At 39.8% G+C, this 247500-nt stretch overlaps 17 protein-coding genes, 3 long non-coding RNA genes and 2 other non-coding genes across 39 annotated transcripts in view; 7 read left to right on the forward strand and 15 right to left on the reverse strand.

The window, feature by feature from the left end:
- The window catches only part of ddr1 (discoidin domain receptor tyrosine kinase 1), a 44860-nt gene extending 36670 nt beyond the window's left edge, over positions 1 to 8190 (reverse strand). For 4 of the 5 annotated variants that reach the window (XR_016115449.1, XM_088999791.1, XM_088999794.1 and 1 more), the window contains exon 1: positions 7924 to 8189. The gene's annotated coding sequence lies outside the window, so the exon portion shown is untranslated. Of the gene's footprint in view, positions 1 to 7923 lie in introns of all 5 variants that reach the window. The other variant, XM_088999793.1, reaches the window with a different exon arrangement.
- Positions 8191 to 19236: 11046 nt separating this feature from the next.
- On the reverse strand, positions 19237 to 29425 carry gnl1 (G protein nucleolar 1). Its single transcript, XM_088999055.1, has 12 exons — positions 29222 to 29425; positions 27421 to 27568; positions 26453 to 26589; positions 26218 to 26369; positions 25968 to 26039; positions 24405 to 24597; positions 23383 to 23481; positions 23137 to 23319; positions 21050 to 21228; positions 20802 to 20988; positions 20573 to 20713; positions 19237 to 19684 (listed from the first exon to the last, which is right to left on the reverse strand). Exons 1-12 carry the CDS (start codon positions 29292 to 29294, stop codon positions 19440 to 19442), a joined length of 1809 nt encoding a protein of 602 aa, XP_088855181.1. The 5' UTR covers positions 29295 to 29425; the 3' UTR covers positions 19237 to 19439.
- A 781-nt stretch (positions 29426 to 30206) lies between these two features.
- Positions 30207 to 61866, reverse strand: znf384b (zinc finger protein 384 b). Of its 7 annotated transcripts, XM_088999429.1 has the most exons (12): positions 61366 to 61866; positions 61167 to 61271; positions 46644 to 46784; positions 42962 to 43026; positions 41775 to 42003; positions 40451 to 40564; positions 39206 to 39336; positions 38289 to 38389; positions 37610 to 37834; positions 34949 to 35116; positions 34772 to 34850; positions 30207 to 33152 (listed from the first exon to the last, which is right to left on the reverse strand). In XM_088999429.1, exons 4-12 carry the CDS (start codon positions 43019 to 43021, stop codon positions 32562 to 32564), a joined length of 1698 nt encoding a protein of 565 aa, XP_088855555.1. In that variant the 5' UTR covers positions 43022 to 43026; positions 46644 to 46784; positions 61167 to 61271; positions 61366 to 61866; the 3' UTR covers positions 30207 to 32561. The 7 variants fall into 7 exon arrangements, with proteins under 7 accessions (XP_088855555.1, XP_088855554.1, XP_088855556.1 ...); XM_088999428.1 differs by having other exon boundaries at positions 61167 to 61444; XM_088999430.1 differs by lacking the exons at positions 46644 to 46784; positions 61167 to 61271; positions 61366 to 61866 and adding an exon at positions 44417 to 44559 and having other exon boundaries at positions 30207 to 32882; positions 32994 to 33152.
- On the forward strand, positions 45666 to 62699 carry LOC148897117 (telomerase protein component 1). Of its 2 annotated transcripts, XM_088999433.1 has the most exons (13): positions 45671 to 45969; positions 46697 to 46803; positions 48979 to 49190; positions 50354 to 50477; positions 50647 to 50768; positions 52975 to 53061; positions 55431 to 55520; positions 55796 to 55884; positions 57934 to 58147; positions 58228 to 58350; positions 59626 to 59791; positions 61922 to 62007; positions 62098 to 62698. In XM_088999433.1, exons 1-13 carry the CDS (start codon positions 45880 to 45882, stop codon positions 62187 to 62189), a joined length of 1602 nt encoding a protein of 533 aa, XP_088855559.1. In that variant the 5' UTR covers positions 45671 to 45879; the 3' UTR covers positions 62190 to 62698. The 2 variants fall into 2 exon arrangements, with proteins under 2 accessions (XP_088855560.1, XP_088855559.1); XM_088999434.1 differs by lacking the exon at positions 46697 to 46803 and having other exon boundaries at positions 45666 to 45969; positions 62098 to 62699.
- A 1624-nt stretch (positions 62700 to 64323) lies between these two features.
- pianp (PILR alpha associated neural protein) lies at positions 64324 to 75487 on the forward strand. The gene is made up of 5 exons (XM_088999436.1): positions 64324 to 64376; positions 64445 to 64806; positions 65823 to 65901; positions 73739 to 73885; positions 75413 to 75487. The coding sequence occupies exons 1-5, from the start codon at positions 64366 to 64368 to the stop codon at positions 75432 to 75434; spliced, it is 621 nt and encodes a 206-aa protein (XP_088855562.1). The 5' UTR covers positions 64324 to 64365; the 3' UTR covers positions 75435 to 75487.
- Positions 75488 to 78628: 3141 nt separating this feature from the next.
- cops7a (COP9 constitutive photomorphogenic homolog subunit 7A) lies at positions 78629 to 89728 on the reverse strand. The gene is made up of 9 exons (XM_088999435.1): positions 89577 to 89728; positions 87593 to 87721; positions 85085 to 85207; positions 83764 to 83839; positions 82877 to 82965; positions 81422 to 81624; positions 81246 to 81351; positions 80070 to 80239; positions 78629 to 79103 (listed from the first exon to the last, which is right to left on the reverse strand). The coding sequence occupies exons 2-9, from the start codon at positions 87608 to 87610 to the stop codon at positions 79064 to 79066; spliced, it is 825 nt and encodes a 274-aa protein (XP_088855561.1). The 5' UTR covers positions 87611 to 87721; positions 89577 to 89728; the 3' UTR covers positions 78629 to 79063.
- A 261-nt stretch (positions 89729 to 89989) lies between these two features.
- On the reverse strand, positions 89990 to 113803 carry usp5 (ubiquitin specific peptidase 5 (isopeptidase T)). Of its 3 annotated transcripts, XM_088999422.1 has the most exons (21): positions 113538 to 113803; positions 112929 to 113057; positions 112793 to 112862; positions 112327 to 112454; positions 111195 to 111340; positions 109161 to 109345; positions 107939 to 108033; positions 107686 to 107879; positions 106204 to 106275; positions 105994 to 106081; positions 104446 to 104571; positions 104221 to 104374; positions 103226 to 103388; positions 101817 to 101905; positions 100674 to 100862; positions 98935 to 99072; positions 98708 to 98847; positions 97412 to 97562; positions 97210 to 97294; positions 96329 to 96469; positions 89990 to 90294 (listed from the first exon to the last, which is right to left on the reverse strand). In XM_088999422.1, exons 1-20 carry the CDS (start codon positions 113643 to 113645, stop codon positions 96376 to 96378), a joined length of 2544 nt encoding a protein of 847 aa, XP_088855548.1. In that variant the 5' UTR covers positions 113646 to 113803; the 3' UTR covers positions 89990 to 90294; positions 96329 to 96375. The 3 variants fall into 3 exon arrangements, with proteins under 3 accessions (XP_088855548.1, XP_088855549.1, XP_088855547.1); XM_088999423.1 differs by lacking the exon at positions 89990 to 90294 and having other exon boundaries at positions 95814 to 96469; positions 100734 to 100862; XM_088999421.1 differs by lacking the exon at positions 89990 to 90294 and having other exon boundaries at positions 95814 to 96469.
- An 890-nt stretch (positions 113804 to 114693) lies between these two features.
- On the forward strand, positions 114694 to 125890 carry p3h3 (prolyl 3-hydroxylase 3). Its single transcript, XM_088998235.1, has 16 exons — positions 114694 to 115021; positions 115752 to 115936; positions 116071 to 116229; positions 117934 to 118126; positions 118215 to 118346; positions 118437 to 118579; positions 120110 to 120199; positions 120298 to 120350; positions 120447 to 120526; positions 121037 to 121164; positions 122139 to 122234; positions 122302 to 122452; positions 123575 to 123692; positions 123817 to 123892; positions 124766 to 124906; positions 125047 to 125890. The coding sequence occupies exons 1-16, from the start codon at positions 114748 to 114750 to the stop codon at positions 125218 to 125220; spliced, it is 2193 nt and encodes a 730-aa protein (XP_088854361.1). The 5' UTR covers positions 114694 to 114747; the 3' UTR covers positions 125221 to 125890.
- LOC148897122 (uncharacterized) lies at positions 118399 to 128937 on the reverse strand. The gene is made up of 4 exons (XR_016115247.1): positions 128805 to 128937; positions 122116 to 122226; positions 121003 to 121155; positions 118399 to 118537 (listed from the first exon to the last, which is right to left on the reverse strand). It is a non-coding gene; the product is annotated as an uncharacterized LOC148897122 (long non-coding RNA).
- Positions 128899 to 139112, forward strand: gnb3a (guanine nucleotide binding protein (G protein), beta polypeptide 3a). 2 transcript variants are annotated; one of them, XM_088998237.1, is made up of 9 exons: positions 128900 to 129062; positions 133158 to 133253; positions 135020 to 135165; positions 135238 to 135301; positions 137471 to 137633; positions 137726 to 137792; positions 137915 to 138116; positions 138180 to 138396; positions 138462 to 139111. In XM_088998237.1, exons 2-9 carry the CDS (start codon positions 133197 to 133199, stop codon positions 138566 to 138568), a joined length of 1023 nt encoding a protein of 340 aa, XP_088854363.1. In that variant the 5' UTR covers positions 128900 to 129062; positions 133158 to 133196; the 3' UTR covers positions 138569 to 139111. The 2 variants fall into 2 exon arrangements, with proteins under 2 accessions (XP_088854364.1, XP_088854363.1); XM_088998238.1 differs by lacking the exon at positions 133158 to 133253 and having other exon boundaries at positions 128899 to 129062; positions 138462 to 139112.
- LOC148897124 (uncharacterized) lies at positions 132729 to 136859 on the reverse strand. The gene is made up of 3 exons (XR_016115248.1): positions 136774 to 136859; positions 135331 to 135427; positions 132729 to 132812 (listed from the first exon to the last, which is right to left on the reverse strand). It is a non-coding gene; the product is annotated as an uncharacterized LOC148897124 (long non-coding RNA).
- A 421-nt stretch (positions 139113 to 139533) lies between the features above and the next one.
- On the reverse strand, positions 139534 to 144148 carry cdca3 (cell division cycle associated 3). The gene is made up of 6 exons (XM_088998236.1): positions 144021 to 144148; positions 142899 to 143074; positions 142684 to 142795; positions 141056 to 141808; positions 140642 to 140691; positions 139534 to 139774 (listed from the first exon to the last, which is right to left on the reverse strand). The coding sequence occupies exons 2-6, from the start codon at positions 143031 to 143033 to the stop codon at positions 139691 to 139693; spliced, it is 1134 nt and encodes a 377-aa protein (XP_088854362.1). The 5' UTR covers positions 143034 to 143074; positions 144021 to 144148; the 3' UTR covers positions 139534 to 139690.
- A 983-nt stretch (positions 144149 to 145131) lies between these two features.
- Positions 145132 to 162147, reverse strand: pex5 (peroxisomal biogenesis factor 5). Its single transcript, XM_088999206.1, is given in 19 exon segments — positions 145132 to 146689; positions 148032 to 148189; positions 148275 to 148440; positions 149439 to 149593; positions 149595 to 149661; positions 149925 to 149995; positions 151600 to 151668; positions 151670 to 151744; positions 151844 to 151963; positions 152935 to 153018; positions 153285 to 153398; positions 154817 to 154939; positions 155073 to 155163; positions 155591 to 155675; positions 156769 to 156915; positions 157023 to 157140; positions 157231 to 157269; positions 157961 to 158117; positions 161925 to 162147. Coding segments are annotated over 18 exon segments (2046 nt in total). The 5' UTR covers positions 158075 to 158117; positions 161925 to 162147; the 3' UTR covers positions 145132 to 146439.
- A 1782-nt stretch (positions 162148 to 163929) lies between these two features.
- clstn3 (calsyntenin 3) lies at positions 163930 to 191585 on the reverse strand. Its single transcript, XM_088998731.1, is given in 20 exon segments — positions 163930 to 166391; positions 168020 to 168204; positions 168309 to 168438; positions 168512 to 168657; positions 169906 to 170067; positions 170195 to 170421; positions 173615 to 173763; positions 174646 to 174794; positions 176142 to 176189; positions 176993 to 177152; positions 178466 to 178578; positions 179596 to 179883; positions 180956 to 181141; positions 181933 to 182029; positions 182031 to 182083; positions 184502 to 184710; positions 184783 to 184993; positions 186268 to 186390; positions 190672 to 190738; positions 191452 to 191585. Coding segments are annotated over 19 exon segments (2874 nt in total). The 5' UTR covers positions 191452 to 191585; the 3' UTR covers positions 163930 to 166220.
- Positions 191586 to 192461: 876 nt separating this feature from the next.
- On the reverse strand, positions 192462 to 202919 carry LOC148897128 (lysophospholipid acyltransferase 5-like). 2 transcript variants are annotated; one of them, XM_088998686.1, is made up of 13 exons: positions 202681 to 202919; positions 201676 to 201783; positions 200134 to 200240; positions 199252 to 199345; positions 199046 to 199083; positions 198652 to 198830; positions 198464 to 198572; positions 198292 to 198378; positions 196791 to 196954; positions 196559 to 196706; positions 195045 to 195200; positions 193550 to 193680; positions 192462 to 193146 (listed from the first exon to the last, which is right to left on the reverse strand). In XM_088998686.1, exons 3-12 carry the CDS (start codon positions 200191 to 200193, stop codon positions 193561 to 193563), a joined length of 1155 nt encoding a protein of 384 aa, XP_088854812.1. In that variant the 5' UTR covers positions 200194 to 200240; positions 201676 to 201783; positions 202681 to 202919; the 3' UTR covers positions 192462 to 193146; positions 193550 to 193560. The 2 variants fall into 2 exon arrangements, with proteins under 2 accessions (XP_088854812.1, XP_088854811.1); XM_088998685.1 differs by lacking the exon at positions 202681 to 202919 and adding an exon at positions 202395 to 202489.
- Positions 202920 to 203324: 405 nt separating this feature from the next.
- Positions 203325 to 217675, reverse strand: LOC148897129 (lysophospholipid acyltransferase 5-like). Its single transcript, XM_088998683.1, has 13 exons — positions 217382 to 217675; positions 215288 to 215395; positions 213653 to 213759; positions 212058 to 212151; positions 211846 to 211883; positions 211453 to 211631; positions 211265 to 211373; positions 211096 to 211182; positions 208265 to 208428; positions 208031 to 208178; positions 206730 to 206885; positions 204990 to 205120; positions 203325 to 204837 (listed from the first exon to the last, which is right to left on the reverse strand). Exons 1-12 carry the CDS (start codon positions 217464 to 217466, stop codon positions 205001 to 205003), a joined length of 1395 nt encoding a protein of 464 aa, XP_088854809.1. The 5' UTR covers positions 217467 to 217675; the 3' UTR covers positions 203325 to 204837; positions 204990 to 205000.
- Positions 217676 to 218849: 1174 nt separating this feature from the next.
- On the reverse strand, positions 218850 to 218905 carry LOC148897130 (U7 small nuclear RNA). The gene has a single exon (XR_016115454.1). It is a non-coding gene; the product is annotated as a U7 small nuclear RNA (small nuclear RNA).
- Positions 218906 to 219857: 952 nt separating this feature from the next.
- On the forward strand, positions 219858 to 227228 carry tpi1b (triosephosphate isomerase 1b). Its single transcript, XM_088999015.1, has 7 exons — positions 219858 to 220046; positions 222160 to 222283; positions 222362 to 222446; positions 222525 to 222657; positions 224153 to 224238; positions 225764 to 225851; positions 225921 to 227228. Exons 1-7 carry the CDS (start codon positions 219938 to 219940, stop codon positions 226037 to 226039), a joined length of 744 nt encoding a protein of 247 aa, XP_088855141.1. The 5' UTR covers positions 219858 to 219937; the 3' UTR covers positions 226040 to 227228.
- Positions 227229 to 227831: 603 nt separating this feature from the next.
- Positions 227832 to 227887, reverse strand: LOC148897132 (U7 small nuclear RNA). The gene has a single exon (XR_016115455.1). It is a non-coding gene; the product is annotated as a U7 small nuclear RNA (small nuclear RNA).
- A 1155-nt stretch (positions 227888 to 229042) lies between these two features.
- On the forward strand, positions 229043 to 230870 carry LOC148897133 (uncharacterized). Its single transcript, XM_088998852.1, has 2 exons — positions 229043 to 229323; positions 229404 to 230870. The coding sequence occupies exons 1-2, from the start codon at positions 229158 to 229160 to the stop codon at positions 230027 to 230029; spliced, it is 792 nt and encodes a 263-aa protein (XP_088854978.1). The 5' UTR covers positions 229043 to 229157; the 3' UTR covers positions 230030 to 230870.
- Positions 230871 to 231748: 878 nt separating this feature from the next.
- The window catches only part of LOC148897134 (uncharacterized), a 26479-nt gene continuing 10727 nt past the window's right edge, over positions 231749 to 247500 (forward strand). For both annotated transcript variants that reach the window (XR_016115403.1, XR_016115404.1), the window contains exons 1-2: positions 231749 to 231809; positions 232659 to 232823. This is a non-coding gene — a long non-coding RNA (uncharacterized LOC148897134). The remainder of the gene's footprint in view (positions 231810 to 232658; positions 232824 to 247500) is intronic.
- The window catches only part of atn1 (atrophin 1), a 16804-nt gene continuing 3494 nt past the window's right edge, over positions 234191 to 247500 (reverse strand). Inside the window, exons 2-10 of one of the 2 annotated variants that reach the window (XM_088999291.1) lie at positions 245496 to 245642; positions 245312 to 245413; positions 244409 to 244528; positions 241528 to 244286; positions 241200 to 241422; positions 239215 to 240688; positions 238186 to 238329; positions 237885 to 238065; positions 234191 to 236263 (exon numbers count right to left, since the gene is read on the reverse strand). In XM_088999291.1, coding sequence (XP_088855417.1) covers positions 236230 to 236263; positions 237885 to 238065; positions 238186 to 238329; positions 239215 to 240688; positions 241200 to 241422; positions 241528 to 244286; positions 244409 to 244528; positions 245312 to 245413; positions 245496 to 245522 — 5064 coding nt within the window. In that variant the 5' untranslated portion in view covers positions 245523 to 245642 and the 3' untranslated portion in view covers positions 234191 to 236229. Of the gene's footprint in view, positions 236264 to 237884; positions 238066 to 238161; positions 238330 to 239214; positions 240689 to 241199; positions 241423 to 241527; positions 244287 to 244408; positions 244529 to 245311; positions 245414 to 245495; positions 245643 to 247500 lie in introns of both variants that reach the window. The other variant, XM_088999290.1, reaches the window with a different exon arrangement.

Raw genomic sequence — 247500 nt, forward strand, 5'->3', positions numbered from 1 at the left:
TATTTGCTCCTGGCTCATTAGCAATTGCAACACTAGCGCTTTTCTCATTAGCGCTGAGATGCAAAGGTCACGACCCCCCTCCTCCTCTCTCCCTCCGCCGGTTGAGTTGCTTGCCGGGACTTTTCTTGTTTTTGTTATTTATTTTTAGGTTATTTTAAACCTATTTAAATACAGTAAAGTCTCGTTATATCGATATCGGATATATCGATAGTCCCGGTTATATCGATACTATTTCTATGCACGCACGGAGAAAATTACATGCAAACAGGGTTGGATATATCGATAGTCCTGGTTATATCGATATTTTTTCGGACTCCCTTGACTATCGATATAACGAGACTTTACTGTACTATAAAAATAATTCAGTTTATCGTAGGCAGGGGTGGGGGGGCGGAGCTTCATTTCTCGTGGAGAAAATCCCCAGGTTGAATTGCTCATGTGAATATAAATAAGTGAATAAATAAATATACAAAAAAATTGGAAATGCGAATAGGTGAGTTTTTTGGAAGATATGTGATCAGCCTTTGCTACACAAAACTTTTACGACAACTTAGCCGTTATCTTACAGATATGTTTATTTATTTATTTATTTATGTATTTATATATTTGATAAATAATAATAATAATAATACTACATTTCATTTATAAGCGCCTTTCAAAACTCTCAAATAAATAACTAAATAATAATTAATAGATAATAATAATTATTGCTGAATATTAAATACTAAATAAAAAAATAAAAAAAATTAAAAATTAAAAAAATTAAAATAAAAAAAGAAATAAAATAAAAAATGTAAAATAAAAAATAAAAAATGTAAGATAAAAATAAGAAATAAAAAAATTACATTTAAATTAAAATTTGAAATTAAAATTAAAGTTAAAATAAAAAAAAATAAAAAATGGAAAATACATACTACATAAAAAAATAAAACAACATAACATAAAAAATAACATAAAACAAAAAAATAACAAAAAATATAATAAATAGATAATGATAGTCACAATGATAATGATCATGATAATAATACATTATATTTATAAGCCATTTTTTTTTCAAAACTCTCAAGGACACTTTACAGGATATTTATGCAGTCCTAAAACTCAATATTCTGTGGGTCCTGCAATTTGAGTGACAATGACAAAAACCCTGGCACTCGAGTAGGACACATTTTTGCACATTGTCTGGCAGTGAATGAGTTAAAAATGGTTTCACTCAAATAAATAAATAAATACATGAATAATGTGCTATCTTAGCCAGAAGCGCTCAATTTGAGCCGCAGGATGACACCTCAATAACCTTCGACACTCCCCACACGCACCCACTCACCCTCCAGCTCTAAAGCGACTTCAATTACTCGGCTCATGACAAGTTCCCCATGCTAATGTGAGGCAACCCCCCCCCCCCCCATCTCACACACACGGCGTCGCCGTCCCACCCGCGGGCACCACGTCAGCCCGACTCGCAGCTGAGAGGAAAAAAAAATAAATTAAATAACGCAAGGCGGCAGCTTCAACTTTGATGCCGAGCACGACTTTGTTGCCCGCTCCAAATCGTCGACATTGCCAGGAGACTTGGGTGATTGATGCCCGTGTTACTGGAACCCCTCACCCACTTCTTTCCCTCCCCACCCGAGCTTTCCATATGAATGTGTGAGGTCTGAAGCAGATGAACAAGCCCCCCCCCCAAAAAAAAAATTTAGTTAGAATTTTTAGATTGAAATCAGATTTCCGAGATCAAAATCTAAATTCTAAGATCAAAGTCAGAATTCTGAGATCAAAGTCTAAATTCTGAGATCGAAGTTCGAATTCTGAGATTAAAGTCCGAATTCTGAGATAAAAACCCGAATTCTGAGATTGAAGTCAGAATTTCGAGATTGATATTAGACTTGAGCAAAGCGTGTCTGTTCCAGCACAGGATTCTACATCGACCGGCTAGGACAAGAACAGGGGTGGCTATGTTGGATTTGGTACATCTGATCAGTCCTATTTTTATGAATTTCTTTAGCGATAAATAAACAAAAAAGTAGCAATGCTAGTTTTACATTTGTGACGACATTGACATGTTTTTTCATCTTCATGGTCACCCCTGAAAAATCGACCTCTGTCTGTCTCAAATGTTTTGTTGTTCAATAAAAGGTTTCCATCGATTTTTCTGAAGGCGGAGACCTAATCTGACACTTGAAAAAGAGACCTTGTGTCAATACCTCCCACCCCCTCTTGGTTAAATAAAGGTTTTGATCGATTTTTCTGGAGGCGGAGGCGGCCATGTTTGATGAATCCTGTGATGTGATTTAATAATAATAATAACAATAATCCATTTAATTTATAACTGCCTTCTATAAACGCACTCTTAAGGTCACTTTACAGTCACCGGATACGTTTTTCTGTGGGTGAGCAGCGGCAGCCACACGTGCCAACGTTCACTCAACCCGGAAGTCACTCAAATAGATAGAAAGTTAGCTAGCTAGCTAACAGATAAATCGTAGATAGTCAGCTAGATAGTTGAATAACTCAAATAGGTAGAAAGTTAGCTAGCTAATAGATAATTAATAGATAGCTAGCTAGATAGCTAATAGATAACTCATAATTAGCTAGATAGTTGAATAACTCAAATAGGTAGAAAGTTAGCTAGCTAGCTAATAGATAACTAATAGCTAGCCAACCAGATAGCTAATAGATAACTCATAGTTAGCTAGATAGTTGAATAACTCAAATGGGTAGAAAATTAGCTAGCTAGCTAATAGACAAGTAACAGATAGCCAGCTAGATAGCTAACAGATAACTCATAGCTAGTTAGCTAGATAGTTGAATAACTCAAATAGGTATAAAGTTAGCTAGCTAGCTAATAGATAACTAATAGCTAGGCAGCGAGATAGCTAATAGATAATTCATAGTTACCTAGATAGTTGAATAACTCAAATGGGTAGAAAATTAGCTAGCTAATAGGTAAGTAACAGACAGCCAGCTAGATAGCGAACAGATAACTCATAGCTAGTTAGCCAGATAGTTGAATAACTCAAATAGGTAGAAAGTTAGCTAGCTAGCTAATAGATAAGTAACATAGCCAGCTAACAGATAACTCATAGCTAGCTAGTTAGCTAGATAGTTGAATAACTCAAATAGGTAGAAAGTTAGCTATTTCATTTTATGGATTTTGGTGGAATTTTGTATTTCGTGTCACGCGATTGGTGTTGCCTGAAAAAAGGACACTATGGGGCTTTTCGGAGCCCTAACCAAAAATTGTACACGTTTCAAAAGAAACAGTCAATTGCTTGTCAATCAAGGTCCCACCAAAATTGGCGTTGTAAGACATAGAGCGTTCGCTCACTTCTCACTTTTCACACCATCAACAAAGCGGAAAGAAATGCCGACAGCCGTTGACAATAAGAGCGTATTTTGACAAGGATGCTACATGTCGAGAATCAAAATGGATGCCAAACCCAGAGGAAGGTAAGCGGAGATTTACTCCATTCTGTTTTTTTTTTTCTATTTCTTTGCACATATGCTCTCGTTCCGACACGGACATTCCAGTCTACTTCCATGTTTCAAATCCTTGAAAAGAAACCGAACAGAGAAAGGCTGAGATAACTGTTGTGTTATCTCAAAAATGTATCTACAGTGATAACTCAGTTTACGAATTTAATTGGTTCCCAGAAAGTGTGTGTAAGACGAAAAGTGTGTCTTCCAAACATTAATTTCCCATAGGAAACCATTAAAAATGAGACTAATTTGTTCCCAAGTCCCCATAAAACATAATTTTCTATTAAATAAGCCTTAAACCTACACAAAATATACCTGATTTTATGTATAATAAATGTGCTATTGTATTGTGATTAAAGAAATACATTGTACAGTATAATAGTCGTTTTATTTACCTTTGTGATGGTCGTTAATGTAGTTGCCTCTTGATGATATCCGAGTGAAGTTGCCGTGCTTTCTCCGCGATAATAGCCTCACTCACAATGTCCCCTGCTAGCTGCTTTTTGTCAATCCAAATCAACAGAAGTTTTGCAACCTCTTCTATTGCCTGAGACCGTTGCTTAGACAACACAGAAACACCCTTAGCCACAAGTAGCAATGGTCGAGTTAGCATATTGGTACTGGCGCTCTGTGTGTTTCTCGCCAATTTAATGTTCGTAAAATGAAAAGTTCGTTAGCTAAAGCGTTCGTAAAAAGAGGTATCACTGTATTTTTTTGTTTGTTTTGTTGCCGAAATTATTCGCGGACAAATTCATCCCCCACCAAATTCATATCAGATGACCCGCATTTGCTTTACAACAGTGACAAGAATGTCGTCTCCTTGGCGGAGGAAATTAGCGTATGAGAAGATGCACAGCGAGGAAAATCCAATCGCGATTGGAAAAGATTAAACCCGGCGAGAAAGCGCAGGCGGCCACTTTGAAGTCGGGCCTCCCGTTTAACACAATCAATGTGCTCTTCTGACCGCAGCACGCGATTCCTTTGAAAGGCTAAATCTGTCTAGACTTGATGAGGGAGAAGATTCCTCAGTCTCGCATTAACTTTTGTTGCTCCATTAGCAAGGCACGTGAGATTATGGCACCCTCACCCCAAAAATATGCAACTGGAACAAAAAAGGCAGAATTCTGAGACTAAAAACTGAATTCGGACACCATAGTTAGAATTTTGATAGTAAAATCAGAGTTCTGAGATTAAAATTTGAATTTTGAGATTAAAGTCACAATTCTGAGATTAAAATTTGAATTTTGAGATTAAAATCACAATTCTGAGATTAAAATCTGAGTATTGAGTCAGAATTCTAAGATTAAAGTCAAAATTCTAAAATTAAAATTTGAGTCTGTCGATTAAAGTAACAATTCTGAAACCAAAGTCAAAATTCTAGATTTAAAATCAGAGTTTTTAGATTAAAGTAACAATTCTGAGATTAAGGTCACAATTCTGAGATTAAAGTCACAATTCTGAAATTAAAATCTGAATTTTGAGATTAAAATCACAATTCTGAGATTAAAGTCAAAATTCTGAGATTAAAATCTGAATTTTGAGATTAAAATCACAATTCTGAGATTAAAGTCAAAATTCTGAGGTTAAAATCTGAATTTTGAGATTAAAATCACAATTCTGAAATTAAAATGTGAATTCTGAGATTAAAGTCAGAATTGAATTCTGAGATTAGTCATAATTTTTGGATTACAATCTGAATTTTGATATTAAAATCACAATTCTGAGATTAAAATCAGAATTATGAGATTAAAATCTGAATTTTGAGACTACAATCACAATTCTGAGATTCAAGTGACAACTCTAAAACTAAAATTTGAATTTTGAGATTAAAGTCATCCTTTTGAGATTAAAATCTGAATTTTAAAATCAAAATCACAATTCTGAGATTAAAGTCAAAATTCTGAGATTAAAATCTGAATTTTGAAATCGAAATTACAACTCTGTGAGTACAGTCACAATTCTGATATTAAAATCTGAATTTTGAGATTAAAGTCACAATTCTAAAGATTAAAGTAAAAATTCTGAGATTAAAATCAGAATTTTGAGACTAAAATCACAATTCAGAGATTAAAATCAGAAATCTGAGAGTAAAATATGAATTTTGAGATTAAAGTCAGAATTGAATTCTGATATTAAAATTTGAATTCTGAAATTAAAATTTGAATTCTGAGATTAAAGTCATAATTTTGTGATTCCAAATCTGAATTTTGAAATCAATCTTAGAGTTATTATTATTGTCATTGTTAATGCATCTTCCATACCGCTTATTCATTATTATTCTTATTTTTATTGTTATTATTATTGTTGTTATTGTTATTGTAGATTAAAGTAACAATTCTGAAACTAAAGTCAAAATTCTAGATTTAAAATCTGAGTTTTTAGATTAAAGTAACAATTCTGAGATTAAGGTCACAATTCTAAGATTAAAGTCACAATTCTGAAATTAAAATCTGAATTTTGAGATTAAAATCACAATTCCGAGATTAAAGTCAAAATTCTGAGATTAAAATCTAAATTTTGAGATTAAAATCACAATTCTGAAATTAAAATGTGAATTCTGAGATTGGGATCGAAACCACAATTTATTCACTGTGAGGCAGACGCTCTAACCACTGATGAACTTGCAAGCCAGAGCTTCAGGTTATGTTTACGTCTGCTTCCCCCAAGGCGAAAATCACGTGATGATGTCATCTGAGGTCACCCGAGCGCAACCGGGATTGCACCTGGACGTGCGCAGGTGGTGACCACCAAACACGGGTTTTTGGGGGGCTGTGGAACAGGAAATAATGGCTGTCGTTTGTCTTGTTTTTTTTTATATGTGTGTGAAGGAAGGAAGGAAGGAAGGTGCCATGTCAAGAAAAGCAGGAGGAACGCGGCTGTCTGCGCGAACAAAATGCACTGATCCAAATCCTCTCAAAAAAACAGCAAGTTGACTGCATTATAGCATTTTAACTCATTCACGGATGTATTCCGGAATTGAAAATATGACGTAGAGCGCCATTCCGGAATTTTTCATGCTTGGGTGGTGATAAAGCACTGGCCATGGCCTCTGGCAATGATTTTGTTTTCCACAATAGGGCAGCTTTTCATTTTTTTCCCCATGTTAGCGCTTTGTTGCAGCTTCAACCGTTGTTAAAGCACTATATAAGACAATATTGCATAGTATTTTGGACAGCTGCCCCCATTTAAAGCTCATATAACTCCAAACCCATATCATTTAGGAATTACCTCTATTTTTTCTGATCAAAGACGACACGAGCTAGCTTCCTAGCTAGCTATTTATGGTCAATTAGCTATCTGGCTGGCTAGCTTACTAGCTATTAGTTATCTATTAGCTAGCTATCTAACTTTCTACCTATTTGAGTTATTCAACTATCTAGCTAACTAGCTATGAGTTATCTATTAGCTAGGTAGCTAACTAACTTTCTATCTATTTGAGTTATTCCAGGTTGAGTGAAAGCTGGCCACTCCATTCCATTAAGCCATCAACGACCATCACAAAGGTAAATAAAACGACTTTATTATACAGTAGTTTAGTTCTTTAATTATAATACCATAGCACGTTTATTATACATAAAATAAGGTATATTTTGTGTAGTTTTAAGGCTTATTCAGTAGAAATGTATGTTTTATGGGGACCTGGGAAAGGATTATTCTCATTTTAATGGTTTCCTATGGGCAATTAATTTTTGGGATACACACTTTACACCCTCCACACTCTGTCTGGGAACCAATTAAGTTTGTAAACCAAGGTATCACTGTATATAAAAAAAAGGCAACCAGCTCCATTGTAGTCAACTTTATGGAATATTAATATGCAAATTGGGTTTCGACTGTAACGTTATTCGGTGTACGGTGGCCTTTTGAGAAAAAAAGTCACAAAATTCGATCGAGTAACCCTTCGTAGAGTTGGGAACATTTTTGAATAACTAACGTTATTCGGTGTACGGTGGCCTTTTGAGAACAAAAATCACAAAACTCGACCGATGAAACCTTCGTAGATTTGTTCACATATTTTGACATAACTCCGATACTTGGTTGTAAATCGAATGACGTAGTCAAATTAGTATTTTAAACTGACGACAAACTGTATTGACGACTAATTGGTTTCGTTTAGTCACTCGCTCGCCACATGAACCAGGACACCTTGCTGTGCAAAACGTGCTTTCTGCTCGCTCGAGTTTGCAATAAATTCAGGACGTGATGTCCACCGCCAGAGCATTTCAAACACGCGGCTGCTAAGATTTCTGCGCAACGTTACACCTTAGTCGGACTAAATGCGGCAGGCAGGAGGTGTGGGGGGGGGGGGAGATCCGTCACCGTGGCGGCCGTCCAAAACCGCTTCGGGACGAGACTGACGGACGCCAAGCCACACACGACAACACAAACGCACGAACCGCAGCCGTAAATGGATAGGAGAATTGCCGCCCGGCGGGGACGTACCTGGTTAGCCACCAACCGCTACTTCGTGTGACAGCGTCCTCCAAACTTTTTGCTCTCTCCGCTTCGGATCAGCTTTTTGGAAGTATTCCGCTAAAAATAACCACGCAAAATGGTCGCGGCGAAATCAACGAACTCGCTTGCTCCAAACACGTCCACTTGTCACGAAGCTGTCCGATAAACTTGGGGGAGGGGGGTGAAGCAAGACCGCCGGAGTCCGTCGGTGAACGCGAGCGCCAGGGTTGTGGCGACTCCGGCAAGGCAGTCAACCCCCGAAGTGGGCGCCACCAGGTGCTCATTTACATAACTGCACAGGCTGCGTCCAATCAGGGATGAGAGCAAGGTGCCTCATTGAAGATTCAATGAGGTCCCCTGGTCCAATGAGAAGCTGCAAGGGGCGGGGCTTAGTGCCGGACAATGACTTTGGGGTGAACTCAAGTTTGTGTGAAAAGACTGGCCAAGGAGATCCCATCTCATATGCCTTGATAACACTTTGCTCACGATAATAAACAACAAAATAATCTCATATTTTATGATTAATTAATTTCATGATTTTCTTGATGGTTTTATTGTTCTTGTGTTTGTGTTGTTTGTGACTGTAAGATGTCATTGAGAGTTATGAAAGGTGCTTCTAAATAACATGTATTAATTATTATTATTAGTAGTAGTCGTAGTGGGAGTAGTAGAAGTAGTAGTAGTAGTAGTCGTCGTAGTATTAACAGGAGACCAGGGCAATGTTATGAACAGGCTGTTTGATATATTATATCAAACAGATATATTGATATATTATATCAACACACACACATATTTATATATATATATATATATATACACACACGTATATATATATATATATATATACATACATGTATATATATATATACATATATAGACTGAAAATTGATAGCAAATATATACATATATATATATACATATACACACACACACACACATTATATATATATATATATATATATATATATATATATATACACATATACACACACACATATATATATATATACACACATATATGATGAATGCCAATCATCGGTGTTTTTTTGTTGTTGTTTTTGAAGCCCAATTTCCGACAATGATAATGATTATCTTCTCCTAATACATTATTTGAACTCTGAATGACCTTTTCTGACACAACCTACCATGGCTTCCCTCCATTTAACACGATTATTTATCATCGTCCGAACTTTTCGTACCTTTTACGTCCTGACATCAACTCCGCCTTGTCTTTTCTCGTTACGAAGCACCTGGTTCAGGCCATTTAATACTTTCCCAATGCTCGTGAAGGAAACTTTATTCCAGAGCGTCGAGAGCATAACAGCAAAGCATTAAGGTCGCCCGCGGGGAGCGTAATGAGTCAATTTGAAGGCTTTAGTAGCAAGGCACAACAATGTGGTTGCAAAAGCTGACATTTTTTTGGGGGGTTGTTGTTGTTGTTGTGAATACGGGACCCCGAGGCACAGACAAACTGAGAGGAAATTTGCGTTAAAAAAAATGGCTGCCCGCGTGTGCATGTGTGTGTTTACGCCATTTTGCAGCTTTATCGGCTGTGTTGCTACATGCCCGTTTGAATGGGAGGTGGATGAAAACTGAAGCTGGGAGGGACAATCGAGGTTATCAATTGGCTATCTGTCTAGCTAGCTAGCTATGTAGCTGGCTATTTATTAGCTATATGGCTATCTAGATAGTTAGCTAACTGTCTAGCTGGCTATCTATTACCTGTCTGTTAGCTAGCTGTCTAGCTATCTATTTGACTTACTGCTGGGTTGAGTGAACGCTATAGCGTGTGGCTGCCGCTGCTCACCCAGAAAAACTTATTCGGTGACTGTAAAGTGACCTTGACAGTTTTGAAAGGGGCTGAGAAATGAAATGGATTATTATTGTTATTATTATTATTATTATTATTATTATTATTATTAACCCCCTTCACACTCCAATTTTCAATCGTGGATAAAAGGCGCCATTAAACATCTTTTTGCGGCTCTGCATATGTTATGGACGGACAAGGCTTTCGTCAAGTTGTTGGTCGCCGAGGCAACCGTCAATCCCTTGATAGAAATGTTGACACCCACCCCCCACCCACCCGTCCCCCAAATTAATTCCTTCATGTGATGTCTTCTTTCATTGGACTTCAGTCTCTCTTAATTTCCGAGACCTGTTTTTTTGAAGGGACTTTCTTGTGGGAGGACTATTCGTCACACTTTCTCCCACAACCCACCCCAACTTTCCTCTCCCCAAAGCGTTTTGAGTATAAAGCAGCGGAGCATAAAGAGCAGGTCTGATCCTGTGAGGAATTTGTTGGGAGAAAGGGGAACGTTGTAACATGAGCCGGTGCCGTATCAACAGATTTGTTATGATACAGAAGACGTCCCGCAGGTATCTATCTGCACCATTCTTGAGGTTTTTTTTTTTTTCTTCTGGAGACTATTTTTTCATTTTATTTACCTTTACCGTTGCACAAAATGATAGGGTGGCCGAGATAGATTTCTTTCTTTGGACCCCGCATGGTTTGAATTAGTACGGAAGTTGAAATATAGATTTATTGTTTTCAAATTTGCGAGTTCCAAACTTGCAAATTTGCTAGATTCATACTCGCATATTTGCTAAATTCGAAATCGCAAATTTGCTACATTTAAAGTAACAAATTTGCTAGATTCAAACTCGCAAATTTGCTCGCTTCAAACTTGCAAATTTGCTAGATTTAAAGTCACAAATTTGCTCGCTTCAAACTTGCAAATTTGCGAGATTTAAAATCACAAATTTGTTCGATTCGAACTTGCAAATTTGCTACATTTAAGGTGACAAATTTGCTATATTTAAAGTCATAAATTTGCTAGATTCAAACTCGCAAATTTGCTCGCTTCAAACTTGCAAATTTGCTAGATTTAAAATGACAAATTTTCGAGATTAATACTCACAAATTTGCTAGATTTAAAGTCACAAATTTGCGAGATTTAAAGTCACAAATCTGTTCGATTAAAACTCGCAAATTTGCTAGATTTAAAGTCACAAATTTGCTCGATTAAAACTCACAAATTTGCTAGATTTAAAGTCACAAATTTGCTAAATTTAAAGTCACAAATTTGCGAGATTTAAAGTCACAAAGTTGCGAGATTTAAAGTCACAAATTTGTTCGATTCAAACTCGCAAATTTGCTAAATTTAAAGTCACAAATTTGCTAGATTTAAAGTCACAAAATTGCTAGATTTAAACGTTTATAAAAAAAAACTTTCGGGGTTTGAGATACATCATTCAGTCATGCAGTGGGTTAGCAGCCTAAAGCTCTTCCATCGCTGACGGGTTAAAAAAAAAAAATCACACATTTGCGAGTTTGAAACTCAAAAATTTTCGATTTTTTGTCTCAGAATAATACCCCATCTCTAAAAAAATATATATTTCAACCTAGCCCTAATGCTCTTCCGTAAATTTAACACCTGCACTGTTCAGGGCGAATAAAAAATACCTTGTGTGTTTGACACATCATGGAGAAGATACAAATGTAAATGTTCACAAAAAAATAACACACACACAGAATTGTGTTTAAAATGAAGTTTCAGTTTTATTAAAAAAATTACAGTTTCCGCTCTCAGATGATAACGGCATGTCCGCTAAAGATGCTAAAACCGTGCCCCACCTCAACTGTTGACTGTAAATCAAATGCAACTACGTTTGGCCTCTTTTTTGCCACGAAAATATATTCACTTAAAGCATCTCGTGGCTGGAATAAACTCCATATGCTAGTCGCAAACTAGCTCGTGAGCTAAAAGGCTTCATGACAAAGTGGATGGGTACTAATTATGCCCAGCGAGCAAGCTAGCAACGAATTAGCGAAAAGCTAGCTAGCGACAACATCTCCGGACAAGTTGTGTCCATAATTTGTAAAATGGCTTCAAATGACTTCTACAGAGCGTTTTTTAATAAGATTCCACCGCATATAGCCATATTTTACGTTTTAAGACTCGTACTGAATATTCCGGAAGTCTTGTTTTTGAGTTGGTGACGAGTCCTCACGTTACGTCACTGAAGGAACGCCCCTGACCGAAAAAAGGACACATTGTAGCAGTCCTTCCATCACGTCAATGCATTTAGCTGTACTTGTTTGGTCTGAAAACTTTGTGTTGCACCAAAAAGAGGCAGAAGAGGGTGATTAAGCTCCGTGTAAGGAATTAATCAGCCCGTTTCCACAGGCTGATGAAACTGAAACTGGCCACTTCTGGTTTCAAATTGAAGTACTTTTTAGACACTAAGTCATTTTTATTGATGTTTTGCAATTGACTAAAAATATCATACTGCGTATTCTGGGTATTTTAGATGCTATAAAACGTTTTTTCTGATGTCAGTTAGGAAACAAAAAAGTGATGTAGGTTGTCCTTTAAAATATCAGCCTGTATATGCACCCCACCCCACCCCACTGCGCCTCGCCTCACGCTGTCAGCAGCGCAAGGCCGCAAAATTCAGACAACACAGATCACTCGCAGAATGCCAAGCTGGCAGTATGTTGGGAATCGCGGAAAACCGCATACCGAGCATACTGCCCCCAATTGAAAACGGCTCACGTGTGCCTCTTTTCACCGGGAATAATCTCCGCTCACCAGGAAATTGGGATGCGGGTTGAACCCCACCCGTGTATTCTTATTTCCGATGCCGCGCTTATGATATGAAACCGGATGTCCTTCCCATTTGAATTAAACATGCGAGTGGATGTTTTTCAGCGGCGCGGATGTGCATTTTTCTACCTCAAATTCAAACACATTGCAATTATGGCAAACATCAATAGTGTATATATATATATATATATATATATATATATATATATATATATAAAGTCTCGTTATATATATATATATATATATATATATATATATATATATATATATATATAGCGATATGGATAGCTAGATGTAGCTACATATAGCTAGCTATCCATAGCTATATTGATAGCTAGCTAGCTAGAGCTATATCTAGCTAGCTAGCAAGATAGCGCTAGCTAGATATAGCTAGCTAGATACAGCTAGCTAGATATAGCTAGCTAGCCAGAGAGATAAATAGATATAGATAATATAAAAAATATATTTAATATGAAAAAATGTTTTCTGCTAAGTATTCAGACTGTCTTAACTTTCTTAAATAGGTAGATAGTTAAATAGATATATAGCAATATGGATAGCTAGTTATGTATAGCTACATATAGCTAGCTAGATAGCTAGATAAATCGAGATGGATAGCTAGATATAGCTATATCTAGCTAGCTAGCTAGATAAACTAAATAACTCAAGCATGGATAATATAAAAATATATTTACTATTAAAACATGTTTCCTGCGAAGTACTCAAATTGCAGACTGTCTTCACTTTTTTAAATAGGTAGTTAGATAGCTAGCGATATGGATAGCTAGATATAGCTAGCTAGCTAGATAGATCGATAGACAGATCGCTAGATAGCTAGCTAGATAGATATATTATGGATATCTAGCTAGCTAGTTATAGCTACATAGATAAATAGATAATCTAAAAAATATTTATATGAAACATTTTTCCTGCTAAGTACTGAAATTGCAGACTGTCTTCACTTTTTTAAACGTTGAAATAGTGCAAGCATTTGTTACCAAAAAAATGCAAATATACTACGATCTATATATGATATATGATATACGATATGTCATTGCGAGCCAGGTCGTTGCTAGCTAGCTTGTTGCTAGCTAGCTCGTTGCTACTCCCCATCTTTCCGAGAGTTAAGAAACATTGTCTACAAATGCTCAGACACTCCTCATTAAAATTCCACAAGCAAGCCAAGCAGAAAGTCAAACGAGGCTACTTTTTTTTTTTTTTTTTTTTTAAACGAGCACTTTGACCCATTGCACTTTGTCACCACGGCAACAACAGTCTGACCGACTTCCCGCCTCCATTACCGGATCGCCATGTCTCTCTTTCTCTTTTTCACGGAGAGTTCGTTGGGGCGGACTGGCGAAGTGCCAACGAGTGCCATTGCAACGGCGTGAGAGGCGGTGCTAAAAATACCCCCGTTGACACCCGGGTTCCAGTTCGCAAAAGGCGTACGAAACTCACAGCTCAAATGACACTTCGGACTGATTCACATGTCAAATTCGAAACGCATGGCGAGTTCAAAATGGTACATTCGGCTGTGATCCGACGCATTGACGAGAGTAGCGACCCAGTTCTACACAAAAAGGCTCAGGAGGAACATGGTGATGATGTCATCAGCTGCGATACAAACACACGGTGAGATCACTGCGCTCGAATGACGCCATTGAAAATGTTGCTAAGCGATCGATTTGTAATATCACACATTTTAGGCATGCGCTCGTCCAAAACGTTCCACTTTTCAATTTGTCATGCCTGCGCAATGACCGTATTTGTAGAAGGCACACCCAAAAATATATATATTTATCTGGCTATCTAGCTAGCTATCTGGCTGGCTACCCAGCTGGCTATCTATTTGCTGTCAATTAGCTAGCTATCTGGCTGGCTACCTAGCTTACTACCTAGCTGGCAATCTATTTGCTGTCTATTAGATACCCATCTGGCTGGCTATCTATTTGCTATCTATTTGCGGTCTATTAGCTAGCTATATGGATGGCTATAAGGCTGGCTACTAAGCCTGCTAACTCGCTGGCTATCTATTTGCTGTCTATTAGCTAGCTATCTGGCTGGCTACCGAGCTGGCTATCTATTTGCTATCTTTTTGCTGTCTATTAGCTAGCTATCTGGCTGGCTGTCTAACTTGCTACCTAGCTGGCTATCTATTTGCTGTCTATTAGCTAGCTATATGGCTGGCTATCTAGCTGGCTACCTAGCTTGCTACCTGGCTGGCTATCTATTTGCTGTCTATTAGCTAGCTATCTGGCTGGCTGTCTAGCTTGCTACCTAGCTGGCTGTCTATTTGCTGTCTATTAGCTAGCTATCTGCCTGGCTACCTAGCTTAGTACCTAGCTGGCTATCTATTTTCAGTCTATTAGGTAGCTATCTGGCTGGCTGTCTAGCTTGTTACCTCACTTGATACCTAGCTGGCTATCTGTTTACGGTCTATTAGCTAGCTATATGGTTGGCTATCTGGCTGGCTACTTAGCTGGCTAGCTAGCTTTCTATTGTTACCTCCGGTTTGAGTGAACGGTGGCGCGTGTGGCTGCCGCTACTCACCCACAGAAAAGCTTATCTTGCGACTGTAAAGTGACCTTGAGAGTTTTGAAAGGTGCTTATAAATGACATGTATTATTATTATTATTATTACTTTGCGGATTTGACAGACATGTCTTGAAAAAGTAACAAGACAGTGGACACGCGTGTCGTCAAGCATCTGGTCAGGAAGTCATTTAAAAAGCATCGGGGCTATCGACGTAGGGGCTGGGCACTTGAATCCCAAATCATTCCAGATGTCGGAAGATGATCTCGTCAGCCGCGGATGAGAAACATACGGGCTGGCGAGATGATGCACAAAGACAAAAAAAAAAAAGACGAGGGAGTTTCCAGTCTGATCGCTGACTGTAAATCGCGTTTATGGCGAGACTCGTCGGAGAATATCGTCACTGTCTCCTGCGCGAAAGCTGTACATTTTCGGGGGGTGGTGGTTAGTAATTAACATCAAGACATAAGTGAGGCCACATTGGTTGAAATGACAAATCAGACCATTTCTAACGGAGCTTGTGCGCCATCTTGTGCATTTTCTGGGATGCTACAATGGAGTCCAGACTGCTCGAATTGATACGGAAGGACTTCTTTAATCGATGCAAACATTTATGCTTTCCTCTTCAGAACTATTTGAATCATATTCATAACTGGATGAGTAACAAGAAAGCATCTTCTCCGAATCTGAAGCCATTGTTTTGATTCTCGAGCAAGGTCTCGGTGTGACATCACAAACAAGGGGGCGGGACCTTCTGAAACTGAGGTCATTTTCAAGTAGTTTTGGGACATTTTAAGGACAACCGACGTCACTTTTTTGTTTCCTAACTGACATCAGAAAAACGTTTTGTAGCATCTAAAATAACCAAAACACGCAGTATGATATTTTTAGTCAAATGCAAAACACCAATAAAAATGACTAAAAGTGTCCAAAATCTGCAAAAAAAAAAAAAAAAAAAAAAGAATCCGGAAGTGGCCAGTTTCAGAAGGTCCCGCCCCCATGTTCGTGGTGTCACCCCAAGACGTCTTGCATTGCTGGAGAATCAAAACAATGTCTTCAGATTCGGAGAATATGCTTTCTTGTTACACATCCAGTTATGAATATGATTCAAATAGTTCTGAAGAGGAAAGCATACATGTTTGCAATCGATTAAAGAATTTATTCCGTGTCATTTTGAGGCATCTGGACTGCAATGTAGCGTCCCAGAAAAGAGGCAGAAAAAGGCGACCTCTTGTAGACATGACAGTCTATTGCGTTTCCACAGGCTGATAAATTCCTTATATGGAGCTTGGACGCCCTCTTCTGGCACAACACGAGGTTTTCAGACCAAACAAGCATTGATGTGATGGAAGGACTGCTACAATGTGTCCTTTTTTTTCGGTCAGGGGCGTTCCTTCTGTGACGTCACGTACGGACTCGTCGTCAACTCAAAAACAAGACTTGCACGAGTCTTAAAACGTAAAATATAGCTATATGCGGTGGAATCTGTGTCAAATACGCTCAGTAGAAGTCATTTGAAGCCATTTTACAAATTATGGACAAAACTTGGTCGGAGACGTCGCTTGTCCTTTAAGTCATTTTTATTGGTGTTTTGCATTTGACTAAAAATATCATACTGTGTGTTTTTGGGTAATTTAGATGCTATAAAACGTTTTTCTGACGTCAGTTAGGAAACAAAAAAGTGATGTCGGTTGTCCTTTAAGAGCTCGTGGAACAAAATAAGGAATGGGGCAAGTATCATAGCACACATTCACGATTTATACTTTATGATGTTCTTGTCTTATAAGGAAATGGGGAAAAAATATTGATGTGTAGATATATCAATAGCATATGATTGAGAAAGGCAGACTGCACTTTAAAAAAATGGCTTTTATCACACTGAAAGGAGAGCGATGATGATTACGCTGAAGTGGAAAGAACAAGATACGCGCCGGGCGACGCCAAAGTCGCGTTAAAATGACATCAAGCGCTGGTAACTGCAGTTTTTTGTTTGTTCTGGAAAAAGTCGGGTGAGAATGACGAAAACCATGACGACGTGACTCCCGCTTCACGCCGCGATGAAAGAATATTTTTTTTCTCCAAAAGCAAAAAAAGTTGGAAGCTCGGCGGGCGACAGCCTATTCCCCGTTAAAATGAAAAAAAAAAACGACGGTGAAGCCAAGTCGTTAAAAAAATCTACAGGTTTTCGACATGGCAATCCAAAAAACGCACCAAAAGAATGCGGAAAGGCGATACTTTCCCAAAACGTACCGCTAGAACTTCGGATTCCAGCGTTTTTAAGAGTTCCCGAGAGCGGAATGACGCTGTCATGCGTCGTGATTGACAGTTTACGAGGGCCCGGTTAGCAATTTGTGCCTTTAGCATCGCGATTGCGTCAATTGGGGACCACGTGTGGGATGAATTTATTATTTTTTTCTGGGTGGGGGAGTGAAAATTTATCAGAAGACTTTTGACGCCAACGTCAAGCTGAGATGATGTTGTGTTAAAGTGTGGAGGAAGTTCAACTTTCAAAAGAAAAGGTCACATTTCCTTCAAGGACAACCGACGACTCCGGACAAGTTATGTCCATAATTTGTAAAATGGCTTCAAATGACTTCTACTGAGCGTATTTGACAAAGATTCCACCGCATATAGCTATATTTTACGTCTTAAAACTTGCGCTGAATATTCCGGTCTATAAGTCTTGTTTTTGAGTTGGTGACGAGTCCTCACCGTACGTCACTGAAGGAACGCCCCTGACCGAAAAAAGGACATATTGTAGCAGTCCTTCCATCACGTCAATGCATTTTGTTGTACTTTGTTTGGTCTGAAAACTTTGTGTAGCACCAAAAAGAGGCAGAAAATGGCGACAAAGCTCCGTGTAAGGAGTTAATCAGCCCGTTTCTACAGGCTGATTAATTCCTTACACGGAGCTTTGTCGCCCTCTTCTGCCTCTTTTTGGTGCTACATTTCCCGCCCCCAGATACCTCAAAATGGCACGGAATAAATTCTTTATGTATGCTTTCCTCTTCAGAACTATTTGAATCATATTCATAACTGGATGAGTAACAAGAAAGCATCTTCTCCGAATCTGAAGCCATTGTTTTGATTCTGCAGCAAGGCAAGACTTATTGGCGTGACATCACCTACAAGGGGGCGGGATTTATTGGTGTTTTGCATTTGACAAAAAATATCATACTTCCCGTTCATATTTTCTGCCTCCCTTGGGTGCGACATTTCCTACCCCTGATGCCTCAAAATGACACGGAATAAATTATTGAATCGATTGCAAACATGTATGCTTTCCTCTTCAGAAATATCTGAATCATATTCATAACTGGATGTGTAACAAGAAAGCATATTCTCAGAATTTGAAACCATTGTTTGGATTCTCCAGCAATGCAAGACGTCTTGGCGTGACGTCACGAACTGGGGGCGGGATTTTCTGATAATGCCCAATTCGCAGCTCAATTTTTTGCAGATTTTGGACACTTTAGGTCATTTTTATTGGTGTTTTGCATTTGACTAAAACTATCATATTGCGTGTTTTGGGTATTTTAGATGCTATAAAACGTTTTTCTGATGTCAGTTAGGAAACAAAAAAGTGATGTCGGTTGTGCTTTAAAACTACATAAAATACACCTTATTTTATGTATAATAAATGTGCTATGGTATTATAATTAAAGAAATAAACTGTACGGTATAATAACGTCGTTTTATTGACCTTTGTGATTGTCGTTGATGGCTTGACGGAATGGAGTGGTCGGTTTCATCAGCATTAAACACTTGATGAGGAACGTAGCCTTCTTTATTGTGGCAGCTCCGTGTGTATCCCGAAAAATAGTTCGTATGCCAAGGTAAAATTTTCATAAAATTTAACGTTCGTAAACCGAAAGGTTCGTAAGCCAAGGGGTTCGCAAACCAAGGCATCACTGTATGTGCGTACACCCCCCCGCCCTCCCACTACCACTCTGAAAACACCCACACACGCAGTTTCTTAACACCAGCGGTAAAAATCTTCACAAGCAGGGCTGAGGCACCAGCATGGATATAGAAAAATATTTTCTGTATTTGGTACGCGAGTCTGTAAATTTATTATTTATTTTTTTGGTGGGAACTTTCGATTTGATTCGCTGAGCTCAGCCAACTATTCCGCATACATTATGCAAATAACGCGAGTTGAGGTGATTTATTTATTTTTCCCAGTATCTTCCGCCATCTTGTGGCTTTGTCGAAGAGCAGCAAAAGTGCAGTAGCAGGCGCCATGTCGTCAGCGGCGAGGCGAACTAGTTTATATGTCATCGGATTTTCAAAATAAATGAGAATCGGGGAGGAGGAAACCGGAATGAAGGAGTAGAAGCAGAAAAAAAAAATCCTTTCCTTCACTCACATTCGTTCTCCCGCAGGACGTCAAACATGTTAGCGGCCGTGTGTTCCTTTCGTCCGTACGACGCCGCGTCTTCGTCGCCGTCGTCGTCGTCGTCCGCGTCTCGGTCTCGTTCCTCTTCGGGTTCCGTGCTGGATTCGCCGTCGTCTTCGTCGTCCCTCTTGCCCGCGGCGTCCTCTTCCGACGTCCGTCCTTGCAGCGCCAGGATGTCCGGGATGTCGGTGTGGCTTTCCCAATGCTCTGAAAGGTGACATTGAACATTGATTTGATTTATTGACGGATTTTAAAGGACATTCATTCTGTTTGGAAAATGGCAGTATTGGATCTCTCTGTGATGAGACCTTAGCGTCTAGCATAAAAATATGTAAACTCCGAAAACATGGCGGACCCATAACACATTCACTGCCAGACATGTGCAAAAATGTGTCCAGCCAACTAGTTTCAATCTATCTGAGTTACTTCCGGGCATGTGGCTGCCGCTGCTCACCCACAGAAAAAATTATCCTGTGACTGTAAAGTGACCTTGAGGGTTTTGAAAGGCGCTTATAAAGGAAATGTATTATTAGTATTATTATTTTTTTTAATCATTCGAAATCCGAGTGTGGCACAGACCCCAAAAAAACAAAAACTAATAAATAAATAAAATAGGGAGAAAAGGTGGCAAACATTAATATAAATTTGTGAATGGCAGCGAATGGTTTAAAAGCAGGCTGCGATTGAATCTACAACAGTGTCAAAACAAAATAAAGGAAAAAAATGACTGAGATTTCGGAGTCGGGAGCAATAATAATAATAATAATAATAATAATAATAATAATAATAATAATAATACATTTTATTTTAAGCGCCTTTCAAAGCTCTCAAGGACACTTTACAGTCACAGACAAGCATGGCTACAATAATAAATAAAATACAACGATAAATACAATACAATAAATAAAATACAATTATAAATAGAAACAAGGGATAGAGCTACACAGAAAATGCAATTTTAAATAGGTGGATTTAGCAAGCATGTGTGCGCACACACTACCCAATACTACTACGTCTGTTTTATTTTATTTTTCCTCAAATTTGTAGGACAAAAATGCTATTTGGATGTTTGAGTCCAAAGCGATAAAAACTCACCTCTCAAGCAGTTGTAGCCGCGCGGTCGCAGGCAGAGGCAAAGTCGGCCATCGGTGGCTAACCTCAGGAGGCTGTTGGCGGCGCGGTAGACGTCGTTACGGGCCGCTTTCGCCGTCTTGTAGCCTCTCCTCTCGGCCCACGCTGCCGAACAAACGAAAACGTCGATTCGTGACGACTCTCCGACTCAAAAGGAGGCGTTCACGTCCGTCTCAAAACGAGAGCTACGTACCCTCGCAAACATCCCAGGCGGTCCAGGGGGTCTCAGTAGGAACCTGGTCTCCTTGCTGGGTGTTGACGTCTTCGAAATTAGGGTGTTTGAGCTTCAGCACTGAGAGGAAGGGGGTCCTCTCGCAAAGATAGCCCACCGAGCTGTACGGTTCCTGCAGCTGCGACACCGGGTAGATGCCGGCCAGAATCTAAGGAAGCAAAACAATGTCAGCGATGAGGGGAGGGGCTTAACGGGGCGTGGCCTCGTACCTGCAACTGTTTATCCACACAGGAGGGGAAGACGAGACCGGGGCAGTCGCAGAGTTTGACGGTGGGGGTGAGGTAGTAGGTCTGGAAGTATTTGGTGTGGCCGGGGGTCCGCGACACGCTCACCACCTTGCGGCCCACCAGGCTGTTGATGACGGACGACTTGCCGACGTTCGGGAAGCCTAAAACAAACAAAAAAAAAAAACGGTTCGTCTTCGTTTTGCCATATTGAAGTCAAGAGGATGGATTTTTTCATATTGGGAACACAGGACAGACCCCCTCATACCCCCCTCGGATGAATTTAGATGGTTATGGATTTCCTATTAGACAGAATTATGTTGGAGTGAGGTGGAGGAGCTCTATTTCAACAAGTCATAGCCCTGTTTAATCCAAAAGTTACATTTTGCTGCCATCTTGAGACAATTCAAGACAATTCAAAAACATTTCAAGGTGGGTGAGAATAGACATTTGAAACTTGTGGTATTTACCTAAAATTCGGAGTTTGACTGCAAAGAAATCAAATACAAAAATAAATACACTTAAAAATGTAGCCCAAACCATCATTGTGATAATACCAAAAGTACACTTGAACCTCCGCCAACTATGTTGGAGTCAAGTGGCTTCATTTCGTCAAAAGCAGCACTTTTACGTCCTCTTTTTGGTGCGGAACAATGAGAAAGTAAGCTGGGAAGCTTCATTTAGAGCAGGGGTGTCAAAGTCCTTTTTTGCCGCGGGCCCCACATTGTAGTTCTGGTTTCCTCTCGAGGGCCGTTATGAATTTGGGGAACCCATTAGAATGTTTAAATCCCTTCAAATATTACATATAGAGTACACAACAAATTAATGAATAACTCGTTTTCAAATCTCAAGTCAAGAATAATGACTTTTATTGCAGTTGACATCCAAAAATATGACATTTTGGCTCAGGTTTTAGCAATCATCATGGAATTTAACAAGTTTGATTTGCTTTCGCGGGCCGAAAAAAATGATGTGGCGGGCCGGATTTGGCCCGCGGGCCTTGACTTTGACACCTGTGATTTAGCCAAAAGTAGAGCATTTCCAAAAGTTAGGCTGGAGCAGGAAGAAATTAGATTTTTTTTGGGGGGGTTGCAAATAACTAAATAAACAAATAATTAAATAAATAGAAAATTAATTATCTAAATTAACTAGTAAATATAAATACATATAAACAAAAAAAATAACAATAAATAGCAAAAGAATTATCTAAATCGATGAATAAATATAAATATAAATACATATAAAAAAAATAACAATAAATAAATAGCTAATTAATTATCCAAACTAAATACAGTAAAGTCTCGTTATATCGATATCGGATATATCGATAGTCCCGGTTATATCGATACTATTTCTATGCACGCACGGAGAAAATTACATGCAAACAGGGTCGGATATATCGATAGTCCCGGTTATATCGATATTTTCTCGGACTCCCTTGAATATCGATATAACGAGACTTTACTGTAAATAAATTTAATAGATATATAAATAAATGCACAAATAAATATGTAAAATAAATACATAAAGAAAGAAAAATAAAGAAAAAGAAAGAAAGAAAAATAAAAAAAAATAACTAACTAAATACAAATAAAGAAATACGTGAAAAAATATGTAAATCATATACATAAAGAAAGGAAAAAAAAAAACAAAAAAAGAGAAAGGAAAAACGGAAAAATTAAAAAAAGAGAAAGAAAAAATAGAGAAATAAAAAAAAGAGAAAGACAAAAGAGAAAAAAAGAGAGAGAGACTAAAAGACAAAGATAAGATAAAGAAAAAAGAAAGAATGAAAGAAAGAGAAAAAGAAAGAAAGAAAAGAAAGAAAAAAGTTGAATAAATAAATAAATATATAGATAGATAGATAGATAGATAGATAGATAGAGAGAGAGAGAGAGAGAGAGAGAGAGAGAGAGAGAGAGAGAGAGATAGAGAGATAGAGAGATAGATAGATAGATAGATAGATAGATAGATAGATAGATAGATAGATAGATAGATAGATAGATAGATAGATAGATAGATAGATAGATAGATAGATAGATAGATAGATAGATAGATAGATTGAACAAACTGACCGATGCAGCCCAGTGTGAGAACGCCATCTTTGTAGAGCTCCTGCGTGGGGTTCCTCATCTCCAGGGCGCTATCGCTCTGATGCTCCACCAGCACCGACTGGGCCTCCTCGTCCGGCCCTTCCTCATCTTGTTGCTCGGCAACGGCATTGGCCTTGATCTTCTGCTCCCAGCTGGACAAGTCGACTGCGTGGCGTGAAGGTGACGTCAGTCACCGAAAAGGATCAATGTTGAACAAAATTCGTTTACCTTTTCCGGCGGTGATATCTTGACAGGCTTTCAGGATCTCCGTGGGACCTCCGGTGTAACTCCAGTCAGCTTTGCGCCTCATGCGCTTTTTCTGGAGGACTGTGAGACACCAAACAGCCAAGCCATCGTTACATCATCAACGGCGGTAGGAAATACAGTGATACCTCAGCCCACGAACATAATTGGTTCCCAGAAAGTGTGTGGAAGACAAAAAGTTTGTCTTCCTAACATTTATTTCCCATAAGAAACCATTGAAATGAGAACAATCCGTTCCCGGGTCCCCATAAAACATAATTTTCTACTCAATAAGCCTTAAAACGACACAAAATATACCTTATTTTATGTATAATAAATGTGCTATCGTATTTTAATTAAAGAAATAAACTGTACTGTATAATAAAGTTGTTTTATTGACGTTTGTGATGGTAGTTGTCAATGGATGACAAACTTCCAGGTTGCTTCTTGATGATATCCGAGTGAAGTTGCCGTGCTTTCTCGGCAATAACACCCTCACTCACACTGTCCCCTGCTAGCTGCTTTTCGTTAATCCAAATCAACAGACGTTTTTCAACCTCTTCTATTACCTGAGACCGTTGCTTAGACAACACAGAAACACCCTTAGCCACACGTAGCAATGGTTGACTTAGCATACTGGGATGCTAAGTCACACAAACGCACACCTCGTTCGTGTTTTTCAATGATCTCCTTCTTCTGCTCAACCGTAATTTTCTTTTGTGTCTTCTTCGGCGTAACACTAGCCTGTGGTGGGGTCTTTTTCGGTCCCATAATAGCAAAAGTACTACACTCGATAACAAGCCACATCCGCACTAAAAGAAAGTGGGTGATAAAAACTAGTCCGCCAGTCACCGTGGTGTTGTGTGGTTTGGTGTGTCCGCCGAGACGATATGCTTGCAAATGTAATGTTCGCGAGGCAAAATGTTTGTGAGCTGTAACATTCGTATGCGGAGGTTTCACTGTACTGCTAAAATGGCAGCTCGTTTTCACTTTGCGCGCGCACGCACCTGTGCTGTAAGCCGGCCCTCGGTGAGATGTGAAGCAGACGATGTGCAGCTGCGGGAACTGCGACGTCATGTAGTGTTTCCAGGCGATCACCAGGGGAGGTGGACAAAGGTCCACTTTGTTCAGTACCAGCACCACGTGCTTCTTCAACTCGCCGGTGATGCAGTGGTACACTTCGGGGGGGAACTGCAGCACCTGGGAAGGCACACGCAATGCCGTCATCAATGGACACTCATTACAAAAATTCACATTTTTCCATTAAAAAAAAAAGAGAGAGAGAGAGACACAGATAGATAGTAGCTACATATAGTTAGCTAGTTAGCTAACAAGCTAGACAGACATACACACACAGACAGAAAGAGAGAGAGTTAGCTAGTTAAAGCGAGATAGAGTTGCTAGCAAGACAGACATACACAGACAGACAGAGATAGAGAGCGAGCTAGTTCGAATGAGATAGAGCTAGCTAGGTAGAGCAAGAGATTGATAGAGATAGCTAGATAGATAGATATGGTAGCTAACTAGGTAGATAGATAGATAGATAGATAGATAGATAGATAGATAGATAGATAGATAGATAGATAGATAGATAGATAGATAGATAGATAGATAGATAGATAGATAGATAGATAGATAGATAGCAAGATAGGAAGATAGCAAGATAGCTAGATCGCAATCTAGCTATTTTGTTAGACAGACATACACAGACAGACAGAGATAGAGAGCTAGCTAGCTCTATCTAGCGCTAACTAGCTACCTAGAGCCAAAGATCGATATAAATTGCTAGCTAGATAGATATAGTAGCTAGCTAGCTAGATATTTGAAATTGCTTGCATGCATATAGTTGCGGCTTTAGTATGTCGGTTATTAATTCATTCAATCCCCATGACATATAAAGGGGGGTCCTTTAGTGACGTCACGTACGGACACGTCACCAACTCAAAAACAAGACTTCCTGAATATTCAGGGCGAGTCTTAAAACGTAAAATATAGCTATATGCGGTGCAATCTTTGTAAAATGCGCTCAGTAGAAGTCATTTGAAGTCATTTTCCAAATTATGGACACAACTTGTCCGGAGGCGTCGGTTGTCCTTTAATATACATTCTATATAATATAACAATAATATAATTACAGTGGGGCTTGGCTTCTTAATTGGAACTTAATTGGTTCCCAGACAGAGTGTGTAAGGCGAAAAGTGTGTATCCCAAAAATTAATTTCCCATAGGAAACCATTAAAATGAGAATAATCCGTTCCCTGGTCTCCATAAAATATAATTTTCAACTAAATAAGCCTTGAAACTACACACAACATACCTTATTCTATGTATAATAAATGTGCTATTGTATTGTAATGAAAGAAATACACTGCACTGTATATATTATATGCGGTGGAATCTTTGTAAAATACGCTCAGTAGAAGTCATTTGAAGTCATTTTACAAATTATGGACACAACTCGTCCGGAGGTGTCGGTTGTCCTTTAATTCAATGGTATCTCACTCCATTGTGTTTGACTACTAATTAAAATATCCAGGGTGTCGTGACTTTTGAAACATCAGGCCACTTACTGGGTGCCGAATGTCCACGATGAGCAGGACCACGTCTGACATCTCCAAAACTCGCCACAGCTGCCTCCAAGTCTGGCAGAAACACAAATAAAAGAGGAGAGAAAAAGATATTCAACATTTTTCTTTGCTTCTAGAATCCCGGATGGTTTATTTCAGAGTGGGAACTACTGCCGGCTAGTGGTTCCTTCTGGAATTACATCAAAATGATCAATTGTGATTCCCAGGGAGACATTTGGGCTGGTGGTTTTACCTCCAGGTTGTGCTCAAAATGGCTGAGGGATCCTGGCGGGTTCCTGGAATGCAAGTCGTCCAAATACTGCTTGTACGACTTCTCCTCTTTCCTCAGCAAGTCGGCTCGGCTCATCTCGTAGTTCCAGGGCGGCCGTCGTGGGAAATCCAAGCCTGGAATCATCCAGTTTCACAATGTCAAGCACGCTTTTATTTTGAAAAAAAAAAGTCATGTGGTGAACATAAAAGAGTGGGACCTCTCTCTGGCGGGTAGATGTCCTCGATGCCGATTTCCAATTGTTTATCCGAGATGGGCAACAGGATCTTCTCACGCGCTATTTTCTTGCGCTTCTCCACTTCCTCTTTGCTCTCCTTTTCAAAGTGAAGACGAAACCTCCCGAGAGGAATCATAAGAATTTTAAAGGACAACCGACGTCTCCGGACAAGTTGTGTGCATATTTTGTAAAATGGCTTCAAATGACTTCTACTGAGCGTATTTTAAAAAGATTCCACCGCATATAGCTATATTTTACGTTTTAAGACTCGCGCTGAATATTCAGGAAGTCTTGTTTTTGAGTTGGTGACGAGTCCGTATGTGACGTCACTAAAGGAACGGCCCCTGACCATAAAAAAAGACACATTGTAGCAGTCCTTCCATCACATCAATGCATTTTGCTGTACTTTGGTCTGAAAACGTCGTTTAGGACCGAAAAGAGGCAGAAGAGGGCGACAAAGCTCAATGTAAGGAATTAATCAGCCTGTGGAAACGGGCTGATTAATTCCTTACACGGCTTTGTCGCCATGTTCTGCCTTTTTTGGGTGCGACATTTCCCACCCCTGATGCCTCAAAATGACACGGAATAAATTCTTTAATCCATTGCAAACATGTATGCTTTCCTCTTCAGAACTATTTGAATCATATTCATAACTGAATGAGTAACAAGAAAGCAAATTCTCTGAATCTGAAGCCATTGTTTTAATTCTCCAGCAAGGCCAGACGTCTTGCCGCGACACCACGAACAAGGGGGCGGGACCTTCTGAAACTGGCCACTTCCGGTTTAAAACTGAAGTACTTTTTAGACACTTTAAGTCATTTTTATTGGTGTTTTGCATTTGACGAAAAATATCATACGGCGTGTTTTGGGTATTTTAGATGCTATAAAACATTTTTCTGATTTTCAAAAAAATGACGTCGGTTGTCCTTTAAGCGCATTGGCAAAGTCACCTATTGGGATCATGTCTGCCTTCTCGGCCCGACGGCTGTTGATTTATCCTGCGGATGTCGGTGGTCTCGCTGTCGGACGTATCCGACTGACGATCTCCTCCGCGTTCCATGCTGGCATTGCGGCTACTTGGTCCTGAGCCTGTGTCACCTGCAAGGGCAAACCGGTCAGTCAGTTACTACCAGGGATTAACCTATCACTTTTTTTTGCATACAAGTCCGAATGACTTGAGTTTGAGGATACCCTGAAAAATAAAACTGGTATATAATGAGGAAAAAAAAATAACAAAATAACTCAAATTGGGTCGCTTGTATGTCAAGGCATCACTGTCACATCACTGAAAATAATTGTCGACCATAATGTTTTTAGCTAACATATCAAATTGCATCCAATCATCGGAAAGCTATTACGAACTATTAACATCCTTGACAATAATACATTATTAAACATGAATGAATTGCCAAACACTGAATGAACCCGTTGACGGAGTGGATAATATACAGTAAAGTCTCGTTATATCGATATTCTCGGGAGTCGGAAAAAATATCGATATAACCGGGACTATCGATATATCCGACCCTACGCGCATGTAATTTTCTCCTTGCGTTCATAGAAATAGTATCGTAATAAGCGGTACTATCGATATAACCGATATCGATATAACGAGACTTTACTGTATATAGGTATGCTACAGTGAGCTATATTCCACCGCGATTGTTTCTGTCCAGTGAGACAGAGCGCACTCTGTACTCGCAGTCATATATCATTGCATTTTTGTGAAGTGCGTAATCATTTTTTGGGGAATTTTCCAAGCTATGCAGCTTATGATGATGTATTCCACACGTTTCCCTCCATGCTGGTTCTTGAAATTTCCGAATACGACGAGAAATGGGGGGAAAAATTATTGACGTTTTCGCTCTTTTTGCTAACACTACAGTTTATAAACGTGCGTAAGTTGTATTTTTATAACTCATAGAAGTGGTAGAACATATATTTTTCTCCATAAATGCCATGTTTCGAGCTAAAAGAAGCATTAGCATATATATTTCTGGAGCTCGCAATTTTCTTTCCTAGTATTCAGTGACAGCCATTTTTGATTTGTGAGGAAAATCTGCCAGCATCCGATCGTTGATATTTGCTAATTTATATTTTGAATGTTTTCTGTTCTTGTTTAGAATTTCAAAAGCTTTCCAATGGTACCTTACTCGTTAAGATTTGCCAAAAATTTAGAAAGTTATGATAGTTTCAACTATAACAAAGAACTCGGTCACAGATTGTCATTTTTTAAACTGTGTAATTACAGGCAGAAAATCCCCTCATATTTCGAAAATTTAAAATTCCATTCTTTCCTTATTATTTGTCACAGAACAATAATCTATACATCATTTGGAAGCTATTTAAATGCACTTTAATATGGTGTTAGAAATGTGTGATGAATTATTATTGAAAAATCCCTATAATATATAATTACGTATATTGCACAATGACATAAATGTGCTAGACAAAGTGCCAGTCTGCAATAACGCGAGTTAGATATATAAATCAATTAATAATACAAACACCGGCGTGTAAACCATAGAATAATTAGCATCACTTTCTCACACTTGACAAAATTTTAAAGGAAGTTAAGACCACTAATTCTTTCGGTGAGTATATTATTATATATCATTTCTTATAACACGCTAATAATTAGCTTGACGTAACGTGCCACCACGATGACGATAACAGCGTGTAGCATTTCCCAAAACTTTAAGTAGCTAAAAGCTAATGCTAAAAGGGTAACGCTTCATGACATTTTTTTACCTCGTCTTCTTTCCCGTTTCACTTGCAGCTGCTTCTTCTTTTGCTTGTTGCTAAATGGCTTTTTCCGGGGCATGTCTCCGACGGATGGGTAATAGTTTTGTTCGTAAATGTCGTCGCTACGTCCTCGGGTGTCACGCGATGTGTTACAGCGATGAAGTTTTTCGACTCTAGCTACTTTCCAGTGACGCCATGTTTCACTGCAGACTGCGGAGAATGTCGGGCGAAACCATCGCGAAGTTCACGAACCGAACGAGATGGGATCCAAATAATTTAGCTTGTGTGTTGATTATATTATTAAACATTAGTTAAAACGTCACATGTGTACGCCCTGACACCACCTTTTTAAAATTTCAACGACAAAACATAACTGAAATTCTAACCGTGACCGATTGAGATCCCCCCAGACAATAGGGTCTATTAGTTTTGTCCATTTTGTAAACACTTCATCATGCCGCGTCACGTGCTTTGAAATTATTATTTTTTGCTTCACGATAAATTAATTTCTCTGCTTTGGACCTAAAAAATTGAAACAAAAGAGTAACAGCATCTCAACTTGACAGTTACGACGTCGTAGATTTTATGCAAAATGCGTTTTTGTCACCTTTTTCCATTGCGGCGAACGCGACGATTATGTGACGCATTTGACGTCACGACTCAATTGAGTTGACTTCAAAAGCGTTAATATTTATGTAATGTTATTTAATTATACAAGTGTATATATGACATATTTTAACAATTAAAGTAATAAAATGTAAATATTTTCATTAATAGCATGTTTTGGAATTTATCCAAGCACATTTCAGACTTTTTTTTTTCATATGGCGTAACTGTATGTGCATAAACCAGGGATTTGATCATTATTTACACAAATACATTTAATTAAATTCTGGATTTTGTTTTAAATCAAAGTCTGTTTCAGACAGTATTTTTTATTTGCATACAAAGCAACCGAATGTGATGGATGTCCATGAACAAACCAGTGATAATGGTTCCAAACATTTCTTTATTATTCTTGATAAAAAAAAGTGCGTCCATAACTGCGTATAACAAACATTATTCTGAAAGTATTTCAAAGCTAGACATTGATAGTCGCACACCAATAAGCAGAATGACGGGATGAAACCGCAAAGCCTGCATTTGGGTGCTGCATTTTTTTATATATACATACACGTCACACGTTTATCGGCTGGTAGTATACGAAGTATCTACAAATACAGTGATACCTCAGCTAACAAACTTAATTGGTTCGCAGAAAGTGTAAGGCGGAAATTGTGTCTTCCAAACATTAATTTCCCACAGGAAACCATTAAAAATGAGAATAATCTGTTTCCAGGTCCCCATAAAAGATAATTATTGACTGAATAAGCCTTAAAACTACACAAAATATACCTTATTTTATGTATAATAAATGTGCTATTGTATTGTAATTCAAGAAATAAAATGTACTGTATCACAAAGTCGTTTTATTTACCTTTGTGATGGTCGTTGATGTTGTTGTCTCTTGATGATATCAGAGTTAAGTTGCCGTGCTTTCTCGGTGATAATACCCTCACTCACACTGTCCTCTGCTAGCTGCTTTTCGTTAATACAAATCAACAGAAAATTTTCAACTTCTTCTATTGCCTGAGATCGTTGCTTAGACAACATAGAAACACCCTTAGCCACACGTAGCAATGGTTGACTTAGCATCCCAGTATGCTAAGTCACACAAACGCACACTTCGTTTGTGTTTTTCGATGATCTCCTTCTTCTGCTCGACCATGATTTTCTTTTGTGTCCTCTTTGGATGAACACTAGCCTGTGGTGGGGTCTTTTTCGGTCACAAAAAGAGCAAAAGTATGCACTCGATAACAAACCATGTATGCACCGAGTGCACTGAAAGAAAGTGGGTGTGGAAAACTAGTCCGCCAGCCACAGTGGCGCTGTTCGACCTTGTGGTTTGGTGTTCTTCCGACGAAAACTAGTCCGCCAGCCATTGTGGCGCTCCGTGTGTTTCCCGAAAACTAGTTCATATGCCACGATATTATATTCTGGCGAATTTAATGTTCGTAAGGGGAAAAGTTTGTTAGCTAACGCATTCGTAAACCGAGGTATCACTATACATGATTGTTATTTTGGACTTTTCCCTTTAAAGGACAACCGACATCACTTTTTTGTTTCTTAACTGACATCAGAAAAACGTTTTATAGCATCTAAAATACCCAAAACACGCAGCGTGATATTTTTAGTCAAATGCAAAACACCAATAAAAATGACTTAAAGTGTGCTGAAACTGCAAAAAATTGAAACCGGAAGTGGCCATTTTCAGAAGGTCCCGCCCACATCTTGCCTTGCTGGAGAATCAAAACAATGGCTTCAGATTCGGAGAATATGCTTTCTTGTTACTCATCCAGTTATGAATATGATTCAAATACTTCTGAAGAGGAAAGCATACATGTTTGCAATCAATTAAATAATTTATCCCGTGTCATTTTGAGGCATCAGGGGTGGGAAATGTCGCACCCAAAAAAGGCAGAAAACTGCGACAAAGCCGTGTAAGGAATTAATCAGCCCGTTTCCACAGGCTGATTAATTCCTTACACGGAGCTTTGTCGCCCTCTTCCGCCTCTTTTTGGTGCAACACGAAGTTTTCAGACCAAACAAGTACAGCAAAATGCATTGACGTGATGGAAGGACTGCTACAATGTGTCTTTTTTTCGGTCAGGGGCGTTCCTTCAGTGACGTCACGTACGGACTCGTCACCAACTCAAAAACAAGACTTCCGGAATATTCAGCGCGAGTCTTAAAAGGTAAAATATAGCTATATGCGGTGGAATATTTGTAAAATACGCTCAGTAGAAGTCATTTGAAGCCATTTTCCAAATTATGGACACAACTTGTCCGGCGACGTCGGTTGTCCTTTAACATGAAAAGTATGCCGCGCATTTCAAGTGAATAACACTGATGTTAAAAAGTCATTTCACAATAGTCTCCAAAGCATAACATGCTTATGACCCACGCAACGCGTTTGTCCGGAAGAGCAGAAGGTGCTAAAAAAAAAAAAGACACAAAAGACAGGCACTCTACCGCTTCTTCTTCTTCTTTTTTTTTTTTTTTTTTTTTAAACCATCACTGTGATGGACTGTAAATCTTTTCACGGCAGCTTTCCGTACGCATTTTCCCTCCGTGAGGACACTCTGAGTCAAATAAATCCCACTTGTCTTGTTGGTGAAGTGGGGGGGGGGGGGGGGGTGAAAAAAAAACATTCCCAGGCACAATTCCAAAAGTTCCCGTTCGTATTGCTTTGATGTCCTCAGCGTTTTTTTTTTGTTGTTGTTGTTTTTCTTCCTCGTACCGTCTTTTACGAGTTAAGATGCTCCACTTGGATACCGGAAGACGACACAGTCAGGCAGTGATCCTTGTGGGAGGGGATGTCCGACACGCCCACGGGTTTGTACTGGATGTCCCCCGCCGACACCGTCTTGTACTGGTGTAGGTCAAAGGGACAAGGAATGGCGTCGGGTTGTCCGTACCCGCCTCGGCCGGCGCCGCCTTCCGAAGTCCCCCTGGCGGCGGACTGAGCGCGAGCCGCCTGGCTTTGGCTCTGCTGCGCCGCCACGGCGTCCGAAGCGTTCGACTGCTCTTGGCCGTGTTTCTCCATGTGTTTCACGAGATACGTCTCCTGGGGTGAAGGTAGAGGGGAGATAGCGGACATGTGACTATACGGCGAAACGTAGCCGGCGGCCGGCCGGCGCCACTGGGGACGGTCTTCACAAATGCATATCGGTCTTACTGAAGTGTACGAGCGGTTGCAGAGGCCGCACGAGTAGATCCGGGCGTGCCTGACCGTGTGTTTGGACATGTGCACCTCCAGGCTGGCAGAGTCAACGTAGCCTTTGTTGCAGTTGGAGCACTTGTAAGGTTTGTCTTTGGTGTGCTGACGTCGATGGGACTTTATTGGGATCGGTGGGGGGGGGTGGAGGGGGTTGTTGGGGGAGGGGGTTAAAAAAAAAAACACACACAGTGAGATGTTTTGGAACATAGACAAAGGTGGATTTGTAAAGCGTGGTTCAAGCGAAATATTTCGGAAAGAAAATAAATTAAAAACCACACTTCGAAACTGATTTGTGCATGGGGGAGCCACGTTGACAATCCACAAAGTAATCAAGAAAAAAATTATTAAAGGACAACCGACGTCACTTTTTTGTTTCTTAACTGACACCAGAAAAACGTTTTATAGCATCTAAAATACCCAAAAACACGCAGTATTTTTAAATTATTTAATAAATAACTAAAAAAAAAAAAAAACAAGAGAATGAATGTATATACAGTGAGACCTCAACTTACAAACTTTTTGTCTTACAAACGTCAAATTTCTGAAAATTAAACCTTATAATAAGCACTATTTTCATAATACACACCCACCACGGCTTGCGGAGTGATCTTCGGCAGAAGCACACGACCGAACAGCACCAGAGGTTAAGTTACCAACAGTCCTTATGGAAGGTGACTCTCCTTCCATAAGCCATCAACGACCATCAAAAAGGTCAATAAAACTTTATTTTACAGCACAGTTTATTTCTTTTCTCCAAAAAATACTAATAATAATAATAAATGAGAATGAATGTGTATATACAGTGAGACCTCAACTTACAAACTTTTTGTCTTACAAACGTCAAATTTCTGAAAATTAAACCTTATAATAAGCACTATTTTCATAATACACACCCACCACGGCTTGCGGAGTGATCTTCGGCAGAAGCACACGACCGAACAGCACCAGAGGTTAAGTTACCAACAGTCCTTATGGAAGGTGACTCTCCTTCCATAAGCCATCAACGACCATCAAAAAGGTCAATAAAACTTTATTTTACAGCACAGTTTATTTCTTTAATTACATTCGTCATGTAATACGCCTCTCTTTCCAAACAGCAATTTCCTTTGACCTTCGACCTCCAACGCCATTCCATCAAGCCATAAATGACCATCACAAATGTAAATAAAGTGACTTTATGATACAATGAAGCGTATTTCTTTCATTAAAATACAATAGCACATTTATTATACATAGAATAAGGTATGTTGTGTGTAGTTGTAAGGCTTATTTAGTTGAAAAGTATATTTTATGGAAACCCGGGAACGGATTATTCCCATTTCAATGGTTTCCTATGGGAATTTTTTTTTTGAGATACACACTTTTCGCCTTACACACTCTGTCTGGGAACCAATTAAGTTAGTAAGTTGAGGTCTCACTGTATATATATATATATATATATATATATATATATATATATATATATATATATATATATATATATATATATATATATATATATATATATATATTTTTTTATTGTGTTGATAAGCAAGTTGACCCCAATAAATTACTTTTTCTTAATTGAAAAATATTACATTATTAATTAGTATAACATTTTCAACAAAAAGAGCATAAGTCAACGGCGGCGCATTTATGTGTCAGGGCTTTGGCCGAAGCACACCCAGCGATTAGGTGAGTTTTCAGCCAATAATGAAGGAAAGCCCCGAACCCCAAAACTCCCATCCCACGCTCACCTGTAAATTGGAGAGCTGCGTGAAGGATTTCTCACAGCCAGGATGCGAACACCTGTACGGCCGATCTCCGGTATGGATCCTGATTGAAAAGCACACCAGCGGTAATTGAGCGAGTGTACGGAGCTAAAGTGCACCCCTTTTACCCCCGTAACTTGTTTTTTTAATTTTTTTTTGTACCTGTTGTGCTGCTGTAAGTGACTGAGCTGCCTGAATGATTTCTGGCAATAGGAACACATGTAGGGTTTGACGCCCGTGTGGATGCGCATGTGCTGCGCAAGGTAGCTGGAGTTGGCGAACGACTTGGTGCAATGGGGACACTTGTGAGGTTTCGACTCTGTGTGGTTGCTGCGGAGAAAGGGGTGGGGGAAAAGGGATGACAGCACAGTTATTTTTATTATAAGTCAAATTCCATAACATGTGGGCTAAAATTAAAAAAATATATAAAACAACAGATTTATTTTTTTTGGGGGGGGGGGGTTCGTTTCAGCTTTTCTAAATATTTTCCCATGTGCCGTGGTCGATTCTGAAAACACTTCTAACCGGAGATGAAATCCAATTTTGTACAAAGATTCAATATTAAACAATGTAAAAAAAGAAAAAAAATCATCAAATATTTGCCTTAAATTGACATCCGGTTAGAAAGAAAATGCAACGATGTCTATTCATCAACGTTATTTTCGATTTTGAACTCCGGGTTGATCCCAATTTCAACAAACCATTTTTATTTTTTGAAATTATGGATGAAAACAAAAACAATAAACGACATGAATACATTAGAAACATATTAATACTAACAATGGTATATTAATGAATTAAACAAAATAGTTAAATAGCTAGCTAGATAGCTACTTAGCTAGGTAGATAGATATACAACTAGATAGCTAGATAGATAGCTATAGAGCTGGCTAGCTAGCTATCTAGCAAGTTAGATAGATAGCTTAATATATAGTAACTAGATAGACAGATGATAGATAGCTGGCTAACTAGCTAGCTAGGTAGCTAGCGAGTTAGATAGGTATCTAGCTAGCTAACTAGATAGCTGAATAGATAGATAACGAGATAGATAGCTAAATAGATAGATAACTAGATAGATAGATAGCTAGACAGCTGGCTAGCTAGACACCTATCTATCTAGCTAGACAGCTAAATAGATAGATAACTAGATCGATAGCTAAGTAGATAGCTAGCTAGTTAGCTAAATAGATTGATAACTAGATAGATAGCCAGATAGCTTGATAGATAGCCAGATAGCTATCTAGCTAGTTAGATAGCTAAACAGATAGATAACTAGATAAAGAGCTCGATAGCTAGCTAGATAGCCGGATAGCTGTCTAGCTAGTTAGATAGCTAAACAGATAGATAACTAGATAAATAGCTCGATAGCTGGGTAGCTGGCTAGCTAAATATATAGATAACTAGATACCTAAATTGATAACTAGATAGATAGCTAAATAGATAGGTAGGTATATAGCTAGTTAGCTGGCTAGCTAGCTAGCTCAATAGATAGATAGCTAGATAGCTAAATTGATAGATAGCTAAATAGATGGATAACTAGATAGATAACTAGATAGATAACGAGATATTGAGATAAATGGCGAGCTAGCTAGCTAACTAGCTAGCTAGATACTCGCCGCCAGTGTGTGTACATAGCTTCACAAAGCACATGTTGAAAAATGCGCATGCATGACCGGGCTCGTGCAAATAGCTTGCTGGCAACGGGCCGATTATTTCACACAGGCAACAAGTATTAATATTTGAAAAAGGTGAAAATAGTTATGCAGGGGGGAAGCGCAGCCAGAGAAGGAGGGAAGAACATGCGGTCGGGTGTCAACAAATAGTAAAAAAGGAGACCAAAGTGCTGACAATGACATCCGTGACGAGATTAAGGAGCAATTGGAAATGGATTGAGTGGAAATGGTCATGTGACAACAAAAGGTAAAGAGGGGAGGGGCAATTCAATTATTGATGCGTTCGGATTATTTTAGGGGGCGGAAATTACAACGTTGAATTCCACAAAATGTGTGACGGATCGTGATACATTTCGGAGTACAGCTCAGTTATGTTTCACTTTGACGTTAATACAGTCAATTAGCATCTAATCTTGACGAGCGGCTTGTTTTGCAACATTCAATTGTATTATTATGTTGTTTTTTTTTTGGTGGCAAATACGAACCCTCTCGAGCTTTGCCAATGTCCCAAATCGAGACAAAAGACCGTAAAGAAATGTTTGTTTTTTTTTTAATTTGTGAAAAGTAAGGGGGCGGAGCTCCAGCTTGTGCCAACGCTATTCCATCAAGCCATAAATGACCATCACAAATGTAAATGAAGTGACTTTATGATACAATGCAGTGTATTTCTTTCATTGCAATACAATAGCACATTTATTATACATAGAATAAGGTATGTTGTGTTTAGTTTTAAGGCTTATTTAGTTGAAAAGTACATTTTATGGAAACCCGGGAACGGATTATTCCCATTTTAATGGTTTCCTATGGGAATTTTTTTTTTGCGATACACACTTTTCACCTTACACACTCTGTCTGGGAATCAGTTAAGTTCGTAAGTTGAGGTGTCACTGTAATAATAAACGAAAAGGGAGGGATTCAAAACCCAGCACAAATGGCCGTCTATCATTTTAAAAAATGGCTGGGGGGGGGGCTTTTTGAGTGGAGAGTCTTTGCCATGCAAGCCAACATTCAAATGGCCCTGTGATATGTACGATATGCATGCCTTGTCACGGAAGAGGGGGTTGGAGATGGTGGTGGTGGGGGGGGGGGGTCGAGAAGGCGGGTTGGGGAGTGATGGGGGGCGGGGGGTGGGTGTCGTCCGCAGTACTACCGTGAGTGCTGCTGTAAGTGACTGAGTTGCCTGAATGATTTCTGGCAGTAGGAGCAGGTGTAAGGCTTGGCCCCGCTGTGGATGCGGATGTGCTGCGCCAGGTAGCTGGAGTTGGCGAACGACTTGGCGCAGTGCGGACACTTGTGAGGTTTGGCCTCTGTGTGCGACTTGGAGTGGATCTGCATGTCAGACTTACTGAAGAAGGTCGCCGCGCACATCCGGCACCTACGTAGGCGGGAGAGACAAAGAGATGGGGGATGGGGGGGGATGGGCAAGGGGGGGAGGTGATCGGGGGCAAGACAACCACGAGACAGCGAAGCAAAGGAGAAAGGACCCGATTGGCCAATCGCAGACGTGAATCACGGGGGGGTGATCAAACGACACATGGGGAGGAAGAAGAGGGGGGGGGGGGGGTAAAAAATGTCGAGGGAGAGATCAGTGAAAGCAGAAGAAGAGGAAAGGCGTGTCGGTATTGGAAAAAAAAAAAAAATAATACAACTAAATCAAAAAGTCAATGTGCATGCCGGACAGTTGAAGGCGAGCAGACGGCGTAGCCACAAATGCCACTGAAAACACAGCAAGCCAAGTGGGCGTGTCCGGCTGACATGCGACGGACGCCGACGGACGCCGACGGACGCCGACGGAGGCCGACGGACGTGCGTTGGAGACACGTGCGTACCTGTAGGTTTTCGTGCCGTCTTTCAACCCGGGCTCGTCGTCCTCATTGGATATGTCGTATGGATCTCGGGTGTGATGATGATGATGATGCAAGGAGGTCACCTGCACAAGGGGGGGACAAAAATCAATACATCAATCAATCAAGTTGTGATGTCATGACGTTTTTGGAAAAACACAAAAAAAGTCAGTGACTGTAAAGCAGGGGTGTCAAAGTTTTTTTTTTTTGCCGCGGGCCACATTGTAGTTCTGGTTTCCTCTCGAGGGCCGTTATGAATTTGGGGAAGCCATTAGAATGTTTAAATCCTTTAAAATATTACATATAGAGCACACAGCAAATTAATGAATAACTCGTTTTCAAATCTCAAGTCAAGAATAATGACTTTTATTGTGGTTGACATCCAAAAATATGAAATTTCGGCTCAGATTTTAGCAATCATTATGGAATTTAACAAGTTTGATTTGCTTTCGCGGGCCGAAAAAAAATGATGTGGCGGGCCGGATTTGGCCCGCGGGCCTTGACTTTGACACCTGTGCTGTAAAGTGTCCTTGAGAGTTTTGAAAGGTGCTTGCAAATAAAATGTATTATTATTATTATTATTATTATTATTATTACTCAAAAAACTGCAAGGAATTATAGTCAGTGGTGGGAGGCGGAAACATGACTAAAAAAAAAAATCTCCTAAAATGACAACATTCCATAACGGAATTTGCATAATATTATTTATTTCGCTTCCTTTGTGGCCTTTTGTCCTGTCATGTAAGTCTAAAATTAGTATGAGAAAAAATTAAATTGTCATTTTTTTTTAATGACAAAAAGTGACACAATTATGATTACAATGGAAAACAATGGTCAGAATATTTTTGCACTCATTCATTTTTATTTGTTTATTTTGTAGCATTTGCCGGTCAATATCTCACCTGCCCGCCAGCGTTGAGCTGAGCCAATATGACCGTTTCATTGCCCGGTCCCATCATGCTCTTCTTTTTGCGGCCTCGCTTGGACGGCGCCGGCATCACCACCACGTGGGGGGTGCCATCTTCTTTTTTGTCTTTGGAAGAATTAAACAAAATGGAGTATTTTTAACTCATAAATTTGTTCGGGTTTTGTTTTTTTCTTGCGCAGGGGTGCCGATAAAGCACTGGTCAGACCTCTTGCAATGATTTTTCACGTCCACAAGGGGGCAGCATTTGCTTTTTGTCCATGTTAGCGCTTTGTTACAGCTTCCGCTGTTGTTAAAGCGCTATATAAATCAATATGTATGTACAGTGGGACCTTGGCTTACGAACTTAATTGGTTCCCAGACAGAGTGCATAAGGCAAAAAGTGTGTATCTCAAAAATTAATTTCCCATAGGAAACCATTAAAATGAGAATAATCCGTTCCCAGGTCCCCATAAAAAATAATTTTCTACTTTCTAACAGCAGCCCCCATTTCAAGCTCAAATAACTCCAGACCCATATTACGTACTCTTTTTTTGTGATGAAAGAAAAGAATCAAAGGTTTCTTACACTGCATTGAATGTTTATGTCGTCCTAAAACTCAATTTTCTGTGTGTCCTGCAATTTGAGTGACAATGCCAAAAACCCTGGCACTGGAGTGGACATCTTTTTTGCACATCATCTGGCAGTCAATGAGTTAAGGTCACACTGTTTTTATTTACCGTATTTTCGGCAATATAAGGCGGACCTTCAACAAATGACATACAGTAAAGTCTCGTTATATCGATATTCAAGGGAGGCCGAAAAAATATCGATATAACCGGGACTATCGATATATCAGACCCTGTTTGCATGTAATTTTCTCCGTACGTGCATAGAAATAGTATCGATATAACCGGGACTATCGATATATCCGATATCGATATAACGAGACTTTACTGTATTTCAAAACCTTTTTAATGCATAAAGTGCACCGCATTATAAGATGTACCTTTAATGAATTACATATTTTAAAACGTTTTCTATACATAAGGTGCACCGCATTATCAGGCGCATAGTCAGCTTTCGAAAAAAATATTTTCCTGTAGGTGTGCCTTATAGTGCAAAGAATACGGTAAATTAGCTTGAGTGACACATCAAGTCATTGTTGCGCAACATTTTTTTTTAGATTTTTTTTTTTTTAATTGGCCGATGTCACTGAACAAATTTCATGGCGCATGTTCACCTTGCGAATGAACGGCGGAGACGATCATGGTGGTGGTCGGGTGCGTAGACACAAAAGACTGAGAGGACGTGGGTGACACCAAGGTTCCTTGGGGGGTGGTGATGACCAATCCCGCTATAGAGCGTGAGCATGCAAAAAGACAAGAACATTTTTAAGAATTGTTGCTCGGGAGTACGGAAGAGCAATAGGGCCAGGTTGAAATATATACATTTTTTAGAGATGGGGTATTATTCTGAGAAAAAAGTCACAAATTTGCTAAATTCAAAGCCACAAATTTGATAGATTTAAAGTCACAAATTTGCGAGATTTAAAGTCACAAATTTGCTAGATTCAAACTCGCAAATTTGCTAGATTATAACTCGCAAATTTGCGAGATTTAAAGTCACAAATTTGCTAGATTTAAAGTCACATATTTGCGAGATTATAACTCGCAAATTTGCGAGATTTAAAGTCACAAATTTGCGAGATTATAACTCGCAAATTTGATAGATTTAAAGTCACGAATTTGCAAGATTTAAAACCACAAATTTGTGAGATTATAATTTGCAAATTTGATAGATTTAATGACACAAATTTGCTAGATTTAAAGTCACAAATTTGCTAGATTTAAAGTCACATATTTGCGAGATTATAACTCGCAAATTTGCTAGATTTAAAGTCACAAATTTGCAAGATTATAACTCGCAAATTTGATAGATTTAAAGTCACGAATTTGCAAGATTTAAAACCACAAATTTGTGAGATTATAATTTGCAAATTTGATAGATTTAATGACACAAATTTGCTAGATTTAAAGTCACGAATTTGCTAGATTACAACTCGCAAATTTGCGAGATTTAAAGTCACAAATTTGCCAGATTTAAAGTCACAAATTTGTGAGATTATAATTTGCAAATTTGCTAGATTTAAAGTAACAAATTTGCTAGATTTAAAGTCACATATTTGCGAGATTATAACTCGCAAATTTGCTAGATTTAAAGTCACAAATTTGCTAGATTTAAACTCGCAAATTTGCTAGATTTAAAGACACAAATTTGGTAGCTTTAAAGTCACGAATTTGCTCGATTATAACTCGCAAATTTGCTAGATTTAAAGTCACAAATTTGCTAGATTTAAAGTCACAAATTTGTGAGATTATAACTTGCAAATTTGCTAGATTTAAAGTCACAAATTTGCAAATTTGCGAGTTTTAAACTCACAGATTTGGGACTTTTAAACTCACACATTTGCGACTTTTTTCTCAAAATAATACCCCATCTCAAAAAATATATATATTTCAACCTGGCCCTAATGCTCTTCCGTACGGGAGACGTTTTATACTCACCCGCTGTCATGATACCCGTGGAAGGGACGGGCAGCACGGTGATGTTCTGGCTGCTGTGCGGCGGGTGTAGGTGGGAGGCGCCATGGGGTTGCCCGCCGCCATCCGTCTTTCCTCCCGGCGTGGGGATGGTGAGTAGCGTTGTTTGGTAGTGCGAAGCCGAGGAAGGCGGGAAGGAGGCGTTCTTTTCCTGCTGTTCTTTCATTTTGTTCAGGAAGACGGCATTCTCCAGCTGGGCGCAAAGAGTCAACAGGACAATATGACGGCCATTTTCGGGTCGGGTATCAAGACAACCGGGCTGCCAAATCATCTTTAGTCAAGTAGCGTATTTTCCGGTATATCAGGTGGACCCAAAAGCCATGATTTTTTTTCCAAAGATGACCCTCCGCCTTATATGTGAAGTCATATTGAAATAATAATAATAATAATAATAATAATAAAAATAATAATCAGAAGAAGAAGAAGCAGAAGAATACATTTCATTTATAAGATAAATCGTACAAGTACATTATTTTGTCTTCACTTTTAAAACAGTAAGTGCGCCTTATAGCTATCTGGCTAGCTAGATAGCTATGTAGCTCGCTATTTATTAGCTGTATGGCTATCTAGCTAGTTAGCTAACTATCTATTAGCTCTCTGTTAGCTAGCTATCTATCTATTTGAGTTACTTCTGGGTTGAGTGAACGCAGGCGCGCGTGGCTGCTCACCCACAGAAAAACTGATCCTGTGACTGTAATGTGACCTTGAGAGTTTTGAAAGGTGCTTGAAAGGTGAATGAAATGTATTATTTTTTTTTTTTTTCGGTGTATAAGGTGCAGTATAAGGCGCACCCCCAATGAATGCTGTATATTCAAACTTTTCCCCATATATAAGGCGCACCTTCAATGAATGGAAAAAAAAATTCTAAATATAATATAGGTACACGACATTATAAGGCGCTACAGTAGAGGCTTAAAATACGGTAACTGTATGTGCTGTGCTATTTACAACGTATGTAATGTCCAGTTTTCTTTTCTCATACAGCAGACAAACACGGCGATATTTGAACAGTGAAAATAAGTTCATATGATTTGCACTAATTTCTTCAACAAAAGCTTTCAGAATGACACTTTTGACACCACTTTTTTGTACAAAAAAATATCCGGTTTCATCAGGTTTAATATTTTCCCAGTGGAATCAATGTGTCCTACCTGTCCAGGCACAGTGGGGATTGGAGACCAGAAATAGGAGTTAAAATGAGAATCTTCCATTATTCCTGCAAGACAACAATAATATTTTGATCAGGTTGAAAATGGCCACATTTGTGACATCATCACGCTGCAGAAAAAAAATCCGGTCATGTGACCAAAAAAATATGAACGTATTGATATGATTGAGACACGTTTACTGTGACATAAACAAAATAAAAATGGCTACCGCTATAAAATATGTCCCAAAAGTCACTTGACACTTTATTTATTTCATCTGTTTGGTTTCAGGTGTCACTTTGTGACATTTGACAGCTTTTGTAAGCTACCTCGCCCATGACTCTTTGATTTCTTGTGATTTACATATTTGGGGTTGTATTTTTAAATGCACATTTTAATAACCATGCAACCGTAAGTGAGCTGTCATTCCTCATAATTTAGTTGGGCCAATATGTTTGGGCTATAAATCCAATCCATTCCTCTTTGCTGGTGGCTTAACGTTTAAACAGCCTTTATCAGATTGTACATCAGAGTATTTCCAGAAAAATAGGAAGGAAATTATTGATCTTGCCAGGCCATTAACCTCCTGCCCCTAAACCTCTGATCTAAAAATCGCTACTGTCATTTGTCATCGAATAGACAACATTGAGATTTCTGTCCAGGCGCACCAAAAGATAAAAGGCACAAAGTGACCAAATGGAACAAAAAAATGAAAAAAGAAGTGTGGGACACATTTTTAAAACAGTAAAAGTCCAGTTCAAAACAAACCACAATTCAACGTTCATCATCAGCAAATTAGACAATTTTAATTTTGATCGTGTTTTAAAAGCACAATCGTGCGTCGTTTAGTAATCACACACCGATCATGTAAATAGTTACCTTCAAATCCCATCTCAAAACCCACCTATTTAAAATCGCATTTTCTGTGTAGCTTTCTCTTTTGTTTCTATTTATAATTGTGTTTTATTTATTATTGTATGTTTTTTAAGAATTGTGTGAGACTGTAAAGTGTGTGAAAATAAAATGCATTATTATTATTATTATTATTATGAAAAACTCGCGCAATGTGTCGAATAGCCGCAGTCGGTAACGTCAAACCAATTAAATGTTCAGAATGGAGATTATTTTTAGCCTATTAAAAACGTGTGGACGAAAGTGACTGTAAACATGCTAAGTGCCTTTAACTGCGCTCGTTTTAAAATGCTATTCGCACAAAATTCCAATTACATTTTTAAAATGACAACAGTGCATTCCGGACCAAATATTAAAGTAGCGTTTTAATTGAGGTTATCTAATCGGGCCCGACGTGTTCGGGTTAGCATGTTAGCAATGAAAAATGGCGACGGTGTCAACGTAAGGGCAATAAATAAAGAGCAAAAAATAAAAGAAGGGGATGATAAAAAAAAAGAGAAAAAAACAAGCGCGTCCACGAAGACGCGCGGGCGCACGTACACATACTTCCTCTTGCCGAGTCATGCAAATGTAGCAAGCAATCGCACAGCATGATCAAGAGAAGCTTCTTTTACCCGATTGCACCGTCCAATCGGGCCCCCCCCGCCCCCACCCCGAAGATCGTTCGTAGGCGTCAAATCGGACACAACTCCCACGTGTGTATTATTTAAAAAAAAAACAACAAATTCCTTTTTTTTTCCCCCTCCAAGATTTTTTTCTTCCTCGGATGGGGTCGCCTCAGATGGCGCTTCACTTCCTCCGGATGAGCTCGTCAGACAAAAGGTAGTGGACGCGATGACGTCACGTCCGGAAATGGCGCCGCTTTATTTCAATGAAAATTGAATAAAATTGCAAATTTATATATTTAGAGATTATTTATCCATTTTCTTTGTGGCGCTCGTTGCATTTTTTTATTTATAAAATGTATTTTTTTTATTTATGTGAATGTAATGTTAAGCTACCGTGGTGTTTTCTTCGTGTAATCATTAAAAAAATGAATGTGTGCAGTTTTATTTGAGAACATGGACAGGGAGAGTGGGTGAATCGCGATTGTAGGCAAAGGGTGGGCAAATCGTTGTGCTCACAATAATAATAATAATAATAATAATAATAATAATACACGTAATTTACAAGCGCCTTTATGAACACCTACCTAAGAACAATACACAGAACAATAAAACCATAAATAAAATGATTAATAATAATAATATATAATAATAGCTAATAATACTCATACTAATACTAATGCTAATACTTATTATAATTATAGTTTTTGGTCATTAGTAGATGGAGATCTAAAACATACGTATTAGCATAAAACGTGTATGATTAATCATTTTAAGTGATTACTTTAAAAATGTAATGTTAAACATAAAACAATTAGATTTTGGTCATTGTACACAATGTAGGGATGCATATACATCACAGAAATGAAAAAAAAAAAGGTTGATTTTATATAAATGTACAATGCAATATAAATTTGGAATGATATTCTGGATTGTTTTAATGTTGACTGTTTTATTATTAATTTATTGTTTTAACCCTCTCTTTTTATACGTCTGATTTTTACTTGATGAACAAAACTTTGTATACCGCTCAAGTTGTTTTTAAAGTTTCATATATGACGTTTATTTTTAGTACATAAACATATAAATCAATTGTTGAATAAATTACCCCCAAAAATAGACATTTTGGACGAATTACTATATCACAATAGACCACCACGTCTTTCCATATCTGTCCACGTGGTGTCGCTGTGGGAGCAGATCGACACGTCTTCGGTGTCAACATCCGGCGACACGTTTGCCCAAAGTTCTTCATTCCCAGATCTCCGCTCAAATCATTTTTGCATCGTTTTAATGACCAATTTACGCGTTTTTCTTCCTTTTCCCTCCCTAGCCCTTGAACGAGCGATTCTACTTTGAGAATCCGCGTGTTAGTCATCCAAGCAGAGGGAGTTTGAGGGCCAAATGGGGGAAGTGAGGAAGCTGCTGAAGAAATTGAGGCAGATTGAGAATCTGGAGATAAAAATCAATCTCAACCAAGAGGAAAGATTCAAGGTAGACGAGGACGTTTTTATTGTTCGTTTTCTACTTGCGTTGAGGACATCGATAATACGAAATATCGCTTGTTTTTTTTTTTTTTTATTCGTCGGAATGCAAATATTCACGGTGCCTTACTTTTTCCACATGATGTTCTTGAATTTGGCTTCGGAACGTTATTTCACACGCTCGCAAAAAGTATTTAACAACATACTTATACACAAGTTATGCAGGCTAAGCCAACTCTGTATACAGACTCAATTATACACGAAAATGGCAGATTATTGCAATCTATAAAAATATATACAGTGATATCTCAGCTCACTATCTATCTATCTATCTATCTATCTATCTATCTATCTATCTATCTATCTATCTATCTATCTATCTATCTCCCTACCTACCTATTGACCTACCCCTACCTATCTGATATCCAGCTGGCTAGCTATCTAGCTATTAGCTATCTATTAGCTAGAAAGCTAGCTTTCTATCTATTTGAGTCACTTTCGGCTTTTGGGAGTGAACCCTGGCGCGTGTGGTTGCTACTGCTCACCTACAGAAAAACGTATCCTGTGACTGTAAAGTGACCTTGAGAACTGTGAAAGGCGCTTATAAATGAAATGTATTATTATTATTATAAAAAAATACATGAATAAGCGGTGCAGAATAGATGAGCGGCGCCGACAAACAACCTGTGGACGCGCCGGATTGGTTTCTAGCCAATTTCTCGCCGTCTCCTTCTCAGATCTCCAGGAAGGAGGAGCTGCGCTGCAGATTGGCGGAGCTTCAACTGCAGCTCTGTGGCCCGCAACAAGCCCCCGGGAGCCTGCAGGCTGACATGAAAAGAGCGGCGTAAGGAAGCGAGAGGCGGGAAGGGCCAGATGGAGAAAAGCGTCATTAGTCCAAACATTGACGCGGAAGCATTTGATCTTTGTGTGTGTGTGTATGTGTTTACAAACACATAACACTGCCTTTAAAGGACAACCGACATCACTTTTTTGTTTCCTAACTGACATCAGAAAAACGTTTTATAGCATCTAAAATACCCAAAACACGCAGGCTGATATTTTTAGTCAAATGCAATACACCAATAAAAATGACTTAAAGTGTCCAAAATCTGCGAGAAAAAAAAATGAAACCGGAAGTGGCCAGTTTCAGAAGGTCCCGCCCCCATGTTCGTGGCGTCACCCCAAGACGTCTTGCCTTGCTGGAGAATCAAAACAATGGCTTCAGATTCGGATAATATGCTTTCTTGTTACTCATTCAGTTATGAATATGATTCAAATAGTTCTGAAGAGGAAAGCATACATGTTTGCAATCGATTAAAGAATTTATTCCGTGCCATTTTGAGGCAACAGGGGTGGGAAATGTCGCACCCAAAAAAGGCAGAAAATGGCGACAAAGGAATTAATCAGCCCGTTTCCACAGGCTGATTAATTCCTTACACGGAGCTTTGTCGCCCTCTTCTGCCTCTTTTTGGTGCAACACGAAGTTTTCAGACCAAACAAGTACAGCGAAATGCATTGACGTGATGGAAGGACTGCTACAATGTGTCCTTTTTTCGGTCAGGGGCGTTCCTTCAGTGACGTCACATATAGACTCGGCACCAACTCAAAAACAAGACTTTCTGAATATACAGTGCGAGTCTTAAAACGTAAAATATAGCTACATGCGGTGGAATCTTTGTAAAATGCGCTCAGTAGAAGTCATTTGAAGCCATTTTACAAATTATGGACACAACTTGTCCGGAGACGTCGGTTGTCCTTTAAGGACACAAAGGAACTTTGCTTTTGCTCAATACGGGCTGAAGTTGTTACTATGAAAGCCCCCCCCACACATAACCCCCGAGGCGGATAAATTAAATCACATTTGGTGATTAAGATCCAAGTAAATAAAACACAGATGGCGTCCATATTGAGCAGCAGGATACACAACAGGTAGGGGTTGGTTCGCGTAACGCAACATAACGTCAGAGAACTCGGCGTTTGCAAAGTTTTACACAGCCAAAGTCGTCCGCAAATGTTTAAGAACAAACAAATACCACCTAAGAATAAGAACATAGCTGCCTGGAGATTGGCAAATTGTACTACATTTTTTGGTACAATATACGTATATTACAAATGTGTACAATATTCGTACAAATTATTTTTTCCTCTCTTTCTTGCTCTTCTTTTGCACATCTGAGTCAATAAAGTCGCTATGCAATACCTTCAACTATAATGACCTAGCTGGCTGTCTAGCTAGCTACCTAGCCGGCTATCTATTTGCTTTCTATTAGCTATCTGGCTGGCTATCTATTAGTTAGCTATCTAGCTAGCTCACTATTTAGCTGGCTATCTATTAGTTATATAGCTGTCTAGCTGGCTATCTATTCCGGGTAGAGTGAACGCTAGCGCGAATGGCTGCCGCTGCTCACCCGCACAAAAAAATTCATGACTGAAAAGTGTCCTCGAAAAAAAAAAAAAAAAAATGAACCAATATGCATTGTATTTTGGACATTTTGGCGGAAAAAAAATATATAAAAATAAAAAAATATATATATATATATATATATATATATATATATATATATATATATATATATATATATATATATATATATATATATATATATATATATATATATATATATATATATATTAGCTAGCTGACAATCTATTTGAGTTACTTCTGGGTTGAGTAAATGTTGGTGCGTGTGGCTGCCGCTGCTCACTCACAGAAAAACTTGGCCTGTGACTGAAAAGTTGGCGAAAAAAACCTAAAACAATGTTTTCCTGTTTTTGTGCTCAGGCAAATGTCTATATAAAATTGAGTCCTCACTAATAACAAAAAAATGATCCAATCATGCTATCACATCTTGCAATTGATAATAATAATAATAATAATAATAATAATAATAATAATAATCTGAACTATGGGTCAAGGCAAAGGGGGGGACATTGCAGTCTTGACCCAACAAGACCCCCACAGTGCCTCCACTCTCCTTCATTCTTATATATTCAACCCCCTTTTTGCGCACTGTCACAGGGAGGACGCCCCCGAGGTCCATCCATCACAGACCCCCCCGGCCTCCAAGATGCCGAGGGGCCAGGAGGAAGCCGAAGTGGCGGCGCCGCCTGCCACGCGGCGAGCGACAAGAGCCGCCGAGGGGGCAGCTCGCTGCCACCAAAGGCCGCCGAATGTCACGGCGCTGTCACGTCCGGGGGAGGACGTGGATGGCAGGCAACCAGAGGAAGGAGGTGGGATGAATCGTGAATATATATAATTACCGGATTTTCCGGCGCACCCAAAATCCTTGATTTTCTTCAAAAGATGACCCTGCGCCTTATACGCGTGTGAAGTCATATTGAGCCACAACTTTTAGATATTTAGATTGTTATATTTGGAAAACCTTTCTTATTCATTGAAGGTGTGCCTTATAGTCCGGTGCGCCTTATATATGGAAAATGTTTGAAAACCTACTTTAATGTTTTTTTTGGGATAATAATTCTTTCAAATGCAATTTTTTTAGCATCATTTTTGCTGGTGTTAGCAGAACTTAAATGACCCAAAATAGATAGACCAAGAGGTCGATTGATAGGTCGATAGATCAATCGAGAGATCGATAGGTCGGTTGATAGGTCAATAGCTAGGTCGGTCGATAGGTCAGTCGATAGGTCAAACGATAGGTCGGTCGCTAGATCGATAGGTCGGTCGATAGGTCGATAAGTCGGTCGATAGATTGATAGGTCGGTCGATAGATTGATAGGTCGGTCGATAGATCGATAGGTCGGTCGATAGATCGATAGGTCGATCGATAGGTCGGTCCATAGATCGATAGGACGGTCGATAGATCGATAGGTCGGTCCATAGATCGATAAGACGGTCGATAGATCGATAGGTCGGTCCATAGATCGATAGGACGGTCGATAGATCGATAGGTCGGTCCATAGATCTATAAGACGGTCAATAGATCGATAGGTCGGTCGATAGATCGATAGGACGGTCGATAGATCGATAGGTCGGTCGATAGGTCAATTGATAGATCGATCGGTCAATCGATAGACTGATAGGTCGGTCGATTGATCGATAGGTCGGTCGATAGTTCGATTGGTCAATCGACAGATTGACAAGCCAATTGATAGGTCGGTCGACAGATCGGTAGGTCATTCGATAGCTTGGTCGATAGATCGATAGGTCGGTCCATAGATCGATATGTCAATCAATAGATTGATAGGACAATTGATAGATCAATAGGTCAATCGATAGATCAGTCAATAAATCGATAGGTCGGTCAATAGATCGATAAGTTGGTCGATGGATCGATAAGTCATTCGATCGATAGGATGCAAATTCTGAGTCTGCACCAGGAAGACAAATCTGCCTCAAGGTGTTTTTTGTTATGTTTCTTTTTGTCATTCAGATTCCTGTCTGCCATCCCTGAAAACACGATGGCAGAAGGCAAAGTTCCGCTTGAGGCTGTTGGAAGGTCACAATGACATCATCACCTGCGTGCTCGCCGTCGACAACCTGGTGATTTCGGGCAGGTGAAAACAGATTCGGCAAACCATTTGAATCGCGTTGCGAGCGTCTCGTGCATTATTCCACGTTTGCTGGTGATCTTTACCACTTTGCATTTGGAACGTTTCGCGGCCTCTCGTTGCGTTTTATCGCAACTCTTAACTTCCCGCGCTCGTTTCCTCTCTCTCCTTCAAGCCGCGACACGACCGTCAAGGTGTGGCACGTTCCCACGGCAACGGAGCACAAGAACCTGGGCGGTCACACCGGCGGGGTGACCAGTCTGTCTGCCCCTCCCGCTGAGTACTGCAAAAAACTGGGTGAGGAGGACGCTGCTTTTCCTTTCCCGTTATTTACCCATTTCAAAGCCAAGACATTTTATTGAACCCAGTCACTGCTAGGCGGTGTGCAAAAATGTGTCCACTCCAGTGCCAGGGTTTTTGTCATTTTCACTCAAATTGCAGCACCCACAGAATATTGACTTTGAGGACGAGATAAACATTCATTGCAGCATAAGAAACCTTCAACTCTCTTCTTTCATCAGAAAAAAAGGAGTTAATTCCTAAATTATATGGGGCTGGAGTTATATGAGCTTGAAATGAGGGCAGCTATCCAAAATACAATACATATTGGTTTATATAGCGCTTTAGCAACAGCTGAAGCTGGAACAAAGTGCTAACATGGATAAAAGGGAAATACTGCCCCCTTGTGGAAAGGAAAAAAAAAACATTGCCAGAGGCCATGGCTAGCGCTTTATCGGCACCCAAACAAGAAAAAAATAAAACTCGGAACAAATTTCGGAATGGCGCTCTACGTCATATTTTCAATTCCCGAATACATTTGTGAATGGCAGTGAAGGAGTTAAAAGTATCGAAACAACGTGCAAAAAGGTGTCCACTCCAGTGCCAGGGTTTTCATCATTATATGGGTCTGGTGTTATCTGAGCTTGAAATAATAATAATAATAATAATAATAATAATAATAATAATAATAATAATAATAGTCATCATCATCATCATAGTAGTAATAATAATAATAGTAGCAATAGTAGTAGTAACAGTAGTAGTAGCAGCAGTAGTAGTAGTAGTAGCAGTAGTAGTAGTAGTAGTAATAATAATAATAATAATAATAATAATAATAATAATAGCAACAACAATAATAATAATAATACATTTAATTTCTAAGCACCTTTCAAAACTCTCAAAGACACTTTACAGTAACGGGATAAGAACTTTTTTTTTTTTGTGCGGGTGAGCAGCGGCAGCCATTCGCGCTAGTGTTCACTCTACCCGGAAGTAACACAGCAGCAAAGTTATGAAAGGAAGAGGAAAGGAAAGAAAGAAGTAGAAAAAGAAAGGCAGCCACTCTCGCGGCGCCATCTTGAAGTAAAAAAAAAAAGATACTAATAAATAAATAAAACCCGAAAAGAGAATAATAATAATAATAATAATAATAAATAAATAAATAACAAATAATATGACAACCATGTGGTTTGGTGTTCATCCGCCGAAAACTAGTTCGTATGCCAAGATTGTACTTTGGCGAATTTAATGTTCGTGAGGCGAAAAATTCGTGAGCTAAAGCGTTCGTAAGCTGAGGTATCACTGTAATTCATAAAAGTTTTCAGGGGAGGAAAAAAAAAACATTTTCATGCACGCACACACACACACACACATTCCTGTTTCAATGGTTTTGTGAGGTCTGGATAACTCCAGATAAAGGAGTGAGGACCACCGTTGCTGATAAGTTTAGAGAAGAACTAGTGTTCCATTTGAACACTAAAGGTCACCCCATTTCCCACTTCAACTTCTTTAAAAACAAAGCAATAAGAAGTGGACTTGAAACTGAAATAACAGCAGGAGTGAGGTTTCTGAATGGGTACATTCAAAGTCCTCACCTCTATAGTGAATTTGGTTAAAATAATGTTTTACTTTTTGTGGTATGGACTTTTTCCTCTCATTAACCACGCGTGCATGCACACACATAAACACAAGCACACGCAGTGAGTAAAAAGTATGTGTATCCAAGTGAAATGACAATAAACACAAAAAAAATCATTTTGGGTGAATTTGTGAGGACCTTTCTGAAACTTTAACAGATGCATATATAGACCATCTAGAAGCCTTTAGAATGAAAAACTTGTGAGGACCGGCCAAAAGGTCCTCACTCGTCAAAAATGTCCTCACTACGTATGGTATAAAATGTTAGTGGTCCTCACAAGACTAGTCATACAAACACACACACACACACACACACACACACACACACACACATAGGAATCCGGTACATGCCGACCGATGTTTTAATTATTGAAGCGCTTTATCACATCAAGTCCAGAGAGAAATGAGAGAAATGTGTCTGTCTGTCTGTCTGACTGTGTCGAGTGAGAACACTTGAACTCATGCACTCGACACGTCTCGTCTATTACCTCGTCCCAACGGAGGCGTAAATAAAGCACTTATTTACTATTGTGTAATCCCCTCTTGACACCCCCCCCCTCCCCCCACCACCAAAACCCCCATGCAGACTGGTCGTTGTCACTGCCAGATGACGAGAGATTCATTTTGAGCGGCTCGGCGGACTGCAACGTCAAGATCTGGGCCTTGAGCGTCGGTAAGATGAAGACGGACGGTTCAAGATGGGCTTTTATCGACAGCGACGTCGCCGGGTCGCAAACGCCGATTGTTTCGTGCGAGACACAACTCGCGTCAACACTCTGATGATGAATATCGCGTTTGTGGAATCTCAATTAAGCTGCCAAATTCACTCGATTTTGTTCATCTCGTGCACATATGTGACTGCAGTACTAATTGGAGCTTAAAGGACAACCGACGCCATTTTTTTTTTTGCTAAGTGACATCAGAAAAACGTTTTATAGCATCTAAAATACCCAAAACACGCAGGATGATATTTTTAGTCAAATGCAAAACACCAATAAAAATGACTTAAAGTGTCCAAAATCTGCAAAAAAATAAATGAAACCGGAAGTGGCCAGTTTCAGAAGGTCCCGCCCCCATGTTCGTGGCGTCACCCCAAGACGTCTTGCATTGCTTGAGAATCAAAACAACGGCTTCAGATTCGGATAATATGCTTTCTTGTTACACATCCAGTTATGAATATCATTCAAATAGTTCTGAAGAAGAAAGCATACATGTTTACAATCGATTAAAGAATTTATTCCGTGTCATTTTGAGGCATCAGGGGTGGGAAATATCGCACCCAAAAAAGGCAGAAAATGGCGACAAAGCGGTGTAGGGAATAGGTCAGCCCGTTTCCACAGGCTGATAAATTCCTTCCATGGAGCTTGGTCGCCCTCTTCTGGCGATTTTTTGGTGCAACACGAGGTTTTCAGACCAAACAAGTACAGCAAAATACATTGACGTGATGGAAGGACTGCTACAATGTGTCTTTTTTTTTCGGTCAGGGGCGTTCCTTCAGTGACGTCACGTACGGACTCGTCACCAACTCAAAAACTTCCGGAATATTCAGCACGAGTCTTAAAACGTAAAATATAGCTATATGCGGTGAAATCTTTGTAAAATACGCTCAGTCATTTGAAGTTATTTTACAAATTATAGACGCAACTTGTCCGGAGACATCGGTTGTCCTTTAAGTCAAACAGCAGCCATCTTACGTTGCCATTGTGACGGAAGCCATTTTCTTTTTCTTTTTATCCTGACTAAAAACAGCGGTGAGTGTTTTTACGCCAGGATCTTCGCATGGCGTCACAAGAGCCTCTCAAACTTCACTATATTGTCTCGGTATGATGAATCGCGACTTTCAAAAGGATTAGGCTTACATTTTACAGTGAATTTTTGTCCTGGGGGGGGGGCTTTGCTTTCATTTCATTGTCGATGGCTCTGCCAAAGTAATGTAGACAAATGGTTGCAGAGCACTCGGAGATAAACCTTGTAAGAGAAAATTTATAATCCCATTCTTACCGATGAAATACGCATGAGGAGCTTCCACCAGGCTCATTGTTACCACCGTACGTCACGCGCGGACCTAAAATGGCATGAAAACGCTTGCGAGAGAATCCACATTAGGATAGCTGAGCGAGTAACAATACAAAATGGCTACCGGTGGCTTTGTTTCCACCCATAGCAAATGGCAAAATGGCCGCCCCCGGAGCCGGATAAACATTCACATTCCACAAACGGAATATTACGGAGATCAGAAGTCAATATTTAGATGAGCGGAATATATTCTAAAGCACATTTTCACTTGACTTGCCATTTAAACTTGAAAGGCTAACGATCAAGCTAGCTAGTTTAGCATCCAGCATTCCGCCACACACACACAAATATTGCCTTTGTACGATGCTAGCAGCAGACTTTTATGTTTGTGTGAGCAGTGGTCTGCGGGCTGACAAATAATAATAATAATGCATTTCATTTAGAAGCGCCTTTCAAAACTTTCAAGGTCACTTTACAGTCACAGGATATGTTTTTTTTGTGGGTGAGCAGCGGCAGCCACACGCGCCAGTGTTCACTGAGCCTAGAAATAACTCAAATAGAAAGAAAGCTAGCTGGCTAGCTAATAGGTAGCTATCGAGATAGCTAGCTCGATATATACTGTATATAATAGATCGCTAATAAATAGCTAATAGATTGTATTGGATTGGATGTGCCTTTATTCGTCTGGCAGTGGATAAATTTACATTTCACAGCAACAAAGTTATGAAAGGAAGAGGAAAGGAAAGAAAGAAGTAGAAAAAGAAAATACAGGAACTGCTGGAAAGGCAGTTACTCTCGCGGCGCCAGCTTGAAGTAAAAAAAAAAATTGATAACTAATAGATGGCTATCGAGATTGCTTGCTAGCTAGCTATATAACTAACAGATACCTAAAAGATGCTATATTGATCAAAAACGTCCCCAAAAAGGATACGGAGTGCAAAAATATTGATCCCTTGCACGGTGTATTTGTAATAATAAACATTGACGCCCCCCCTTTTCATTTTCACCGCCTTTCCTCCCATGCAGGCCAGTGTGTGAAGTCTATCTACACGTTCAACGCCGTGACGGCGCTCTGCTTTGTGCCCGAGGGCGACGGCTACATCGTAACTGGATCAGGTGTGTGTGTGTGTGTGTATAACCAAAGACACGTCAATCAAAGGCGGCCGTAGATAAAGGAATGTGCGATCGAGCAGCATATCGAGCATGAAGACAAATGTGGCGTTTACGTGTTAGCGACTAGCGCACAGATTGGCGCTTAATTTAGGCCAGGCGGAGGGAGGAAGGGGGGTGGGGGGGACTCAGGTGCGTCGGGCGTGACTGGCGTTAATGGCCGCCGCGCGCCTGTCGCTGAGCATTAACCTCGCACTCTGTCACATCCCCGAACTCCGCAGACGGGGGCAAGGTTCAAGTCTGGAGCTGGCGTACTTTGGATCACTGCCAATCAATCAACGCGCACCAGGAAGCGGTCACCTCCGTTCAGGTCAGTGGCTCTATCGCCATGGCGACGGGCGGAGAAATACAGTCAAAGCTCGGTTTTTGAACGTTTCGGTTCTTGACCAATTCAGTGTAAAAATTTGCGTTTTTTTTATGCCTTGGTTTACAACGGAAAATGGGTTCTCAACCAAACTGAGCGCAACTGAACGCACCACGGGACTCCCCTCCGCTTGCTTATACGTCACTTCCTTGTGTCGCGTTTCATTGTCACCGATACATTATCCTCGTGGAGTGTTCCATTGTGAGCAAGTGTGTTTGTATTGTTATCACGATAAAAAGGAGACATTGATTCAAATGGGAACTAGTTCTGTTTTTGGCCAAAACAGGTTTCTGGAATGGATTATGGTTGAAAACACAGGTGACAGTGTACAGTGATACCTCAGCTCACGAACTTTTCACCACACGAACATTCAATTCACAAGCATATAGTCTTGGCAGACTAACTAGTTTTCGGCAGATGAACACCAAACCACTCGGTCAAACAGCGCCATGGTGGCTGGCAGACTAGTTTTCCACGCCCCCTCGCTTTGAGTGCAGATGTCATGTGTTATCGAGTGGAGTACTTTTGCTTATTATGGGACGGAAAAAGACCCCACCACAGGCTAGCGTTAAGCCGAAGAGGACACAAAAGAAAATTACGGTCGAGCAGAAGAAGGAGATCATCGAAAAAGACGAACGCGGTATGCGTTTGTGTGAATTAGCCTCCCAGTAGCAGTATGCTAAGTCGACCATTGCTACATGTGGCTAAGGGTGTTTTTTGTGTTGTCAAGGCAACGGTCTCAAGCAATAGAAGAGGTTGAAAAACTTGTTGATTTGTATCGAGGTTGATTTGGAAGAAAAGCAGCTAGCAGGGGACAGTGTGAGTGAGGGTATTATCACAGAGAAAGCACGGGAACTTCACTCGGATAACTTTAAGAGGCAACTACATCAACAACCATAACAAAGGTAAATAAAATGACTATTATACAGTATAGTTTATTTCTTTAATTACAATACAATATCAGATTTATTATACATAAAATAAGGTACAGTAAAGTCTCGTTATATCGATATTCAAGGGAGTCCGAAAAAATATCGATATAACCGGGACTATCGATATATCCGACCCTGTTTGCATGTAATTTTCTCCGTGCGTGCATAGAAATAGTATCGGTATAACCGGGACTATCGATATATCCGATATCGATATAACGAGACTGTATATTTTATGTAGTTTTAAGATTTATTTAGTAGAAAATTATCTTTTTTGGGGAACTGGGAACGGATTATTCTAATGTTTAATGGTTTCCTATGGGAAATTAATGTTTGGAATACACACTTTCTGGGAACCAATTAAGTTCGTGAGCTGAGGTATCACTGTACTCCCAAGACGCCTTATTACAATGCAGCAATTACTGGCCAATGCATCCGATACCAAGGCCCGCCCCCATTGTGACAATTTTACCCCCCAGAAGCGAAACAAGAAGCGAGGAAGGAGCTCGTGTTGTCTATTCTTTGCTCAAATGTATTTTGGGAATCTCATGTCCCCATTCCGTGACTATATTTGGACCCGTTTCGTCTTCGCGAAGCGAGTACGACGGCGTGGCGGCCATTTTCCAAAGAGTTTGCCTACATCCTGGGATTTTGTGAAAGAAACTCCCTGTACGGCAATCCACAGGGTTATTTTTAAGCCGTTTGCGGATGTCAAGGACGCGAAAACAAACGCTCCTCCCTCTCGCGTACGTCAAAAAAAAGCCTTTTGAAGAAAAAAATCAGCGTCTTCTCCGATTCTGTTTATTCCTTCCAAATGGTTCACATTCAAGTACAGCAAAAAGCCTTTTGATTACATTTTTCTGTCATGATTTTTCAAATGCCGAGCTGTTTTTGTTCAATTTGCAATCGGTGCGGTGCGCCCGATGCATCCGAGCATGGCTCGTAGCTCTCATTGTTCGTCTCTCCCAGCGTACACCAACCCACCCCGACTTTTATTTCTAATCCATCGCCCCTTGAAAGCGCGCCGGCCGGCGTCACCATGACAACCGCATGCTCTCCACAGTCCCAGGGTCCGCTGGTGTTTAGCGGCTCGTCCGACGGAGGGGTGTCCGTGTGGGAGAACCGCCGTCGCGAGCGAGACCCTTTTAGACTGCTGCACGCCTGGAGTGGTCAGGTGACAGGTTGCGCGGGGGGGCGACTGGTCCTCAGCCCCCGAGGGGACAGGGTCCTGCTCGCGTACGGACGCCCCTGGATCAACATCCTGCACTGGACCGAGGGTGAGCGGGGTTTTCGGGTCGTCGAGAAGAGCAAATCAATCCGGCGCCCGCTTTGATATTTCACCTGCGACCGATCACAGGAACGATTTCCAGACTGACCAATCACAGCAGCGTCAACGGGGTGACGGACTGCGTGCACCAAACGGGCGGCCTCCTCGTCGGATCCTGCTATGACGTGGCTAACGGCGATAGCACGCTCAACTGTACGTACGGGACGACGGTTATTTTCAAATGTTTACGATTACTTTTAACTACAGTGAGACCTCGGCTTACGAAAGCTCTAGTTTACGAACTTTTCGCCTTACGAACGTTACATTCGAGAGAATATAATCTTGGCATACGAACTACTTTTCGGGAAACACACGAAGCGCCACAATGAGTGATGTGTCGTTCGCGAGCAGCCGACTTTTTTTTTCTCCTCTATTCCCCGCCCCCAGTCTTCAGTTAAAGCTCCACGTGATTGGTCAAGGTCCGCGATAGAGGAGGGGAGGGAGGATTAGACACACGCAGCAGTGAGGAGGAGGGGTTAGAGAAACAAGGTGAGAAAATGGATAGAAAACGGTGACATTTGGACTCGTTTCAACTTTATTGATAGTTCAAAGGCAGAGTGTAGACTGCAAGGTTAAAATATCCCATTAATCAGGCTCCACAAATAACACTAGTTTTTCTAGTGTGTCTGCCTGCATCTGTTGCTGTTGCAATATCACATCTTCCAAGATGTACAACCCAGAGCTCCTTGAGATCTATTTAAGTTATTCCCGGTTGAACGGGGTCACCGTTGCTGGCTACCTAGCTAGCTATCTATTAGCTGCCGGACTAGTTAGTTAGCTAGCTATTTGCTGTCTATTATCTGTCTAACTAGCTAGCTAGCTATCTATTATTTATCTATTAGCTAGCGAGCTAACTTGATCTATTTGAGTTATTCCCGGTTGAACGGGGTCACCGTTGCTGGCTACCTGGCTAGCTATCTATTTTTTATCTATTAGCTGTCTAATTATCGAGCTAGATATTAGTTATCGATTAGCTAGCTAGCTAACTGTATCTATTTGGGTTATTCCCGGTTGAATGGGGTCACCATTGCCAGCTATCTAGCTAGCTATCTATTTGCTATCTATTAGCTGTCTAATTTGCTAGCTAGCTATTAATTATCTATTAGCTAGCTAGCTAACTGTATCTATTTGAGTTATTCCCGGTTGAATGGGGTCACCGTTGCCGGCTACCTAGCTATTTACTTGCTATCTATTAGCTGTATAGCTGGCTATCTGTTAGCTAGCTAGCTAACTTGATCTATTTGAGTTATTCCGGGCTGAGTGAACGCTGGCGCATGTGGCTGCTGCTTCCGCTTTAAGTAAATTACAGACAGAACATTTGATTGAGCGCTTTGGCATTTGTTGAAGTTGACAAGTTGAAAACGATCGCCGTTCAATTGACAAATGATTGGAAAAATGTCACTCCCTCCACACCCCAACCCCCTGCAGTGTTCTCCCTGCCTCAGTGTCACTACCTGGCCTCTCTGACCTGGCCCCGAGCCCCCAGAATGCTTTGCTTCGCCGCGTGGACCACGGGGAGCGGCGACCACCGCTGGGTCACCGGGGGTCGCGACCTCGTGGTGTGGGAGCAGCTCCCCAACTCCGGAAAGCAAAGGTACGCAATAAAAATATTTAAAAAAATGTTTGCATTTGGTTCACACCGGTCAATGATATTTCCCTCATTTGCATATTCATTTTTTCCTTCTCATTTGCATTGCTAATTGCATTTGTTTAATGGGACATTTTAATTGCTTACACACACATCTGAGGGTCTCTGGAGTGTCAGCCCACCCATCAAGTGTGAAATTAAACTACAGTTTTCTTTTTTTTTTTTGTGACCTCCCTGTCAGAAAATATTATGGGCTAATTTAAATAACGCAGAGTTTCTTTACCCATGACTTGATGGCCGCATGGGTGAAGATCCGACACTTTTGTTTGCCTTGATTGGCGAGTAATTGGGGCACTTAATAAAATAATAATAATAATAATAATAATACATTTCATTTATAAGCGCCTTTCAAAACTCTCAAGGTCACTTTACAGTCGCAGGGCTAAGTTACCGGTAGATAGAAAAGCTAGCTGGCTAGCTAATAGATAGCCAGTTAGATAGCATTTTCTCGCATAGTTATAGATTATTAGATTGCTGCTGTAGAATGCAATTTTCCCCATTGTGGGACTATTAAAGGCTTTATTATTCTAATTCTGAGATAGCCAGCTAGACAACTAGCTACATAGCTAATGGGTAGCCAGATAGATAGCTCGCTAGCCAGCCAGATAGATAGCTAATAGCTATCTATTGGCTCTCCATTTGCTATCTATTAGCTCGCTAGCTATGTAGCTGGCTATCTATTAGCTATAATGCGATCTAGCTAATTCGCTAACTGTGTAGCTGGCTATCTATTAGCTAACTGTTAGCTAGCTACCTTTCTATCTATTTGAGTTATTTCTTGGCTGCCGCTGCTCACCCGCAGAAAAACTTATCCTGTGACTGTAAAGTGTAAACCTAAATCAAAGGTATTATCATCTACAAATAATTTATTTCAAATGTATTAGTACTATATATTAATAATAATACATTTCATTTATAAGCACCTTTCAAAACTCTCAAGGTCACCTTACAGTCACAGGATAAGTTTTTCTGTGGGTGAGCAGCGGCAGCCACACACGCCAGCATTCACTCAACCCGAAAGTAACTCATATAGATAGAAAACTAGCTAGCTAGCTAATACATAGCCAATAGATAGTTAGCTAGGTAGCTAGCCGGCCAACTGGAAAGATATACAGCCAGCTAGATAGCTAGTTAGATAGCATTTTATAGCATAAATATATTTTTCTTCTTTGAATTTGTAGCATTGTTTTGTAGCCAAAGTTTTTTCATTGCCAAATGCAGCCACACCACATTTGGTGGATGAATCTCAAGACATTACCTCGTAAACAAAGCGATTTTAAAATATTAAATAAACAGGAAAGTACAACAAAATGAAGCATACCTCCTTCCACATATTCCTACGCCACCCCACGAATTCATTTCGTCTTGTTCGAATCTGCGTCTGTCAGCACCATCTTGACCCAAAGAACCGCAGCTTGGACTTGACCTAAATGTCAATACGCAAATGTTACTGAAAAAAATACGACTTAAAAGTTTCTGAGTAAAATATTCAACTAAGTTCCACTGCATCCGTGACTCACCAACATCATCTTTGGGCTTATCTTGCTCCCACTGCACCGTTTCGCCCACTCGGTGGTCGTCATTGGTAACGGCGAAGCCCAATTTGCATTGACACTCCAGGGTCGTGGTTGCAGTTGCCCATTTCCACGCGACCCCCCAAAAAGAAACATTTTAAATGCTTCTATCGGCCGTCCATATTCCCATGACTTGTCGACGCCCTCGTTGAATCGTGTTGTCACCGTGCCGTATCGGTCGTTGAATTTGCAGCCAGCTGTAACAACTTCCGGTAACGAAATCTCGCGAGATCGCAGGTGAAAGCTGGCCGGTTTAATTAGATTTTTTTATTTGTATTTTGTGTGAGAAAATGAAACCGGTGGAATGATTAGGGTACAATGTGGATTAAGATAAAATATATTAAGAATATTCACAGCGACACAAACTTTTTTTTTTCGTCTCCGCCCTCGCGGGCTGCCGGTCGATCGCGATCGACGTCATGGCCACCCGTTGGATACCTTAGTGGGGATAACCGTTGTCGAAAATGTTTAAAGGCCTATTATGTGATTTTCAACACACCAGGGGCGACATCACGGTTAGGAGAGACGTCCGGTTAGAATTGCCGTTAGAATCCGAAGGGGATACGGAAGAAGACGAAGAATCGGACGGTAAACCTCGCTCGCCTTGTTTTAACGTCTCGCACAATTCGAGTGTTCGTTTTCGTAAAAAATGGCCGCGGCCTCCCTTGTTCAACTCAGAACAACTCGACGACGACGACGATGACCAAACGGGAGCAGACGAGGACGACGCGGGGTCCGCTGGCTCGTGGTTCCGTTGCGTCCTCCAGTGAGGAGGAGCCAAAATGGAGAAGAAAGACCCGAGCCTCAGGCTGGTTCGACGTTGAGGGCTACAAGTGACACAATTCACTCTTGACTCGTGGGAACATAAAAAAATGGATACACATTGGATATATGGCCCTATACATGAATAATTATCTTGTCTTAAAGGACAACCGACACCGTTTTTTTTGTTTCCTAACTGACATCAAAAAAACGTTTTATAGCATCTAAAATACCCAAAACACGCAGGCTGATATTTTTAGTCAAATTCAAAACACCAATAAAAATGAGTTAAAATGTCCCAAAACTACTTGGAAATGACCTCGGAGATGCCGAGTTTCAGAAGGTCCAGCCCCTCGTTCGTGACGGCACACAAGACCTGGATGTCTTGCCTTGCTCTAGAATCAAAACAATGGCTTCAGATTCAGAGAAGATGCTTTCTTGTTACTCATCCAGTTATGAATATGATTCAAGTAGTTCTGAAGAGGAAAGCATAAATGTTTGCAATCGATTAAAGAAGTCCTCCCACGTCAATTCCAGCCGTCAGTACTCCAATGTAGCGTCCCAGAAAATGCACAAGATGGCGCGCAAGCTCCGTTGGAAATGGGCTGATTTGTCTGCTGGGAATTTGTGTCAACTAGTATCAAATAGTTGTCTTGGTGCAGCACACAACAATTCACCATCGCGTTATTTATGTTTTCCTTCTAATTTCGCAATCAACACAGTTTTCAGACCAAACAAAGTACCCAAAATGCAAGACTTCCGGAATATTCAGCGCGAGTCTTAAAACGTAAAATATAGCTATATGCGGTGGAATCTTTGTAAAATACGCTCAGTATAATTCATTTGAAGCCATTTTTACAAATTATGGACACAACTTGTCCGGAGACGTCGGTTGTCCTTTAAAAGATATATGTATGTATGTTTAAAAGATGTATGTATGTTGGATGTATGTATCTTTATTCGTCTCGCATTGGAGAAATTTACATTTCACATCAGCAAAGTTATGAAAGGAAGAGGAAAAAAGAAAGAAGTAGAAAAACAAAATACAGGAGCTGCGCCATCTTGAAGTAAAAAAAAACAACAACTAAATAACAAATATGACAACACAAAGACAGAGGCATTCATTCTTCAGCATTTGCTGTACCCTCTTTGTGACATGAAGCAGTTCCAGATGAAAGAGGAGAGCATCTATAAACATTTCTTTGAGGGGGGGGGGGCATTACAGTGCAATTTTTGTTGACAAAAAAAAAATCGGCATCCCCACGTTTGCCTGTGATAGTTTCCTCTGTTAATATTACTTTCAATAAAGCCGTCACATGCAAATTTTTCCCTAAACATCAAACTCCTTTCACAATAACGCTTTTATTGAGCCAGGGTGACCTATGCAAATTAATATGAATGAAATTATTCTCCACCTCCTGCTTTGTTTTTCTCTCTGTAGCATCCCGCCGTTAATATAATCTTTTTTTTTTTTTTTTTAATGACCCCCGACACCCCCCCCCCTCACCCTTCTGCTGGATCTTCTAAACGTGGCTTTCTGTATCGTTTGTTTGCCACGTCAAATGTGTTGCTTTTCATTTGAAGTCATAAAAAAAAAAACATGCGCACACATAATTAGCATTTAAATCTCTGGTAGTCTCTCTCCCTTCATCGCTCAGCTCTGCCTCTCCAGCGGACTTCATGTCTCGGTCGCTAAGGCAACCAATGCTTTTAACCCCCTCTCCCGCCCGTCCATAGCCAGCCCCTCACGTTCTGTATCTCGCCATTCCTTCCTCTTCGCTTGCCGGAGGTAGGCACCGATGTAGCTCGGGAATGTGTGAGTGACATTTGCTTGACATTTGGGCGATGGGAAGTTAGTTTCAAGTATCGTCTGCGTCGCTGATGATTTACGGGCTCGCCGGTGAACGCTCGCGACAGTTCCCGGGCGATCGCGGCGTACTTTTTTTTTGGGGGGGAGTGCGCCAGGGTGCATCATTAAGTTGAAATGGCCTGGGGGAAGCGGGGGTAGATTTCGCGCGGATTGAAAAGCGGGATTTTTGGCCAGAGACGAACAGCGCGTGGATTGGAGAGAGAAAAGCCGGAGTACCCCCACCCCCCCACCCCTCCCTCCATTTGTTTTCTTCTCTTTTGCTCATGTTCCAGAGATGATCGGCGCGCCGGAGTGTCAGTGAACGCAGCGAAGCGATGGAGAGATGGTAAAAAGGCAGTTTGGGGTTGTATCCCCCCCCCAACGACACCCCCTAATCTTTATCCTCCCTTCCAGCTCCATCGCTCCTGTCGCACGACTGACCGCCGCGGTATTCCTGTTCCTGGTCGTCGTGGTGACGCGACCTTCCACCTGTCACCGTGACGACCAGGGCGAGGAGCGGGCGGAGGCCTTGGCCGTCCAGCTGTCCGTCAACGCCCAGGTGACGCCCACCCCCCTCTGGGCGGTGGTCTGGGGGCCCACGCAGCCGCTGGAGGACGAGACCTACCACCTCCTCTCCAGCCAGGAAATGGCCTCGGCCTCCGCCGACTGGCTGTACCCGGATGCCAGCACGCCCCCCCGAGAAGACGCTCGCCCGGAGTCGTGGAACCGAGAGGGTGTAGAGGACGGGGGGGCGGAGGAGGCTGAGCTGGAGGAAGGTGGGTGTCGGGGAAAATGAGGTGGTTGCTTCAGGTGGAGGGTGACCCGCTACGCCCAAAACAAGCATGTGTCTGGAAAGCCTCATCCTGTTGCCATCGCTCACCGCCGGCAATCTGTCGCCGTCTAGAGAAGCAGACGACGCGACGGGAAGGCGTTTTTTTTTTTTTTTTTTTTTTTTTTTTTTTTGCGAGGCCAGAATCCTTTTTGGTACGTCTAATTTCACATTCGTCTGCTCTTATTGATTTTTTTCTTTTCTTTTTGCCATTATTATACAGTCAAACCTCCATTTCCGAACGTCTCGGTTGTGGACCAATAATTTCGTATTTTTTTTAATGCCTTGGTTTATAACGGAAAATGGGTTCTCAACTCAACCGAGCGCACCTGAATGCACCATTCGACTCGCGTCCGCCTCCTTCTACATCACTTCCTCATGTCGCGTCTCATTGTGACCGACGCATTATTCTTCTGTAGCGTTCCATTGTGAGTGTATTGTTCAATATCGATTAAAAAAAGCAGGCATTAATTAGAATGGGATATGTTTTGGTTTGAGACCAAATCGGTTTTCAAATAAGTTTCTGGAACAGATTATGGTCAAAAACCCAGGTTTGACTGCATAAGACCGAAAAGAGAGAGATGTATGTGGTACTGTCGCGGCTTGGAATTGACGCGGATTAACGTAACAGTATCTTTTCATCAATGGATGCTACAGCTTAGTGTTAGCTTTCAACATTTAATAATAATAATAATACATTTCATTTATAAGCGCCTTTCAAAACTCTCATGGACAATTTACAGTCCCAGGATATTTTTTTCTGCAGGTGAGCAGTGGCAGCCACACGCGCCAGCTTGTAGCAGACAATTAAAAAAAATAAATCAGACGTTGATTGTAGTGGGAAATGTTTCGGTTTTCAACCAAATCTGTTTTATGGAAGGGATTATGGTTAAAAACCCAGATTTAACTATATACGTCACGCTCCGAGAATATTAAGTCTGCGTCCGTGTGTGTGTGTTCCAGTGGACCCTCAGTTCTACGTCACTGTGACCATCTCCACGCTTCTCATCCTCACGGCAATTATCATCACGACAAAGCTCTGGTAGGAACTTCCTTCTTTCTTATCTTATCTTATAAGATAAGTCAGTGTCTAATCATGACTTCATCGCCACGCAAGTGGGCCACGTGTGTCGCCCGAAGCCATTTTTGCGAGGACGGGAAAATTATTCATACATTTTGAATTCAAATTTAGCTGCTAACGTCCCAGATGCTAACGTCTCATCGTGTGGAATATTGATTTTTTTTATCAATGCGTGCGTATTGACCCAAAAAAGTCGATGGATATTGTAGATCATGTATCGGATACTCGGGACATTGCGGTAGCGCCATTTGATCATGCCGATCAAGAGGGACATGCACTTGGTTAGCAGTTAGTTTCGAAGAAGGCCTCAAACCCAGAAACAGAATCCCTGCGTTGCCTAACAATCACTGCACAATCCTAAAAATATTGCTAGATCACTTCAGATAATAATAATAATAATAATAATAATAATAATAATAATAATAATAATAACAAATACATTTCATTTATAAGTGCTATTGAAAGTTTTTCTGTGGGTGAGTAGTGGCATCCACACGCGCCAGTGTTCATTCAACTCGTAAGTAACTCAAATAGATAGAAAGCTAGCGAGCTACCTAATAGTTAGCTAATAATAATAATAATAACATGTATTAATAATCGCCTTTCAAAACTCAAGCACATAGCTAATAGATAGCTAATAATAATAATTATAATACATTGTATTGATAAGCGCCTCTCAAAACTCTCAAGGACATTGCCTATAGATAACTAGCTAGCTAGATAGCTATATAGCTAACAGATAGATAGCTAGCCAGCTATAGCTAATAGTAATAGCTAATAATAATAAATTTTATTTCTAAGCGCCTTTCAAAACTCTCAATTAATAGATAGCAAATAGATATAAAATAGCTATCTAGCTAGGTAGAGAGCTAATATGTAGCTACATAGCCAGCTAGCTCGCTAATAAATAGCTAATAATAATAATAATACATTGTATTTATAAGCACCCTTCAAAACTCTCAAGGACATAGCTAATCGATAGCTAGCTAGATAGCTATATAGATAATAGCTCGCTAGCTAATATAGCTAATAATAATAATACATTATATTTCTAAGCGCATTTCAAAACTCTCAAGTAATAGATGGCAAATAGATAGCTAGTTAGCTAGCTAGATAGCTGGCCCACAATCCCAAAAAGTACAATAGCCGAGGGCGCTTTTACTTGTTTAGCTAAAAAAAAAAAAAGTATCCTGACAACAAATTAGAAGCTGTCACTTGCGGTGTTGCGGGATGACCAAAAACCTGGAGAGCCTCTTGAGATTTCCCACTTGGCCGACGGACATGTGTTTGGAAGACGATTGGCGAGAGATTGTCTAGCAGTAGGCAAGCTAACGCGAGCGCAGAGGGCCAAGAGGGGAAGGGGGGTTTACACCCCAAGTAAGCTGTCAAAGCTGTTTCCATCCTTCACCGTCCTCTAATGAACCCCAGAGCTTTTTTTTTTTTTGCCTTCAAGACGGGAGTCCGAGGCGTTAAGACACAAGTGGGATCTCGGAGCCGCGTGACGCTCTTTTGCTATCGCGCCCGGCAAAGAGGGCTACATCGTAAGCACAAAACGGATGGGTTATTTCATCCGTTGTGAAGTGCCATGAGCAAATTGTGTTTTTGTTTTAAACTAGGAAAAATATCATTCCATAAAAAAAAAAAGCACAATGGATCAATTGAATCAATGTTATGCTGCTACCCAGTTTGGCCACCGGGGGCAGTATAAGACAAAATAGATACAGTACTACTTCTATATAATAATACAGTAAAGTCTCGTTATATCGATATTCAAGGGAGTCCGAAAAAATATCGATATAACCGGGACTATCGATATATCCGACCCTGTTTGCATGTAATTTTCTCCGTGCGTGCATAGAAATAGTATCGATATAACCGGGACTATCGATATATCCGATATCGATATAACGAGACTTTACTGTAATAATAATTTAATTTATAAGCGACTTTCAAAACTCTCAAGGTCACTTTACAGTAACAGGATAATTTTTTTCTGTGGTTTCGCTCAACCCGGATGTAACTCGAATAGATAGAAAGCTAGCTAGCTCAGAGGTAGCTAATTATCACTCAACCCGGAAGTAACTTTAATAGATAGAAAGCTACCTAGCTAAGAGTTAGCTAATAATCACTCAACCCGGAAGTAACTCAAATAGATAGCAAGCTAGCGAGCTAGCTCAGTGGTAGCTAATTATCACTCAACCCGGAAGTAACTTTAATAGATAGAAAGCTAGCTAGCTAAGAGTTAGCTAATAATCACTCAACCCGGAAGTAACTCAAATAGAAAGCTATCAGCCCGTTTCCACAGGCTGATAAATTCCTTACATGGAGCTTGGTCGCCCTCTTCTGGCTCTTTTTGGTGCAACATGATGTTTTCAGACCCAACAAGTACAGCAAAATATATTGACGTGATGGAAGGACTGCTACAATGTGTCTTTTTTTCGGTCAGGGGCGTTCCTTCAGTGACGTCACTTACGGACTCGTCACCAACTCAAAAACAAAAATTTCCGGAATATTCAGCGCCAGTTTTAAAACGTAAAAATAGTTATATGCGGTGGAATCTTTGTAAAATGCGCTCAGTAGAAGTTATTTGAAGTCATTTTACAAATTATGGACACAACTTGTAGGCGTAGGTTGTCCTTTAAGCTTTAGATGAAATGTATGTTTGAAGTTTGTTATGGCTTGGAACGAATTAGGCCATTTACATGGAAAACGCGTCTCGGCTTAAACTTTTTTTTCAAGTTAAGAAATGTCATTTCGAACCCATTAATTTTGTAAATCGAGATAACACCGTATACCCGCACATGGACGTGTACATCCAAGTTTCATCGAACTCAAAGGCAATTTGATCTGTAACATTGAAGGTGTCATTCGAAATGAGTGTTGTGAGCAGGTGGGAGGCACTATGGGGGGGGGGGGGGGGGGTATAACGACAACTATTTGAACTGCCAGAAGCCTGACAAACAGTTGGAATGAGACATAGACGATCCCACCAGAAGCCATTTTTTTTTTTGCTACACGCTGAAGATTCCAATCAGCCGAGAAAAATTGAAAGCGTCAAAAAGGGGGAGCGAATAAATAAAATAAATCAATCCATAAATCTATTCGCCGGCTTTCCACCCCCTCCCTCCATATCTTCTTCTCTCCACCCGAGGGGCACATCACAAAGAGCCATCGCTCGTTTCTTCATATTCGTACGGATTGCTTGAAAGATTTTATTTCACTTTGGAAAGACAGAAAAGAAAAAAAAATCATATTACAACGGCCGTTGTTTATGTACCACGGCGGCCATTAAAGGGAAAATGGCCGCCGCATCCACATGATATAGCGACGCACTTCCACGCTTTGCTGATCAGACCAATAACGTCAAGTTGATTTGACCGTCGGCTCTTGCGCACCCCCAGACGATCGCATCTTCTCCTTTGTCAAGGTTTCTCGTTGTTTTCCATCACATATTTATGCCTTCGTTCTCCATTTTCCTTCTTGCCAATTTTTCAATCCGGCATCTGCAACGATCTAATTTGTTCCACTTCATATTTCCATTCTTTTTTTTTTTTGTGAGCTCAGATTTGCCTTCACGATCTTACATACTCAAAATCTCCCTCGTCCTCCCACTTGGGCCTCGCTAGCGTCGCAGGGATTTTATTTCTTGCTCTCAATAACCCCCCCCCCCCCCCTTCCCCTGACTTGAGATTCTCGGCTTCCTGTCCATATTGTAATTGCCGTCTTTGCATCTTATCTCCGATTCTACACTCGCAGATTCATCTCCACCAAATAAATAAATCACACACACACAAAAACGGTCCTCACTTGTCAAAATTGAACTCACTACATATGGTATAAAATGTTGGTGGTCCTCACAAGACTAGTCATACAAACACACACACACACACACACACAAAATGGCCTTTCTAACTGTTGCTCCTTCGAATTTACATCAGCGGTGACCTCATTGAAACGAACGAGAGGCGAGGGTATAGCGCTGCCGGCGCTATTTGCGGTGCGGCGCGATAGCCCGGCTGGTGCCAATGTCATCAATGTGTAAATAATGGCATGTGTCGGTCGGACGGACTGGAATGATGGGGTCGAGTGGCATGGGGGGGCGATGGGGGGGGGGGGGGGGGGTAGGAGGCGGTTCGGCGTGATTGCGGAGGAAAAATAATAAAGAAATAAATAATAAAAATAGATTACATAAATAAATACATACATACATATTAGATTAAATTCATATTCAATTAAAAAACATATTTCATTCAATATTCAGATTAATATATATATATATATATATATATATATATATATATATATATATATATATATATATATATATATATATATATATATATATATACAGTAAAGTTTCGTTATATCGATATCGGATATATCGATAGTCCCGGTTATATCGATACTATTTCTATGCACGCACGGAGAAAATTACATGCAAACAGGGTCGGATATATCGATAGCCCCGGTTATATCGATATTTTTTCGGACTCCCTTGAATATCGATATAACGAGACTTTACTGTATATTCATATATTAAATAAATATTCAGATTAAATAAATATTGGATTCATTAAATGTTTAGAATAAATACTTAGATGAAATAAAAATTGATTAAATAAACAAACACATACATACCTATATACGTATTTAGATTAAATAAATACAGTAAAGTCTCGTTATATCGATATTCAAGGGAATCCGAAAAAATATCGATATAACCGGGACTATCGATATAGCCGACCCTGCGCGCATGTAATTTTCTCCGTGCGTGCATAGAAATAGTATCGATATAACCGGGACTATCGATATATCCGATATCGATATAACGAGACTTTACTGTATTCAGATTAAATAAATATTGCATGAAATACTTAGATTGAATAAATAAATAAAATATTTAAGCGATTATAAAAATGTAAAAAAAAATAAAACAACCATTTGTGTGACGTCGTGGATGTTAATTTTTGTATGTCAATATAGACCCATTATCAATACATTTTTACAAAAACTATGAATAGAATAATATAAAATAAAGCGCCCTAGAATAAATTGTGTACTGTGTATGTGTGGTAGAAAAGGATTGTTCAGATGTTTAAAACAAATCTTTTTAGCATCCGAGCTACATAATTGTTAGTTAGCTAAGCGGTATAATAAGGCTTTATGGGACAGCTAGCATTAGTTTAGCGCTCCAGTTCGGTTTGGATTCAGAGTCGGGGTTAGCCGTGTAGCCCCTGCGACGCGAGGATGGAGTTGGTTTAGTGGTTGAGTTTATGGGCCCGGGAGGTGGGGGGGGTCCGCATTAGCATTCAAAATGTCACACGACGCCGGAAAGAAAACAATCCGGAGTCGGCGTAATAAACAGGAGGTGTGCGGGTGTGTGTGTGTGTGTGTGTGGGGGGAGTTGTAACAACAAACACCGACATAAAAAATCAGAACTGACGATTTGTTTTTGGCCGCGACACTATTGTGACAGCTTTAATTCCGAGCATGTCGGAACCTTGCAAGACATCAGTAACAAACAACTAAGTGAGTGCCAAGTTCATATTTTTGATTGACGCGACATCCGCCCCCAAAAGAAAAATCATAACAAGAGAATATGACAATGATCCATCTCTCTTTTTGTAGCTAAGCCGTTTGACTTGAGTCAACATGTTAGCATTGCACTTTTTTTGATAAAACACATCGGCAGGTGTCAGCTTCAATGAGCAGTTTGTGTCCGTTTTCGGAACAATTTAGCCCTTTTCTATGTTTTTCCAAACTCCGGTTCGGGGGTCAAATGCGGCCCGTGGTTCATTTTCATCCGGCCCGCAGCCTCCGTCATAAAATTAAGAACAAGAATGGCCCGCATGTCGAATGAAAACATTGGGCAGTAGCGCTGTTAGGCAGCGTTCACTCAACCCAGAAGTAATTCAAATAGATAGAAAGCTAGCCAGCTACCTAGTAGATAGCTAATAATCACTCACCCGGAAGTAACTCAAAGATACAAAGCTAGCTAGCTAAGAGTTAGCTAATAATCACTCATCCCGAAAGTAACTCAAATAGATAGAAAGCTAGCTAGCTAGCTAAGAGTTAGCTAATAATCACTCAACCTGAAAGTAACTCAAATAGATCCATTAGCCAGCTAATGGATAGCTAATAAATTGGTAATAGATAACCAGCTAGCCAACAGCTAGCCAGCTTACAGCCATCCCGCTAGCCAGCTAATAGCTATGCAGCTAGCTAATGGATAGCTAATAAATAGCTAATAGATAGCCAGATAGCCAACAGGTCACCAGCTAACAGCCAGCCGGCTAGACAGCTAATAGCTAGCTTGTTAGAAAGCTCAAGACTGACTCAATATTCTGTGGGACCTGCAATTTGAGAGAAAATGACCTGGCTCAACGATCTTGGAATTGAAGCGGATTTAGGTGGGAGAGGACAATGTACTTTCGTCAATGGATGCTACAGCTTCGTGTTTGCATTCAACATTTAGCTTGTAGCAGACGTGCACATTCCACCATGATGTCCCTGATCCACTGGTGAAAAGAAGGCTTTGATCCTCTCCTCTTTCATCTCAAACTGCTTCATGTAACAAAAAGGGTGCAGAAAGTGCTTCAAATTGAAAACTGTCTGTGTCTTTTGTGTTGTGTCACATTATTTGTCATGACATTTTTTGTTGTTGTTTTGACTTCAAGATGGCGCCGTGAGAATGGCTGCCTTTACAGCAGCTCTTGTATTTTTCTACTTCTTCCTTTCCTTTTTTTTCCTTCCATATATTTGCTGCTGTGAAATGTACATTTCTCCACTGCTAGACTAATAATCGGAATATTGGGGGAAGTATGACATACTACACTGGAACCTCGGTTTTGGAACGACTCACAGTTCGAACAAATCGGAGTCCGAAAAAAAAAAAAAAGAGAAATTCTTGCTTCGGAGTTTGAACAAAAATTGGAGTTCGAAGGCCTGTACGACGCGTGAGGGTGGGATGCTGAGCGGCGTACGGGTGTATCGCTCTCTTCGTGACCAACTGTTGTCGCGTACGAAGAGTTTTAGCCGCTAATCATGCCTCCAAAGAAAGTAAGTGATGCTACAAGTGAAAAAAGAAAAGTAGTGCGTACAACGATTGCATTTAAGAAAGACATAATGGCAAAATATGAAGGAGGTGTGCGAGTGTCTGATCTGGTGAGGGGCGTGGCGTGGCGAAACCTACGATCCACCGTCCACCTCTGCTGACCACCACTAAGGTAAAAAAATGCTATTCTTAATTCTTTTCTTTATCCTTTTTTTTAAATTATTTTTACACGTTCATGTTATCGTAATGTTTCGTACGGAAGATTACGATAACGCAAACATACAATTAGCCTGGGTTACATTTATTTGTGTCATTTTCTGAGATATACATTGCTTTTTATGTGTTGGTCAGCATAATTTAACATGCAATTTTAATTTCATGTGCAATTTCATGCATAAAATAACGTTTAAAATACTAAAAAGGTAAAACATTCAGGGTGTTGGAACGGTTTAAAACGATTTACATTATTTGTAATGGGAAAAATGATTTTGGTGTTTGAACAAATCGCTTTTCGAACAGGGTTCTGGAACGGATTATGGTCGAGAACCAATGGTTCCACTGTATTTTATTTTAGTTTGGTTACCTTTGTCGAAAAACATCGTCTAAAATCGCATTTGCCACCATTGAGATCGCGATTTGAGTAGCGGATACCAAATGCTTGGCCACGCTTCCCCCCTCTGACCCCCCCCTTCCCATGCTCCTTTCTTTGCTTCATCCTATCTATCTATCAAACCGTGTCTCCAGTTACGATCGCAGCTGTTCCCGGCATCCGGCCCCGCTGTCCCGCGCAGTGGCCCCGCCCCTCTCCCGCCCCCTCCCGTGCTCCCTGGCGTCCGAGGACAGCCGGCAAACGCTGCACAGCGCCTCCTTCTCCTTCGCCGATCGCGAGAGGTAACCACACTGGCTTAACTCATTCACTGCCATTCATAAAATTTATTCGGGAATTGAACGTGTGACGTGGAGCGCTTTTCCCAAATTAGTTCGGGTTTTGGTTTGTCATGCTTGGGTGCCGATAAAGCGCTGGTCAGACCTCTGGCGATTCCCCCCCCCCCCCTCCACGAGGGGGCAGCATTTGCCTTTTGGCCATGTTAGGGCTTTGTTACGGCTTGAGCTGTTGTTAAAACGCTATGCAAACCAATATTGCATAGTATTTTGGACAGCTGCCCCCATTTCAAACTCAGATAACTCCAGACCTATATAACTTAGGAATTAACTCTTTTTTTTTTTGATGAGTCTCAGGTTTCTTCCACTGCATTGAATGTTGTTAAAGCGCCATATAAACCAATATGTATATATTGTATTGTATTTTGGACAACTGCCCCCATTTCAAGCTCAGATAACTCCAGACCCGTATAACTTAGGAATTAACTTTTTTTTTCTGATGAAAGAAGAGAGACTAAGTTTTCTTCCGCTGCATTGAATGTTGTTAAAGCGCTATATAAACCAATATGTACTGTATTTTTTTACAGTTGTCCCCATTTCAAGCTCAGATAACGCCAGATCTATATAACTTAGGAATTAACTCTTTTTTTCTGATGAAACAAGAGAGTCTAAGGTTGCTTCCGCTGCATAATAATAATAATAATAATAATAATAATAACAATAACAATAATAATAATAATAATAATAATATATTTAATTTACAAGCACCTTTCAAAACTCTCAAGGACACTTTACAGTCACTGCATTTTTTTGTGTGGGTGAGCAGCGGCAGCCATTTGGGCCAGCGTTCACTCTACCTGTAACGCAACAGCAAAGTTATGAAAGGAAGAGGAAAGGAAAGAAAAAAAAGCACAATATAAACCAATATGTACGGATTGTATTGTATTTTGTACAACTGCCCCCATTTCATGCTCAGATAACTCCAGACCCATATAACTTAGGAATTAACTTTTTTTTCTGATAAAAGAAGAGAGACTAAGATTTCTTAAACTGTATTGAATGTTAATGATGTCCTAAAACTCAATATTTTGTGGGTCCTGGAATTCGAGTGAGAATGACAAAAACCCTGGCACTGGAGTGGACACATTTTTTGCACATGATCCAGCAGTGAATGAGTTAAAAAGTAAATCAAAATTAAAAGTCTGTTTTGGACAAAAATAGACAGTATCACATCACCAAAAGAGCATTTAGCCCGATAGTACAGGAAAAAAATAAAATGATAATAACCCCCCCCTCCAAGTGGGGGTCTTTTGTTCAAGGGTATTTGCAGCTAATCTGCAAAAAGGGCTAATTCTAGTGCTTCACTCCTTCTAAATCCCCCCGTGATGCCGCTTGGGTAATTTGGGACGACATCACTTTTGTACCTTCGGGCCTTTCTGTTCCACTTGACTTCACATTACACCCCCCCCCCCAATGTTGAAACTTTTTGTTTTCTAACACTTTATTTCTTTCTTGTTTTGTCTCTTGCTGTGCCAGGATACCCGTCGTCAACCTCTGAGGGGACGGGGTGGGGGGGGGGGGGGGGGGGGGGCTCTTTTTTTTTTTTTTTTTTTGCCTTTCTCCCACATGGTGAACACTTCTATGGAGACTACAGATTTTTTTTGTCAGGGGGGGGGCGACGACGCCCGCAGCAGCATTTTTTTTTATTATGTCCCAAACTGTAAAATACATTCAGGGACCGCAGGTATTCAAGCTGCCGCGAAAAAAAAAAAAATTCGGCTGCTTTCCCTGAAGTCTTAAAGGACAACCGACATCACTTTTTTGTTTCCTAAATGACATCAGAAAAACGTTTTATAGTATCTAAAATACACAAAACATGCAGTATATTTTGTATTCAAATGCAAAACACCAATAAAAGTGACTTCAAGTGTCCAAAATCTGCAAAAAATTGAGCTGCGAATTAGGCATTTTCAGATAGTCCCGCCCCCAGTTCGTGATGTCACGCCAAGACGTCTTGCATTGCTGGAGAATCCAAACAATGGCTTCAGATTCGGACAATATGCTTTCTTGTTACACATCCAGTTATGAATATGATTCAAATAGTTCCGAAGAGGAAAGAATACATGTTGCAATTGATTAAAGAAGTCCTTCCGTGTCATTTTGAGGCAACATTGGGGGGAAATGTCTCACCAAAAAAGAGGCAGAAAATGGCGTCCAAACTCCTGTGAGGAATGAATCATCCCGTTTCCACAGGCTGATAAATTCCTTCCATGGAGCTTGGTCGCCCTCTTTTGGCGGCTTTTTGGTGCAACATGAGGTTTTCAGACCAAACAAGTACAGCAAAATGCAAGGACCGCTACAATGTGTCCTTTTTTCGGTCAGGGGCGTTCCTTCAGTGACGTCACGTATGGACTCGTCACCAACTCAAAAACAAGACGTCAGGAATATTCAGCGCGATTCTTAAAACGTAAAATATAGCTATATGCGGTGGAATCTTTGTAAAATACGCTCAGTAGAAGTCATTTGAAGACATTTTACAAATTATGGACACAACTCGACCGGAGACGTCGGTTGTCCTTTAAAGTACGACAACTAGATGGTCTTTGTGTACCACACGAGTTCAATAAAAGAGTATTTGAAACCGCTGTCGCCCGTTTGTTCGTTTGAACGGTCGATGGAATCATGCCTCAAAAAGTTTTTTTTTATTTTTTTTCTTGAACAAATTGATTGGCGCACGCCAATCACGTCGACAGGTCAAAAGGGGAACTTTGAGAAACGAGGAACGTGTTTATCTGGATGCTTCGTCTACTTTCCGCCTGTTACGGGGAGACGAGCGGGATTTCTGGTTGAACGCCCCCCACGCCGCACGCCGTCCTTTATACCCCACCTGCGCTTCGTTCGTCACGTACATGTCAACGCAATCAAAGTGAGGGCGAGCCGGAGGGGGAATTGGCGCCAGAAGTATATCGAGATGCACCGAATTACCGTGCGTGCAAGTCAGGGAAATTTCAGCGTCGGGGTAATTGATTGGAGCGGCCTTTTCTCGCCTTTGAAAAGATTAAATATTGAAAAAGAATTGCCCGCCGGCGGCGGTTCAGACATCCTGCCACTGGAAAAGCCTCCGCGGAGACGTACACTTGTTAGAATTTGCACTGGTGAGGATTGAGGGGGAGGAAGGGGGTGTAAAGTGGGGGGAGGGAGGGGTGACAGCGGGTGAAATTAACGCCACTATTTATAAATATGGAGGACAGCTAATTGGCTCCATGTGAGACTGCACAGCAGTGGACCATCACAGGCCACATATCAAAGCCTGTAATATATACACACACACACACACACACACACACACACCAGGGCCCAATGACGATGCCAATAATCGATAGATTAAAATCCCAATAAGCGATTAATTAACTTGGAAAAAAATAACTTTTTGCAGCTCGCATTGAAAACAACGGTCTTTTTTGGTGTCTAAGGTGCACCAGAGTATAAGGCGCACCTCCAATGAAATGGTGTATTTTCAAACTTGTTTCCGGTGTATAAGGCTTACTAGAGTATAAGGCACACTCCCAATGAATGGTGTATTGTCATTTTTTTCATATATAAGGCGCACCCCCCCCCCCCCCCAATGAATGGTGTATTTTCCAAAATTTTCCATAGATAAGGCGCACTGGAATACAAGACAGACACCCAAATAATGATGTATTTTCAAACTTTTTTTCATATATAAGGCGCACTGGAGTATAAGGCGCACCCCCCCAATGAATGGTGTATTTTCAAACTTTTCCCATTGTATAAAGCGCACCAGAGTATAAGGCGGATGCCCAATGAATGTTGTATTTTCATTTTTTTTCATATATAAGGCGCACCCCCAATGAATAGTGTATTTTCCAAAATGTTCCATATATAAGGCGCACTGGAGTATAAGGCGCACCCCCTATGAATGGTGTATTATCAAACTTTTTCCATGTATAAGGCACATCGGACTATAAAATTATATTAAAAAAATATTTTTATAAAAAATATATTTTATATTAAAAAATATAAAATTCCAAATATGACATAGAAATATATAAAAGTTTTCCAAATATAAGGCACACCACATTATAAGGCGCTACAGTAGAGGCTGGGTTGACGCACTACTGCTAACAGTAGTTGCGAGACCTGTTGTGGCTCAATATGACTTTATGTATAAGGCGCAGGGTCATCTTTTGAAGAGAATCAATGCTTTTGGGTGCGCCCTATACACTGGAAAATATGATACATTAATTGATCAGTGATATTTTCAACAACCTGAAACTGGATTTTTTTTTTCATGGTGTGTTTCAAACGCTATCATGAAAACGTAATAATCATTTCACCGACATGCAGTATTCTTTTATTTTGACAATCCAGCCATACGGTAGCAAACAGCACGGAAAGGAAATGGGTATACATTTATCCACGTTATGTCTTAAATTTATCATATTTGTCAATGACCCACCCTCAAAATATTTTATAATATATTGATATAATATAATATAATATAATATATTGATATAATATAATATTTTTTTATTTAAAGCCTCACCGAGCTGGAATCTCAAGATTCGTTTGGATTTCCACCCGCATTTTGACGCAATTTGGGTGCGGTTCCACCCCGTTTCCCCTCCTGGGAGTTAACATTTAGCGGTAGCGGTAGCACCCCCCCCCTCCCCCGGAGGTAGTGCTTGCATTCAAAGACGGCATGCTAGCATGAATGAGATCTCGTTAGGATAAGTGTCATGTTTTTTTATTTATTTCCCAACAATGGATACAATTTGAAACTCATGGAGGGGGGGGTGGGGGGGGGTCCAAAAAAAAGGAGGCTAAGCTAATGGCAGTAGCATGTGACAAAAACGCATTCAAAAAAGGCTCCTTTACGCAACGGGATGTCCGGTTTTGTTCATTTTCTTCAAAATGGCGGGATGGGGGAGTGGGTGGTAAAAAAATTACGTGGAGGTGAGATTCAGTGAGTGGGTGAGCCCCCTCCCCAAAAAAAATGTGTACCCAAAGCTTCCCGTCAAGAATGGCGGTGACCAAAGGGGGGGGAGTAACATAATGATGGCAACCCATCACTTTCTTTGAACCCGGTTTTTTTTTTTTGTGTGGTGGTGGGGGGTGTTTGTTTTATGTCCCAAAACGAGTCAGCGACGACACTTTGTCACTCCTTCAGTTGGACTTGGACCAGATCTTGCCGCTGCCTCGCAGTCTGGCGAGTATAGAGAATGATGTCACTCGGTGATGTGGAGGGGGAGGGGCTAAGGGGTTAGCGGTGGGGGCTAAAGGGGTTAGCGGTGGGGGCTAAGGGGGTAGCGGTGGCGGCTCATTTGCTCGGTTCGTTTTTGCTCTGTTTTTTGCTCTGATGGGCATCATGAAATAATAATAATAATAATAATAAATGTCATTTCTAAGCACCTTTAAAACTCTCAAGGTCACTTTACAGTCACAGGATAAGTTTTTCTGTGGGTGAGCAGCGGCAGCCACACGCGCCAGCGTTCACTCAACCCGGAAGTAACTCAATAATAAATAAAATAATTATAAATAAAGACAAATAATTCATTAATAATAATAAAAATAACAAATGTATAAATAAAATAGAAAATATACATAAAATACTAAAAAAAACAATAAATAAATATTCAATTAATAATAAAATAATAATAAGCAAAAAATGGATGACTTATTAATCAAGGTGTACCACACGGGGTCTGCCTCGGGGCATTTTACAATGCGGGACAGGTGTGCAATTGAAAACTGGTAATGGAAGCAGAGCAGAACAACCCTGACAGCCACTTTTGGCAGCAGCTGGCTTTTTAATGTTTATTGGGGGAGGCAGTGAGGGGGTTTTGGGGGGGGGGGGGGTGCGCACAGCCACAGTGGCTTCCCGCCGAATTAACTGTGCTCTCTGTGAGAACATTGGACTAATGGCTTTCATTTAATGTTGAAGGAGACACTTGAATCGCATTGTCGTTATTACTCGGTAAAATGGAACATTTCGAAAGCGTACTTTGCAACAAAAAAAAAAGCCAAAGTGCTCCGAAAAATGAGAAAATTAATGAAAAAATAAACATTTCCATGTGATCTATTTGTAGCAATGTACTTCCATTTAAAAGATTTCAAGCGGTTGAGGGATACATTCGCTTATATATAAAAATAATCATTCAAGGCAACTCACCCTTTGACTTTGGAACTCTTTTTTCCCGGCTGTCGCGGTTCCTGCGAGGAGGCGGGGTCTCGCGGTTCCGCCGGTTGGTCGGCATCCTGATTGGAGGCTGCGCCGGCGGGGGCGGGGCCGGATGACGGCGACGCCGCGCTGGCCTTGAGGGTTTTTTGCAGGTTTGACACCTGAGGGAGAATCAATATTGGGTAATAATAATCATAATCATAATAATAATAATAATAATAATAATAATAATAAGAAGAAGAAGAAGAAGAAGAACAATAATAATAATAATCATCATCATAATAATAATAATAATAATAATCATCATCATAATAATAATAGTAATAATAATCATAATAATACATTTCATTTATAAGCGCCTTTCAAATTTCTCAAGGTCACATTACAGTCACAGGATTAGTTTTTCTGTGGGTGAGCAGCGGCAGCCACACACGCCAGCGTTCACTCAACCCGGAAGTAACTCAAATAGATATAAAACGAGCTAGCTAGCTAATAGATAGCTAGCCAGCAAGATAGCTGTATAGCTAATAGACAGATAGCAAGATAGCTAGTCAGCCACCTAGATAGGTAATAGATAGCCAATAGATAGCTAGGTAGGTAGCTAGCCAGCTAGATAGCTATATAGCTAATAGCTAGCCAGTCAGCTAGATAGTGAGATAGCTAGATAAATTAAAAAAAGTGAAGAGAGGAAAAAAAAGAAATATGAATAAAATCAAGAGAAAAGACAAAAACAAAAGGCTAATCTAATCCAATCCAAGACAAAATTTAAAAAGCACGTACCTCAAAACATCAAAGGAAAATGTCGCTTTAGGTTTAATAAAACACAAGATTCAAAAATCTCTTCTTTTATGGTCACCTTTGACCTTTAATGACAGGAGTTTATCGTGTGGAAGGCTTGCTAAGTAATTTCATGGAGCTGCTCTTGCAAGATGGCTTTCACGAGAGAGGGACGACAGACCAACGAACGCAAGTGGGGGCAAAACGGCCGGCGGCAAAAAATGGAGAAAAAGAGAGGGGCAAAAACAACAATCCAGTTGGGATTTGCTTCTTAAATATCACAAGTAGGCAACCGGAGGCGTAAAACGGTAATCGTGCAAAAATAATAATAATAATAATAATAATAATCACATTGACAAAGAAAAACGTACTCAAGGCATCAATACCAACCTCCGTTTCCACTTGAACTTTGACCTTCAGCTGGCTCTCACGATATTGATTGGCCCGGGAGACTTGCTCCTCGATGCCGCAAAGCACCGCCTCGCAGCCCGTGCACCTACGAGGAAAATGGAGATCACGGAGAGGGTAAAAGGTGCGCAGGGGGCGATACAGGGGGGAGGACTGACCACTCCTGGAGGGTGTTGACGATGTTAGGCAGCTCGTTGGGGCCCAGGTCGCGGCCTACGCTGCAGTCCACTTCTACTTGCTGGTTGCGTTGGTCCAATTTGCCTTGGATGATGTCGCAGTACACCGCCTCGATCAGAAGGTCCTCGAGCTCGCGTACGTTCTTCAGCTCCAGCTGCTGGAGGAGCAATGAGTACGGGAGGCACTGCAGGGGGGAAACGGAATGGCAAATTTGTTGAAATGTCACTTGCCAAGTAGGAAGAATCCGCCGGGCGATTCCCTAGAGTTGGTCTTGGTGACATTAAACGCGGCAAATCGAAGGACGGAGAGAGAGAAGAAGGACGTCGGATGAGATGGAATTAAGTGAGATCAGACTCCGGATTGTCAAGTGGACCGGCGCCAGTTCGCTGGGTCATTTTGGAGCGGGCCACACAAAAAAAAAAAAAAAAAAAAAAAAAAAAAAAAAAAAAAATCAATGATTTACATGATTATGTAATTTGGATGTTTTATTTTGAAAAATGACCAGATCCTCTGTTACATTCATCTATTGCAAGGGTGTCAAAAATAAATACATAAATAGATACATTAATAAAAACAAACAACAACAGTAAATAATATATTAAAAAAAAAAATAATAAATAAAAATACATAAATAAACGGCTGGTTGGATTGATAAATGGATGAATAAAACAATAAAAATTAATTCTAACTAATAAAAATAAATACATAATAAATAAATAAATAAATAAATGGATGGATGATGATGATAGATGGATGATAGAGAGATAGCTAGCTAGATAGCAAGAGAGATAGCTCCAGAGATAGCTAGCGAGATAGCTAGCAAGATAGCTAGCAAGATAGCTAGAGAGATAGCCAGAGAGATAGCTAACGAGACAGCTCGCGAGATAGCTAGAGAGATAGCTAGCGGGATAGCTAGCAAGATAGCTGGAGAGATAGCCAGAGAGATAGCTAACGAGATAGCTATCAAGATAGCAAGACAGCTCGCGAGATAGCTAGAGAGATAGCTAGCGGGATAGCTACCAAGATAGCTGGAGAGATAGCCAGAGAGATAGCGAACGAGATAGCTATCAAGATAGCAAGACAGCTAGCGAGATAGCTAGCGAGATAGCTAGATATCTAGAGAGATCGCTAGATAGCGAGAGAGATAGCTAGATAGCGAGAGAGATAGCTAGCAATATAGCTAGAGAGATGGATAGATAGCTAGCAAGATAGCAAGAGAAATAGCTAGCAAGATAACTATCAAGATAGCTAGCGAGATAGTGAGAGAGATAGCTAGACAGATAACTAGCGAGATAGCTAGATAGATAGCTATCAAGATAATGAGCGAGATAGGTAGTGAGAAAGCTCGTGAGATAGCTAGCAGGATAGCTAGAGAAACGGCAAGAGAAATAGCTAGGGAGGTAGCTAGCTAGCTTGATAGATAGCTAGATAGATACCTTGAGGTTGGAGGCCAAGCTGATGATGGACAGGTGCCGTAGTTTGTTCCGCTGCGCCGGTGTCAGCTCTGGGAGGGACCCCGCTCGGGCTGAAAAGAGGCCAAAGGGTGTAAAGGGGTCGCTAAATTCGGGTGGGGGCAAGTTTAAGGAGCCCTTCACTGCCCTGCAAGAAGTCCCTGGCGAGTTTATCTACTAAAAAAAAAATCCCACCCAGGGAGGGAAATCAAAATCCAGCATTGTACAAATCTTGTTGGCTATCTCGCTAGCTATTTGCTGTCTATTAGCTATTTAACTAACTAGGTGGCTATCTAGCTATCTGTCTAGCTATCTTTTAGATAGCTATCTAGCTAGCTATTATATAGCTGTTAGCTAGCTAGCCATTAACTAGCTATTAGCTAGCTATGTAACTAGCTACCTATTTGATGTCTATTAGCTATTGATAGATTAGATAACTATCTAGCTAGCTGCCTATTAGCTATCTATCTATCTATCTATCTATCTATCTATCTATCTATCTATCTATCTATCTATCTATCTATCTATCTATCTATCTATCTATCTATCTATCTATCTATGTACAGGTGGTCGTAAGTCGAGCTGGTCGTAAGTCGGATGTTACCTGTATTAGCTAGCTAGCTTTCTATCTATTTGAGTTATTCCGGGTTGAGTCAACGCTGGCGCGTGTGGCTGCCGCTGCTCACCCACAGAAAAATTCCTCTTGTGAGAGTTTTGAAAGGCGCTTATGAGTGAAATGTATTATGATTATATTATTGACGAGGGTATTTGTCGATTTCTCGGGACTGCAGTTGGAAGAAGTGCATCGTAATAAGAAACGTTTTTTTTCATATTTTGACTCGGATTATTATTATTATTACCAAACGACGTACCTTTGTAGTCGCAGTAGGTTCCGTAGGCGAAAAGATTGAGGAGTTGGTACATCGGGGCGTAAGGGCCGTTCTCCAGCTGGCAAACAGAGAAGTGACATCACATGAAGTTACACGAGTAGTGATGTAGAAAGCCTCACAGAACACGGAGAGATATTCCCAATAGTCGCCGTTTGTTATTTGAATAAAATGTATGGGGGAAGACGTCTTCTTTAATTCTTAATAATTGACGGTGTAAGATTGCTGATGTTTGATTGACACGGTTGTCCCTTAAACAACCACCAGATTGTCGAAAAGCAGTGCGCTTGTTTTGTATTTTGTGCCTCAGATAACCAACGACACAACGTACAGTGATACCTCAGATCACGAACTTAATTGCTTTCCAGAAAGTGTGTGCAAGGCGAAAAGTTCGTCTTCCAAACATTAATTTCCCATAGGAAACCATTAAAATGAGAATAATCCGTTCCCAGGTCCCCATAAAAAATAATTTTCTACTAAATAAAACTACACAAAATATACCTTATTTGATGTATAATAAATCTGATATTGTATTGTAATTAAATAAATAAACTATACTGTATAATAAAGTTATTTTATTTACCTTTGTTATGGTTGTTGATGTAGTTGCCTCTTAAAGATATCCGAGTGAAGTTACCGTGCTTGCGCAGCGATAATACCCTCACTCACACTGTCCCCTGCAAGCTGCTTTTCTTCCAAATCAACCTCAATCCAAATCAAGTTTTTCAACCTCTTCTACTGCTTGACACCGTTGCCATTAAAATGAGAATAATCCGTTCCCAGGTCCACATAAAAAAATAATTTTCAACCAAAATAAGCCTTAAAGGATAACCGACGTCACTTTTTTCTTTCTTAACTGACATCAGAAAAACGTTAAAATACAAATGAATAAACAAATACAGTAAAGTCTCGTTATATCGATATTCAAGGGAGTCCGAAAAAATATCGATATAACCGGGACTATCGATATATCTGACCCTGTTTGCATGTAATTTTCTCCGTGCGTGCATAGAAATAGTATCGATATAACCGGGACTATCGATATATCCGATATCGATATAACGAGACTTTACTGTAAATAGCTAGCCTATCTCCTGTGACTGTAAAGTGACCTTGAGAGTTTTGAAAGGCGCTTAATAATGACATGTATTATTATTATTTGTTGTATTTTGTCTAGTTTCCTCAAAAAGTTTAAAAAAACAGCAACCCCCTACCCCCAAAAAAAAAAAAAATAAATAATGCAATCACGGCAACTACTGGACAATAAATTGCCCAACTCCCTTTTCACTCGAGCGGAGGCGGCTACCTCTCTGACATTAGGCAACTCGAGGATGTCGGAGAAGACGTAGAGCCCGGGGGTCTCCAGCACGGAGCCGACAGCTTGAGCCAGCGTCGAGCCGGACAGAGACAGGAGCTGCTCCAACTCCATCTATATATAAAAAAAAAAGAAATAAAAGTGAAGACAGTTATTTAATCACACTCACTGGATGTCCTAATCGCTACCAGAGCGCTCAAAGGCACTAAAACAGACTTTGAGGGATTTCCTCAGAGTACGACCTTCACGTGACCTTCAAAAAAAAAAAAAAAAAAAGCAGCGACGGCCTCGTGTGGGTGCGATGAAAGGACACTATTTCATCTCCGGGTATGCCCAGAGATAATCTCATCATCGTGTTTTGAAAATCAGAGCGAGAGCAACTCTGCTACTTCAGTAAATCAATCAAAACAAATGACTAGATAGGTAAATAAATATGTAAATAAATAAATGGGTGGAGGGATAAATAAATCAAAGGATAAATAAATGACGACATCAATAAATATACATAATATACATAATGAATATCAATAAATACATAAAATGCAGATAAAGAGATAAATAAATTGATAAATAAATAAACAAATGACGAAAACATAAATAGATAAATAATAAATGTAATTTAAATAAATAAATAAATGGGTAAATAAATAAAGAGATAAATAAATGACTAAATAAATAAACACATAAATAAATAAAATACAAATAAATAAATATATAAATACATGAAAAAGACATACATGACTACAAAAAGGAATACGAAATGAATATACAGTAAAGTCTCGTTATATCGATATTCTCGAGAGTCCGAAAAATATCGATATAACCGAGACTATCGATATATCCAACCCTGCGCGCATGTAATTTTCTCCGTGCGTGCATAGAAATAGTATCGTAATAAGCGGTACTATCGATATAACCGATATCGATATAACGAGACTTTACTGTATATAAAATAAGATAAATAAATGAATAAACGAATGAATGAATAAATAAATGAATGAATATATAAATAAAAGAACAAAATAAATAAATGAAGACATAAATGGATAGATAAAAAGTTAAATGGGTGGATAAATAAATATTATGATATCAAAGATAAATAAATGACCACATAAATAAAATGATATAAAAGATAAATAAATGACTACATAAATAAATAAAATGTGGGTATAATAAATAAATAAATAAATAAAAAGATGAATAAATGACGAAATAAATAAAATGTGGGTATAATAAATAAATAAATAAATAGATGAATAAATGACAACATAAATAAATACATATAAAAATCAAATTCAAATAAATACAAATACAGATAAATACATATAAATGAATCAATAAATGAATAAATAAATGCATAAATAAATAAATGACTATATAAATACATACATATAAAATAAATAAAATACAGACAAATGAATGAATGAATAAATAAATGAATAAACAATTGAATAAACAAACAAACAAGCAAGCACGCACGCACGCACGCACACACAAATAAATAAATGACTACATAAATAAATACATATAAAATAAATAAAATACAGATTAATGAATAAATAAATAAAGAATGAATAAACTAATAAATAAATAAATACAACTGACTACATAAATGAATACATATAAAATAAATAAAATACAATAGATGAATAAATAAATGAATGACTATATAAATACATACATATAAAATAAATAAAATACAAATGAATGAATGAATAAATAAATGAATAAATAATTGAATAAACAAACAAACAAGCAAGCACGCACACACACACAAATAAATAAATGACTACATAAATAAATACATATAAAATAAATAAAATACAGATTAATGAAGAAATTAATAAAAGAATGAATAAACTAATAAATAAATAAATACAACTGACCACATAAATAAATACATATAAAATAAATACAATACAGATTAATGAATAAATTAATAAAAGAATGAATAAACTAATAAATAAATAAATACAACTGACCACATAAATAAATACATATAAAATAAATAAAATACAATAGATGAATAAATAAATGAATGACTATATAAATACATACATATAAAATAAATAAAATACAGACAAATGAATGAATGAATAAATAAATGAATAAACAATTGAATAAACAAACAAACAAGCACGCACGCACGCACACACAAATAAATAAATGACTACATAAATAAATACATATAAAATAAATAAAATACAGATTAATGAATAAATTAATAAAAGAATGAATAAACTAATAAATAAATACAACTGACCACATAAATAAATACATATAAAATTAATAAAATACAATAGATGAATAAATAAACAAATAAATAAATAAATAAAAAATAAATAAATAGATAAATAAATGAATGAATAAATGAATAAACAAACAAACAAGCACGCACGCACACAAATGAATATATCAATACATAAATTACTCAATAAATAAATAAATTACTAAATAAATAGGGTCTACGTGTAGGACCCCGTATAGGAAAACACCAACATGTTTCTGCGTCGTCATCCCGTGGGTGGTTGTGGCCAGGACAGTATCTCGAAGGTCTTCAATCCTGTTCCATCCGATTCAGACGTGTTGCAGCAGGAAGACACCCCAAGCAGGAAGGACAGCGGACCTCTGGGAACAGGATTGAAGACCCCAGTAGTATATGAACAAGGGGTGGGGGGGGAGAAGAAAATTTAGATCACATCAGATCTTCTTCCGCATCCGGGTGAGGGTGAGAGAACAAAGCGTGTTTAATTTGGATCAGCTATTTTAAGAACTTCCTCCCAAGAGAGCCGACGGTGGCCCACTTGGGACATTTTGGTCTGGCTACGGGGTGATACAATTACTCAGTTTGCGTCAGACTACGTTACACCGCTGCGGGCTACGTCTTAAAATGAATACCGCAGAGATGTATTTTGAGTGGAGGTGACTGGTTTGCACCTTGCGCTGACACTTACAAAAATCTGCATGTTAGCGCCTAATACGTAGGTGCTCACACGCACGTCTGGCACCCTTTCGGATCGCCGGCTGGCGCTTGAAAGAAACATATTTTCAAGCGGGCGTCTCGGACCAATGTGTTGGCAGGTGTAGCAGCCAAAACAACCTACGCTTTTACGCTATAATGATAAACGTGTGACATTAAAGGACAACCGACGACTCCGGACAAGTTGTGTCCATAATTTGTAAAATGGCTTCAAATGACTTCTACTGAGCGTATTTTAAATAGATTCCACCGCATATAGCTATATTTTACGTTTTAAGAATCGCGCTGAATATTCCGGAAGTCTTGTTTTTGAGTTGGTGACGAGTCCTCACCATACGTCACTGAAGGAACGCCCCTGACCGAAAAAAGGACACATTGTGGCAGTCCTTCCATCACGTCAATGCATTTTGCTGTACTTGTCTGGTCTGAAAATGTCATGTTGCACCAAAAAGAGGCAGAAGAGGACGACAAAGCTCAGTGTAAGGAATTAATCAGCCTGTGGAAACGGGCTGATTAATTCCATAGCTTTGCCACCATCTTCTGCATTTTCTGTGACACTACACGTCTGTCTTGAGCCATCAAAACGACCCAGAAAACCTTTAATCGATTGCAAACATGTAGGCTTTCCTCTTCAGAACTATTTGAATCATATTCATAGCTGGATGTGTATCCAGAAAGCATATTCTCTGAATCTGAAGCCATTGTTTTGATTCTCGAGCAAGGCAAGACGTCTTGGGGCGACGTCACGAACAAGGGGGCGGGACCATTGAAACTGGCCACTTCCGGGTTTATTTTTTTGGCAGATTTTGGACACTTTAAGTCATTTTTATTGGTGTTTTGCATTTGATTAAAAATATCATACTGTGTGTTTTGGGTATTGTAGATGCTATAAAACGTTAGTTAGGAAACAAAAAAAGTGATGTCGGTTGTCCTTTAATGTAATCGTTGCATAAATAATTTAGCATATAAACGTACACGCGTCTATAAAAGGGGAGTTAAACGCAACATGTTTCTGTCATTTATTTATCGAAAAGTTATTTCTGTAAAAAAAATAGTTTGGAGTTACCAGAATTAAAGGTCGCCCAAAGAGCATAAAAAAGAAATACTTATTAGAAAACAAATGCATCTTTGACGTTATTTTTACTTTCTCACTGTGATTATCAATTGCAACTACAGTTGTCTCCGGTCTCTTTGCCCGTGCAGGCTCTGTATCGTCATACGGCGTTTTACATTCACGAACATTAGTTAATAAAACGAAGACCCTTCCGATAACTGTGATAAATTAAACACACGACATATTAAAGATGATTCTGATTCTGACTGTTTTCTGCCTAAAAGCTAGCATGTCATTAGCATTCAGTAACGCTAGGCCATGGTTTATTGTAAGCCTTTCCATAGACCACAATTCATAGAAAAAGACTCGTGTGCCTTTTAAAAGGTGTGATAACGCATAAAAGTCGACATAAAAGTATCCTAAATTAAACAAATTTGAGTAAATATTACCTTGTGGTGTCGGTAGCAAGCGGATTAGCCTTCCCGGTCGGTGGTTCACTTCCGCTCAGCTAACGCACGACAACACAGTAACGTGCTCTCTGATTGGACACTTGGTGAGGAAGCTGGGCGCGGTTTGTAGCTGCTTTACGTCACTAGGAGTGAAGCAGAAAGAACAGCGACACCCAAAGGCGATTCACCTTCGTAACAACACGTTGTGAGTATGTTTACCAATTCAGAGCGGATCAATTAATTTTTCAGATCAAGCATATCCAAGAATATGCTTGATCTGAAAAAAAAATCTCCATATATTTCTGACGTAACTATAGCAACGACTAGCGCTGGTAAAACACAATGCTTGGTGCTCAGTCTGAAACCAGTTGGACCGATAAGAGCATCCAGGGTCAAGTAGCAATGCTAAAATCAAAAAAAAGAAATGTGTTGAACCGATCAAACGTGCTTCCTTTTATGACAATAGTAGTCTCTCTATCTCACTCACACGCACACACACAGAGTTGCTATATGAACTGCCAGAAACGTAAATCCCAGTAAGCCAGTGCAAACGTTTTTATTGGTCGACGGCGAATATGAATTTGAGTACACACAAAGCAAAGCGGAAGAAAACAAGCGACGCCAGAGTATGTGTGCATAGTCAGCGATACATCAAGCTGACACCCGCTTGGTGTTTGCTTTCAAGGAGCGAGACTCCTCACCAAACGGTCTCTTGGCCCTGCAGGAGAATATATTTCACAATTATGGACTTTTGGTGACCCCCCCCTCACCACCCCCCTTCTATTACACGAACCTCTCTAGACTCAGAGAATGTGTTATGTTGTTTTTTTAATGATTTTTATGGCCTATTAAAGGTGTCCGAAAGCCCGACGGCATTGGAAAAATAAAAGCTAGAATAATAAGGAAGGGAGTGAAATGGAGTTTGAGTTGCAGATGAAGAAAGTGGAGATAGTTGTGAAGGAACATTTAGCCTCCAGGTGGAGGATGATGTTGGTGTAGATGGGGGTGGTCGCACGGTGTCATGTCAGAGCCTGATTAAATGCGAGCTAGCCACAGTGTGAGCTGCAAATGACTTGTTCATCCTCTAAAATGCACTCTTGGTCCATGTTAAAGAGAGGAAAAACAAAAACAAATCAACACTTACGTCTCAATAAATTCGAATCGGAGAGAAAATTGCATTCGAAGCTCATTACGAAATACAGTGATACCTCGGTTTACAAACCCCTTGGCTTACAAACTTTTTGGTTTACGAGGGGGGTGTTAAAGAGACAGGCAGACAGAGAGCGAGTGAGAAAACACACATGAAAGGGAGATGACAGAGCTTGAAACAAAAAAAAAAAACAAAAGTGTGAGAGTGTGAGAATAGTGAGAAAATGGATAGAAAACAGTTAAACTATTCCATCAATCAGGCTCCACAAATAACCCGCACAAGTCATCTGTACACTTGATGCAAAAACGCTAGCTAAACAGATCACAATTGATGAAGAACTAGATACAATTATCACAGAGAAAGCAGCTACAAGGGATCATTCCTCAAGATGGTGAAAGAAGAAGGCTACGTTCCTCATCAAGTGTTCCATGCTGAAGACTCCATTCCATCAAGCCATTAACGACCATCACAAAGGTAAATAAAACGACTTTATTGTACTGTACAGTTTATTTCTTTAATCATAATACTATAGCACATTTATTATACATAAAATAATGTATATTTTGTGTAGTTTTAAGGCTTAGAAATTGAGAAAGTAGAAAATTATGTTTTATGGGGACCTGGGAACGGATTATTCTCATTTTAATGGTTTCCTATAGGAAATAATTATTTGGGATAGACACTTTTTGCCTTACACACTCTGTCTGGGAACCGATTAAGTTCGTAAGCCAAGGTCCCACTATACTGTACAGTGATACGAACTTCATTGGTTCCCAGAAAGTGTGTGTAAGGCGAAAAGTGTCTTCTAAACATTAACTTCCCATAGGAAACCATTAAAAATGAGAATAATCCGTTTCCAGGTGCCCATAAAACATCATTTTCTACTAAATATGCCTTAAAACTACACAAAATATACCATATTTTATGTATAATAAATGAGCTATTGTATTGTAATTAAAGAAATAAGCTATACAGTATAATAAAGTCATTTTATTTTTCTTTGTGATGGTCGTTGATGTAGTTGCCTCTTGATGATATCCGGGTGAAGTTGCCGCGCTTTCTCGGTGATAATACCCTCACACACTGTCCCCTGCTAGCTGCTTTTTGTTAATCCAAATCAACAGAAGTTTTTCAACCTCTTCTATTGCCTGAGACCGTTGCTTAGACAACACAGAAACACCCTTAGCCACACGTAGCAATGGTCGATTTAGCATACTGGTACTGGGACGCTAAGTCACACAAACGCACATCTCGTTCATGTTTTTCCATGATCTCCTTCTTCTGTTCGACCGTAATTTTCTTTTGTGTCCTCTTCGGCTTAACACTAGCCTGTGGTGGGGTCTTTTCCAGTCCCAAAAAAAGCAAAAGTACTCCACTTGATAACAAACCACGTCTGGACTGAGTGCACTCAAAGAAAGTGGGTGTGGAAAAGTAGTGCGGCAGCCACGGTGGCACTGTTCGGCCATGTGGTTTGGTGTTCTTCCGACGAAAAATAGTCCGCCAGCCATTGTGGCGCTCCGTGTGTTTCCCGAAAAACTAGTTCGTATGCCACGATATTATATTCTGGCGAATTTAATGTTCGTAAGGCCAAAAGTCCGTTAACTAAAGCATTCATAAGCCGAGGTATCACTGTATGTGACTTTACACTCTAATATGGAGACTCATTCAACATGAAAATACAGAAGGTAATCGTCGTTAAAAATGTAAGTGTTGTTTATTGTCTTCTGTGTACTGTTTTTTTTTTTTCTTGTATGCATAATGTATATACTTATTGATCCCGGGGGAAAATGCTTTTATGTAATCTTTCAGTAATTTATTTCAATCTGCGCTACATTGGAACACGTCGTATGAATCTACTGGTTGAAGAAAGCAATATTGTAAGTGGATATATTTACATATAATAGTCATATATTATATTTGAGCACATTTAAAAAAAAATCAATAATTCAAATCAATCAATCAATAATACAGGAATTTGTCAACATTAGTTGTGGACAAGCCCAAAATATTTTCACCACTGCGCTGCCTTTTATAATAAATAATTTAAAATAATTAATATGGAGGTGAATGGATATTTTTAAAAATTATGTTTTATGGGGGAGGCCCTTGGGGACTTTGGGATAGCAGCTTGGGGGAAATACATAAATTGATAAATAAATGAATACATAAATAAATGCTGCATTTTCTCAAGTGCTGAGAAGAAATAAAACTATGATGCCTCAAAATTAATATAAAAAATGCTGAAAAGGATGTTTTGATCCTCTCCTCTTTCATCTCGAACTGCTTCATGTCACAAAGAGGGTACAGCAAGTGCTAAAGAATGAATGATGATGTGTCTTTGTGTTGTCATGTTATTTGCTATTTAGTTTTTTTTTTACTTCAAGATGGCGCCGCGAGAGTGACTGCCTTTCGAGCAGCTCTCGTATTTTGTTTTCTACTTCTTTCTTTCCTTTCATAACTTTGCTGCTGTGAAATGTAAATTTCTCCACTGCAAGACAAATAAAGGTACATACAATTCAATCAAATCCAATCCTTACCGCTCTCCTTGCACTCTTGGTAACAACTTTCAAGTTAATAATAATAATAAAAAAAAAATAATAATAATAATAATAATAATAATGCATTTAATTTCTAAGCTCTCAAGGACACTTTACAGTCACAGGATAAGAACTTTTTTTGTTGAATTGGTTGAATGGAATAATAATAATAATAATAATAATAATAATAATAATAATAATAATAATACATTTGATTACAATTACAATACTATTACTACTACTACTACTAATAATAATTTCATTTCTAAGCGAATTTCAAAACTCTCAAGGACACTTTACAGTCACAGGATAAGAACTTTTTTTTGTTGAATTGGTTGAATGGAATAATAATAATAATAATAATAATAATAATAATAATAATAATACATTTGATTACAATTACAATACTACTAATAATAATAATAATTTCATTTCTAAGCGAATTTCAAAACTCTCAAGGTCACTTTACAGTCACTGGATCCGTTTTTCCGCGGGGGAGCAGCGGCAGCCACACGCGCCAGCATTCACTCAACCCGGAAGTAACTCAAATAGAACAGTAAGACAAATAAGTAGATAGAAAGCTAGCAAGCTAGCCAATACATAGCTAATAGCCATCCAGCCAGATAGCTAGTGCACAGTATTACAGAAAATACAAAGAGAATAGACTTAGCACAATATTTAGTCGTAATTTCTCCAGTAAATAAAAATGCAACCCGAAGTTTGATATATTGAGCCCTGTACTGCAATTTATTGTTAAAAATAAAGTTTAGGTAAGGATGGTTTTATGAGACGCATATTTCATCTTTGGCGTAATTTGCTAGGGTGTTGTCAGGCTCCTGGAGGGGGTGGGGGGAGTGTTGGATGGGGGTCCTTTCCGCCGCTAATTAGCTTGATGTGATTTTCTTTCTGCCCGACTGGCTGTCAGATTGCTCCGTGTTGCATCACGGCAGATGAGAGTCACAAGGTGAAGTAACGCGGACGCGGCGGAGGTTGACATGAAAGAGCGCAGCAAACTTTACACCAAAAGTACAAATAATAAAGAGAAAAAATGACGACATTTTGCTGAAGCAACAATGTGGGCATCTCTCTTGTGTGTGTGTGTGTGTGTATATATACTATGTGTATACTGCATTTGTGTATACAATGAGACCTCAATTTACAAACACCTTATCTTACAAACGTCAAATTTCTGAAAATTAAACCTTATAATAAGCACTATTTTCATAATACACACCCACCACGGCTGGCAGAGTAATCTTTGGCGGAAGCACACGACCGAACAGCACCAGAGGTTAAGTTACCAACAGTCCTAATGGAAGGTGACTCTCCTTCCATAAGCCATCAACGACCATCAAAAAGTTAAATAAAACTTTATTTTACAGCACAGTTTATTTCTTTAATTACAGTCGTCATGTAATGTGCCTCTCTTTCCAAACAGCAATTCCCTTTGACCTTCGACCTCCAACGCCATTCCATCAAGCCATCAATGACCATCACAAATGTAAATCAAGTGACTTTATGATACAATGCAGTGTATTTCTTTCATTACAATACAATAGCACATTTATTATACATAGGATAAGGTATGTGGTGTGTAGTTGTAAGGCTTATTTAGTTGAAAAGTATATTTTATGGAAACCCGGGAATGGATTATTCCCATTTTAATGGTTTCCTATGGGATTTTTTTTTTGAGATACACACTTTTCGCCTTATACACTCTGTCTGGGAAACAATTAAGTTTGTAAGTTGAGGTCTCACTGTATATGTATATGTATATATACTGTATATATATATACACACTGGATATATATATATATATATATATATATATATATATATATATATATATATATATACTGTATATCGATGAAAAGGTTTCTTCAGCCGTCATCTGTACTTATTTGAAGGTGTTGGACGTTTCGCCTCTTATCCAAGAAACTTTGTCAGCAAACTAAAGTCTTACTGGTAGTTTAGGCCATATATATATATATATATATATATATATATATATATATATATATATATATATATATATATATATATATATATATATATATATATATATATATATATATATATATATCCCTACTGTCCAGACATGGCGGTGCCGGACTCTGCTATGATTTTTCATAGCAGATAAAATATCATTTGAATTTCACCTTAAATGATTCAATTGTTTTTTTTTTCTTGTATCTCAAGGGACCTCTGAATCAAATGTCTAGAATATTTATTTTAAATTAATGTAAAAAAAATTGGAAGAAATAAATTAATATATATAAGTATAAATAAATATATTTTCTGTTTCAGAATGCTTACCAAAATGCAAAAATAAATACATGTAGATGTGCAATACACACACACACACACACACACACGCACACACACACACACACACACGCACACGCACACGCACACGCACACGCACACGCACACACACACACACACACACACACACACACACACACACACACACACACACACACACACACACACACACACACACACACACACACACACACACACACACACACACAACAGATAGGCTGAAAGTTGGTCTGGTGTTTTTTATTTTCTTTCTTTCATAGCACACGGTGGAGCTGACGTTCTATCCATCACTTGTTCTCTCTCTCTCTCTTTTTCGCTAGCTCGCTCGCTCGCTCTGAATGGCGGACTAAAGCGGCCTTGTCTTAAATGCCGTTAAGTTAGAAGGACGAGAGGGCGGGGCTAGAAGGACGCGCACGCTATTTTTCAAAAGGGGGAAGACATGCATTGTAAACCCATCACGGAGACACACATGATTTTTAGAGGCTGGAGGAGGCCTTGGATTGGTTCGTGGAATATTTACCGAGACAACTTGGATGAAAAACAAAATCAAGCAATGCCATGAGAAATCAGAGAGTATTTACAAGTTATGACGTATGCCGAGGGTCTTTCGAAGACATTTTAGGAAAGTGTCCCATTAAAAGCGGTGTGTATGTGTGTGTGTGTGTGTGTGTGTGTGTGTGTGTGTGTGTGTGTGTGTGTGTGTGTGTGTGTGTGTGTGTGTGTGTGTGTGTGTGACTCGCCACGTTTGCCCCGCAGAAAAAAAAGCGTTGCAACAGCTCGCTCTGTCTCATTCGGCCACCCGCCGGTAGAAGTAGAGGTAGCCCAGGTCCTTGGGGGGCTTCTCCGAGGCGCACACCTTCTGGTCGTTAAATATGACCCATCTGCAAACAAACAAACACACACACACACACACACACACGTTATGGAGTGTGTGAGAGAGGGCCAAATTACAAGTTTAAAGGACAACCGACGTCACTTTTTTAGTTTCCTAACTGACATCAGAAAAACGTTTTATAGCATCTAAAATACGCAAAACACGCAGTATGATATTTTTAGTCAAATGCAAAACACCAATAAAAATGACTTAGTGTCCAAAATCTGATTAAACGGGCTGATTAATTCCTCACGGGAGCTCGGTCACCATTTTCTGCCTCTTTTTTGGTGATCCATTTCCCCCTCAATGTTGCCTCAAAATGACACGAAATAAATTCTTGAATGGATTGCAAACATGTATGCTTTCCTCTTCAGAACTATTGGAATCATATTCATAACTGGATGTGTAACAAGAAAGCATATTCTCCGAATCTGAAGCCATTGTTTTGATTCACTAGGGTCTTGGCGTGACATCACGAACTGGGGGCGGGACTTTCTGAAAATGCCCAATTCGCAGCTCAATTTTTGGCAGATTTTGGACACTAAGTCATTTTTATTGGTGTTTTGCATTTGACTAAAAATATCATTTTGGGTATTTTAGATGCTAAAATGACGTCGGTTGTCCTTTAAGCCTACCTGGGACAACTAACTACAGGTTAGTGCAGTGACACCACCGCAATTCGACATTTGAGGGATTTCTTATTTTCCTGCAGTATGTGAAAGAACGCGGTTATTAAGGGACACTTACTGCTGATCCTTCTTGATGTGACACACGTAATGGCCGCACATTGTGCTCGTGCCCATGTGGCTGATGAAGGCAAACAGTTCATATTCTGGACCGGAAGGCAAGAGAGAGAACATGATGAGTATCGAACGACCGTGTACTCCGTCCGCATCCATTTCCACAAAGGGCTCAGTTGTCTCAATCCCCCCCGCCCCCGGCTACTCACTGCCTGGTCCGTCTCTGACACAAGGACCGGGAGGAGGTTCTCGGGCGGTCTCGCTCTCGGCGGCCGAGCGACCTCCTTCGGAAACGTCCATGGACTCAAGGTCGTCCAGGTGCGAGAAGATCCAGTCCACGGCCCGCTCCAGATTATTGCTCTGATGGATCGGACATATTGTAGTTGGGTCACTTTCATCTTTGGTGATTGAGGAAATTAACTATATACATGTATGATTATTGAAAATAACTTACTAAATAACTAATTAACTAAATAGCTAAAAAAGTAACTAACTAAATAAATAAAAAACAAAATAGCTAACAAAATAAATAGCTTAATAGCTAGGGCTCGGGTGTCTAGCTAAATAGCTAGCTAGATAGATAAAGACTGGATAGATAGCTAAATAGATAAATAGCTAGCTAGCTCGAAAGATACATAGCTAGATAGCTAAATGAATAGCTAAATAGCTAGCTAGATACTCGTTAGATAGCTAAATAAATAGCAAAATAGCTAGCTAAATAGATATACACTAGCTCGATAGCTAAATCAGTATATAATTGCTAGCTAGATATATAAATATCTAGATAACTAGATAGCTAAATAAATAGCTAAACAGCTAACTAGCGAGATACAAGCTAGATAGCTAAATAAATAGCAAAATAGCTAGCTACTAGCGAGATTGCTAAATAAATATATAAACATCTAGCTAGCTAGAAAGATAGATACCAGCCAGAAAGCTCAATAAATCGTGAAATAGTTAGCGAGCTTGATAGTTAGCTACCTAGATAATAGCTAGATACTAGCTAGATAACTAAATAAATAGCTATCTAGCTACATAGAGACTAGCAAGATAGATAGCTAAATAAATAGCTAACCAGCTAGCCAGCTAGATACTTGCTAGATAGCTAAATCAATCGCGAAATAGCTAGCTAGATATATACTAGCGAGATAGCTAAATAAATATATAAATACCTAGCTAGATACTAGCTAAATACTAGCTAGATAGCTAAATAAATAGCGAAATACCTAGCTACTAGCTAGATAGCTAAATAAAGAGATAAACATCTCGATAGCTAGCTAGATAGCTAAATAAATAGCTCAATAGTTAGATAGCTAGATACTAGCTAGATAACTCAATAAATAGGTAAGTAGCTAGCTAGCTAGATCGATCGATAGCCAGCTAGATAGTGAGATAGCTAGATAGAAAAATTAATAAATATATATTTTTTTAATTTGTTGAGATAGTGATTTACATAATCTATAAAAAAGTAATATATACTCGCAATTTAAATGTGAGCCGCTCACCGTGGCTCGAAGTGCTTTGGTTGCTTGTTCTCGGCTGAAGCCCATAGAGACGATGGTTGCCAGGTGCTCCTCGCAGATGTTCTCCACGGTCGGCGTGGCGCCGCCGCTGCAGCCCGGCAGGACCAAAGGGGCGGAGAAGTCTACGGCCAATCAAAAAAAAATTTAAGAGAGCGGCGGCTTGAGAGAAACGCTCAAACGCGACAGACTGACTGTTGACCCGGGCACACCTGGATCGTCAATGTGGCCCATCAACCAGTTCATGGCGGAGTCGATGTTTTTCGTGTAGTAAACGGCTTTCCTGCACGCCTCCAGGGGGAAGCCCATGTCGCAGAGTTGCGACACGGTCGACTCGTCCAGGACCGGAGCTAAAAGGTGGTGAAAAGCCTGAATTACTTTGACAACTTCACAAACTATGACTCTAATCAAAGCGGGATCACGTATTCCTCATTTGGTGACTGGGGATGCTAGCTATATAATAAGTATCTAGCTCGCTAACCAAATAGCTATTTTGCTATTTATTTTGCAAATGATTAAAGGCTTTCTAGTTCTGATTCAGAATGTGGCGCATTGAGAAACAATGGCAAACGCCATCGACAGGCTATATACGTATGTTGCGGCGTGAGTAGCTTTTTTAAGCATCAGACCACAAACTGTGGTGCAAAACAGGTAGACATAATAGGTCGACATTCACGGGCGTGTATTCTGGCTTCCTATCTATTCGTTATATAGCTAGTTGCCTAGCTGTATATCTATTGGCTATCTATTAGCTTTCTATTTGCTATCTATTAGCTAATTGGCCGGCTAGCTAGCTATCTATTATAACAATAATAATACATTTCATTTATAAGCGCCTTTCAAAACTCTCAAGGTCACTTTACAATCACAGGTATGAGTTATATAGCGAGTTGTCTAGCTGGCTATTTATTGGCTAGCGATTAGATTTCTATTAGTTATCTACTTGCTACCTATTAGCTAACTGGTTGGCTAGTTAGCTATCTTGCTGGCTATCTATTAGTTATATAGCTAGTTGTCTAGCTGGCTATCTATTAGCTAGCTAGCTTTCTATCTATTTACTTCCGGGTTGAGTGAACGCTGGCGCGTGTGGCTGCCGCTGCTCACCCACGGAAACACTTATCCTGTGACTGTAAAATGACCTTGAGAGTTTTGAAAGGCGCTTAGAAATGAAATGTATTATTATTATTATTATTGTCTGCCAAGAACAATAAACATCACCGTATAATTTTGGGCAGTGTATAACTCTGTGCCTGACTTATACTGCCGCCCGGTGGGCAAGGGACACAGACGCAGAATAACATCGGTGAAACTGAAGTGAGAAAATGTGGCCAACAAAAATAGATACAATCTTTTTTAGGTTGAAATAGTTTTTGTAAAAAGTCTGTTTTTTCTTTTTAATAAAAACTCCATTCCATTTTTTTTTGGAAGGGCCAAAGGGGGTGGGGTCAAAGGGCATTTCCATTTTACTGAGTAAAAATAATTTGCGAAATGTATGATTATAAAAATGTCCATAAAATGGCTACAATATGAGAACTGAGAAAACTAACTACATATGTTTATGATTATTGAAAATAACTAACTAACTAAATAAATAAAAGTTAACTAAATAAAAAACTAAGTAGCTATCTAGCTAAATAACTAGGGCTCGGGTGTCTAGCTAAATCGCTAGCTAGATGCTAACTAGATAACTAAATAAATAGCTAGATATCCAGCTAGATTGCTAAATAAATAGCTGAATAGCTAGCTAGCTAGATATGAGCTAGATAGCTAAATAAATAGCTAGCTTGCTAGATACTAGCTCGATAGCTAAATAAATAGATATAAAAGTAAAAAACAAAGGCAACACGAGGACGCCAAAGGCAGAAAAGCAAGAAAAAGGAAGAAAAGAAAGACAAACGGACATTTCTGAGAGGGAGGAAAGGAATCGAAAATGACAGACAGACAGACTGACACAGCAGCAGCGGAGAGTAGAGAGAGTCGTCGTCCTCGTTGCCGTGGGAACCCAGGATACCTTTAACCTCCACATCTGGGGTCATGAGTGGGGGCGGGGCCACCTCTGGTAAGAGCTCCTCTCCCGGCTGCTGGCCCGACGCGCGTAGGGCGCTTAGGTCCAGCGTGTCGGGGACATCGATGCTCACGTCTGAAAAAAAAAAAAAGACGATATTTTAATTCGTCAATATGATTATTAATTATAAAGCGTTTTCGACGCCCGCCCCCATTTCGGGCTCAGGTGGCTCCGGATCCATTAAATTTAGGAATTAACTAACTTGTATTTCTTAATATTTTTTAATTTTATTTCATTTGCTATCTATTAGCTATCTATTAGCTAATTGGCCGGCTACCTAGCTATCTGGGTGGCTATTTATTAGTTATATAGCTAGTTGCTTAGCTAGCTATCTATTGGCTATCTGTTAGCTAGCTAGCTTTCTATGTATTTGAGTTAGCGGCAGCCACACTATATGCACTATCTCGCTGGCTGGCTATCTAGCCAGGTATCTGTTGGCTATTGATTAGCTCGCTAGCTAGCTTTCTATCTATTTGAGTTACTACAGGTTGAGTGGCTGCCGCTGTTCACCCACAGAAACACTTATCCTGTGACTGAAAAGTGACCTTCAGAGTATTGAAAGGCACTTAGAAATTAAATGTATTATTATTATTATTATTATTATTATTATTATAAATCATGAAAGGAAACGAAACCGTGAACTCAGTTTGTATCCCGACTGAGTGGAAGTACTTCATTCGCTAACTTGGACGTGCACTTTTTGAGGCGGCGACAATGTCAGAAAATTCTACCAAATGAAGCTTCACCGTAACGAAGCACTTTTGGTGTTTCGCGAAACACTGAATAAGGATTTGGCAATTTGAAAATTGCATGTTGCATATTAAGATTTTCATTGGATGCTCAGTCCTTCATTCATCCATTTTCCGGAACGCTTTATCCTCATTAAGGTCACAGCAGGGGATGCTGGAGCTTATACCAGGAAGGCACTAGGCGGGGGACACCCTGAACTGGATGCCAAGGCACACAGAGTTCTACTTTTAGGAAATTAAAACATACTTCTCGAGCTAAATCACGACAGGCTTTACTCACCCAGTTTCTTGGGGACCCAGTCAAGGCCAAAGGTGAACTTCTTAATCTGAATAACCAGGTGGTCGGGGAATGAGGCAAATCGCGCCGTTCTGAGTAAAGAAACGGGTCAGAGCGACAAAAAATAAATAAAAAATAAGAACAATCCAATGATGCTAATCCTATTATCGATGAAAAGGTTTCTTCAGACGTCATCTGTACTTTTTTGAAGGGGTAGGACCTTTCGCTCCTCATCCGAAAAGCTTCGTCAGCGAATTAAATGTTGTGCTGGTATATGTTCCTAATGAACAGAGGTGGTGGTGCCAGATTTTGATAGGTCCCTGCTCTGAGGTTGGGGGGAGCAATGGACTACTCTCTGAAGCTAATCTGATGACTTCTTTTGTTCCTTCTGATTACCTCTAATTACCTCGAATGAGGTACAAACAAAAGAAGTAATCGGATTACTTATTTTGTTCTGTCTGATTACCTCTAATGAGGTACAGAAAAAGAAGTAATCAGATTACTTTTGTTCTGTCTGATTACCTCTAATGAGGTACAAACAAAAGTAGTCTGATAACTTCTTGTGTTCTATCTGATTACCTCTAATGATGTAGAAATGAAATAAGTAATCAGATTACTTCCTTTGTTCTGTCTGATTACCTCTAATGAAATACAAACAAAAGAAGTAATCAGATTAATTCTTTTGTTCTGTCTGATCACCTCTCACGAGGTAATCAGATTACTTCTTTGTTCGGTCTGACTACCTGTAATGAGCTACAAACAGAGGAAGTAATCAGATTACATCTTTTGTTCTGTCTGATTTCCTCTAATGAGGTACAAACAAAAGAAGTAGTCTGATTACTTATTTTGTCCTGTCTGATTACCTGAGGTACAAACAAAAGAAGTAATCTGATTACTTTTTGTTCTGTCTGATTACCTCTAATGAGCTACAAGCAAAAGAAGTAATCTGATTAAAATTGATTACTTCTTTTGTTCTGTCTGATTACTACCTCTAATGAGCTACAAACAAAATAAATAATCTGATTACTTCTTCTGTTCTGTCTGATTACCTCTAATGAGGTACCAAAAAATGAAGGAAACAGATTACTTCTTTTGTTCTGTCTGATTACCTCTAATAAAGTACAAATTAAGTAATCTAATTACTTCTTTTGTTCTCTGATCAGCTCCAATGAGGTACAAACAAAAGAAGTAATCCGATTAGCTTCAATTTAGCTTTTCTGCCATTGGCGTCCTCGCGTTGCCCTTGTACCAGAACAACATTAATTCGCTGACGAAACTCTTCGGATGAGGAGCGAAACATCCGACACCGTCAAAGAAGTACAGACGACGGCTGAAGAAACCTTTTCCTCGATGGACGACTCCTGTGCGACTGAAAGCCTACACAGACGCTAATCGTGTTACTGTGCGCATACTTGGTGGCCGTGGTCTTGGTCTGCACGGCGGAACTCCAGAAGTCGGTGAGGAGTTCGGGTTCGCTGAGGGCCGCCATGCAAACCGCAAAGGGAATTTGCGCTCGCACGGGCATGACCGTCGAGTCGCCGTTCTCGCGCCGGCGCTCCGCCTCTTGCATCTCATCTGTTGGGCAGACGGTATGAAAGAAGATAGTTTCATTATGAATAAAGTCACCACACAAATTGGACAAAAACATACAATTCTGCATTCAAATCATGTGCGCCCTAATAATAATAATAATAATAATAATAATAATAATAATCATCATCATCGTCGTTGTATTTATCATAATCATCATCATAATAACAATAACCATCACAATAATAATAATAATCATCATCATCATAATAATAACAATAACAATCACAATCACAATAACAATAACAATAATAATAATAATAATAATAATAATAATAATACATTTCATTTCTAAGCGAATTTCAAAACTCTCAAGGTCACTTTACAGTCACAGGTTAATTTTTTCTGCGGGTGAGCAGCGGCAGTTACATGCGGCAGCATTCACTTAACCCCGAAGTAACTCAAATAGATAGAAAGCTAGCTAGCTGGCCAATGGATAGCTAATAAATAGTTAATGGATAGCCAGAAAGCCAACAACTAGCCTGCTAGACAGCTTACAGCCAACCAGCTAATGGATAGCTAATAAATAGCTAATAGATAGCCAACAGCTAGCCAGCTAACAACCAGCCAGCGAAACGGCTAATAGCTAGCCAGCTAGATAGCTATTTACTGGCCAGTCAAATAGCCAAAAATATATCATACAATAGCACCACTACTTATGACCGCACATATAAGGCGCACCTGCGTATAAGGCGCAGGGTCATCTTAGGAAGAAAATCAAGGCTTTTGGGTGCGCCTTATACACCGGAAAATACGGTAGTATTTTTATAAAAAGGGCCAGTTGCTGATGAGACCCACTTCCCACGAATCCGATCACCTGCATTGATGGCTTGATCCATGGGCACGGGCAGCTGGATGATGTAATCCACCCGCTGCGTGTACTTTGCCTTTCGAGACTGCTGACACACAATCCTCTCCTCCACCAAGAAGCGGAAAGCTTCAGACGGGTTGGGCCCCGAGCGGCTGTTTCTCTGCGGTGGAGAGAAAAGTCGCAAGATGACGGTTGACTCCCAACGGCTACATCCTGCGTTTCACCTCTTACCTCCACCATGTTTATGAAGTGCAATAAGAACTCCTGAGCGTCCTGCTGCCGATTGGTGGAGAACTCCGGGTGGCCCCGCCCTACAAGTGCTTTGAACATTCTTGGCGCTATGCCGATTTGGTAGTCCTGGAAAGAAATGATTGACATCAAGTCATTACAGTGACACCTCAGTTTACGAACTTAATTGGTTCCCAGAAAGTGTGTGTAAGGCGAAAAGTTCATCTGCCAAACATTTATTTCCCATAAGAAACCATTAAAATGAGAATAATCTGTTCCCAGGTCACCATAAAACATAATTTTCTACTAAATAAGCCTTAAAACTATGGAAAATATACCTTCTTTTATGTGTAATAAATGTGCGGAATGCTGGATGCTAAACTAGCTAGCTTGCTTGTTAGTTTACATGAGGACTTCTTCCAATTCTTCCACATCATCTTGCTACCATTTATTCTTCTGATCGTAATTTATTTTGCTTCCGAAACCTTCGGAAGAAGACTGCAAGTGAAGCTATTCAATTGTTTATTATGATTTGAATCGTAAAAAAATTGTTCCACATCAAGGATTCATTATTTTTGACACCAAACGGCGCAACCGTGAATCTGCCTTTGGCCACAATGGGATGTAGGATTCTAGTTAAATTAAGACATTTTAAACTATTTTTTTCCAAAGATAGTCTTGTCTCATTGTTTGACAAAAAAAATAAAAATAAATACAGCGAGAACTCAGTTTATGAACATAATTGGTTCCCAGAAAGTGTGTGTTAGGCGAAAAGTGTGTCTTCCAAACATTAATTTCCGATAGGAAACCATTAAAAATGAGAATAATCTGTTTCCAGGTCCCCGTAAAACATAATTTTATACTAAAAAAGCCATAAAACGACACAAAATATACCTTATCTTATGTAGAATAAACGTGCTATTTTATTGTAATTAAAGAAATAAACTGTACTGTATAATAAAGTTGTTTTATTTACCTTTGTGATGGTCGATATCACTGCCATTTGATGATATTCAAGTGAAGTTGCCGTGCTTTCTCGGCGATAATACCCTCACACACTGTCCCCTGCTAGTTGCTTTTCGTTAATCCAAATCAATAGTTTTTCAACCTCTTCTATTGCCTGAGACCGTGGTTTAGACAACACAGAAACACCCTTAGCCACACGTAGCAATGGTCGATTTAGCATACTGGTACTGGGATGCTAAGTCACACCAACGCACACCTTGTTCGTGTTTTTTGATGATCTTCTTCTCGACCGTAATTATCTTTTGTGTCGTTTTCGGCTGAACATTAGCCTGTGGTGGAGTCTTTTTTGGTCCCATAATAGCAAAAGTATACCACTTGATAACAAACCACATCTGAACTCAAAGTAGGTGTGTAAAACTAGTCCAACAGCGACTGTGATGCTGTTCGATCGTGTGATTTGGTGTTTATCCGCCGAAAACTAGTTGGTATAACAAGATTAGATCTTCACGAATTTAATGTTTGTTTAAAGTTCATGGGCTAAAGAGAGGTATCACTGTATTTATTTTATGGTATTTTTTTTTCAACCTTGGGCTCAGTTGCAGCATTTTCATCCTCAGGATCTGGTGCCGGTTTGGAATAATCTCCCGACGAAAGGCCATAGCCCAGTTTGGCTCTACAAGAAACAATCACATTTGAACACTCGCTTTTAACCAGAAGGCGATAAAGAGAAGCTTAATTTGGCATCACCCGGAATAAAAAAAAAAAAGAAAAGAAAAAAAAAAACAAGATACTCACACTTGGGTTTTGAAATCTTGACTGGGGTCACTCGGGGCCTCGTCCATTATCTTGTCGATGTTGGAAACATACCTGGAATGCGATCGGTTTTGGAAAATGATGAAATTGCCACAAGGGGATTACGCAAACTCTGCTAATTTGCATGTTATATTTGACAGAGTCACAAATATGATTGCGCCATTGCCCAAATTTGGGGACTTTTTTTAACATTGATTTTCAGTTCAATAAAAATAATTATTATTCATCCTGTGGCTCTAAATCAAACCCAAATATGATATGATATGATACGATATATGCTATATTATATGATATATATATATGATATGATATATGATACGATACATGATATGATACATGATATGATATATGATATACGATATGATGACATAATAATAATAATACATTTTATTTCCAAGCGCATTCCAAAACTCTCATGGAGACTTTACAGTCACGGGATATGATATATGTTATGCAATAATAATAATAATAACAATAATAATAATAATAATAATAATAATAATAATAATAATAATAATAATAATAATAATAATAATAATAATACATTTCATTTATACGCGCCTTTCAAAACTCTCAAGGTCATTATATATATGATATGATATGATATATGATATGATATGATAGCACCAGAAAAAAGCGAGAAAAAAAAAAGAGATTTTTTTTTTAATTAAATAAAAACAATTATTATTGATCCCATGGCTCGAAATTAAACCTAAATATTATATGATATAAATTCACCAGAAAAGAGATTGAGAAAAAAAATGTGGATTTTTTTTTTCAATTAAATAAAAATAATAATTGTTGATCGCATAGCTCTATATCAAACCTAAATATGATATGATTGCACCAGAAAAGAGAGTAACAAAAAAAAAATGAATTTTGGGGGAGGGGGGGGGGGTGTTCATTTCAATACAAATAATTATTATTGATCCCATGGCTCTAAATCAAACCTGAATATGATGTGAAATTATATGATATGATGTGATGATAAGATCGCACGACAAAAGAGAGTGGAAACATTTGGGGGGATTTTTTTTTTTTTTTTTGGGGGGGGGGGGGGGATTTTCATTTCAATCAAAGTAATTATTATTGATCAAACCTAAATATGCTATAATATATGATAGTATATGAAATATGATATGATTGCACCAGAATAGAGAGCGAGCATTTTTTTGGTGATGTTTTTCTTTATTTTCAATTAAATTATTATTATTATTATTGATCCCACAGCTCTAAATCAAACCGAAATATGAAATACGATACGATATGATACGATATGTGAGACATGATTGGACAAAAAAAGAGAGTGAATACATTTTGTGGATTTATTGAGGGGGGATTTTCAATTAAATAGAACTAATGATTATTAATCCCACGGCTCTAAATGAAACCTTCAGATTAATTTTCACCATGCGTAAAAGCCAATCAAACCCGAATAGGAGGCGGTGCAGGACGGATACTAACTTTTTCTCAAAGTCTGGAACATTGAAGAGCACTTGCATAACGGAGTTGAGGTAACAGCTGTTGCCCAGGTTCCTCATGCCGGTCAGACCGGGTCCGAACAGCGGGCGCAGGGTGGTCCCGGACTCTTGGATCACCTCCCACTCTCCGACGCGCTGATTCACGGCGATCTCCAGCTCCGTCATGGTCCGCTCGGTCTGAGAAGGCGTTCCGATTGAGCAACCGCGCTAGTCACGTTGCCATGGCGTGGAATTACCTTCTCCATGGTCATCATGTCGATGCCGAAATGAGAGAGATGCTCGGGTAACTTGGAGTCCAGCACCATGTCATCCTCGTCGTAAGAGTAAACATCTGGAGGCGGAAAATAATAATAATAATAATAATAATAATAATAATAATAATAATAATAATAATAATAATAATAATAATAATAATAGATTTCATTTATAAGCGCCTTTCAAAAGTCTCAAGGTCACTTTACAGTCACAGGATATGTTTTTTTTCTCTGGGTGAGCAGTGGCAGCCACACGCGCCCACGGTCACTTAACCCGGAATAACTCAAATAGATAGAAAGCTAGCTAATACCTAGTTAGTAATAATAATCATAATAATAATAATAATAACAATAATCATCATCATCATCCTAATAATTATAAGCATACTAATAATAATACTATTAATACTATTAATAAAAATAAGAATAAGACATTTCATTTATAAGCGCCTTTCAAAAGTCTCAAAGTCACTTTACAGTCACAGGATATGTTTTTTTCAGTGGGTGAGCAGTGGCAGCCACACGCGCCCACGGTCACTTAACTCGAATAACTCAAATAGATAGAAAGCTAGCTAATAGCTAGTTAATAATAATAATAATAATAATAATAATAATAATAATAATAATAATAACAACAATAATCATCATCATCATCATCCTAATAATTATAAGCATACTAATAATAATACTATTAATACTATTAATAAGAATAAGACATTTCATTTAGAAGCGCCTTTCAAAACTCTCAAGGTCACTTTAGTCACAGGATAACTAGCTAGCTAGATAGCTAATAGGTAGCTAGCTAGATAGCCAGCCAGATAGCTAATAGATGGCAAATAGATAGCTATGTAGCCAGCTAGGTAGCCAGCCAGATAGCTAATAGATGGCATATAAATAGCAAATAGCCAGCTAGCTAGGTAGCCAGCTACATAGCCAGCCAGATAGCTAATCGACAGCAAATAGATAGCAAATAGCTAGCGAGTCACTTTTCCCCGACTCAGCTGTGACGTCAACGGCTGCGAAGGACATTCATTTTGACAACTTGCCCCCCCCCCCCCCCAAAAAAAAATACAGAAGAAGCATTGCGTGCAGAAGCAAGTGCACGTTGATCGCAGTGGGAGGGGGGGGGGCATCGTGACTGCAACGGAACTCCTTCAATTAAATCGGTAAGGCCACATTTTCCTTTCTTTCGGCGTCGTCTTACCTGCTCCGTCGGGGGTGATGGTTCCCAGTTTGACCGCCAGCGGGTATCCCGTCTCTTGGAAGTAGAGCAGGGCGTGGTTGTTACCTCCCGAGCCGTCAAAGTACCTGCGACCGCAAAGCACCTTGCCGTCCGTCAGGTTCATCCAGAGATTCTCCTGAAGGCCGCATACTTCGCATCGCCAGCCGCTATCGCACGGAGGGGGCACGGATGACAGTGAACGAGCACATCGAAAAGTCCATGTCGATGAATGTTAGACAATTGGGGGACGGAAAGATGCAAGCGTGGAAAATTTAAAGGACAACCGACGTCACTTTTTTGTTTTTTAACTGACATCAGAAAAACGTTTGATAGCATCTAAAATTCCCAAAACACGCAGGATGATATTTTTAGTCAAATGAAAAACGCCAATAAAAATGACTTGAAGTGTCCAAAATCTGCAAAAAAATGAGCTGCGAATTGGCCATTTTCAGAAAGCCCCGCCCCCAGTTCGTGACGTCACGCCAAGACGTCTTGCATTGCTGCAGAATCAAAACAATGGCTTCCGATTCGGAGAATATGCTTTCTTGGTACACATCCAGGTATGAATATGATTCTAATAGTTCTGAAGAGGAAAGCATACATGTTTGCAATCGATTAAAGAATTTATTCCATGGCATTTTGAGGCAACATTGGGACAACAATGGATCATCAGAAAAGAGGCACAAAATGGCGACCTCCAGTGGCCACCTCCGTTTCCACAGGCTGATAAATTCCTTCTACGGAGCTTGGACGCCCTCTTCTGGCGGCTTTTGGGTGCAACACGGGGTCCCCAGACCAAACAAGTACAGCAGAATACATTGATGTAATGGAAGGATCGCTACAATGGGTCTTTTTTTTTCGGTCAGGGGCGTTCCTTTAGTGACGTCACGTACGGACTCGTCACGAACTCAAAAATAGGACTTCCTGAATATTCAGCGCGAGTCTTAAAACGTAAAATATAGCTATATGCGGTGGAATCTTATTAAAATACGCCCAGTAGAAGTCATTTGAAGCCATTTTACAAATTATGGACACAACTTGTCCGGAGATGTCGGTTGTCCTTTAAGCTACGTGAGACAATACAATTCATTTCTTCCAGAGTTGAAGCTCAAAATTCCTGCATCATGGAGTATAAAATTAAGTCTGTATAAGCTCTCAGTCGTACAGGAGTAGTCCATCGATGAGAAGGTTTCTTCAGCCGTCATCTGTACTTCTTTGAAGGTGTCGGACGTTTCGCTTTTTATCTTCGAGGCTTCGTCAGCTAACTAATTTTTTTTGCTGGTAGTTTTGGCCCTATATATATCCTTACTTCCAGTGCCAGACTCTGCTATGTTTGGTCCCTGCTCTCAGGTTGGGTGGAGCACAGGACTACTCCCTGCGGCTACACTGATTACTTTTACTATTGTCCTCACTGATTACTTCTATTGTCCTGCCTGAGTATGGTGTCTACGGCTGGCCTAATTGCGCCATTTGCTCTGGTATCACCTCATCAGCATAGCTAAGCCTATGTTGCCTAGGAAATCGGTTGTAGGAACGTTCCAAATTGAACCTCACCCCACCATGGCGATTTAATGAAGGGTTTTGCTGTTTTATGAAAATAGCTTCTTTTAGTTCGCTGACAAAGCCTCTTGGATAAGAAGCGAAACATTCGACACCTTCAAAGAAGTACAGATGACGGCTGAAGAAACCTTCTCATCGAAGTATAAAATTAATACAGTAAAGTCTCGTTATATCAATATTGGTTATATCGATAGTACTGCTTATTACGATACTATTTCTATGAACGCAAGGAGAAAATTTACATGCCGCAGGATCGGATATATCGATAGTCCGGTTATATCGATATTTTTTCAGACTCCCGAGAATATCGATATAACGAGACTTTACTGTACATTCAAAATTTTCCCAGCCAAATGGGAAACAATTGCATTCAAAAACACAAACAAATCTAATTCCTAGCATCCAAAAAGTGGTGACAGTGACCTGGACTATTCGGGCAATGACGTGAGGGCTCACCTGGGCGGGATTTTGATGCCATTGTCAAGTTGCTTGAGATCAGCGGCAAACCGTGACTCCTGTCTCACCTCGCCGTCCCACTGTTGTACTTGCAAGGCGTGAGACACTGAGTCGGCGGCGATGATGCCCGCCATTGACAGCGATACCTTTTGCGCGGGCACGGGAAAATATTGGTTAACCCAAAGATTGTTGCGATATTGTAGTAGCCGTTCCGTAAATATGTGTGATTGAAATCCCAATTATTCAATTGCATATTTATTTTTAGGTACAGGTAACATCGGAGTTACGACCACCCGTACTTACGACCACAAGACCTGCTTTTCTTTTTTATTCTACGCCTGGCAACGCAACGTGCAAGCAGCCGGCAACGCGTACAACAATTTTGGCCAACCATCATGTCACACACTCGCACAGCAATCTACTGCGTGACTACACTCAATACAGTAGTTATACAGTGCAGATACCGTCTCGGCAACATCTCTTGTAGTACTGTACACCGCTTCTTTTTCCTTCGCCTGAGTCCGAGCGTGTGTGTCGGGCGACCTCTTCTGGCCGTTAAAGACCCAGAAAGTGATTTATATGTTGTCTTAATACTGTAATAATGCTGTATTCTTTACATAGAAGTGTTTTCTTTAACCCACTATATAAAATATAAATCTAAAATAGAAATCGATAATATGAAATATAACATGATAAAAATGACACGAAAAGGTAAGTATAACATTTATAAATGAACGGTACAGTAAACAGTTTTGTATACATTACAGGTACAGTTATCTAGTAATAAAAATCGATAATATGAAATGTAAAATGTTACAAATGACATTAAAAGTTATACATTTTATAAATGCACTGTGAACAGTTTGGTATACAATAGTATTCAATGGAAAACGTTGCTTAAAAACAACAGATTGACATCATATACTATCCTGTCGTGTAAACGTCACGTCGGACATTTTGAATGGCTTTCGACTTACGACCGTTTGACTTACGACCGTTTTGTCGGAACGGAACCCGGTCGTAATTCAGATGTTACCTGTATAAGAAAAATTATAACCATAAAAATACACCCTCTTTTTTTAAGATTATGGCAATTTTATCATCATTAAATTGCGACATCAGAATAACTCACCCGCTCTTTCACAACGTCCGGCATGGTTCCCAGGTCCTCCGATGTGACTTCCTGTCTTTCGGGAAAAATGACAACCTTGTAGTCCTCCTCGTAGTGTTGTTGCTCCACATCAAAACCACCTTCGATGCCTTGGGTAAATCATAAATTTGACCAATGTTAAAATATAGACGTACGGTACACACAGTAAACAGTATATTTACAACAACGGCTTGAAACTTTGCCGGTCAATATGGCTTAAATGTGGCCAAAAATGTTGTCATAAAGCATCATGTCAACATAGCACATGAGCTATGAATACACCTTAACTGACAGAGTTGTTTTTTTCTGGTGGCTTTTTTTGACATCTTTCACAAGAAACAATTAGACGGTGTTAAAAGACTGCCAAACTCCTTGCAAGTCGATGAAAATATAGTGTCATCCTTCAAAGTAAAACTGTTCTTCAAATCAATATGCTTCCATGTTTCACCTATAGCCAATCTGGTGGGCTTCTTCTTCGGCGGATGTCCCGATCCAGAGTTATTATCACTGTCTTCCTTCTGAAAGACAAATGTCACAAGTATACTTGTGAACATGTAAAGATACCACCACACGTGTGTGTCTACCTTGTCCTTGAGAGTTCTTGTGATGTGCAAGTAAGCCCTCTGACCAGCCCGAGCATGGTGCCTCTCAACATATTGACTTCCAAAACCCAGGAAGCTATTCATGCACACGTACAAGCCTCCTTCGCTTTCCTGGGAAATCAAATACAGACATATTACAAACACACGGGGGGCAAGCAGTCCACGCCTCTTCCATCAGTAAAAGACGATGAGAAGTTGGCAGCGATGTTGCTAACTAGCCTTGCCACAGTCAACCTGTCACACTACGAACTCATGAGAAAATCGCCAATTCGTAATATTGTTACTAAAAGGAATACAGTGTCAACAAAGACGATAAATATAGAGCACGGGGTAGCTTGGCGAGAGTCGAGCTGTAAGCTAACATGCTAAAGCAGCTATGTTTCCCCATTACGCTTATGGCGATCCATTAGCTTAGCTTAACGTTCTCCGGGTATTCAAGGGAGCATTTAAAGGTAACTGGAGCTCGATGCCTTTTTAAAGTAACGTCAGAATAAAACGAGACAGAGGCGAAAGGCAGGGTGAACGGTCAAACTGTGTTTCCACTGGATGGGAAAGCGAATAAAAAGAGAAATAGCGTAGGCTGACGCTCACCGGGGAGGAAAATGACAAGGCGCATTCATCTTTGTGGACGCGGTCCCCGGGCTTGGGTACCCGAATTGTGGACAAAACCGACATCAAAACCTCGCTGACGTCCGCCATGACAAGTTATCTGGTGCCAACGTTCGGGAAGTGTGCGTCAGTCCACCGGGCACCGTATTACAACCGGCTGGGAGTGAATGTGAGTCGCGGAAAGCCGTCAAATGCTGCGCGTGTATTGGGCTTGAATGAACCATGGGACGCCGATGCCGAGTGTTGTGGGGAGGCCGTGAACACAGCTGCTTCGCAGGTACTACCGTAACGGTCGCAATACGCCGCCCTTTCAATAATGTATATTCGTACTCTTTAAGATTAAAATCACATTTTTGTTATAATCGCCTGTCTTTCTACTTATAACATCACAATACTCTAAATGTTAGTGACTATTTATGTAAAATACATAAGTGTGTTCAAACAACCCGTGATGAAAGATACATTTTAGGATGGTTACGGTTAATGGCAGTTGGCCACAAAGACAAGCATCGCCGTAACTGTTGCAATACGGGCCACGAACACAAAGTGAGACGCGTTCCAAAGAAGGCTCATCACAGTTTTACGCATATTTTGTTATTCGTAAATCGGTACAACACAGAAAAAAAAACACTCTTTGTTTGTAGGGACTGGTACACTATATACGTTCTATGATAGTTACGGTAATACCAGAAACGTCACGATTGCTATGCACGCGTCCACTTTGAATGGAAATCCGGAATAAAGCAGTTAATGCGCGTATTCTGTTGTTCGTATCATGAAAAAAATAATGAGTTATTATAACACTGGCTCAATGAGAGTTAAAAACAAGTTGATTTCATGTTGTAATAGTTACGGTAATAGCCCCAAAAATCAAACTATTGCCGTAAGTCATATAGTAAACGTTTCATTCGTGAATGGGAAGGTGGATTTTAAAGCTTTTATTCCACGACAACGCACATATCGAGTCTTTTAACCCCGATGGCTAAATCTTTGGAAAATTATCACAGTCGTTGGTGGTTATGACGCCGCCTAAATGAGTGATTAAAACTAACGCTGACTCCGGTTTATGATAGTTACGGTAGTAGCAGTAGCGACTGTATACAGCGCCCTCGGGCGGCCCCTCACGGTACAGCGAGTCCCACCTCCTTCCCAAACTTTCTCACCGACGTGGTCTCTCCTCTTCTGCGGGACCATGGCGCTCTCCCCCGACCTCTTCTCTGTATACGTGGCGTCGCAAGTGTTTTTTCTATGCGGAGGATCGGTCACTTCGGACGTCGTTTCGTCGTTGTTGCAACCCTATGACTTTTTGTACTACACCGGAGTGCGTTCGTACTTCAACGGGCAGTGGGCGAAGGCTGCGGAGCTGATTGAGAGGTCGCTTGTGACTAAGGAAGCTCTGTTTAAGGTCCGAAGGAACTGTTATGAGGAATGTGGATCTACGGGGGAGGATGCACTTCAAAAACTAGGTAAAGTTATAAATAGAGTACAATGCTTGTGTTGTGCTTCTTTCTACTTGTTTGTGCCACAACAAATCTTAATCTTTACATTAACTTTACATCATAACAATGTCGAGGCGTAACACTAAAGAAAACTGTCTCAAAAAGTTTCTTCAGCCGTCATCTGTACTTCTTTGAAGGTGACGGGTGTTTTGCTTCTCATCCAAGAGGCTTCGTCAGCAAACTAAAATTTTGCTGGTAGTTTTGGCCCTATATAGACAGTATATCCCTATTGTCCAGAGGTGACGGTGCCAGATCTCTGCTATGATAGGCCCCTGCACTAAGGTTGGGGGGGGAAGCAGAGGACTATTCCCTGAGGCTACACTGATTCCTTCTACGGAGCTTGGACGCCCTCTTCTGCCTCTTTTTGGTGCAACGCGAAGTTGTCAGACCAAACAAGTACAGCAAAATGCATTGACGTGATGGAAGGACTGCTATAATGTGTCTTTTTTCGGTCAGGGGCGTTCCTTCAGTGACGTCACGTACGGACTCGTCACCAACTCAAAAACAAAACTTCCGGAATATTCAGCGCGAGTCTTAAAATGTAAAATATAGCTATATGCGGTGGAATTTTTGTAAAATACGCTCAGTAGAAGTCATTTGAAGCCATTTTACAAATTATGGACACAACTTGTCCGGAGACGTCGGTTGTCCTTTAAATGCATGATAAAATGTCAGCAGTTCTTCTACTTATTGGCAGACACCGAGGAAGGGAGTCTGTGGGACCTTTGGGCCCTGGATTGGGTGCAGAAGAAGGCAGAGTGCTTGAAGTTCTGCGTGGGACGCTCGGTTAGCCATGTGGGACAGCTTCCCGTTTCCACCGACATCGAGTATGAGTTTGCAACACGTAACGTGTACAACTTCCTGCAGGTTACATATTTTAAGGTTAGTGATCGATCACAAGTAGGTATTGGCAATTGGATTGTTTTCTTGAAGTGATCAGATTTTGGTCTATGGACTGGCAATAAGAAATTAATAAGGAAGGTGTTCTCATGATATGCTGGTTCTTTCCCCATCAGATGGAAAAACTGCAGAAGGCAGCGGCGGCGGCGCAAACCTACTTTGTAGCCAATCCAACTCACCTGGAGATGAGGAACAACATCGAGAAGTACCGAAGGATGGAGGGAGTGAGCGACGAAGCCTTTTACGACCGAGAAATGGACAGCGAGAAGCACTGGGTGAGGAAGAAAAACAACCAAATTGGGGTTTGACGTCTTGATAAATTTCAGAATGGATCGAAAATGCACATTTTGATTGAGAGGTGAGCTAAAATTTCAAAAAAGTGCATTGCAATGGGAAATGTTAGCTTGGTTTTTGATTTTATATTCCAACTAGCTATCATTTAACTAGCTATCTATGTATTTGTGTATTTATTTATTTATCTAACTGGTATCTAGCTAGTATATAGCTATCTTGCTATCTAGCTATTTATTTCGCTATATAGCTAGCTAGTTTCTAGGTATCTAGCTAGTACGTATACAGCTATCTTTCTATCTAGCTCTTTAGCTATTTATTTAGCTATATAGCTAGCTAGTATTTAGGTATCTAGCTAGTACGTTTATAGCTATCTTGGTATCTAGCTCTTTAGCTATTTATTTATCTATCTAGCTCTTTAGCTATTTATTTATCTAGATAGCATCTAGCTAGTATATAGCTATCTAGCTAGTACATAGCTATCTTGCTATCTAGCTCTTTTGCTGTTTATTTAGCTATCTAGCTAGCTAGTATCTAGCTAGTACGTATGTAGCTATCTAGCTAGTATATAGATATGTTGCTATCTAGCTAGTATATAGCTATTATATAGCTATCTATTTATTTATATATATTTATTTATCTAGATAGCATCTAGCTAGTATATAGCTATCTAGCTAGTACATAGCTATCTTGCTATCTAGCTCTTTTGCTGTTTATTTAGCTATCTAGCTATCTAGTATCTAGCTAGTACATATGTAGCTATCTAGCTAGTATATAGATATGTTGCTATCTAGCTAGTATATAGCTATCGAGCTATTATATAGCTATCTATTTATTTATTTATATATTTATTTATTTATCTAGATAGCTAGTATCTAGCCATCTATCTAGTACATAGCTATGTAGTTAGTATCTAGCTAGTATATAGCTATCTTGCTATCTAGCTCTTTTGCTATTTATTTAACTATCTAGCTAGCTAGTATCTAGCTATCTAACTAGTATATAGCTATCTTGCTATCTAGCTCTTTAGCTATTTATTTAGCTATCAAGTTAGTATCTAGCTATTTGTTTAGTTTGCTAATTATTTAGTTAGGTATTGAGTTATTTTGTTATTGTCAAGTCAAATTTTTGGGGGGGATTATTGTATTAAAAAATATATATTTTAAATGACATACTCTACCCTAAAAATCATGCATTTTGTGGGTGTACTGTAAATTGTATGTTATTTATTGTATTCTATTTGTAATTGTATTTTATTTATTATAGTATCTATGCTTGTCTTTGACTGTAAAGTGTCCTTGAGAGCTTTGAAAGGCGATCAAAATAAAATGTATTATTATTATTAAATAGAACATCTGTGCTGTAGCAAAATGCTGGATGCTAGCTAGTTTGCTTGTTAGTTGCCATGACAAATTCCTCTAAGTTTTCATGTCATCTTGGTCCCATTTATTCTTTTGCCAGTTCAACAAATACTTTTGGTGTATTTATTATTTACAACACCCAAAAGTGGCCACAATGAAATGCAGGATTCTAGCGAAGTCATTTTAAACATTTTTTTTTTTTCAAAGTTAGACGTAGGAATTTTCCGCTCCAAGTTTAGCAACTAGTAGTTTATTGAAGCGCTAGATTTCTCTTGTCTGATTGTGTGACAAATAAATAAATATGTGTTTTTGTGATGCCCCCTTCAGTTCCTGTACGATTCGGCGCTGCAACTGGAGGAGTCGTCCAAGTGGGCGCGGGCGGCGGACGAATGGCGAGCGTGCGTCAACGAAACGCTACGTCAGATCGAGGAGTGCAGGGTGCAGTGCGAGGTGGCTGCCCAGCGTCTGCCTGAGGACCGGGGGGTCGACGGCGTCGATGGAGTCTTTGAGAAAGCCGCCGGTATGCTAAAGTGTCTTTGAGCTACAAAGATGATATAAGACAGTTAATTTTTTTTTTTTTTTTTTTTTTGGGGGGGCGGTCCATTTAGCTATTTCCCTCTCGCTGTTGTCATGCCGGCAGTCGTGCGTGACTCAGGTGGCCACCCGTCCCGGCAGGGTTTCCTCTCAGGATGATTTCCTGCCCACTCAGCTGGAGCACATGCACATTGCGCAATTTAAAGGTCCGTGTTATGTTTTGTTGTTAATTTTTGTTTGTTTTTTTCTTCTCCTTTTGAAATATTCGTGCGAGCAGTTTTTATGCTTTCTCGCAGCTGGAGATGTGAGAGGCGCGGTGAGGACCCTTCGCTCCTTGCTCCTATTTTATCCCTCAGATGAGGACTCCATCGATAACCTGCAGCTCTACCAGGAGACACTAGGGGGAGAGAAAGAGTTACAAGATACACACCCTGTTCAGGTTAGGCCTCATGACTCCATCTCAACTTTTTTTTTTTTTTTTTTTTGCCGACACACACTCAAAATCGTGACATACACTCAAAATCGTCAATCAAGAAGAGCATTGGGGCCAGGTTGAAATATATATGTATTTTAGAGATGGGGTATTATTCTGAGGAAAAAAAGTCACAAATTTGAGAGTTTGAAACTCGCAAATTTGCTAGAGTTAAGGTCACAAATTTGCTAGATTTAAAGTCACACATTTGCTACATTTGAAGTCACAAATTTGCAAGATTTAAACTCACAAATTTGCTAGATTCAAACTCGCTAATTTGCTACATTTAAAGTCACAAATTTGCTAGATTCAAACTCGCTAATTTGCTACATTTAAAGTCACAAATTTGCTAGATTTAAAGTCACAAATTTGCTAGATTCAAACTCGCTAATTTGCTAGATTCAAACTCGCTAATTTGCTACATTTAAAGTCACAAATTTGCTCGATTTAAAGTGACAAATTTGCTAGATTTAAAGTCACAAATTTGCTAGATTTAAAGTCACACATTTGCTAGATTCAAACTCACAAATTTGCTAGCTTCAAACTCGCTAATTTGCTACATTTAAAGTCGCAAATTGGCTAGATTTAAAGTCACAAATTTGCTCAATTTAAAGTCACACATTTGCTACATTTAAAGTCACAAATTTTCTAGATTTAAAGTGACAAATTTTTTAGATTTAAAGTCACAAATTTGCTAGATTCAAACTCGCTAATTTGCTACATTTAAAGTCACAAATTTGCTAGATTTAAAGTGAAAAATTTGCTAGATTTAAAGTCACAAATTTGCTAGATTTAAAGTGAAAAATTTGCTAGATTTAAAGTCACAAATTTTCTAGATTTAAAGTTACACATTTGCTAGATTCAGTCACAAATTTGCTCGATTCAAAAGAGCTTGCTACATTTAAAGTCACAAATTTGTGACTTTAAATCTCGCAAATTTGCGAGTTTGAATCTAGCAAATTTGTGACTTTAAATATAGCAATTTTGCGACTTTAAATCTAGCAATGGCTGCTAACCGTAACTCACCGCATGACCGAATGATGTTTCTGAAACTCCGAAAGTTTTTTTTTAATGTTTAAATCGAGCAAACTTGTGACTTTAAATGTAGCAAATTTGCGAGTTTGAATCTAGCAAATTTGTGACTTTAAATCTAGCAAATTTGTCACTTTAAATCTAGCAAATTTGCGACTTTTTTTCTCAGAATAAAAAATATATACAGTAAAGTCTCGTTATATCGATTTCGGATATATCGATAGTCCCGATTATATCGATACTATTTCTATGCACGCACGGAGAAAATTACATGCGCGCAGGGTCGGATATATCGATAGTCCCGATTATATCAATATTTTTTCGGACTCCCTTGAATATCGATATAACGAGACTTTACTGTATTTCAACTTGGCCCTAATACTCTTGCGTAAATTCAGAATCTCAGGAAGTTATATAACATACATAATTTTATTTTTCTCATTTACAATACGTTCATCGCTACAGGAGATCGCCCGCTATGTCAAACGTTCGCTAGAAGAAAAGGAGCTTCTCTATTTTGGCATGGAGAACCTAAACTATACCTTCATTGACCCAGTAGGTATTCATTATTAGCGTTCATTTGCATTGTAGGGCGGGGGGGGGGGGGGGGGGGGGGGGGGGGTGACATTTTTTTTAAGAGTTATCTTCTACAGGATCTTTGGACACCAGAGGAAGTTGTCCCAGAATCCCTGAGGGAATCATGGAAGTAAGTCAAGATTATCCCCCAATATAAAGCAAGCAATAAATAAATAAATAAAACACAGACTCAAACAAAAAAGGCGACATCGCTTTTGTTTCTCAGAGCAGAGAAGAAGAAGATGATGCTGAAGACGAAAGAGGAGGAGCAGGAAGAGGAGGTGGACGACAGCGGCTTCTTTGCAGGTTCAACTCCCTCCACCCTGTTAACTCGTTCACTGCCATTTCCGAATTTATTCGGGTTTTGGGGGGGCGATAAAGCATTGGTCAGACCTCTGGCAATGTTTTTCCCTTCCATCAGGGGGCAGCATTTGCCTTTTTTTCCATGTTAGCGCTTTGTTCCAGCTACAGCTGTGTTAAAGCGCGATATAAACCAATATGTATGCATTGTGTTTTGGACATCCGCCCCCATTTCAATCTCATATAACTCCAGACCCATATCATTTAAGAATTAACTATTTTTTTTCTGATGAAAGGCAACAGTCTACGGTTTCTTATGCTGAATTCAATGTTTATGTAGTCCAAGAACTCAATATTTTATGGGTTCTGGAATTTGAGTGAAAATGACAAAAACCCTGGCACTGGAGTGGGTACATTTTTGCACATTTGGCAGTGAATGAGTTAAATGAAAATAATTCCAAACGTTATTTTGAAACACTCACCTGGCTCTCCCTCTGCGTTCGTCCTTTTCTGCAGGTGGTCCAGTCCGCCAAGTGGGAGTGACCATCACCATGGACGAGCTGCTCCTAAACGGGACTAACCGGGTGGTTCTGGACGGAGTCACCACCGAGAAGGAGTGTGACAGGATGATCCAGCTGGCGGCAGTAAGTCCGATTACAAATCGAAGGCTAGCGCGGTTCAAACGTCGCCATTAAAAAAAAAATTGTATATATATATATATATATATATATATATATATATATATATATATATATAGAGAGAGAGAGAGAGAGAGAGAGAGAGAGAGAGAGAGAGAGAGAGAGAGAGAGAGAGCTATCTAGATAGTGAGCTAGATAGATAGCGAGCAAGCTAAATCGTGAGCCAGATAGAAAGATAGTGAGCCATATAGATAGCGAGCTAGTTAGCTAGATAGATAGCTAGTGAGCTAGATAGATAGCGAGCTAGATAAATAGCAAGTTAGATAGATAGATAGCGAGCTAGCTAGATAGATAGTGAGCTAGTTAACTAGCTAGATCGATAGATAGACAACTGGATAGCTAAATAGATAGCTAGTTAGATAGATAGCTAGCAAGCTAGCTAGATAGCAAGCTAGATAGATAGATAGTGAGCTAGTTAGATAGCTAGATCGATAGATAGACAACTGGATAGCTAAATAAATAGCTAGCTCGCTAGCAAGATAGCTCGTGAGCTAGCTCGATAGCAAGCTAGTTAGCTCACTATCTAAATGGATAGATGGATAAATAGCGAGCTAATTAGCTAGATATATAGCGAGCTAGATAGATAGGGAGCTAGCTAGATAGATAGCGAGCTAGTTAGCTACCTAGATTGATAGATAAATAACTGGATAGCTAAATAAATAGCTAGAGATAGATAGATAGATAGATAGATAGATAGATAGATAGATAGATAGATAGATAGATAGATAGATAGATAGATAGATAGATAGATAGATAGATAGATAGATAGATAGATAGATAGACCAAATATGTGTGATTTAGCAAGGGCTATGTCGTACGTTACATTATACGCAAGTCAGAATGATACAATAAAAAATTGGACCTAAAATGTAAATCAAGCCTCATAATTCATCTCACCTTATTTTCTTGTCTCCTAATAGGCAGTTGCATCAGCGGGAGACGGTTACCGGGGACGACGGTCACCGCACACTCCTCATGAGACGTTGGATGGCCTCACTTTGCTTCGAGCTGAAAAGGTGAGACCCAAAGAATAATAAAAATAAAAATCCAAGCAAAGTACAGGAAGACATTTTCTCATAACAGCTCGCTCAGGACGGCCTGGTCAACCGAACGGACGCCAAGCTGCTGCACGAGCTCGGCGAGAGAGCGCGTATCCTGCTACATTCTTATTTCAGGAGTCCTTCTGGGCTCTTTGTAGCCTTTACACACCTTGTCTGTCGGAGTGCCATTGAAGGTAACCAACAAAAAAAGGTTTTTAACTTATTTATTGCCAGACAATGTGAAAAAATGCGTTCAATCCAGTGCCACGGTTTTGTCATTTTCACTCAATTGCAGGACCCATATAATATTACAATACAATACAATTCATCTAAATCAGGGGTGTCAAAGTCATTTTTTGCCGCGGGCCACATTGTAGTTCTGGTTTCTTCTCGAGGGCCGTTATGAATTTGGGGAACCCATTAGAATGTTTAAATCCCTTCAAATATTACATATAGAGCACACAGCAAATTAATGAATAACTTGTTTTCAAATCTGAAGTCAAGAATAATGACTTTTATTGTGGTTGACATCCAAAAATATGAAATTTTGGCTCAGATTTTAGCAATCATCATGGAATTTAACAAGTTTGATTTGCGTTCGCGGGCCGAAAAAAATGATGTGGCGGGCCAGATTTGGCCCGCGGGCCTTGACTTTGACACCTGGCTATTAGCTATCTATTCACTAGCTAGCTATTAGCTATCTATTCGCTAGCTGGCTATTAACTATCTATTTGGATTGGATGGATTGGATTTGCCTTTAGTAGTCTCACAGTGGAGAAATTTACAACTAACTGGCTACTGGCTAACTTGCTAACTGGCTATTAGCTTTCTATTCGCTAGCTAGCTATTAGCTATCTATTCGCTAGTTGGCTATTAGCTATCTATTCGCTAGCTAGCTATTAGCTATCTATTCACTAGCTGGCTTTTAGCCATCTATTCGCTAGCTGGCTATTAGCTATCTATTCACTAGCTAGATAGCGTTCTATCAGAGTTATTCCGGATTGTCGCAATGGGGATAACATGCGCATGCCCTGCAACACAGTATTTTTTTTTATTATTTGCTATCTATTAGCTAGCAAGCTAGCTTACTATCTATATGAGTTACTTCCGGGTTGAGTGAACGCTGGCGTGTGTGGCTGCCTCTGCTCACACACAGAAAAACTCATCCTGTGACTGTAAAGTGACCTTGAGAGTTTTGAAAGGCGCTTAAAAATTATATGTATTGTTATTATTATTATTAATATACATATATAAATACATTTTAAAAAATGAAAAAAAAATATTTTTTGTCGTTTTTATTTTGGTGTGTCGATCAGGGGACCAACAGGGACGAATGGATTTGTCTCACCCGGTCCACGTGGACAATTGTCTCCTTGAGCCGGACACCAGGCAGTGTTGGAAAGAACCGCCTGCCTTCATTCACAGAGACCTCAGGTGAACATTTTAGTTTTATTGTATGTTATTTTTTTTTAACTTGAAAGACTATTCAGAAGAGTTCAAGATGAATGTTCGGCGCTGAAATTAAAATGAAAATAAAAGGAGATTTTCCCTGTTGCAGCGCCATCCTCTACCTGAACGACAACTTTGATGGGGGTGAATTCTTCTTTACCGACAGGGATGCCAAAACAGTCACGGTAAAAATTTTATACACTGTACTGTATCCATTCATAAAGAGGGATCCATTCCTATCCCAAACTCATTTTTAGGGAAGCCATTAGAATGTTTCATCCACTCTACATATTACATACAGTGTACACATTAAATTAACGAAGAACTACTTTTCAAATTTGAAGTAAAAAAATAAAGACTACTTTTGTGGTTTACATGGGACAATTTGAAACTTGAGCAAGCATCATGGAACTTGACATGCTTGATTTGCTTTCGCGGGCCGAATAAAATGATGCGGTGGGCCAGATTTGGCCCCCGGACCTTGATTTGGACACCTGTGATGTAAGGGATTAGCTAGCGAGCTCGATCGCTAGCGAGTTCGATCGCTCGCGAGTTCGATCGCTAGCTAGCTTGATTAATAGCGAGTTCGATTGCTAGCTAGCTCGATCGGTAGCTAGCTCGATTGCTAGCTAGCTTGATAGATGAGCATGGAATTTCACAAGTTTGATTTGCTTTCGTGGGCCGATTAAAATGATGTGGCGGACCTTGATTTGTACACCTGTGATGTAAGGAATTAGCTACCTAGCTGAATAGAATGAGAGCTAGCGAGCTCGATCGCTAGCTAGCTCAAGAGATGAGATTGGAATGTCACAAGTTTGACTTGCTTTCGTGGGCCGATTAAAATGATGTGGCGGACCAGATTTGGCCCCCGGACCTTAATTTGTACACATGTGATGTAAATTAAATGATATTTACGCATCAATATTTGCGGGTATTTATACGGCGGACTAAAAAATTTTGATGTAGTGGGTATGCTAATGAGAAATTACGTTCTAGCGGGACTTTTGAGGATTTCTTTCACCCAACTGAGCTCGTTGACATTTGCGACCTCCCTGCAGGCCCGAGTCAAACCGACGTGCGGCCGCCTGGTGGGCTTTTCGTCGGGACCCATCAATCCGCACGGCGTTACGGCGTTGACGAAAGGTCGCCGCTGCGCGCTAGCTCTTTGGTTCACCAAAGAAAAGCTCTACAGGGACATGGTGAGCGGACGTGAATCTGCCGGATTGTCGTCACACTCGTATAATCCATCACAAGATTCAACAACAACCGTTTTTGGAGTTGCGGTTGTCCCTCAACTATTCACCGTATGAAATGTGCCACCCGTCTTTCCTGCCCGCAGGAGCGAGAGGAGGTGGAAAACGTATGGGCCGCCAGCGGGGAGGGCGTGGCGCAAAAAGATGACATGGCGGCGGGCGGCGACGGCGCAGCCCCCGCCCCTCGAAACGTTCGTAACCAAGCGCCAGCCAAGGGCAGAGCGAGAGGACGAGTGACGGCGGGTAAAGATGAACTGTGAACGTCTCAGGTTGCCCCTTTCACACTGAGCTGGAGTTTGAACTACTGGTTTTTTTAATGGATGATTTTTTTAAAAGATATTCGATATTTGACCATGGGTTTTTGACGGAGAATGTTATTTTTTGGATTGTAAAAAAAAATCTATGTTAACTCATTCACTGCCAGATGTTGTGCAAAAATGTGTCCACTCCAGTGCCAGGGTTTTTGTCATTGTCACTTGAATTCCAGGACCCACAGAATATTGAGTTTTAGGACGACATAAACATTTAATACAGAGTTAGACTCTCTTCTTTCATCAGAAAAAAATAGTTAATTCCTAAGTTATATGGTCTGGAGTTATCTGAGCTGGAAATGGGGGCAGCTGTCCAAAATACAATACAATCCAATACATATTAATTTATAGAGCGCTTTAACAACAGCTCAAAATGGAATAAAGTGCTAACATGGAAAAAAGGAAAATACTGCCCCCTTGTGGAAAGGAAATATGTGGAAAGGAAAAATGTTGCCAGAGGCCATGGCCAGCGCTTTATCGGCAAACAAAACCCGAACAAATTCAGGAATGGCGCTCGACGTCAGATTTTCAATTCATGAATAAATGCGTGAATGGCAGTGAGTGAGTTAAAAATTCCATGTCAAAAATGTAATAAATTCATAGACAAATGTGTTAAAGATTTGATGGTATTTTGTTTATATATATATATATATATATATATATATATATATATATATATATATATATATATATATATATATATATATATATATATATATATATATACAGTAAAGTCTCGTTATATCGATATCGGTTATATCGATAGCACTGCTTATTACGATACTATTTCTATGAACGCAAGGAGAAAATTTACATGCCGCAGGATCGGATATATCGATAGTCCGGTTATATCGATATTTTTTCGGACTCCCTTGAATATCGATATAACGAGACTTTACTGTATATATATATACACATACACATCATCTATACACATACACATCATCTATACACATACACATATACACATATATACATATATATATATATATATATATATACAGTAAAGTCTCGTTATATCGATATCGGTTATATCGATAGCACTGCTTATTACGATACTATTTCTATGAACGCAAGGAGAAAATTTACATGCCGCAGGATCGGATATATCGATAGTCCGGTTATATCGATATTTTTTCGGACTCCCTTGAATATCGATATAACGAGACTTTACTGTATATATATATACACATACACATCATCTATACACATACACATCATCTATACACATACACATATACACATATATACATATATATATATATATATATATATATATATATATATATATATATATATACATATATATACACAGACACATAAGTATACATATACGTATATATATATACATATACGGTTACAAGAATTTAACATGTGAGAGTTGAATGAAAGGCGTTTATAAATGAAACTTATTATTATTATAATTATTATTATTATTATAATGCTGTATCTAAGCCCTATTTATTTATTTATTTATTGGGGTAATTGTTAAGAGCACTTGACTTCAAAAACATTTACTTCATTTTGGAAAAATATACATCAGGAAAAGCATTTAAACAGGGACTATAATCTTGTGTCAGTAACATCTACGGGTTTTAAGCATCAGTACCAAAGACGCAAGCTATCTTTAAACGGTCCATTAGTTCCACGAGGCCAAGCGGCAGCAGGCAAATGGCAGAAATATTTTTTTTTAACGGGGGCGGGGGGGAAACAAAGACATGAGGAGGGGGTCGGTGAGGGAGGTTAGAAATAGAGAGATTACGGGTAATCTCTCCGTAAATGAGTGCACTTGTTTATGAAGCTTAAAAAATCTCCCATTTAGAATATGGAATCGTAATCCATCCAGAGATGGTTTAATCATTCGGGCTAAGTGAAATACCCCCATTTCAACCCCCCCCCATCTTTTCAGACTTGACTCAAGTGCTGTTGCTGTCCCAACAATAAACCCTTTCACACTCTCACCTCTCACCCCCCCCCCACACCAACTCAGTTCCTGTGTTCTAATCCCCCCCACCACCACCACCATCACGACTTGTACAGAATTGGGTCGGCGTGCATCTTTAATGGAGGCGGGCGACCAAAACACATGCGTTCATCCCCCGTTAGGCGGGTGTCACGTCTGCGGGAAATTCATGTGACGCCATCTCATTCTATATTTGACGACAATGTGGAAATTACATAAGGCCTCGTTACGAAATTGAAATCGTGTCCATCGGGTTTATTGGGGCTCGGTGTGTGACGCTGTGTAAAGAGGACACATTTTGAAATTCAAAAACACAATCGTGGAGAAAAGAAGACAGGTAACAATTTAAAATGTTTTACAATCTAAAATAATTCTGATTTTTCATTAAAAAAAAAACAATAAAAGGTTACCAAGAATAACAAGATTTTATAGAAAACCTGACTATCATGAAATCGCATCCGCTGTGGACACACCATTATTTTTTATTTTAAAAGAATTTCAAGACTTAATTTATCTGTCTACATGTGTTGCTACACCGTGTGTTCGAAACATACAATAAATATTGATTTATATACACTTGATGTATTCAGTCTGAAATTGTTACTTTTATATTTATATATACACACACTCATATATATATATATATATATATATATATATATATATATATATATATATATATATATATATATATATATATATATATATATATATATATATATATATATATATATATATATATATATATATATATATATATATATATATATATATATATATATATATATATATATATATATATATATATATATATATACACACACATATGTATATTTATATACACATGTGTATATATATACACACGTGTATGTATATATATATACACACAATATATTTACAGTATATATGTGTATATATAGACATACATATAAAAATAAAAATACATATATGCATATTTATATAAATATACATATGCATTTACATAAATATACACATATATATACATATGCGCATATATATATACATATGCGCATATATATATACATATGCGCATATATATATATATATATATATATATATATATATATATATATATATATATATACATATGCGCATATATATATACATATGCGCATATATATATATATATATATATATATATATATATGCATACACACATACACGCATATTTAATGTTTTTTTTTTATTGCTCTCTTGCAAACTGACCAAAATGGAGTTAGTCTAATGACGTTCACAGCGGCTCATATCAACGGCGCGATCCGGTTTGGTCAAGATGGGCCCGACTGCCACTCTGGGAACGTTCCGGATTAGTACCGACTGCACCATAAAAAGTCAAAGAGCCAGACCCTCTTATTTTCCTTGGTCTCCCCTCCCCTCCATTATTTCCAGCCCCGGATTCACCCATCGCTCGTGTCTTGTGACCTCTTTGCGGCAACCCGCACTGAGCGCCTTCTTTGGTCTGCCCACTTTGTCTCCTCTCGCTTTTTGTCAGCAACCTCCCCCCCCCCCACGTAACACCTCCACCACCACAACTAGCAGCAGCATCCACCTCTTACTGTCTGTCCATCGCTGGGTTTATCCCCTCATCCCTGATCTGCCTTCATCCCTGAAATCCTCATCTGTTCCTCATAGGACAGGACAGGAGAGGAGAGTCGGACCGGCTCGGGGGAGGCATCAGGCCTGTTGCAAAAGTGAATGGAAAGTGTTGTGATGGTCAGACACTCACTGAATGTAACACCAGTGTGACCTTTTATTCTTGTTTTTTTTTTTAATCATCTGGAACATTCCAAGAGGAGTTTCCAAACTGGTAAGGCCTATTTTTGTATTTGGTTTGGTGAAAATCTATTTAAAAAAAAAAAAAAATATATATATATATATATATATATATATATATATATATATATATATATATATATATATATATATATATATATATATATATATATATATATATACAAAAACAAAAAACAAATCCCATGACTGTAGTGTCCTTTTGAGAGTTTTGAAAGGCGCTTAGAAAATAAATGTATTATTATTATTATAAATAAACATAAATACACACATAAATAAATAAATAAATAAATAAATAAATACATAAATGAATACAAATAATACATAAATAAATACAGAAATAAACATGTAAATAAACAAATAAATAAACACACACATAAATAAACAAACACATACATAAATAAATATATAAACACATACATAAATATATACATTAACTATACATATACAGTAAAGTCTCGTTATATCGATATTCAAGGGAGTCCGAAAAAATATCGATATAACCGGGACTATCGATATATCCGATATCGATATAACTAGACTTTACTGTATATATTTTTAAAATTAATTAGCATACACACGTTCCACATGTCAATATTGCTATGATGATATTTCTACAGATATAGTGTGAAGCGCTATTATACAGATAGTATATATGTATACATGTATACGTGTATGTATATGCACATACATTATAGACAAATACATATAGATACAATATGACTTAATTTTAAATGATTTTAAAAATAAGTAAATGTAAATGCTGGAACAAATTAGATTTGATTGAATTGACTTTTTCTCATGACCGCTTTTTCACCGCAAATGGAATGAATTAATGTCATCGTCGGTTGATCTGGTGATTATTTTGTCGATGATATTTTTTTTAAATACACAATTTCAATGTGACAGTGCTGAAAACGCATTGACAAGTTATGATTTAGGTTTTGGTTTTTTTCATTCCAAAGTATGATGAGAAAAATGTCTTTGTAAACAGCATCATCATGTGTTATTTTATTTTTTTTTGCGCTGATATAGATAACAAGGATTAGATTCAAACAAAATACAATGAGAATATATGAAAGAATATCACATTGTTGTCGTTGTATCGACACAAGAAGCCATATTTCTTTTTTCAAAGTTTTTATTTTTAATTTAAAACCAAGACTCAGAATTTTCCGAGCACAATATTCACTTGTGTGTCAGACTACTCAATCTCGCGCACCCCCCTCTCAAATCCCATCGCCTTTGCCCCTCCCATTGGTGTCAACCCCCCACTTCCTTCCCTTCCGCCCGTCTCTTATCCACATGCAAAGAGCAGTCAGTAATCGGATGAGAGCAGATTTGATTCAAAAAGCCACCACCACCCCCCCAATCTTTTCCTTTTTAAAAAATCTCCATCGACGACACGATTTAGAACTCCCTCCTCGACCCGACGAGTGATGGTTAATGCGCTTCGCCGTCCGCCCCAATTCCCCCCCGTCCCTCTTCCCAGCAGCCATTTTATCGCATAATAAGAAGTTAGACCAAACTTGCCCTTGCCCCCCCCTCCCCTCCATTGCACTTTAAACAAATGAGAGGCAAATCCGTCAGGTCAGGTGTGGGCGGATTCAAATCGGGAGAGAAAGCGCAAGTGGAAAGTGATGAGCGGATATCGAAGCGGTTAGCGCGTTGACCTTGGGTCGATTCCGGCTGTGGGTTTTCTCCGGGTACTCCGGATTCCTCCCACGTTCCAAAAACATCCATGGGAGGTGGATTGAACACTCCAAATTTTCCTCTCTATGTGTGTGCCCTGCGATTGGGCTGGCAACCGGTTCAGGGTGTCCCCCGCCTACTCCCCTGATGACAGCTGCACCCCCCCCCCCCAAAGACCCTTCTATGGATAAAGCAGATTGAAAAATGGACGAAATAAATTGACGTGACATGAGTCCAGACTCTCAGAAGTAAATACAAAATTAATTTCAAATGTTTTTAAAATCGACAATTTTGCAACGCGCCAAATAGCAAAAGACACTGAAGGGAATAAAAAAAATAAAATGGTGGAGTGGAATGACAGGACGGATTGGATTAGCTTTTATTAGTCTCGCAGTGGAGAAACTTACATTTCACAGCAGCAAAGTCATGAAAGGAAGAGGGAAGGAAGAAGTAGAAAAACAAAATACAGGAGCTGCTGTAGAGGCAGCCACTCTCGCGGCGTCATCTTGAAGTCAAAAGAAAAACTAAATAATGTGACACAGAGACTCATTCAATCTTAAGCACTTTCTGCACCCTCTTTGTTGCACGAAGCAGTTCGAGATGAAAGAGGAGAGGATCAAAGCGTCCTTTTCACCAGTGAATCAGGGACGTCATGGTGAAATGTGCTCGTCAGCTACAAGCTAAATGTTAAACGCAAACACGAAGCTGTAGCATCCATTGACGAAAACCGATTGTCTCATATCTCCTGTCCCACGTACAGTAAATCCGCCTCAATTCCAAGCAGCGACAATTCCACATTGGCATTGACGCTCCTTTCTTCTCATGGCAAGCTCCTCAAGTCATGCATCCATCCGGCTGCAGACTGTCCTTACAGCAGATTGTCTTATTTGTGTGATGGGAGTGTGCCTTTAAGGGGTGTAGCCTAGTTAGTTAGCGACGTTGGGAGCTAAGCGAGGTGTGCCGGTGACTCTGCGTGTGAACGTTAGCTGTGGATGATATTAGCTCAATGCTCAAGTGGGGATTTTTCAACGCTAGTTTGGAGAAATACGGCTAATCCCATTTGGATGACATTATTATTTTTTGTACATGCTAAAATGAAGACAATTTGACAGTCAAAAATTGTGTTTTTTGCAACCCACGAAAAGAATTTAAGGCCAGAGTGTAATTTTGGCTCCAAAACGACGCACCAGGGTGACATTTTTTATTATTATTATTATTATTATTATTTCCACCCACTGATTTTGTCCATTAGACGATGAACTGGCTCTTTTAATCATGGAATGACCAAATTCAATTGCCATTAACAATTTGGATGCTTGAACACACACACACAACACACACAAACACAATACTAATACTAATACTAATACTAATAATAATAATAATAATAATAATAATAATAATTTTTTTAGCGCCTTTCACAACAGTCAAGGTCACTTTACAGTCATAGGCTAAGTTTTTCTGTGGGTGAGCAGCGGCAACCACACGCGCCAGGGTTCACTCAACCCAAAAGTAACTCAAATAGACAGAAAGCTAGCTGGCTAGCTAATAGAAAGCTAGCCAGATAGATAGATAGATAGATAGATAGATAGATAGATAGATAGATAGATAGATAGATAGATAGATAGATAGATAGATAGATAGATAGAGAGAGAGAGAGAGAGAGAGAGAGAGAGAGAGAGAGAGAGAGAGAGAGAGAGAGAGAGAGAGATAGATAGATAGATAGATAGATAGATAGATAGATAGATAGATAGATAGATAGATAGATAGATAGATAGATAGATAGATAGATAGATAGATAGATAGATAGATAGATAGATAGATAGATAGATAGATAGATAGATAGATAGATAGATAGATAGCAACAGTTTTGAGGCTTACGGTGTGCGAATTAAGGCGAGTGACTTTGCATTAAGTGCATTTTTGCCGAATTTGACAATCACTCCGTTTATTTATGACTCAAATGAATCCCACACAAGAACCCACGTACCTTTCTGCTTCTCTCCCGATACTTGCGCGTGATGACATTCTGACAGGAAGTACTGGTTTGTGTGTACATACAGGGCGAAATCATCTGGAAAGCAAATAGTTTTACTGTTCAAGGCTCATTTTAATATTTAGACACTTCAGTATGAGCTCGAGGGATGTGTGAGTGAGAGGGGTGAGTAAAGGGGTGAGTAAAGGGGGGAGTGGGGGAGCTTCCGTGTGTTTAATGAAGTTTGCAAAGCAGACAAGCGCCCAGTTTGACTTGCAAAAACGTTACTATCCCGGCGGAGGTCAAGAAGCTCGACGTCGGGGGGGAGGTTTTGACACACCACCGGATGCAACCGTGTGATGTTTAGATTGAAGGGCAGACGCTGAATTGTGTTGTATTTTTTCTTGACGGGGGTGTGTGTGCGTGGGGGGGGGGGCTTCTTAGGTCTCCCACCGTCGCTGACAGTGCCTGCTGAGCATCGCCATGGGTGAAATGGAGCAATTGAGAAAGGAGGCAGACAGCCTGAAGGACCAGATTACCGTGAGTAACGAACGCTCCACTGCCCTCATTAGTCAAATAAAAATATATTTTACGTTTCATTCATTGATATTTTAAAACATATTAACAGACTTGTTTTGCGGATGGTTTGGTGTGCCGTGTTTTTGAGAAATGGGGTCATTGGGTTTTGTTTAGTAGGAATTTGCTAAAATTTGGATTTGAAGGATTTCAGGGAAATTCTCAAAATAACCCTAAAATGGCCGCCCTCGAAACAAAATGGGTGACTTCCTGTGTTTTTTTACAAGAATGCCCTCTTGGGATTTTTTTTGTCGGTCGACACATTTTGTTGGCCGAAAAATGGAACTTCATTCTGCTCGTTGAAATTAGTTGAAAATTGTCAACCTTAAACCCCCCCCCACAAAAAAAATATATATAAAATTACAAAATATGCAAAGTGAAAAATTGCTTTTAAAGGACAACCGACGTCTCCGGAGAAGTTGTGTCCATAATTTGTAAAATGGCTTCAAATGACTTCTACTGAGCGTATTTTACAAAGATTCCACCGCATATAGCTATATTTTACGTTTTAAGACTCGCGCTGAATATTCCGGATGTCTTGTTTTTGAGTTGGTGACGAGTCCGTACGTGACGTCACGGAAGGAACGCCCCTGATCGAAAAAAAAGGACACATTGTAGCAGTCCTTCCATCACGTCAATGCATTTTGATGTGCTTGTTTGGTCAGAAAACATCATGTTGCAGCTCCATATAAGGAATTTATCAGCCTGTGGAAACGGGCTGATTCATTCCTCAACGGAGCTCGGTGGCCATTTTCTTGCCTCTTTTTGGGTGAGACATTTCCCCCCAATGTTGCCTCCAAATGGCATGGAATAAATTCTTTAATCGATTGCAAACATGTATGCTTTCCTCTTCAGAACTATCTGAATCATATTCATAACTGGACGAGTAACAAGAAAGCATATTCTCCGAATCTGAAGCCATTGTTTTGATTCTCCAGCAAGGCAAGACGTCTTGGGGTGACACCATGAACAAGGGGGGCGGGACTTTCTGAAAATGCCCAATTCGCAGCTCAAATTTTTGCAGATTTTGGACACTTTAAATCACTTTTATTGGTGTTTTGCATTTGACTAAAAATATCATACTGCGTGTTTTGGTTATTTTGGATGCTATAAAACGTTTTTCTGATGTCAGTTAAGAAACAAAAAAGTGATGTCGGTTGTCATTTAAATGCGAAAACAAACATCTAGAAGCAGCCTAAAGGGACAAACAATGAAAGGAAGTTGAAAGACAATTTGGAATTATTTTAAAAGAATTTATGGACAAAATATAATTCACATTAGTCTGTGATTCAGATATTTTTAGGCCAGCAGAGAAGGCCTCGCAGGCTCTGCCGGCCCACCATTGCTCATGATATATAATGCGACCAAATTTCATGTTGGAAAGAGAAAGCGACTATGAGGCTTGAGTTCTTTTGACATTTTGTGGGTCTGATAATAATAATAATAATAATAATAATAATAATAATAATAATAATAATAATAATAATAATAATAATAATAATAATAATACATTACATTTTAAGCGCCTTTCAACGCTCTCAAGGACACTTTTTTCATGATATTCTAACTAAAGTCATGTTTTTTAAATAAAATGTTTTCGGAGGCTGAAATTTTGGGAAAATAAATGTTTTTTTTTTGTTGTTTTCATGGCATAATTCTTTCATGGCATCACAAAAACAAAATATTTTTTCGTGATGAATTTACCACTGCACTCCTTCCCTTCCACTTAGGCGGCACGTAAGTCCATGCAGGATACAACCCTGCAGGAGGCAGTGGCTAGCATCAACGTGGTGGGCCGCGTCCAAATGAAAACCAGAAAAACACTCAGGGGCCACCTTGCCAAGATCTACGCAATGCACTGGTCCACTGACTCCAGGTAAAAAGAACAACTTTTTTGTTTGCAAGATTATGTAAGAAATGGAAAAATTTAGTGTTGACGTGTCCGCAGGCTGTGCGTGAGTGCCTCACAAGATGGTAAACTCATCGTGTGGGACAGCATCACAACTAACAAGGTGAGACTGAGCGGAAAGACGTTACATACCTCTGCTGGGTGTTTGGTTCTCTGTGGGTTGTTGAGGGAAGGGCTCGGTGTTTGCCGAGTGGATGGCGAGCAGGTTTTTCCTCTTCGAAACGGACGCCTGCGGGGAACAAAAAATTGTCAGGGAGATCGGCTATGGAATAAATTCCACTGCTGTTTTTGTTAAGAATCAGACACATTTTCTTACAAACAAAACAAAACAAAAAAAACATGCAGGTCAGAGCAACTTTGCAATTGATCCATAACTGAGAATGTTTTGGTTGAGTCATTTCACCCCCACCCTCCTAAAAAATAACAAAAACGCATATGTCCATACTAAATACTACAAAAAAAGGTACATTCATTTTCTTGTATTTCGTTTGGATTTGAACTTCCAGTACATTTTTTTTTATTTTACATTCAATACAAATTAACATTCATCTTATTTATGTAGGTACGCTACAGTGACCTATATTCCACCGCAATTGTTTCTGTCCAGTGAAGCGAGCGCACTCTGTACTCGTTTACTGTAGTCGTATATCATTGCATTTTTGTGAAGTACGTAATGGTTTTCCGTGGGATTTTCCAAGCTATGCAGTTTAGGATGACGTATTACACGTTTCCTTCCATGCTGGTTTTTGAAATTTCCGAATATAACAATGAGAAACGGGGGAAAAAAAATTGATTGAAGTTTATGCTATTTTTGCTAACACTACAGTTTAGAAAAGTAAGTTGTATTTTTATAACTCATAGAAGTGGTAGAATATATATATTTCTCCATAACAGCCAAATTTCAAGCAAAAAGAAGCATTAGCATATATATTTCTAGAGCTCGCAATGTTCTTTCCTAGTATTCAGTGACAGCCATTTTTGATTTCTGACGAAAATCTGCCTGCATTCGATCGTTGATATTTGCTAATTTTTATTTGGAATATTTTCTTGTGTTTTCTGTTCTTGTTTAGAATTTCAAAAGCTTTCCAATGGTACCTTACTCGTTAAGATCTGCCGAAAATTAAGAACGTTATGATAGTTTAAACAGTAATAAAGATCTCGGTCACAGATTTTCATTTATTAACTGTGTAATTACGGGCAGAAAATACACTCATATTTCGAAAATTAAAAATGCCATTATTTCCTTATTATTTGTAATTGAACAATAATATAGACTTCATTTGAAAGCTAGTTAAATACACTTGAAGTATTTATCTTAATTATCCCACTTATTTAACTATCATCACGAATAAATATTTTTCAATTTAGATGTAAAACGAGACTGTGTCACTAATCACAGCAACTGTGTTGCAAATCCGGACCAATGTTAGCTTTCTTTCGAGAGTCGTGGCTAACTATTTAGCTAGTTGTTACGGGTGACTAAGAGGCTCAAATTTACTTTCGTAAAGATGTAGAAGGAAAAAAAATAAGTTGGAAACATGTACAAAAACGTATTATCTTATTTTTATCACTTACACAACATGGTTGCGGGAGGTAGAGTGAGACTTTCAACCGAGGATAACTATTTGATAAAAATGTGAAGAAATAGAACAGAGGGGATTTACCGCTTTCTTCTTCTTTTATTATTTCTTCTTCTTCTTCCTCTTCTTGTTCTTCTTCTACTACAATTCGATACGGTAACTGGGTTATGTCCACATGTACCACGTTCATGTTTCATTATGAATTTTATTTTCAAATGTATTATGTTTCTTAGAATGAATGCTCCCATTGTTACAACTGACATCAACGAAACGAATAACATAAAAAATATATAGTATATCAAAATGTAACTGTGTTATTTGAGATTTAATTAGATCATTAAGAGGGGCTGGGCCATAGAAAAATCTCTTGGCCGTACTTCTATTTGGAATGTTTAGATTTTTAAAACTAATTTCAAATATTATTTTCTTCCTTTTTGTGTTTTTTTTTTTAAGATTCAATCAAAACACGGGAAAACTTACTCAGAAGCTGCATTTTTTGTATAGTACGAAAAATATTCTCCAATTTCGCAATGACCTTCGAACGCATCATGGTGACAAACTCACCTACGATCATTCATTCATTTAGCCTATCCCAGCTGTCTCTGGGCAATAACCGGGGGACAACCTGAACCCGTTGCCCAGCCAATCACGGGGCTCAGCCGCAATTAGTCAATGTTTCTTCTCCATAACAGGTGAACGCCATCCCCCTCAAATCGTCGTGGGTGATGACGTGTGCCTACGCCCCATCGGGGAACCTGGTGGCCTGCGGGGGCCTGGATAATATGTGTTCCATCTACAACCTCAAAGGCAAGGACGGCAACGTCAAAGTCATGCGAGAGCTGGCGGCTCACACAGGCAAGTGGGAACCCCCAAATCCGTGTTTGTCTTCTGATGAACATTTTTTTGAACAAGTTTGTTTTTAATCGCCGTTGTGGTTATCGTTGCAGGATACCTGTCATGCTGCCGTTTCCTCAGCGACACTGAAATCATCACCAGCTCTGGTGACTGCACTTGGTAAGAAACATGTGATGCCTTCACTGCCGTCTCCGAAAATTGAACTTTACCCGGTCGTTGTCCTAATTAGATTGAACACGAAGCTAAACCGCCTTCCCCCGATTTTTATCATTTGATTTCAGCGTCCTATGGGACATTGAAACGGGCACCCAGAAGACCATCTTCGCAGGCCACCAGGGGGATTGCATGTCTTTGGCCGTCTCCCCCGACTTCAAGTTCTTCATCTCAGGCGCTTGCGATTTCACGGCTAAACTGTGGGACATCCGCGAAGGCAACTGCAGACAAACCTTCGGGGGACACGATAGCGACATCAACGCCATCGGGGTAAGGAAGGACGCTTGGTGATAAGAAATGATTCACATTGGACCCCCCCCCCTCGCCGTGTAGTTCTTCCCCAACGGCAACGCGGTCATCACTGGTTCCGACGACGCCACCTGTAAACTGTACGATCTGAGGGCCGATCAGGAGCTGATCACCTACCAGGACTCGAGCATCATGTGCGGCGTCACCTCGCTGGCCCCCTCCCTGTCGGGACGCCTGATCCTGGCCGGATACGACGACTTTAACGTTAACATTTGGGACGCGCTTAAAGCCGAGAGAGTTGGTGAGTTTTTTTATTTAATTGTTTTAATTTTTTAAAGTAATTTTCCTTCTCTGTAAACATTCCAGGAGTGCTGGCCGGCCACGATAACCGCGTGAGCTGCATCGGCGTCTCCTCGGATGGAATGGCGTGTTGCACGGGATCGTGGGACAGCTTTCTCAAGATTTGGAACTGAGAGATTGCAGTCAGTCGGTTTTGGGATTTTTTTTTTTTTGGGTCGCGGTATTTATTTGTGCCAATTTTTAAAGTTGGATTTGCTAATGTGAATGAATATTCCTCTGTAGTTCATAATTACGTATTGTTGTATGTTTGGCCGAAGCAGGCGATGAGTCGGACGACTATACCGTATGCTATATTTTATATCAAGCAAATGTGGTTTTTTTTGTTAGTTTTTTTCCGTTCTAAGCTTATTATGTATGACTTGCTTTTCTAAATAGAATTGAACGTCCCCGCTTTAGAGATTTTTGTGTTTGTGTTGAATGTGACGCCATATTGTTTTTTGATCCCCCTGCCACCCTTCATAAAAATGCGATAAATAACAGACATATGGGACAACAAAATAAGCACTTCCACACAAAAAAAACGACATATTTGTCTGAGGATCTACAAAATAATTCCACCGTGTGGACCCGAGCACTAATTTGTGTAAGTTGTGGCCACACACAGTAGTACTACATCGAAAAATATTTAGTAGTGCTTTTGAAACAGACTGTCTAATAAAAGATTGGATTCCATTTGTCTTTTGTGATTATTTTATAGTCATACATTTAATTTTCAAGCGCCTTTCAAAACTCTCAAGGTCACTTTCCAGTCATAGAATACATTTTATTTTCTTTTGGGTGAGCAGCAGCAGCCACATGCACCAGCGTTAACTCAACCAGGAATAACTCAAATAGAAAGCTAGCTAGACAGCTAACAACTAGCTAGCTAACTGGACAGCCAGCTAGCAAGATAGATAGCTGATAGCCAGATAAATAACATACATATTAAGTTTCAGAAATCATAAATCCTGTGATTTTCATACTGGCGACTGTGGTGAGTGTTACAAAAGTAAATAAAACAAAAATGTCAGTTTGTTTTGCAGACATGTCATTTTCCCCCTAAAAAACACCCACAGACACAAAAATAAACGCATAGAAGTTAATTTTATTCAGAATTTAGAGAATGGACAAAAAAAGGACAAGAATAAACAGTACACGGTGGTAGTAAAAGACAAGGCAGGGGAAGTACAAGCTGTACACATAAAAACATGTGTCAAATGCTTAAAAATATATGTATATATTTACAAATTTGCACATCATCGATTCTCTTTGTTCAGCGACACGGCAAGAAGTCTGCGGTCCAGCCGAGTCTTCTCCGGGGTGGAACCTTTGGGCTTCATCTGTAAGAAATACATTTGGTATTTAGTTGAAAATAAATATTTTTTTTTGCTTTGGGTGGATCATTGTCGTTACTAAATAGAGTCCATCTACAAGGATGGCGGACGAGAAATGATCAATATTGTGTAATGCTAGTTAGCCAGATAACGCGGAGTCCAATGGCTCAAAATAAAACACACACACACACGCAACGGCTAGCTAGCATAGCATGCATCAATAGAAGCAGTGAGTGATGCGTATTTTGAGAACTTTACAGGTAGCTATCAGGCAACGCGAGTTTTAGCAACTAGTCAACCACAAGTACAGCGCTACTGCTAAGTTGCGTGTCGCTAGGTGGCAAGGTCACTCTTGCGGCGCCATCTTGAAGTTAAAAAAAAAACAAAAAACTCAAATAATATGACAACACAAAGACACAAGGTGATTCATTCTTCAGCACTTGCTGTACCCTCTTTGTGACATGAAGCAGTTGTAGATGAAAGAGGAGAGGATCAAAGCATCCTTTTCAGCAGTGGATCAGGGACGTGATGGTGGAATGTGCACGTCTACTACAAGCCAAATGTTGAAAACAAACACGAAGCTGTAGCATCCATTGACGAAAAGAGATTGTCTCACATCTCCTGTCCCACGTAAATCCGCTTCAATTCCAAGCCGCGACAATTCCACATGCGCAAAATTAGGAATTAACTCTTTTTTTTTTAATGAAAGAAGAGAGTCTCAAGGTTTCTTACGCTGCATTCAATGTTTCTGTCGTCCTAAAAACTCAATATTCTGTGGGTCCTGGAATTTGAGTGACAATGACAACAACCCTGGCACTGGAGTGGGTACATTTTTGAACATCTGGCAGTGAATGAGTTAAGTAACCCGATTACCTGAGGTTGTCCCCTGTGAGAGTTGAGGATCTGGAGAGGAGAGCGTCCTTCTGTAATATAATCATAATACATTTCATTTACAAGCGCCTTTCAAAACTCTCAAGGACACTTTACAGTCACAGGACATTTTTTTCTACGGGTGAGCAGCGGTAGCCACACACGCCAGCAAAAACTTCATTAATAGCTGGTTCCCTTGCTTGTCTTTTTCCTTCAAATTGTACTCATGGGTGAACTGTTATCATGTGCCCGTGCGGGTTATTCACGGAGCCTTATTGATGCGATATTTTAACCTTGCAGTCTACACTCTGTTTGAACTATCGCTAAAGTTGAAACAAGTCCAAATTTCACTGTGTTTTCTGTCGAAGGAAAAGAAAAACAAATGAAATCACGCTCACCACAAAATGGCGTACGTACCTTTCTGCTTTTGTTTCCCAGAATTCCCCTTGTTTTCATCGTTGACATTCTTAACCGCCACGGACACCGCGAGAGGCGAGGCCCCGCCTTTGCCACCTTGCACCCCCCTGGCTCGGAGCCCGGTGGCCCCAAAGCCTTTCCCCAACCACTGCGGCTTGAAGACCACCTGACTCGGACTTTTGATGTCCAGGGTGAGGCGGCGGGCCTGGGTAGCCTCCTTGAGGACTTGGACGGTATCTTCTTGCTGTTGTACGGGGTGGTCCGAGAAGTCCCGGGTGGGCTCGAGCGTTAAGGCGTAGAGGTGATCCACGCCGTGGTCCTGCGACGCCGTTTCCGCGGCAATGACGCTATCTTGATGCACCTCGGCGAGGATCTGGGATGCCGGCGAACCTTCGAGGCAGGTGATGAGGCTAACGCTAAGCCTCTTATGGAGCGGCGACTCCCGGGCCTCCTCCGCCTCGTCCAGGGTGGCGCTGTCCGTTTCGATGTCCACCTCCACTTGAGGTTCCTGCAGCAGCTCGAAAGGGCTGCTGCAGGAAGCGTCTTCGTTTTCAACGGACACGGCCAGGAAGTCGACGGGCTTGTCGAAGGCGCCGAAGATGCGAGGCCTTTGTGGAGTCAGGAGAGGCTCGGCGGGGTCCGGTTCCGCGTTCTGGAGGGGGTCGCGGTTCTCTTGTCCATTTGGAGGGACTTTGCCGTCGGCTTCCGTGTGGAACAACATACCCAGGCGGCGAGCAAAGCTGCCCACTTTGGCTGCAAAAGTCACATTTATCAATACATATTTTGAGCTAAATCGATATTACGGCTGGCCAATTCTGATTTAATCTACGGTGATACCTTGGTTTACGAACTTAATTGGTTCCCAGAAAGTGTGAGTCAGGCAAAAAGTGTGTATTCCAAACATTAATTTCTCATAGGAAACCATTAAAATAAGAATAATCCGTTCCCAGGTCCCCATAAAACATAATTTTCAACTAAATAAGCCTTAAAGGACAACCAACGCCACTGGACAACTTGTGTCCATAATTTGTAAAATCACTTCAAATGACTTCTACTGAGCGAATTTTAATAAGATTCCACCGCATATAGCTATATTTTACGTTTTAAGACTCTCGCTGAATATTCAGGAAGTCTTGTTTCTGAGTTGGTGATGATACCTACCATGACGTCACGTATGGAACGCCCCTGACCGAGAAAGTGACACACAATGCATTTTGGGTACTTTTTTGGTCTGAAAACCCCGTGTTGATGGCGAAATTAGAAGGAAAACACATTGTTGTGTGTTGCACCAAGACTACTATTTGATACTAATTGACACAAATTCCCAGTAGACAAATCAGCCCATTTTCAACAGAGCTTGGACGCCATCTTGTGCATTTTCTGTAGTGTGTCATTTTGTGGCGTATGGACTAGACGCCTCAAAATGACACGGAAGGACTTCTTTAATCAATTGCAAACATTTATGCCTTCCTCTTCAAAACTATTTGAATCATATTCACAAGAAAGCATCTTCTCAGAATCTGAAGCCATTGTTTTGATTCTCGAGCAAGGCAAGACGTCTTGGCGTGACGTCACGAACAAGCCTTTACTCAACCCAGAAGTACCTAAAAAAATAACTCATAGTTTACCTCTCATGACTTCACGGACCGGCGTGCGGTAAATGCCCACGGTGGGCGAGCGAGGATCTCCTCCCTCCAAGGGACGCCCATTCGTCACGTCCTTCATTTTATTCCCATCAACCTAAAGGAAATAAAAATCCTGTGATTATATCTATTAAAATTTTGATTCCAACTAACTAGAATTTGGCCCACGTTTAAGACCGATTTAATAGCTCATACGCTACCTGAATGGGTGTGCGATCGATGGCCACGGAAGGGGAGCGTGGATCATTGAGCTGGGCGACGCGGGGGTTCTTGACGGGGGCTTCCAGTTTGTCTGCAGCATCACGCTCGGAAAGCTTACTTTCACTTGCTCCCATCGTTCGGTTTATTTTTTTTTCTTTTAAGGTTTAAGTCAAACCTGCACAACCACAAGATTGATGAATGGGGTGGTAACAGGAAATAAAAATGATAGATAGACAGAATAACTAACTAAATAAATAGCTAGATACTATCTAGATAGCTAGATACTGTACTTACTAGATCGCTAAATAATGAAATAGCTAAATATCAAGATAGCTAGCCATAGGCAGATAATAATAATAATAATAATAATAATTAATAATTTATTAGCGCCTTTCAAAACTCTCAAGGACACTTCTGCGGGTAGATAGACAGATATATAGAATAACTAACTAAGAAAAATAACTACGGAACTAAATAAATAACTAGATACTAGCTATATAGCGACATAATGTACTTACTAAATCGCGAAAAAAATAAATAGCTAAATAGCAAGATTGCTAGCCATAGATGATAATAATACTACTAATACTAATAATGTTAATAATAATACATTTCATTTATAAGCGCCTTTCAAAACTCAATAATAGTTCTGCGGGTATATATAAAAAGAATAACTAACTAAATAAATAACTACGTCACTAAATAAATAGCTAGGTACTAGCGCGATGCTGTACTTACTACATCGGTAAATAAATACATACATAACAACATACATACATAAATACATAACAAGATACCTAGCCATAGATAGATAGATATAGATAAACAATCAATCTCATTTGAAAATAGATAAAAAAAATCAATTTTATTTGAAAATAACAATCGATTACATTTATAGCATAATTCGGTTCAAATCAGGCAAATACGTTTATTTTTTTGCAATAGAAACGTTCATTTTAAGGACTATTTTAATCGCGTTTTAATCGCTAGTGAACAAGCTAGTTCGACGAACGTGACTTGTTTTTTAACGCTATGTTTTCTATTGTCGTCTATTTAGCGATACTTTAAAGTACAAAATGCTTCAAACAAAGCATCGGAGCGGATTGGATTTTCAAGCTTACCTTTAAAAGTAGACACAGACGACGAAATTGAACGCACGTTAGTCTGAAGATTCAATCAGAGTAACAAACAAGCGAGTCGACTTTCTTCACATTTAAATGACGCGGTAGGGCACATGCTTTTTTTTAAATAAGCCAATCACAGCGCAGTTACGCCCCTTGTTTTCGGCGCTGAATGGTTGACAAAAATGAAGGAGCGATAGGTAGGCGGGGCCTCATGCTAAATTTTGAAGTCAAATTGACGGTTTTATTTTCTGCGGGGAGGGCAAGAGTTTCACAAAGTTGTCAGAGTTCATGATCATTATTGATTTATGATTTTTTTTACAACTGTCGGCCACGTCTCGTTTCTTAATCTTTGTGTTTGAAAAAAAATAATAATAATGTCATAATAGGCATTTTGGGGGTCCTCGCAATTTACAGTCAGGCGCGTTTTACCACATTTGGATGAAGGGAGGAGACCGCGGGGAACTAACATTACCATAATAATAATAATAATAATAATAATGCATTTCATTTATCTTATCGTTAAATGTGTCGCGAGCTACCCCCTCCCCACCACACACACGCTCGCACTCATTCACAGTACACACACTTTGACATGAACATTAAATCCTCGCACACAATCGCACGATGTGGTGTCTCAAGATAAGCACTCTCACACCAAACTCTCCTCCTGGCACATAAACTATTAGCTATCTAGCTAGCTATGTAGCTGGCTATTTCTTAGCTATATCCCTATATGGCTATCTAGCTAGTTAGCTAACTATCTAGCTGGCTATGTATTAGTTATCTATTAGCTAGCTAGCTTGCTTTCATATCTATTTTAGTTAATTCTTGGTTGAGTGAACGCTGTCGCACGTGGCTGCCACTGCTCACCCACAGAAAAACTGATCCTGTGACTGTAAAGTGACATTGAGAGTTTTGAAAGGCGCTTATAAATGAAATGCATTATTATTATAAACGCCGTCATTAACTCATTCACTGCCAGACGTGCAAAAATGTGTCCATTCTAGTGCCAGGGTTTTTGTCATTGTCACTGGAATTTCAGGACCCCCAAGAATATTGAGTTTTATATAATAATAATAATAATACATTTCATACACACGTAGACTCACACGATTGTGACAGGTGTTTACTTCAGCGGGTTGGGTCGTTGATGATTATGGGAGAAAAAAATTAAATATCTGTACAACAACACAAAAAAAAAAATCATTGGTATTGGTGTTAAATTTTGATAAAGCCGTGCAACTTCAAAACGAGCGACCACGTTGTCTCGTCCATTAATCTACTGTACATGATAACCATGCTGAAGTTTGCAGCGACACATACAAATTCATTTTGAAGCGGGGGAAAAAAAAACAAAGATGGTGATATTACAAAAGTGTCAAAAAGGACCCAGCTGGAATTTTGAATTTTCAAAATAAAACAAAATGGCTTCCGGTTGGAAAAGTGAAGTAGTAGCGGAAGTTGCTCTCCATTAATCTACTGTACATGATAACCATGCTGAAGTTTGCAGCGACACATACAAATTCATTTTGAAGTGTCAAAAGGTACCAGCCGGAATTTTGAAATTTCAAAATAAAACAAAATGGCTTCCGGTTGGACAACTGAAGTAGTAGCGGAAGTTGCTCTCCATTAATCTACTGTACATGATAACCATGATGAAGTTTGCAGCGACACATACAAATTCATTTTGAAGTGTCAAAAGGTACCAGCAGGAATTTTGAAATTTCAAAATAAAACAAAATGGCTTCCGGTTGGACAACTGAAGTAGTAGCGGAAGTTGCTCTCCACTAATCTACTGTACATGATAACCATGCTGAAGTTTGCAGCGACACATACAAATTCATTTTGAAGTGTCAAAAGGTACCAGCAGGAAGTTGGCATTTTCAAATTAAAACAAAATGGCTTCCGGTTGGACAACTGCATTAGTAGCGGAAGTTGTTTTCCTTTAACCTACTGTACATGATAACGATGCTGAAGTTTGCAGCGACATACAAATTCATTTTGAAGCGGGAAAAAAAAACAAAGATGGTGATATTACAAAAGTGTCAAAAAGGAACCAGCCGGAATTTTGACTTTTCAAAATAAAACAAAATGGCTTCCGGTGAGAAAACTGCATTAGTAGCGGAAGTTGCTCTCCATTAACCTATTGTACGTGAAACCATGCAGCGACACATACAAATTCATTTTGAAGCGGAAAAAAAAAAACAAAGCTGGTGATATGACAAAAAAGGAACCAGCAGGAAGTTGGCATTTTCAAACTAAAACAAAATGGCTTCCGGTTGGAAAACTGCATTACTAGCGGAAGCGTCCGTCTTGGTCCTCAGTTCCGTCTTGTTGTCCCTTTTAGTCCCAAACACGTTCCTCCGCCTCCTCCCAGGGAGCATTCGCACGCGATGAGCCCCCCCGCGGCGGACCCTCATTGCGCCGCGCCCTCCGCTTCCCTGCGGCAAAAGTGGGCGAGGAGGGCGTCCAGGTCGCGGCGGTCGGCGGCCGAGTAGAGCGAGCTCTCGCCCATCATGCTGAGAGCCATGCGCAGGGTGGACCAGATGTTGTCCGACATGACGGTGGCGGCGCTGCTGCCGGCGCCTCGCCTGCTTGGCGTTTCCGTGGCGCCGCCGGCTTGGCGTTGGAGCGAGAGAGCTTCCAGGAAGTGCTCCACCGCCTCTCTAAGCATCAACGAGACAAGTGAGTTGCGATTAATCAGTGAAGGATCAAGATTGCTACCATGGGTTTCTTTTCACTCTCTCTCTCTCTCTCTCTCTCTCTCTCTCTCTCTCTCTCTCTCTCTCTCTCTCTCTCTCTCTCTCTCTCTCTCTCTCTCTCTCTCTCTCTCTCTCTCTCTCTCTCTCTCTCTCACCCTCTCTCTCTCTCTCTCTCTCTCTCTCTCTCTCTCTCTCTCTCTCTCTCTCTCTCTCTCTCTCACCCTCTCTCGCCATCTTCTCTCTCTCTCTCTCTCTCACTCGCAATCTCTCTCTCTCACCCTCTCTCTCCCTCTCACCATCTCTCTCTCTCTCTCTCACCCTCTCTCTCTCTCTCTCTCTCTCTCTCTCTCACCCTCTCTCTCTCTCTCTCGCCATCTTGTCTCTCTCTCTCTCCCTCTCTCTCGCCCTCACTCTCTCTCTCTCTCTCTCTCTCTCTCTCTCTCTCTCTCTCTCTCTCTCTCTCTCTCTCTCTCTCTCTCTCTCTCTCTCTCTCTCTCTCTCTCTCTCTCTCTCTCTCTCTCTCTCTCTCTCTCTCTCCATCTCTCTCTCTCTCTCTCTCTCTCTCTCTCTCTCTCTCTCTCTCTCTCTCTCTCTCTCTCTCTCTCTCTCTCTCTCTCTCTCTCTCTCTCTCTCTCTCTCTCTCTCTCTCTCTCTCTCTCTCTCTCTCTCTCTCTCTCTCTCTCTCTCTCTCTCTCTCTCTCTCTCTCTCTCTCTCTCTCTCTCTCTCTCTCTCCATCTCTCTCTCTCACCCTCTCTCTCTCTCTCTCTCTCTCTCTCTCTCTCTCTCTCTCTCTCTCTCTCTCTCTCTCTCTCTCTCTCTCTCTCTCTCTCTCTCTCTCACCCTCTCTCTCCCCTCTCTCTCTCTCTCTCTCTCTCTCTCTCTCTCTCTCTCTCTCTCTCTCTCTCTCTCTCTCACCCTCTCTCTCTCTCTCTGTCTCTCTCTCTCTCTCTCTCTCTCTCTCTCTCTCTCTCTCTCTCTCTCTCTCTCTCTTTCTCTCCTCTCTCTCTCTCCTCTCTCTCTCTCTCGTCTCTCTCGCACTCTCAATCTCTCTCTCTCTCTCTCTCTCTCTCTATCGTCCTCTCTCTCTCTCGCCATCTCACCCTCTCTCTCTCTCTCTCTCTCTCTCTCTCTCTCTCTCTCTCTCTCTCTCTCTCTCTCTCTCCATCTCTCTCTCTCGTCCTCTCTCTCTCTCTCTCTCTCTCTCTCTCTCTCTCTCTCTCTCTCTCTCTCTCTCTCTCTCTCTCTCTCTCTCTCTCTCTCTCTCTCTCTCTCTCTCTCTCTCTCTCGTGTACCCGTCAGCATCACCTGTGCGCGCCCAAGTTGACACAACTGATTCCGAGGTTGTAGCGACTGCGGACGAACCCCGGTTGCAATTCCAAGGCTCTCCTGTAGGCGGCCACGGCCTCCTCCGAGCGGCTCCCGTTGGCCAGAGTGGCGCCCAACTTATTCCAAAGTAGGTAATCCTGAAAGATGGACGGACAGGGGGGCAAGGGGGGGGGGGGGGCTCAAATCGCAGGTCGAGACGCAGTGTTGAGTTTGGCAACTCACCTGCGGCGTGGCCGAGAGCGCCGCCGTGAAGCAGTCGACTGCTTTGTCGTACTCGCCGCTGAGGTTGAAGAGGACACCTAGACCACATTGCAGCTGGGGGTCCACCTGCGCAGGGTCCGTATTGGCCGCACGCAGGAATAAACTCTGCACATGTGTAAATAAGGACCTGGGGGAGAGGGCGGGGTTAAAATATCCTTGAGAGTTTTGAAAGGCGCTGAGAAATTAAATGTAATATTAGTATTATTTATTATTACTATTATTATTGTTGCTATTATTATTGTTGCTTAAAGGACAACCGACGTCACTTTTTTGTTTCTTAACTGACATCAGAAAAACGTTTTATAGCATCTAAAACGCAGTATGATATTTTTATTCAAATGCAAAACAACAATAAAAATGACTTAAAGTGTCCAAAATCTGCAAAAAATTGAGCTGCGAATTGGGCATTTTCAGAAAGTCCCGCCCCCAGTTGGTGACGTCACACCAAGACATCTTGCATTGCTAGTGAATCAAAACAATGGCTTCAGATTCGGAGAATATGCTTTCTTGTTACCAGTTATGAATATGATTCAAATAGTTCTGAAGAGGAAAGCATACATGTTTGCAATCGATTCTAGAATTTATTCCGTGCCATTATGAGGCAGCATTGAGGAGAGATATCTCAACGAAAAAAAGGCGCAAAATGGCGACCTCCTGTGGCCACCTCCGTTTCCACAGGCTGATAAATTCCTTATATGGAGCTTGGACGCCCTCTTCTGGCGGCTTTTGGGTGCAACACGAGGTCCCCAGACTAAACAAGTACAGCAAAATACATTGACGTGATGGAAGGTCCGCTACGTCTTTTTTTTTTCGGTCAGGGGCGTTCCTTTCGTGACGTCACGTACGGACTCATCACCAACTCAAAAACAAGACTTCCTGAATATTCAGCGTGAGTCTTAAAACGTAAAATATAGCGATATGCGGTGGAATCTTATTAAAATACGCTCAATAGAAGTCATTGGAAGCAATTTTACAAATTATGGACACAACTTGGCCGAAGACGTCGGTTGTCCTTTAATTTGTTCCATGAACATGCTTGTAACCTAAAACACTCATTTAAAATGATTGTTTTTCCATCCCATTGGGGGATTAAGAGGCAGCGGGAGCTTCATTTTGGGTACTCACTCCGGCAGCAGCGAGCCAAATCGCTCCCTCTCCTTTTCCTCCTCTTGCGAAGCATCTCGCTGGCGCTCCCGCTCGTGTCGCTCCCACACGGCGCCGTATTTGGGGTTGTGCTTGAGCCAATCGCGCAGCGTCTCGCAAGCCTGCCGGTGCAGCGACTTCGTTGGTGAAACTGACGGCCAGCGCCATCAGAGCCGTCAAGTTGTCGTTCTTCAGTTCTACGCATCTGACGGAGAAAAAGACGTAGAGGGGATTTACGGTCCCATCGGTTGACGGCATGTTAAATGACAACACCGGAGATGCCCTCGTGAAAGAGGATTTTCGTTTTACACTCAATCATTTTCAACACGACAACTCAAGTTCCAATGTGGCCTTCTGGATCAAAAGATAAAAGACGATCTCGTGAATCTGCTTTGAAATATGAAACGGTAAGTGTTGCACTTTGACCCGTTACGACCCCCCCACCAATGTGCAATGTTGACAACTGACCTGCGGAGGGCGCTGATGGCAGCAAATTCTTGCTCGTTCTCTGCTTGGCATGTTCCCAGATATTGCCACGCCTGCACACCAAAAAAAATATAAATAAATATAAATAAACACATAAATAAAAATACACATAATATGAATAAATAAATAAACGAGAATGGGTAAATAAATAAACAAATACATGAAAAAATAAACTTGAAATACAATGAGACCTCAACTTACAAACTTTTCGTCTTACAAACGTCAAATTTATGAAAATTAAACCTTATAATAAGCACTGTTTTCATAATAGACACCCACCACGGCTGGCGGAGTGATCTTCGGCGGAAGCACACGACCGAACAGCACCAGCGGTTAAGTTAGCAACAGTCCTTATGGAAGGTGACTGTCCTTCCATAAGCCATCAACGACCATCAAAAAGGTCAATAAAACTTTATTTTACAGCACAGTTTATTTCTTTAATTACAGTCCCCATGTAATGCGCCTCTCTTTCCAAACAGCAATTCCCTTTGACCTTCGACCTCCAACGCCATTCCATCAAGCCATAAATGACCATCACAAATGTAAATAAAGTGACTTTATGATACAATGCAGTGTATTTCTTTCATTACAATACAATAGCGCATTTATTATACATAGAATAAGGTATGTTGTGTGTAGTTTTAAGGCTTATTTAGTTGAAAAGTGTATTTTATGGAACCCGGGAACAGATTATTCCCATTTTAATGGTTTCCTAATGGAATTTTTTTTTTTTGAGATACACACTTTTCACCTTACACACTCTGTCTGGGAACCAATTAAGTTCGTAAGTTGAGGTCTCACTGTACGCTTATGAATGAAATGTATTACTATTATTCTTGTTACATGAATAAAAAAAAGTGAGATCAGGTAAATAAATATATATGGATAAATAAACAAAAGAGTTACAGAAAGCTTATTAATAAAATGTATTATTGAATAAAGAAATAGATAAACGAACAAAAAAATAAAATCGAGTGAAAAAAGCAAATACAATTAAAACAAATAAAAACAAATAAAATTACATGAAAAAAACATTAAAATGAAAAGATATATAAAAATAAAAACACATAAACAAAAATAAATAAAATAAAAAAAACAAATAACATTAAAGCAAACAGAACAAATAAAATAAAGGAAAAAGCGAATAAAATTGAAACAAATTAAAACAAATAAAACTAAAAGAAATAATATAAACACAAAAACCAATAAAAAATAAACGAAGACAAAAAATACAAAAAACAAAAAAATAAAATAAAATAAACAAAAAAAACACATAAAATAGAAATAGATAAACAAAAAATGAATAAAATAAAATAAACAAAAAACAAATAAAAACAAATACCATTAAATGAAATAAAATAAACAAAAAAACAATTAAAATGAAAACAAATAAAGACAAATAAAATTAAATGAAATAATGATTAAATGAATAAACAACAAAAACAAATAACCAAAACAAAAATAAAATAAAAAGAAAATAACAAAAACAAATTACATAAAAGAAACAAAAAATACAAATAAAATAAAAATAAATAAAACTAATAATAAAACAAACAAAAAAATAACCTAATAAAATAAACAAAAACCAAATAATCGAAATAAATAATAACAAACAAAATAAAATAAAGCGGGAATCAGTCGGCTTTTGCAAGCTCACCAGTTGATTGTCGGGTTCTTTCTGTACGGCACTCTCAAAGAAGCGAACGGCCCCGGGGATATCCCCGGCCTTCCATCCTCTTCACGCCCTCTGTTAGAGGGTCCTGGTGGGACAGGTAAGGGTTGTCTTCTTCAAACTGGTACCCCTGGGAAGAAAAAAAAAAAAAAAAAAAGAAAGCGGGTCTCGGGTCAAACCGTGCGACGATTCCGAATGGCGTGCAAACGGAAACGCCGCTGAAAGAAACCTTGTCGTAAGACGAGCTGAGTAGCTGATCAAAGTCTGAAAGCCAAGGGTGACTCTCGGCGTCCCGTTTGGCCATCTCCTCCCACTCCTGTTGCAATTTCTCCCAGAAATCCACATCACTCTGCGAGGATATAATGAATAATAAATAACAAATAATAAATAATAAATAATAAATAATAAATAAAAAATAATAAGTCACAAACAAAAAAAACAAAAACAAAAAAATCGAAAAATCGACAAAACGAAAGAAAAAAAATTAATAATAAATAATAAATAATAAATAACAAAAAATAAAATAAAAAATAAAAAATGAATAATAAGTCACAAAAAAAAACGAAAAATCGAAAAAACGAAAGATAATAAATAATAAATAATAAAATAAAAAATAAATAATAAGTCACAAAAAAAAAATCGAAAAATCGAAAAAAACGAAAGAAAAAAAATTATAATAAATAATAAATAATAAATATTAAATCACAAACAACAAACAACAAAAAATAAAATAAAAAATAAAAAATAAGTCACAAAAAAAAAAATCGAAAAAACGAAAGAAAATAAATAATAAATAATAAATAAGAAATAAATAATAAGTCACAAACAACAAACAAGAAAAAATAAATAAATAAATAAATAAATTTAAAATTAAAAACAAAAAACAACAAACAAAAAATAAAAAAATAAAAAATTAAAAAATTTAATAATAAAATGACCTTTTGTACACCTGCCCCCATTTCAAGCTCATATAACTCCAGACCCATATAATATAGAAATATTTTTTTCGGCTGAAAGAAGAGAGTCTAAGTTTTTGTTAGGCTGCAATGAATGTTGATGTAGTCCTAAAACTCAATATTCTGTGGGTCCTAGAATTTGAGTGACAATGACAAAAACCCTGGCACTGAACTGGACACATTTTTGCACATTGTCTGGCAGTGAATGCGTTAAAAAGACGATTTATGAGCAGGCGGAAAGTGTGGAAGAATCCCCTCCCGCTTCGACAAGTCCCATAATTCATCTCCAACCCCCCCTACCACTTTTTTCAACCCTCTTCCTGCATCCAATTAGCAACGCGGTTCACCGCTGGCTCCGCCTCACCTCCACCGCGGCTTTGGCTTGGTGGAAATCGGGTCCGGCTGCGGTGAACTCGTCCACCCAAGCTTCGGCGGACTCCTGCGACACCTGACAAAGACAAGTTACACGCTCTTAAGTTTGATGATGGAAGGGGTGAGAATTGGGGGGGGGGGGGGGATAAATCAGGGTGGAGGGAGTTCACGGAAGGTGAATGGAAAAGAAAGGTGGAAAAGATAGAGGAAAAAGCCTGTTTTCTTCTGTACACTCGCTGCTGATGAAAGGCACTGGAGGAGGTTACCGGGCGCATCTCCCAGTGAGGGGCAAAGTGGGTAACTGCAGTCTCGCGGTGGCGCCATCGTGGCGGTTCGTCCTACCTGCCTGACGACTTTGGCCCACTGTTGTGCCTGCTTAGCTTTAGCTTTGTCAATCTTCTCATTCCCCTCTGTGGATTCCAAGGGAAGACTCCCTCCCCCGGTTTCCATCAGGAACTACGCCGAGAAGGAGGACGAGGAGGAGGAACGGGACAGTTTTGGAGGTTTTGAAGGAGATTTTGTTTCGAGGGTAAAGGAAGGAGATGGTTTGCGGTTGTTCATTCGGGGTTCAAAAAAAACAGGAAGAGGACAATGGTAACATTAGAGGCCTGCGTTTAGGAAGCTGTTTGACATCACACTGCAAGACTAATAAAGATAAATCCAATCCAAAAAAACGCACACGGAAACGGCAAAATGACAAGACCCCAAACTCCACCCCCAACCCAAAATAAAATAATTGATACAAAACAGGAAGAGCGCAAATGGGATTTGAATCTGTTTGGTGTCATTACTTGGCAAAAGTGAGTGTTCTATCTATGTTTGACTGCCGGCTTTTTTTACAGGCAGGAAGTGAAAACCGCAGTGAAAATGAATCATGGTTGATATTTTTAGGAATAAAATGTGGAATTGATATAATTATATTACAGTAAAGTCTCGTTATATCGATATCCAAGGGAGTCCGAAAAAATATCGATATAACTGGGACTATCGATATATCCGATATCAATATAACGAGACTTTACTGTAATACATTTCATTTATAAGCGCCTTTCAAAACTTTACAGTCACAGGATATTTTTCTCTGCATCGCATACTTATGCGCAGATGCAACGGATTGCGCAATCCGTTGCGCGGGTTGCGCAAGCACGTGCAACTAATTGCAGATTGCACAACATTTGCAACGGATTGAGCAACATGCGCAACAGATTGCCCAACATGCGCAACGGACTGTGCCGCATGTGCAACTAATTGCCCAGCATTTGCATGGGATTGCGCAACATGTGCAACGGATTGAGCAACATGCGCAACAGATTGCCCAACATGCGCAACGGACTGTCGCATGCGCAACTAATTGCCCAGCATCTGCAGGGGATTGCGCAACAGATTGCACAACATGTGCAACGGATTGAGCAACATGCGCAACAGATTGCCCAACATGCGCAACGGACTGTGCCGCATGCGCAACTAATTGCCCAGCATTGGCAGGGGATGGGCGCAACAGATTGCACAACATGTGCAACGGAATGCGCAACATGTGAAACGGATTGAGCAACATGCGCAACAGATTGCCCAACATGCGCAACGGACTGTGCTGCATGCGCAACTAATCGGCAAGGATTTGCAGGGGATTGCGCAATAAATAGCGCAACATGTGCAACGGAATGCGCAACATGTGCAACATGTGTAACGTGCGCAACGGAATGCGCAACAGATTGCCAAATCTCTTGCGCGGACTACGCAATCGGCTGCGCAAGAGATCACGCAACCTGCGCAGGCACAAGATTGGCCCAGTTGTTTTCAAAACGGGCCAATGGCCTTTTCGCCAGAGGACAAGCGTCACTCACGTCTTTTTGTCACAGGCAGGCGGCTCGTACCTGCTTGAGGTTGGAAGCCCAGTTGCGAGCCTCCTGGGCCTGAGCTTTATCTGTCAGCCGTTTGTCTGTCCCGTTCTCCACTGTCACACTGCCCTCGCCAATTTGCCTAACGAACCGCAGGAACTACACAGCAGAATATAAAGGAACGGAGAGAAAGTCGAGTGGCGCATGTGCAAAATGAGTGGGGTGTAGGTGGTGGTGGAGGGGGGGGGGGGGGGGGTCGGTCGCGTGGGTTGGACCGGACGTGCCGACTCACCTCCGTGTTTTGTAGCTTGGGGTCGTGAACCTTGGAGACCAGCTCGTTGGCCGTCTGTCTCAACTCGTCTCCCGGCTGGTATTCTTTTGTCCTGTGAAATGATGAATGGTCGTTTTCCACTCATTCACTGCCAGACAATGTGCAAAAATGTGTCCATTCCAGTGCCAGGGTTGTTGTCATTGTCACTTGAATGCCAGGACCCACAGAGTATTGAGTTTTAGGACTAAATAAACATTCAATGCAGCGTTAGAAACCTTGGAATCCATTCTTTCATCAATACAAGGGTTAATTCCTAAATTATATGGGTATGGAGTTATATGAGCATGAAATGGGGGCGGCTGTATAAAATACAATACATATTGGTTCATATAGCGCTTTAACAACAGCTGAAGCTGGAACAACGTGCTGGAAAATGCTGCCCTCTTGTGGAAAAGAAAAATCAGTGCCAACCAGAGTCCATAGCCAGAGCTTTATCAGCACCCAAGCATGAAAAAAAAAACCATTTGTTGCTTGCTCACCACTCATTCTCCTTGTCTCCAAAGTCTCCCAGCCAAAGCTTCTCCTCTGACTGTTCCAGATATTCCTCCGCCCAGCGTCCAGGATCTGGAAAGGGAAAATAAAAGAAAATATACAAAAATATATACATATATATATTTTTTTAAATAATACAGCCAAGACAAAGAGAATTGATGCATCCTTGATTTGGATTTTTTATAAAATAAGATAAAATATGAAACGAAATGGAATACAATAAAATAAAACAAGAAAGGAAATGAAACGGAATGAAATTGAATAAAATGGAATAAAAGAAAATAAAAGAAAATAAAAGAAAAGAAAAGAAAATATGAAATGAAATGGAATAAAATAAAATAAATAGAAATAGAATAAAAAAAGAATAACAGAATAAAATAGAGTAAAATAAAATAAAATAATATAGAGTAAAATATAGAGTAAAATAAAATAAAATAAAATAGAAAATAAAATAGAAATAAAATTAAAAATGACATAAGAAATGAAATAAAATGAAATAAAATAAAATATAAATAAAACATTACATAAAAAATGAAATAAAGAATAAAATGAAGACAAACAAATACATAAAACAAGATAAAAAATAAAATAAAATATAATATGAAATAAGAAATGAAATGAAAAAAAAAAATCGATAGAAAATTCATTAAACAATAAAAGAAGATAAAATATGAAATGAAATAAAATAAAATTACATAATATATGAAATGAAATAAAATTAAATAAAGTATGAAATGAAATGAAATAAAATACAATAAAATGTAAAATAAAATGAAGTAAAATACAATAAAATATAAAATAAAATAAAATATGAAATGAAATGGAATAGAATAAAATAAATAGAAATAGAATAAAAAAGTATAACAAAATAAAATAAAATAAAATAAAATAAAATAAAATAAAATAAAATAAAATAAAAGTTAATCAAGTCCGACTAGGGCTGTGGTGTCCGTTGAGTGGCAGCCACCATTTGAAGAAATCCGAGACGTCTAAATTATGCAAAAACCAATATGGTCGAAAGTGAAAAGCAAGAGATGAAGCGGAAAGAGGACGTGGGAACGAAAACGATCGTCACGCAGTCCGTTAAAGTGCCATTCCTACGCCGCATGAACTCACGCCGTGGCGCCAAATAAAATACAGAAATAGAATACAAAAAAAAAAATACCGGCAGCCTGAGCGATGAATTCTTTGGTCCAATCTGCATCGGCGGCATCGCCAAGTGCGACGAGGCCCGACGTGAACGTGGATTCCGAGCCTGAGACAAACTCCGCCGCCCAGTCGCCCGAAAGAGCTAACGCCGCCACATCTGGAGCTGCGACGCCAAATTAAAACGTTGCGTTCAAGCAAGGCTGGAGACCCGCGTGACGTGCAGAAAATGACTGTCTGTAAATTAAAAAAAATTTTTTTTTTTTTAAAAACCTCGCTGAGGAGCTTGTCTGTAACTCTGCTGGTCGATCTGCTGCATCTCCTCCAGCAGCTGACCCATATCGAAGGTGTGGGGGGGACGTGGGGGCGCCTGAAGGAATTCGTTGACCAGCTGGGAACAAACCCAAAGAGACGGTTAGCGTCGCGTTTTTAAGCTCACCACAATCAGACCGTGGGCTGGGGTGAAAATAGGCTCACTGACCTCATCTTCCGTTGCGATTTCGATGGGGGTGGGCGGAATCTGGTTTGAATCAAAATGTAAAAATAACAATACAATAAAATTCACCCAAATGTATATAGCGCTTTTACAACAGATGCAGCTATATGTCTGTCGAAGCTCTCGGTTGTACAGGAGATGTCCATCGATGAAAAGGTTTCTTAAGCCGTCATCTGTACTTCTTTGAGGGTGTCGGACGTTTTGCTTCTCATCCAAGAGGCTTCGTCGGCAAACTAACATTTTGCTGGTAGTTTTGGCCCTATATATCTATCTCTCCCTACTGTCCAGAGAGCAGATGACTATTTCCTAAGGCTACACTGATTACCCCTATTGTCCTGCCTGATTATGGGGTCTACGACTGGCGTGATTGCCCCATTTGCTCTGGTATCACCTCATCAGCATAACAAAGCCAATGTGGTCAAAGATGTCTGTTGTAAGAACGATCAAATTAAACTTGACCCCACCATGGCGATTTAGTGAAGGGTTTTGCTGTTTAGCTTCTTTTACTAACCTCATTGTCGTCAAATGAGTGCTTGCTAGCTTTTAGGCGCATATGTACGTCAGGTTGAGCCTCTTGGATGAGAAGCGAAACGTCCGACACCTTCAAAGAAGTACAAATGGCGGCTGATAGTCAACACAAAGCAAAATAATAAACACAACAAGAACAAGACACGTTTGTCAATGTGGCGACGTTTGGGCAAACGCGCTCGCTCACCGTCGGTGTGGCGAGGTGCCGCCACGCGCCGTCGTCTTTGGTCATGTGACCGGTCAATTTCATCAGCGGGTTGGCCCCGCCGCATTCGGCCTCCACCAGCTCCCGCATCGCCATGGCAACACAAGGATGAGGCAATCCCGATCGAGCCGCTTGAGAACTGAGGGGAAAGCATAGATTCCGCGTGTTATTGTTATTGTACAAATTATGGACACAACTTGTCCGGAGACGTCGGTTGTCCTTTAAAGCTCCATCTGTTGTTTTCCGTGTCACTTCCTTGTTACGTTCGAGCATGAATAATGAGGCTGAGATGGGCCAGCGCACGCATAGACACGCTCCGCCACTTTCGCTTCCAACTGACTTTGCGCTTTGTAAAACAAAGCTTTAATAGGACTTACTTCACAGACCATAATATGCAAATAAATAAATAAATAAATACAAAGACTAAAACAGTATTTTGAAGTGATCTCATGCGCATCTTCAGGCCTAGAAAATAACAAATCATATCACGATGAGTATGATAAAATATACACACAATGAAACCCAACAAGCAATAAGTTATTATCTATCTTCTCCTCTTTCATCTAGAACTGCTTCATGTCACAAAGAGGGTACAGCAAGTGCTGAAGAATTAATGACTCTCTGTGTCTTTGTGTTGTCATATTATTTGTTATTATTTTTTTTTTTTTCGTTTTACTTCAAGATGGCGCCGTGAAGAGTGGCTGCCTTTCCAGCAACTCCTGTATTTTGTTTTTCTACTTCTTTCTTTCCTTTCCTCTTCCTTTAATAACTTTGCTGCTGTGTTACTTCCGGGTAGAGTGAAGGCTGGAGCAAATGGCCGCCGCTGCTCACCCGCACAACAACAAAAAAGTTCTTATCCTGTGACTGTAAAGTGTCCTTTTGAAACGCGCTTAGAAAGTAAATACATTATTATTATTATTATTATTATTATTATTATTATTATTATTATTATTATTATTATTATTGGAAAAGCAGAAATGAAAAGAAGATTATTATTATTATTATTATTATTATTATTATTATTATTATTATCTTATGATGAGAAGAAAGCGCAACAGCGCAACAGTGCCGATGCGTAGTGGAACGGTCGCGGCTTGGAATTGAAGCGGATTTACTGTACATGGGACAGGAGATGTGAGACAATCTCTTTCATCAACGGATGCTACAGCTTCACGTTTGCTTTCAATATTTAGCTTGTAGCAGACGTGCACATTTCACCATGACGTCCCCGATCCACTGGTGAAAAAGACACTTTTTATCCTCTCCTCGTTCATCGAGAACTGCTTTCAAACAACAAAGAGGGTGCAGAAAGTGGTTAAGATTGAATGACTGTCTCTGTGTCGCCCTATCATTTTATTTTTGTTGTTGTTGTTGACTTCAAGATGGCCGCCGCCAGAGTGGCTGCCTTCACAGCAGCTCCCGTATTTTGTTTTTCTACTTCTTTCTTTCTTTTCATCACTTTGCTGCTGTGAAATGTACATTTCTCCACTGGGAGACTAATAAAGGCTCATCCAATACAATACAATTCAAATATAAAAATAAAAATACTGAAGAAAAACAGTATTTTGAAGTGACTTTGTGTATCTCCAGGCCCAGAAAATAATAAATCATACGACTACGAGTACAGTAAAGATACACACATTGAAATCCAATCAACAGTTGAGTCTGGCCGATTCGACTCCACTCCCCCTTTGAGATGAGCTACAACTTCCCAAAATGAACCATCGGAAATATAAATCACAACGGAGATCATTTTTCTCGCCTCTGCTCTCCAGCACACCACAGAATATAAAACTCCGACCTCTGTTATCAATTACAGACATGGCCGATTCACATGGCGCCGAGATGTTTATCACGATGGAAGTAAGAGGATTGTAAACAAGACACAACGGACACTACAGGTGTAATCTGATCTCATATAATATTTTTGTAGCAGACCATCTGTTTATATATTTTCGGTTTGTACATATTGCACTTGTCTTCATCAGGGTCACGGTGTGAACTTGAGCCCAGTTGGATTTCAGCCAACGCACATAAGAAAAAAAAAAATACACATTCACATTCATGGGACAATTTATGATGAAATACGTCTCCGGACAAGTTGTGTCTATAATTTGTAAAATGGCTTCAAATGACTTCTACAGAGCGTATTTTACAAAGATTCCACCGCATATAGCTATATTTTACGTTTTAAGACTCGCGCTGAATATTCCGGTTGTCTTGTTTTTGAGTTGGTGACGAGTCCGTACGTGACGTCACCAAAGGAACGCCCCTGACCGAAAAAAATGACACATTGTAGCAGTCCTTCCATCACGTCAATATATTTTGCTGTAGTCTTTGGACACTTGTTTTTGTGTTTTGCATTTGACTAAAAATATCATACTGCATGTTTTGGGTATTTTAGATGCTATAAAACGTTTTTCGGATGTCAGTTAGGAAACAAAAAAGTGATGTCAGTTGCCCGTTAAGATGGTCAAAAATATTAGAAACAAGGCTCAGCAAGTTACAGCGCAGTTCTAAAACACACTTAACGACAACTGTAAATATGACGTTTTGCAAACATACCAAAACTGAGTATTATTACAGTTTATAAATTAAGCAGAGTTGTTCTGAAATCAAATAGGTACGCTACAGTGAGCTACATTCCACCGCGATTGTTTCTTTCCAGTGAACCGAGCGCACTCTGTACTCGCAGTCGTATATCATTGCATTTTTGTGAAGTCCGCCATGGTTTTTGGTGGGATTTTCCAAGCTATGCAGTTTATGATGACGTATTACACGTTTCCCTCCATGCTGGTTCTTGAAATTTCCGAATACAACGAGAAACGGGGGAAAAATGTATTGAATTGTATGCTATTTTGCTAACACTACAGTTTAGAAAGGTGAGTAAATTGTATTGTAATAACTCATAGAAGTGGTAGAATATATTTTTCTCTCCATAAATGTAAATTGTAAATTAATTTGTAAATTTCTCCACTGCGAGACTAATGAAGGCAAATCCAATCCAAACTGCCAAGGTTCAAGCAAAAAGAAGCATTAGCATATATATTTCTAGAGCTTGCAATTTTCCTTCCTAGTATTCAGTGACAGCCATTTTTCCTACATTTGATCGTTGATATTTGTTAATTTATATTTTGAATCTTTTCTTGTGTTTTCCGTTCCTGTTTAGAATTTCAAAAGCGTTCCAATGGTACCTTACTCGTTACGATCTGCCAAACATTAAGAAAGTTATGATAGTTTAAACTGTAATAAAGAACTCGGTCACAGATTTGCATTGTTTGAACTGTGTAATTACAGGCATAAAAATACCCTCATATTTCGAAAATTAAAAATTCCATTATTTCCTTATTTTTCATCGAACAAAAATATATCCATCATTTCAACGCTATTTAAATGCACTTTAATATGGTATTAGAAAATGTGTGAGGAATTATTATTGAACAAAATTATCACATCCCTAAATCAAATGTCCAGTGAGTGCGAATTATGCCAATGTGACACCTGTTCACACGCCATTTCAATATTAACAGTTATATTCTCGTTTTTGTATCAATCATTTACTTATGTTTGTTTAATAAATAACGAAAATGCCAGATCCACAACGAAATCAGAAACAGGACGGAGGTGCTCATTAGAGTTCATTGTCATTTTACAAATGATATCAACAATGATCTTCATTCTGAGATTAACTACGCAATTGTCCAGGAAAACATAAAATTGTCTTAATAATGGTGCGTTAAAATGCTTATTGTTGTAATAGCAGTGGACTTCCAAACGTAGCATTTTTCCGAAACGGGTCGAAAACGGCAAATAACAATAGCAAGCTAAATGTTAGCTCGCTAAGCTAACTAGCGATAATGCTAACGACCCAAGACCAGCGGCGGGGATCAAATCAGCTCGCCGCCGAAGACGCACCGAGAGACGGATTTCGTGACGTACAACTCACCGCCGACAGAAGGTGCTGCCGAGAGCTCACCACCTCCTTCTTCGATGAGTCTGCTCGCTTTGTTGTTTTTCCTGCTGAAGTTGACACCCGGGAACTGTCACCTGTCACGGGAACAGACACTAAATCCTCCGGTGTGTGGTGCGATAGGAGCGGCTTTTTAGCCCCGCTTCCACCTCCATGACACACCGCACAGTGCAAGCTCGATTAACCCGGAGAGGACGCCTTGGTTTTGGAACGTCGGAATTGTATTCTCCAACGGGTTTACATACGTAAACCGGCGTACAAACTTGCTGATGGCGTCCCGTCGAAATGTTTGTTCTAAAATATCAAAGTTCACCGGTTGTTTGACAGTAAGAAACATAGGGCGAAACCTTTAGAAAACTTTATTTCATCGTGTTCGACTTTATCAAACCAAATAACGAGTCTTTCCGACTATGTAAAACAGAAAATGAAATCACGTGACCACCGATTCATTAAAAAAGTTCCCAAAACCCGGATGTACAGAATTACACGTACTTTCAATCGTGTGCTTTTTTGTATTTTATGGATCGATTTTTTTATTGAAAAAAATCTACTACAGTACGGTTTCGTTACCTGAAGGTTTCAAAAGCAGTTAATTTAAAGTTTAATTTAATTTAAATAATAACCATCCACAATTTTCTCACGGTATACATCAGCAGATAAATGTCAATATAGCAAAATCACTACTAGCTGTAGCTATCTAGCAATAGATATGTTAGCTCTAGATAGCTATCTATTAGCTCTAGCAATCTATTTGCGCTAGCTCGAGCTATGTGTCTATTAGCTATCTATTAGCTATCTAGCTAGCTTTCTGTCTATTTGAGTTACTTCCGGGTTGAGCGAATGCGAAATATGACGCAACTTCATTCTCAATTAAATTCTGGTTGACTGGTTAGCTGGCTATCTGGTTGGCTTGCTAGCTAGCTGTCTTCCAGGCTAGCTGGCTGACTGGCTATCTATTAGCTATCTGGCTAGCTATTAGCTGTCTAGCTGGCTATCTATTAGCTATTTATTAGCTAACCATTGGCTGGCTGGCTATCTATAAGCTGTCTAGTTGGCTATCTATTACCTATTTATTAGCTATCCATTAGCTATCTAGCTAGCTTTCTATCTGAGCTACTTCCGGGTTGGGTGAACGCTGGCGCGTGTGGCTGCCACTGCTCACCCACAGAAAAACATACCCTGTGGCTGTCAAGTGACCTTGAGTTTTGAAAGGCGCTTATAAATGAAATGTATTATTATTGTTGTCATTGGTGTATCGGTAATTTGAGGTAATATTCCAGTAGCAATTGTAATACAGTATAAGTTATTTACTATATTCTCTTTTGTGGCATCACCAATCGCGCAAAAAAACACACAAAAAGGCTTCATTTTTATTTACGAACATGTTTTTAATAGCACTGCACATTGATAGGTTACACAGACGGACAGCAAGAGACACGGAGGTGGTGGTGGTGGTAGGGGGGTATAATCGGGATGGGGAAGTGTCGGAAGGGCCGGTGGGAAGCACAGGTTGTACCTTCACTGAAAAAAAATATATCAGATGAAAGAAGTAAAATAGAATAGTCATGGAAAAGAGTGTGAAAGACAACAATGCCACGTTTATGTACAGTTGGAGGGATCACAATATGTCTCCCTTTGCTTTTTCTCCGTATTTCCTATATTGACATTTTTTTTTTAAATACAACATTATCACACACAAAAGTAAAACACAGGCATCAAGCCAGATTTCATCCTCACGTCAACTACTAGTATTATTTTCCTACTATGCTGGAATAAGGGAAATAAACATATGCTCCCTCTTCGGGTGTGCTGAAAAGTGACTGGAGTTATCATAAGAATTCAGTCCAATAATAATAATAATCATCAATAATATTTCTCATTGTATGTACATAAAATTCATTACAATCAATACAGTCAAAATTGCCCAAACTGAGTTGACATTCCGGGGACGGCAAGGGGGGGGGGGGGCGTGGGGGGGGGGGGGGGGGGCAGTGAAGTGTGTATATGTGTGTATGACTAGTCTTGTGAGGACCACTAACATTTTATACGCTATGTAGTGAGGAAATTTTGGCCGGTCCTCACAAGTTGTTCATTCTGAAGGCTTCTAGAGGGTCTATATATGCATCTGTTAAAGTTTCAGAAAGGTCCTCACAAATTCACCCAAAATGTTTTTTGGTGTGTATTTTCATTTCACTTGGATACACACACTTTTCACTCGTCGTGTGTTTTTATGTGTGTGTGTGTGCGTGGTTCATGAAAGGAAAAAGTTGATACCACAAAAAGTAAAACGATATTTTAACCAAATTCACTACAGGAGTGAGGACTTTGAATGTACCCAGTCAGAAACCTCACTCCTGCTGTTATTTCAGTTTCAAGTCCATTTTTTTTATTTCTTTGTTTTTAAAGAAGCTGAAGGGGGAAATGGGGTGATATTTAGTGTTCAAATGTAACACAAGTTCTTCTCTAAACTTGTCAGCAACGGTGGTCCTCACTCCTTATCTGGAGTTATTCGGACCTCATAAAACTGATGAAACAGGAATGTGTGTGTGTGTGTGTGTGTGTGTGACGGACTTGCGAAAAACCTGGAAAAATTTAATCAAGAATTATGCCGTTTTAAAGTGATTTCTGAGTGAGCACAGGCTAAAAAAATTGGGTCTTAAAATCACATTTTTATGAGTTTCATAAATACAGTAAAGTCTCGTTATATCGATATCGGATATATCGATAGTCCCGGTTATATCGATACTATTTCTATGCACGCACGGAGAAAATTACATGCAAACAGGGTCGGATATATCGATAGCCCCGGTTATATCGATATTTTTTCGGACTCCCTTGAATATCGATATAACGAGACTTTACTGTATGTTTTTATCATGTTTGAAATTGGGTTCCCACGGGAAGCTCCGTGTACGAAAAAAGTTTGTATGCCAAGGTAAAATTTTCATAAATGTAACGTTCGTAAACTGAAAAGTTCGTAAACCGAGGTATCACTGTACTGCATTTTTATGAAAGAAATAATTCAGACAATTTAGTGTTATACTCGAATAAATACAGTAATTATTTTTCCAAATATTTTGGTAGAACGTTCCAAATCTTCCAACGCGGTTGTGATCGCCTCCCCGATTTTTTTTTTTTTTTTGGAGTGTGTCCCTATGTCTCCTTAGCTGATGAAAGTCACATTAAAGTTCATGGCGGAATGTATCGAGAGGGCTGGCAAAATGGCGGAGGGGAGACAGCTTGTGCGTAGGCAGACCTTGTGGCTCGGTCCAATAACTTGTGCGTGTTTGTCGTAGCGTCATGTCATTCGAGCGAAGGGGTCCCCGTTTCTATTTGTGTTCAAGAATAAACGAAAAATACAATCAAGTGTTGTTCTTCAGCCGCATTCATCCAGCATCAATCGCACGATACAGACACGTTTTGTGTTATTGTTATTGTCATTAGCATGACGTGATGGCCAACGGGCGCACCACAAAATCGTTGGCGTGGCTCAGGCAGATCAATTAACATGTCGTGGATAAACTAAACTCTAGGTAGCTACTCCTAGCTAGCTCATAGCTAGCTAGAAATCTACCCAGCTACCTACGCGCTAGCTAGGAGCTAGAAGGATACCTAGCTATCTATGAGCTATCTAGGCGTAGTTAGCTAGAAACCTACCTAGCTAGCTGTGAGCTAGCTAGGACTAGCTAGCTCATACATTACCTAGCTCGCAAATAGCTAGCTAGAAAGCTGCCTAGCTAGATATGAGCTAGCTAGGAGCATCTACCTCATAGCCAGCTGTAAAGCTACTAGCAAGGAGTAGATAGCTAGCTTCTTTCATGATTCACGGGGACTGAAAAAAAGCTGTGAAACTAAATAAGGGCTCTAAACTCTAGGTAGCTATTCCTAGCTAGCTCATAGCTAGCTAGAAATCTACCCAGCTACCTACGCGCTAGCTAGGAGCTAGAAGGATACCTAGCTACCTATGAGCTATCTAGGAGTAGTTAGCTAGAAACCTACCTAGCTAGCTGTGAGCTAGCTAGGAGTAGCTACCTCATACATTGTGCCGACGAACATCGAAGTGGAGGACCGAACGCCGCCGCCGACAATGACGGCGGCCTCTATAGGTCACGTACGGCGTCGTGTGGCTGAGTATTACATCGAATGTGTTGTGCATCGTGTTTTTTTTTCGTTTTTTTTTGCAGATATACATTCCATACATGACGGTAAAAGTGTCGGTTTCCGTGAGAACCGGTGCAGGCGGGGGGTGGGGGGGGTGTGTTTACATGCAGCTCAGTAGCGACGGGCGTTGCCGTCCCGGATCTCCTTCTTGAAGATGATCCGTTGGTCATCGCTGGCGTTGTCGGCAGATTCGGCCACTTCGTCCTCATCTTCTTCTTCCTCCTCCTCTTCCTCAACATCTGCCTCCGTTTCAGCGGACATACCCAGGCGAGACTCGTAGGACTGGGGTAACAGCAGAGGGGGGAAAAGTGGTCACAGTGAGGAGAAAAATAAATAAATAAATAAACAAATAAATCGATAAATAGATCAATGAAAAGATGAATAAAAACATGCAACATTTTAACAACTCACAATAATAATAATAATAAACATTTTCAATTGCAACAATAACTTTCGATTGTTGGTGGCGAAAGTACTCACTTAGGTACAACTCTTGATACGTTAAAAAATATATTTTCTCAAGTAAAAAGTAGAAATCAATTCTTACTAATTACAGTAAAGTCTCGTTATATCGATATCGGATATATCGATAGTCCCGGTTATATCGATACTATTTCTATTCATGCAAACAGGGTCGGATATATCGATAGTCCCGGTTATATCGATATTTTTTCGGACTCCCTTGTATATCGATATAACGAGACTTTACTGTAGCTACAATGCCGGTTTTGATACCTTGTCAAAATGAAAGCTTTTGTTTACTCAAATATTGATCGTACTAAGAAAACAAAATATTAAATCGTAGGTAGCTATGAGCTAGCTAGGAGTAGTTAGCTTGTAGCTCGCTAGAAAGCTACCTATTTAGCTATGAAATAGATAGGAGTAGCAAGCTCATAGCTAGCTAGAAAGCTACTTAATTCACTATGAGCTAGCCAGGAGTCGCTAACTTGTAGCTAGTTAGAAAGCTACCTATCTACCTAAGAGTTAGCGCGTAGCTCGTTAGAAATCTACCTAGCTACCTATGAGCTAGCTCGTAGCTAGCTAGAAAGTTACCTAGCTAGATATGAGCTAGCTAAGAGTAGCTAGCTCATAACTAGCTAGAAAGCTGCCAAGCTAGATATTAGCAAGCTAGGAGCATCTACCTCATAGCCAGCTGTAAAGCTACTAGCTAGCAGTAGCTTGCTAGCATCTTTCATGATTCACAGGGACTGAAAAAAAGCTGTGAGACTAAATAAGGGCTCTAAACTCTAGGTAGCTACTCCTAGCTAGCTCATAGCTAGCTAGAAATCTACCCAGCTACCTACGCGCTAGCTAGGAGCTAGAAGGATACCTATGAGCTAGCTAGGAGTAGTTAGCTAGAAAGCTATTAGCTAGCTAGGAGTAGCTAGCTCATAGCTAGCTAGAAAGGTTCTGAGCTAGATATGAGCTAGCTAGGAGTAGCTAGCCAATAGCTAGCTAGAAAGCTACTAGGTCGGCGTAGCTAGATCATAGCTGGCTAGAAAGCTATCTAGATAGCCACCAGCTATCTAGAAAGCTACCTAGCTAGCCAGATAGCTAGATAGCTTTCTAACCAGCTACGAGCTATCGAGAAAGCTACCTAGCTCGCTACGAGTAGTTAGCTAGCTAGCTAGGAATCGTTAACTTGTAGCTAGCTAGATTACTTAATGTCGTACTTTTGAGTACATGAACCACATTGTGTTACCAAGTCTATGTAGCTTTCTAGCTAGCTATTAGCTAGACACTCCTAGCTAGCTCATATCTAGCTAGGTATCTTTCTAGCTAGCTATGAGCTAGCTACTCCTAGCTAGCTCATATCTAGCTAGGTATCTTCCTAGCTAGCTCATAGCTAGGTAGCTTTCCCCACAAATAAAACCGGTCAAGCCCACACACACGTCCACGGGCGCCATTACCTCCATGGGGTTGACGATGATCGTGAGCGCCGAGTCGTCCCACTGGCCGCCGCCCTCCTTGGCCGCCTGGCGAGCTTCCTCGCTGCGGCGGTGGATGGAGCGTATCCGGTAAATGCCCAGGATCACCATGACCACCAGAAAAGCCACGCACACCATGATGATGACGGTGGCCGCCCCGGGGACAACTGATAACAAAAAATGAATCATTATTGATCCGATGGCGTGTCCGGCATTTTGTGTTGACAAACGCATAAATGACAAACGAAAGTGACAAAATGTGACTGGTCACCTGAGTTGCGGTGGAGACTGGGCAAAGCGTGTCCGCCGAGTTCGCCGGCGTGTTGATGGAGAAACTGTTGCTGGGAGGCCATCAAGTGGGATGGGTGATACATACTGTCCAACGAGTGGAGGAAGTTGACCTAAGAAAGGATCGAAGAAATTAACGAAAGGAAGAGGATTTTCGCCAAAATGCTCCTTTGGAGCTCTTCGAACCTCCAGCGTCAACTCATTGCTGGTATATCTGCCGTTCATCTCAGAGCAGGACAGACGGAAGCGTCGCTCGAAGCGGGACGAGCTCCTGGAGAGTCGGTAGCGGACTGAGCGAAGGACGTCCTCGTATACGGAGATGGATTCGGCACCTGAAGGCCCGGAAGGAAAAAAAAAAATAGTAGAAGGGGGTGCGGACTGAAGCAGAAAATGAGAAAACGCCCCGGAAAAAAAACGGAATCTTCTGGGACATGAACTTGCGATATGAAAACAGAAAAAACGGACTAATTACGATCAGTTTCAAATTTCCAAATGAGTATCGTTTACACATGTCAGTGACTCCAAACGATTTCAAAATGAATCCAACTGAGATCTGGTCTGAGTTCAAGTCACCGCAATTCTCGGATAGTGGCGCAATTGTGCGATGTCACATGACATTCTTTGGGTTAAGAAAGGCTCCAGCTGACCTGGATCAGAAACTGATCATAAACTGAAGTGGATCCAGTTGCATATGTCACTTATTCCAACCGGTTTTGAAATGAATCCAACTGAGATCTGGACTGAGTTCACGTCAACTCAAGTCTTGGATAGTGGCGCAATTGTGCAATGTCACATGACTTTCTTTGGATTGAGAAAGGCTGCAGAAGATCTGGATTAGAAACCGATCAGAAACTGAAGTGGATCCAGTTACACATGTCACTGATTCTAACCGATTTCAAAATGAATCTAACTGAGATCTGGTCTCAGTTCAAGTCACCTCAATTCTCGGATAGTGGCGCAATTGCGCAATGTCACATGACCTTTGGATTGAGAAAGGCTGCAGAAGATCTGGATTAGAAACTGAAGTGGATCCAGTTACACATGTCACTGATTCTAACCGATTTCGAAATGAATCTAACTGAGATCTGGTCTCAGTTCAAGTCACCTCAATTCTCGGATAGTGGCGCAATTGCGCAATGTCACATGACCTTTGGATTGAGAAAGGCTGCAGAAGATCTGGATTAGAAACTGAAGTGAATCCAGTTACGCATGTCACTGATTCTAACCGATTTCAAAATGAATCTAACTGAGATCTGGTCTCAGTTCAAGTCACCTCAATTCTCGGATAGTGGCGCAATTGTGCAATGTCACATGACCTTTGGATTGAGAAAGGCTGCAGAAGATCTGGATTAGAAACTGAAGTGAATCCAGTTACGCATGTCACTGATTCTAACCGATTTCAAAATGAATCTAACTGAGATCTGGTCTCAGTTCAAGTCACCTCAATTCTCGGATAGTGGCGCAATTGCGCAATGTCACATGACCTTTGGATTGAGAAAGGCTGCAGAAGACCTGGATCAGAAACTGATCAGAAACTGAAGTGGATCCAGTTACATATGTAAAAACGTCGATTATTTGACCTGTGATGGCGACGTAGGCCGTCGTGTTGATGATATCCAAGCCCCTCTCTCGCACGACGTCCATATCGACCAGAAGCTCCTCCCGCTCCAGATCTAGCTCCTCCCCCAGAGGTTGAACCTCACAGCCGTCCAAAGTGTGCGCCACGGCATCGGACATCAGCGCTGCAAAATTGACGGTTACAAAAAAAACCCGGTCTCAGGATCAAATACAGTTGTGGTTCAGTTTGGTTCGATTCCAGCAACCAGAATAACCCGATTCACTCGGCAGACGATGGTCCGTTGGACTCACCGCCGCCTTCCATTCCTTGCGCAGCCGTGTTGACCGCATGAGTCAGCGAACAGACGATCCGTAACTCGGGGAATAAGGCGACGCCCCGGGTGGCCTCGAATTCGGGAGCCGGGCGAGCCAGATGGGGGCCCACCCCGGATAAAGAGATCTGAGGGGCATCCGGCTGGAGGACCACCAGGTAACCTTCCAGAGGCTTCAGGGACAGACAGCTCTCCTCGTTGAAACATCTGCAAGGAGGCGAGAAGCAGATCGTGCGACTCAATTTATCATGTGACTGTAACGTGTCATTGAGAGTTTTCAAAGGCGCTTATAAATGAAATGTATTTATTATTATTATTATTATTATTATTATTATTATTGGATATTATTGGATATGCCTTTATTAGTCTCACAGTGGAGAAATTTACATTATCTATTTGCTATGTAGCTGGCTCGCTAGCTATCTACTAGATATCTGGCTGGCTAGCAAGCTAGCTATTAGCTATCTAGTAGCTGGCTAGTTAGCTTCATATGAGTGGGTTGAGTGAACGCTGGTGCGTGTGGCTGCCGCTGCTCACCCACAGAAAAACTTATCCTGTGACTGTAAAGTGTCCTTGAGTTTTGAAAGGTGCGTATAAATGACATGTATTATTATTCAAATAAAATGTATTATCATCATATTAAGATTATTATCATATCAAGATTATTATTATTATTATTATTATTATTATTATTATATTATGTGTGCATTACTTCCGGGTTGAGTGAACGCTGGCACGTGCGGCTGCCGCTGCTCACCCGCAAAAAAACTTATCCTGTGACTGTAAAGTGTCCTTGAGAGTTTTGAAAGGCGCTTATAAATGAAATGTATTATTATTATTATTATTATTATTATTATTATTATATTGTATTTTGGATATCTGCCCTCATTTCAAGCTCAGATAACTCCAGACCCATATGATTTAGGAAATAACTTTTTTCATCTTATGAAATAAGAGAATCTAAGGTTTGTTACGCTGCATTGAATGTTTGTGTAGTAGTGGATTCTGGACTATGATTGACAATGACAAAAACCCTGGCACTGGAGTGGACACATTTTTGCACATCGTCTGGCAGTCAATGTGTTAACAGACACACCAAATTTAGAACCATATTTTCAATTCCCGAATAAACCAAAATTCGTCACGAGACAAGCCGTAACATAATTGCTCAATTTTCGTAACCAATTGTTCTTCTTTCAGGAATCAAATACCTTGCGCTCGAATCAACAGCTCCCCCTGCTGGTTGCTGCCAACCAGCGCATGCAGACCAAGTTCACATTAGCTTCCAGAGACATAATACACGCTTTCGAATACCGTAGCATAAATTATTGTCATAAAAATGTCAGTTATTTATTTGTTTGCGTTGCAAGTGGGCGCGGCAGTACATGAGAGGCGTTGGGGGTGGATTTAAGTACAGCACGTGCGCTACATTTCCACTACCAGAGTGAGCAGCTGCTTCTATCGGCTTGTACAGAATGGCTTGCTGTTTCGCCATCTGGGTGACTTCCTGGGCCCAAATCAATCTAATCTTCACACATGCCATAAAATGGGGGTCGATAACCGAAAAAAAAAAGAAACTCACTTGAGAGGAAGCGAAAACAATCTCTCGGTGACCTTGAATCGCTTTGGAAGCCTTCCAGCATAAAACGCGCGGCCTGAAAATCATCCATCCACGTTCATCCATTAGGCTCCTCGAGTGAGCCGCAGCCGATGCCAGTTGAGGCAGATCGCCCCAGATTGGTCGCCAGCCAATCGCAGGGGAGTTGATTATTTAAATTTGAGACAATAATACAATCTGGGTTTTGAGTTTGATGGGTTTTTTCTTGTCAACAGGCTACCCCCCCCCCCTCCATCGGTCTCTCTTTCTGGTATAAATATAAATGTAAATATGCAGCCCATCCGCCAAATTGCTCACATCTGAAAGGGAATTAATATTTCACAAGCGAAAAGAGATGGACGCTGTGTGGCAGGCGGGAGCGCTGACCCGAGACAAAAAAAAAAAAAAAAAAAAAACGCTCCTCGACAGTTTTGCAATTTCGTGAAGAATATGAAGGGCATTGATGACACTTTTTTTCCTTCATCAAATATGGAAGCAGATATATGTGATGTGCAAAAAAAAAATGGGAAAAGAAAGGCAGTTAAGCAGTATTCCTGATGAAGTTAGGAATGACTGCAAATTATAAAATTAAAAATTTAAAAAATTTAAATATATAAAAAAATAAAACATTAAAAACAATTAGAACACAGGTGTCAAAGTCAAGGCCCGCGGGCCAAATCCGGCCCGCCACATCGTTTTTTTCGGCCCGCGAAAGCAAATCAAACTTCCATGATGATTGCTAAAATCTGAGCCAAAATTTCATATTTTTGGATGTCAACCACAATAAAAGTCATTATTCTTGACTTCAGATTTGAAAACGAGTTATTCATTAATTTGCTGTGTGCTCTATATGTAATACTTGAAGCTATCTATATAGCTATCTATTAGCTGGATAGCTATCTATTAGCTTGCTAGCTAGTTGGCTGGCTAACTATTAGCTAGATAGATAGCTGGCTGGCTATCTATTAGCTATCTGGTAACTCCCTAGCTTGTTTACTATCTATTTGAGTTATTTCCGGGTTGAGTTAACGCTGGCGCGCGTGGCTGCCACTGCTCACCCACAGAAAAACTGATCATGTGACTGTAAAGTGACCTTGAGAGTTTTGAAAAGTGCTTATAAATGAAATGTATTATTATGATTATGATTATGATTATGAATTATGATGATGATGATGATGATGATGATTATTATTATTATTATTATTATTTAACAACATCTGAAGCTGTAACAAAGATCTAACAAGTGAAATGCAGCCCCCTTATGGAAGGGAAAAGACATTGCCAGAGGCCATGACCAGCGCTTTATCGGCACCCAAGCAAGAAAAAACAAAATCCGAATAAATTTGGGAATGGCAGTGAATGAGTTAAAAAAAAAAGGTTTCCAAATCCATGAGTGAAGGGACTTGGCTAAAATATGACATTGTTTGTATCAGCAGTTATCCAGCACGTGTTCAAGGTGTCCCCCGCCTACAGCGTGAAGACAAATGGAAGCTGAATGAATGAACGCACGTACGACGCTGCGGCTTGGCAAGAAGAGTGCGGGTGACTTTTGGGCGAGCAAACGGGCGATAAGCAAGCGTCTTATCGCCACATGATTGTTCTTCCTTATCTCAAGGTTCATATTTGATGAGCTCAATGTCGAAAGGAGAGGAGGGGGAGGCGTTCACGGACCCTCCGGAGTCACAAACTATCAAACATTTCACTTTGTGTGTTAGTGCAAAGGAAATAAGTTCGTCCGGATCGCTGTTACGCAGGCGCGTGAGTGTTTGGCGGCGATAAGACGCGGCGAGGGAGTTGCGGTACCTGAGAGAGGTGGTCAGTTTAAGGGGTCGCACTCCGGGCGTGGCGAAACGGAGGGAGTTCCGGTAGGTCACCTGCTGCACGGCGCGGTTGAAACTCTCAATGTCGTCCCCCTCCAGTACTAATACAGACTGGCTGGGATTCACGTGCACCTGGAAACATCAAATGGTGGGGGTGGAGGTTAGGAGGGGGGGGGGGGGGTTGCTTGAAAGCAAGTAGCACGCCATGCTCTGCTACTGGAAATTGTAACCAATTGTAAAAAAAAAAAAAAAAACATCCAAAATACATATGCATTGTACACATGCAAAAAAATACATACATCTCACACACACACTTAAAGAACAACCGACGTCTCCGGACAAGTTGTGTCCATAATTTGTAAAATGGCTTCAAATGACTTCTACAGAGCGTATTTTAATAAGATTCCACCGCATATAGCTATATTTTACGTTCGATATAACCGGGACTATCGATAAGACTCGCGCTGAATATTCAGGAAGTCTTGTTTTTGAGCTATATTTTACGTTGGTGACGAGTCTTGTAGTTGTGACGTCACTGAAGTCACTGAAGGAACGCACCTGACCGAAAAAAAGGACACATTGTAGCAGTCCTTCATCACGTCAATGCATTTGGCTGTACTTGTTTGGTCTGAAAACCTCGTGTTGCACCAGAAAGAGCCAGAAGAGGGCGTCCAAGCTCCATGTAAGGAATTTATCAGCCTGTGGAAACGGGCTGATTCATTCCTCAAAACAGCTCGGCGGCCATTTTCTGCCTCTTTTTGGGTGAGACATTTCCCCCCAATGTTGCCTCAAAATGGCACAGAATAAATTCTTTAATCGATTAGCAAGCATGTATGCTTTCAAATCACACTCATCCAAAATACATTAACATTGTACAATGCAAAATGACAATGATTGATTTTCCACTTTAAAATAAACTTTCTATTTTAACACGCCATCCTCCATCATCTCTGCTTATTTACTTTGTGTCAAAACGTTATGAGGCCTAGTAGGGTTCCCTGAGGTGTTCGTTACCTTCATGCCAGATCCCAACGTCTCCAGGTCTCCGAAGTCCAGACCCTCTCTGCAAGCATACAAACACTCCACCACGCTGTGAGGCTCCACGCTGCCGGGACGGACCGTCACCCCCGACAACAGGCCGTGGTAACCTCCGGCATATTTGACTGACGGCACACAAAAATGCATCAACCTTTCCTCTCACACATAGTACATATAAAGCACTCTCATTTCGATTTTTTTTTCATTCTAACAAACTTCTTAAATGCTCTGACTGTTTTTTTTGTCATTGCATAAAGTATAGAAACACTCAATGAATACTCTCACGTACAGGCTTGAAAGGCTCTCACACACTCTAACGGCGGTACACTATCACACACCACTGAAACACTTTGAAACACACTATTGATTTTTTCCCCGCTCAAAAACACAAGAGGGATGGTCTCTAACACTCTCTCTCACACATACACAATCCCTGATATGTTTTTTCCCTCTCGCATGTACAATACTGAAAACGCTCACACGCGTGACTAATGCGCTCTTACGCAATTATGGATTTCTTTCACGTACAGTCAAACGTCGGTTTTCGAACATCTCAGTTCTCGTCCAATTGGGTTTTCAACGAAAAACTTCCGTTTTTTTATGCCATGCTTTACAACCGTAAATCGGTTCCAAAAAAAAACTGAGTGCACCTGAATGCACCACTAGACTCCCATTCACTTCTTTATAAATCACTTCCTTGTGTTGTGTCTCATTGTGACCGACGCATTATTATAATGGAAAATGTTTCAGTTTTTGACTGAATCGGTTTTCGAATAGGTTTCTGGAACGGATTATGGTCGAAAACCCAGGTTTGACTGCACTACTGAAAGGTTCTCACATGTAATTCTGAAAAGGTCTTATGGGCATTTGTTTTTTTCATTCCTAACACACATTATGAAACATTTTTCATTGCCTTAGATTCCTTAAATAGAATAGTTACTATGTATTTGTATGTATTAATTTACAAGCTTTTTTAGCACACCAATTACTTTATTGTTATTTCTTTTTTTCCTCTCTTCACTTCTTTTTACTTATCTGGCTATCCAGCTGTCTATCTAGCTATCTGGCTTTTTAGCTATCTACGTAGCTACTTAGCTAGCTAGCTATTTGCTATCTATTAGCTGTCTATCTGGCTATCTCACTGGCTATATATTTGCTATCTAGCTATTGGCTATCTATCTGGCTCTCTATCTAGCTGTGTAGCTATTAGCTATATATTAGCTAGCTTTCTATCTATTTGAGTGAACGGTGGCGCGTGTGGCTGCTGCTGCTCACCCTCAGAAAAACGTATCCTGTGACTGTAAAGTGACCTTGAGAGTTTTGAAAGGCACTTATAAATGAAATGTATTATTATTATGATAATTACTAAATACTTTTGCTCATATACACAGCTAAAAACACCCGGCCTGCAAAAGGATTTCAGTTGTGACCCCGAATGGCATCTCTGGCTGTCCATGGAATCTTTTCCTTACCGTGTGGGATGCTGTTGTTCACTATTTCCCTCTGCTTGTCCTCCGACTCTGTAGCGAGTAACAACAGGGGGGTGGGTTGGAGCAAGAGAAAAAATATATAAGATACAAACACTCATCACAGGATTGAAATTTAAGAAGTTAACGCATCAAACTGCTCCTTTTGGAATATCAAATCAATTTTCCTCATTCAAATGAATGGAGATGCCATCGATCCGTTCCAGATCCACAAAAAAAGTATGCATTTTTTTAAATAAAAGAAAACTACAGTATGGCATAAAAACAAAATAAAAGACAATGTAACGCAGTTTTATGAAGTGAATGCATTGTCATATTTGTGTGTTAAATGTGTCCTTTGACGTGATTTAACTCGACTCTAAGGACGTTATTTTGGCATGCTTTCCTTTCCAACTTTGTAGTCTATTTTCCCAAAACGCCATCTCCATCTTATCAAGCGGCTACCACCAGCCGCTTACAGATCCAGAGATTTTAAGCGCGATGCTGCTTAAAAGAGGTCTGATAGCTGCCTGGCCATGATGCTGCTTCACTAAGCTAAATAATTGATGACTGCGTTATATTATTAGCCCTCAAAGACGCAAAAAACACATCAGCTCAATTATAAGCGAGCAAAAGGATGTAAAATGTCCCGCGGGAGCCTGCCGGCGCGCTTGATGAAAAGTTCCGACGGCGTGATTTACATCCGCGGTCCCAAACCGCTGTGCCACGAATCGGCCACAGGATGAGATTGATGAGAAAAAAAAAAGTTTTGATTAATCATCAAAGTCGGAATTTGGGAAGTTTCACCCTGGCTGGCTGGAAAATGAATTTTCATTCAGGGTTGAGGGGCCTCTTACCCCAGCAGGCGCCGATGAACATCCTCTGACGGGGCGCCGGATTGGGCAGGGCGCCGTTGTCGTGAATGAGAGCGGGGTCAAAGGTCACACCGTCCACGTACAGGGTCACCGAGGGGAACTGGACGCTGAGTGAGAGGTGGTGCCACTCGCTGTCGCACACCTGCCGAGCACACGGGATCATCAATAAGTCGTTTGGGATGACACGAAGTCGATATTTCAGTGACAAAGGCTGGGATTGTTTTCGTAAACACTGTTGGGTATGGTTTTAAAATTGTATTATGATCAAATTGATACATTGTTTCTGGATTCATTGATATCTTATTGGTACAAAAAATAATAAGTCAGCCTTTATTTTTAAAAGCATATACAGTAAAGTCTCGTTATATCGATATTCAAGGGAGTCCGAAAAAATATCGATATAACCGGGACTATCGATATATCCGATATCGATATAACGAGACTTTACTGTATTTGCATTTTTATTTTTTTGGGTTTTACGTCTGTTTTTGGGTTTTGTATTATTGTGATTATTGTTATTTGTATTATTTGTCTTATTTGTTTATTTGTATTATTTGTATTGTTTGTATGTTTCTATATTTTTATGATTTTTATTAACTGTATTATTTGTATTTGTTTGATTGTTTTATTGTTTGCATTATTTTTTTTTACATTTATTACTTGTATTATTTCATTATTTTAATTATTTGTATTATTTGAATTATTTGAATTTTTTTTATTGTTTTTATTCTTTTCTTTCTTTTCAGTCTTTTCATTAGTGTCATTGATGTCATTAATGTCATTAATTGTATTAATTTTACTGTTTTTATTGTTATTATTATTTTATTGTTTATTGTTATTTTATTACTTTTTGTTTTTTATTATTTTTATTGATTTTATTAGATGTTATTATCATTTGATTATTTTTTTGTTATTTTTTATTCTTTTTATTATTTGATTATTTGTATTATTTGTATTCTTTTTACGGACTCGTCACCAACTCAAAAACAAGACTTCCGGAATATTCAGTGCGAGTCTTAAAAGGTAAAATATCGCTATATGCGGTGGAATCTTTGTCAAATACGCTCAGTAGAAGTCATTTGAAGCCATTTTACAAATTATGGACACGGCTTGTCTGGAGACGTCGGTTGTCCTTTAAATGATTTGTTGTTGGTATAGTGGGCGGGGGGTCGGGGGATAAGGTCACAAGGTATCAGACAAAGACAAAAGGATCTGAACAAATCTTATTTTATCTCCGTATCAGGTTGAATGTAATCCTCTTCAATCTGTCTGGGACGGGCGGCTTCAGTCAAATCACCCCTTAGACCCCCCACACCACTAAACCCTTCACTCTCCCATCATCCAGGCGGGCGGACATGTTGGTCTTATGCACGTGTTTTGTTGTGTGCGTGACCCATTATCCCAACAGCTTGAAGAACAACCCCACCCCATCCACTCACACCCCTCGGCCAGTACCTGCTCCAGTTTCCACAAGAACTTGACGGGCCGTGCCGCCGAGACGTCGGGCCAGTAGAAGAGAGAGAGGCGGCAGCCGTGCACGGAAAGCGAATAGTGCGAGAAGGAGTCGTCTGAGGAGAAGAAGATGCAATTAATTGGAGCTTTTAACTCATTGACTGCCAGACATGTGCCAAAAATGTGTGTGTTTGAAAGGCGTTTATAAATAAAATGTATCATTATTATACATGAAATGTGTCATTATTACAGTAAAGTGTCGTTATATCGATATCGGATATATCGATAGTCCCGGTTACATGCAAACAGGGTCGGATATATCGATAGTCCCGGTTATATCGATATTTTTTCGGACTCCCTTGAATATCGATATAACGAGACTTTACTGTATTTAACATCTGAAGCTGTAACAAAGTGCTAACATGGAAAAAAGGGAAATGCTGCCCCCTTGTGGAAGAGAAAAAAAAACATTGCCAGAGGCCATGACCAGCGCTTTATCGGCACCAAAGGAAGAAAAAGCAAAACCCGAATACATTCGGAAATGGCAGAAAATGAGTTAAAAAATGTTTCCAAATCCATGATGTATGTGTGAAGGATAAAACATGACTTTGTTCGTATCAAAATGTATTATTATTATTATTATTATTATTATTATTATTATTATTATTATTATTATTATTATTATTCATGACTTATTCATTATTATTACACTGTAAAACCCAACAAGTTGAAAGTACTCAAATTTTTTATGGCAACTGATTACGTCAAAATTTTTGAGTACAGTTTACTCAAAAGTTTTGAGTAACCTGTACAGGTTACTCAAAACAGGTTACAGGTTACTCAAAACTTTTGAGTAACCTGTTGTCATAAAAATCAGTTGCCATAAAAAATTTGAGTACTTTCAACTTGTTGGGTTTTACAGTGTATATCAAGTGGAGCAATCGCTAGCTCGAGTTGCTTATTTCTCTTCGATAAAACGGCAACATTTTGGAATATTGCGACACATTTATGTCCAGCCAGTTCTGGAATTTATAATTTATAATATGTAAGAAATAAAAGCAAGGTATTGATCCAAATTCAGATTATTCATTGTCATTGTAATATTCAAATGATTACAATTCGTCACAACTCACCATTCTTGACTGTGCTACACACAATGGTCTCCTCTTCCTTGCGATTGGTTTTTGACTGAGCAGCAGCCGGCTGGATGTTGGTACCCCATCGACGCATCCACAGCTGCAGGGTGAAATGGTCGCCCGACAGACCCGACACAACCGCGTCCGGCACCACCGCCACGTGGTTGGACCCGTTGAAGGAGAAGACCAAAGAGGAATCCGAGGAAGGTAAAGTGGGAAGCGCCGACGTCCAGTTGGCTGCGGGCGACGGCGGTGGGAGGAGGTCGACCTCGCCTCGAACAGCGCCTGGTTAAGACGCAGCCAAAAAAATCAGTCGAAACAAGACGGGGGATTTGAGTCATGTGACTTGACGCCGGCCAGATTTCAGTTGGCGATTTTATCTCACTAAAAAAATCCCAACGCTAGTTTTATTAATAATAATAATAATAATAATAATAATAATAATAATAATAATAATAATAATAATAAATACTAATAATAATTCCAATACTAATACTAATAATACTAATAATAATCATAATCCTACTACGACTACAACTACAACTACTACTAATAATAATAATACCAATAATAATAATAATAAATACTACTAATAATAAAATAATAATCATAATCCTACTACGACTACTACTACAACTACAACTACTACTACTAATAATAATACTACTAATAATAATAATAAATATGAATAATAATAAAATAATAATCATAATCCTACTACGACTACTACTACAACTACTACTACTACTACTACTACTACTACAAATAATAATAATAATAAATACTAATAATAATAAAATAATAATCATAATCCTACTACGACTACTACTACAACTACTACTACTACTACTACAACTAATAATAATAATAATAATAATAATAATAATAATAATAATAATAATAATAACAGTCACAGGATAAGAACAAAATAGCTAGCTAGCCATTATAGCTAGCTTATTAGTTTGGCTAGCCAATAGCTAGCCAAACTATTAAGCTTTATGTCGTTTATAGATTTATTTGGAAAGATATTAATTATTAGACTATGGAAGTTTTTTTTTAAATATTTTATGGATATCTTGATACAGGTAACGCAAGTATATAAAGTGTTGACGTTACGTGCTCGTGATGAGTGAAAAGTGGCTAATGTGCTGAGGCTATTGGATTTGTCAGGTAATGACTTGAGTTGCTCTAAATTTATTAAGGAGCTCAATTTTTGTCACTTTAATTTTTGTAGCTTTGACATACTCGGAATTCGAAAACTAAGACTTGAGGCATTCTTATACAATACAATAAATACATAGCGCTTTAACAACAGCTGAAGCTAATGACTAAAATATGTCAGTTTAGACGCACGTACCGCAAAGTCGGCGCACGGATCGGTCAGAGTAGCTGTCTCGATCGCATCCCTTTCCGATGTGGCCGGTCTGAAGCTCTACAGTGGCTTGGATGTTCCAAACGGTCTCCTCGCAAGTCTCCAAATGCAAGGTGGGGAAAAGCGGGATGCTACCCGAGCCGGGGGTATACTCCACGCGCTTGGTCCAACCTGAAACATCATCCAATAAATTATGCTGACTTTGAGGATAATCGCTTGGGTGAAATTGTTAAAAATAATGAACGGCATGCTAATTTTCTGGAAAATAAATAATTCCAAATAGAAACAGTTGCACTGCTCATATAATTTCCGACATTCCCTTAACAGGTTAGATCAGGGGTGTCAAAGTCATTTTTTTGCCGCGGGCCACATTGTAGTTATGGTTTCCTCTCGAGGGCCGTTATGAATTTGGGGAACCCATTAGAATGTTTAAATCCCTTCAAATATTACATATAGAGCACACAGCAAATTAATGAATAACTCGTTTTCAAATCTGAAGTCAAGAATAATGACTTTTATTGTGGTTGACATCCAAAAATATGACATTTTGGCTCAGATTTTAGCAATCATCATAGAATTTAACAAGTTTGATTTGCTTTCGCGGGCCGAAAAAAATGATGTGGCGGGCCGGATTTGGCCCGCGGGCCTTGACTTTGACACCTGTGGGTTAGATTGACAAGGCAGTGCTTAAAGTCTGACATCGAACTAGCTGAAAAAATAAAATAATCCACATACATCTACTGGGAGCAATGCAGACCAAAGAAATATAGTTTTTTTAAACTAATAATTGAATTTAAATCGAGCAGGTCAGTGCTTTTGAGTGTTTAATCCAAAGGTGTCCAAGTCAAGGCCCAGGGGCCAGATCTGGCCCACCAAATCCATTATTTCGGCCCGCGAAAGCAAATCAAACTTGTGAAATTCCGCCCAAAAAAATATATATAAACGCCAAAGAAGCGACTTACCCATCCAGCCGGGCCTGCAGGACGGCTTGACCGTCACCACCACCTGAGCGTCGGCCTGAGCGCGGTTCTTGCCGCAATCGAAGGCGGTTACCCAGAAAGGTGTGAACGTGCTGACGTTTGGAGTCCAGAGGCTCCGTGTTCTTTATGTTACCTAGGCGACGCAAAGAGAAGGGTTAGGGGGGGGGGGGGGGTCAAAAAAAAGATGATACAGTGATACCTTGGCTTACGAACTTAATTGATTCCCAGGAAGTGTGTATTCCAAACATTAATTTCCCATAGGAAACCATGAAAATGAGAATAATCCGTTCCCAGGTCCCCATAAAACATAATTTTCAACTAAATGAGCCTTAAAACTACACACAATATACCTTATTTTATGTATAATAAATGTGCTATGGTATTGTAATTAAAGAACTAAACTGTACTGTATAATAAAGTCATTTTATTTACCTTTGTGATGGTCATTGATGGCTTGATGGAATGCATAGCTTTTTGCATAAAGTGTCTCAAGGAGCTCTGGGTTGTACATCTTAGAAGTTGTGATATTGCAACAGCAACAGATGCAGGCGGACACACTTGAAACTTCATTAATAGCTGGTTCCCTTGCTTGTCTTTTCTCTTTACATTGGCTTGTGCAGGTTATTTGTGGAGCCTGATTGATGGGATATTTTAACCTTGCAGTCTACACTCTGCCTTTGAACTATCAATAAAGTTGAAACAAGTCCAAATTTCATTGTTTTCTATCCATTTTCTCACGATTTCACTTTTGTTTTTGTGTTTCACTTTTGTTGTTATTTTTGTTTCAAGCTCTGTCATCTCCCTTTTGTGTGTGTGTGTTTTCTGTTTGGCTGCCATTTTCAGCTCCTTGTTAGGAGCTCCAAGAACTGGCTCGTTCGTGAATGTCACATCACTCATTGTGGCGCTCCGTGTATTTCCCAAAAAATAGTTTGTATGCCAAGATTAGATTCTCGCGAATTTAACGTTCGTAAGGCGAAAAGTTCGTTAGCTAAAACGTTCATAAGCCGAAGTATCAATGTAATGAGAAAAAAAGCACACACAAAAATTATCATAATACATTTCATGGTATAACTCCCTCATTGACACGCAACACTTGCACCATTTTTAAATAACAGACTATAGCTGCGCCAAAAAGGTCGCGGGAATTGACGTTCACGTGAAATGCAGTCACGTGAAGGAACAAGGTACAAAAAAGGACAGCATGGTCGGAACGCGGGGGTCTCGGACCACCTAGTAATTTTCATAGAGTCGCAGCGAGGTAGCCATTCTTCCTTCTTCCTCGCTTTGTACAAAAACAGCAGGCGCTCGCCGTCTGTCAGTCAGCCAAGCTGGGCGGCGGTTGCGTTAACAAGAAGAAAAAAAAAGACATTGACGGAAAGAAAGCACCTGAACAGCTGCTGCCATGAAAATTCACAACAATAGTCCGCCCACATGACATCTATTTTCACAGATGCGGTTTAATACCTGGCAGGGGAAGGAAGACATTGCATTTGTGTCTTGTTCGGCTTAACACTAGGCTGTGGTGAGGTCTTTTTCGGTCCCATAATCGCAAAAGTACTACACTCGATAACAAACCATGTCCGCACTCAAAGAAAGGGGGTGACAAAAACTAGTCCGCCAGCCAACGTGACGCCGCGTGGTTTGGTTCGTCCGCCGAAAAGTAGTTCGTCAACCGAGACTACATGCTCGCGAATTTCATGTTCGTGAGGCAAAAAGTTTGTGAGCTGAAGTGTTTGTATGCGGAGGTATCACTGTAATAATAATAATAATAATAATAATAATAAATAATAATAATAATAATAATAATAATAATAATAATAATGCATTTCATTTATAAGCGCCTTTCAAAACTCTCAAGGTCACTTTACAGTCACATGATAAGCTTTCCTGCGGGTGAGCAGCGGCAGCCATACGCACCAGCGTTCACTCAACCCGGAAGTTAATAGATAGAAAGCTAACCAGCCAGCTAGTAGACAGTTAATAGATGCCCAACAGATAGACAGCTAGATAGCTAGCCACTAGATAGCTCCATAGCTAATAGCTAGCTAGAGAGATAGTTAGTTAGCTAATAGACTGAATGTCACTATTAAATACACAGATAGAAAGCTAGCTAGCCAGCTAGTAGATAGCTAATAGATAGCCAATAGATAGCTAGCCACTTAGATAGATATGTAGCTAATAGATAGCTAGCTAGCTAGATAGCTAGTTATCAGAATCAGAAAACCTTTATTCGTCCCACAATAGGGAAATAGTTAGCTAATACATTGAATGTCACTAATTCAATAAATAAACAAAAACTATAATAATAATAATAATAATAATAATAATAATAATAATAATAATAATATGATGGCGCCCTGAGAGTGGCTGCCTTTCCAGCAGCTCCTGTATTTTGTTTTTCTACTTCTTTCTTTCCTGTCATCTTCCTTTTATAACTTGGCTGCTGTGAAATGTAAATGTTTCCACCGCGAAACTAATAAAGGTAAATCCAATCCAATCTGTACTTCTGAACCCAAAATATTTAAGACGTGATGGGATTTGTTTGACTCACCGTCGTTGTCGATAGCAAAGGGCACGTTGGGAGTGATGATGTCGTAGAAACAAATCTGGCTGTACTGCGGTGAGCAATCGGCATCGAGCGCCTCCGCCCGCACGATGCGGTCAAACAAACGCCCCTCCGGGACCGAGGCCTCGTAGCGACGCTCCACGAACACGGGGGAGAACTCGTTGACGTCGTTCACCCGCACGTGTACGGTGGCCCTGACGAAACACGAAGCGTTGTTAAGAGGAAAGTGGGCGGAGCCAAAAGCGCGGCGGTCCCTAGCCACTCACTTGTGGGATTTCTTGCTGTTAACGCCATCGGGACCCTCGCCGCAGTCGTAGGCTTGGATAGTAAAGCTGTGCTCCCGTTGGCTCTCGCAGTCCAGAGGTTCCTTGGAACGCACCAGACCTTCTCCGGTGGAGCGGTCCAGGACCACTGCTTCAAACTGGACCGAACCGGAACCCGTGGGGCCATTGTGGACCCGGAAACCACAAATTTCACCTGAATGTGGGCGGGAGAACAATGGAGTATATAATGTAGTCGACGTGCACATTCCGCCATGACGTCCCTGATCCGCTGCTAAAATAATAATAATAATGATAATAATACATTTATAAGAGCCTTTCAAAACTCTCAATGTCACTTTACAGTCACAGGATGAGTTTTTCACTGGGTGAGTAGCGGCAGCCACACGCGCCAGCGTTCACTCAAGCCGCATGTAACTCAAATAGGGACGAATAAAGGTTTTCTGATTCTGAATAGATGGAAAGCTAGTTAACTAGCTAATAGATAACCAGCTATCTATCCAGCCAGCCAGCTAAATAGCCACATAGCTCGCTAGCTAATAGATAGCCAGCCATCTATCCAGTCAGCCAGTTAAATAGCCACATAGTTCGCTAGCTAATAGATAGCCAGCCATCTATCCAGTCAGCCAGTTAAATAGCCACATAGCTCGCTAGCTAATAGATAGCCAGCCATCTATCCAGTCAGCCAGTTAAATAGCCACATAGCTCGCTAGCTAATAGATAGCCAGCCATCTATCCAGCCAGCCAGCTCAATAGCCACATAGCTGTCTTGTTCGGGTTCTTTGAGGATCCTGATTGATGGGATATTTTAACCTTGCAGTCTACACTCTGCCTTTGAACTATCAAAGTTGAAACGAGTCCAAATGTCACTGTTTTTTTCCTCACTCTCTCTCTGTCGTCTGCCTGTCTTTTGAATGTTTAAACCACCTCCCCTCACTGCTGCGTTCTTGACCAATCACGTGGCTTTAACCGAAGACTGGAGGCGGGGAATAGAAAACAAAAAAAAGCCCGCTCCCATTTCCTTGTGAAGAGAACGGGCTCATTCGCGAACGACAGACCACTCTGTGTGTATCCCGAAAAATAGTTTGTATGCCAAGGGGTTCATAAAACCGAGGCATCACTGTACATCCAATCCAATCCAATGTATCATGCGAAAAAATGCCTTTAATGTAGAACCGAATGAGCCCATCACGAGATACGATTGACGAGAATATCGATATTGCGAGTGACGCAAACCTATTTCATTGGAGCCCACCACGGTTATTTCAAGATGTGGGATGCACGCATGATCGAGCAGCTGACGGGTGCTGCAGGGACAGCTTCAATTACACGACGCCACTCTAAAAATAGACATCTCGGTCGGCAAATTCATACATGCGAAAACGAAGGAAGATGGAAATATAACAATGTGATTTCTAACAAAGTGTAATAAAGAATCTGTTCATTGACGCGACTAATGCTGGGCGTTACCGGCGTAGTGGAGAGGAGCGTCTTTGTCCAAAGCGAAGAGCGGCGGGTTGAGAAGGACCGTGTTGTCGTTTTCCATCACGATGCCTTGGTATTCGGTCTCGATCCATGGCTTGTGTTTATTGGCTGTAAAGATCAAAACAAACAATATTTAATATGTCAACAAAAAGTAGACAGTAGCAATTGACAAGTTTATGCTTTTGAATATTCTCATTCATTCAAGTCATTCCATTACGACGCCATTTTACAGTAGAGGATACCGAAGGTGCAGGTGCTTTAAAGTATGCTGAATAAAGTCGTGAAAATGAGTTTTTTTTTAGATAGAAGAAAAATTGGGTTACCAATTGGGGAAATTAAAATACAGTGATACCTCAGTTTACGAAAATTTTAGCTCACAAACTTTTCGCCTTACGAACATTATATTTGCAAAAATATAATCTTGGCATACGAACTAGTTTTCGGCGGACGAACAAAACCACAGAGCGTCACGGTGGCTGGCGGACTAGTTTTCGGCGGATAAACACCAAACCACACGGTCGAAAAGCGCCATGGTGGCTGGCGGACTAGTTTTCCACACCAATGGTCTTTGAGTACACTCAGTCCAGATGAGGTTTGCTATCGAGTGGAGTACTTTTGCTATTATGGGACCGAAAAAGACCCCACCACAGTTTGTGTGTGTTAAGCCAAAGAGGACACAAAACAAAATGACAGTGGAGAAGAAGAAGGAGCTCATCGAGAAACACGAACGAGGTGTGCGTTGGTATGACTTAGCGTCCCAGTATGCTAAGTCGACCATTGCTACGTGTGGCTAAGGGTGTTTCTGTGTTGTCTAAGCAATGGTCTCAGGCAATAGAAGAGGTTGAAAAACTTCTGTTGATTTCAATTAACAAAAAGCAGCTAGCAGGGGACAGTGTGAGTGAGGTTATTATCGCCGAGAAAGCATGGCAACTTCACAGATATCATCAAGAGGCAACTACATCATCACGATCATCACAAAGGTAAATAAAACGACTTTATTATATAGTACTGTTTATTTCTTTAATTACAATACAATAGCACATTTATTATACATAAAATAAGGTATATTTTGTGTAGTTTTAAGGCTTATTTAGTAGATAAGGATGTTTAATGGGGACCTGGAAACGGATTATTCTCATTTTTAATGGTTTCCTATGGGAAATTAATGTTTGGAAGACAAGTAAATTCGTAAAATGAGGTATCACTGAAGGTTCAGGTGTTTAAGTATGAGGAGTAAAGTAATGGAAAGGAGGCGTTTTGGGGATATGGAAAGTAAAATACAAGACAACAACTAAGCTTGCTTCACTTCTCATTGTCCTAATTCTATCAGGGAGTACAAACCTTCGACGAAACGTCCGCTTTTTTAATCACACACTCATCGCTGGCACCGCCATCAATCAGCCCGCATGAGCTCCATAATATTCTACTGAAAGGACAAAAAAACCGCCCCGGGTTTTCTGTGAATAATAACCTTTTAATTGCCAATTCATTATTCATCCTTGTGCTGGCTGTTCAGCGAGAAAGGATCAAAGGCCAAGTTAATGAGAAGAAGCGGCGATTGTTCTGAGACAAGCTTTTTAGTATCGTAGCTTTTTTTTTTTTTGGGGGGGGGGGGTGAAAACCACAGACGATCGTCTGGAAAAGTGTTAACTTGTCAATTTAAGAATAATAATAATACATTTCATTTTAAAACTCTCAAGGACACTTTAAAGTCAAATGGTATATTTTCTGCTGGTGCCATCACAGCAACTCTTTAGACTAATTATTAATCGATCTATTTTGCCGAGCCAACCTACCTTGCTACTTCGATGTTGTAATTTGGAGAGGAGAGAAAAAAACAAATGTCCTTTTTGTCTCTGTGCCCGTACTTTCAGTTTGAACGTGGCCTAAATGCTAATCTTTCTCAAATTGTTGTTTCGAAACTGGCTCGCCCGACACGCTCATAAATCATAAAAGCAGGACAAATCGAAGTCGATATTGATTTCCTGCCGTTTTTCTTCGGTTGTTTATCACTTCCTCTTTTTGATTGGCTGGCGAACAGCCAATCAGATTTTTCATTTTGTCACCGACGACCGTCGCCATTTTGCTTGTTGAATCAAGCGAAAAAAAAGATCAAACTATCGACGTCTCGTTCATTCTTAAAAGCACAAACACAAAAATAAACACGCACAAAGACAGAAATTATAGACTTAAAAAATTATACACTATTGTGGACGATTATAATTGTGTTTGTTAATTAGCTAGCTATCTGTTAGCTATCTATTAGCTAGCTTGCTTACTATCCAAGTTACTTAGCTATCTACTAGCTGTCTATTAGCTAGCTACCTTTCTATATGAGTTACTTCCGGATTAAGTGAAGGCCTAGCTAGCTATCTGTTAGCTATCTATTAGCTAGCTAGCTTTCTATCCAAGTTACTTAGCTATCTATTAGATGTCTAATTGCTAGATACATTTGTATCTGAGTTACTTCCGGGTTGAGTGAAGGCCTAGCTAGCTATCTGTTAGCTATCTATTAGCTAGCTAGCGTTTCTATCCAAGTTACTTAGCTATCTATTAGCTGTCTATTAGATAGATACCTTTGTATCTGAGTTACTTCCGGGTTGAGTGAAGGCCTAGCTAGCTATCTGTTAGCTATCTATAAGCTAGCGACCTTGTGGGTTTTGGTATTATTTATCTCCCTCAGTATGACGCCTCCACCCTCCTCCTTCCATGTCACATTAATCTGAGCATCAGGCGCACGGATTACATTCCGGATTACAGATTGAGAGGCATTCCATCGTTCTGTCTCTCATTGGCACCGCTAGCTCACCACGACATGCACGTCTTCATCGGCCTCCCTCGACTCCCTTCCACGTGATCTCACATCCTCCTGCACCTTCTTCGTCTGGGTCTTTTCGGCCATGTTTCCCTCTCCTCCTGTCACTGCTCCTTCTCCGCCATCCCTCCCGTCCTACTTGGCCTTCATCATGCTCCCTGTCCCTCCCTGTCCTCCCCCCCCGTCCTTCTCAGATGATCTTTAGAGAGCAGACTTGGAATAGGTGAATGGTCAATTTGACATTAACGGAAGGAATAGCGTGATGTGGATGACAGATTGGATTGGATTGAAGGTACTACCTTTATTAGTCTCACAGTGGAGAAATGTATATTTCACAGCAGCAAAGTTATGAAAGGAAGAGGAAATGAAAGAAAGAAGTAGAAAAACAAAATACAGGAGCTGCTGGAAAGGCAGCCACTCTCGCGGCACCATCTCGTAGTCAAAAGAACAAAAAAAAACGAAATAACTAAATAATAAATATTGTTGTTGCCTCCCAATTTATTAGGCACGATAATAATAATAATAATAATTTCATTTAAAAGCGCCTTTCAAAACTCTCAAGGTCACTTTACAATCACAGGATCCGTTTTTCAGTGGGTGAGCAGCGGCAGCCACACGCGCCGGCGTTCACTCAACCCGGAACAAACTCGGATAGAATAGTAAAACAAATAGATAGAATGCTAGCTAGCAAGCAAATAGATAGCTAATATTAGCTGTCTATTAGCTGTCTAGCTGGCTGGCTAGCTATCTAGCTATCTATCGTTTAGCTATCCAGATGGCTAGGTAGCTATCTATCAGCGACTGTATCCTGTGACTGTAAAGTGACCTTGAGAGTTTTGAAAGGTGCTTATAAATGAAATGTATTACTATTATTATTATTATTATTACTGTATCTATTAGCTAGCTAGCTAGCTTTCTATCTATTTGAGTTACTTCCGGGTTGAGTAAACACTGCGCGTGTGGCTGCCGCTACTCACCCACAGAAAAGCTTATCCTGTGACTGTAAAGTGAGCTTGAGAGTTTTGAAAGGCGCTTATAAATGAAATTATTATTATTATTATTATTATTATTACTATTATTATTATTATTACGACTAAACAATTAACTCATTCACTGCCATTCCCCGAATTTGTTCCGGTTTTGTTTTTTTTCTTGAGGGAATTTACTAATCTAAATGTATTGTATTGTATTTTGTACATCCGCCCCCATTTCAAGCTCAGATAACTCCAGACCCATTACATTTAGGAATTAACTCTTTTTTTTCTGACGAAAGAAGAGAGTTTTACTCAAGCTTTATGGAACGTTGATGTAGTCCTAAAACTCAATATTCTGTGTGTCCTGGAATTCGAGTGAAAATGACAAAAACCCTGGCACTGGAGTGGACACCTTTTTGCACATCGTCTAGCATTGAATGAGTTAAAAGCTTTCTGACAGTGTGGATCAAAACTCATCGTCATTTTAAAGACATAACAGATAGATGTAAAACGAGCAAAAAAAAAAAAACAAAACAAAAATGACAACAACCATGACAACACAACACCAGCAGCCGATATCGATCCGGATGAGTAACTGACCTTTGTTGCCATTGGCAACGGATGTCAAGCAAAGGAAGAGGAAGGAGAGACATTTCATTTTGTCCATCTGGGTGGGGAGCAGAGGTGTAGAGAAAAGGGATAAGGAGGGGCGTGGGGGTTGCATGCAACAACAACTCATTAGCACTCCAGAAGTAGAGACATAGAGGTTAATAAAATAAAATACACTAAAACATGCAGGGAGAAGCATTTTGATTGTCATTACACAAACTCAATAAAATGACACCATTTTTGCACCTAATTTCATGCGGTGCAAATTTGTTGTGAAAATATTTGGATGGATTTGAGAATGGTGTACTAAAAAAAAAACATATGCCGTAACCCAAATGACAGAAACGTGTCCTTTATTTCTCATTTGACGGACGCCACTTCCTAAAAATGGGCATAAGTCCGGGTGAGGGTGTTAAGTGGGTGTTTTCCACCTTTTTAACTGTGCTTTGGCAGCTGAACGTGGCCCCTTATTGGAAAAAAAAACGACACCTCAGGGTAGGATGGGGATAAAAATGATGACGAGTGGTACATCGTAGTCGCCCCAAATACGATCCGCGTTCGACATTCCTAATCGATATTCTACATATTGATCATATTGACATCCGGTAGGCCAAACTAACGCATGTGTTCCCCACTTGCAATGCGACATGAGTGCGTGACAGTGACACGAATGGAAGCTTCAATCATGGCTGCCCCGGTTCGTTAAAAGTAAGGTGAAATGTCGCAGGAACCGTAATGTCGATGATGGTCATGAACAAGAAGTGACGTTACCGTGTCGGTTGCAGTAGGGATGCTCGCTCGGTACCCACAGCCTCCTTTTTTTATTTTATTTTTTATATTTTTTAGCCTGGCTGTATCCGCCTTCGAGCAGCTGCCTCTACCCCGAGCACACGTCCTCGTCGTCGGTTGCAAAGCTCCCGGTGGGTCGTTGATGGAGCTGGTTGGTTTGTGGAAGGCTGAGAAGGGGTGTGGGGTGAAAAAAATATCCCCAAGAGGATTCGGTGTGTAATGCCCTTGCTTTCTCGTCCGTGGAGAAGGAGAGATTGCGTGGGAATATTACGGTGGCGTCCCCCCACCAACTGCGGCTCCTCCCCTCCCTCGGCGGTGCGTTTACCCGCCCACACTGCGTCCTTCACCGGCTACGTTCTCGTTCAGCACCTCGGTGACACACTGGTGCTTTTTCTTTTTCATTTAATTTTAAACAATTACGCCTCGGTGTGTTGCGTAAAAACGTGCATTTAATATAATCGATAGATTTAGTCGACATACGCGCACACGCCCGCGCGCACGTCGGCATTACACTGCAAAATGACGTCATAGCGTAAGAAGACAACGTCTGTTTTGAAATGCAGCACTTTTTTTTAATTTTTCAGCATTGGAAAATTATTTTTTAAAAATGATATTGGGTCCATCCCACTTATTTTTTGAGATATATATTTTTTATAATTGGTAAAAATAAGGCATAAAATAAATTGACACAAAACCCTTGACAAAGAGGATGATGAGATTCATCCTCAGGTGAGGCAGCACAGGTGACACAGAAAGTAGTCCTCAGCAGCTGCTTCATAATAAGATAACCGTCACCACGCCAAAAAAATACACCTAAAAAATTCTGTGCCATTTTGAGGTATCTGGGCTGATTAATTCCTTACACGGAGCTTTGTCGCCCTCTTCTGCCTCTTTTTGGTGCTACACGAAGTTTTCAGACAAATTACAAACCATTCATGACTGTGTTGTGTTTGCGTCTGTACAGTCGCTCGTGAAAATGAGCACACATTACATTGACAACAACAAAATATAGACATTTATTTAAATATTTAAATTTATTTACACAGAGTGTGTAAGGTGAAAAGTGTGTATCCCAAAAATGTATTTCCCATAAGAAACCATTAAAATGAGAATAATCTGTTCCGAGCCCCCGATAAAACATAATTTTCTACTTTCTAAGCCTTAAAACTACACAAAATATAACTTATTTTACGTACAATAAATGTGCTATGGTATTATAATTAAATAAATAAAATGTACTGTATGTATAAAGGGGTTTTATTTACCTTCGTGATGGTCGTAGATGGCCGGTTTCCTCAGCATTAAACACGTGATGAGGAACGTAGCCTTCTTTCACCATCTTGAGGATTGATGCCTTGTAGGTGCTTTCTCTGCGATAATTTTACCTTGTTCCTCATCAATTGTGATCTGTTTAGCTGGGTTGATAGCTTTTTGCATCAAGTGTACAGATGGCTTGTGCGGGTTATTTGTGGAGCCTGATAGAAAGGGAATTTTAACCTTGCAATCTACACTCTGCCTTTGCACTATCGAAGTTGAAACTCTCTCTCTGTCGTCTGCCTCTCTCTTTAATGTTTAAACCACCTACCCTCACTGCTGCGTTCTTGACCAATCACGTGGTATGAGAACAGTCTCGTTCGCGAACGACACATCACTCATTGTGGCAGCTCCGTGTGTATCCTGAAAAACAGTTTGTATGCCAAGGTAAAATTTTAATAAATTTAACGTTTGTAAACCGAAAAATTCCAAGGTATCACTGTATTCCAGAAGATTAAAAATAAAAATGTAATGGTGAAGTTGCCCCTGACCGGCCCGCGTGGCACAATGGTCGTTTTTTTTTTTTTTTTACTGTAAACATTTCGACTCAAAATGTTTCAAAAACATACTTTATACACAAAATTTTCACATGGAAATATGTATATATTATTTATATATCTATACACACTTAAAGGCTTTAAGAGACACATTTAAATATTTTACTTTTTTGAGCTAAAAATAAACAACCGTGTGAATGAAATGAAAAATATTTCTGAATATTTTATAGCCGCTAGCAGGCTAACTAGTCATGACATAATGTGCGTACCGAACCGTGGTTCAATCCTGCTTTTTCGGGCTGCGTTCCGTCTTAGGCACCAGCGCCTTCCTCAGGTGAGGCGCCATTAAAAAGGCGACGAGGAAGAAGACGTGACCGCAAAAGTACACCGAGAAGTACACCTGCGACAGAAAAAGCAAAGGTGGTTATCATACAAATATAGTTTCATCGAGATGTCATAAAAACCTCTAAACTGATCAGTACAATTGATCCATCCATTCCCCCAGATTGTCTGTCTACCTGTGTTGCTGCACTGCTTGTGTTCAATCAGTTACTTCAGGCATCATACAGAGCTGCTATGCTGATGCTACAGTATTTTGTGTTAGCATGATGCTAGCCAATCTCAAAAGTTGTGACATGCGTGAAAGCGCCACTGAATTAAACATAAATGAGATGTAGCCGCTAGTTTACATTTTAAAAATCCTAAATGCAGAAAATAAATAAAAATAAAGAAATGAAATGTTTTTAAATCCTAAATAGAGAAAAGAAATAAATAAACAAAAATAAAAAAATAAAAAACATGAATAAATGAATAAAATAAAGACATAAATACACAAAAATAAATGGCCAAAAATATACATATTTATGTATATTTTTATGTGCGTTATAATATCTTAGTATTTTATTTTTCAGGGAAGCTTTTGACAAGAATCCCCTCCCCTTTTTCAAATATATTTACGTATTTATGTATGTATTTACATATGTACTCACGTACTTTGTACCTGTTCATTTACATATTTACCTACATATGCATTTATTTACATATGTATGTATTTATTCACACATTTGTCGATTTACATCTTCATTTTTATATTAATTCATGTACATATTTATGAAAATAAATATTTACATATTTTACCTGCTTAGTTACATATTTATCTACATGTTTACCTACTCATTTACTTACGTATTAATTTATTTACATATTAATTCATTTAGATGTTTAATTACATATTTATTTACAGTAAAGTCTCGTTATATCGATATTCAAGGGAGTCCGAAAAAATATCGATATAACCGGGACTATCGATATATCCGACCCTGTTTGCATGTAATTTTCTCCGTGCGTGCATAGAAATAGTATCGATATAACCGGGACTATCGATATATCCGATATCGATATAACGAGACTTTACTGTATATAACTCATGAATGTATGTATGTATGTATGTATGTAAGTATGTATGCATGTATGCAAGTATGTATGCATGTATGTACGTATGCACGTATGTAAGTAAGCATGTAAGTAAGCATGTAAGTAAGCATGTAAGCAAGCATGTAAGCATGTATGTATGTGTGTGTGTGTGTGTATGTGCGTGCACACGTGTATGTGTGTGTGTGCATATGTATTTCGGTATTTTATTATTATTATTATTATTATTATTAAATAATTTATTTATTTATTTATTTATCTTTTATTCTCAAGTCAACTTTTGGTCCGAATCTCTGTATCCTCCTTGCATGTCGGCCACGAGTCGCAACGCACCTTGAGCCATTTGTCGTAGAAGAAGATGGAGGAGGGCACCAGCGCGTAGCCCATGAAGACCCAGTGGATGATCTGCTGGATGACGTAGACGATCGGCAAAAGTGGCCCCCCCAACAAACGACTCAGCGTCGGACTGTCCCGCACCAACGCTTGATACTGTCACAGCAGAAACACACAATACGCTTCAGTTGCTCCGGGAACAAGATGGCGTACAGCAAGTTATAGTTACAGTTTCCTCTCAGGGAGGGAAGGTGTTATGAATTTGGAGAAGCCATACGAATTGTTCATTCCCTCTACATTTGACATCTACAACGCACAAAAAAATTACTCATTGACTGCCATTCACAAAAGTATTCGGGAATTGAAAATATGACGTCGAGGGCCATTCCTGAATTTGTTGGGGTTTTGCTTGTTCTTACTTGGGTACTGTGCTGGCCAGACCTCTGGCACTGTTTTTGCATTGCCGCGAGGGGGCGGTATTTCCCTTTTTTTTCCATGTTTGCGCTCTGTTCCAGCATCCGCTGTTGTTAAAACGCCATATCAATGAATATTGCATCACATTTTATACAGCTGCCCCCATTTCAAGCTAAGATAACTCCAGACCCATATAATTTAGGAATTAACTCTTTTACATATTTCTTTACATATTTGTTGCCCCCATTTCAAGCTCAGATAACTCTAGACCCATTAATTTAGGAATTAACTCCTTTGACATATTTGTTTACATATTTTTTTGCCCCATTTCAAGCTCAGACAACTCCAGACCCATATAATTTAGGAATTAACGCCTTTTACATATTTGTTTACATGTGTTGCCCCCATTTCAAACTCAGATAACTCCAGACCCATATAATTTAGGAATTAACTCCTTTTACATATTTGTTGCCCCCATTTCAAGCTCAGATAACTCGAGACCCATATAATTTTGGAATTAACTCCTTTTACATATTTGTTGCCCCTATTTCAAGCTCAGATAACTCCAGACCCATATAATTTAGGAATTAACACCTTTTACATATGTTGCCCCCATTTCAAACTCAGATAACTCCAGACCCATATAATTTAGGAATTAACTCCTTTTACATATTTGTTGCCCCCATTTCAAGCTCAGATAACTCCAGACCCATATCATTTAGGACTCAACTCATTTTACATATTTGTTGCCCCCATTTCACGCTCAGATAACTCCAGACCCATATTATTTAGCAATTAACTCATTTTACATATTTGTTTCTATATTTGTTTCCATAGTTATTTATTTAAATAGTTATTTATGTATTCACATATTATTGGATGTATTTATATAGTTCTTTATACATTTACATAGTGATGTATTTACATAGTTATTTATGATATAGGAAACATGAAATTTTGGTTCGGACTTTAGTAAGCATCATGGAATTTCACACAAGCTAGATTTGCTTTCGCGGGCCAAATAAAATGATGCGGCGGGCCATATTTGGCCCCCGGCCTTTGACTTTTACACCTTTGGCGTCAGGTAAGAATGACAATACCTGTCGCTCAACGGTGATGATAAAGAACTCCATGGAGAAGAACATGAGGTATCCCGAGTGAAGACCGTGCCATATGGTCAAGAAGAACAAAGTGGACATGTGGGAGATCGTCTTGTTGCCCAAGAACTTCAGTCGCTTGAACACATGCCTGGAAGGACCAACACAATTTTGGGACCAAATGGACACCATTTCACATTTCGGTTTACTTCTTTTTTCCAGAAGAAGCACCGACCTGGCGACCCAGGCGTTGGTGGTGATGTTGAAGGAGGCGATGGTCCCCCCAAAGAGCGGCGTGGTCTCGAAGAGCCAAACCTTGACGCTGGCGCAAGCGTCCCATTGGTGTTGACCTTCCCTGACGCCGTTGTAGCCCAACCCGGCCAGGATGCAGGCGCCCTCCTGCAAACGCGTCATCATCATCAAGTTTTGTAATATAAATATGGATATATTGTTAAATCAGCGGTGCCCATTAAGCCAATCGCGGGCCAAGTGGACTGGGGAAAGTCGATCTCGAGGGGCATAGAGGGCAGAAAAAACAAACAAACAAACAAACAAACACATTGATAGAGATAAGAAGTTATCATATTTTAAAGTTTCATGCGTAGCTGGCCAACCAAACGAAAGGCGCATATGGCCTGAAGTCAATCTAAGTTTAACAGACACAAACTGCATGTTAAACTGTCATCTTCATCTAGGAGATCTGGCTTTGGACAGAATTTAGGACTTGGGGAAACTCCTTTATCACCGAAGTAATTTACGACTTGAAACTCCTGCACAGGAAGAGCTCATTAGCCAGGTTACAAATTTATCAGTTCATGGAAGAGACAATGTTTGATTGCTTACAGCTTTTTGCGCTTAGAACGCTCAGGGGTGTGGTATTCTAATCAAGAAAACTATGTTTTACTAATGTATCACTTTAATTTGCATACACTTTCAAAAATAGGTTGGCAGAGGGCTGCAGAATTCAGTCATGAATGGCTACATCTCCTGTCAGCAATAAAGACAATCTTTCTGGGTTCGAGCCTTGGTCCACAGTGTCCGATCGAACATCTCTGACACACATAAACAAAGAAATAATTTACTAAATAATTATATGAATACACTAATTTAGATTAAATTAATATTCAGATTAAATAAAGCTCTAACGCAATAAATATTTATGTTAAATAAATACTTTGATTACATAAAAGAATAGATTAAATATATGAATACATATTTATATTACATTAATATTCAATTAAATAAATATTTCATTCAATATTTAGATTTTATAAATCCTTAAATTAAATAAAAAATGAAATAAATAAATATATATATACATTTATATCAAATAAATATTCAGATTAAATCAATATTGTATTCATTAAATGTTTAAATTACATAAATACCTAGATTAAATAACAAATTATTAAATACATACATACATAAATATTTAGATAAAATACATATTCAGATTAAATAAATATTGCATTCAATAAATACTTAGATTAAATAAAAAAGGAAATAAAATAATTAAGCCATTATAAAAATGTAAATAAAATAAAAACCATTTGTGTGTCTGTGGATGTTCATTTTTGTATGTTAATTTAGACGACACCCAAATCATCCTATCAATCACATTTCCACAAAAACTATTAATAAATTAAAATTAAAATTAAAAAAAATAAAATAAAAAATAAAAAATCATGTCTGTCCTGTACCATGTGTGTCGTACGAAAATGGTCATTCACACTTACCGCTATGAGCCAGCAGCAAACATATTTATACAACATGATTTTTGCCCAAATCATAATGAATAAGCAGCGATACCAAAACGGATGAGCCTGCGGAGAAAACACAAAAATGACAACAACAAAAAATATGACACCGCCACCCCCCCTACGTCCCCAATCAAACGGCAATAGTCACCTCATACTCATCTGTCATGAAGTAGCTCTCTTGGAAATGAGGACTACAAATTGCAAATATGACCAGAAAGAGAAAACCCAGCGAGAATCTCTGCATGGCTGGAACCCCGCTAGAAGAACGAAACGAGAAAAGATCATGAGAAAAGGAAGCTACGTCATCCGCCGAAAAGCCTGAGCTGACTTCTTTACCTGTTTGGAGGCTTTCCGGGTCTATCGCTGAGTTCCCCCGCCACCAGTTTCTGATAGCTGCGCAGCGTGAACTGCGGCCCCACCAGAAAACCGGCGTAGAAGTAAGAGAAACCCAGCACCTCCAGCAGCGCCGGCGCCTGCGGCAGGGCGGCGCTCTTCTGCTGCACGCTGAGCTGCGCCTAAGGAAAAAAGTGCCCGCAATCTCAAAATGGCTGCGTGAAATCCACATTTTTTTTACCCATTTTTGCTTTGCTGAGCATTTGCAAAATATTCTCCTCTTGTTTGTATTTATGGCTGAACGAATGTCTCTGTGCAAGTGGGCGATGAGTGCATGTAAAGAAGACAAAACAAAAAGCAGGACAAAAAAAAACAACAACGACATCAACCAACTCACTGGTTCTTTCCCGCCGTCATAGTAATCAAATGCCAAACCTGGAATCAGAAAGCGTAAAAAAAGGGGCGTGAGGAATCGTGTTAGGGCGGCTGGTGAATGACATCGTGACCTTTAAGCCAAGGAGGGTCGGCGGCGTGCGGTAAATGGCCGTGATCGAGACGCTGATAGACGGCGGTTGAAAAACGCAAAGGGGGAGGGGGGTGTACCGATCAGTTTGAGCGTGAGGACGCAGTGAGGCATCGTCCACTTGATGTCGTACTCCTCCGTCGCTGTGTAGTAATAGCCTGCCAGCAGGTATAACTGCGAAAGAAAAAAAGGGGGGGTAAAAACATTTCTATAAACATGACGTGTTTGGAAGAATGTAAAATGCCAAGCTAGTAGGTTAATGCAAATGTGAGGACAATATACAGTGGGGCAGAGAGAGAGAGAGAGAGAGAGAGAGAGAGAGAGAGAGAGAGAGAGAGAGAGAGAGAGAGAGAGAGAGAGAGAGAGAGAGAGAGAGAGAGAGAGAGAGAGAGAGAGAGAGAGAGAGGGACGTTGATCGCCTCCAAGGAGTTTTTCACAGATATTTTTGTTGTTATGGGACCGAAAAAGACCCCACCACAGGCTCGTGTTCAGCCGAAGAAGACACAAAACAAAATTACAGTCGAGGAGAAGAAGATAATTGAGAAACACGAACGAGGTGTGCGTTTGTCGGATTTAGCGGCTTAGCGGATATGCTATTTGGATATGATATTCCACCATTGCTACCATACTTCGCAACAAAGCTTTACAAAAAGGCTTTATTTACTCGATGATTTCAGAATCAGAAAACCTTTATTTGTCCCACAATGGGGAAATTTGAAAGGGGAAGGGGTGGAAAAGGAACATCAAGAAAATGAGGAATTTCACCCTCGAAATCTCACCGGACCAACGTCCAGGGATACCCCTTTATTATTATTATTATTCATATTTTTTTGAGAGGAAAAGTAGAGATTAGGAAATCATCTCCTGGCACGCAAATATGATAAACAGCTATCGGCGTATTGAGGAAAAAAAATATTGGGGGGGGGGGGGTTATCAATGTAGAATGCATGAAGATGCCTCACCATTTGAAAAGTGAAGCTGCTGAGGATTCCGGTGAGCGTCCTTCCCATGAGCCTCAGCATCAGGAACTGCACAAGGATGCATACTGCCGAGTGATAGATCTGGGAACCTGTCAGGGTTGGGGGGGGGGGGGGGGGGGTTACCGCAGCCATCACCAATGCCTCGCATAAAATACAATTGTAATTCCCTTCACTCACATTTTCATCCACAAATGAGGTTACTGCAAGCAGCCCGAGGACGCCCCCCCCCCCTCCACAAATAACCAAATTTGTTGGAAAAAAACACTTTCAAGTCGCACTCAAGCGAGACTGTTTTGCATGCAAATACGACACCAAATGCAACATCGCGGAGCCAAACACACACCAGGAAAACCGGCAAGAACTGCCTGTGGAGATGTTTGTCCAAAATCGTGCATGCAAAAAAATAATAACATAAAAAAAATAATGCAAAAGAGCGTTACTAGGCGCTCTCACGATCCTGAAGATATTTCTCAAGGCTGAGGTGAGAAAATCCACCAAAAGAGACGCGAGTGGGGATAATAATAATCATAATAAGAATACATTTCATTTTAAGCGCCTTTCAAAGCTCTCAAGGACACTTTAAGTTATGTGTGTGTGCGTGTGTGTGGTCTACACACATTAGCATACATGCTAATTTTTGAAACCAGAAAAGCCTGCATCCATCTATATCTATATCTATATATATATATATATATATATATATATAAAGTGTCATGCAAAAGTCAAAGAAAAAGTGTAATAGGCAGTGTTGATAATAATAATAATAATAATAATAATAATAATACATTTTATTCATAAGTGCCTTTCAAAACTCTCAAGGTCATTTGACAGTCACAGGATACATTTTTCTGTGGGTGAGCAGCGGCAGCCACACGCGCCAGCGTTCACTCAACCCGGAATAACTCAAATAGATCGAAAAGCTAGCTAGCAAGCTAATACATAGCTAATATATAGCTAATTAGATAGCCAGCTAGCCAATAGTTAGCTCGAAAGATAGCTATCTAGATAGCCAGCTAGCTAGTCAGACAGCTAATAGACAGCAAATAGACAGCTAGTTAGATAGCTCGATAGCTAGATAGATAGCCAGCTAGTTAATGAACGAATGTTCGTAAGTAGCAGAGCGCCTGTATTGCAATATATATATATATATATGAAAATCAAAGCCGCCAAGGAGACTTTGGAACTTGACTTTGCTCACCTTGGAGGCCATCTTTAAATGACGGCTTTTAACATTTTTAACTTGTATCGACGCATACATAAAATAGAAGGTTTGTTGCAGCTTCAGCAGTTGTTGAAGCGCTATATAAATCAATATGTATTGTATTGTATAAAATGGCTTTTCGTTCCTGTACTCCGTTTCTATTCTCAGCATCCTCATAATATCCAAGGTGCAACGTTTCATAGTAAAATCAGTGAATTGTAAATGTCTTATTATGAAAATAAACAAATATTCTTGTCTGCCTTTCTGGAGGCCTCCGCAAGGGTTACAAAACAAACTTGTCAACCTCCCGCTTTTAATCTCACCAAAGTTAAACGTGGCGAGGGCCAGTCCGGAGAATGTGTGGAACAGGTGGATAACGTTGGGGGACTGGTGGAACAAGAAACGCCGGTAGATCAACACAAAGGGATATCCTGCGGGGAAAGAGACAGAATCAGAAAATTGTTGCCAAATTGTTGGAAGGAAATGCTTAGTGTTTCAAATTACTGTTAGAGTTGCACAATGTTAACCTTGGAAGGCATTTCGCTCTTGCAACCTTATAAAAAATGATTCTTGAACACCTGAAACGGGACGAAAGTGTCATTTTGGCCACTTCATTTGAAACGAACCTTGGTCCCAAAGTGACGAGATGACAAAAGTAAATTGCGCTTCACAAGTTATAATACAGTAAAGTCTCGTTATATCGATATCGGATATATCGATAGTCCCGGTTATATCGATATTTTCAGACTCCCTTGAATATCGATATAACGAGACTTTACTGTAATTACATTAGCGTCGTTTTAAAAGCTGCATTAACCGGTAATTCCAAACGTTGTGGTTTGACGTGTTTATAAAAACGATTAAAGGGTAAATACTACTGAACAGACAGGGGTCGTTTGTACTTCAGTAAATTGGGTTTGAAAATGTCACAAGAGTGCAAGGAAGACGTTATGGTAACAGTTGCGAGAATACTTGTATAAAACCAAAACTAATTCTCAACCAGCGGTGTTTTTAACCCGAGTTGGTAAAACGAAAAACTTACCGACTAAAATTGACAATAATAGACGAACAGCAGGTTCGGAAGAACCCAACGAGTCGGACAGATTCTCCAACCAGGGAAGCGCCATGTTTACAGTGTTGACAGATGCGCTTCCTTATAAACACAGTTTCGCGCGCGACCGCTGTGTCAGTTCCGGGAGTGGTCACGTGACTTTCTTAAAGCGGTACGCGCACCGATACGGGGTTTGCCCTGGAGGTTCGGCGCACGCATCGATGCCTCGGTGTCGTTGGACCTATCACTAATGATCATGAATAAGAAGTGACGTTACCGTGTCGGTTGCAGCAGGGATGCTTTTACTTTATGATTTTTCATTTTTTTAGCCTGGCTGCATCCGCCTTCGAGATGCTGCCTCTACGCAGAGCACACGTCCTCGTCGCCGGTTTCGAATCTCCCGGTGGGTCGTTGACGGAGCTGGTTGGTTTGGGGAAGGTGAGAAGGGGTGTGGGGTGAAAAAAATATCCCCAAGAGGATTCGGTGTGTAATGCCCTTGTTTTCTCGTCCGTGGAGAAGGAGAAAGTGAGTGGGAATGTTACGGTGGCGTCCCCACCAACTCCGGCTCCTCCCCTCCCTCGGCGGTGCGTTTACCCGCCCACACTGCGTCCTTCTCCGGCTACGTCCTCGTTCAGCACCTCGGTGACACACTGGTGCTTTTTATTTTATTTTTTTTTCATTTTAATCAATTACGCCTTGGTGTGTTGCGTAAAAACGTGTATTTAATATAATCGATAGATTTAATCGACATACGCGCACACGCACGCGCGCACGTAGGTATTAAACTGCAAAATGACGTCATAGCGTAAGAAGACAACGTCTCAGTTTTGAAATGCAGCACTTTTTTTAATTAATCAGCATTGGAAAATTATATTTTAAAAATTACATTGCCCACCCAACGGTCCATCCCACTTTTTTGGGGGGATAAAACTTGTTTTTTTAATTGGTAAAAACCCTTGAAATCAGCATTAATCGTGGTCATGTGGTGGGGGGGGGGGGTTCAAAAATCGACAGGCGGATTTTACAGGCAGTTTGCAGAAGAGGATGACGAGATTCATCCCCAGGTGAGGCAGCACGGGTGTCACGGAAAAGTCCTCAGCAGCTGCTTCATAATAAGATAAACGTCACCGCCCCCAAAAAATGAATACAAAAATGAGACTTAAAATAACACTTTTCATGAACTCATTCACTGCCATTCACAGATTTATTCGAGAATTGAAAATATGACAGAGCCCCATTCCCGAATTTATTCGGGTTTTTGTTTTTACACATTTGGTTGCAGATAAAGCACTGGCCATGACATCTGGCATTTTTTTACCCTTCCACAAGGGGGCAGCATTTGCCTTTTGCCAATGTTAGCACTCTGTTACAGCCTCAGCTGTTGTTAAAGCGCTATACAAATCTAAATTGTATTTTGTACATCCGCCCCCATTTCAAGCTCAAATAACTCCAGACCCATATCATTTAGGAATTGACGTTTTTTTTCTGATGAAAGAAGAGAATTTAAGGTTTCTTACGCTGCATTGAATGTTTATGTAATCCTAAAACTCAATATTCAGTGGGTACTGGAATTTGAGTGAAAATGACAAAAACCCTGGCACTGGAGTGTACACATTTTTTTGCACATTGTCTGGCAGTGAATGAGTTAACAAACAAAACACTCAAAGTAAGTGGCAATGATAAAGCCAGGAAAATAACATCCATAGACCGAATGAAGTAGCAAGAGCGATTTTCGTTCTCTCAAAGTACAAAATATTGCCATTCTTCTTCTTCTTCTTTTTTTTTTCCTTTCGGCTTTTCCCTTCAGGGGTCGCCTCAGCGAATCAATGTCCTCCATCTATCCCGTTTTTTTGGATTTAAACACAAATTACAAGTAAAACATTCATGAACGCGAGGCCGTGTTGTGTTTGCGTCTGTACATTAGCTTGTACAAATGAGCACACATTACATTGACAACAACAAAAGAATATAGACATTTATTTTGGCGGGGACCGATTTGACCAAGTAGCAAAAATGTCATTTCTTTACATCTTGTCCCATGACGCATGAGAACCTATGAAGCATAAAAATAATAATAATAAATTAAAAAAAATAAACTACAATTATTGGCCAACGACAGCCTTCGAGCACATAACCGCTGCGTGAAAATTGTATATTCCAGAAGATTAAAAATAAAAATGTAAATTGTGAATTTGCCCCTGACTGGCCCGCGTGGCACAATGGTCGTTTTTTTTTTTTTTTTTTTTTTTTTTACTGTAAACATTTCGCCTCAAAATGTTTATAAAAACATACTTTTTACACAAAATATATAGAGATTTATTTTCACGTGGAAATATGTATATATTATTTATATATATACACACTTAAAGGCTTTAAAATATTTTCTTTTCCGCTCCTTTTGAAAGCCACACTTCCCTTCAGTGCAGATTTTGACCTGCAAAAGGAAGCAGAGACACATTTAAATATTTTACTTTTTAAGCTAGTTAACATGAGCTAAAAACAAACAACCGTGTGAATGAAATGAAAAATATTTCAGAATATTTTATAGCCACTAGCAGGCTAACTAGTCATGACATATGTGCGTACCGAGACGTGGTTCAATCCTGCTTTTTTGGGCTACGTTCCTTCTTCGGCACCAGCGCCTTCCTCAGGTGAGGCGCCATTAAAAAGGCGACGAGGAAGAAGGCGTGACCGCAAAAGTACACCGAGAAGTACACCTGCGACAGAAAAAAAGCAAAGGTGGTTATCGTACAAATATAGTTTCATCGAGATGTCATAAAAACCTCTAAACTGATCAGTACAATTGATCCATTCGTTCCCCCAGATTGTCTTTCTACATGTGTTGCTGCACTGCTTGAGTTCAATCAGTTGCTTCAGGAATCATACAGAGCTGCGATGCTGATGCTACAGTAGTTTGTGTTAGCATGATGCTAGCCAATCTCAATTAAAATTAAATGAAATTTGCGACAGGTAAAAGTACTATGGTCAAACTTGTAGCAGCTAGTTTACATTTTAAAAATCCTAAATGCGGAAAATAAATTAAAAAAATAGATATAAATAGATAAACAAAATAAAGCAATAAATGAAACATCTTAAATCCTAAATAGAGAAAAGAAATAAATAGATAAACAAAAATAAATAAATACAAATAAATAAATGAATAAAATAAGTAAGTGAATAAATACATAAATAAATAAATACATAAATAACCAAAACTATAAAATTAATTTTTTAACCCTCGCGTTATAATATCTTAGTATTTTATTTTTCAGGGTAGCTTAAAAAAGCAGATGTGAAGAAGCATTCTGACAAGAACCCCCTCCCCTTTTTCAAATATATTTATGTATGTATTTACATATGTATTTAAATATATATAGTGCCTGTTCATTTACATAATTACATACATATGCATTTATTTACATATGTATGTGTTTATTTACACATTTGTCTATTTACATATTCATTTGTATATTTATTCATTTACATATTTATGAAACTATATATTTACATATGTATTTAGCCGTTTATTTACATCTTTATTCACGTGTATCTACATATGCATGTACATATGTAGTTACTTACTTAGTTTACTTACTCATTTATTTACTTCTATATTCATGTATTTATTTACCTATTTATTTGCCCATTTATTTGTCTACATATTTGTTTACATATTTATTTACAGGTATTTTTTTTTACATAGTGATGTATTCGCATATTTATGTATTCACATTGTAATGAATGTATTTACATAGTTCCTTATTTACACATTTGTATCTTTACATATTTGTATATTTACCAATTTACATATTTATATATTGACGTGTTTATTTGCATGTTAATTTAAATTTTTCTACATATTTATTCATTTACTAATGTATTTAACTCATGAATCCATCCATCCATCTATCTATTAATCCAGAGGTCCCCAACCTCCGGGTCGCGGACCGGTACCGGTCCGTGGGTCATTTGGTACCGGGCCGTGGAGAAAGACTAAATAATTTGCAAAAAATGAAAATGAAAAATTACCAGATTACATCCGTCTATGACTTACTCTTGACGCATGTCAAAACGCTTGTCAAGGTGACGGGATACATACCGCTAAAATTAGCCCACCGTAAGCTAGCAAAATGAGTCAAAAACAAAATTTTGTTGTATTTATCCACCGGACCGTGAAAATATTGTCTGACATTAAACCGGTCCGTGGCGCAAAAAAAAAAGTTTGGGGACCACTATATTAATGGATTTATTTCTTTTATTCTCAAGTCAACTTCTGGTCCGAATCTCTGTATCCTCCTTGCATGTCCGCCACTGTTCGCAACGCACCTTGAGCCATTTGTCGTAGAAGAAGATGCAGAAGGGCACTAGCGCGTAGCCCATGAAGACCCAGTGGATGATCTGCTGGATGACGTAGACGATCGGCAAAAGTGGCCCCCCCAACAAACGACTCAGCGTCGGACTGTCCCGCACCAACGCTTGATACTGTCACAGCAGAAACGCACAATACGCTTCAGTTGCTCCGAAACAAGATGGCGTACAGCAAGGGCCAAGTTGTAGTTGCGGTTTAATGCATTCACTGCCATCGCAGAATTTATTCGGGAATTCAAAATTCGGGAATTCAAAATTTGTTCGGGTTTTGGTTTTTTTTTTCCTTACTTGGGTGCCGATAAAGCGCTGCCCAGACCTCTGGCAATGTTCTTTCCTTTCCGCAAGGCGTATAATAATAATAATAATAATAATACATTTAATTTCTAAGCACCTTTAAAAAAAAACTCTCAAGGACACTTTACAGACACAGGATTTTTTTTGTGCGTGTGAGCAGCGGCAGCCATTCGCGCCAGCGTTCACTCTACCCAGAAGTAACAGTTTGTACAGCTGCCCCCATTTCAATCTTCAAGTCAAGTCAGGAAACATGTTATCTATCTATCTAGCTAGCTAGCTATTAGCAATCTAGCTAGATAGAGAGCTAGCTATTGGCAATATAGCTAGCTAGCTATTTGAGTCAGGAAACATTATCTATCAAGTTAGCTAGCTATCTATTAGCTATCTAGCATTCTATTAGCTAGCTAGCTACCTTTCTATCTTTTTGAGTTATTCCGGATTGAGTGAACGATGGCGCGCGTGGCTGCCGCTGCTCACTCAGAGAAAAACTTTTCATGTGACTGTAAAGTGACCTTGAGAGTTTTGAAAGGTTAAATGAAATGTATTATTATTATTATTATTATTATTATTATTATTATTATTATTATTATTATTATTAGCTAAGACAACTCCAGATCCATACAACTTAGGAATTAACTGTTTATGACAAAAGAAGAGAGTCTAAGGTTTCTTACACTGCATTGAATGTTTATGGTGTCCTAAAATTCAATATTCTGTGGGTCCTGGAATTCGAGTGATAATGACAAAAACCCTGGCACTTGGATTGGAAACATTTTTGCACATCGTCTGGCAGTGAATGCGTTAATGAATTAGTTGTTTTCAAATTTGAAGTAAAAAATAATGACATCATGGAATTTCACAAGCTTGATTTGCTTGCGCGGGCCGAATAAAATGATGCGGCGGGCCACATTTGGCCCCCGAGCCTTGACTTGTACACCTGTGGGCTAAGGCAGGAACGACAATACCTGTCGCTCAACGGTGATGATAAAGAACTCCATGGAGAAGCACATGAGGTATCCCGAGTGAAGACCGTGCCATATGGTCAAGAAGAACAAAGTGGACATGTGGGAGATCGTCTTGTTCCCCAAGAACTTCAGTCGCTTGAACACATGCCTTGAAGGACACACACATTTTTGGACACCATTTGACATTCCGGTTGATTTTATTTTATTTTATTTTTTTGCGGGTGAAGCACCGACCTGGCGGCCCAGGCGTTGGTGTTGATGTTGAAGGAGGCGATAGTCCCACCAAAGAGCGGCGTGGTCTCGAAGAGCCAAACCTTGACATTGGCGCAAGCATCCCATTGGTGTTGACCTTCCTTCACGCCGTTGTAGCCCAATCCGGCTAGGATGCAGGCGCCCTCCTGCAAACGCATCATCATCATCATCATCATCATCATCATCATCATCATCGCTGGCATATTTGGCGAGCATCAATATTTTGGGAACCGTGAGATGTTTCCTTGTCTCACGAAGGGAGGCCAACTTTGTGATTGTTGCATTAACTTTACAATGGCAAAGGTTTTGGATACAGGTTTTGTAATATAAATCTGGATGTATTGTTAAATCAGGGGAGCCCATTACTAAAACTAAACAAACAAAAAAAACACAAACAAATAATTAAATAAATAATTAAATAAACAATTAAATGTTTAGATGAAAGAAATATTCAGATTAAATACATGTTTAATGCAATAAATATTTAGATTAAATAAAAACGTAGACTAAATAAAAAAATGCTTAAATAAATAAACAAAAACATTTAGATTGAAGCAATATTCAATTAAATATTTAATTCAATAAATATTTTGATTAAATAAATACAAATATTAAATAAAAATAGATTAAAGAAAAAAAATAATACATATTTAGATGAAAAAAATATTCAGATTAAATACATGCTTAATGGAATAAATATTTAGATTAAATAAAAACGTAGATTAAATAAAAAATGCATAAATAAATAAACGAAAACATTTAGATTAAAGCAATATTCAATTAAATATTTAATTCAATAAATATTTTGATTAAATAAATACAAAGATTAAATAAAAATAGATTAAAGAAAAAAATGAATACATATTTAGATGAAAGAAGTATTCAGATTAAATACATGTTTAATGCAATAAATATTTAGATTAAATAAAAACGTAGATTACATAAAAAATACATGAATAAATAAACGAAAACATTTAGATTAAAGCAATATTCAATTAAATATTTAATTCAATAAATATTTTGATTAAATAAATACAAAGATTAAATAAAAATAGATTAAAGAAAAAAATGAATACATATTTAGATGAAAAAAATATTCAGATTAAATACATGCTTAATGGAATAAATATTTAGATTAAATAAAAACGTAGACTAAATAAAAAATGCTTAAATAAATAAACAAAAACATTTAGATTAAAGCAATATTCAATTAAATATTTAATTCAATAAATATTTTGATTCAATAAATACAAAGATTAAATAAAAATAGATTAAAGAAAAAAATGAATACATATTTAGATGAAAAAAATATTCAGATTAAATAAATGTTTAATGGAATAAATATTTAGATTAAATAAAAACGTAGACTAAATAAAAAATGCTTAAATAAATAAACAAAAACATTTAGATTAAAGCAATATTCAATTAAATATTTAATTCAATAAATATTTTGATTCAATAAATACAAAGATTAAATAAAAATAGATTAAAGAAAAAAATGAATACATATTTAGATGAAAAAAATATTCAGATTAAATACATGCTTAATGGAATAAATATTTAGATTAAATAAAAACGTAGATTAAATAAAAAATGCATAAATAAATAAACGAAAACATTTAGATTAAAGCAATATTCAATTAAATATTTAATTCAATAAATATTTTGATTAAATAAATACAAAGATTAAATAAAAATAGATTAAAGAAAAAAATGAATACATATTTAGATGAAAAAAATATTCAGATTAAATACATGCTTAATGGAATAAATATTTAGATTATAAAAACGTAGATTATAAAACGTAGATTAAATAAAAAATGCATAAATAAATAAAAGAAAACATATTTAGATTAAATAAAAACGTAGATTAAATTAAAAAAATGCATAAATAAATAAAAGAAAACATTTAGATTAAAGAAATATTCAATTAAATTAGATTAAACAAATATTCAATAAAATATTTAATTCAATAAATATTCTGATTCAATAAATACAAAGATTAAAATAAAAAAATGATTAAATAAATAATTTAGATTAATTTAGATTAAATTAATATTCAGATTAAATACAATTTTAATTCGATAAATATTTAGATTAAATAAAAAAAATGAATACATATTTAGATTAAATATTCAGATTAAATAAATGTTTAATTGAATACATATCTGTATTAAATAAAAAATGATTAAATAAATAAATGAATACATATTTAGATTAAATAAATGGTCAGGTAAAATAAATATTGCATTCAATAAATACTTTGATTACATGAAGGTACTTGGATTAAATAAAATAATTCAATAAATAAAGAAACAAATATCTATTTAGATTAAATAATCAGATTAAATAAATATTCCATTCAATAAATATTTAGATCAAATAAATACTTAGATTAAATTAAACATAAATCAGTAAATATGTAAATAAATATAATATAATAAAATTATATAATAAAAAATAAATAAAAAACAATTATATATATAGATAAAATAATCAGATTAAATATTCCCTCCAATAAATATTTAGATCAAATATTTAGATTAAATTAAAAAGAAATAAGTAAATATGTAAATAAATAAATAAACTGTAAAAAAAGTATACAATAAAAATTAAAAATTCTAAGAATGTAAAAAAATAAAACAACCTTGTGTGTGTCTTTGTAGATGTTAATTTTTGTATGTTAATATAGACGACACCCAAATCATCCTATCAATCACATTTTGACAAAAACTATGAATAAAAAAAATTAAAATTAAGCGCCCCCTGGTATAAGTCTTGTGAGTAGTACAAAAATGGTCATTCACACTTACCGCTATGAGCCAGCAGCAGACATATTTATACAACATGATTTTTGCCCAAATCATAATGAATAAGCAGCGATACCAAAACGGATGAGCCTGCGGAGAAAACACAAAAATGACCCCCAAAAAAATGACACCGCCACCCCCCCTACAACCCCAATCAAACGGCAATACTCACCTCATACTCATCTGTCATGAAGTAGCTCTCTTGGAAATGAGGACTACAAATTGCAAATATGACCAGAAAGAGAAAACCCAGCGAGAATCTCTGCATGGCTGGAACCCCGCTAGAAGAACGAAACGAGAAAAGATCATGAGAAAAAGAAGCTACGTCATCCGCCGAAAAGCCTGAGCTGACTTCTTTACCTGTTTGGAGGCTTTCCGGGTCTATCGCTGAGTTCCCCCGCCACCAGTTTCTGATAGCTGCGCAGCGTGAACTGCGGCCCCACCAGAAAACCGGCGTAGAAGTAAGAGAAACCCAGCACCTCCAGCAGCGCCGGCGCCTGCGGCAGGGCGGCGCTCTTCTGCTGCACGCTGAGCTGCGCCTAAGGAAAAAAGTGCCCGCAATCTCAAAATGGCTGCGTGAAATCCGCATTTTTTTTACCCATTTTTGCTTTGCTGAGCATTTGCAAAATATTCTCCTCTTGTTTGTATTTATGGCTGAACGAATGTCTCTGTGCAAGTGGGCGATGAGTGTATGTAAAGAAGACAAAACAAAAAGCAGGACAAAAAAAAAAACAACGACATCAACCAACTCACTGGTTCTTTCCCGCCGTCATAGTAATCAAATGCCAAACCTGGAATCAGAAAGCGTAAAAAAAGGGGCGTGAGGAATCGTGTTAGGGCGGCTGGTGAATGACATCGTGACCTTTAAGCCAAGGAGGGTCGGCGGCGTGCGCAAGCGGTTAATGGCCGTGATCGAGACGCTGATAGACGGCGGTCGTAAAACGCAAAGGGGGAGGGGGGTGTACCGATCAGTTTGAGCGTGAGGACGCAGTGAGGCATCGTCCACTTGATGTCGTACTCCTCCGTCGCTGTGTAGTAATAGCCTGCCAGCAGGTATAACTGGAAAGAAAACAAAACAAAAAAAAAAGGGGGGGGGTAAAAACATTTCCATAAACACGATGTGTTTGGAAGAATGTAAAATGCCATGCTAGTTCAACAGGTTAATGCAAATGTGAGGAAATTAAAAAAAAAATATATATATATATACATACATACATACATACATATATACACACATATATATATATATATACATATATACACACACACACATACATATATATATATATACACACACATATATATATATACATATACACATTTGTAGTATGTATATGTATATATATATATATATATATTATATATATATATATGCATAGATATATATATATACACATATACATATATATATATATCCCCTCTGAAATAAATTTAAAAATATGTAGATGAAATTATGTGTATATTTATTGATAAAAAAAAAATCTGAAGGAAAAAAATATATATAATGTATATACATGTATCTAAAAAATATTGATTTTTGTACTTTTATTTCTGATAAAAACACATTTATAATATAATATATATATATTTATAAATGTATTTTTATCGAAATAAAAGTAATATTTATTTTTTTCCACCTCTGAAAAAAAGTTTTAAAAAATATGTATAAAATTATATATATATATATTTATTTAAATGAATTCCTAAGGAAAAAAAAGATACAGTAAAGTCTCGTTATATCGATATTGGTTATATCGACAGTACCGCTTATTACGATACTATTTCTATGAACGCAAGGAGAAAATTACATGCAAACAGGGTCGGATATATCGATAGTCCCGGTTATATCGATATTTTTTCGGTCTCCCGAGAATATCGATATAACGAGACTTTACTGTATATGTAGTATGTACATGTATACACACATATATAAAATGTATATCCAAAAACATATATTATATATTATAATACAGTAAAGTCTCGTTATATCGATATTCAAGGGAGTCCGAAAAAATATCGATATAACCGGGACTATCGATATATCCGACCTTGTTTGCATGTAATTTTCTCCGTGCGTGCATAGAAATAGTATCGATATAACCGGGACTATCGATATATCCGATATCGATATAATGAGACTTTACTGTATATACATATATATACATATATTTTTTCTTAAAAATAAATTATATACATATATTTTGTCAAAAAAATATTTCGATATACTTGAACTAAGAACATATTCAAAATATCAACATTTTATAAATATGGCTTGTGGAGGTATGACATCCAGGATGAAGAGTTACTCATTAACGTGTGATAGATTATCAGAGTGGTAAAGGAACATTGAGAAAATGAGGACTTTCACCCTCGAAATCTCACCGGACCATCGCTCAGGGACACCTTTTCATTCATTCATTTTTTTTGTCGTCAAAAAGTAGAGATTAGGAAATCATCTCCTGGCATGCCAATATGAAAAACATCTCTCGGCTTATTAAGTAAAAAAAATATTGGGTGGGGGGGGGGGGTAATCAATGTAGAATGCATGAAGATGCCTCACCATTTGAAAAGTGAAGCTGCTGAGGATTCCGGTGACCGTCCTTCCCATGAGCCTCAGCATCAGGAACTGCACAAGGATGCATACTGCCGAGTGATAGATCTGAGAACCTGTCGGAGAGGAGGGTTGGGGGTGGTCACAGATCAATTGGACCCCGACTTAAAAAGTGATGGGTGAGTGTGGCGGTTCATTGGTGTGACAAGCTTCCAAGTCTTATGACACAAAAAGGAGAAATGGAGCAACAAACCTGCTGTGGGATCCAAAGAGCAGCCATCAAAAAAAAAATAACAAAGAGAAAACATCAACGTTAATAAGTCAACAGATCCTTTCCAAAAGGTGCTCCACAAGTTTTTTTTTTGGGGGGGTGGGGCTGATGCCACCACATAAAGCAAAGAAGAAGAAAAAAAAAAAAGTCCAAAAAACAGGAACGAACGGCAATGTATTGCGACAATGACACATTTGGCAGTTGATGATAAAAGTTCAGAACAAATGAGAGTCAACAATAAAGACATAAATACAAGACATATTGCGTCCGTGTCAGCTCTCAGTCGTACAGGAGTGGTCCCATTCGTTCCTCATCCGAAACGCTTCGTCAGCGAACTAAAATTTCAGGGAATAGTCCTCTCCCCCCACCCCCAACCTTAGAGCAGGGACCTATCAGAGCAGAAGTCTGGCACCGCCATCTCTGGACATTAGGGGTATTTATAGGGCCAGAGGTTTCCAGCAAAATTTGAGTTTGCTGATGACGCTTTTCGGATGAGAAGCGAAACGTCCGACACCTTCACAGAAGTATAGATGACGGCTGAAGAAACCTTTTCATCGACAATACATATTGATTTAGATAGCGCTTTAACAATAGCTGAAGCTAAAGCGCTTTAAACGGATAAGCGAGACGATTCCTGTTTGCCGTCTGATGCTAATTTAAAAAATAAAATAAAAACAAAAAAACAATGCAATCATATTTCTGTGTTGGCCATAATGATGTTACATTTATTTTGAAATATATTTATTTTTTTTGGGGGGGGTGATACTTGGTGGAAAATGCTGTCTAACTAGCTAGCTAGCTATCTATTAGTTATCAATTAGCTAGCGAGATAACTTGATCTATTTTGAGTTAATCCCGGTTGAATGGGGTGACCGTTACTGGCTACATAGCTAGCTATCTATTGGCTATCTATTTACTATCTATTAGCTACCTATTAGCTGTCCAACTAGCTAGCTAGCTATTAGTTATCGATTAGCTAGCTAGCTATCTTGATCAATTTGAGTTATTCCTGGTTGAGTAAACGCTGGTGCGTGTGGCTGCTGCTGCTCACCCACAGAAAAAACTGATCCTGTGACTGAAAAGTGACGTTGAGAGTTTTGAAAGGCGCTGATAAATTAAATGTATTATTATTATTATTATTATTATTATTATTATTACAAATCATTATGTATTGTATAAAATGGCTTTTCGTTTGTGTTGTGCGTTTCTATTTTCAACATCCTCACCATATCCAAGGTGCAACGTTTCAAAGTAAAATCAGCGAATTGCAAATGTCTTATTTTGAAAGAAAAAAAAACATTCTTGTCTGCCTTTCTGGAGGCCTCCGCAAGGGTTCCAAGACAAACTTGTAAACCTCCCACTTTTCATCTCACCAAAGTTAAACGTGGCGAGGGCCAGTCCGGAGAAAGTGTGGAACAGGTGGATAACGTTGGGGGACTGGTGGAACAAGAAACGCCGGTAGATCAACGCAAAGGGATATCCTGCAGGGAGAGAGAGAGACAGTAGAGGAAATATCAAAATGACAGAGACGGTTTCGTCACATCTAATACATGTTGACTCACTTTTGAAAAGCTCATTTTGAAACGTAAAAGTTCAACCGGAAAACCGGTAGGTTGTGTAAACAAACATAAAGGTGAGGGAATTACGGTTTCATGTGTCTCTTAAAGGACAACCGACGTCCATAATTTGTAAAATGGTTTCAAATGACTTCTACTGAGCGTATTTTACAAGGATTCCACCGCATATAGCTATATTTTACGTTTTTAGACTTGCGCTGAATATTCCGGAAGTCTTGTTTTTGAGTTGGTGACGAGTCCGTACGTGACGTCACTGAAGGAACGCCCCGGACCAAAAAAAGGACACATTGTTGCAGTCCTTCCATCACGTCAATCCATTTTACTGTACTTGTTTGGTCTGAAAACTTCGTGTTGCACCAAAAAGAGGCAGAAGAGGGCGACAAAGCTCTGTGTAATGAATTAATCAGCCTGTGGAAACGGGCTGATTAATTCCTTACATGGAGCTTTGTCGCCATTTTCTGCCTCTTTTTTAGTGCTACATTTTCCCCCATTGCTTCAAAATGGCACGGAATAAATTCTTTAATCGATTGCAAACATGTGCTTTCCTCTTTAGAACTATTTGAATCATATTGATAACTGGATGAGTACCAAGAAAGCATATTCTCCGAATCTGAAGCCATTGTTTTGATTCTCCAGCAAGGCAAGATGTCTTGGGGTGACGCCACGAACAAGGGGCGGGACCTTCTGAAACTGGCCATTTCCGGTTTCAATTTTTTGCAGTTTCAGCACACTTTAAGTCATTTTTATTTGTGTTTTGCATTTGACTAAAAATATCATACTGTGTTTTGGGTATTTTAGATGCTATAAAACGTTTTTCTGACATCAGTTAGGAAACACAAAAAGTGATGTTGGTTGTCCTTTAAACCACAACTCATAGTTCCTAGTTTGGATTTGAATGTAAATATATGCGGTTTAAACGCTTATCTATCTATTTATGTCGTTATTTTTAATATTCAAATCCATTGGAGACGTGGTTTGCATTTTCTGGGGCAGTAGTCACGATACTGGGAAGCTATTCAAAAAGTGTTTTATCCTCTGTGAACGAATTTTTTTCTTTGTGATGAGCGCAAGCAGCGCAGTCAGCTTTGACGTGCGTCGAACTCAAGACATCTTTTAAATGGACTAATCAACGTGAATTAAAACCAATTAAAAATGATTCATCGCCCCATCACCTCTTTTTTATTTTATTTCGGTCTTTAAATGGGTGTTTGCCTTCAGACGTTGAATGTTATGCAAGAGCCATTAAGCGACAAACAAGGACAGGGAACGTGAAGACTATCAGATTTAGAGCTAGTATGGTGTCTTGTGACCTTGTTGGCCTCGACGTGTGTCAGAACAAAGTTCAAAAGAAAACCCATACAGAACAAAGAACATTGCACACAGTTCAATGTCAAGCCAAATTGTTGGAAGGAAATGTTACAGTTTTGTAAATTACTGTTAGAGTTGCACAATATTCACAATGGAAGCCATTTCGCTCTTGCAACCTCATAAAAAAGATTCTTGGAGGCCTGAAACAGAACGAAAGTGTCATTTTGACCACTTCATTTGAGACGAACGTTGGTCCCAAAGTGACGAGTTGACAAAAGTAAATCGCGCTTCACAAGTTATAATAATAACGGTAGAGTCGTTCGTTTTAAAAGCTAAATTAACCGGCAATTCTAACCCTGGTGGTTTGACGTGTTTATAAAAACGATTAATGGACAAACACTACTGAACATACCGGGCTCGTTTGTACTCCAGTAAACTCTGTTTGAAGATGTCACAACAGTGCACGGAAGACGTTATGGTAACAGTTGCGAGCAACAACACAGTCGCTGCACTTGTATAAAACCAAAAATAATTCTCAACCTGTGGTGTTTTTAACCTGGATTAGTAAAACGAAAAACTTACCGACTAAAATTGACAATATTAGCCGAACAGCAGGTTCGGAAGAACCCAAAGAGTCGGACAGATTCTCCAACCAGGGAAGCGCCATCTTTACTGTGGGCGGAAACGTCTCTACGCGAAGGGGTCCCTGAACTCATCCACACGCTCTCTCACACACTCGTACACGTATACAAACAAGCACGCACGCACGCACGCTACGTTGCGTGGGAACACGCAGAGGTTTGGCCCCCCCTCCGACCTATAAAAAAATAGCCATTCTTCCTTCTTCGACGTCGTCTCATCAAGCGATAAGTTGGGGCACTGTCGAGCGACGTGCTTATGAATATATAGCGAGAGAGCGGGATCTCATTGGATGAGAAAAAAAGAATCCATCATCCCCAGCCAATCACGAGCGTGTTGTCATGAATATTAATTAGCAGTGCATTCACGTGAATATTTCCACTGTATTCAACTCTATTGCGTCGTCACACGATTAGTTATTTAAATTGTTTTAAACGGTTCCATGATTTTTTATCATGAGAGCGTAGAAGAAAACTATTTGGGAAAGAATCGCTAGGTAGAGTAAGCGTGCCACCAAGTGGCTAGACACCAGAACTGCATTGCCCAGGATATTGGCATCCATTGTTTGTGTTGACAACGATAATCATCGTCACCAGTCAATTTGAGTTATTGACGGCAGTGTCGCTTTTTAGCATAAAGTGAGCCTCTTTAGATGACAATTCGTAAAATGGGTACTGATGTACAGAGTAGACCAACTGCCCTAAGACATATTTGTTTTAAAAACACATTTGTGGACATTTAAGAACACATTTATGGACAGTATAATGACCAATGTATGTTTTGTCGGCGTGTTTTGTGCTTGTTTTGTTGCTATTTACTGGCAAATATTTGTCCCCTCCATCAAAACATGTTACTGGTTCTGTGCTAAAAACAATTGTAATCATACACATTAGTGTATACTTTTTGAAGTCTATAATTTCTGTCTTTGTTCGTATTGAGAGATTATCGAAGTTTTCTTAGTCATTGTGCTTCTAAGAATCAACGAGACAAGTGGACAAATGTTATCACATTATGCTGTTATTTTTTACTTTTTGATATGATAGCATTATTAATATTAAAAGCAAATTAGTGACAATTGATCTTCAGACCAGAGTAACCACAGGGAAAGGGAAAGTTAGTGGATGCTCTCTGTGCACATATAAATAAAAATATTTGATATAGTGTATATTTTTACATGAGTAATACGTTTTTCACATATTGTTACATGATGTTTGGTAGTTAATTAATTTAAGCTACAAAACAAAAACAAACTGAGGAGCTATTTGGGAGCCAAAAGAGCCGGATGTTTGTAGTGAGCCGAGCCAAAAGTAACAACACTAGTCCTGCAGTAACTACTGTTGCAGAGTAGAGCAACTTTTCTTTGGCACAAATACCGTCATTCTTCTTTTATATCTCTTGATTTTACCATTAGGTGGGCTTCTCTTTAAGAGAAACCTGCTAGACAAATATCTAAAGAGTTTTACATTCCCTGACTTGAACGGTTGGAGTCTACTGTTTATATCACTTCGCACCCACTAGTTTTAGTCGCGGTGTCGTTCAAGTCATCGCCCCGCCCCTTTAATAGTTCAAATAAGTAACACCGTAACTTTAAAATTTGGACTTTCTCAATTACAGGGAAAATCATGGTTTTCGTATCTTAATTAAAACGACGGTTTGATGTTAAAACATTAAGGGCAAGTTGCCAATTATTCAGATTCTACTAAAAACTGACCAATTGGCTGTGGGGGCGATGAGGAAGCAGCCAATCATATGGCTAAACGTTTTTATGACGTTATTTCCCCCTTCCTAGTGTGTTTTGTTTTATTCACTATTCAACCAACGAATATACTTGACGAGATGGCGACTGCTTAAATTGAAGGCAATCATTTTAACTATATGAGCAAATCGTATTTGCTTGTTCGACTAGCGATGCCTGACTATAGAGAGCAAACAGAGCATGCGCTGCAGCGAGTCAGTCATACGAGAGGAACACGTTTCAATCGCTTTCTAGTACCGGTTTCCATTTTAGGGTTATTTTAGCGGACGTGAATACAGATGAGAACCCCTATTCTGAAAAAGCAACATTTGGTTCATTTTAAAATTCCCATATCTGCGTCTTTTTCGTTCATCTGCTGTGTTTTGTTTTGAAAGGGGTGGAGTGACTTGGAAAAATACATAAGGTCATTTGTGAAAATGAAATTATTTTAATTTTCCATTCAGGCTCACTTGTTCAAGTAGCTCTTGTCTTGTTATGCTAGCGAATTAAAGTATTTGATATTTTAGTTTTGCACACCGCCACTGAACGCCTCATGACATTTTGCTCTTCGTCTTCCTCAAACATGGAGGCGCGTTTACGGGCGGTCCGACACAAGCCAATCAAGCCGGCCAGGAGGAGGAGTTAACTTGTTCCTATTTTATAAATAAGACGTAGGCTTTCCGGCATTTGGTCTTTCCCTTCTCCAAGGCCGCCTCTCCTCTTCTTCGTTTCTTTCGACGACGAACACACCACACAACGCCAAAATGAGCAGGAAATTCTTCGTCGGTGGAAACTGGAAGATGAACGGCGACAAGAAGAGCCTCGGCGAGCTCATTCAGACCATGAACTCCGCCAAGGTGGACTCTAATGTCGGTAAGCAAAGCGTGTTTAGAAATCACAAATATGCACAAAAGATTAAACGGCTTTAATGTGAATTCTTTGCGGAAATGTTGGTGCATGTTAATCGAGATTTCAATTGGATTTCGTCTTACGTTCATCGGTCAATGGAGGGCGTGTTCGACAGCACGTACTGTAGTCCATCTTTGCGGCTTCTGCTTGTGTTGTGCTGAGTACGCTTGCACAAACGACGCTTCAATTTCGAATATTTAATTGACACAACTAAACTGATATGCTACACATACGACGTGTTCTGCTTTTAGTCCGTCTAGGCAACAATTAGGCTATCCTACAGGAGCAAAAAAAAAAATAGTTACAAAATGATTAATAGCGACAATCCGAAGTTCCGTCGTGTCCGATTTTTCCAGTTGTTACTCGAAGGCAACAGTTGGCAGAACCGTCCCTTTTCCTGCAGGCTTGGTAAAACCCACCACAAAGAGTCCAATGAGTCTGCTTTCAGTGTTTTGTAATCACATCCACTATCACAATGGAGATGCTGAGTGTGTTGAATCGAGTTCCGCGGTCTGGTTTTCTTTTGTATCATACAATTAATCTGTGTGTGTATATAACCCCCCCCTCCTGACCAAAATGGTTGCACTTCGCCCTATCTCTCCATGCACCCCTCACAGTGTCAGCAAATGGACTCTTTACCATTACTCCGACGTGACGTCAGAAGAACGCGACCCTGACACTGACCTTTTGCGGTGCGGTGTTGAACTTTATGCAAAGAGTTTAGCAGAGAATTGACCTTTAGCGGAGCATAAATGACACGGGGCTGTGTTTTAATATAGATGGCCTCAGGGGTATGGTTACAATTTGAATACCCATGTGTCAACTTCAGTGTGATCCGAGAATGGTCCACTTCTTTCGATAAGATTCAACTGTTTGCTAGCTTCGGAATGTCTTTCTTTACTTCAAATAATGACATTTGTGGCACGACGTTGGCGCAATGGCAAAATGGATAATAGCACTGAAATGTTAACGCTAAAATATCCCGAAAAAAATCAGCTGTTAGTTTTGGGTATGCTTAGAATATAATTCAGGTTGTTGTCAAACGCATTCTTATAAAAGTTCTTTTTTACAGCGCCATTTTTTTTAACAAAACAAACAAAAAACAACAACGATCCCAGAATAAGGTCCCGGAAGGTGAACAGGGCAAATAATAATAATAATAATAATAATACATTTCATTTCTAAGCGCCTTTCAAAACTGTCAAGGTCACTTTACAGTCACATGATAAGTTTCTCTGTGGGCGAGCAGCGGCAGCCACACGCGCCAGCGTTCTCTCAAACCGGAAGTACCTCAAATCGATTGAAAGCAAGCTAGTCAGCTAATAGATAGATCATAGCTAGCTAGCTAGCCAGATAGCTAATAGATAGACAGCTAGATAGCTAGCCAGATAGCTAATAGATAGCTTCTAGCTAGCCATTTCGATAATAATAAAAATAATCATGATAAATAATACATGTCATTTCTAAGCGCCTTTCAAAACTGTCAAGGTCACTTTACAGTCACAGGATAAGTTTTTCTGTGGGTGAGCAGCGGCAGCCACATGCGCCGGCGTTCTCTCAACCCGGAAGTAATTCAAATAGAGTGAAAGCGAGCTAGTCAGCTAATAGATAGATAATAGGTAGCTAGCTAGCCAGCCAGATAGCTAATCGATAGCTTGTACCTAACCATCTAAATAATAATAATAATACATTTAATTTATAAGCGCCTTTCACAACTCTTGAGATCACTTTACAGTTACAGGATAAGTTTTTCTGTGAGTGAGCAGCGGCAGCCACACGCGCCAGCGTTCATTCAACCCAGAAGTAAATGGATAGTAAGCTAGCTAGCCAACCAGTAGATAGCCAACAGATAGCTACCTAGATAGCCAGCCATCCAGATAGCTATATAGCTAAATAGATAGAAAGCCAGCCAGCTAGTAGATATCTAATAGATAGCCAACAGATAACTAGCCAGATTGCTAGCCACCTAGATAGCCATATAGCCAATAGAAAGCTAAATAGAGAGAAAGCTAGCTAGCCAGCTAGTAGATAGGATCCTAAATAAAATCCAAATTCTGCACTTTTTTTTTCTCAACAGAGGTGGTGTGTGGCGCCCCATCCATCTACTTGGACTTTACCAGGTCCAAACTGGACGGCAAGTTTGGTGTCGCTGCTCAAAACTGCTACAAAGTGGCTAAGGGGGCGTTCACTGGGGAGATCAGGTATGTTCACTTGAGGTGATTTTTTTTTTTTTTTAAAAAAGGCACTTTTTGACCTTCCCGTGACTTGTTTACCGCCAGCCCTGCGATGATCAAGGACTGCGGCGTCCAGTGGGTGATCCTGGGCCACTCGGAAAGGCGCCACGTCTTTGGCGAGAGTGACGAGGTGAGTGCCTGCGCGTTCACCCTAAGATTGCTGAAAGAACGAGGGCTCACCTGTTGTTGTTTTTTTTTTTCTCGCCAGCTTATCGGGCAGAAGACGGCTCACGCGCTGGAAAACGGCCTCGGTGTGATCGCCTGCATCGGCGAGAAACTGGACGAAAGGGAGGCGGGCATCACAGAGAAGGTCGTCTTTGCTCAAACCAAGGTCATCGCAGGTATGCCGGACAGTTGAAAATGATAAATGACACATTGTTTTAAGCCCTTTAGTGGTTTTGTTTGTTAGTTAGCGAGGTTAAAGGTCACTTTTTTGTTTCCTAACTGACATCAGAAAAACGTTTTATAGCATCTAAAATGCCCAAAACACGCAGTATGATATTTTTAGTCTCATGCAAAACACCAATAAAAATGACTTAAAGTGTCTAAAAAGTACTTCAATTTGAAACCGGAAGTCCTTTAAAGGACAACCGACGTCTCCGGACAAATTGTATCCATAATTTGTAAAATGGCTTCAAATGACTTCTACTGAGCGTATTTTACAAAGATTCCACCGCATATAGCTATATTTTACGTTTTAAAACTCGCGCTGAATATTCAGAAAGTCTTGTTTTTGAGTTGGCGACGAGTCCATACGTGACGTCACTAAAGGAACGCCCCTGACCGAAAAAAAGGACACATTGTAGCAGTCCTTCCATCACGTCAATGTATTTTTCTGTACTTGTTTGGTCTGAAAACCTCGTGTTGCACCAAAAAGCCGCCAGAAGAGGGCGACCAAGCTCCATGGAAGGAATTTATCAGCCTGTGGAAACGGGCTGATTAATTCCTCACAGCTCGGTCGCCATTTTCTGCCTCTTTTTGGGTGATCCATTTCCCCCCAATGTTGCCTCAAAATGGCACTGAATAAATTCTTGAATCGATTGCAAACATGCATGCTTTCCTCTTCAGAACTATTTGAATCATATTCAGAACTGGATGAGTAACAAGAAAGCATCTTCTCCGAATCTGAAGCCATTGTTTTGATTCTGCAGCAATGCAAGACGTCTTGGCATGACGTCACAAACTGGGGGCGGGACTTTCTGAAAATGCCCAATTCGCAGCTCAACTTTTTACAGATTTTGGACACTAAGTCATTTTTATTGGTGTTTTGCATTTGAATAAAAATATCATACTGCGTGTTTTGGGTATTTTAGATGCTATAAAACGTTTTTCTGATGTCAGTTAAGAAACAAAAAAGTGATGTCGGTTGTCCTTTAAATGATACGTTCTGACATTTTGTTGAAAAGTGGCCATGCGTGTGTGTGTGTGTATGTGTGTGCTTGCGCGTGTGTGTGTGTGTGTGTGTGTGTGTGTGTGTGTGTGTGTGTGTGTGTGTTTGTGGCTTTCACTGAAAAACATTTCTAAATATTTTACTTTTATGGCTCTCTTAGTGAAAAAGGTTCCCGACCGCTATCCTCGGGCCACTGTCGATTGTCGAAAATCACCTCGCTTTCGCCATTGCCATGCGCTTAAACACACAAATGCTTTTGTTGGAATTAAAATCGAAAAATCAACAACCGCTTTTGAAATCAACCATTACGCTGCGCTGCCTCTTTGTGTTCACGGCGCACCGCCCATTGCGAAAACTAGGCCTTGCTGCAATGTGGCGTGATAAACCAGCCCCAACTATAAGTTTGGAAATTCAGAATTCTTATTTGGTGTTACATTTTATTCCAGATAACGTCAAGGACTGGAGCAAGGTGGTGCTCGCTTACGAGCCCGTATGGGCCATCGGTACTGGCAAGACTGCCTCCCCACAGCAGGTAAAATCCATCTCTTTGACGCTATCGGTCACTCCAAGCCGGAGTGGCTGCCTTTACTGCAGCTTCTTTATTTCATTTTTCTACTTTCATTCCTTTCATAACTTTGCTACTGTGAAATGTAAATTTCTCCCCTGCCAGAGAAATAAAGGCAAATCCAATCCTTAAATATATTGAGTGAAGTATGTTTCCTTGTCATTCATAACATTGCAATGTTGGTTTTGTTTTATATATTATATTTTGTATTTTATTTATTTTTATTTGTTTTGTTTTTTTATTTGTGGTTTTTATTTCTGTTTTTTTATGTATTTTTATTATGTTATTACTTTATTTTATTATTATTTTTTTTTAGTTTTTTAATTATTCTTTTTTATGTATTAGTTTTTAAATGTTTTGTATTTTTTATTTATTTTGTATTATTTTATTTTTCGTTTTATTTATTTTTTATTGGTATGATTTATTTTTATTTGTTGGTTATTTCTTTTGCTATTTTTGTTTATTTGTTATTTCTTTTTTATTTTTATTTTTCTTTTTATTTATTTTTTATTGGTATGATTTATTTTTATTTGTTGGTTATTTCTTTTGCTATTTTTGTTTATTTGTTTTTTCTTTTTATTTTTCATTTACTTATTTTTCATTGTTACTATTTTCTAGTTTTTATTTATTTATTAATTTATATTTTTATTATTTTAAGTACTTTTATTTATTTATTTATTTATTTATGTAGTTATTTATTTATTATTTTAATGTTTGTTGTATTTATTTGTTATTATTATTTTATTATTCATTTTTATTTATTTTGTATGCTGTATTTTTTTTGTTCTATTAATTTTTTTGATAATCAGCGCCTTAGCAATTCACAAATAATTGGAAAAAAAAGTTTGAATTCTATTTTTAGTAAAAGTGATGAGTAGAAAGTGCATATAAATGCATGGTCCATCGATGAGGTTGGACCATGTACTTATGTACAGATGACGGCTGAAGAAACCTCATTGATATTATTATTATTATTATTAGTATTTAGTATTAGTATTAGTATGATGATGATTATTATTATGATGATGATGATTATTATTATTATTATTATTAATCTTGTGATTATTATGATTATTAGTACATTATTATCATTATCATTGTCATTATTATTATGATTATAATTATATTATTGTCATTATTATTACTCTTATCACTTTTATTTATTATTTAGTATTAGTATTAGTATTATGATAATTATTATTATGATGATGATGATCATTATTATTATTATTAATCTTATTAATCTTATGATTATTGTGATTATTATTATATTATCATTGTCATTATTAGTATTATTATTATCACTATGATCAATTTTATTTAGTATTAGTATTTAGCATTATTATTATTTATTATTCTCATCTCATCTCATGAGATGAGATGAGATTATTTATTATTATTATTATTATTATTATTATTATTATTATTATTTTTTTTTTTTTTGTACTGCCGCTTGCAAATGTACTAAATCTCCCTTGTTGTAAATTTCCAGGCTCAGGAGGTTCACGAGAAGCTGAGGGTGTGGCTGAAGACCAACGTATCCGACACAGTCGCTAACTCCTTGAGGATCATCTATGGAGGTTTGTCAGAGAAAATTAACAAACAAACAAACAAATACCTTACATCCGACGAGCGTGTTCTTTTGACAGGTTCCGTCACCGGCGCCACCTGCAAAGAACTGGCCTCCCAGAAAGACGTGGACGGTTTCCTGGTGGGCGGAGCTTCCCTCAAACCCGAATTCATCGAAATCATCAACGCTAAGATATAGAGAATTTGACCATTCATCAACTTCGCACTCTGCCCACCCCGTTTTAGCACCCAAAAAAACAACCCATACGCAACACTGTCATACTCCCCTTATACGTATACGGGGCGCATCTCATTTCGAGGAACAGAATCTGAGCGGGTTAGCGCTTGCCCTAAAAACTGGTGTGCACTCTCACCACTTCCACAACGAGCCGAAATGACCAATGAAACGGTTAGCAGCCCGTCTTACAATAGCATTTATGATGAGTGTGTTGTCTTCCTCTTGTGTTTTTAAAGGACAACCGACGTCCAAAAATGTTTTATAGCATCTAAAATACCCAAAACACACAGTATGATATTTTTGTCAAATACAAAACACCAATAAAAATGACTTAAAGTGTCCAAAAATTGAGCTGCGAATTGGTCATTTTCAGAAAGTCCCGCCCCCATTTTGTGACGTCACTGCAAGACATCTTGCATCACTGGAGAATCAAAACAATGGCTTCAGATTCAGAAAATATGTTTTCTTGTTACACATCCAGTTATGAATATGATTCAAATAGTTCTGAAGAGGAAAGCATACATGTTTGCAATCGTTTAAAGAATTTATTCCGTGCCATTTTGAGGCAACATTGGGGGGAAATGTCTCACCCATAAAAGAGGCAGAAAATGGCCACCGAGCTCCCGTGAGGAATGAATCATTCCGTTTCCACAGGCCGATAAATTCCTTATATGGAGCTTGGACACCCTCTTCTGGCTCTTTCTGGTGTAACACGAGGTTTTCAGACCAAACAAACATTGACGTGATGGAAGGACTGCTACAATGTGTCCTTTTTTTTTTCGGTCAGGGGCGTTCCTTCAGTGACGTCACGCACGGACTCGTCACCAACTCAAAAACAAGACTTCCAGAATATTCAGCGCGAGTCTTAAGACGTAAAATATCGCTATATGCGGTGGAATCTTTTTAAAATACGCTCAGTAGAAGTCATTTGAAGCCATTTTAAAAATTATGGACACAATTTGTCCGGAGACGTCGGTTGTCCTTTAAGGCATCGTCTGTGGCTTTACACCCCCGTTCCCCTTTCCCCGCACCGTAGCTGTGCTCGCATTGGCGTATATCCATGATGTGCCCATTGATGTTGTGTCACACGGAAGATGGTTTTGAGGGTAACAAAGCTCTGAGGAAACATAATAAAGCGATTTAGAGACCCTCCCGGTGTCTTGTTTTGCTTCATTTGGGCATTTTGTTGATTTCGGTGTGGTCGCTGCTGACCCTAAAAACTAAATTGAGCACTAAAAGAAAAAAAAAAAGGTTGTATGTTTGAAACAAATGGTAACATTTACCAACATATATTCACGCCTGAAGACACATTTTGTGTTGTGTCACATTATTATGTATTTATTTTATTTACTTCAAGATGGCGCCAAGAGTTGCTACCTTTACAGCAGGGTAGACAAGTGGACAAATGTGATCACATTATGCTGTTATTATTATTATTATTCAATTTTTACTAGTTGGTAGGATAGCATTATTAATATGAAAAGAAAATTATTGACAATTGATCATCATAATGTTACATGATTTTTGGTAGTTAATTTAAGCAACTAAAACAAACAAACAAACTGAAGAGCCAATATGGGAGCCATATGGGAGTCAGAAGTGCCGCGTTTTTTGTGAGCCGAGCCAAATGAAGCGGCTCTCTGAAAAGAGTCGGATTTCCCGTCACGAGTACGGTAGTTGTACAGAACAGAGCAACTCTTCTATGGCACACGAATCGCCGTTATTCTTTTATATCTCTTGATTTTACCATTAGGTGGGCTTCTCTTTAAGAGAAACCTGCTAGACAAATATCTAAAGAGTTTTACATTCCCTGACTTGAACGGTTGGAGTCTACTGTTTATATCACTTCGCACCCACTAGTTTTAGTCGCGGTGTCGTTCAAGTCGTCGCCCCGCCCCTTTAATAGTTCAAATAAGTAACACCGTAACTTTAAAATTTGGACTTTCTGAATTGCACGGAAAATAATAGTTTTCATATCTTATCTCAAATAAAACGAAATTGGAAATAGTGGCGGTTTGATCTTAAAACATTGAGGGCAGTCTGATAGTAATTTAGATTCAACTCGAAATTGACCAATCGGCGGTGGGGGCGACGAGAAAGGAGTCAATCAAATGGCTAAACGTTTTGCATGCAGTGCTTTTTCTCCTCTTGTCAGAATTATTTTAAAAGTTATTATTCATTTGCTGTGATAATGGCGTTATGTGTTTCTTTTCATCCTTTTCATCCAGTCAATAAATAGATTTGAATAGATGACGTCTGCTAAACTCTGTCTTGAAATGTTTATGCTATATTCTACGTCGACTGTTCTTTTTTATCCACCATGTGCTAAAATAATCCTGAAATATCAAATTTTGATTTTTTTAAAGCATTTCTTCCTTAATTAAAATGTAAAAAAAAAATATCCTGATATAAAGTATATTTTACTGATTTTTTTTTCAAATTCATTAGATTTTTATCTGCAATTATTCTGAAGACAAGATAAGATGCTACCGTTTATTTTTGTTGACTGACATGTTTTGATTGAAATTATTTAATAATTTAAAGTTAATACTTTTCAACACAAAATACCATTATAGATGATCACATATTATACATTTCTGACCAAATGTTTGGATTTACAACATTTCTATTTGCGGTTTTATTTAAATTTATATTGTAAAATTATTATTGTTTCAGACATGGCGACCTAAATATTCACCAGTGTTGTTTATACTTCCGGTTTACTAATTTGTTATCCAAAATGATTTATGAATAATTCTGAGGGCAAACGTGTAAATAATAGGACGGCGCAAATATGTATCAAATTTAATAAAAGTCACATTTACAATAATCTTCAATGTTATTTTCGTAAATGTTATTTTTATAATTCGAAACGATTCAGGTGGACATGAAAACAATGACACTGTCCTGCGATAACACCTCCGATACGCTAGGGGGAGCAAATAATAAACACGTCCATTCCTAGAGACGGAAGCTCATTTCCGTATTTACAAGCGGAGCGTGACGTTCAGGGTCCAGCGAAAACTACGTATCGGTGGTACAAATCGAAGCCTTTTTTTCCTCTTCACGCCCAGGCGACATGATGCTCTCCTTGAAAGCTTTTCTCAACGAACGGCTGGCGGCGGTAGCGGACGAGATTTTCGGCGTCGTCGAGAAGACAATAGACGAGTATAAAGAGGAGATTTGCCGCGTGAAGGACTTGGAGATCGGTCGCCTCCGGATGCAGCTCAGGCTTCTCAAGTCAGGTCGGTTTCACTGGAATCCATCAATCGAAAAATATTATTTATGTATATGTTTTTGTTTGAAATGTCGTTCTTTCCTCTAGATGCATGTAACGGAGCCCAGCAGCAGGAGCACACCCATCACCACCTTCCTCCTCCCCCCACTCAGAAACATGAGGAGGGCCCATCAGCAGACACGGAGGCCCCCGAGTCACAGCACATGGAGGACGAAGGCAGCAGCAGTAGCTTGGAGCATCCCACTGACGTTCCCCAAGTGAAGAAAGAACCCGAGAGGAGCCTCAGGGAGTTCTGGCTAGGCCACAGTTCCGAACATCTGGAGGACCTGGAGTCCGATATGAAAGATTTCATGTCCTCGGGGTCAGGCGTGAGGGCCGCCTTTCACGATCCCATCTTACCTTTTCACCTCTATCACTCCGGCGTCATTGACGAGGGCAAGGAGAAACCATACAGCTGCTCGGTTTGCGACAAGCGCTTCAGCAACTGCTCCCACCTGGCGGCTCATATCAGGACGCACACGGGCGAGAGGCCCTACAGGTGTGACATCTGCAGGAAGAGTTTCATCACCACCAGCGCTCTCAACAGACACCAGACCATACACACCGAAGGGAAACATTACGTGTGTATTTACTGTAACAAGGCCTTCAAATGGATGGAGTCTCTCGGGAGGCACGTGAGGATTGCCCACAAAACCCCTAACGTGCCTCAATGACCTGGCATGTTATGGAAAGAAATGTATGTGGTCGTATTTATCATAGTAAGTAGTATTTATTCAGCAGGTGGACTGTTGGTACAGTGATACCTTGGCTTAGGAACATAATTGGTCCCCGGACAGAGTGTGTAAGGCGAAAAGTGTGTATCCCAAAAAATAATTTCCCATAGGACACCATTAAAATGAGAATAATCCGTTCCGAGGTCCCCAAAATTTTTTTCATAAATTTAACGTTCATAAACCGAAAAGTTCGTAAGCCAAGGGGATCATAAACCGAGGTATCACTGTACTTCTGTCAGCCTCTGAGGTTTTAGGTTTTTGTTTCTCAGGTGATCAGACTTCCTCCCATGTCCCAAAATATCCCTGTTAGATTCAGTCTAATTTAGCGGTCCTTGATTTTTTTTTACCCCACTTTAAAATGTACTAGGCCCATTGCCAGTTTGGCAACATGGATCCTGCGACCGGTCCATCGTCTCAGATCGGTCATTAAGGACAAACGTTTTACATTATGGATCGTTATTGATTGAATGGCATATTTGCGAATAAAATGGGGGCCACTCTATTGAATAACTGTCGACTCAGCAGAGTTTCCGTTTTAATTTGAAATTGAAGGTATTTGTGCAGTATTGTCATTCCTATTTGTATGCGTACGTCCAGTTAAAATGAAAAAAAAAAAAGATTGAAATTATCGGTGTCTTCTCTCTTGTATGTTTACGACGCTGTGACTCTCAGCTCCAGAAAGCCTTGCATTGCTAATTTACAGTCGTATCATGTTGCTTGTTTTTGAAGGTGAGGAACCTTCAACATAATGAAATGTTTAGAGACTGTTTTAATGTCTTGTTTTCTTGCATGTACTCTAATAATAATTCGATTCAAATGAATGTATTGTTCATAAAAATTAAGTAAACTTTTCTTTTTTTTTCAAATGTGCTTTACAGAACGAAGAAAGGAATAACTTCCAGATTAAATTCGCTATAAAATCTTTAACCACAATGCATTTCATTAAAAAAAATGCTAACAGATAAATTATGGCGGTAATAAACCCTGAACAAACTGCTTTTTTTTCAACACACATTGAGCACCAAAACAAAGATAACACAACAATACACACAGGCATACCGGATATTGTCTCTACTTTAGGGTGAACAAAAAAAAAAACATAAAATTGTCCAAACAAGGTACATGACAGTATTACGCTAAAACGGGGTCGTCGTCGTCATCGTCCATCTGAAAAAAAATAAAACATTGCTCCACGAATGACCTGGGCTGGTTATAAATTTACAAACATCATTTCTGATCCACTCCAGTTAAACTACACGAATTAAGCGTTTCGCGTTGACTTTGTTTAATTTGATCTGATGGTGATAAAGAATGCTGTTATTTACAAATGGTGAGTAGTTTTACTTTATTTGAATGTGACTGTGCTGATGACCATTTTATATCTGAATTACTTCCGGGTTGAGTGAACGCTGGCGCGTTTGGCTGCCGGTGCTGATCCGCCAAAAAAAAGTCTTTTTTTCTTCTTATCCTGTGAATGTAAAGTGTACTTGGGAGTTTTCAAAGGTGCTTATAAATGAAACGTATTATTATTTAAATTACTGTATTCGTATCGAGCATTAATGAGTTTGCCTCCTGAAATAATGCAATTTCCGTGTAATCCTGTGGGGGGCAGCAGAGGCGCGTCGTGGTTCAAATGAAATATTTGTTTCGAAACGAATAAGTCACGTGAGCATTTCCTACACACGTTTATTGACGTCAAGCATTTAAAAATAGAAATAAGGTAAGTTGAGCTATGAATCGATAAAAAGTAAAACAAGATTAAAAACCTTTGTTCATATTTTAGTTGGATAGTTACCCTCTGGAGATTTTGAAGTGAAATAAATATGTCATCACGTAAAGAGTAAAACCAGACACGTCTTTTATTTTTTTTATTTGGATTTTTGAGTTTGTTTTTAAAGTCACCGTCTACTTAGTAGACAACTCCCAAATTAATTTATTTTCAACCCTTCCGAGAAGTTACCAAAAGGCACAAAAACATTTTCTCAACCGCATTTCCACTATGTACCTTTGGGCTTGAAAGCTAACAGCCTTCTTTTGCTTTCTCCTTTTCCAACATTTCCACATATAACTTCATAAATCTCGTTTAAAGAAATAAATCATGAGAACAGCACTGAAGTGCGGTACAATGTTCCAAGATTGTGTTCGACATGACGTGCTTGCACATATTTCTTCCTATTTACCAAACCTGTTCATTCTGCCATCTGGGTAAGTATTTGAGTCGAAGGTGCCGAATGTTTGTTAAAGGACAACGACGTCACTTTTTTGTTTCCTAATTGACATCAGAAAAACGTGTTATAGCATCTAAAATACCCAAAACACGCAGTATGATATTTTTAGTCAAATGCAAAACAATAATAAAAATGACTTAAAGTGTCAAAAAAGTACTTCTATTTGAAACCGGAAGTGGCCAGTTTCAAATTGGTCCCGACCCCATGAAACCGTGAAAAATAAACAGTCACAAAAATATATAATTTTCTTCTTCTTATACCCCTTTTTTCACCTTCTAACCTTATTTTCTTCCCCTATTTCTCATCAGTCCAGTCCTTAATACCATTGTATCCCATTGCAGGTGGAAACATTTCCAGACAAGTGTCTGCCGCACCTCCTCAGACAGACAGAGAGCCCTCATCTGCTGCTTGAGATGGCCGACAACGCTTCAAGACGATCCACTGGAATCGTCTTCAAATCACTGGAGTGAAGTGGATGAGAGAGACCGACCCACTCAGCTGCTTTTGTGAGTTGCCTCGCCAAAGATGAATGTGATGTCCCGTTGTGCTTATTGACTCTCTCGCGGGACTGTGACAAGAGCGGGAAATGACACCTAGCCTCAAGGCGCATCTCCGGGTAAGCGGGGGGGGGGGGGGGCAGCGTTCACTCAACTTCGAATAACAAACAGATAGAAAGGTAGCTAACTAGCTAATAGATATCGAGCTAGATAGCTAATAGATAGCTATAGCTAGCTAGCTAATAGCTAACTAGCTAGATAGCTCATGGATAGCTAGCTAGCTAATACGTAGATAATAATAATGGATGTCTTTGACTTATTTCAAGGGCAATAATAATAATAATAATAATACATAATACTAATAATACATAAGACTACATACGTATAGTGCCACTTAGCAGTTTTTTTGACGACGATACTCGTGCAGCGTGTTCTACCGGAAACAAATTCCTTGTGTGTTCTACATACTTGGCAATAAAGATGATTCTGATTCTGATTCTGACTAATAATATATAAGACTAATAATACTAACAATACTAATAATACCACTAATAATAATTATTATTATTATAATAATAACAAATAACTAGTTTTCAAATCTGAAGACAACAATAATGACTGTTATTATTTACATACGACAATTTGAAATTTTGGTTCGCACTTAAGCACGCATTGTACAATTTCACCAATTTAATTTGCTTCCGCGGGCCGAATAAAATGACATGGCGGGCCAAATTTGGCCCCCGGGGCCTTAACTTTGACACCTGTGCGCTAAGCTTTCCTCACAAAAATCAAGGAGGCGCTAAGAATACCTCCGCCTAGCACGGTGTCATGTCATCAGAAGTCGGACAATCAGATTCTTACATTGACACACTTTGTCAAGGTGACTTTTAACGCCGCCGCCAGCGCTTTGCTATCACGTAGCTGCGCACAAGCTAAGCCTATCCATCATTCCATGAGATTTGATGGCCTTTTTCAGGCCTGTTAAAGGACAACCGACGTCACTTTTTTGTTTTTTAACTGACATCAGAAAAACGTTTTATAGCATCTAAAATACCCAAAACGCGCAGTATGATATTTTTATTAAAATGCAAAACACCAATAAAAATGACTTAAAGTGTCCAAATTCTGCAAAAAAATTGAGCTGCGAATTGGGCATTTTCAGAAAGTCCCGCCCCCAGTTCGTGACGTCACGCCAAGACGTCTTGCATTGCTGAAGAATCCAAACAATGGCTTCAGATTCGGAGAAGATGCTTTCTTGTTACACATCCAGTTATGAATATGATTCAAATAGTTCTGAAGAGGAAAGCATACATGTTTGCAATCGATTAAATAATTTATTGCATGCCATTTTGAGGCAACATTGGGGAGAAACGAATCACCAGAAAAGAGGCACAAAATAGTGACCTCCTGTGGCCACCTCCATTTCCACAGGCTGATAAATTCCTTATATGGAGCTTGGACACCCTCTTCTGGTGGCTTTTGGGTGCAACACAAGGTTTTCAGACCAAACAATACAACAAAATACATTGACGTGATGGAAGGACTGCTACAATGTGTCTTTTTTTTCGGTCAGGGACGTTCCTTTAGTGACGTCACGTACGGACTCGTCAGCAACTCAAAAACAAGACTTCCGGAATATTCAGCGCGAGTCTTAAAACGTAAAATATAGCTACAAATTATGGACACAACTTGTCCGGAGACGTCGGTTGTCCTTTAACTTTCGCAGATGACAGCCAGAGATCACCAAAAAAGAAGATTGACGTTTTTTTTTTTGTTCTGCCAGCAACGTTTGAAGGCCTCATTCGGTGATCCGTGTCCGTTTTCGAAAGCGTTTTTTTTTCTGTCCGGACAGAAAACGCATCGCCGCGCCGAGCCTTCAGCGCAGTCTGTAAATCACAATCTCATAGCTCCTCCTACTACATCCCCCTCCTCCCCCTTTTTTTTTTACAATTCACTATGGAATGCTAGCTCGACAGGGCGGCTGCTGTTCAATGGACAACTCAACTCCCATGCCTCACACTCATCCCATGTGTCTCCTATTAGCCACACTCGCCAAAAAAGAGAGGGGGGGGTTCGACAGAGGGAGTCCAAAAAGGGGGGAGGGGGGAAGGAGGCGCATGAGGAATTCGATATGCTTTGTGCATGAGTGACTTGTATAAAACAAAGATGGAGGAGCAGGGGGGGGGGTGGATTCACCATCAAGTAAAAACATAGAAACAAAAAAAAAGCGTCAATTCTTTCCATATTTGTTTCTTTGTATTGTTTTACTTATTTTGCATCTTGTTTCACAAGGTCAATTTCAAATAAAAATAAAAAAAGACTGAGTCATACCATGGAAATGTAAAAAAATAATATAAATGTGTACTGTATATACAGTAATAATAATGATAATAAAATAATAATAATAATCATTTCATTTCTAAGCGCCTTTCAAAATTATTATGGTCACTTTACAGTCAAAGGATCAGTTTTTCTGTGGGTGAGCAGCGGCAATCACACGCGCCAGCGTTCACTCAACCCGGAAGTAACTCAAATATGCAGAAAGCTAGCTCGCTAGCTAATAGCTAGCTAAGAAGCAAGATAGATACAACAAAGAGGGTGCGGGAAGTGCTTAAGATTGGATGACTGTGGGTTTGTGGTGACATATTTTGTTATTTTGACTTCAAAATGGCGCCTCCAGAGTGGCTGCCTTGACAGTAGCTCCTGTATTTTGTTTTTCTGCGTCTTCCTTTCCTTTACTCTTACTTTCATCACTTTGCTGCTGTGAAATGTCAATTTCTCCAGTATAATTATTTCATTATCAACAAAGAGATAATAATAATAATAATAATAATAATAATAATAATAATAATAATAATAATAATAATAATAATAATAATAAACAATACTGTTATAAACGGAACATTAAAAGGCTGGTCTCATGCATATAGAACCCTCAGGTACAAACGAGGGCTTTTTTTAATGTTTATTTTTAATTATTATTTTTTTTTTTACTAAAATGAAGAACAAAATGTTCCACCGGAATCCAAGTCAGTCCCTAAAAGCTACATGCAATGACATTTAAAAAGACTCACATTCCATCCGGCGTCAAGTATTTTACACATCACTGTACCTCACGCTGTTGCCACCCACCCCGTGAGCCCCCCCCCCCTCCATGAAATGCATATATTGTTCAGTCCACAGTACAAGACAAGTACAAAACGGGCCTGAAGTTCATGAGTCCAATCCAGGAAAAGAGTCTGGAACTTCACCAGGGTGCAGTTGACTTGAGATGGATTGTAAATCACTCTGTTCGGCTTTGTCGTCCGTCTTTTTTAGTGCTTTCGTGTTGCTTCGTTCCGTTTAAAGTTTGCACATATTCTCCCTTTTTCTTCAAAAAAAACTCCAAGCCTCTTCTTCTTGGTCGCCTTCCTCACAGGGTCTTGTCACTTTCCTTCTTCAGGTGACTGAAAGGTCAAAGGAGACAATATATTCATGTTAGACTCTGCGCTTTTATATGTCTTCATTCTTTGGGCCGATTTATCCGGCGAGACCTGAAATTTGAGATCCGAGTAGTTACAAAGTCAGTTGTACTGCATTCTCAAAGGCAAAGTCGAAAGGGCCCGGTTCGATTTGGCTCGTGATTGGGAACTCGCCGTTCAATCGGAAATTCCCAAAGTAATACTTCCCTGAATTATGTGTCACAGGGAAATCAACATAAAAAAAATCTGATTCGGTTTATCCTCAAAAGGGGATCGTTGAAGCCTATCCCAGACCTCTTTGGGCAGTAGACGGGGACACCCTGAACCAGTTCCCAGGCTACCGAGAGCCGAAAAGCCATCTGACCTCACACCCAGAGACAATTTGAAATGGTCAATTAGCCTGCCGTCTATGTTCTTGGAATCTGGGAGGAAACAGGAGATCCCATAATGAAAACCCATGCAGACACATGTGTTTTCATTATGGCGAGCTGCCAACCAGATCCATCCGATAGCGTACAAAGCTTTTGCAACCTATTGGCTAAGGCAAATTAACGTCACCTATAGGTTCGGGGTGGAACGGTATCAGCTCGGTGAGCTTTGAGTTTGGTCCAAAGCTCACTCAAGGGATTTTGGGATTATAATAATAATTAATAATAATACAGTTCATTTGTAAGCGCCTTTCAAAACTCTCAAGGTCACTTTACACTTACAGTCAGAGGAAAAGTTTTTCTGTGGCTGAGCAGCTAGCTAGCTACTAGATAGCTAACAGATATCCAGCCAGCCAGCTAACTAGCTAGCCAGATAATAGATAGCTAGCTAGCTGGATAGATACCGAACAGATAGCCAGGTAGATAGCAAAGAGATAGTCAACAGATAGCCAGCCAACTAGCTAGCCAATAGATACGGTATCTGATAGATAGCCAGCCAGCTGGATAGATAGCTAATAGATAGCCAGCCAGCCTTTACGCATCTTGTAACATGGTACAGACCAGTGAAACCACTAACTGGATCACAATTTTGGGATAATAATAATAATAATAATAATAATACGTTTTATTTGTAAGCGCCTTTCAAAACTCTCAAGGTCACTTTAGAGTCAGAGGAAAAGATTTTCTGTTGGTGAGCAGCGGCAGCCAGACGCGCCAGCGTTCACTCAACTCGGAATAACTCAAATAAATACATAGCTAGCTACTAGATAGCTAACAGATAGCCATCCAGCCAGCTAACTAGCTAATAAATAGCTAATAGACAGCCAGCTAACAATCTAGACAGCTAATAGATAGCTAGCTAGCTGGATAGATAGCGAACAGATAGCCAGGTAGATAGCAAAGAGATAGTCAACAGATAGCCAGCCAACTAGCTAGCCAATAGATACGGTATCTGATAGATAGCCAGCCAGCTGGATAGATAGCTAATAGATAGCCAGCCAGCCTTTACCCATCTTGTGACATGGTACAGACCAGTGAAACCACTAACTGGATCACAATCAATTGCTGTTTCCACATCATTTTCTGAACATCTGTAATCTGCTGTCATAAATATTGTGTCAAGACTTGTGGAAAACTGGTGCCAAGCTTTAGTTAGACCATGAGCTCCAACATCATACCTGTAGTACTCGTCCTGGGTGAGGGAGTGGTGGTGATGGTGATGAATCCACTGTTGTTCCAAGGCCAGTCTCTGGATCTGCAACTCTGCGCTCTGGGCCTGCTGCATGGCCTGGAGCTGATGGGCTGCCGACATGGGACCAGCGAGGGTGGACGGTTGGGGCATGTCACGGAAAGGAGCACCTGGGACAAGTGTAGCCATGTCATCAGTTTCCCCGACTGTTCATTGGAGATTAACTTTTTAGGACTGTTTGGAGAGTAAAAAAAGTGAACGAGTACATGGACGAGGAGTCTTCTCCTCACCAAACAGCTGTTGGCGAAGCACCTCGCTGTCAGTGAGGGGGTGAGCCAGGATGGGGTTCCCTATTGTCGCCCCTGGGTAAGGGAGCCGCGCCAAAGGAGACCCTGATGCCAGCGGGTCCATCAGGGGGTGAACCCCGCCCGCCGCTAGATGCCAATGATGTAATAGGAAACAAAGGAGATATTTGATAGGAGCCAAAGAGACGGCAAAGACCGGAAATCGAGATCGTGTCGTGGGAATTTAAAGTACAACCGACACCTCTGGACAAGTTGTGTCCATGATTTGTAAAATCACTTCAATTGACTTCTACTGAGCGCATTTTACAAAGATTCCAGCGCATATAGCTAGCTATATTTTACGTTTTAAGACTCGCACTGAATATTCAGGAAGTCTTGTTTTTGAGTTGATGACGATCCCCTAAGTGACGTCACGGAGGGAACGCCCGTGACCGAGAAAGTGACACACAATGCATTTTGGGTACTTTTTTTCATCTGAAAACATCGTGTTGATCGCGAAATTAGAAGGAAAATTACATAAATAACGCGATGGTGAATCGTTGTGTGTCGTAGCCAATTGCGGTAACACGCATAAAGAAGATGTAAGTTTACACAAATTCCCAGCGGACAAATCAGCCCATTTCCAACAGAGCCTGGGCTTGTGCATTTTCTGGGCGCTACATTGGAGTCCAGACGGCTCGAATTGATACGGATGGACTTCTTTAATCGATTGCAAACATGTATGCTTTCCTCTTCAGAACTATTTGAATCATATTCATAACTGGATGAGTAACAAGAAAGCATCTTCTCCGAATCTGAACTCTCTGAACCCATTGTCATGGTTCTGGAGCAAGGCAGTTTGTGAAGGAGTATCCTGGCGTAACGTCACGAACAAGGGGGCAGTTCCGAGCTCTCTTTGTGGCAGTTTTGGGGATTTTAGATGCTATAAAAAGTTTTTCTGATATCAGTTAGGAAACAAAAAAATGGTGTCGGTCGTCCTTTAAAGACGCTGGCGTAGCTAGTAGCAGTGGGTACCTGTGTCTTGTTGGTGCAGGTGAAGATGCGAGTGGATGTGGGAATGCTGGTGATGGTGGGGCGTCACATTCAACATCTGGACACGACCCATATTTTCTCCTCCACCTGTTCCTCCCCCGTTTGTATTGCCGCCGCCTGCCCCTCCTCCGTTTCCTCCCCTTTCCCTCTCCCGTTCTCTCTCACGTTCCCTTTCCGAAAAAGGTGGCAATGGTGCTCTGTCCCGTTCCCTTTCCCGCTCCCGCTCGAAGGGGGCCGGTGACCGAGCGGGAGTCGGGTATGATTCGGAAGTGGTTGACGGGGTTGACGGTTGATGGGACGAATGTGAACTAGGACAAGAAGAATTGGGGGCCGGGTGATGAATTGAGGAGGCGCTGGATGTTGGCGGAGCGGCCGCAGGAGGGGGAGCTGCTGGAGGTACAGCGGGTGCTGCCGGTGGCGGGGCAGCAAGTGTCGGCGCAGATGAAGGATGACTCGGGTGCGAAGGTGGTAGAAGCGACGAAGGAGGTGGATTCGACAGTGACTGCGGGGCAGGAGGATTGGGCGGTCGAGTTACCGTCGTCGATGTTGGGTTCTGGAGGTGTGGTGAGGGCCCTGTTGCGGCTGGGGGAGGAGGAGTGCAATAGAGTGACACCTCATTGCCTCCCGCTCCGCCTCCCCCAAGGAGCAATGAGTGGGCATGTGCATGTGCGTGTGTGTGGGTGTTGGCGTGCGAATGAGAGTGCGCAAGGGCAAGTGCTGCGGGATCATGAATGGACCCTGGCGGGTAGACCCGTTCGTCGCTCTTAAATTCAAATCCCGGCTTCATGCGATCCCGGTGAGCAGCGACCGCGTGAGGGAAACCGACTCCTCCCAACCCCGAAGACCCTAACCCTCCAGGCATCGGTCCTCCTCCGACCACGGGGTGGCCCCCGATCCCCGGGCCTCCTTCCAGGCCGCCGCCATACAGAAATCCCAAGATGGCTGCCGCCGTCGCAGCATCCGTCGGTAGGTGATGCGAATGGCCCATTGCGTGATTTTGGAATTGGGGAAGAAAGAACGACGGATGGATGTGAGGATGACCGTGATGAATTTGAGCGTGGTGTGCCTGGGCCCGACTCGCTGCCCCGAGCGGGGACATGGCATGAGGGCGAGCGTACTCGCTCAGGGTTCTTAGCGCCGGGGTATCAGGACCGAGATAAGGGCCTCCTATCCCCATTCCGAGAGCACCCTGCGGGCCCCCAGCCACCGCTGACGCTCCAGCCATGGAGGGAAGGAGAAGAGAGTGGGGGATAGTGTGAGAGAGGCTTGGATGGAGGTGGTGCGTCGGGGGAAGGTGAGCGTGCGGGTGTGAGGGATGATGTTGAACGTGATGCGATGGGTGGGCGCTCGGATAGGAGGAAGACGAGGAAGGATCGAGGATGATGGAGGACGAAGGAGCAAAGAAGAGGGACGATCCCTGGCGAGCTGCCGCGTTGGCATTGGCATCTTTTTGTTGCTACCGAGAAAACAAAATAAGATACTCTCAGTGTCTAATGAAAAGCATGTATCCACGTACGGTGATACCTTGGCTTACAAACTTAATTGGTTCCCAGAAAGTGTGTGTAAGGTGAAAAGTGTGTATTCCAAACATTAATTTCCCATCAGAAAGCATTAAAATGAGAATAATCTGTTCCCTGGTCCCCATAAAACATAATTTTCAACTAAATAAGCCTTAAAACTACATACCACATACCTTATTTTATGTATAATAAATGTGCCATGGTATTATAATTACATAAATAAACTGTACTGTATAATAAAGTTGTTTTATTTACCTTTGTGATGGTCGTTGATGGCTTGATGGAATGGCGTCACCTATTGTGGCGCTCCGTGTGTTACCCAAGATTGTATTCTCGCGAATTTAACATTCGTAAGGCGAAAGGTTTGTTAGCTAAAGCGTTCGTAAGCCGAGGTATCACTGTATTCTGATCAAACAAAAATGACACATGGCGGGTTTTCAAGCTTACCTGCAGGTGGCGATCCAGCTCCCTCTCCCTCTCTCGCTCCCGCTCCCTTTCTCGTTCCCTCTCCTTTTCTCTGATGTCTCTGGCACGTTGCTCGACCTCCCTCCGTGCTCTTTCTATCACCTCATTCCTCTTCTTCCACAATTTGGAACCGTCCAATGGAACAAAGAGGACATCGCTGCGGGCACAGGAGTTGCTGCTGCCTCGGTCAAGGACTTTGTGAAACCTGGACATGTGACAAAGCCATGCAGTTCATCAACAACCACCATTAGTCTTGATCTTAATCATTGTGTGTATCTAAAAGAGATTTTAATGACCCTCCCCACCTTACCTTGCTGACTGGCTAGCATGGATGGGAATGTCCACAGGCTTAGGTTCAGGAGACGGACTTCTCAACACCAGGGGTGGACTTTCATTCTCTTCCCTGTCTTCTAGCGGCTCCTCTTTAATGACAGGTGTCGAGGGAGGGCCAGAATCTGAATGGCTGTCCCCACCGGGATGCGATAGGTTGGGGGGAGGTGCTGTAGCGCTGCTGTTGAGAGGCGGAGGGCCCTTAGAGACATTCTGAGGTGATTGGGAGTTGGTATTGCTGTTCGTGGGCGTGCCACTGTTGCTATTGCTGTTAGCCAGGCTATTGCCACTGCTTCCGCTGGAGTGGTATGGTCCACTGAATGTCGGGTGGCTGTTCAAGGCGCCATGTAACGGGGAAGGGCGACATCCAGGTGAACAGCTGGATGAGACGCCATGGCCGGGAAGTGCCATGTTGGGTGCAGAGGCCGATCCAGGGGGAAACGACGAGAAGCTTGCTATCTGATTGGTCGATGGACTGGGTAATGGAGAAACGTGTGTTGGAGGAGTCTGGGCAGATGACTGGTACAGTTGGGGGCGAATGTTCGGTATCATACCTGGTGTATGCTGCTGGGTATGGGAGGAGTGGGATTGGGGTAGAGGAGGTTGAGGCGGTGGAGGCGGGTAGGTGGCATTTGGAGGATGTCCGTGACTGGTCGAGGATGGAGACAGAGCGGGAGGTTGATTCGGACCTCCGCGGTTTTGGTATAACGTAGACTCTCGTAGGTTTGACTCCCGCTCTCTGTCTCTTGGTCCAGACTGGTAATGGGGGTGGGAAGGGTGAGGATTTGGGATTCCGCCAGGCCCTGAAAACTCTCTGACGAGATTAGAAGTAACGCCAGGTGGGCTGAGATAATCTCTATTCGTTGAAGCGGAGGGAGGTCCCACTGCAATGAAGTCCTTCCCACCAGTGGGAGGATACTCCCTGTGAAAAGGGTCAGCGGCAGAGGAAGGGGTTTGTGCCTGGTCCATGGGAGGAGGAAACTCCCGGCTGGCTAAATTGTTGGGATGTGTGTGTGGGGGCAGGGAAGAATGCGGCGGATGGTTACTGTTGTTTTGGGGCGACGCCGGTGGGTCTCTGCTAAGCATGGCGTTGACCGGCATACCGCTATTTGAACTTGGATGGCTTCCTTGAGAGATTGATGTGCTGTTTAGGTTGCAGTTACCCCCAACTTCTCTTGTTTGACCTCCAAACTCAGCCCATCTGCCTCTGTCCTTGTCTCTCGGAAGCCCCCCGCTAGCCGCATTGGGGCCAAAGTCTCGAGTCTGGTTTTGGTTTGGCGTGGAAAACTCTCTTCCCGCATCACGTTCCCTGTCTTGCTCTCTGTCACGAAAAGCGGGAACAAAGTCTTTTCGATCGGGACCAAGGTTCGGGGGTCCATCTCTTCCAGCGCCTGGGAACTCCCGGTTTTGACTCGCGGACAGACCTGAAAACTCCCTGGCTTGTATGCTATTTGGGCCACTATTGCTCCCCCCACTACTCGCGTTGCCGTTGTTACCTATTTGAGCAGAAAACTCCCTGTTCATCTCCCTCCCCACACACTCACCCCTTACTCCCCTCTCCCTGTCTCCCGCAGCCCCCCTCTCTCGCTCCCCTCCCCCTCCAGCGTACCTGGGAAGGTACTCCCTGTGGGGGTGAGGGTGCGGATGTGGGAGGTAAGAGGGGTGAGACGAGGAGTGTCGAGATGGAGGGTTGTAAACCGAGGGAAGTTGCTGTTGCTGCACCGGGGGCTGATGCTGGTGTGGGTGATGGTTGCCCGGGTAACGGGCGTAGCCCCAACTCCCCTGGCAACCGGGCGCGGTGCCACCCTGCCAGCTGGGGGAGCCGTAATGATGGGGGTGGGTGTTGGTTTGGGCTTGCGATTGGGATTGCGGTTGAGGTCCAGTCTGCAACAGGGACGGAGGCGTGGACTGGGATTTGTCCAGGTGCTTTTCTGCCTTCTCCATTTTCTCTCTTTCTATTTTAACCTCAGGGAGGATATTTTGTCCCCCAAGCTCCAGTGGTTTTAGAGCAGGTGGGGGAGGCAAAGAATGGGGAATGCCAGGACTGTTGTGGGAAAAGTCTCCACCTGAGACAGACGTCTTTGAAACACATTGCGTGTTGGCTTTGGAATTGATTCGATTGCCACCCGCCACCGCGTCGCCGCCCGTCGGTCCGGCGTACTCTGATTTGGAAATGACTTTGGAGTCTAGGGAGAAATACGACTTCCTCCCTCCAGTGCTGTCACTCGAAGAAGAATCCCCGGCGCCGCGACTGGAGGAATTGAGACCGGAGGAGAGGCAAGGATGGATCGGCTTCAGCGCACAGTCCTCAATTCGCGCATCTGTATCCGCCTTTTGTTCATCCCCGCACGGATCCTCCCCTCTCCGCTCTCGTGGCGCCTTTCTGTCATCACAGGACACGCCCCCCGCGCCTCCATCTTTACTTTTCTCCCGTTCCCGCTCTCCTTGCTTCGGTGAGTCCGGGCCCTCGGAATCGGAGTCGAGGCTTCCCAGCGGGGAAGCGGAGAGACTCGGGGAAGAAGAACGATTGTCCTGGTCAATGTCCCGCCCGCTGCTCAAACTGCTGCTGCTATTCGCCAAGCTCCCGACCGCCGAACTCCTGCTGCCTTGGGATTGGCCGTCCTCGTTGTCGCTCTCGCGGGATTGGTTGACCGCAGAGGTTGGAGGCGGACCGGTAGAAGGAGCCGAGCTGTCAGCCGTGTGTGTTGACGTTGGAGGGTTGGCGGTGGCTGCCGAATCCTGAGAGAAAAGATCATGAAAGGAGCCATTGCCAGGCCATATTTCAACGGGACAAAAAAATATAATAACTTCCCGCTGCTCTTGATGATTTCATTTCAAGGCTGATGAAATGCAAGACCAACCTGAACTTTCTGCCTTTTTGCCGGAGACACAAGTTCCTCCCCCTCGCTCTCAGATGAATCGTGGCCTTGTGATCTGCGTATGAAGCGATTCCCAGCCAGTTCCTCACCGCCACCTCTTGGCTACAAACCAAACCATCCGATGAATTTTTATGTTATGCGTCAAAATATCGAACCTCAGCGTTAGGACTACAGTGATACCTCAGCTTAGGAACTTAATTGGTTCCCAGAAAGTGTGTGTAAGGTGAAAAGTTCATCTTCCAAACATTTATTTCCCATAACAAACCATTAAAATGAGAATAATCCGTTCCCATGTCCCCATAAAACATGATTTTCTACTAAATAAGCCTTAAAACGAAATAAAATATACTTTAATTTAAAACAGATTCTTTTCTCACAGACTTCAGAGTGTCCGTGACACATTGACGAAGACGGAAGTAGACGCCGAAACATGTCAGGTATTTGAACACCTACAATACACTGTCTGTAAGAAAAAAATCTGTTTTAAATTAGATATCAAGTAGACAGGATGAACTTATTAACCTTATTAACCTTGTATATGTATAATAAATGTGTTATTGTATTGTAATAAAAAAAATAAACTGTACTGTATAATAAAGTCTATTAGCTAGCTAGTGTTCTATCCGAGTTACTTCCGGGTTGAGTGAAGGCCTAGCTAGCTATCTGTTAGCTAGCTATTAGCTAGCTAGCTTTCTATCCGAGTTACTTCCAGGTTGAATGAACGCCGGCGCGTGTGGCTGCCGCTGCTCACCCACAGAAAAACTTATCCTGTGACTGTAAAGCGACCTTGAGAGTTTTGGAAGGCGCTTATAACTGAAATGTATTCTTCTTATTATTATTATTATTATTATTATTATTATTAACCAGAGTTTTGACTCTATATACCGTCTGTCTTTCGTTGCGCTCAGCGCGAGTGGGGCTGGCGTGCGGGCGTCGACCCCTCCGTTCCTCGCTGGCACCCCGCCGCCGCCCGCTGCACACGGGCACCTGCAAATCCACAACAGAATCAGAATCCGGCCAAGGCGACTAAGTCCGATGACGAACATGCGTAGTCAATATTTGCACATACCGAGTCTTTGTGCGTCCGTGTTTTCATGATTTCCGCTTTGTAACGTCCATTTTACGACGTTAGCCGTTGTATGGGGTGAGCAAGTCGAGTCTTGGGGGTTGCTTACTCACTCAACCGATCGAGCACTGGGGGGGAGTCGGGGGTAACCTGAAAAGGATCATAAACAAAGGAGGCCTTTATTGGATCTTTGGGCTCACGTGCTGATTTAGAAAACATCCACACATGTGGAAAAGAGGGGGTAAGGGGTGTCTTGGTCACTCGCAAAATCCACTTTTAACTGCAAGACATCCGTCGAGGAAGAATTTGCAGCATTGTGTTTAAAGGACAACCGACACCTCCGCTCAAGTTACGTCCATAATTTGTAAAGTATCTTCAAATGACTTATACTGAGCGCATTTTACAAAGATTCCACCGCATATACAGTGATACCTTGGCTTCCGAACTTAATTGCTTCCCAGACAGAGTGTGTAAGGCGAAAAGTGTGTATCCCAAAAAATTATTTCCCATAGGTAACCATTAAAATGAGAATAATCCGTTCTGGTCCCCTTAAAACATAATTTTCTAAGCCTTAAAACTACACAAAATATACCTTATTTTATGTATAATAAATGTGCTATGATATTATAGTTCAAGAAATAAACTGTATTGTATAATAAAGTTCTTTTATTGACCTTTGTGATGGTCGTTGATGGCTTGATGGAATGGAGTGTCCGGTTTCATCAGCATTAAACACTTGATAAGGAACGTAGCCTTCTTCTTTCTCCATTTTGAGGAATGATCCCTTGTAGGTGCTTTCTCTGCCATAATTTTGCCTTATTCCTCATCAATTGTGTTCTGTTTAGCTGGGTTGATAGCTTTTTGCATGAAGTGTACAGATGGCTTGTGCAGGTTATTTGTGGAGCCTGATCGATGGGATATTTTAATCTTGCATTCTACACTCTGCCTTTGAACTATCTAAGTTGAAACTAGTCCAAATTTCGCTGTTCTGAAATTTCACTGATCAATTTTAACTGATCAATTTTCACTGATCAATTTTCTCATTCTCTGTCGTCTGCCTGTCTCTTTAATTTTTAAACCCCTCCCCCGCCCCACTGCTGCGTTCTTGACCAATCACGTGGCTTTAACCAAAGACTGGGGCCGGGGAATAGAGGACAAAAACAGTCGGCTGCCATTTTCTTCTATATAAATATCCAGCGCGAGTCTTAAAACGTAAAATATAGCTATGGAATCTTTGTGAAATACGCTCAGTAGAAGTCATTTCACGAACTGGGGGCGGGACTTTCTGAAAATGCCCAATTCGCAGCTCAATTTTTTTGCAGATTTTGGACACTTTAAGTCATTTTTATTGGTGTTTTGCGTTTGACTGAAAATATCATCCTGCGTGTTTTGGGTATTTTAGATGCTATAAAACGTTTTTCTGATGTCAGTTAAGAAACAAAAAAATGGTGTCGGTTGTCCTTTAAAACATATCATTTCCAACGGCAAAAAAGATTTGTCGGTTGGCCATTGGAATTCCCAGCATGTCTCGCTTCCACGCCAATGCCGCCGCTTTTCAGTGCCGCTTCTCAACAGTCGCGCGGCGGCCCAAAAAAAAAAACAACCTACTGGCACAGATTGAAGGCCCCGGCGGTTTGGCCACCGGAGAGTACTTGGTATACGGCGTGCGTACACGCAGGCGTTTTTATCCAACAAGTCCACCTCATTCCACCCTCCACATCCTCTCCTCTTTCATCTAAAACTGCTTCATGTCACAAAGAGGGTCCAGCAAGTGCTGAATGATTGACTCTCTGTGTCTTTGTATTGTCATATTATTTGTTATTTAGTATTTCTGTTTTTTTTTACTTAAAGATGGCGCCGCGAGATTGGCTGCCTTTACAGCAGCTCCTGTATTGTTTTCTACTTCTTTCTTTCCTTTCCTAACTTTGCTGCTTTGAAATATAAATTTCTCCACTGAGAGACGAATAAAGGTACAGTGATACCTTGGCTTACGAACTTCATTGGTTCC

This window comes from Hippocampus bargibanti, linkage group LG06, assembly GCF_051943395.1.
Source record: "Hippocampus bargibanti isolate YZ-2025 linkage group LG06, ASM5194339v1, whole genome shotgun sequence".
NCBI classification, from domain to species: domain Eukaryota; kingdom Metazoa; phylum Chordata; class Actinopteri; order Syngnathiformes; family Syngnathidae; genus Hippocampus; species Hippocampus bargibanti.

Coding starts and splice junctions, on each gene's coding strand:
- gnl1 (XM_088999055.1), bottom strand. CDS start 29,294: ATGCCCCGGAAAAAGCCATTTAGCAACAAGCAAAAGAAGAAGCAGCTG. Junction 20,989..21,049: donor GTGTGGATAAACAGTTGCAG/GTACGAGGCCAC, acceptor TTGCTTCCTTAG/ATTCTGGCCGGCATCTACCC. Junction 19,685..20,572: donor CGGCTACAACTGCTTGAGAG/GTGAGTTTTTAT, acceptor GTCACCTTTCAG/AGCATTGGGAAAGCCACACC.
- znf384b (XM_088999424.1), bottom strand. CDS start 44,462: ATGCTGTGCGATTGCTTGCTACATTTGCATGACTCGGCAAGAGGAA. Junction 42,004..42,961: donor TCCCCACTGTGCCTGGACAG/GTAGGACACATT, acceptor CTTTGCGCCCAG/CTGGAGAATGCCGTCTTCCT. Junction 37,835..38,288: donor GACGGCACGAAAACCTACAG/GTACGCACGTGT, acceptor CCGCCTACGTAG/GTGCCGGATGTGCGCGGCGA.
- LOC148897117 (XM_088999433.1), top strand. CDS start 45,880: ATGGGGGAAGTGAGGAAGCTGCTGAAGAAATTGAGGCAGATTGAGAAT. Junction 46,804..48,978: donor GCTGACATGAAAAGAGCGGC/GTAAGGAAGCGA, acceptor GCACTGTCACAG/GGAGGACGCCCCCGAGGTCC. Junction 55,521..55,795: donor CTACATCGTAACTGGATCAG/GTGTGTGTGTGT, acceptor CGAACTCCGCAG/ACGGGGGCAAGGTTCAAGTC.
- pianp (XM_088999436.1), top strand. Junction 64,807..65,822: donor GGAGGCTGAGCTGGAGGAAG/GTGGGTGTCGGG, acceptor TGTGTGTTCCAG/TGGACCCTCAGTTCTACGTC. Junction 65,902..73,738: donor ATCATCACGACAAAGCTCTG/GTAGGAACTTCC, acceptor CCGTGTCTCCAG/TTACGATCGCAGCTGTTCCC.
- cops7a (XM_088999435.1), bottom strand. Junction 82,966..83,763: donor AACCTACTGCGACTACAAAG/GTACGTCGTTTG, acceptor GCCTCTTTTCAG/CCCGAGCGGGGTCCCTCCCA. Junction 81,352..81,421: donor GTCAACACCCTCCAGGAGTG/GTCAGTCCTCCC, acceptor TTTTCCTCGTAG/GTGCACGGGCTGCGAGGCGG.
- usp5 (XM_088999422.1), bottom strand. CDS start 113,645: ATGGCGGACGTCAGCGAGGTTTTGATGTCGGTTTTGTCCACAATTCGG. Junction 109,346..111,194: donor GGCATCAAAATCCCGCCCAG/GTGAGCCCTCAC, acceptor TCCGTGCGATAG/CGGCTGGCGATGCGAAGTAT. Junction 103,389..104,220: donor GGATCAAGCCATCAATGCAG/GTGATCGGATTC, acceptor TCTGCCCAACAG/ATGAGATGCAAGAGGCGGAG.
- p3h3 (XM_088998235.1), top strand. CDS start 114,748: ATGGCGCTCTCCCCCGACCTCTTCTCTGTATACGTGGCGTCGCAAGTG. Junction 121,165..122,138: donor GGATGATCCAGCTGGCGGCA/GTAAGTCCGATT, acceptor GTCTCCTAATAG/GCAGTTGCATCAGCGGGAGA. Junction 122,235..122,301: donor CTTTGCTTCGAGCTGAAAAG/GTGAGACCCAAA, acceptor TTCTCATAACAG/CTCGCTCAGGACGGCCTGGT.
- gnb3a (XM_088998237.1), top strand. CDS start 133,197: ATGGGTGAAATGGAGCAATTGAGAAAGGAGGCAGACAGCCTGAAGGAC. Junction 137,634..137,725: donor AGAGCTGGCGGCTCACACAG/GCAAGTGGGAAC, acceptor TTATCGTTGCAG/GATACCTGTCATGCTGCCGT. Junction 138,397..138,461: donor GCTTAAAGCCGAGAGAGTTG/GTGAGTTTTTTT, acceptor TAAACATTCCAG/GAGTGCTGGCCGGCCACGAT.
- cdca3 (XM_088998236.1), bottom strand. CDS start 143,033: ATGGGAGCAAGTGAAAGTAAGCTTTCCGAGCGTGATGCTGCAGACAAA. Junction 141,809..142,683: donor GGTCCGTGAAGTCATGAGAG/GTAAACTATGAG, acceptor TGACTTTTGCAG/CCAAAGTGGGCAGCTTTGCT. Junction 140,692..141,055: donor TGGGAAACAAAAGCAGAAAG/GTACGTACGCCA, acceptor ATTATATTACAG/AAGGACGCTCTCCTCTCCAG.
- LOC148897128 (XM_088998685.1), bottom strand. CDS start 202,479: ATGGCGCTTCCCTGGTTGGAGAATCTGTCCGACTCGTTGGGTTCTTCC. Junction 199,346..200,133: donor GCAGCTTCACTTTTCAAATG/GTGAGGCATCTT, acceptor TTTCTTTCGCAG/TTATACCTGCTGGCAGGCTA. Junction 198,831..199,045: donor ATGACGGCGGGAAAGAACCA/GTGAGTTGGTTG, acceptor TTTTTTCCTTAG/GCGCAGCTCAGCGTGCAGCA.
- LOC148897129 (XM_088998683.1), bottom strand. CDS start 217,466: ATGGCGCTTCCCTGGTTGGAGAATCTGTCCGACTCTTTGGGTTCTTCC. Junction 211,374..211,452: donor CCCGGAAAGCCTCCAAACAG/GTAAAGAAGTCA, acceptor TCGTTCTTCTAG/CGGGGTTCCAGCCATGCAGA. Junction 205,121..206,729: donor TCTACGACAAATGGCTCAAG/GTGCGTTGCGAA, acceptor TTTCTGTCGCAG/GTGTACTTCTCGGTGTACTT.
- tpi1b (XM_088999015.1), top strand. CDS start 219,938: ATGAGCAGGAAATTCTTCGTCGGTGGAAACTGGAAGATGAACGGCGAC. Junction 220,047..222,159: donor CAAGGTGGACTCTAATGTCG/GTAAGCAAAGCG, acceptor TTTTCTCAACAG/AGGTGGTGTGTGGCGCCCCA. Junction 224,239..225,763: donor AGACTGCCTCCCCACAGCAG/GTAAAATCCATC, acceptor GTAAATTTCCAG/GCTCAGGAGGTTCACGAGAA.
- LOC148897133 (XM_088998852.1), top strand. CDS start 229,158: ATGATGCTCTCCTTGAAAGCTTTTCTCAACGAACGGCTGGCGGCGGTA. Junction 229,324..229,403: donor GCTCAGGCTTCTCAAGTCAG/GTCGGTTTCACT, acceptor TCTTTCCTCTAG/ATGCATGTAACGGAGCCCAG.